The 288,358-nt window shown below is 37.4% G+C and overlaps 13 protein-coding genes, 2 long non-coding RNA genes and 1 other non-coding gene across 23 annotated transcripts in view; 5 read left to right on the top strand and 11 right to left on the bottom strand.

Moving 5' to 3' along the window:
• thbs1b (thrombospondin 1b) overlaps window positions 1-2,871 on the bottom strand; it is a 9,466-nt gene extending 6,595 nt beyond the window's left edge. The window contains exons 1-7 of the mRNA XM_060866432.1: window positions 2,634-2,871; window positions 2,441-2,524; window positions 1,338-1,897; window positions 1,134-1,209; window positions 812-898; window positions 570-679; window positions 295-420 (exon numbers count right to left, since the gene is read on the bottom strand). Of these exons, the coding sequence (XP_060722415.1) occupies window positions 295-420; window positions 570-679; window positions 812-898; window positions 1,134-1,209; window positions 1,338-1,897; window positions 2,441-2,504 (1,023 nt within the window). The 5' untranslated portion in view covers window positions 2,505-2,524; window positions 2,634-2,871. The remainder of the gene's footprint in view (window positions 1-294; window positions 421-569; window positions 680-811; window positions 899-1,133; window positions 1,210-1,337; window positions 1,898-2,440; window positions 2,525-2,633) is intronic.
• Window positions 2,872-22,275: 19,404 nt separating this feature from the next.
• Window positions 22,276-24,782, bottom strand: LOC132842458 (uncharacterized). The gene is made up of 3 exons (XR_009648029.1): window positions 24,747-24,782; window positions 23,347-23,430; window positions 22,276-22,305 (listed from the first exon to the last, which is right to left on the bottom strand). It is a non-coding gene; the product is annotated as an uncharacterized LOC132842458 (long non-coding RNA).
• Window positions 24,783-90,484: 65,702 nt separating this feature from the next.
• On the top strand, window positions 90,485-96,026 carry katnbl1 (katanin p80 subunit B-like 1). 2 transcript variants are annotated; one of them, XM_060866429.1, is made up of 10 exons: window positions 90,485-90,697; window positions 91,609-91,736; window positions 93,824-93,861; window positions 94,055-94,325; window positions 94,536-94,651; window positions 94,734-94,784; window positions 94,886-94,975; window positions 95,060-95,164; window positions 95,252-95,345; window positions 95,431-96,026. In XM_060866429.1, exons 2-10 carry the CDS (start codon window positions 91,620-91,622, stop codon window positions 95,461-95,463), a joined length of 915 nt encoding a protein of 304 aa, XP_060722412.1. In that variant the 5' UTR covers window positions 90,485-90,697; window positions 91,609-91,619; the 3' UTR covers window positions 95,464-96,026. The 2 variants fall into 2 exon arrangements, with proteins under 2 accessions (XP_060722412.1, XP_060722413.1); XM_060866430.1 differs by lacking the exons at window positions 90,485-90,697; window positions 93,824-93,861 and having other exon boundaries at window positions 91,604-91,736.
• Window positions 96,027-96,319: 293 nt separating this feature from the next.
• emc7b (ER membrane protein complex subunit 7b) lies at window positions 96,320-99,325 on the top strand. Its single transcript, XM_060866431.1, has 5 exons — window positions 96,320-96,665; window positions 97,379-97,498; window positions 97,604-97,742; window positions 98,055-98,135; window positions 98,614-99,325. The coding sequence occupies exons 1-5, from the start codon at window positions 96,448-96,450 to the stop codon at window positions 98,758-98,760; spliced, it is 705 nt and encodes a 234-aa protein (XP_060722414.1). The 5' UTR covers window positions 96,320-96,447; the 3' UTR covers window positions 98,761-99,325.
• Window positions 99,326-102,487: 3,162 nt separating this feature from the next.
• On the bottom strand, window positions 102,488-104,014 carry chrm5b (cholinergic receptor, muscarinic 5b). The gene has a single exon (XM_060864997.1). The coding sequence runs from the start codon at window positions 104,012-104,014 to the stop codon at window positions 102,488-102,490; it is 1,527 nt and encodes a 508-aa protein (XP_060720980.1).
• Window positions 104,015-104,998: 984 nt separating this feature from the next.
• On the top strand, window positions 104,999-123,360 carry aven (apoptosis, caspase activation inhibitor). The gene is made up of 6 exons (XM_060866426.1): window positions 104,999-105,229; window positions 107,347-107,521; window positions 120,572-120,642; window positions 121,138-121,233; window positions 121,326-121,635; window positions 122,024-123,360. Exons 1-6 carry the CDS (start codon window positions 105,032-105,034, stop codon window positions 122,206-122,208), a joined length of 1,035 nt encoding a protein of 344 aa, XP_060722409.1. The 5' UTR covers window positions 104,999-105,031; the 3' UTR covers window positions 122,209-123,360.
• Window positions 123,352-198,110, bottom strand: ryr3 (ryanodine receptor 3). Of its 2 annotated transcripts, none has more exons than XM_060866428.1 (103): window positions 197,992-198,110; window positions 188,551-188,670; window positions 187,496-187,600; window positions 184,332-184,352; window positions 182,449-182,523; window positions 182,055-182,133; window positions 181,529-181,641; window positions 181,001-181,100; window positions 180,731-180,824; window positions 180,543-180,617; window positions 178,502-178,658; window positions 177,762-177,926; window positions 176,021-176,142; window positions 174,560-174,740; window positions 173,508-173,643; window positions 171,920-172,015; window positions 171,527-171,645; window positions 170,663-170,796; window positions 170,018-170,259; window positions 169,080-169,272; window positions 168,344-168,560; window positions 168,099-168,203; window positions 167,177-167,280; window positions 166,954-167,037; window positions 166,418-166,577; window positions 166,165-166,309; window positions 165,855-166,060; window positions 165,601-165,775; window positions 165,249-165,457; window positions 164,933-165,160; window positions 164,694-164,854; window positions 164,140-164,299; window positions 163,217-163,303; window positions 162,885-163,111; window positions 161,596-162,412; window positions 160,767-160,967; window positions 160,137-160,239; window positions 159,789-159,923; window positions 157,670-157,943; window positions 157,430-157,544; window positions 155,908-156,040; window positions 154,731-154,834; window positions 154,408-154,543; window positions 154,101-154,284; window positions 153,736-153,844; window positions 153,469-153,589; window positions 152,862-153,031; window positions 152,384-152,604; window positions 152,191-152,281; window positions 149,904-150,044; window positions 149,465-149,628; window positions 148,882-148,960; window positions 148,675-148,764; window positions 148,435-148,581; window positions 148,286-148,348; window positions 147,771-147,846; window positions 147,529-147,652; window positions 147,278-147,393; window positions 146,937-147,004; window positions 146,684-146,805; window positions 146,512-146,561; window positions 146,346-146,406; window positions 145,005-145,243; window positions 144,536-144,617; window positions 144,319-144,449; window positions 143,676-143,993; window positions 142,706-142,946; window positions 142,372-142,459; window positions 142,198-142,290; window positions 141,079-141,249; window positions 140,223-140,282; window positions 140,001-140,135; window positions 139,747-139,859; window positions 139,303-139,402; window positions 135,430-135,542; window positions 135,289-135,340; window positions 135,103-135,159; window positions 134,494-134,593; window positions 134,328-134,407; window positions 134,147-134,223; window positions 133,991-134,064; window positions 131,736-131,753; window positions 130,879-130,959; window positions 130,574-130,662; window positions 130,357-130,485; window positions 130,086-130,190; window positions 129,898-129,979; window positions 128,521-129,815; window positions 128,134-128,171; window positions 127,822-127,990; window positions 127,596-127,682; window positions 127,274-127,468; window positions 127,006-127,136; window positions 126,871-126,913; window positions 126,651-126,778; window positions 126,501-126,561; window positions 125,461-125,607; window positions 125,224-125,358; window positions 124,917-125,073; window positions 124,343-124,407; window positions 123,998-124,098; window positions 123,764-123,815; window positions 123,352-123,668 (listed from the first exon to the last, which is right to left on the bottom strand). In XM_060866428.1, the coding sequence occupies exons 1-103, from the start codon at window positions 198,037-198,039 to the stop codon at window positions 123,573-123,575; spliced, it is 14,586 nt and encodes a 4,861-aa protein (XP_060722411.1). In that variant the 5' UTR covers window positions 198,040-198,110; the 3' UTR covers window positions 123,352-123,572. The 2 variants fall into 2 exon arrangements, with proteins under 2 accessions (XP_060722411.1, XP_060722410.1); XM_060866427.1 differs by lacking the exon at window positions 139,303-139,402 and adding an exon at window positions 138,745-138,841.
• A 6,045-nt stretch (window positions 198,111-204,155) lies between these two features.
• On the top strand, window positions 204,156-226,327 carry fmn1 (formin 1). Of its 3 annotated transcripts, XM_060866422.1 has the most exons (17): window positions 204,158-206,671; window positions 207,100-207,205; window positions 210,099-210,164; window positions 210,315-210,993; window positions 211,879-212,020; window positions 213,022-213,109; window positions 217,852-217,913; window positions 218,590-218,678; window positions 218,988-219,117; window positions 219,299-219,445; window positions 220,623-220,682; window positions 220,777-220,897; window positions 223,153-223,245; window positions 224,893-224,944; window positions 225,210-225,359; window positions 225,538-225,619; window positions 226,023-226,327. In XM_060866422.1, exons 1-17 carry the CDS (start codon window positions 204,692-204,694, stop codon window positions 226,065-226,067), a joined length of 4,092 nt encoding a protein of 1,363 aa, XP_060722405.1. In that variant the 5' UTR covers window positions 204,158-204,691; the 3' UTR covers window positions 226,068-226,327. The 3 variants fall into 3 exon arrangements, with proteins under 3 accessions (XP_060722406.1, XP_060722407.1, XP_060722405.1); XM_060866423.1 differs by lacking the exons at window positions 223,153-223,245; window positions 224,893-224,944; window positions 225,210-225,359; window positions 225,538-225,619; window positions 226,023-226,327 and adding an exon at window positions 222,293-222,513 and having other exon boundaries at window positions 204,156-206,671; XM_060866424.1 differs by lacking the exons at window positions 223,153-223,245; window positions 224,893-224,944; window positions 225,210-225,359; window positions 225,538-225,619; window positions 226,023-226,327 and adding an exon at window positions 221,487-222,513 and having other exon boundaries at window positions 204,156-206,671.
• Window positions 226,328-226,546: 219 nt separating this feature from the next.
• grem1a (gremlin 1a, DAN family BMP antagonist) lies at window positions 226,547-228,569 on the bottom strand. Its single transcript, XM_060866425.1, has 2 exons — window positions 228,470-228,569; window positions 226,547-228,082 (listed from the first exon to the last, which is right to left on the bottom strand). The coding sequence occupies exon 2, from the start codon at window positions 228,080-228,082 to the stop codon at window positions 227,543-227,545; it is 540 nt and encodes a 179-aa protein (XP_060722408.1). The 5' UTR covers window positions 228,470-228,569; the 3' UTR covers window positions 226,547-227,542.
• An 841-nt stretch (window positions 228,570-229,410) lies between these two features.
• Window positions 229,411-232,466, bottom strand: LOC132842315 (neuroendocrine protein 7B2). The gene is made up of 6 exons (XM_060864996.1): window positions 232,371-232,466; window positions 231,811-231,999; window positions 231,021-231,170; window positions 230,669-230,781; window positions 230,283-230,336; window positions 229,411-229,720 (listed from the first exon to the last, which is right to left on the bottom strand). Exons 2-6 carry the CDS (start codon window positions 231,995-231,997, stop codon window positions 229,610-229,612), a joined length of 615 nt encoding a protein of 204 aa, XP_060720979.1. The 5' UTR covers window positions 231,998-231,999; window positions 232,371-232,466; the 3' UTR covers window positions 229,411-229,609.
• A 494-nt stretch (window positions 232,467-232,960) lies between these two features.
• actc1a (actin alpha cardiac muscle 1a) lies at window positions 232,961-236,002 on the bottom strand. The gene is made up of 9 exons (XM_060866421.1): window positions 235,866-236,002; window positions 234,968-235,118; window positions 234,721-234,849; window positions 234,430-234,540; window positions 234,232-234,316; window positions 233,957-234,118; window positions 233,602-233,793; window positions 233,296-233,477; window positions 232,961-233,208 (listed from the first exon to the last, which is right to left on the bottom strand). Exons 2-9 carry the CDS (start codon window positions 235,094-235,096, stop codon window positions 233,065-233,067), a joined length of 1,134 nt encoding a protein of 377 aa, XP_060722404.1. The 5' UTR covers window positions 235,097-235,118; window positions 235,866-236,002; the 3' UTR covers window positions 232,961-233,064.
• A 5,696-nt stretch (window positions 236,003-241,698) lies between these two features.
• Window positions 241,699-246,674, bottom strand: LOC132843236 (ribonucleoside-diphosphate reductase subunit M2). The gene is made up of 10 exons (XM_060866420.1): window positions 246,469-246,674; window positions 246,223-246,291; window positions 244,051-244,188; window positions 243,830-243,946; window positions 243,612-243,745; window positions 243,272-243,366; window positions 242,909-243,042; window positions 242,719-242,823; window positions 242,512-242,625; window positions 241,699-242,160 (listed from the first exon to the last, which is right to left on the bottom strand). Exons 1-10 carry the CDS (start codon window positions 246,559-246,561, stop codon window positions 242,008-242,010), a joined length of 1,152 nt encoding a protein of 383 aa, XP_060722403.1. The 5' UTR covers window positions 246,562-246,674; the 3' UTR covers window positions 241,699-242,007.
• Window positions 243,444-243,583, bottom strand: LOC132843752 (small nucleolar RNA SNORD94). Its single transcript, XR_009648279.1, has one exon. It is a non-coding gene; the product is annotated as a small nucleolar RNA SNORD94 (small nucleolar RNA).
• Window positions 246,675-250,641: 3,967 nt separating the features above from the next.
• klf11a (Kruppel like factor 11a) lies at window positions 250,642-254,915 on the bottom strand. 3 transcript variants are annotated; one of them, XM_060866417.1, is made up of 4 exons: window positions 254,734-254,915; window positions 253,203-253,448; window positions 251,761-252,688; window positions 250,642-251,374 (listed from the first exon to the last, which is right to left on the bottom strand). In XM_060866417.1, exons 1-4 carry the CDS (start codon window positions 254,755-254,757, stop codon window positions 251,082-251,084), a joined length of 1,491 nt encoding a protein of 496 aa, XP_060722400.1. In that variant the 5' UTR covers window positions 254,758-254,915; the 3' UTR covers window positions 250,642-251,081. The 3 variants fall into 3 exon arrangements, with proteins under 3 accessions (XP_060722400.1, XP_060722399.1, XP_060722402.1); XM_060866416.1 differs by having other exon boundaries at window positions 250,642-251,377; window positions 251,764-252,688; XM_060866419.1 differs by having other exon boundaries at window positions 253,203-253,443; window positions 254,734-254,903.
• Window positions 254,916-265,277: 10,362 nt separating this feature from the next.
• Window positions 265,278-272,876, bottom strand: taf1b (TATA box binding protein (Tbp)-associated factor, RNA polymerase I, B). Of its 2 annotated transcripts, XM_060866414.1 has the most exons (15): window positions 272,745-272,876; window positions 272,489-272,587; window positions 271,509-271,599; window positions 271,258-271,355; window positions 271,085-271,177; window positions 270,359-270,449; window positions 270,108-270,276; window positions 269,710-269,809; window positions 269,453-269,600; window positions 269,170-269,347; window positions 268,830-268,897; window positions 268,662-268,752; window positions 268,495-268,565; window positions 267,051-267,276; window positions 265,278-266,804 (listed from the first exon to the last, which is right to left on the bottom strand). In XM_060866414.1, the coding sequence occupies exons 1-15, from the start codon at window positions 272,760-272,762 to the stop codon at window positions 266,624-266,626; spliced, it is 1,722 nt and encodes a 573-aa protein (XP_060722397.1). In that variant the 5' UTR covers window positions 272,763-272,876; the 3' UTR covers window positions 265,278-266,623. The 2 variants fall into 2 exon arrangements, with proteins under 2 accessions (XP_060722397.1, XP_060722398.1); XM_060866415.1 differs by lacking the exons at window positions 272,489-272,587; window positions 272,745-272,876 and having other exon boundaries at window positions 271,085-271,173; window positions 271,509-271,524.
• A 1,245-nt stretch (window positions 272,877-274,121) lies between these two features.
• LOC132843234 (uncharacterized) lies at window positions 274,122-278,084 on the top strand. Its single transcript, XR_009648107.1, has 3 exons — window positions 274,122-274,303; window positions 274,911-275,054; window positions 277,862-278,084. It is a non-coding gene; the product is annotated as an uncharacterized LOC132843234 (long non-coding RNA).
• Window positions 278,085-288,358: the final 10,274 nt, after the last annotated feature.

Genomic DNA, 288,358 nt, shown 5'->3' with positions numbered 1-288,358 from the left:
AACATCTAAAGGCATTTGAGGCATTGAGTCAGACTAAATTAGACTATTTGGACTGAACATATGCAAGGAAAATTTTGACAAAGTTGAGAACTACAAAATGTAAATGTAATGCAAAGAAAAAAAAAAGAAAATCTTAAGACATGGCTTGGCAATGTGGCATTGGTAAAGTCTCTAATCAACCATATATCTCTGTGTGGGGTTCCTTGTTGTAGGATTGTATAAACAATGGTCATTTTTCATAGGGGTGGGCCTATTTTAATTCTGAATGGAATATCCTCTAAAAGATTTGCTTACTTGGCAAGTACATTCAGTGCAGTCATCCACTGTCCATTCTTCCTTGTTTTTATGCACTATGCCATTGTGGATACAGACACCAGCCTGGATATCCACATTTACAACAAGCTCATTGTTTTCATTTGTCTAGGACACAAAGCAGAATTTGTTATCTTACTGAGTACATCTCACTCTAATATGTGATAACGAGGTAAAAAGATTTATCCAAAATAATAATAACAATAATAATAATAATAATAATAATAATAATAATAAAAATAAACACAACTTCTTACCACTTTGCGGAGCTTGTTGGTCAGATCTTTGACCATTACACCAAGAGTCTTTAGTTCCTTAAACATGCTGGTCAGGTCATCACAGGAATAGCCACAAATTAACTGCAAATCTGTTATCAGTGAAACGTACAGTTAGAGCCACAGGCTTAAAAAGTACTGTAGAGCTCCAAGCTTAAAGACCTGCTGGAATATTATTTTTTACTGATTTGCACATATGTTCTTTCAAAAACGATTTTATTTACCTTTTGTTTTGTGGCCAGTAAAATCAGTCCTGATAGCTGGTCTGGATCCATTAACCGGATTATGTAGAGTTATAATGTCAGAAACAGCTGGAACAGAGTAATATTTCAGTTAATTTAATTGCACATATAACGTTATTGTATAAGAAGTTATGACTCAGCATCGATAAAGTCTCCAGAAATACTATTTACTTAAAGATAGACACGAGTATGTAGTTTCAATTTTGATCATCTATATGTCCTGCACTTGCCCTTGCGACAATTTAGCAATGAAACGCGCGCATTAAGGCAGTGCTGAGTTGTGTAGAGATCACTATAGACTTACAGTTTTGACATCCTTTATTTCTCAGTATTGCATCCAGCGTAGTCCCAAACACGAATCGGACGTTTTGGAGCACACCCTGAAAAAAGCAAGGAAGGACAGATGTAAGCAAAAGTTAGCAAACAGGTGAATAGACAGACCTTGAATAAATAAATAAATATATCTAGTGCATAACTTTCCATAAAACCTCTTGGGGTCATGCATTACCATGAATCTGTCATTAACGGCTCCCTTGCCTATCCTCAGGTCGGCGACGCTTGGTGTCTCAGGAGTGAGCACGTTGTGGATAGACGCGTCCAGCTCGGCGTTGTTGATCTCCTCACATCCAACATAGACGTGCACCCTGTCCTCCTGCACGAAGAGCGTAATGTTCTTCCAGTGACCCGTGGCCAGTTCCGCTTCCTCAATAGACACCACTTGCTGCTTGTTTTCCGTGGCGAAAACGATGTCCAGCGTGTTGGCTTTGCCATTAGAGACCACCTCGAGCAGGGTGCCGGAGCCGTCGCGCTTCTCCACGGTGAACAGGGAGCCCCTGGTGCGCCGCGCCTGCTTGAAGTTGGCCAAGAATAAGAAGCCGCGCTCCGCCTGCACCGAGTCCACCAGGTCGCGGAAATCGCGTTCGGGCACCGGCGGGATCAAGGCCGGGTTCAGGATCTTGTAGGCGGGACTGTAGGGGTCGTCGCCCTTCACGAGCATGACCCCGTGGTTCTTCTTAGGCACTTGAACGAGCTCAAACAGATCGTAAACGCTGTTGTCGTCTCTGCTTTCTAGATGGAACAGTCAAATAGCAGACGATGAGTGATTGCACTGTGCATCATTTACATTTACAGCATTTGGCAGACTCTCTTATCCAGAGCGACGTACAGAAGTGCTTACTGTAAGTCTCTATCATTAGATACATTACAGTAACTCTGGTTCACTAGGTTACAGCCTTAAGATACTTAAGATAAGTTTTTTTTTTATCATTTTTATCATCATCATCATCATCATCATCATCATCATCATCATCATTATCATTACTGCTACTATAATAATAATAATAATAATAATAATAATAATAATAATAATAATAATAATAACAAAAACAATAATAATAATAATAATAATAATAATAAATATTATTATTATTATTATTATTATTATTATTTTTGTTATTATTATTATTATTATTATTATTATTATTATTATTATTATTGCAAATTGTGCGTATGCGAAGTCTGCTATGTTTTTGTCATTAAATTCCCCCCAATAACGACTAAAATCATTAGTTATTTGGTTATTTATCCTCGGCGACGTTGTTAATCACTCACCTGCCTCCCTTGCGCTCTCGCAGCTCCAAAGCATCACTAATAAAAATATTCCTGTTAACTTCATGGCAGAGTCTCTTCTTGTTCCTGTAGGCAACATAAACTTAACGTAAATCATCGAAATGATATATTATCTTGTTTATTATCTGTTGTAAGCAATTATTCAAACATTTGTCTAAGCAAGGGCAAATCGTACCTGTTTTCTTGTCAAATAATAAGAAATAAGTATAGTCCAACAACTCTGGTAATTCCGATTATAGGACTTTTAAATACGCTGCTTTCCCGAACACTTTCCCTCTTGTTAAGCAGCTCAAACTCTATTGCCGGAGAGGACAAAGTGCTATTTAAATAGTTTCATGACATTCCTGCGAGCGCGTCTCTTCCAATCAGAGGCTCGGAGGTCCGCTTACCTCACAGAGCGCAGCGCCGTCTGGAACGCGCTCAGGGGAAAGGAGAGACGCGCCACATTCCTGCAAACCCACAACGGAAACAAACGGCTAAGTCCAATACCTCAAAATGTGGTGGGCTTCTGAATTGTACGACGCTGTCATTTACCACAGGTTATCATATAGGTGTTGTGATATTGACAACCAATTAACGGTGCGCAGTTTAGGAACAGAACCCACATCTCTCCGCTAGAGGCCCTTCTGAGATCATCATGATATATTCTAGGAAAATCTACAATTATATTCAAATCTAATATGTCTAAAAGGCTTATGGGATGCTATTATTTGCCTTCTAATTCTAGCGTCCAAACCCTTTTTTTAATTAGAAAACCTTTCTCTCATATGGTTCTACATTGGAAATAGAAGCACGAACCAAATCAGATCTTGATCTCAAATCAAATCTTATTATAAGACTGTAGAAATATACAATATCTCATCTGAGCATGACACAATCAAATGTTATGTTTCAAGAAGTATCTTTTACTTAAAGAACATTTAGGATATATGTGTTACCGGATATGTTATATACATGTATACATATATATTATATATGTATTTATGTATGTAAGGTATCATTATACATGTCATTATACATTATACATTATACATGGTGTAATTAACAGTCTGAGGAAATCAGTTTGTTTGTAAGTGAAAACTTTTGATCTCAAGATCAGTGGAAACATTTCAGTCAGTTAAAATTGAATCTCATAAATTCTAATTGAAAGGTGTAATCAATTCAGTCATCTCAAGCTATTGTGTAATAGTGATGAGTTTCCCAGAGCTTAGATCTGTTCTTATTGCTGCTTTCATATCTCAGAAGTATTATAAAATGGGACCAGGTTAATGTTGGTCAAAATAGATGTTGTTTAGTCTATAAGCTGATATTTTAGACATATGGTGGGAAATCAAATATTTGTTTGGGCCATTATGATGAACTGCATTAGTTGTGTTAAATGACATGATCATTGGCTGAATTTGATTTAATAGAAGAGGGATTTCTGTTGGATCTCCAGCCAAGGCTCTAGTCTGACTCTCCTGCCTGTGCATATTGTACAGTCTTTGACTGTCAGACATGTGATGTTAAACTGAATACCAGGCATGGAGACTGGTTGCTCAGTAGATATGTTGATATTTATCTTACTGTTGCATCAATGACTCAAGGCTATGGTACTTTGATGCAACTCAGATGTTCATCTAAAACATTTAGTTTTATTCCAATGCTTTAAATGACCCCATACATCATTATCAGAAAAGTCTGTAGAAGACTGAAAATGTGATATCATGGTGGTCAGTTCGAGTGGCTCACTTGTGCTAACAGCATTTCATTGGAATTGTATTGTGGAGAAGGTCAAGGGATTGACCCTTGCCTTAGAGACCTCAAGGGATAGATGTTTGCTGTAACTTAAGATTTGGCGGTTGCTGGGTCATTCACAAGCCATTCCTGACGTTTACATTTTCTTCTAAAGTGATGGCCTATTGTAGACACATGCATAGCTCGTTAAGCACCAACGTCAGAGTGTTCTTTATACAGAGCTATTGCTTACATTTTGTCAAAAGTGTAAATAATAATATCAATAGCTAATTCTTTAGTGACAGTGTGGCACAGCAGGTAATGCTTTTAGCCCCAGGGTCTAGGATTCAAACCTAAGCTCAGGTTACTGTTTTCTCTGCGTATTACCTCTGGCGACTCAGGTTTCTTCACACCTTAAAAAAATAGGTTGGCAACAAATCTGTGGTCACCACATCCAAATTCATCTCATTTAAAAGGCTATTCAATGGATGAAGATAAGGGGTTTGAGTGCAAAATGGCAATTTCCTGCTGACACACAAAAATGAGCTATTCTTGGAAGTGTGGGCAAAAACAAGAGCTACAATGTTTTCCTCACCATAGGCAAACTAATTCATGACACCCAATTCCATAAAACTCACAAAGAATAAATTAGCTCACTGGCTGAGGTTAACGTCTCACCGAGCCAGTTCTTTCCTTACAGTTATTACCAATACTTACCTGATTTTGATCCACCCTGGCAATGCAATCTGGAGGACAAAAACCTGGTTAATTAAAACTTGGTGCATTCACACTGCAGCAACACAAAGTATCTTTTGTCCTACCTTCCATTCGTTTCCTATGGTGATGGGCAAAATTCCTGTGCAGGATAATGTGGGTACAAGAGCAGCGCAAAGCAGGTGAAGAAGGTTTCACACTGACGGTCATAGTCAGGCTAGTCAAGTCAGTGTACTGTAAGATAGAACAGACAGCAGTGTAGTAAAATTTTATTACAGCATTCCAATAACTGAATGTCACTTTTTAAATTCAGTCAATTGACTCCAAAAGTATGACCCCATACCATGAAAAAGGTGGAAAATAACATAATTGATTAAAACATTTATTTCAGTGCTCAAACACACATAGTGTTAGATATAAAAAAAAAAAGTTTGGAATTTAAAAACATTAAAGAAACAAATGTGAATATTTATAATGAGCCTGTTTTAACCTTTGTTTCACTTTACCAAAGATAACTCAACATGCACTTTAATCCTGAAAACAAAACCTGCATAATGTGTAGAATAACACCTTCCTAAAGCAGCCAAAGGACCAAAAAGCAAGCATTAATTGAACTGTAATAGACTGCCTTCCCATCCAGGATGTATTTTCACCTTGTGTCCAGTGTTCCTGATATGGGCATTGGATCCACCACAACCTTGGCCATTAAAAAGTGATTAGTATAGATGAGTGAAAAATATTTAGGTGGGCTTTCTTGCTAAGCACAATCTTTACCTGAAATTTAAAACATGTATACCTTATGTTTAAATTATAATCCCTTTCTAGGATTTTATTAAAAACAGCCCATATTCATCCAATCTTATAGAAATTTGTTTTTTTTACCTGTACTTGTTAGATCTAGATCGTGGATACCTGACCACTATTACTGGCTCATTCTGTATTATGTCTACGAACAGAGGTTGAGAATCCTAACAAAATACACCCTGCTTTGATCTGATCTGTAAGCAGCTCTGTCATTTATATCAAAGTTGCATGATTCAAACACTAAAGCCATGCAATATAATCATTATACATTCATTGTAAGTGCTCCTTGTTGTACTACCTCACCAACATGCCCCATTATGCATTTTTACTAACAAACAAAGATGAAATTCTGGACATTTTGTTCTTCTCCTAGAGGTTTGGGGCATACTGGTGGAAATTCCCAGGTGTGTGAAAAAAAACACCTAGTAGTCATCCAATAAAGCATGCCTGTGGTCGTTCTAAGCAATGATAATATCCACCATGCCTTGATTGCCCCAGGTGCATCTGCTTTAGTAATGGGCTGGAACAGCTTTCGCCACTAGAACCCTGATTTTGCCAAGCAAAAAAGATGGGAGTGGTTGAATCTTGCAAGCTTCTGCATCTTGTTTACTTCATATGACTGTTTGTACTGAGGAATGCATTGAGAGGCAAGCACAAATTTCTCACGAAAAGCATGGAAGATGACTGCAGAGCAACTTCAGTCTTCACAGGCCACACAGGTTGAATTAGAGTCTTTCACAGGTAGTAAATTTCAAAGAGAACAAAAGAAGCACTCCCATCTCAGCCTTGAAGCTTGCAGATCACACATGTTCTGAAAGTGTTCTAAAAATTCAGTAGAATTCACGACTCTATTCATTCAGATCCATTAATGCAGGTTTTGAGCTTGAGTTCATTCACTAGTGGCTGATATACATGTAATTCTTTTTAGTCAAACAATTTTAATTTGACCACTAATTTGACCAGTTTTGCCCGTCAGCATGATGGGTGAATCAGTGTTAAGCCTTCCATTTTTTAAAAACCTCTTTTCCCTTCCTCATACAGCCTCAACATGACCGATCAAATAATTTGGTCTCATCTGTATTAATAGGATTTATTTACAGTATACAAGGCAGTGTTTTTTTTTATTTAGCATTGTTTAGGGTATGAAGTCTGATGAAAAATCCTTGTACATCCAAACTGTCTGAATGTGTTCCCAACAGGTTTAGAGCAGTGACCACCTGTTCAGGTGTTGCTGTTATACAGTACACTCCTTCAGCCTTTAATACCAGAGGAGCATAATGTACAGTACCAGACATTAACTGGCATGCCAGGACAACAAGCAAGGAAAAATATATGCCCAAACATTGTTAAAAGTATTTATATTATTATCTATGAGTTAGTTTTGTTTTTGTTCTACTATGTGACTAGAAGAAAACTCTGCAATTACTGGCTTTAAACTTAAGTGATATAGCGTGGAAAACACTGCTTTTGTCTTTAATATCAGTACAAGACCATACACAATCACAAACATGTTGATATTCAGTGCAACAGCATGATTGCACGTGATCTTGGTTTACACAACAATTTTTATTTTTATGTTTATTTCTGCTCCCTCTGTGAAAATAGTTTCCAGGGAAGCCACAGCTGGACAGAGCATTTTAAGGTAGTCTGTCATGTGCTGACTAACAGCTTGTAGTCAGTGTAGTAATCGGTTCATTGGAACTCACTATTGCCAGAAATGGAATTTTACGGCGCGAACACTGACATCCAGAGTGATACAGAAAGTAAAATATGCTAAACTCCAATCGAATAACTGTATAATAGGCCAATAATATGACAATATTCACATATGGCTGTAAGTTTTACATTTACTTATTTGGTGATGCTTTTATGCATTGTGAAAATTGTGACAGCTTACAACTTGAGCAGATGAGGGTCCCAACCTTGGCAGCTTGACTGTACTGGGGTTGAAACCTTGATACTTCTGATAGAGAATTCAAAGTTATTGAATGTTATAAATTAGACAGCAGTGCCAAAATAGTGTGGTGAGTGAAAAATCATTACTTGTGTGTGTGAATGACATGTTGCCTAGTAGTCATGCATGTTTTCTGCTCTGCTATGTTAGTGATGAATGTTAAACAGGTTTTTATACTGTAGCATTAATGGCCGTAATTGGGTTGCTAGTTGACAGTTTAAGAAATAGTAAGGATGTGGGAGTATGCATATGAAAGTTTGGAAAAACAATTTATGTAGTGATCAAATGTAATATTAACACAGCGACCCATTGTGATAAAGTTTCACCACTGGTGTGTCTAAGCATGTATGGAAAAGAAGTCTTTATTATATTTACTGTGCATGCACCCGTTTGTACCCAACTTCCTCAGTTAATCATCCTGACTGAATCAATCAATCATTATGTAATTAGTTCACAAGTAATTGTTCATCATATATACTCTTCAGACTAAGGGCAGCATTCCAGAGCCATGGCCCTTGGGGAAATAATTAAAAAATATATTTTATGTTGGTTAATCTCATGGAGGCTTAGTAATGGTTGTCCATTTGTCCATAATGGTTGTCCATTTGTCCATAATGGTTAGTATTACTTAAAAGTAGACTTGACATCATCATGCCCCTGGCAAACTGATTAGCTTTGTGCTTCTGGTCACTTATCGCGTTGCTGGCTCGCCCAGATAAGTGGAAACATGTGTAGGTTTTCTAGGAGCAGACAATGCCCCAAGTCGTCATTCCTGTGAGTTTTAAACTTCTTGCCCCTGTTGTCACTGATCTTATCGTCTTTGACTCAGTGGAAGGTTTGATACTTAGTATGTCAGCTGAAACAGCTCTCAGCTATGTCCATCTTTTTAACAATATAGTGTTCTCTCCTTTCAATCCTTTCAATAAAATGGAGTTATATTCTTTCAGCAGCTCTTGCATGTTTCAGTAGCTACTTTTATCTTGAGCTCTGCAGAAAGATAGTACTTCCTATGAGCCTATGAGCTCTGCAGTATTTAGTGGATATCGGGCCCTTTATGTTTTCCTGACATATTTCCTATGTGTGTAATATATTTTGTAAATTTGCATACATGAAAAAGAAATTCAAATGACAGTATTTAGTGTGACCTCCCTTGGCACTTTATTTCACTCTATTAGCAGTGTGATTGGGAGTGTTATCATGCTGAAAAATTTAAACAATTTCCAATCAGACACTTTCTAGAAGGAATGGCATGGTGAAATAAAACCTGTGTATACTTTTCAACATTCAGGATCCCATCGATTCAGACAATATTGCCAAAACCACTGGCAGAAATTCAGCCCCAAATCAAGACAGACCCTCCACCATGTTTCAGTGTAAGCCACAGGCACTCATTCTTCAGTCTCTCTCCAACTCTTCTTCTTACCTACTGTCGAAAAAACTAGGCCAATTTTTTCTAACTGGGATTCGACACCCCACAATACTCTTTTCTACTGATCTTCATTCAATTCTTGTAGGCTTTAGCATATCTTAGCCTTTTCTCCATGTAGTTTCTTGGCTGTAGAAAAATCAACTTGGCATCCAGATGAAGGTGCCAGATGCTGAGCCAGGTCCTTGTTGCTTCTTCCGCTCTCTCAAAGAAGAAACTCTGAGAAACTTCTTATCACATTTTGACATTTTTCTTGTCCTTCCAGTCCTTAACCTCTCCTGATTCTTCAAACTCATTTTAACAGCTTGAATACCAGATCATGATGTAAAATTATAATTTTTTGTCTCTCAAATTCTCTGATCTGTGGCATTTTGAATGGTTGGTCTTATTAGCAAGCTTCCAATGAATTAAACTCATTCAACATGTGTATGCAATGCTCAAGTCTATCTGTCTGTCTGTCTGTCTGTCTGTCTATCTATCTATCTATCTATCTATCTATCTATCTATCTATCTATCTATCTATCTATCTATCTATCTATCTATCTATCTATCTATCTATCTATCTTTCTTTCTTTGGGTTTTTTGTTACTCAGCAAGCCATGAATTGGAATTTTCAGTTTTGGCTTTCATGATGTAAGACATTCCTTCACAAAAATAAGCAATGTCTAAAAGCTGTGACCTTGGTAAACATGAACAGCCTGTCCATATTTGTTGAATACAAAGGTCACCTGTCATGGGCACATTCTCTGCATGTTTGGTTCTGAAGAAAAAACCTAGGAAATAGATGTAATAAAATGTTCTGTACCTGTTCACAAGCGTCGATGGAATGTGGACTAAATTTTTTGTCCTCCTTGTGATTGTGATGGGTTTTATTTTGAGTGTTTACGCTAACCGGTTGTTTATTAAAAGGGAAAGTGCATACGGAAATTCCAATTGTGCCCCGTGTCTTCAATAAAGATTTGGCCTATGTGGCCTGCTTTTCAGTGGTTTTCAGGCCTGAGACATCAATAAGTTTAAAGAAATGAAAAATAAGAGTTTGAATTCTAATCCATATTTCAAATTCCTCTGTAGTGTCATGTCTACATTTTGCTTTAATATCTGGATGATGCTATGGAGCATTTTGTTATTGTGCCTGAATGTCATTAATTGACCTTAGCATTATTAGAAAAAATGTATGATGTGTTCAATTTATTTTTTTTCCTTGTGCTCATAAAAGTTACAGATCCATTTAAAGCTTATAGGCGGGAAGTGGTGGAGTGTTGTAACATTCCATGGAAATACTCTGACACAGTCCTGGTTTGCACAGACCCGCATGTTAGTGAGTCAGATTTTGAGATTCTACAATTTTGAGACATTTTTCTTCTGAAGGCTCTAAAAGAAATCTGAGGCAGGCCATGAACTCAGCATACACAAGGACACTGACCAGATACCATCATACAACCATAACAATCTGTAAAGATATTAAAAAGAAGTTTGAATGAATTTGTCTGTAAAATGCTTTCATTTCCTGCATGACATAAATAACACAAAGACAAATTTATCCTGCTTTTCAAAACAGCTTGAGTAGGTAGAGTTGAGTATGTAGAGTTTTTGTTATTTGGACAGACCAATGTTTCCTGTGCTTTTGGATTCATTACAAATGAGAAGTTAGGTGTGTTCTAATGTGTACTAATTGGAAAATGGCTTTAGCAGTGTAAAGACGTTTTCAGTATCACTATTTTCACTGCTCAGTTTTAAATATCATTTGCCCTTGATTAGGGATGATTAGGATTCCTCACCAGCTGTTTTCTAGTTAATTTGTTTGGAGTGTTAGCATTCATAAACTATTAGTAATGGAACCTTGCTTGTCTGTCTCTGATATACAGAAGCTACTGTTGATGCCATTGCTAAGGGTTACCATTGCTTAGGACATAACATAGGGAGAGGCTTGAAATGATGGAGACATACTGGTGGCGACAGAAAGGTCACACAGCAACTGCAGATAAAAGACATCTTTATGATATATTTAAATGATATAATTATCTCCATTTTCAAACAATATTAAAGTTGTTATAGGCAACAAGAGCAAGTGTTGGGTTTATCTCTGGTTAAAATACTAAGTTTACTTGTCAGGGAGCATATACAATAAATCTTCTCATATGAGAAGCAGAGTAAATCTTCCAGCTAAATTACATCTGCAGTCCCTAGGCAGGTAAACAGAGAGAAATACACAATAATAAAACTACTACTTGCTTAAAAGTTACACAATCATTACAATCCAAATTCCAAATTCCCTGAAAACTCCTACCTCTGCCAAATCACCACCATTACAAAACACACACTTACACACACAGTAACAGCCATCTCTCCATATACACAGATTATGTAGAGAATAAATAAAAGGCATAGGTTATGAGAGGGTACAAATGGTTACTATATCCATCTTATGAATACCTGCTCAATTACGTAATGTTATTAAAAAAAATGCTTCTGTATTTGTCAAAGAATGATTTTAAGCATGACCAACAGAGAATATTCTCTCTGGATTTAATCATCTTATGAATGGGGATGTGATAGCCTAGTGGTTAAGGTGTTGGGCTACCAATCAGAAGGTTGTGAGTTCGATTCCTACGTCCACCAAGCTGCCACTGCTGGGCCCCTGAGCAAGGTCCTTAACCCTCAATTGCTCAGTTGTATAAAAATGAGACAAAATGTAAGCTGCTCTGGATAAGGGCGTCTGCTAAATGCTTTAAATGTGAATGGAGATACACTGTGGAAGAGCAACTATATACTATATATGAACTTAACTTCCACTTATCGTACATTTGCTAATCTTTAGAACCCACTACATAAATAGTGAACCTACCCGAACAGATTTTTTTTCTTTTAATCTCCATGTCACTGTCAACTCTTCCTGAGCAAATATTAGATCCACTTTGAAGTCTATTATTGCTCATAATCACTTCCTCAAGGCTCTCACTCCTGTCTTGGTGTTCTGAGAAGTTTTCAGCTTCTTTTTCTGATATATTGTTGATCATGTTTGTTTTTTGTGTGAAAAGAATCTTGCCACAGGATTGCAAGGTTTGATGAAATCTGAAGATTCTTGGCAGAGAATGCTGCCCCCTGAACATAGAGAATAATGAGCTGTGAATCTTATAGAAGGCTTCACGTTTGCTCTTTAGGTATACACCTTTCAGTATGTCCTTTGTGAGAGCCGGCACTCTTTCACCAGGTTTATTACAGAAATTTGGAAGAAAAGGCTGCCGTTCAGCCCACTGCAATCCAAAGCACAGCTGGAGCATTGTGTAAGTCCATGAGGGGTCTTCCTGAGGATTAAACTACACATAGGTGCACATTTAAGTGATTAATCCTGGCATACCATTGTCTGCTTTTTAGAATTTCTATGTGTTATCTGCATCTGCATAAAAGCTGTATGTTTGCTCAGTCCCATTTTAACATAAAGGGTAATAATATAGACCGCTGTATACTATGTAGAGCGAAAGTGAACTATATAGGTAAAGTTTGTATGGGGGAGAGAGAGAGTGAATTGCTAGTAGATTAATAGAAAGATGAATGGAGAGAGAGTGACAGAAGAAGAAGCTTTTATTTTGTTACATGTACATTATAGCACAGAGAAATTCTTTCTTTGCATATCCCAATCTTGGGGTCAGAGCACAGGGTCAGCCATGATACAGCATCCCTGGAGCAGAGAGGGTTAAGAGCCTTGCTTAAGCAGTGGCAGGGACTTGAACCCCGATCCTCTGACCAACAACCCAGAGAATTGAAGACTGGATCCACTGCTGCCCCTGCATAGATACAGAGATAGCAGAGTTAGTCTTAGTTACACTTACATTAACAGAAAGAGAGGACAAGAAGAGGGGTTTCAGGCATGCAGGTGTGTGTGAAATTTGACAGTTTGAATTATGAACATTCCGACCAGACTGGATTGAGCTCACAAGAAGGCTGCTGTAACTCAAATGCCTACTTTTTACAACCATGAAGAGCCAAAAAGCATTTGCAACAATGTACATTCAACCAAATTTGTCTGTTAGAACTATAATTTGTGGGTGTTAATAAAAAAGGGAGAATTAATAACAAAAAGAGGTTTTGCATCTTACTTCCTACAGTTAGCAGGACAAGTGCAGCTTCTGTATTGTTCTTAAGCCTGTTGTGGATTTTAACTGACCCTCTTGTCTTCCGTCTTAATGATTTGTATGAGCATTTCCATGTGGCAGAGTTGCAGAAGGTTAGAGTACAGCCATATTTTGTGTTCCAGCAGATTTCCAGGAAATTCATCTATTTCAGTAGAGGTCCAGAAACCAGTAGTCATGAGTTATGAGGTCAGAAGGTGATGTCACGAACTTAATACCAACAGGCCAACCTTATTGCAGTCACTCTACATTTTGACTCAGCAAGTGACCAAGTAACATGAAAGAACAATAAATTGTGTGTGAAACATGGGGCCGTGTCAAGCTGTTTTAACACAGCTTTTTGTAATCATGCTAACAAGCTTCAAAGTGACAGGTATGTATTCATTTTTTTATGTAAATATTCCACATGGGTCCACTATCCTTCATCAGCAACTTTAACCCTTTAGTCTGAATTTAGTGATTGCTCGGCATACTGTAAATCCTTTTTATTTTTCCATAAAGAAAAAACTGATTTGCCAATTTTAGAAATTCTGCAACATAATTTGTAAGCATATGCAGTAAGCATTAGGCAATCTGAAAGCAAACCAAATGCATAAAAACATATGAATGTATGTGTAAAAAAATATACAAAACAATTCCTAAACAATAAACCCTGAAGAAAGAACAAGCACAAATTTGATGCCACCCATTCTGGGATAAACAATGCACATAGAACAACAATGATTGGTGACTGGTGGATTTGTCCACAAGTTGGATAGGCATCATTTTTCAATGCTTATGCAAAGGATAAACACATTATTTATGCTCTGTAAATGTGCAATATCAACCATAAGCTAGAATTTGACTTGCTACCTTAATTAACTATTGAAATTTATGCTAGTCTAACCTCGAATTAGCAAAGAAACCTAGCTTACTTAGATAACATATTTGCTTACAGCAGCATATTATATCATCATTCTGATAAAACATCAGGCATAGACTCAGGTAGGTTCCTGGTAGGAACGCTAAAAAAAAATCATCCTTTTGTCCTTCTCACTGTGTTACCTCCTAACAGAGTTTTAGACCGAAGGTATTCTTAGTCTGTGACCTAATAAACATAAATCAGTGTAATCAATGATGGAGAATTCATTGATAAAATTAAATGTAAATGAATCTATGCTCATCTTCAAGTTCAACATTGCATTCTGGTGGCTTATCAATCTGTACACAGGTAGCTACTACAGTGTATTGCATTAAAGGTTATGGCCATTGATGGCCATATGGCCAATTTCCTACATTGCGGAACCTGTCTAGAAACCGTCTACTTAACTATCTATTAAATAGATGTTAATCTGAGCCCATTTGTTTGATGTATATTATACATCATTATCATTGGCTAGAAAACAGAACAGGAGATTTAGATTTAATAAAAATGTAAAAAAATTAAAATAACAATTTCTAAGTAAGGGTACTTATTTTAATAATACTTAAGCAAAGTATAAACACACAAATATTACTTAATTATAGTAATGAAGTACAGTTATTTAAGTAATTTCTAGCCCACCCAATAGACAAAGATATTGGAATTTATTGAATGATAACTTGAAAGAAGCTGGAGCTTTATGAGTAGTCTTTCTACTGAAATGCAGTTACTTCATAATTCCATTGATGGAGAAATTGCAAAGCCATGCAAATACACAAGGATTTGTCATTTCTAAAGTTTTAATCATATGCCCTCAAATATGCATAGTTTAACTTTCTACGTGGTTGTGAACAGCCTGTCTCATTAAACCAAAAGACAGCCCATTCCCAGTAGCTTTCATTAGCAGGCATTACTATGTGGAAAGACCTCTGTGGAATGGCATTGCACTCAGTCTTCTCATTCTGTGTAATTAATTCAGTGGGATGGACAAATGTGTTACTGCTGCTGCCAAAGAGTTTTAGATCAAGCATGTAAAAACTAGTCATTTTTAGAATTATGTTAATCTTATATTCAATCACTTCTAGCATTCACATCGTGTTCATTATATATCTAACCTGTACATTTGTAATTGTGATGCTTAGGCAAAATTTGACTGAGCTGTCTTTAAGCAGTTTTAGTTTTGATAAGACTCAGGTCCTAGTTTTATGTTCTTGAGTTCTTGGAAAAGTGCATCCTTAACATTTTTCTAGGATACCCTTTCGTGGAATGTGTCTTCTTTGGCACACAGTTCCCTAATTAATGAAAGGTTTTTTTTATGACTGTAGTTTGTTACCAAGAACATACCCTCCTTTTTGTGTTGCATTTGACCTTGTCAAAAAAGTACACCACATGGCTTTTTTCCATGTGCTCATGCTTAAATAACAATGGTTGCCCAAGGCTTCACTTTTAGACTCATTACAAACAGTATAGTCTATTTTGAAGCCCCTTTCAATAAATTAAATCCATGATCACTGTGGTTCATGTGGGGTGACTGACTTGGCCAGAGAAAAACATTCCACTTTTTGGTGCTGAGAAACTTCAGGGTCAAAGCTTGCATCAGTAATATATTTTGGAGTCCCTGCCTTACTACAAGATAATGTGATGGCAAATGAGTTTTAAAATGCTGAAACAAACATTTAAGGTGAATTCAAAGTTTATCCTGTTGCTACTGTCAGTAGCCTACTCATCAAAAAACAGGGATTTCTGATCAAATGGGTTTTTCCTCTCATTTTCCTCTCCACTATTCATAAAACTGCATCATAGGGTTCATGGCTTTCTCTCATGCACTTGTTTATACATGATGGACATCTTTGTGACTGAATGTGGCCTTTGTTAATATTTCATAAATTGATTGTTTGACATTATTATTGATATGGTGTATATTTGGTTTATTGTTATTTCTTAAGCAGATGTAAACATCATAAATCAACAAATGTAAACATCATAAATCAATCATCAATAATCAAAAACACCCCATTAAACTCTAGACTTTATTACTTCGTACTTATTCTAAAAGATAACTGAATAAAACCTGTGTTTTGTACTGTACATATTTGTATCTATTTCAGATTTCGAATAAAATATAATGAAATATAAAGAGTTTTTTCTTTGATATACAGTAAATTTAAAAATGGTCTTGTGTGAATTCATCAAATATATTTACTATTGTTTGATAATAATAATAATAATAATAATAATAATAATAATAATAATAATAATAATAATAATAATAATAATAATTCAAATTTGAGTCACTGTGATGTCATTTTTTGCAATTGACTTGCACTGTATAATAAGTTAAAAACCAGAACTTGCACAACTGCAACCTATAATAAGTTTCTATGTCACAATCAACACAAACACATGACTGTTAGCTCGCTTGTGCATGAGATGCTGACGCAAAATAACAGAGTATTATGGTTTGTAATTATCGCTCTAGGATGATACTGCACTCTATCTTTCAGCAGGCAATAAGCAGACAATGTCATACATATGACTTATCTTGAAGGTCAATGCCACTTGCAGACAATGATAGCTGGAAATAAATCTCCTGACTCACTTTCCAAGGAAAACAAGGAAGGATATAAGGGGGGGCCCCAAGGGACAGTGGAGATATGATGAGAACATGTAGTATGGTAGAAGAATACAGTAAATACCAGGTTGTGAAGGATGACTTTAAACACACTTATGTATTTTTTTAATCTTTCTTATTGCTACTATTATGTAGAATTAAGTAATGAGTATAACACTCATGCTGGCCATTTGTCTGCTTTCCTTGAGCTCCCTTGGTGCTTCTGGCTCCAGGTTCATTTTTTTATTGTTGAATGTTTTTTTTTTCAGGTTGATGAGAGGATGTAGACAGAGACATTCGGTTAAAACAAGCAATGCATGAAATATAGCCTTCCTCGATTTCGCAAAAATATTTTGTTTTTTCACATATTATTCAATTTCTCTTCTCAAAGGAAATGCGTCATACCTGTTTTGATCATATTCAGCATGTGCTTATTTTGCCAATGCTTCTGAATGGTGCCATTTTCCCCAAAAATCATAATTTCCATATTGAATTTAGTGGTACAGGAAGTCTTAATATTGTCATATAAATCCAATATTTTTTGTGTAAGGCTTCATAATTATTGAAATAGCTCAGGTAGTGTGAAAAAAACTTTGTTGTTTAGGTTTTTTGGTCGTTTATAGTCCTGGACTAGGGACTCACATGGCTCATGTTTGTATGGGTATCAGTAGGATTTATGGCACAAAAGCTGGCGAGGCCTCTTCTGCCTTTGATCCCAAACCATGACACATAGGTGCCAGCAAAATTGTTTAAACCACACCATTTTAGCTTCTGTCTATTAGATTACACTGATGTGGAATAATAATAATCATCATCATCTGTGTTTGTGTGTAGATAGATAGATAGATAGATAGATAGATAGATAGATAGATAGATAGATAGATAGATAGATAGATAGATAGATAGATAGATAGATACACTATTAATTTTGGCATGGTGAACCCTGGCCAGTGAAAATCTGTGTGTGAGTATGATGATACATTCAAGACATTCAAGTCTGAATACTGCAAAATGAAGAGAAGAGCAAAGTTTACAAACTTCAGTAATCGGTATAAATGATGACTCTCAGGGCTTTAAATCTGAGGCTAATGATTAAAGATGTGAGTCTTAGATTACCAACATCTGCTGTGTGTTTTACTAGAATAGATAGAAAATGAGGTTCTGACAATGCATTTAGAGGATATTAGCTGGAGAAGATTGAAGGTTGAATTTTATATATGTCAAACTGTGTCATACTTGGTAACAATGGAAATAACTACTACTGGCAGTTAACCTGTGCCTTTGAGAATTTATATAAATACCTAATAATGCCTTCTAAATATAAAACTTCTTTGAATTTATTCCTCCAGTTTAATAGTTTCCTTTGTGTCTATCCAACATATTGAATTACCATTCAGAGTTTGTCACTCATACTTTGCTTGGACACCTTATTGAGAGATACATAACCCATGCATGTGCTCACCATCTGGGATAATATTTATTGATGGAATGCCTGTCCTGTTCCTAGTATTTCTGGTTTTGTTCATTTGATATTTCTTTGTAGGTTTTTCACTGGATGTCTGGCCATGGAAATCAGAGATTAAATATGACTTGTCAAGGGATAAAAGAAAATAAATAAACTAGAACCAAATAAATAACTATGTGTATAGACAACATATTAGTAGCTTTTGTATGGCTAATATAACTGAATTCTTTACTGATTAGCACTGAGTTTATACATGCAAAAAACCTTTATTAGAAACATTATTATTGGCATTGCTTGGCTTGTTTAAAAAAATAGAAAAGCAGACTGTGCAGTCTACAAGCTCAGATCAGCCACTAAGTATGCTTGTGAAATTTAAACACAGTCGCTCACATGGCAGCCTGAAAACAAATCAGCTATTGTACTGTAGCATAGTGTAAATAAACTAAAATAGCCTGATATGATGAAATATGAATTAAAAAGCAGGCAAGTATTAAAATATAATACTTGTAATATAATATGAATCTATTATATTGGCAAAATATGATACAAATAATTGGCCTAGTAATAATTACATTAATTACTGCTATTTTGATTTCATTCAACTGTATTGTCTCTACTTTAATCATTCATAAGCAAAACAACTATCACTTGATTTGGCATTTTTTATATCTGAACGTTACTTGTGCACACAATATGTGCATTGGATATAAGCCATTTTATTATGCTAAATAGTTTATTTTGGGTTGTCAAAAAAAATGTTTTTCTTAATTCATTGTGCCTCTAAAGAATACTAACCCATAGTTTAAATGATAACCTGAACAAGAACTCATCTGTTATGCTACAGTGTCTTAAGGGGAAAAAATGTCATTTAATATTCTAATTTAATATTCTAATATTCATTCTACAGTTTTTAAACACATTATAGCTTAAACCATTATTTTCATCATGTGGTTGAAACATTTTGGTTGCATCAAACTGTCAGACAGTGGTGATGGGATTAATCATGCTCTTCTCTCTAACTAATATCATGACACACTTTAGTTTTACTGATTTATTTTTGTTTTACTCCATTTGCCAATCATGTAACACTGAGAATGAATGCTTAAATGCTCTAGTTACGTCTGAGGTCTGAATAACAATATGTACATTTTCGGTATTATTACATTATATTTACACGTGTTAATTGTGCCTAGTTAACCTAGGCACAATTAATCTTTTTTTAATATCATTTTATTGGAGACTATTTAGTGTCATGCTACTATCTAACAGTAGTTTGCAAATTATGTTTTATATCAAAGCTCCATCAGAATAATAATGAAGACAAAAGTTGAAGATAAGTCACACAGTGAAAAGCAAAAAAAAAAAAAATTAATTGCAAAAAAAAAAAAAAAAAAGGAGAGCCAAGCATGTGTTGTGCATGTGTCTCAGCAGCTCTGTGAATAGGCGCTCGGTGCTGTGTGGTTTTTGGGGTACTAAGCAGCAGATGAAAAGCAGCAGTGGATACAAATTTTAGATGGCCATCTCATGAGCTGAACATTCTTTCTGGAAAGGGCAAGGACAAAAAGGAAAAACAAACTGCTCCTAAATACTGGATGAGCATCTTCTGGTATGGGTGGATATTCCAGGAATGTCTGGCGTCTGTTTCCCCCTTTACTGAAGGTGAATTTTGTGTATGCACCAGAGACTTTGAAATAGGTGTTTGTTACCACTATATAGTTGCCGGGAACTTCCCCATTCATTCTCCAGGTATCTGTCACATGTGACTGCAGGTGAAGAGCTACTTCTAAAAGTGAACAGGGTTAGAGGATTATCTGTAGTAAGAGGAAAAGAGCAAAATCCTCTGTTAATAAAACAGAAATTTAAGGGTAGAATTTATGGCAAATTAAACATATGGATGTGACATGATTTAAAGTGCTGATATATTATGGTGTATAACACAATCACAGTTAACTCTGAACTAGCTGACTTTAACATTATGTAAGAGGTCCACCTCAAAAATCTGCCAGCCAATTTGGTAAATAAGTACATTGTGGTTCTGCTAAAGGAAATGGAGACCCAAATAAGTGATTAGTGTTGGAATTTTCTAGCTATACCAAACATGTTCCAGTAAGAAATGAAAAACTATGCACATCAAGCAAGCTATAATAAACAAGTAATAACTGAGTGGTTTGTTATTTCAATGTCCACCTGTATGTCTACTATAAAATAGGTATTAATCACCATTTTCCTTTCCAGTTTTTGTTACCCGAGAATTTATTTGGCCAATGTCAATCCTTCATTTTGTAATGGTGGGCAAGGTGTTATACAACTGGATTATGTAACTCATATGTTACATTGTCCTGCTTAAATATGATTTCATTTGCCAATGTTTTGAATAATACTTTTCCATATTTAAGCCTCAGGACATTTTTAGCATTTTGTGGTCTTGGTTGCAGGGTAGTTGGACAATTTTCTGACTGCTGTCATATTACAGAGCCCAAATGGTTTGGAACATGAAAGGTACAATTAAGGCTGAGACCAGAGCAAAGAAGCCAGGTGAGAAGCTTACTCACACACATTACTGTAAAGAAGACAGTGACTCAGGTATGAACACATCTGATGTGCTGTCAGGTATTTTCATGGCCATTTTGTCTGCCTTTACTACTGTGTACTAGACCCATGATGCCCTGCGGGTCCATACTGGGACTTGTGGTGACAACACTCCAAGCAGTCACTGATATACCAATCCGATCTCTAATTCTCAGGCTTGCTTGACAGGACATGCGTTAAAAGTCACTGAAGATTTATCTCTTAGTGAAGGAGTTTGGTGGGGAGGACAAGGGTAATTGCCAAAAGGCAGAAATTCCATGGAGTGATTGGCATGCTTTGCTACTGAACAGTGTTTTTGAAGTATGTAGGGCCTAGTACAGTATGCTTTAATTAGATATAGTAATTGTATTATGTTTTATGCATCTTTAGTGTTTTAACGAACGCATTGTCTTTAATCAACTGTCTGTCTATCTCTCACAGAACAACCTCCAAGACCCCAACCAGTCTGGCTTTAAAGCAGCTCATTCCACAGAGACAGCCCTTTTAGATGTCTCTGAGAAACTACATGCTGCTAGATCAGCCAATCTCTCATCTGTCCTTATCCTCCTTGACCTTTCAGCAGCGTTTGATACGGTCAACCATAAGACTCTCTTAGCCACCCTCAGGAGTCTTGGGATATGCGGATCAGCTTGGGAATGGTTCGCTTCCTACCTGGAAGGACGCTCATATCAGGTAACATGGAGGGGAGTGACATCTGCTCCACGCAGACTCTCCACTGGCGTCCCACAAGGCTCAGTACTTGGTCCTCTTCTTTTCTCCCTGTATACTCACTCTCTTGGGGAAGTTATTTCCTCACATGGGTTCTCTTACCACTGCTATGCTGATGATACACAACTTATCTTCTCTTTCCCACCCGCAGATGCCACAGCTTCTGACCGGATCTCTGCATGTCTGGCAGAAATTTCATCATGGATGACTGCTCATCAGTTAAAGCTTAATCCTAGCAAAACTGAGCTGCTCTTCATCCCAGGTGATTCATCCCCAGGTCATGATCTTGCTATATCCTTGCACAACGATCTGATCTCCCCTTCAGCCACAGCTCGCAACCTTGGGGTAACCATGGACAATCAACTGTCCTTTTCCTCTCATGTTGCTAATGTGACTCGCTCATGTCGGTTTCTTCTCTACAACATTAGAAGGATTCGACCATTTCTGTCCACACAGGCTGCTCAGGTACTTGTTCAGTCTCTTGTCATTTCTAGACTGGATTACTGCAATGCACTGCTGGCAGGTCTACCTATGAACGCAATCCGTCCTCTGCAAATGATCCAAAATGCAGCTGCCCGGCTTGTTTTCAACCTGCCAAAGTTCTCTCATACCACCCCGCTGCTGCGATCCCTCCACTGGCTTCCGGTAGCTGCACGCATCAGATTCAAAATGTATACATAAATTTGGTTCAATATTTCCATGATGCTATTCATTCGATCACTTACATTTTTTATTAAGAAAATGTCACCAAGGTCCACTTACCATACACAGGGTCACAGGAAACCTGGAGCGTATTCCAGTGGACTTAGGGAACAAGGTGAAGGACAACCTGGATGGGGTGTCAAAACATTAACAGGCACAATCATATACCCATTCACACTATGAACAATTTAGGGGCGTCAAGCATCCTACAACACATGTCTTTTGACAAGAAGAGGAAACCAGAGTACTCAGAGAAAACCCTCACCCAGCACCCCAAAACACATGAAGAACAAGAACATTAGCATGTTTACCAGGGGTTCGATTCCCACCTCCACCCTGTCTGAGTGGAGGTGAGAATCGAACCTTTGGTAAACATGCTAATCACTAAACCACTGTGCCCCATTGGCCACAAATCAGAAGGGTATATTTTGGCATGGTCAGCTGGGCGAAAGTTGTTTTAAATGGCAAGGTTCAGCTTTTGAGATTTCTGTTTAGATATTTTGAATTACTGCCCAAATTCTAATTACCACCAATAAGTATGCATCAATGTTGAGAATGTTGGATGGTTATACATACTTAAGCATAACATTTTGTTATAAATGTGTCATTTAATATTTTGATTGTTTCTCGGTGAAAGAGTCACTCACAATCCATCCTCAACCTCAATTTAAATCAAATGACTTTCCACATTATCATACATTTATATATTTTCCATGTATGAGTGATTTTACCATTAAAGGTCCTAGCAGGTGCAAACTAAGAGATAAACTGAAAAACATTGCCCCCCGTATCTGGATTAACCACATAGCCACAAGGAAGACAGAAGCCAAAACAGCTATAAAGGCATGTCGAAGGACAAAAATTTTCCCATTGGTCACATTACAGCTGTCTGCACCCAAGTGTTTTCTTAAGCTTCAATTGACATTAACATTTATTTCACTAGAATGGCATGTGCTCTTTCTCTCCATCGCTCTTTCTTTTGTTAACTCACTATTCTACTAAGTGTTGAAAGTGATCACAGAGACCACAATGAAAGGAGACTTGAGGTTGAGAGCAATACATTACTGGTCCAATACCAAAAAAAGCCCAGTGGCTGTCAAATAACTGTTCTTAAGAGCAATATTATGTTGACTACACAAAAATATGCTGCTGCTTTTCAGATGCTTACCACAGAGTGACACGGGTCTCCAGGATGAAGAGTCTGTTTATGTAAAGGTTATGACTGGCATATTTCCTGTGCATTGATGGAAGCCTAGTTTAGATGAAAGCATGTCATTATAGTTACCAGATATAAATATTATTCTAAAATCATTCTTTTTTATATAACTTATTTTGGTGTGAGTGAAGTACAGACCAAGTAGACCTAATTTGTAATAGCACCATAAAACTCACGTAGCTCTGATGTTTTGACCATACTGTACACTGTTTGCTAAGAATCAAATATTTTTTGAGCCCCGTGATGGGAGTGAGACGAGATACATGGTTCCTATTCCTTAACATAATACACATGAGAAAGAAAATGTGCTCATGTTTAATGGAGGTGCAATTCTAGATGTCAAAAAATAACCATCCATCATCAATGAACACATAGCTGGTTGATCGAAGTAACCATGTGAATATTATCTCACAGAGCCTTAAGCAGGCATCTTAACTATCCATAACAATCCATAAGTCAGACCTGCTTATGCACCAAAACATGGCAATTTGAGAGAAATATCATTAGTAGGAACGTTTACAGGATGCAAAGTACATAGTAAATAAGATCTCATGCAGGTAAGCAGCAAATCATCTCAGCAGGAGAATGGCTCCTGTATGCCCAATGCAACCCAAACAGGAAGTGACATGCTGCGCTGATGGGAAATCGTGTAGTTAGAAGGGCTATGCACTTTCTTGCTCGTTGGTAGTGAACTGTTTCTTTTTCCATACTGATGAATGGAATCATATTTCCCATAAACCTTGGATAAAACTTTTGTGAATTTTTGGTTTGTTTGTTTACTTGTTTTTATTCATATTTTGCCAGAGATTTCTTTATTGCTTATAAAGTAGCACAGCCTGCTCTATCAGTTAGTGTTTACTGTATTTGTAAACTTCAAATAGATGTGCAGAGGTGATATAGTCAAAGATTTTGTTTGTGGAATGTTCCAAATAACAGGAAGCCTGGAGAAAATGGAGTCTGATAATATTTTTCCCATGAAACACGTCAGAGAGAAGCATGCTGATTTCAAAGGCTGGACTGCTGTGTAAAAGTTGTTAATCACAGTGGGCAGGGAAGGTGAGAGATCGGGAATCATATTCAATGTTTCCTTGTAAAGGATTAATCACACGAAGAGAGTAACTGATAAGACTATGGACACTGCAGTGCTGCAGTTTAAAGTTGGGCTGAAAGATAAGCAATGAAATTTCACACAATTCTTTAGATAACAGGACGCATCCCCAGATGTGTTTCAGTACTGAATACCATAATTGCCAGGTCTTGTTTAAAGATGAGATTTCAACAGAAATTTTCAGTAACCCAGGAAGAATACGAGTACATGGAACATAATGCGTTATTTATTTATGATCTCTTACCTTTTACTCTAACAGGATGGAATGTTCTTCTCTCCCTCAGTTGTGGAGAAGGGAAAAAAGATTTGGAAGGGTTGGCTTGTTGGTGCCTGAGGCTGGGATTGGATGAGACAGTAGGACATAGACCTGACAGTTTCATAATGGCAATTGTGAAGCTTATAAATGTTAGTGAGCTTCCATCAGTTAAATACAAGACATGTTAATGGATTTTGAAAGAAGGAAAGTTATAACATAATTCAGAAAATAAATCTTAATTTGCTCAATCTTCATCTTTCATTTAACCAAGCACATACACTATCCAACCTAAAGCATAGTTAAAACCCACAACTATTACATTTTATCTCTTGGGAATCCTATTTTACTTAATCTTGCTGTTTATTATTTTTCTATTCAGTATGCAATGCAAGGACATAAACTCTGACATGTTTCAGTTGTCATGAGTTATCTAATACTTAGCTCAGGGGGCAGCATTTCTAAATCCTGTAAGCATAATTAGTTGTGAGTTTGTGAGCATTCAACATACATTAAAGTAGATTAGATAACTGACTACCATGATTACTGGTTTTAACCCCTATATCATCAGAAGCACTTAGCACAGCATCCTGTTTTTCTGTCCAGTTGAAATATTGTAAATTATGTTTCTTTCATTGCCTCAGATTTATATGAAATGTTCTAATTCATCTGAAAAAAAAAAAACACTTCTTTATCAAAAGTATATAATGTTTTTTTTTTAATTACATATACCAAATTTGCAGAACTTATACTCAGGACTTAGTACACTTGGATTTGGATATTTCCTTCTAGAAAGTTCTATCAGGCAACATGGGGAGCATCACTGTATCAACCTTTTCGGAGGTCTGCAGAGTCAAGAATCTCTCTATAGTCTGATTCATTTATCTTCCATTCTAATCCCTGCTGAAAAACATCCTAACATTATACTGCCACCACTGTGCTTCATGCAATGGAAGTATTTGAATTCATCCAGATGTATGGCATTTAGGCCAAACAATTAAATCTGCAGATATGTTTAATCAGACTATATCATTTTCTTTCTTGTGGCCATGGCAGAAACTGGTCACAATATTAAGGCCATGTTTTTTTGTTTGTTTGTTTGTTTGGTTTTTTGATTGTTTTCTCATCTTCACACAGGAAGTGTTCTTGAGTTCTTAATCTCCCTCTATTAAGGTTTGCCCAGTAAGGTTTTGTTGATACTTGCAACTGTTATAAAGACAACTTCTGAATGGCAATGAAATATTGTCCCTCCTAAAGTTTCCCTTTCAAAAGCCTCTCCAGAAGGAGCTCACATTGGTTGTGAGTTCAACACTCTGTGTTGAACTCTGACCTGGCTGACAGTCAGACAAGAGCCGCAAACCTCTTCCTTTGCATAGAGTTATGGCTGCTTGTTGTTGTCTAGAGATATAAATCCCTCCAGTGGGAGTCTCCTGGTAGATATGACTGAGGTGAAAGGCTCTGATGTAGCATGTGAGACAAAGATATGCAGTACAAGACCCTCAGGAGGAAATATGAACATGTTAGGTATAGAAACATTGAGAAACAGAAACACTCCCTTCACTGGGAGCATAGGCCTAGGTCACAGGCAATGCCATGGTTTGTCATGGACATAGCACCCACTTGGGAGGGATTATAAACACAGCATGAAAATTTTAAGAAATACTGCAGACTTTAATATATATACTACTCTGAAAAATGTCATAGGCATATTTTAATACCTCAGTTGAGCAATGAAACCTTTAGAATAATAAAATAATAGTTTCTTGTATTAAAAAAATACTGTGTTTTATTGACCAGTAAAACCACCAATAAAAATAAAATGTAATGATTCTTTGATTATTATTATTACTTAAACTATATAGGTATATATATATATTTTAATTGCTCTTTGGAAATATTTTAATAAATTCAGTTAAGCAATGAAACCTTCAGAAATAATGAAATAATAAAGAAATAAAGTGGAGGTCCACTCCTCCTCTGTGTTTGTGTGTACAGTATGTGTGTGTGTGCGCATGTGTGTGATGAAGGGTTTATATAGCCCAATGAATACTACCTTTTTAGCTAACCAAATTTTGACAGGGGCTCTCAGTTGTTTAGGTATGTCTAGATTTAAAACTGAGATAATTATGCTTATTTTATTTTTGTAGAGGACTAAAATACAAAAACAGCCCGAACAAATGGACTCAGGAAATATCACAGAAACAACAACACTCTACCAAGAAATTAAAGCTTTTCCTGCTCCACCCCAAAAGCTAGGATATGGGTAATTTGTATGTAATGTTACATTTAAGGTTCTTTAACTCCTAATTCCAAGGCAGTTTTAAATTTCACTGAATGATTTTGCCCCTATTAAGAGACTGTATTGAAATTTGCAATAACGTTGCCACACTTTCTTAGAAAACAATGGGTTAAAGGTTTAGGGAGTCTTCCTCTTCATTTTGAAGACTATCAATCTCATTAAGGGGAGACTATCAGTCTGAGTCTAACTACCCCAGAGCATTCAGACAATGACAGTGGAGACTATCAGACTGAATAAAGGCATGGACCTTTCTGTGTCTATGTGCCAAGATGTGTAACCCTGGCCAGTGTGAGTAAAATGATGAGCGGGTATTAAGACTCACTGACAGTCAGTCCTGGGAAAGTGAGGGTGCCACATGAACTGCTGCTGACAAGCAAACCTGTGTGGCTTTTGTTGCTCTCACTGGGCCTTATGGGGTTTTAGACGAAAGCGAGGCTGAGAGAAGGAGTAATATTCATTTCAGAATGGGGAAGTTTGATACTGTAAGAATCACTCAAGTGCTTCAAAAGCCTTTTTGCAACAGGTCCTGTGACACTCTCTCTCTCTCTCTCTCTCTCTCTCTCTCTCTCTCTCTCTCTCTCTCAGACAGAGTACCATGTTGGGTTTAGGCTTGTGTGGGGCTGCAGTTTGAACTGCCATAAAGAGATTAAGACAGTGTTTCCTGCTGTGCTAATTAAGCTGCTTTTGTTTTGACTGGTAAAGGAACAGAATGTGATTGAGATTAACCATGGATTTATGTGGTTTGAAAATGACAGGGTGTTGTGGACTATAAAATGTGTATATAGTGTTGTACACTGAGGGAATATACAGCTGTATTACTCTTAATCCTAAATTTACATAAATGAATTCCTTTCACATGGGATATAGCTGTTGTGTATATAGGGCACCAACTTGGTGATGAATGTTTATGAACAGAATTAATTGTGCTAAATTCTATAAATCTGTTGTGATGTATATTGTGGATACTCAGGAATATTCATAGACCAAGAGAATATAATTAGCAGCAAAACTATTGACCATTATAATCAGGTTGCTGAAAAAATGTTGCATTAAAGCATAGGATTTAGGCCCATACTGAAGTTGCCCTCTTGGCCACCCACCTGATTTATTAATTTGTGTTAGTATCCATTCACGGAGGAATATATTTAAGTAAACCTGGAGCAGCCTCACAGCTACAGCTACACTGGCATTATGTCCGAGATGAAAGAAAGAAGCCCATTTTAAGAAATCATTGCGGACTATAAGACACTGATGCCTTGAAAATAGTCCATAAACTGTACTTGGCCAAGTTAAATTTAGTTAGCCTTTTTAGAGAAATCTTACTCGGAGACGAAAAGCTTAATGGTTTTGTTATATTACATAGTAGATTAAAAGACAAGCAAAAAAGATGTGATTTATTTGTGGTAATTTAGAGATAATTGGAAATGAGGTATTGAAGTAAGTATATCTGATCACATTTTAAGAAATATTTAATATGTAAGATATTGATTTCTTCAGCAACTTTATTTAACATGTCTTTGTGTGAGAAGATTTATGGAAACTTTAGGCAGTCAGGAAGCTGCTGTAGTTAATGGCTTTGTGCATTTCTTGAATACTTAAGCCCAGGTGCTTACTTATATAAGAGTGCAGGCACGACTGGTTGCTGAAACCACCTCTATTGAAATTCATCTCATCCATAAAGGCCAGTTATGTGAGGAATGAGACTTTAATTAACATCCTCCTGTTCACCCTAGTTTACCATTCATTACATTTATTCAACACTCAGTTTAGCTGTGGGCTTATTAGGAAATGGGACCAAAACCCCATTATGGATTATAAAGATCCGTGAAGTATCTTTTGTAACTCCTATTCTACATAGAAAAACTGTTATTACGGCTTTTTAAAAGAAAAAATCTAATTATTCTATTGTAATATCTGCACAACAAGCATGTACTTGTAGCTTTATGGCTTTCTGTACATCTGTACATCAAAATCTGTACAACAGTGCTGTAAATGAGTGAACATCTTATATCTTTCTGTGTGACTCAAAATATAGTTTTTAAAAATTATTTAAAGATGGTTTTATCAGTGTCACTTTTACTAATTGTTTATTGCATTAGTGTAATGAGTATAACCAAGGTGATGGCAGCTACTGCTTTGGGAAAGAAGCTATTCTTTATTTAGTTTTTGTGTGACTTGATGGCACTGTACCTTTTCTCAGATACTGTTATCTGGTTCAGTGGATTCTTTGATGATGATGATGATGATGATGATGATGATGATGATGATGATGATGATAATGCTGGCTTTTGTTTGCAGTTGACTAATGTCCAGTTTTGGGAGCTCTGTTCCTATGATGCACTGTGCTCTTTTAACCACTGACAAAAGTCCTTCCGTTCCATTTGTTAGTTCTAAGAGGTGATAGTAGATTAAGCCAACATGGTCTCTCACAAATTAGTAATTTGTTCAACTCAATTCACATGAAACGTTGCCTTGTATATAAATCAAATAAAATTCAACAGAATTGCAGACCTTGCATGTTTGCTTTCTTGTCATACAGGTTAAATATGATTTTGTCTTGTAAACTGTAAATTATTGAAAAAAGACAAAGTTCTCATTTATAAAGGCACAATATATTAACTATATTAATACCCCTTTAAAAAATGTATTTTCTTTTAAAAAAAGAAAAAAGTGTAAGCCTAAATTTTGCCAAAACATACATAACGCTATAATTCTAAAAGATATGTTAAGCAGGTTAACAAATCAGCTTATCAACCAAAGAATACTGTACCCACAATGAAGCATGGTGGTGGCAGCATTGTTCTGTGGCATTGCTTTTCTTTACAGGGAATCATGGGTAGTTTTAAATACAAAAAACATTTTTGGCACCAAACCTGCAGGTGTCTGCTAGACGGCTAAAGATGGAAAAAATCTCACCTTTTAGCACAATAACAAGCAAGAGCCGAGGTCTAAATCTTATCAAAAACATGTGGAATGATTTGAAGAGGGCTGTACGCTGGAGATCCTCTTGCAATTTGATAGGTCTGGAGCACTTTTTGTAAAGAATAGGGGAATAAAATTTCCAAATTAAGATGTGTTAATTTGGTGGATTACTACCCCCAACATAAGACTGCAGTATTACAAGAAGCATGTGTTTTAACAAGGTATAAATTAAGGGTATTCACACTCACGCAGCCAGGTTAAGTTTTTTAAACTTTTTATTTGAATATTTTTGCCCTAAAATTCTGCTGGCTGCTGTGTCAAGGTGGAAAAAGATATGCCTGATGCTAAAGTTTGTCTGTGCAAAATTTACTACAGCCCGTTGTTTTGATCTAGTGGAATTTCCTGTGCGCCCGTTGTTCTGGCACAGCGTGTAAAAGAGGGCATTTAGATAACATCAAACACCCCAAGTTTCATTCTCACCACCACAATTATGGCATCCTGTTGTGGTAACCCGCATGTGCTCTCAGTTCTGGCCTTATGGAGAATTCATACAGAGCTACCAAGTTCTATACTTTGTTATTTGTGGCTATTTTTATTTGTATTTGATTTGATTTAATTCCACAATGATTAAACAATTAACAAAAATAGTAAAATCCACTAAATTACAAATTTGTTCACATGCATTTGGAGTTATAATTTGAAGGAAAGTATAGTGCATTCAATTTTCAATGAATTGTTCTGGGAAAAGTAGTGAAGAACTGTAGTCAACAGGGATAAAAATGGCAGAAGAAATTTGTGATCTTCCTAACAGCTAATGTTATCTTCCTCCCTCTACCATCCTGTATCTTTTTTCATGCTCATTCAGTGCCAGACAATTCTAACTGGCCTTTTAATCTACATTGTGGGAATTTGGGGATAAGAATTTGGCATCTGTCATGTTTCAGTCAGAACTGTTCCCTTCATTTTTCATAATGTACAACAGATCTAATTTGGATATTTTTAAAGGTGAAAATGATATTTTCTTTATAGCAGATGACTAGCATCAAGCATTTATATAATAACTACTAGAAATAATGTAATGGGAGAAGGCTTCTGTACATATTTTTATTATCTGTAATTCATAAGAGCGCAAACGATTTGTATTATCAGTTTCTCATGGTATGCAACACCAGTGAAAACTGAACATAAACCTGTGAAAAAAGTGGCTCAGCATTAGCTATTAGTGTAATATTCAATATTGTCCTCAGGGACTATTTTAAACACACCATCCATGAAAATGATATAATATAAACTAATTTTGGAAGACATGTAATGTTCATTTTCACTATGTATGCAGACTCAAAACAGTTTAGTGTAGAATAGGTCTTGCAATAACCAAGATTGCTGACTTATATATATACTGTATATATTAACATCTAAAATAGTAACTGCTTCTGTCTGCTTAGAGTACACAAAAAAATAAATAGAATGAAATTCTTTACCTTCTTTGTGGACACAAAAATAAATTATGCAGCATAGAACCATGACATTGTAGCTAGCTTGCAAAATGGAGCCGGCACGTTCTAAGTGAAATTAATATCATATATCTGTGAACTTGATAAGCCTTTTCTGTCACACGCTAATGCTGCTAGGCTAAATGTGGGGTTAAGTAAGTCCAGATGCTATGTTGGAATTGAACCTCTAGGGCATTGGTAGGCAAAATACTTTAGTGGCAGATAAACACAGCATAAATGGTCAGACTGGAACAGGGTGCAGCTCCTTAGCCTACTGATGAGGAAACGGGATGGTGTGAAGGAATGTGTGTTTTTCAACACTGTTAATGTTTTAGGATCAAAACTAAACCAGCATTGGGTGTGGAGAACAAAATATGCCACCTTCCTGCTCATTCACCTCCTCGTTAATTTATCTAGCTAATTAGTGAGAATTATTTCATGAATCACAAGCAGTTTGGATTGGAGCTAAGCAGACAGCTTAAAGAAGGATGAATGTGTATTTTAGTTCCCATGTAAATACGAATGTTCTTTAACCAAACATTCAGGCTGAGACAAAGAGTTTTTGGAGAACTGATATAAATAATTTCTTGTTGTTTTTTTTAAACCTATCAATGTTTACATGCAATTAGAAACCTCACTACAAAAAAAAGCCATCCTCTTACAAAGTTCATGTGAATTTACCAATTTAAATCTTAGTTACATAAATGTAATTTAATGTATTGTCTCTTGGATGTCTGAGTATGAATATCTCTTATTAAAGGATCAAGACAAGGATCAAGAAATAGTCAAGGCATGAATGATCTTGGTAAATCCTTTGCTATACATATATTTAGGCTTTTTAATATATAACATCTTAGTCTCCTTTTCATTTGTCAAATAAATTGTAGATTATTTACTTAAGAAAAAAATTCAATAATTACAAAAATCCTGTAGATAAATCACCAGGGAATAGATCTAGTTACACAAGTACTGTAAGGAATGCAGGTTTGGATTGATTGATGTGTCTTTGGGAGTTTAAGGGTTTAAGGTCCCACCCTTTTGAGTAGCAAACTATAATCTTATTATGAAAATCTGGCTACTGTGTTCTTGATTATCACATGGCAAAAAAACTGTTAAGCCTGCTGTGGAGAGTTCTGAGAGTTATAGAGCAACAGTAGGCCTAAGGTAATTTAGTGTTTACTGAGATATTTAGTTTCCTGAGATGTTTGGCAGAGTTTCAATTGGCATCCAGAGTTTATTATTGTCATTTCTGTATAGTCTATATAAACTAAGGCAAAGACGTGAGAGTCCAAAACCACTTTAATACTGTGGAAAAGCAGAAAAAGGAGACTTGGCTTATTACCAAGATTGCCCCTGTTTTTGCGGAACAAATGCAGCCTGTCAGTGTTAATAGCCTACTTTCACAATATCATTGTGAAATTATTCTGATTAGATTTCAGCAGCCGACCCCCTGCATTGGCAAATTATGAACTTGGACAAACAATTCTCACCTCAGGATAGGAAAATGATCATGTAACTTCAACTTTTTCCTGTACAAATAACTGTCTTTTTTCACAAACTGACTGCAGTTCTTCTCCTTAACCATTTACAAACTACTAAAAGACCCACTACGACATTATGAAAAAAATATCCACTAAAAATGACCCTGAAATTTGCATCTTAGCAGCTGTTCAGTATGTTTTTTAGTGTCTGTTTATCTACTCACTGCATATATTGAGGACTTCAGTATTCAGATCTCAGATTTGACTATAGACTTAATATTTTTCCATTTTATTTCATTTTATTTACATCTGCCTAAAATGGGGGCATGTCTCAGTTACAAATGATTCTGAATCATGGACTCATTTATCTTACAGAATGCCAGCTTGACTGAGGAGCTGTATTAGTCCAGGGAATCAATTAATATAATTGTCTCACTAAACTGAACTCACTGAATAGACTGTATTTCAAGGACTGAATTTTTTTAATGTTTAAAATTATAAATTAACGCAAAGTGAGCTGTAAGAAGCTGGTCATTTTATCCATTAAACTGTCTGCATGTTTTTCTGCTAAACTCAATTTTTATTTATTTATTTATTTGTTTGTTTGTTTGTTTGTTTGTTGGATGTGTGATATTTCCTACATTCATCACACATATTATGATTACATGATGTCAATTTTGCATCTAGTGACTTCAATAAATTGTGAACACAGTTAATTATTGGAGACTGATATATAAACAAATGTAAAATATATATAAAAAAAGAAAAACTTTTTAAAGTGTGTAATGTGATATATACAACTAGATTACTATACTATACTATACTTTTTCAGTCTTCTCATAGTGGTTAAGTCATTGAACTACTGATTGGAAGGTCATGAGTTCGAATTCCTTGTCCACCAATCTGCCACTGTTGGGCCCCTTAGCAAGGCCCTTAACACTCAATTGCTCTGTTGTATAAATTGAAAACAAACAAAAAAAAAAACGTAAGTCACTCTGGATAAGGGTGTGAATTGTAAATGTATATCATTGTTTTTTTGCATTTGTGTTACATTATATTAAAATTGTCAGCACAGAAAAAAATCTTCTACTAAAAATCTTCTTCCTGAATTTAAGACTTAAGTCAAGTTAATGCTTGAGGTTAAAAAAAAGAAAACATGTAGATGCTGTTGAAACCGGCATCCATTTTCTAAGTACATGTAACAGATTTGCATAATCTAAGAAGGACACGCTATACATTTGTGAATGAAACATATTTTAGAAATGCTTATTTTCAGTGAATAAGTGGTGGCAAGCCTCAAGTACTTACATCCTTCATCTGTATTATGAATAATTGAATTTTGGATATGTCTTTATGAGGGTGTTGTGTATAATTTGTGTTAATAGGTTTGTTTTACAAATACAGACTTTGTTCTGAAGAAAGTGTCTCTGTGGGTGTATAGTATTCAACCACTGATCATCTTAGTTATTTTGTGCAAGACAGTGATAAAGAAAAAAAAAACATTTAGTGATTTTGCCTATTAAGATTAGATGTGTAAGAGTCAAAAGCATATGTAGAATGGCTCAAAAAATAATGTTGCAAAAATGGTCCATATAAACTACATCCATGTTTGAGAATCACACACATGACAGGTTGAGGAAATCAGCACGAATAAACACTTGAGATTATGTGTGTCCATTTCAGACACCTGGCAATCTGGTCATTTTGTTATATCTTCTTTTTCTAGAAGGCAAACTGGTCATACGTTTCAACTTCTGACCCACTGAACACTGGTAGTGTGTATGAATTCCCAAAGGTACACTTGGTTGTATTTCCCTCCTCCAGTATTACAGTATCTTGGGAATGCTGATGTTCCAAAGGTCAGAAACCCATATGCTGTGCATTTACCATCAGTTCTTGGTATGCATGTGGAACATATTCTACATGGATCATAGAACATCAGTCTGTGTGCGAGCAAGAGCAGTAGTTTTTCCTTTAGCTGTGAGTCAAATGTCAGGGAGTTTAGGCTTTATAGTTCCCATTGACATGTTTTATTTTTTTACCTCCTTTTTTTAGTGCTTTGTAAAGTTGAAAGAACACCGGCATGATCCACCTCTCCATCTTCATCCTTCCAGATGGATAATCAAGTATGAATATCACATTTTTTGCAATTTGATCTGAGTATGAAATTATTTTGGTGCTTTATCACAGAATGTTCCCTTTTTTTAGTCATGCTTGCGGCATCCGAAATGCCTTTCCAAACCCATGCACCTCTTTTTGCCATGAAGTGTTCTCAATTACAATTTCACATGGCGATACTGGCAGTGGTCTCTTCAGTCCTCGATAGAGCCTGACTAGAGCACTTGATGTAATGGGAGCCATGTGTTTGCATGGTACATTATTAGCATACCTGTCTGTCTCTGTCCTGCCTGCCTTCTCAACCACTGACTTCCTCTCTGCAGGATCATTCAGTGTGATACAACATAGAAAACTATTCACCACAACATGAGACAAATGCTTCCCTGTGCTCAATGATGGATATGATTTCTGAAAAATTCTTGAAGATTTGGCTATATTTGGGCACAAACGTCACATGATGGTCTACTTGGGATTTATCAGAGCGCATTACGTTTTGAAAACCTTAAGTCTGGTTTGGACTAGTGCATTTACACTGCTGTCTACATTTACCTTCAAAATAATCATCAAATTTTTATCTAAGTTAATATTAAATGATAAATTACGGTTGAGGTTATGACCATTTTAAACTGGACGTATGCCTGATGCTGTGTTAACGTTACCTACAAACTTCATAGGAGGAGCATCTTTGTCTACAACAATGATCTAACAATGATATTTCTTCTTTAATCATTTTAATAACAAGCTTTATGTCTTGTTCAGACTATTTCAGAAATATTTTAGAAAAGTTTGCTTCTAGCTTCAAAACGGCCTATTTTTTTTTTTTCAATTTAAGAACATTTGCATAATTTCTACAGTGTCTATAAATAGATATACAGTGTCGAATGGTATACAGCAAAATAAGTCATTTCATAGTCAGTGGCTGCTGACACTGAAACTGAGAGAGTTTCTTTTTGTATGTATAGGTATACAAATGCCAAGACTATGACCATATAAAAGACAGTAACTTTTTTAGAAATTTACATATTTCTAAAATTATGCATATTCAGAGTATCAGTGTTTTTTCAAGGTAATTTTTTTTAAAAGAGGTATGTCTACAATATGTGTCTGTGAGTCTATTCAATTATACAGGTTTCTATTTAAATACCCATTGAAACTTTTTCAAGCTAAATATTAACAGTATTATATGTGTTTCTTCTGAAGTAATGACCCCATTATTCATTTGTTTACCTGAAAAAGACTTTGACCACCTGTGTTTGTCTTTCCTTCACTGTAGTCTAATGACTTCCTGAATTGTAGTTAACGATTTTTCTCTTGCTTTTATTTAAGCCACAGAGTTTATTCAAGGTAATGGCACTGCAGGGGATTTCTGAGGTTAATAGTTTGTGAGCTTTTCTCCATTCATGTAGGTAAAATATAATCTTGAACTGTCTTTCTGTAATGCTGAAGTGCTGAGGTCTGTGTGTATACCTTTCTAACTGGGTCATGTCTCTCACTGAAACCTCAACGACTTTGTCTGCCAGCTCAGTCTTGTGAAACTATCATTACCAGCCACAGATAAGCTATTATTTCATCTGCCAGTGGACCAGAAATACCCCCTGGGGAGGACAGACTGATTAACAGGGCTGCTTTACAAATCACTCTAAATAATGCACATGATATCACTGTACTTATAGCCTCAGAAATACCTTAAAAATACAAAAAAACAAATTATTATTATTATTATTATTATTATTATCATTATTATTATTATTATTATTATTATTATTATTATTGTTGTTGTTGTTGTTGTTGTTGTTATTATTATTATTATTATTATTATTATTATTATTATTATTATTATTATTATTATTATTTTTATTATTAAGGTAATGATGAACATAATAGAAAAACAAGAAGGTCAATTTCACTAGCTCAGATTTACAGGGAAAGTCCACCTGCATTCCCAGACTATTGGTATTTGTTTTCATTCAAGCAGGAGAACAAACAAATCTGAACATGTCCATCAGCAACTTCACTTCATCTCCGTATATGTCTGACATATTAGTTGTGTTCATTTTCCAGGTTTATCCTTTTTTTTCTTATGAGCACACCATAATAATGCCTAGGGAAGCTGTTCTATCAAAGAGCTGTTCACTGTTCCTGTTAAACAAAGATGCCCTTTGTCTGGATGTACAAAGAGACCTCTGCTTTGCTGGGGCCAGTACATACTTTTTGGGCCAGTATCACCTGTTGCCCATATCAGATTAAGAGCTCATAACTAAGTGTCAAAAGGCAGCTTAGCGATGTCTGACGATGTCATTCTTCATTCTGAGTACAGCTTTAGTTTGCTGGAGGAAAATATGTTAAATATGATAAATTAACTGATCTGATGATTCTTATTTCGAATAGAACTATTGATCTTTGAAAATATTCTGAAGAAAAGTATATGCAGTTTCTCTCTTAGAAACGATGGCAATTTTTACCTTGACAGTAGTTGGAAATCATTTCAGTCTTAAGATTTGAATTGGATTAATGATTTACTGAATAACAAGCCTTCTTCTTCTTCTTCTTCTTCTTCTTCTTCTTCTTCTTCTTCTTCTTATCATTATTATTATTATTATTTATTATCAAGGTAATGATGAAAGTGTCAAATGAACCTGTCAGTGGAAATGATTGCAGTTTGTTGTTGCTCTGAAGGGAAACTGTGGGACCCATGGCTTGAAACGACATTAAATAATAAGCTCTAAATTATTATGTTATAATGTAATGGGGTTTAAGGGCTTATTATGAACATTATTTTTACAATTAAAGATGGCTAGATCCAAAAAGTTTAAGAATCCTTGATTTTTTGCATATCCACATTTACTAGAATGTTTAACTTTTATATTTCTTCACTCATACATATATATTTCTATTTTAACTCTTCTATTTCTTTATATGTCCCTGACCTACAGTACACAGGGTCAGGATGTATTATATTATACTATATACAGGGCCAGCTTTACGTACGCACAGACAGTGAAAATCAGAGAAAGTCTCAGCTTAAGAGCTTCATACAGTGACATGCAGGTTAAGACAGATATTTATGTATCTGTACTATCTTAAGTGGTGCGCTGTCTTGGTCCTTAGAGAACTTTTTTCTTTAAACAAATCATTTGTGAATGCTCTATTAACATTATAATGTCCCTGCTAATCCTTACCCAATCCCTAAACATGAAAAATGGAAGATTGATTTGAAGCGGGCTAAAGAGGGCAACAATTCTACTTGATAGTCTTCAATTAACCAAGAAGACTTTTGCTTGTTTGATTAACTGACATCTTACCTGTGGGTGAGATGAGTGTGAGCCGGGCTTTTACTAGCCAATAAAAGTGAGTGTTGTGAATAAACCAATGGCAAATATGAAAAACACAGCTGTTCTTTCTGGCAAACTTTGTGATCTGCACATCTCTTTTTGTTATGAAAAGCATTTTACCCTAGTATTTACCTTATAAGAGCAGCACCAAAGTTTATAGAATTTCCGTGGATTCACAAGTGCAAAAATTAGTTTCCCAATTCTTTCTTAGTGAAAGAATTCTGCACTGTATTAGTGAAGTAAAGAATTGGGTTTGAGAGTGTGTTAAAGCCCTGGTTTGAAAAACATTACTGTATTTTAGTGCCAGCACTCTGTGACACGTCTGAGATTTGGTTTGAAAGAGTGTGTTTTCCTTATGGATGATACTGTGCATTGTGGGATGCATTTCATTAGCGGATTATGTATAAAAATCATATCAGATGATCATAGGAATTACAGGATACATTGTCAGGTCAGGACTGCATCAGGTTTAGCAGAGTGCTGTATTTGACCTGGTGACTCCTGGACTAGTGAGTAAAGACCTAAGGGGAACTTTTGATCATTAGTCTAGGCAGACTGAGGTTAGATTACCTGTCACCACCATGCCTCTGAATTAGAGACCCTGCTCCTTCTTTATGGCATTAACACATTCCTGCCATCCCTAATTTCAAAGTAATGGATGTAAATGGTTATTTAATTAAAGTGATTTTGAAAAAAAATAATCACAAAGAGGAAAAACAAAGAAGTCTCTGCATTGCTGGGGTTAGTACCACCTGTTGCACATATCAGATTAAGTGTTCATAACTAAGTGTCAAAAGACAGCTCAGCAATGTCTGACAATGTCATTCTTCATTCTGAGTGCGTTTAAGTTTCTTGAAAAAAAAAGAAGTAAAAAAATATATTATTTGGCTTGAAATTAATTGAATTGAATGATGATTCTGGTTGTGTAAGTTGTGTAAAACTTTGATTTAGATCAACTGCTATTGAACTATGTCAATACGGGGAAGAAAAGTACATTTTAAGAAGAAAAGTAATATTTTAACTGTAACCCCCTATGACTTCAGACCCTGAATTACAGACCCTGATTTTTGGTTATGGAATTAAAATAAAAAATAAAAAAATTGTCAAAATTTTGTACCTCCCTGAAAACCATGGAGGTAAATTTGTCGAAAAATACTCACTCACTCACTCACTCATTTTCTACCGCTTATCCGAACTACCTCGGGTCATGGGGAGCCTGTGCCTATCTCAGGCGTCATCGGGCATCAAGGCAGGATACACCCTGGACGGAGTGCCAACCCATCGCAGGGCAAACACACACACACTCTCATTCACTCACGCAATCACACACTACGGACAATTTTCCAGAGATGCCAATCAACCTACCATGCATGTCTTTGGACCGGGGGAGGAAACCGGAGTACCCGGAGGAAACCCCCGAGGCACGGGGAGAACATGCAAACTCCACACACACAAGGCGGCGGCGGAAATCGAACCCTCAACCCTGGAGGTGTGAGGCGAACGTGCTAACCACTAAGCCACCGTGACCCCCTCACCAAAATCAAATCATGATAATTTGATTTGATTTTGCATGGAGATTTTTTAAATAAATCTGGCATGTGAGACGGAGCTTCTGTTTATATTTAAGGTATCTTCAAGGAGCAGAGGCCAGAAACCAGGTACATCAGAGAAGCAGTCATTACACAAGGATTCTGCTCTGACATAGGGCCTGGGGCAAGGTGAAATCAGCAAATATATAAAAGACTTAAGTAGAATTCAAGCTTTCTACGTGATATTTGACAGGACACCTAGTGGCCTGAACACTATAAAATATATCAACATCATGCTCTGTTTTTAGTTAGAATTATGCAGAAATTGATAAAGGTTCATGAAAGCTCATCTCATGCACTTTTTCATTTAATTGTTTATATAACACACGAAAAGTACAAGAACAGAGACCTGTAATAACACGTGGAAAAGTATCTATCACTGTTCCTTTATGCAGATTGTCTCCAGTTGCCCCAAAATCCTCAGTTCTTCACTTGTGCTTTCTTCCACAGCTCATCTGGCTTTTCAGTTAACATTAGGTTAAAGAACTTAGATAATTATTTCAAAAGCTTGATCTTGTTTCACATGAACTATTTGTGTACATCTGGTGGACTGATTTAGATAATTATCCACCTGCTTGATCCAGCTATGACTCATGTTTAATCTTTCAGCAGGAATAGCGTGACTTTGCTCTAAAATGACCTGGCATGTGACATTTAAATCCATTATAGCAGTAGCCAAAAAACCCTGCAACATCGTATCTCATATCTCACATAGTTCACAGTAGGGAAGGTTTTTGTTACACAAGCATATTTCTTTAGAAGTCAATTCCATCTGTTGTACTTGTTCCCAAATGTTCTTTTCTGAAATTAAAAACTGTATATTAAGCTGCAGTGGACTTTTTTCTTCAGAGCTGTATCATGAATTTATTCAGTGTCTATATATATTATTATATATATCTTTCTTTTTCATTAAAGACATTGCTGTGCCAAATGTTGGCTAAATAAGCTAGAAAGAATCATCAGGTACTTTTTGCACTGTCCTAGAGTGATATTCTAGAAAATTTTCATGAAATGTAAATAAACCCACATTTGGCCATGCTTAACAATCACACAATCCCTCGCATGCTTATTTTCAATTCTAACTTCAAATTTAATGGACAAAATGTCATGCTATTATCCAGGAACACTGCACACAGATGCACACGCAAAAAAATGCAAAATATATAAAATGTCTTACAAAATTTGGTTGTATTTTCATTACAATTTGGTATACATTTTAAATTTGAATTGAAAAATTAAAATTGTATTGCTCCAAGGAAAATGATTTTTCTTTATCCAAATCTATCCATTTGTCCTTTTTCTGTAGCTTATCCTACACAGTGTCACAGGGACCCTAGCAATAATTCAATTGAATTAATGAATAAAATTTATATCACAAAGAAGGTTTCCATCTCTATAACATAGTCAATAATGTCTTATCAGCTAAGGCCAAAACTATGGTGAAACAGGTTTTTTACTGGGAACATCAATATAGTTAATAAATGTGAAATACTTTACGCTAAGTGACATCAGCAAGTAATATAATCTGTCCACAAATCATAATAACAGCATACAATACTTTAGTATGTGTGTAATCTGCAAATCATGTACAAAGGAGACGTCTCCTGTTGTTTTTTGTGCTGAAGATTCATGATCCAAGCAGTGAGCCAGACAGAGTGACTCTACTGCCCTGCTTAAACACAGTCTAAACTGTTGATATGTTCAGATATAAACTGCAACAACAGACATCATTCACATTACCACCTAGCACCTATATACAGTATATACATATTTATGAGAGCTTAATTTTTTTCACAGAGCCCTTCAACTACAAATAAAAAAGCAGCATATCATTGGCAAAATCTGTACAATACTATTTTTCCTAACTGGCAGCATAAATCTTTTATTCCTGAACTACCCACTAAAAGAACACATTAGATTCAATTTGAAATCATTTTAAGCCTATTTGGTTTTGCTTGATCAAGATTGATCAAGGTTTGGGTTAAACCAATTCAAGCTGAAGTGAACAAATAAGGTAAAAAAAAATACATGAGTTAATACAGTAAATATAATAACTTTACTAATGATCACTTGTTCCGTTTGCCCTTACTTTGAATGATTGTAGAGACTGATTGAGTGATTTTAACCACTGGGTTACACATACTACACTGGTCACTTTAATAGGTGCACAGCTCATTTCTGCAGTTATCCAGTCCGCCAAATACGTGGCAGCGCAATGCATAAAATCATGCAGATACAGGTCAAAAGCTTCAGTTATTCTTCCCATCAAACATCAGAATAGGGAAAAATGCGACCTTTGTGACCTCAACTGTGGCATAGATGGTGGTACCAGATGGGCTGGTTTGTGTTTCAAAAACTGCTGATCTTATGGGATTTTCGCGCACAAGCATCTCTATAATTTACACAAAAAAACAACACTGAGTGAGCTACAATTCTGTGCCTGGAAAAGCCTTGCTGATAAGAGAGGTCAGAGGAAAATGGCCAGATTGTTACAAGCTGCTAGGACAGATATACATGTGCGCATTTTTTTCATTCTGGATTTAATGTTATATTAACTGATGTTCTTGATTAGAATCTGCATGATTTTTGCATTGCAGTGCTGCCACATGATTTTCTGATTAGGTACCTACATACCTGTGGACTGTGAGTGTGTATTATCAAGAATGTCTTTAAAATTCACTGCATTGTATTTTAAACAAAGCTTATGTGCTAACGTTAAAGAATTATTCAATGGTTTTCAGCTGTATTAATATGTGTTTTAAATGAAAGTTGTATGACAGCAATTATTTTAATTACAAGTAAAGTTTACAGCTTAATAACAGTTAATTGTTTAGATATTATATTTCAAGATAATGACCGATAAGAGCCTCTTTAACTTTTACTGGACTGTATCACAGGACTGAATTGCAATCATACATTCAAATAATTTCACACCTTGAAAGGAAAATAGGCCAATAAAGAGGATTTAATATTCAATAACTGTTTATTATTCAAATATTAACGCAGGGTAAATTAATTCAACTAAAAAAGTCACATAAGATCATGTGCTCACTAAAGTCACCAAATACCCTAGCAACGTACAATAAAGTGTCTTCTACAGTGAATTATGTATAGTGCATTTAGCTGGCTCATTGACCTTTGATATCATTATGCACTCCTTCCTCGGAGCGCTGTTTTATGTTTTGGTTGAAGGAACGGCTTAGAGACCATGATTGTAGCATACTGTTCAGATATCAAAAGAAATGAGTGTGACCTTAAGAGAGAAACTCTGTGGATCTGCTCTTTGTCCACAGATGTCCCTGTGAGTGTTTAGCACACAGTCTAGTTTAGGAGAACTGTTTGAACTTTTTTGCCTTTATAGCATATGACCTCATTTGAAATGATTTAAAGGGCTTCAATAGTCTGCATTACCTTTTACAGTCAAATTGTATTATATATTATTTACAGTATTGTAAATAATATTTGGTCAAACATTTATTAATGTAGCAAAAGCATAAATATTGGAATTTAATACTCTTATAGTTTCCATTAAATAGTGATTATTCAGTGAAAAGATGCTGCTTTCTTACTAGGTGTGCAGGGTTCTCAGACTGCAGGGTTGTGGCCCTTGAGGAATCAAATTTAAAAGTAATTAGGAAATGTCATGCCGTTAACTTTTACCACATTCACAACAATTACTTAAATACACAGCAGTTACTCTATGTAGTCTACTATTTTGACATTTGTTCAACTTCTAACTTGTGGAAATATCAAACCGTCTGGAGCCTTTCATCTCCACAACTGTCATCAAAAAAGTTTAACGCATTTGGACTGAAACTAGACTTACCAGCCTCATTATTATTATTCAAAGATGTTTGGGAGATTATATAATTCCTAAGTGGTTCCAAGTGAACTTCAATCCAAACAAAAGCAGCAACCTCTATTACAGGTCTATAATCCATCTTGTCTGTGCTCCTGCCACATACATGGCTAATACATGTGGCTTAGGGAGCGCATACACTGGAAAAATGTGTGGGCTTGATACTTGACAGATTACATTTAAGCACAATTCTTTCTAAATATTTGTTTCTGATTGTGGAAGAATTTCTTCCTAGTTGTTTTGGGTATCTCTCATGCGACGTGCCCGACCATCTGTTTTTGGTGAGTGGGTTCACTCAGGAATAGTTCCGTAGTGCATTCTTTGTGGCTTTGTTGCAGCATAAGGTATGACAAAATATCCTGTGCTTTAAGCATTAAGTGACAGAGCATCTGTGAAGGAATTTGTCTATCAATGAGCTGTCCTGTTTGGAAGATTACTTTATTGTTTTACCACATGAATGTTGACTTTGGAGGAAATTAGATACTCAGCATCATCCTTTAATAGAACATAGGTATTTTATTGAGTTTTAAGATAAATATTTCCAAAGTCTAGCCAGCAGCACACCTGTTACTCTTGCACACTTTATTCAGACTTGAGTATTTTATTATGTGTACACATGTGTGGTGTGTGTCATGTCATGAATAGCAGCTGACGAGTCTGACAACCATACCAAAAACAGTGCTGTTCCATCTTTCCCTTATTCTGGTCTGTTTACAAATATTAGTCATTGTGAAGAGAGTATGATAATTATCTCCAAAGAGAATGGCTGAGGCTTTGTTTTGGATCCTAAAAGAGAACTCTACAAATGTCTAGGAATGAAAGCAATCTGAACCCATTCCTAGCACCCCAAATTGATTGGTTAGTTGAAAGCTTTAATGTTGTTGTTGTTCTTTTGGCTGCTCCCTGTGTGGGGTCACCACAGCTGATGACGTGGCCTGCATATTTGATTTGGCACAGGTTTTATGCCGGATGCCCTTCCTAACGCAACCCTCACATTATATTTGGGCTTGAGACCGGCTTTGACAGTTACAGTAGCTCTACAGTGGCTGAGATAGCTCCCTGCCCAGCAAGCAAACCCAGGCCACAGCAATGTGATCCTGTAGCTGGACCACCAGGAGGCAGTTGAAAGCTTTAATATGAAAGCTTATAATATTTACTAATTAAATAAAGAAATGATTATAGTAGGAATTGGCATAATGGGTTGTAGTCCAGAAAGTGCTCCAGGGCTTCACTGTGATCTCCTCTGTTAAGGTATTCTATGGTCAGAAGCCCAGGTGGGTGTTGAATGTAATTAAAATAAGCTGAGAGGATGGTCCAACAACCAGAAAAAAATAAGTTCAGCACATACTCAACCTGCAAGCAAACCCACACACACACTGTGCTATTTATCGCAGGAGAATTTGCTTCAGGCTCCGGAAGGGCAACACCACCTCTGTAAAGCCTGCTTTTAACTGAGAAAACTCCTAACTGCACGACACAATAAGTCTTTACATTACTCCCTACATTTAGCACAAAAAAAATCATACTAAGTGGCAAAGACCCCACAAGATTGAACATTGGGTTAGGAAAGTCTAACATGAACTGCTGCAAATGGACAGAGAGAACACATGGCAGATTTACTACCTCAAGCTCAATCTTGCAATAACAACGGTAGAAAAAGTCGACACCCAAGTGTTCAAAAGCATCAAATCCATTATCACTTGAAGACAATTTATCAGCATCTCACAGGATGGATCCTTAGGAAAAAAAAAAACGCCTAGTTTTAAGCTGTATTTTGAGTTTGTTTTATGTTCAGTTTGTTTTTTGTTAGTTATGTTTTCTCCACTTCCTTTTCATACAGACTTCATACACTATACTGAACAGAGAAATGAGTTGAGCAAAGTGAGCAAAGCTCAAATGCTACAGAGTTATTTGTAGTAAGATTGCATTGCCGGACTCATAGAATACTATGCCAAGTTCATGAGCCCAAATATATTTATGTTGTCATTTCCTACAAAGGTATTTGAATGACAGGACTACTAAAAATTTGCTATTTACACTTGGGTTTCAGATTCTAATTTACTGAGTTGGTTCCACATAAAATATTTTGATATGTAGATTTGAGAAATCTGAGAGATTTAAACATATCTAAAGTGTCCAAAGACACCTATCCTCATAAAACCATTCTGTTGTAGGTGATGGTGGGTGGCCAGTGGAGGTCACTGCCCTGCTGAAGCTATGTAGTCAGTGTTATCATCTAAGGTTACACACCTATGCATCACTGGTAGTTAATCTCTTTTGAAGACAAAAACAGAGGGTGTACAAAGCCCAAAGGCTTTAACTTGAACCTCTGCAGAAACACAAATGTACTTTTCTTTTGGCTTGTATCAAGAGATGATGTTGAGAAAATGTAATGTAATTAATGTAACTGTGTGAAAATCATTTTATTTTAATGATTCTTGAAGAAACTAAAAGTGGCCCCTGCTTTCTTTGAAAAAAAAAATAGATAAATTGTGTTTCTGGAGCAATCGCTTCTCTAGAACAGAGGATACTTGTCTCTGTACATGATTCTTGCTGGCACTTGTTTTAAAACAAATTTCCTTGCACTATGTCGCTAAATACTTAGGCAGCTCCTGTTACTGCTTCATTCCTTAAAAAAGCTCCTAGATAAATGCTTCTCAATGTGAAGTGGATCAAAAGAATCTGTTAGCCTTCAAGTTCATTAGATAAATACAGTCCTATCTGTGTGGTCCTGATTAGACCACTGGTGCCTTGGCATCTGAATAAGCTGCAACTCCTATCATGTAGCTGGATTGTGTCAACTTCTTCATCTGGCCTCTGTAGAAAGCATTGCCTGAGATAGATTAGGAAAATGATGTCACTGTAATAGTCTTTCATGGCCGTTTTATCGGAAGATAATAAAAACCCAGGCATTATGGGGATAGCACAAAAAAAAAATCCAGAAAAAAATCTCCCAGTTTATTTATATGTATAAAATCTCCAAATCTAGAAGAGAAATTCACTCCTGACTAAATCACAGTGTCTGTGCCATGCTTGTTACTGCCAGATGTGCTAGTTTGAATATTTTAGAAGCTACTCAGGTCAGAGGTCAAAGATGAATGGCCTTGCTGGTTCAGGCTGACAGACAGTAACTCAAATAACCACTCTTTACTACCATGGTGTGCAGAGCAATGTATCTCTTCAGGAAACCCCAGAACATGGTTATCTTTTAACAAATTTGTTTGATAAACAAGTTTGATAAAATTGTTTTATAGAAGTCCTGACTTGAGTGAACATTGTTTTAATGGTATATAAACTCTCCATGATTTTGTCTTTTATGCTCCATAGAGTTAAATGCTGAATTTATGTTAAAGGTTCCCTTGTAGCACACAAGTTTTCATCTAGAAATCCTTCATAATTATACAAGATTTGCCCAAAATCACAGTGAAAAATCAGTTAAACATGTAAAGAATATTAAACATTTCCTACATAAATTTTATGTTTTACTTGATTTTCATTTTATTTCATTCTTCATTACATTACGTTTTAGATATTTTAAATGAACCCACTGCCACTCATGTGTTTATAATATTCTTCAGTGGAAGATAAAAAGACAAAAGAGGCTTTAAATTTGCTTATACATGTTTTTCTGTTTAATGCCAATTTGCTTCAAAAGCACAGAATCCTTAAAAGAAACATCACAGCTGGATGATTGTTTAAATGGAAATGATAGATTGTGAGTTGATGTCTGCCAACAACTCTGGGAATAATTTTCCAATGTTGTGTCTCACTCAGATGAACTTTACTATGCTGTGGAAAATTCATACTTGAGACTGATTTTCCAAAAGGTACCTAATGTGGAATATTAGTTTTTTTTTTTAAGTTTAGATTGTTCTCAGTTGCACAGTGTTTACAATTAGAAGCAATTGGAATCCCATGTTAAAAAAAGGCCAGCTTAGCTAAATGCTCACTGTGATATAAGTACCAACTCGCTTTATATTGCTTCACAGTGCTGAGCAATTCCATTTCATTCAGAATGAGGAACAGATTATATAAAAATAAAGATGTTGATCAAATTAAAAAACGTTTAATTGTCCTTTCAGAAGGCTTATACTATTTACTAAATACAAAAAATAAATAAATAAATAAATAAATAAATAAATAAATAAATAATAGAAATACCATATAACACGAATGACAGCTCTGTTTCAACAGAATTTGATTGTACCCTGTGAAGACACATAATAAAGCAGCATGGATCCTTAAAAACAATTAACTATTATCCACATTAGACTTTATCTGCACACATATTAATATTGTTGTAGGGTTCTGTATAAAATCTTAAAGGTTTCCTCAATAGTAACGAGCCCTTTAGGATGCAAGAGATAACCATTTTTTCTAATAATGTAACATGAATACATGCACCAACAAGACTGTCAGATGATGTTCCTTCAGAAAAACTCCATGTGATAGAATTACCAAATAGAACATGTTTACAACAGATGATTTTAACTACAATTATATATAGGATTCACCGGCAAGGTGTGACTGCCTTAATGTGCAAAGTTTTTGAGGAGATAGAGTCAACAAATTAAAACAGTCTGTAAAAGGTGTGTGATAAAGTAAATTAAATGAAACATAACCAGGGGAAACAAATCATAGCAGTAGCAGAGCTCCTTAATCTAGGAAAAATTTTATATATTAAACAGAATTACATGTATATTGCATGTACAGTACATCCCATTTATTTGTATATTAAAAAAATATACACTGGTTAAACAAAACTCACATCATATTTTACATTACAAAAAGCTTATTTAACAGAAATGTGTAGACTATCTATCTATCTATCTATCTATCTATCTATCTATCTATCTATCTATCTATCTATCTATCTATCTATCTATCTATCTATCTATCTACATCTAGAAATCAAATAGACAGCTAAAATGCATTAAGAGAGAAAAAGATGGTAAAGGGGCTTGCAAGGCCTAGCACATTTCCTGGATTTATTTATGGACAATTTTGAAGTCTGTTGAGTCCAGTTGAGGGACACTCATAATCCTGTGGTATTGATGAAAATGACCAAATGGAATGGGCGAAAACTGAATGACAATTCAACAAAAACCTCATTTCTTCTCATCATAGATATCTCAAAGCTGCAACTGCAAATAACAGCTTTGCAACAATGTAATAAAGCTGTGAATTTCTTGTATAGATCATAATAATGTTAAAAAGATAAATGTTATATTTTAAACATATGTGTTTATTCTTATATATATATATATATATATAGGTAGTGTATATGCTGTATACTTCATATATATTAGTACAGAGTCAAACGGCTCTTTAAACTGAAAGAATTAGTAGAGGACACAAAGCTACAGAGAAATCTGGAACAAAACAAAATTTTTTTTTGTAAAAATAAATAATATCAAATATCAAATAATTAATATTGATTATTATATATCAAAAAGTTTAAGTCCAGCTTAGATAAGTAGTTAATAGTTAAGTATTCTGTAGCTTATACTGGAATTATAGTAGCCTTCCATTAAGCTATAATGGCAGGCTTAATAGAAGACCACCCACCACTGTTCTTCATTCCCAGGTATCATGTTGGAGAACAATTCTCTTCTGTATGTTGCATGTAACTGAAAAGGCCACCCATGTTGCACATACAGTGGCAACCAGAAGACCTGATAAAGATTACATTTACTTGAAAGCAGTCAATGATGTAACCAAAAGTAAAGGGCTAATGGAAAGGCACCGTCAGGCCTAAGGACATGAGTGATGCTCAATCCTGCATGCAAACTGCTATAGGTGACCTAACCACATTGATACTGATCCCCCTGTTAATCAGTGGGCATATAGAAGAACTCTTTACAAAGCGGTTTTCATGATGTGCCCATATTAGTCTATATTCTGCCATTTTACTCATGCTACATTCAGAGTCAGATAATAAGGTGTTCAGTTAGACATCATGTTTTCAAATTCAAATTCAAATTTATTTGTATAGCACTTTTAACAATTGACATTGTCTCAAAGCAGCTTTACAAAAAATAAACATAAAACAAAAAGTTAATATAAAGATTATATTAATATAATACAAAAATTCAAGATTAATATTAGATATATTCAATATATTTAAATGTTTGAAAGTATGTGTGCCTGGAAAATTTCTGAATTTTTGAATTGCATTCAGCATGTCAGCCTATAGGTGGTTCTTATTATCTCTCTGTGGGAAGAGACACACTATTAGAGTTTCTTGTGATACTTGAATTATGAATGTTTAAATGTTTCGACTATTTAATTGTATTACACTTACATTTGGAAATGGTTTTGCTGAACATTTTTTTATTCCCACTTTCAAAACTTAGACCCAATTTAACAGAAATTAAGATTATCTTAGCTAGTGAAGAGTGTTCCCCAAGATGCTTGCTTGGCCACTTTGTGCTGTGATGAGGTTTTTAGGAGAGTCAGGTCTGTTTAATTTGATTGTCCTCAATTTAGAAGTCATCCATCAGATAAAGAAGAACTGGTGTTGCGGTGTTGATGTGGTTACCAACTGAAGGTCAGAGTGAGGAACTGGTATTTACACAAGCCATTGCCTCAAAAGAAAACGGTTTGTCCCATACATTACTGGGTTTTTGATTTTTGGAATGGAGTTTAAGGGTTCGTTGGAAAAAAGTACAATGGGCTTCTTTGTCTTCCATCAGTCAAACAGACCTCACATTGTTCCTGTGGTGACCCCATGGAAATGGAGACTCTGGACATTCCAAGCATTCTGTTGCCGTACATGGGTGTAGTGCCCTAGAGGACATGAATTAAAAATCTGCCAAGTCTGTTATGCAATTATTTCAGTATTCTTTTAAGATGTGACGTGTTATGCTGTGGGACATTGTTGATGGTTGTGACTTCAGAACAGGAAATGAGTATTATGATAGATACAATTCATGAATTAAGATATGTTTTAGCATTGTTTCAAAAATACATTTTACTGTTTCCTTGCTTCACTTGTGTTTGTACCCACCAGGTGACGTTCACCTTCACTTTCTCTTGTCAGAATTGTGGTTACCCAGTGTACGTCTGCCCAGTGAATTTTTTGTCTGTCCCCATGACAAATGTGGCTTGGACTAAGTAGCAAGCATTCTAATAACGATAACTCATTTAGGGAATTTAATTTATTCTCTTGGAATAATTTTATGCCATTTGGCTTGTGTAACTTGGGATTTGGTTAACCATTGACACAAGCAGGGAGGCCTAGTCATTTGTAACGACTGCTTTGAGTGAAACTCAATATTCCATTACCAAGTAGTTTAAAATTGCTTTCCTTTCACATGGGTTTGATTGTTTTCTGTCCCCAAACAAAGTTCAGGCTGGACTTTTTAAATGCACAGAGCGTGAGAGCACTTACTTATTTATAGCTGTGTTATGTAATTATGTCAGTTACTCATTTGTTGAGGAGCCAATATTTGCCTTGCGTCTGCACTTAACAACAACTGCTCTTTGACCCCTCTGGCAGTTTCTGTCAGTAGCTACCTGGTAAATTGGTTATAGGACAGCGGAACATGCTCGCGTCTCTTTGAAAAGCACAATGTGCTGATTCGATCACACTCACCCGCTGCAAAATAAGCTGCGAACTGAAGAGAGTAATATTAATATGTTATTCTCTTCGCTCACATTTCCAACCCTCCGCTGTAATACTTCCAGTAACTGATAAACTGCAGTTGGAATACAAATATTAACCCCATTTTTACAAGTTTAATAGCAATAATCTTAATTTTGTGTCACCATTAAATATTTATGTCACCATTAAATATTTGCATATTTACAGTGAATGGAAAACATTCTACACTGGAAAAATAACTCTGAACTGTGTAATTGAACTAATACTATAAACATCTGAAAAATGTTAGTGTGTGGGAAATATGTCATGTTTATTTATGCATGAACAGAAACATTTGTGAGTCATGGTGTTCTGAGTTAATAAGTACAGGCTTGCGGGGGGTCTACATTTAAACAGGAAGTCTCTCCTTAGTCTCATAAAATCTTACTTATAATCAGTGGCCCTAAAATATGACAATGGGGAAACCGTGCAGAAAAGCAGATACAGTATTTATATATATATAAAAGTATATAAGTATTTTTATAGCTTAAGCATGACAAAAAACATGAATTAAAGCTAAGACTGGATTAAAACAATGAATATTGCTATATTATATTATGCATTCAGATGCAGAGCATTTGGCAGTCCTATTTTTTTCATTAGTCTGTATATATATATATATATATATATATATATATATATATATATATATATATATATATATATATATATATATATACACATACATACAGACTAATGAAAAAAATAGGACTGCCAAATGCCTGTATGGGTTTTTTTTAAAGTTAAAAATATGGGTATTTGATATTTTAAACAAATATAAATTATCTATAAAATGTCATTTATGAAAAATCCAATTTCTGGTGATGAAAAAGTAAGGACACCCCCACAATTATTTGTACTTAAATTGGATAAAATTGCTATTTTTACATAGCATTTTGAAGAAGGCTTGCCTTATTTAAACCTCAGACATTTAGTTTGGTTTGCTCTTGAAGTAAGAAGTATCACCATGGTGAGATCCAAAAAGCTCTCTGAGGCCTTGAGAAAGAAGATTGTTGATGCTTATGAGTCTGGTAAGGAATATATAAGATGTCAAAAGAGTTTGTAATCAGCCATCCCACTGTCTGGAAAATCATTTACAAGTGACTTATTGCATAGATTGCACAACTTATCATGGGAGGTGTGCAAAGAGGAAACCTTTGCTGTCTAAGAAAAACATGAGGGCAAGACAGATTTTCGAAAGATCACAGACAAAACTATTCAGACAGCATAACAGAGGGTTTGTTTGGCATGAACCAAATACAGCAATTCAGCAAAAGAACCTACCAACTGTGAAACATGGAGGTGGAAGGAATGGGGGGATGCTTTGCTACAGCAGTTACAGGCCAGCTCATCATCATCATAGAATCCACTATGAATTCTACATTGTATCTGAAGATGCTTAAGGAACATGAGAGACCATCTGTCAAAAAATGGAAGCTGAAGTGCAGCTAGACCTTGAAACATGACAATGACCTAAAACATACCAGTAAATCCACCAAGGACTGGCTGAAAAGTAAAAAAAAACAAAAACAAACAAAACAAAAAAAAACAGAGAATTCTGGAATGGCCAAGTCAGAGCCTAGATCTAAATTCTATTGAGATCCTGTGGTGTGATCACACAGCTGAAAGAATTCTGCATTTAGGTGTGGAGGAAACTTTTTTCCAGTTGATGTCAGAAACTGGTACATGGCTACAAGAAACATCTCATTGAGGTTATTTCAGTCAAAGGGGGAAAAACTAGCTATTGGGATTGAGGGTGTCCTAACTTTTTCCTTTGATCAAATACTCATTTTGTTTATTTCTTTTGTTTAATAAGTGGGGGGGAAATGTTGTTTACATGCAATTACATCACTTTCATCTACGGGTACAAATTAAAACAAGATAAAAAATTGACTTTTTAATAAAGAACTGAATATTTAATGGAGTGTCCTAATTTTTAAACAAAGGAAATCAACAAAAATGAGTATTTGATCTGAGGAAAAATTAGAACAGCCAAAAGTATAATAAGCAAAACTGCATAATAAAGTAATTGTTATTTTAATTATTCAAATTCACATTCAAATTACATGCATCACATTGTCAAGAAAGAGGAACAATCATATATAATATAATGTACCGTAAAATATTAACCAAGCTCAGTTTATAACCAGATTTCAGCCATGTTGATTGTCCATTGGAGAACTGTAACATGCTTCATTGGCGCATGTTAAAAGGAAAACAGATTTTATGTGCATAAAGAGCCACATTATGCTCCCGTGGCTGCTTTCATATATCCTTCCATTACCACTCCCTTCCTTTACTGGTGAGGGTCAGGCCATGTTCACTTTCAATTGAAGTACAGCTTATACTTTATGTCAAATAGGGCAAGGGAAATTTCCTCAAAACTAAAATATTTTAATTGGCATTAATGTTACTTTCTGTCTCTAATGTACATGGAAAATAGCACAAAAAAAGGTACAGTGTAGGTGAGCGTATGTGTGTTTATTTGAATGTGCCTGTTTCTTTTAGAAATACTCTCAATAAGTTGAAATGTAGTCCATGGAGTCCACATCCTTCCCCTCACTACCTCTTTTTTCCTGAACTGAAATCCAGAATGAACTCCAAGCTGTATGTGTTCATCATTATTTTTTGTATGCCGTCTAATTGTTGCCTTTTACACGTGAAGTCATGAAAACATGTGAACATCAATTCTGTTTACACATTAGTCATGTAGTAACTCACTGACTCATTATTTCCCAGTAGGAGAGCCATGTTGAAATTTGAAGGACTGTGTTGAATTATTTTGATTTATGAGCTTCTGTGTGTTGCTCAAGGCCAAATCAATGCAATAAGGGATTTCACATTTAACTATAATATAGAAAATATGAAAATTCAGTCAGTCTTGAGGAAAATACTAAATACGACACTTGTTATAGCAGCCTGCAGTTCTTGACATTGTCACATGAGGGTGCTAATGTGACTAATGATTGAATGTAATATTAGATTAAAGAGATTTCAATCTTTCAGCTCTAGCTTTCTAACCTTGCCATCAGAATTGGGGAACATTTGGTTGACAAGAGCCTTAGTCCATTGGTTTCTTTTCTGCTACAATGCATACTGTTTTGTTATGGTGATTCTCCTGCCTCTCGTATCTGATAACATTCTTGTCAGTGTAGAATTTCAGCACACTCACAAGCTTTCTCACAATTAGCAGTTTGACTTCTACAACCAGGACAGTAGCACATAGCTCAAGCCTATGCACTGTCATACTGTAAAGCTTTCTTAGTTGGAGTATTCCTAAAGTGATAGGAGTTACAAGGTCCAACATGTCAATCTATTTACGGTAGCAAGAATTCCTTTGTGGGAAAATGGTTTATCACACGTTGTCATTTTGAGGTCCCAATTTAATCTTAGGCTGCGCTTTATAGAGAGTGAGTTCGAATATAAGTCTTATTTTTACTAGTCTCTTGCAAAGTCATCAGCCTAAAGTCTCAAATGGAGCACATTATTCTCCTAACAAGCTACTATTCAAGTCTTAGCCATTGGAAAAATCCTACACACTTTAGATTTGAAAATAAATACTTCTGTCCAGTTAGTCCTATACAAATTTTCAGAAGGCATGGGAATATGCTAATCCCACTTAAAATAACTTTTGTGTATGGATTTGGAGAAAACCAATGATTGCCTGCTTCAAGATTTGCTGTGGGAGGTACTGCAGGAATATGGGGTAGGTAGGTTATGAGATATGTTCTCTGTATGAACACTGTGAGAGATGTGTCTGTTTTCTTGGCATTAAAACTTCGAATTTGCTTTTGTCAAAGGTGTGTTTTGTCTCAACTCCTGATTGTGGGTTTTCATTAACAGGATATTAAGAGGCAGCAAAGTTTGCATAGCTATCCAGTATGGGGAAACATTTTAAGTCCATTTGGAACTTATTCCTTTGATGGAAGAGAGAGTGTGAGTGATGGCTCAGGCTGACAATGCTACACCAATCTGTAGTGGAGAAACAGGACCTCAGTTTGCAGATGATGCTCCCTGTTTTCTACTGAAACTGCATCATTATCACCACTTACGGTGGCAAGATGTGAGTAGTGACACAGAGAATAAGAATGTGAGTATATTTAGTGGGAATGAGGTTTCTCCAGTAGGTGCTGGAATTTGTAAGGAATTCTACAATCTGTCCTACCAGGAAAAGTAGAATGGAAAATCTGTGAGTTTTAAGTGTTTTGACAAGTAATCTATTTAATTTCTCCGGAACATTTCTTAAAGGCCTAGGGAGGCTCTGTAAAATGATCCTTAAAGACTACTCATGCACACCTACTGCACTTGTAGTTGCAGTGTTTTTCTGCACTTTCCTGTCAGAGTTCCCCCATATTTCTACACATAATGTGGTACATTATGCTGTCTTTTTCATGGTGGGGAGAGCAGTAGAGGTGGGGTGGGGGAATGCAGGGGGTTTGGAGGGTTATAATTACATTTTATTTCAAAACCCAAGGAAGTGTCTGTTTCCCAGTGTCGCGGTGAGCCAAAGGCGAGTGAGGATCCAAGTGCAGTTCAAACTTTTAATAAACCAAAACAAGAAATAGGCAAACAGAGAAGCAGGCAAAACAGGGAAGAACACTGAGCAAAACAGGAAGCAGGAACGTAGACATGAACACACCATAACGACTAACACCAGGGAAGTGAACAAACAGAGTAGATATACCAAACAGGAACCAATCACAACGCAGAGACAATCAGAGACTAAGACGACACACCTGAGGGGAGATAGAGTTCAATTAGTGTCCCTGTTAAGAAATGAGTGGGCGGAGCAAACAATTAACAGCAAGGCAGACAGCAGACAGAAACAGGGCAAAACACAGACAGACTCATTACAGATCCCCCCCACGAGCGGCTTCCAGACGCTCCCAAGGCCGCAGAAAACTAGTCCAGGAGGGTGGAGCGTAGGCGCAACAGGGTGGGAGGGCGGGTCGAGTTCGTGTTGTGGTGAGGCCGGCGGAGCAGGTGGCCAGGGCGGAGCCGGCGGAGCAGGTGGCCAGGGCGGAGCCGGTGGAGCAGGTGGCCAGGTGGCCAGGGCGGAGCCGGCGGAGCTGAAGGCCAGGGCGGAGTCGGCGGAGCTGAATGCCAGGGCGGAGCCGAGGACGGGACCCAAGACCAGAGCTGAGTGCGCGGCCAGGGAGGTACAGCATGTGGCGCCAGAGACCATAGCAGGACTGGAGACTAGGGTGGTGCCGCAGGCAGAGCCAGAGACCATAGCAGGACTGAAGACCAGGGTGGTGCCGCAGGCAGAGCCAGAGACCAGAGCAGGACTGAAGACCAGGGTGGTGCCGCAGGCAGAGCCAGCGACCATAGCAGGACTGGAGACCAGGGTGGTGCCGCAGGCAGAGCCAGAGACCAGAGCAGGACTGAAGACCAGGGTGGTGCCGCAGGTGCAATCAGCGAACTGGTCGGGATCGCAACCCATGGTGGTGCTGGAGGTGCTCTGAGCCTGCAAATAGGGACAGGAGAGAGAGAGGCCGACCAAGCCGGGGAGTCAAAACCAAGGACAGACAGAGCAGATAGGCTGGGCAGTTCAGACACAATCATTTTAGACCAGGCAGAGAGTTCACAGTAATCCATCTTCGACAGGGAAAAGAGTTCAGGGTCAGCCATTCCAGACAGAGCAAAGAGTTCAGTGTCATCCATCCCGGACAGGGCAGAGAGTTCAGAACCATCCTCTTCAGGCAGGGCAGTAAGCCCATGAGAGTCATGTGAAGCTACCTCGGCAAGGGCAGAGAGTCTATGGAGCTTGGGTGCAACCATAGTATCTGAATTACATGACTCCGTCATTCCGGGTGACCCGGCCGACGCGATCGATCCGGTCGAGCCGGTAGGCTCCAAAGACTCGGTCGACCTGGTCGGCTCGGCTGGTTCCGTCGACCCGGTTGGCCCAGCTGATTCCGTCGACCCGGTCGGCCCAGCTGGTGAAACAGATGGCTTAGGAATGCCAGCCGCCCGAACCGACACCATCGGGGTATCTGCCAGGTTGGAGATCAACCAGTTCGCACGGGCCTCAACTGAGCTTACCGTTATAGCAGCCATGTGGACAGGCTCACTCACAGGCGTACACAGGACTGGGCTGGACAGAGTTACTGTAGAGCATTCGGGCGTCCGTGGCTGGTTTGGCTCCGTAGCCCACGGACCCCGATGCCTACTGCCCGGTTATTACAAAACTAGTAATAACCGCTAACTACTACTGAGTAGCAATCAAATTGGGCCAAGAAATTCATTGCCTACAGGCCTAAATTTACCAGTCCATGGGTAATAAGGGTACATCAATGTCTTGTATTTCCCTTCCATCCTTATCATTGTAGTAAACTTTGAAAAGCAATTTCTGGTTGCATCTTGTAGTATGGCATGATTTTCCAATTATTTTAATTATTGCCAGAAGAATGACACATTGCTGAAGACACTCTGCTCTATATTTGTCCTAACCCTTTAGCAACGTACTGTAATCCAAACACTTTGCTTAAGTGTACAACAGTATCATATGTTAATGCATTTTAATACTTTCTATCTCCACTCATTATGCAGCAGGTGCAGGAATCAACATGATCTTTACTTACGCCACAATTCATGGCCTATAAAAATATTTAAAATGTACAACTGGGGTAGGGGGTGTGGTTTCCTTAATACATTTTCAAACACATTGTCCTCATTTGCTTAAAATCATATGAATTTGCGATAAGATCAGGTTGGCACTAACAAGGAGAGCCTGCTTTTCTGAAGTTCTTCCAGTTTTAGGTGGCTCCCTACTTTTATTTACAGTGGAAGCAGATTCTTGGAAGCATATCTAATTATACTTAAAAGCCTTTAACTAAGATGTAGATCTGCCATAACTGCCATCTCTATGTGCTTAACATTCAGTAATGGAAGGAATTATGTCTCCTTAATTAAAATTACCAGGATATATCTAAGTATATCTAAGCTGTCTTTTAAAAACATTCTGAAATATTTTTAACAAAGGTGTAGAGATCCAATATGTATTTTTTCCCATTCATCCAGCTGTAGTCACATTTTCAGGATGACCTTACCAAAAACACACAACACACAATATATATATATATATATATATATATATATATATATATATATATATATATATATATATATATATATATATATATATATATATAAATAATTTCTAAATATAATTTAATTAAGCATTATCTCATTAACTACAATAAAACCTATAAGAGTGAGGGATATACCTGTCCTGTGAGTTAAAAGTGTTAAGATCAGGAGATGTGATGGTTCAGTGGTTAAGGCTTCGGGTTACTGACTAGAAGGTCGGGGTTCAAACCCACAAGCTGCTGAGACATCAACGTTGGGTCCTTGAGCAAGGCCCTTAACCTCACCTTCTCCAGGGGCGCCGTACTATGGCTGAACCTGCGCTCTGACCCCAGGCTCATAATTACCTGGGATATGCAAGAACTTAAAAACATTTCACTGCGTGTATGTGACAAATAAAATTTGAATTTATCACATCCCTGCTCAGTTTCGGTTATTAATATTCAATGATAAACTTACTAGTGGACCTACATATGGGCTGAATAATACCGACCTGCTTTTTCATTGCAGCATATCCCACAGCATATCTTCAATCAAAATGTTTATTCTCCAACTGTAAAACTTGCCAGTTTCTTATGAATATGCAGAAATTAATCTAAGCTGCCAGGGGATATCAGAGTTGGGTTTACAAATATCCTTGTTTCACTCCTTGGACTCTAATAAGAGTTTGTAAAAGGTGTGAGGTCCCACAGAAAAAGGAAGAAAGGCAGCTAAAGTATATTATCCACAGATGTGTGAATCTAAAGTATATCCCTTATCAGAACCAAATGTTTTTAACCAACAACCCATGGCCAAGTTGGTGCATGCTGGTTGGAACGAAGCCAGAAAGCAAAAGGAACATCAAGTGCTCTTCATTTTTTCCCTCTGTGGACAATGAGTGATACAAAGAGAAAGAATACTAGGATCAAACCCATCAGTTGGGTTTTCTTAATACCATAAATAGACATCATAAATGACAGCTTTTTCCAATGCTAAGGGTTTTTTCTCTTTCAACCTCTAACTCATTTTTCTAAAGGCACCAACTGTGCGTGTTGGCTTTGCACATTATTTATTTCCCAAAGCCCTTGCCGCCTGAGGTGAGATTTTCAGATTAGTCCTTTTCGTGTTCCCAGCTGTGGCATGCTGAAGTATTTTCTTACTCTATTTTTGGTTTCAGTAGATTGGAGATCTCCATTCATCTGTACACTTGGCTGTGAGAAAGGATGCCAGAGCTTTTTTAAGTGGTTTAAGATGAGTTTTGAGAGTCATGCAATCCACAATAGGCACCACATGCACAGTAATTCAAAATTTGTCATCTGAGATGGAAAAGTCTTTTCTGAGTAGAGAAATATTGTATTTTCTTTTGTATAATTACCTTCTGTGTCAGCCAGGTTTTCTGGAATAATGTTTTTAGGCAGAAACTAACAGAGATAAAATGGGAACAAAGATGAAAACATCTTTGCAACTTGCAGAATTATTTTCGTCTGTCACATTGACCTTGTAATTGGCTAGTGATATTATGCGGCTTAAATTGTGGATTTAAGTTTTTCTTTTCCATTTGTAATTTAGGATCCATGCTGGGATTAAATGATAAGCTATGTTCATTGATAAGATTTGCCAGGAAGATGTAATGTGTTTTCACATTACTGTGTTTCAAATTGTATCCTTACTTCTTTCCTGGAAATATACAATCATTATTTGCTTCATAACCCATCTATTTTGCATTCTGAAGTGATTAGCTGACTACAAAGATTCCTATTTAAATCAGTTGCCAAAATGAAGCACTATGTGGCTGGGAGCTGACCTGCAGTTTTTAGTGCACTCCCACTCATACACAGGTGCTCATCAGTGTAGGAGATATAAAGAAGTGTCTATGAGAATTCCCTCTCTACAGCCACCACCCCTTCGTCATTAAGTTGCCCTATGAAAAAATAAGCCATTGAGAAAATCTAGTGGGCTTCTACATTTACGGATTTTATGAAGTGCCTTTAATAAAGTTTGGGCCTCAGTATTTTACTGTAACACTCAGCTGCCTGTTCATGCTGTGAACTGGCCTTTTTGCAGACTGGCTCTTTGCCATGTGGCTAGCAGTCATTGGCTCATGCCCACAATTAAACTTTTGACCTTGTCTCTCTTTAAGATCCTTTTCTTAATTTCTGGAGAACTTTTGTTTATTTTGTTAAGATACTTCTTATACTTCATACAGTCCTATGTCATCCATTATTCGAAAATTACTTTACTGTACAGCAAAAAAAAAAAAAAAACACCCCTGGTGGCCGTCAGTGCATCATATATTACCTCAGTGATTTGGGTAGAGAAAAAAAAATGTTCTTGAAGTTAAAGTTCATTTGGAAATATTTTTATCCATGTCCACTGTCTCATACTTTCAGAGGGTGATTCCAGCTAACCTATTTACCCACAGAATGGTGCCATTGTATGAGAGAAACCAACACACCCTTGCACTACCGCACCACTAAAATGAACATCTAAAACTGGTCAGATGAGTTGTGAATGCCTGTGAATTAATTTTTTTGTCTCTGTATTTTTTTTTAAGAATGTACATATGAAGATTTGCATTTACTGTCTTTGATACACCACCATATATTGTAATGTATGCAGGGAGGAAATATTCACTTTGGCATTGCACATTTGGATAAAGGACGAGCAAAGACGATGGTTTGTCATTGAGCAATAAGGAGGTCTGTTTTGTGGAGGGAAAAAAACAGCTTCATCCCAAGAGCTCTGTTCACAGAAATCTGACTAAACTTACAAAATCAGGAATGGGAAGGACATGGTATAGAATCGGAAATCCTCATAATCACTTTAACAGCATGATCACCATCCACATCCTCGCCATCTAATCTAGTTAGTTAGATGGCGAGGATGTGGAGTCATCTAGTTGAGTAATTACATAACATGCTAGTGGCAGTTAAATATATATACATTACCTGATAGACAGCAGGGAATGTGGAAACAGCTAAGTTGCAGACACTGAAATAAAAAGCACATGGTATGGCAAGGAAGAGACAACTCAAACCAGCCTAGGCCAACTACTGTATCAGGCTTCAGTAAATAACAGATGTGGAATGGCAATAGAAACCACTCTAGCACTACACTAGCAGCACATGGCCACAGGTCTGCTTAGGGACAATCCTTAAAGGGGAAAAGACATTAGGGAGGATAAGAGTTAGGTTCTCTTTACTGACAGGTAGGCAGGGGACCTGGGAACACCACAGCTTAATTTAAAGTTTAATTGTGAGCTAGCCATAATAAAGTTAGCTGTTGTAATGAGGGAAAGCAAACTCTAAACTATAAATAAGCACAACAGAGTTCCATAGCATCGGTATGAAATAAAGTGCTAGCATACAAAATTACCTGCAAATTAGTTTATAAGAGAGGAAGGGAAGATAACACCCCCTTATATTCAACCATAGTCTCAGACTTCCAGGTTGATAGCTCCATATGGTGTACGTGTGTTTCAGAGTTGAGAAGAAGAATGTATGATGGCGGTGTGACAATGATATTTTTGTATGCTACTTTGGGATCTTGTGGAAAAGAAACAATTACATATCTAAGTAAGTATTTTCTTTAAAAGCACTATACATATCTGTGCTAAAGTTGATACATTCATTCTTTAATTAAAATTGTTTCCATATAAATGTTAGCTTAAAAAATACATAAAAATATAATAAACATAACAAATTATAGCCTCAGACTTATTTTCACATCAAGTGAAAGTCCAGTCCAGTTTTGCTATGAGACAGTAAAACCCAAGAAGGTACATTAAGCACAAACTCCAAGGTCACACCTGGGTGTTTATATGATTCACTGAATCCCCCCTTTCTCAGCTTAAAGGAACTGCCGAAGGCTGTTTGGTGATATTATCCAGAACATGTGAGCAGAATGAATGAATACAGTCCTAAGTCCAGTGACTCCCTTGTGTTATTTGCATGCACATCTTAGAAACATCCTAAGGCAGTGTGAATTTAAAATCATTCAGATGTTTCATTATTGTTAATGCTAAGATTAGGCCTACTAGTCATACTGAAAATGTATAGGAATATGCTTTAAGTATTACCTAACATTGACTTAGAAGCTTTATTATAGCAATATTGTGCCAGAGGAATGAGAACATTGGCATTAAGAAAAATTTGTAGTATAGAATTGAAATGTAGTATATATGTAGTGTACTGTAGTATATGGAAATTTTAAGCATATGATAAAAAAATGAATAAAAAATATCTTTGTTGAAGTTGAAGGTTTCTACCTAGTTGAACTGCCTCTACTGAAAGCAGAGGCAGTTCTGGTCTTATCTTTGTTTAACGTAACCTTACCACCACTGGTGGGCTTGTTTCAATAATAATAATTATATATAATATGTATGATCATTTTTCAGAAAGAAAAAAAAGGTAAAAAACGCAAAGCTCCAACATGTACATATATCTATATCACAATATCTTGGTGCACTGGGAATGTATTACCATTGTCAAGAAAATACACAATGAGATATGTGCTTAAAAGAAGAAGATCTTAGGAAACAACACAAAAAAAAAAAATCTTACATTAAGGCATTCGCTACTTAAAAATTTTCAAAAGTGGAAACTTTGGTGATATTAACTTTCCATTGCATTGTGTAGGGTAATGGTGTACTTTCATATGCAAGGGGAAAGGCAAAATGATCTTTTAAAAAAATCATGTAATGTTTTGTATGTAATGAGTGGCAAACCATTCAGAGTAAATGAAAATAAATTATTACTTCAAGTCTTCATTGCATAATCACGTAATCGTGGTCTTTTTGCTGTCTGTACATGTGGAAATTTTATATGATAAAATAGTTGTCAAAGCACACAGATCTTATTTGCATGACTGTTGTAATTTATATGCCATGAGTCAGGGAACTGACACAGCTGCGGCTCACTGATAAAAGGCTTCTGAAAAAAGCTCTAAGAATAAACTGTCTTTCTGACAATTTCCATGTCAACTCTTTTAACCTCTAGAGAAAGAGTTGGCATAATTTGAAAATATGGCATGATTTATTCAATCCTCAAAAAGCTCTTGAGCCTGTCCCTGATTTTGATTGAGGTTGTTATTGAAATATTTAGAAAATAGCATGCTGTTCCCTCTGTGCTGTGTATAGTACAATCTATCATTAGATGAAAATATTTTACTGGAAAAATCTGTTCTTTATTCATCTTTAGGTGCCTGTCTGGTTAAAATAGTTGACTTTTACCCATGTGCCAAGTTCTCTGGCAGAAAAATGTTGAGTTCTTTTCTGATGAATATTGGTTTCCCATGGTGCTAAACCAATTTGTAATGCCTGATTTTAGTGAACTTTTAGCATTGACATAATCAACAAATCAACAGACTCTGTCGCAATATATCTATCAAATAGTTATTTTATCTTTTTTAATTATTTTCTTCTAGTGCCTTCAAAGCAGTACATTTGTATGAATTTTCAGGTTTGTATATTAGTCATTCGTGCAATATTTGGAAAAGACTTCACCAAATGGGTGGACAGTTTGATCAAGAGGTTTTAATGCCACTCTTTCACACGTACACTCCAAGGCCTGTTTATTCACACTGAGGTTTCTTCCCGTTTCTTCCTTTTACTTCTTTTTCTTTCACATGGTGTGTTGGTGGCATGTCTACATTCCTCAATTCCCTAAAACTCACTGGCCCACTAGCGCTATAAAAGGTATCTTTGTGATACCAAGCAGCTGAAGGCATGCAAGGAGTTGATGCTTGCAGCCAGGTTCCTCCCTTCCACTGGCCAGTTTTTTTTCCCGACCTTCAGTATGCCTAGTGTTAACAGTGCAGTCAGCCAGTTGTGCAAACAAGTCTTTTAAAATGTGGCAAAGGTGGCAAAACGGTACTCTGAAAGCCCATATTATCTGTGAGAATATGCCTCACTGTGTGAATGAAATAATTTCCACCTGTAAAATTCACTGACGTTTTACTTTTGAATGGTTGGTATATTGCCTATATTTACCTATTTGTCATAAATTATCTATAATTACAATATTTTATAATAATCCATAATAGACCAACATCATTGCTAATATTAGTCAAGCATTCATTCATTCATTCATTTTCTACCACTTATGCGAACTACCTCGGGTCACAGATGATCTCAGGCTTCATCGGGCATCAAGGCAGGATACACCCTGGATCACCCCAACCCATTGCAGGGCACACACATTCTCATTCAGTCACACACTACGGACAATTTTCCAGAGATGCCAATCAACCTACCATGCATGTCTTTGGACCGGGGGAGGAAACCGGAGTACCCGGAGGAAACACGGGGCACGGGGAGAACATGGGGGAGGCACGGGGAGAACATGCAAACTCCACACACACAAGGCGGAGGCGGGAATCGAACCCCCAACCCTGGAGGTGTGAGGCGAACGTGCTAACCATTAAGCCACTGTGCCCCCATTAGTCAAGCACTGAATCGTTATAGATTTATAGGGTTAGTGTTGATTCTTTTGGTGTTTTTATGTGTCATTAACGTTCATCTATGTGAAGAAATATTCTACAATTATCCACTGTGTGTCATTGTGTGTTTGTCCATGTCATTGTGTGTTTCACCATTGTTCTGTCTAAGCTTAGGGTTTGAAAGTGTAAAGGAATTATAGTTATAATGTTTGAAAGTGTTAGGAATTCTAGTTATAATGTAGGAAATGGGTGCCTCTTATATGCGTGTTGGACTACATTTAAGTGTGTGCATGTAAAGTACATGCAAGTAAACACAGTTTGACACAGTGGTGATATCAGGCCTTTATCAAAGCATTATCAAATTGTAGCTTACAGATGAGGTTTTCAGCCACGTTTATTTCTTAGTAAAACACTGGGAATTATCCACTGTCCAGTTGTTCTTGAGTGCCAACGGTACTGCTGTCTTGACTGGCAAATGCCTTCTCTTGCTGTCCAAAGATCTACAGACATAGAAAAGAATTATGTAACTGAAATCAGCAAGGAGTGTTTAGTTTTTCAAGTGTTATCTTCAAAGTGCTTAAAAGCAAGGACACTAGAAAAGCATAGCACAGCAGTCTGGCATTTTCAGACATGCCAAGAATGTCCCCTAGTGACATAATAAAGACTAATCATGTTTGAGGCGGCTCATCTTGAGCACAGACAAACCTGTAGCAGACAGATTTATTCCTCTGGCCCTTTAGAATGTACTCCGTGCATGGGATTGCCTAACACCAGGCCTCTCCTCTCTCTACATGTTGTCACATTCCCAGAAGCTCTAATTATGTGCTCAGAAATTTGGTTATACCATTAAACTGTCAGAACTTAGAGAGAATTCTGGGGTCCTAAAAATTTATTTGCTCTTACTGAGTCGATATCCCAGCTAGAGTCCAGTGAAACCTAGAGCCTTGGACTTGACTTGTCAGAAATCTTTTAAAGGCACTTATAAATCTTAGTTACAGAAGTGAGGAGATATATTATAATCATCCACATACCCCAGCCTGCCCCCGACCCCCCCTGGCTACCACTCTACCATTATTGTATAGAATTGTTATAGAAATGTGTGGACAAATGATGCTTCTACGACATATAAAAGATTCACCAGCTTTGGATCAAGACTTTGAGTTCTATCTATTTGTTCTATTTGTAAAATAGCTAATTCACATCAGATGCTTAACAAATAATAATTTCACAGAGTCAACAAAATACATTCAAAGATCCATACATTTTAAATAACATTAAAATTCTAATTACCTCTTTCTCATTTTTTTTAATTAATGGGCTAGTTTCAGGTCTTTTGAGATACTAGTAGTTTAACCTTTTAATTGTTAATTTAATTTTCTCCAACTCTCTCTCTCTAAATTCTTGCATAAAATATTTTTTCTATCACATATTACAGTCACCTATTTTTCTGGACCCACACCATGTTATTGTTAGTGAGTGCATTGCATTGCAGTTGCTCTGAAAACATGAAGACCATATTTATGGTCACATTGATGTAGCAGTCAATGGATTCAGCCATGCTCACTGCCTTTGAATAAGCATTGTCTGCGGAGGTAACTGTGAGGGCAAGGAGGAACAGGGCACGGTTAAATGTGGTGAATCACATATCCAGGAAGAGTGATCAGTCATGAGGATTTGATGCCAAGATCTTGTCAAAACAGTGCTAACATGCTCAGTCAGAATATTGCTCATGCAGCTGGCTTTACAGAGCATGCTGTCTGTCATGCATGCTGTCATTCTTGAACATTTCATTTGGAATGCATATCATGTATGAATAGAATCAACTATGCATTAAGCATTTTTCTCAATTCCTTCTCATATATCTAAAGTATTTCAGGCATAAAGTGCGTTTGTTAAAGCTCTGGGATTTTCTGACTGCAGCTGAAAGAAGTGTTAATGGAGCACTTTATCCAGTTGAACTGGGCCTCCTGCTACTGTCACCCCTGTCTACGGTGTTCACATTTTCACATATGTGTGGAGTTTCATATGGCATGTAGTCTTTTACGCCCAGCAGTATACTGAACACTGCTTTCCACTATGTTCAGAGAATGTTCCACCTTTTGCTTCTCAAAGCTGCGTCCAGTAGTGGTAGCTGTATATTTAGTATGTTTGTTTTTAGCATTTTTGAAGTGTATTATCACATGAAGCAAACCCTTCTCTTCCTATTCCTGCTGTGCCAACTACTGGCTGAAGTTATGCCAAGTTGTAGCTTATGTGAGACACTTCTGTGTTAGCAGCTAGGTCAGTGGTGTCTCATATCGACCTTGTTGTTTATACTCTGGTTCTGTGCCAGGCCTTTTCATTGCAGGTGTGCCCTCCATGGTGTTCTGTTATGCTTTCTGGATGGCCTGCTAAAGGTGAAGTATGTTTTTTACAGGCCGTTTATGCCTTTAGGTCCCAGGTTCCAAGTTCTCTCAGTTAGATGCTGCCAAGAATCACCTATGTCTGTTTACAAATCTTGTTTTTAGAGCCGTTGCCGCTCGTTGGATTTAAATGTGGCTTCTTAGTCTAAATGGGATTGATTTCTACCTAAAGCCTTTTGAATGGCTGTTTGTGTCTGCTGGCCTATATGACTGAGGAACCTTATTCTTTTTCTTTAATTCATTACCACTTCAGATATACAGGAAGGACTAGATCCTCTTTAGAGACCTGTTAATTTGTATTTTATAAACAAGCATTCCACAAGAGGGTGCACTTCCTGAAAGATTCAGGGTGGCCAGAACTAAACAGGGACACGTGAGCGCTGTTGAATTTGTGTAATGTCTAAGAATAGGATCGATCATGAATATCTTTATCTTAAAAGTCTCTCACATTATAGTCTGACATCCATTGTGCACAACTTTGGAATCGATTCACACTTATCACAATTATTAAAATGAAAGTAATACAGGGATTTTAACATTGCAGGGATCATTAATATTGCCAGTAATTTAATATTTTTCTTTAGGGTTGTATTCATAAGTCTACATAAACATCAACCAACAAAAATATAGACCATATAGACACTGATATAAATTTGTAAAAGTGTACAAGATGCCCCCCAGCCCTAGGAGTATGCAAGTATAAATAACACAGACAGTTAACCCTGAAAATTAAAAAAAGTTTATTTCAGCATGTAAGACATAGTGTCAAAGGAAATTCTACATCTATGTGTGAGGTCCAAAATAGGAACTGAACAAATATTTTTGTCACACATTCTGCACATTCCGTTTACTTATCCAGTCAACTTTGACAAGGTGAGAGAAAAAGGACTGAAACTTTTGAATTAATTGGATTTTTGCATTGATGGCTCATAAAATTCATCCGGTAACAATAAATGCAGTTTTATTAAATAACTTTTATTAGTCTAATAACTTATATTCTTTAAACCAAATCCAATGATGAAAAGAGTTCCTCTTATAATTACTATTGAAAGCTCATTTATTGGAAATAGCATAGGCTAATATAATAATTCCCTCACTCACTCATTTTCTACCGCTTTATCCGAACTACCTCGGGTCACGGGGAGCCTGTGCCTATCTCAGGCGTCATCGGGCATCAAGGCAGGATACACCCTGGACGGAGTGCCAACCCATCGCAGGGCACACACACACTCTCATTCACTCACGCAATCACACACTAGGGACAATTTTCCAGAGATGCCAATCAACCTACCATGCATGTCTTTGGACCGGGGGAGGAAACCGGAGTACCCGGAGGAAACCCCCGAGGCACGGGGAGAACATGCAAACGCCACACACACAAGGTGGAGGCGGGAATCGAACCCCGACCCTGGAGGTGTGAGGTGAATGTGCTAACCACTAAGCCACCGTGCCCCCCATATAATAATTCCATTAACAATAAATTTATTTTACTTGTAACAATCTGTTAAATCACAGGATTAATCAGATATATTCACTGACACAATTCTTCAGTGATTACATTAACATTTATTGTCAATGACCATGTATTGGAGTCTTCTCTGTGCCTCTGTGACTTTGCGTCAGTTGCTGTCTGTGTGGCGTTTCTATGCATGTTCTGACAATGTTTGTCTGGGTTTCCTATGGGTTCAATATGTGAATTGGCTAAAGTGGGGGAAATTACCCCAGCTGTAGATTTGTGTATTATGCTCCTCTCTGGTGAATTCTCCCAGTGTTCCCTGGATCTGTCGTGACCCTGACTGGGAAAAAGCAGTTACTGAAGATAAGTTAAAGAATGTATGAGTGAAAAAATAGATGAATATTTGGATGCTTTATAGTATGCTTGCTTTAGCAGGACATATTTAAACCACACTCCAACTGTTACACTAGGTATAGTACCCAATCATTATATTTCTAAGGGGTTATGTTAAGTTTCATTGCTGCACTAAAATTTTCAATACAATAACAAACGTTTGGTAAAAATCAGAACACAAATGCTTTATATTATTTTCATTTTAGCTACTTTGATATTACAAAAGTCTCCAAAGATTTATTCCTTCTAGACATAAAGTGTTTTACAATTCTGTAAACATTTTTGGATGACGCTTTATTTTAGCTTGAAGAGATACTATCAGTCTGAGAAAAAAACAGTGAACAGCTTTATATCAGTGAAAAGGTTTTATTTGAAATATGCCTCTTTCTAGCAGCACCAATGCACACTGGTGCCATGTCGGATTTGCTGCTGACTCAGACCACTAGCTAATTACAGGTTATGTAACATACAACTGAATAGATGTACACTTTAAAAGCCCTTGTACCTCAGTGTCCAACCTTATATCCATCAAAAGACTGATTGGCCTGTCTGAATTTTCTCCATCAATCACATTTCCTTGCAGCCCAAATTAGTTTAGGGTTAAATGAAGGCTCTTATGTTTGAACATTTTTCCATCTTAGACTCAAGCCAGATGCTTCTCCTTGGGTCAATGTACTGCCTAAATTTGAAAATAATTAAATAATTTTAGCAGTACAGAATTGTGCCATGTGCTGTCTGTGGCCAACTTACATCAATATTGCAACTGGCTGCTTTTTCACTGCTGCAGAGGCTATACAGTAGCCAATCTAATTTGTGTTGTGTCAATGATTGGTCTTAGTTCTGTACTGCAAGGTTGTTGAAGCATTTTGTTGACAACCATGGAGGCATGTGCAACTTTTGTCATATTCTTCCATCATTCAACTTCCTCTTATACACTGTAATCTTTGTTACGTTTCCATATTATGTTAGCTATGAAATGAAAATGAAATATTTTTTTTTAAAACATTTAAGTAATAGTTCTACATTTTAAATCATTGTTATAAATTCAAGCACACAAACATCAAAATAATAATATTTTATTCAGCATTTAAACTTCTGTGGTGCATTAAATAAAAAGAGAATTATATTCCTTTGTCAAATATTTGGTTTTAGAATCAGTGATAACATAAATATTACCTCACATATATTCTTTAGGGCTTTCTCAATGGGGACACACTGAATGGTGGTAAATGGTACGTTCTGAGTGAACCGTGTAGACATGCAAAGGGCATAATTTTAACGTTACAGAAGCTATTTAGAAATGCTATGTACCTCAAATGTAGTGTTGTAATTTTCACCTTCATTTGAGCTCTTACCTCTATTATGTTAAAAAAGAACAGAACACTTGCAAATCCTCTAATTTACCTGGGATTATTTTACAGGCCCACACTCAACTGAATGTTCTAGGTTTGTTTTGGGTGTGTTGGCATGTCATTTTCGCCTGCAGCTGAACATGGAAACTAAAGATTAAGCTAGCATAGTAACGCACCATGCTTTTCTACTGTGCCAGATTCATATGACAAAAGGATGGTCTATTTCCCCTGTCTCATTTGCACTGAAATAGAGAGGGATTTTTATGTTATACAAAACATAATGTTATATGCAAAAAAAAAAATGTCATTGGTATTTGTTACAATGGCTATGTTACGAAAAGCTACACGTGAAAAAAAAAAGCTACTTTTGATTTATTACCCCTCTGTCAATGTGAATGTCAAAGCAACAATATTTGATGTCCTACACATCATCAGTTCCCTGTTCTCAGCTTAATCTAGACACCATGAATGTGCCTCTTTCTGTGCCAGTACTTCATTATTTTACTCTGGTACAAATAAATTAATTCATTTCATATAAAAGATTTCAATATGTACATTGTAATATAGTAGAAATACAGCTATCTGGAGCTACTAAGCACTAAACACTAGCTATCTAATGCATACTACATATAACATTGTATAGTTGTTGTTTTTTTAGCCAGTTAAATATGGCATAAGTAATGCTACAATACTCTAATGATGTTTATTCATCTATTCCTGGATGTAGTGCTTATATTGGGAACATACAACCAATGAAAATACAACCTTTATGGAATTCTAGTTCTAATGATCACTAAGCAGTTTTGATGTTTGTAGTGTTGGTTTCATTTTAGCAGCACTCTTCTATATGGCTTTTTACTGCATTTGGAATATAGCTCTTTGAGGTGAAAGACAATATCATGCATTATTTCAGACAATAACAAAAATATGCTTAAATCAAATAACACTAAAGAAACAAATTGAGGTGCAACATCAGTGTCTAATAGCTAAAATCACATGAAAAACAATACTAAATCTAAAAAAAATACTGCATATAATTCCAGCAGTAGACCTAGAGCATGGACGGGCCAGCTGGACTGAATCTGAATTGTCAGACCCGTGGAAAGAAATGTAAAAGAGAGATGTCTTGATTTTTCTAGGACATTTCAATGTCAAATTGTCTTTGTGCATTGCATAGGGAATTGAGCAGAATTGCCAAGAAAGAATATAATAAACAACATGTGGAATCCTCAATTTGGTCTTTAACATTTGCTTCCAAACTTTTTTCACTTGGCTACAAGCAGGATTTTTTTATGTCTCATTTGTCTTAGTCCATGAATGTATCCAAAGAAAAGCAAAAGTTTTTTTTATATAATATTAATGATCATATTATTAATATTACTTACTTATTACTTACTTATATATAATAAGAATACAAATAAATACACAAATATTCACATCTACTTTACACACTATCTTCCTCATTGTTCTCTTGTATGTTCTAAAGTTTATAGCCATCCGCAGCACAGACACTTAGACACTTATTGCTTATGACAATGGCACAAGGCCTTAGATGCTCCACAATAATACTTTGTATTGGAATGATGGAACCTTGCTCCAACATAGACAGCATTCAGAGAGAGAAGAGCTAAAGTGTGGGTGCATGGATTGATGCCATTTCCGTGCTGCAGATAAAAGAAGACAATGATTAAATGGTGAAAGCAGCCTTTATAAATGGTTATGAATGCATAACCTTTATCCCACTGCTAATTCATCCCAACTGTCTGTTCCTTCTGGAAGAAAAAGTTTGAGGGAGATTGTTTGCTTCAAGGTACTCTGTGTTCCTAATCACACATTTCAGTACAGAGCACATTATTTGTGGAGGTGGTAGCTTAATGTTTAAGGTGTTGGACTACTGAAGGTTGTAAACTTGAATCACAGGTCCACCAAGCTTTCCCTGCTGAAACCTTGAGCAAGGCTCTTAACCCTCATGTGTATAAAATGAGATAAAAATGTAAGTTGCTCTGGATAAGGGAGTCTGCAGAACTACTGAAAATGTACTTATTTGCCTCTTATGAATTTAATCTCTATGTCAGAGAAAATCATAAACATAAAGAATAAACATTGTAGATTGACCTGCTTTCTATTAAACAGAATCAAATCCCATGTTCATGTTGTTCTTTCTAAAGGACATTGTATAAGTGGCTGCTATTGTGTGTATTTTATTGTTCTTGGTGTCTCACAATATTTGAACTTTAACTTGAACTTGAACTTAAAGGAAGAATACTGCTGTGTCCCCTTATGAAATATTTTTAGCACATTTGTAATGTCTACCATACTAGTATATTATGTAAGAATTAACACACACAAAGATGCGTGCCGTTATAGGAAAATGATCAGCAATGGTTTGGTGTCACCGGTGTTGAAGTTGATAATATGTCATTTCAGTCTCAGGAGCACATGGTAGGAGTGTTATTTTATTTTGCCAGTCAAGGTCTATAGAGTGAAATAAACCTAACCTGCAAATGTAGTGTAAAAGGCTGTAACAAATTTTACATTTGTAAATTTTAAATTAAATTCTCAAAAATATTTTGAATTTGTAAAATGTAACACTTGTAACTTGTAAATGTAACTGATATTTGAAGTACTTGTAATTCTAAGTGGGTCATACAGCATAGAGCTGATGGTACAGAGGGAAACAAATGAATTTAAAAGTTACAGTCTAATTACTTAAGCTTATTGAATGAAAAATCTATTAATAAACTGGGTAAAACTATTAAACTACACAGCATCAAAAGAGCAACTATATTATTGTATATTATATATTATTGCCAAGATACTACTTGGCTAAAAGTTTCACAAGGCACCTGTTTGAGACTGTTCTTCAAAAGTAGAATTAAAAGGGTTAAATAAATAAACAAATAAATAAATAAATAAATAAATAAATAGATAGATAAATAAATAAATAAATAAATAAATAAACAAACTAAAGTTCAAATTATGTTATACTCTATAACGTTCATTACCATAAAACAGATAGGAAGAACAAAATGTTTTTATTCTACAAATGATGAAATCTATAGATGGCTGTGGGTTATGCATGAGGATGGGCGTAAGGAATGAAACTGAACAACATCAGGCTTATCACAGTTCAAATCATGGCTGAAATCTGGTGTGAGAAATATTTACTTTTGTTTATGCGCCACCCAAGAAGCCCAAGGCCATCTGTAAATATAATGTAAATATACTAAAATTATTTTCAAATGTTTCTCACTTCAAGAAATAATACAAAGAAGTACTGTAGATCTGAAAAATATTTGTAATGCAAAATTAACTCTCTCTTAAAATTAATTGAAAATGCAATGCAGGGTTGTTATTTTTTGAAAGAGTAGTTGCTTGCAAAGCATATATTTAATTGTTTATTTGTTTTGTTTTATCGCTTTATTTTTCAATGAATTATTCTATAATTTTTGTACGTTATATTCATAAGGAATTCAAAATTACAAAAAAATATCTGAGCGTGACTTACAAAAGCTTTGGATATACACATTATATTCCTCTACACTACCATCAGGATCTTCATGTGAATTTGATTAAAACTTCACCTGCAGAACAAAGTGGTGCAGATTTTTTGGTTCACAGTGTAAATATCCTGGCCCTCATAACCTCTGGGCTGGTATGTGTAAGTTTATTGCGTTGTGAGGAGGGGAGAAGGTCTGCTATGGGTGGAATGTAGAATTTGACCTTGACAAAGGTGAGAAGTTCTTACTATTTCAAGCTCATTGTGTAGCTTTCACTGGAAAGTCTACTCCACTGGTTCAGGCTGAATTTTAAAAGCTGGAACCATATGATCTTCATTTTCTCTGAATATTTCCAATATAATATAATACATATTATGTGTTTTTTATATTTTTACTACATTATTTTTCTTTGGATGAATTAGTTTATAAGAAAAAATATCATTCAACAAGATACAGTCTCAGAAAACAGCAAGGATCATGAACGGTTCTTTAGATGGTTATGGATTGTTTCCTAAAGGGGTCCTAATACGTCAGGAGGGGATTCTGCTCTGTGTGAATAGTCAGACAATCCTGAATAACAGGCATATGAATGTTGCTGTAGACATTATTCAGGCCTGCCAATTACCCTGCCAGCAGAATCCATTAACCCATAACTACAGTACCTGGGGGTGTATTTTAAATAAAGGTCTGATGGTTGTATGAGCCTTGGGAGCTTGTGAAAATAATCAGCAATCAGATTCAGCAAACATTTGCTATAAATCACAAAATGCAGGGCCCCTGACTTCCTCCCTTACCAGGAGAATCTCTCCATTCCTCACATGCTATGAATGGCTCCTTAATGTGCACGACTGATGAATAAAATTAAAGTGAAATATCTAAGAATAAGAATTGCACAAACAACTGAACATGTCTGCACTTTAATCCATAAATAGTTCATTCATTTTCTGCCATCTTATTATGTCTTCAAATTAGATTTTTATATTTTCCTAGTTCTACCTAAGTAAATTCTGTGTTTATGCACGTTTATTTTATGCCGTTTTATAGACAGTCGTGAAAATCATTTCACTGCATGTTGCACTGCGTATTTGGTTGTGGTGTGTATGTAACCAATAAAAAAATTATGCAAATGATTGAAGCATCATGAACCAAGTTAGCGTTACAGTAATAACAAAGCTAATGAGGCCCATGGGGACTCATGTCTTATTCTAATGAGTAGAGCATATTTATACACTAGAGACCCACGTTTGCTTTAATATATTTCTGATTATTTAGCTAAGGATGAAGCCACAGGACGAATCATGATGATTAACTGACGTACTAATACTTCACAGGCCAAAACTGGTTCCACACTAAATCAGTTATCTGATTCAGCCTACATAAAGGTTTGTACATGTCTGCTTGGCGCAAAGTAGAACATTTTTTCGTGATGTTATGACCCATTACACCTATTGTGATGCACAGGCTGACACGTGCCCATGGGCAGTTACAGGTCTGTGCAGTGATCTGCCAAAAAAATAACAGTAATAGTTTTCACCTAATTTTACATAGGTAATGCAGATGAGTTCATGTAAATGCAGATGAATATGTATTATTTCACACCACCGTGTATGGTATATTTGTATTTTTTCTTATTATGACTCATTTTTGATCTGTTCACAGAGGTATACAGTATCTCAGCGCTCAAGGCAGTACAGGTCAAAGTTAACTCACTCATCACTGCTTCTGCCTTCCTGTCTGGAAATACTTGAGAAATGCTGGGAAATTTATGACATGATGGATCCCCCTCTGCTATTTTATGTTGTGCAATAACGTACGTATCCTGTGTCTCTTAAGCCAAATAGGTGTCACTCCACAGGGGTTCAGGGCCACGCTGGACTTAGAAACAAAGATGCCATTGAAATATCTGGCCATGAAGACATAGCGTGCCACAGGCTTTCCCAGTCCTGGCTTAGCAGTGTTTGTTCTTCTCTGTGTTTGTTTTTAGCCACTTCCACATCATTTAGAGCCCTCTACTTTGAAGTGCAGTTATGAACTATAAAAGCACACTCTGATCTTATTTGAAATAACAAAAAACTCATAGAAATACACACAGCTCGATAAATGAAGTATGATTCTGACTCGAATGATTTAATGCACGAACCATTTGTGTTAGAAAATATACTATACAATGTAAAGAGCTTATATAGGTGCGGGTTTGTTCACAATATGCATTTCCAGTCCTATAGTGAAAAAAATACAAAAAAGTATTTACAAAAAAAATTAAAGACTGAATGTGTGTTAATGTGTCTGGATTATTTATAAGAAACTAAAAATTGTCTAATAAAGCTATTTGGTTTTGATATTTGTCTTGACTAATCCTAACGCATCCATTTTCTTTTGTTGCAATTACTAAATGATTCCTAAAAGTTCCACATGCCGCAGTTTATTGACAGCTCACCCAAAAAGAATGTGAATCTGTTGGTGATTTTTTTTTATTAGCATTTACAAATGCAGTGTTTTGTTGCTGAAGAAGATGAAGTTCTTTACCAAAACCAAATTTCAATTAAAGCCGTGCGTCACTAGGTACCGCATTTGCACTCATGACACCTCATTTGTACTATGAGTATGTCGCCCACTAGCTCCCAACAGCAGGCCAAAGTGTGACTCAATGACTGGAAGCTCATCAAAAGAGAATATGATGAATCTGATGAATCTGAAACACTACTGTTTTGACTGGGAAGATGCAGATGCTGAGTAAAACAAAAGCTATAATAGTGTTGTAACTGGTATTTTCTTAAATGCATCAATGTGTTGCAGATATTAAAAAAAACAAATTTGTTTACTAAATTTGATTTGTCAAGCAAAACCTCTGGATAGAAGTCATCCAGAAGGATCAAGTGAAAAAAGAAACCAGACAAACTCAGGATTCAGGTTTTATCTGGGACTTACTGTTCTTCTGACAAGACAATTCATTTCTGAGAAGCCATGTGGCATTCAACATTTTCTTATGTAAGTATTCTACTAGATAGCTCAGATATAGCAGTTGTCTGATGCCAAGACTGTGAATTAAGTAAGTAACTATCTGCTGTTACTTGTAGCTGTTGTGTAATTTGGGGTCCTTTAGTAAATCGCGAATGCTGAGCTCTGAAAAATTGCCAAAATACTGGTAAAGACACATGGACAAAAATCATCTTGTATCGCTCTACTGAAGCCTGAGCATGCTGTCAGCTCAAGCACGTAAAGGGCGCTGCCCTGACGAAAGCTGAATGGAAGCTATTTTCTCTAAATGCAATAGTAACTGCAATTTGTTGTGAAAAGACACACACACACAAACACACACACACAAACACACACACACACTCCTGTCCATATGGGAAACTCAAAACGTTGCATGTCACAAAGATTCCAAGAAATTTTGACTCCAGGGCATCTCATGTAATTATGGTGTTTTTGGTTTTAGATCCCATTGAAATCATGAATAATAGTTTAATCCTGTGGCTTTTCACAGCAGCAGCAGAGGAGTGCCATCTTATATGAACTCAAACTGCTGATAGAAATTGCAAATCAAGATTAGCAAATAAATCAACCAGGGTAGAAAAGTACTGAGAAATTATACTTAAGTGAAAGTGTAGATAATATGAGCTACTTTGAAATATACTCAAGCACAAATATTTAAATAAATAAATAAAAATAAAAATGTTGAAAAAAAAACCAGCAAATATAGTAATTAGGGCCCGAGCGACGAATGGTGCGAAGCCCTATTGTTTTTGCTCGGGAGTATTTTATTATAGTATTATTATTATTTTATTTTTATTTTTTTTCCCCACACATTGGCCAATTGGGGTCCCTTAACATGCTCGAAAACTCTTGAAATTTGGCACATACGTCAGAGACGTGCGACACTAGGATTGGGCAAAGGCTGGAATACGGGCGTGGCAGGGGGGCTCTGTAGCGCCCCCTGTAATGCAAAAACAAACATTGGTGCACAGATCGGGCAATTATGTACGCACATGTACGAGAGTTGGTACGCATATAGATCTCATCGACCCGAACAACTTTCGCGCTTTAAACTATGAGTTCCGCCCAACAGGAAGTCGGCCATTTTGGATTGTTTTATAAGTGCATGCGGTGAACTTTTAAATACTCCTCCTAGGGAATTCATGCGATTGACATCAAACGTGGTGAACATGATGCCGAGACATTGCACTTGCTAAATTCAGAGAAACAGGAAGTGTCTAATATCTAAAGCAAAAAATGTCTTATTGGGATGACACGCGGTGTGTATGTTCGGCCAAGGATTCCGATCGCATCAGTGTGCCTATTGTGAATCTCGGACATAGCACCACCAACAGGCGCCAGGAAGTGTGTCAGTCACAACAGTTGCATGTGGTGAACTTTTAAATACTCCTCCTAGGACATTCATGCGATTGACACCAAAAGTGGTCAACATGATGCCGAGACATTGCACTTGCTAAATTGCGAAGGGATTTTTGATATCTCGAACGGTGCTGCCATGACGAGGCGAATAATTTATGGCAAATTCAGAGAAACATGAAGTGTCTTCTATCTAAGGCAAAAAATGTCTTATTGTGATGACATGCGGTGTGTATGTTCGGCCAAGGATTCCGATCGCATCGACATGCTTATTGTGAGTCCCGGGTATAGCGCCACCAAAAGGCCCCAGGAAGTGTGTCAGTCACAAGGTGTATTTTTTGACAGCTGCATGCGGTAATCTTTTAAATACTCCACCTAGGGGATTCATGCAATTGAGACCAGACTTGGCCACCATGACGGAGAGATACTGGAGATGCGAAATTGCGAACGGATCTTTGATATCTCAAACACTGTTGCCATGGCATCGTGTTTTACTTTTATTTCAGGCATATTTAAGGCTTTTGGCTTGCTTAGATTAACTTGAAATTTGACACATACATCACATTTGTCGGCTGTTAAGTGTGGACAAAAAGGTCAGACAAAGGGGTGTCTCTTAAGTGGCTCACTAGCGCCCCAAAACCCCGTTTGTCTAAAATTTGGGGTTTCATTTACCTACAGTCCCCAAATGGGTCAGTAACAACATAAAATAGTCCACTGATATTTACCCGCTTGATGCACTTGCCCACCGTGCATTGTTTTCTGGGAGGCACCGTATAGCGATAAAAAAACGTGCGAGGGCCCGACATCGCTGCTTGCAGCTATATTCTTATGATTGTGGTTTCTTATGAAATAACTTTTATCTAAAATTGTTAACATAACATAACAGCTCCTGTTAGGATCTCATGTGAAATCAGCTATGCAGTTTTGCCTGAAAACATTATTTACTTTCTGTATGTTTGCTGGTCATATTCATGACTTACACTAATATATAGTTATATATAGTCTAATCAATAAATTAATCAGTACTTAATTATAATGTAAATACACAAATTACCTTTAGCCAGAATCTGATTGCATTGACGGTTTATGTTAGCTACTAGAAGGAATGCTAGTCTAAAGTGGCAGAAGAAAACAGGCAGGCTTAATTAAATAAAACAGTTCAACTGAATTTTATTGTCACAAAGCAGCATTATAAGAATTTAAAATTTCAGAATTAAATTTACAAAGTTAATGTTAGCAAATTAGCAAATGATTTAATTATCTCAACTTTTTTTTATATCTGGGTTTGTGGGGTGGGGCGCAAAGAAATGTCTTATTTTATAATTCTTGCTTATTCTAACATAGTGAAACATTTTATTGAGGTAGGACCAGGGGGCTCATTTTCTACATCGTCTACACTACTGTTCAGCCGCTTATCCTCATGCATACACACTGATAGCTTTAGCATTACCAACATTGTGTAGCATGGCAGGGTCACCACGGATAACTAATAGCTATGATCATTGCTGGCATTTTTCCACATTAATTAACTTGTCTAAATACTAAACTGGATACCATTATGTTGATATATAACATTCATTGGCTGAGTAAGAGAACAAGAGACTATAGATTTGTAATGAGCCCTTGGATGGTCTAAATAAAGAGCACAAGAATGTAAGGAGCAGGTCATTTTCCCTTGGAAATGTAATAATGTATGGGTACATGCACTTTCAGGTAAAATGGTTGCAGCATTACCTGCAGGGATGATGCTCACAAACATTTTTACGTGTATCTTTTAACAAGGAAGATGCATGCAGTGCGCCTTTGAAGATTTATTCTAAACCCCTAAATGTCTAGTTCTGTGCCTTAAATTATGCTACACTACATTCAGGTTTCCAGGTAAAAGGTACACGCTAAAGGTACAGAAGGTACTTGCATATGTCTATACATCAAGACTTACAGTAATACATTTAGCAACTTAAGCTCATCAATTGTACCATGTTATTCAGCCTAAAGAGCTGCATCAGTTCTTTATCACTGAACTATACAGTACTATAATATAATGACAAATATATTTGATCCCATATCATTGAGCCTTGAATAGGTAACAAACATTTTCAGGGTAATTTTCATAGCATTTTGGTATTTGAATCCTCACAGCACAAGTGGAACACATTCAGTCTTGAATACAATGATTAACTGTTGCCCTGACTTTACTGTACCCTGTACTGGCACATAAGAACCCATTGCTACAGTAAAGACTTATATGCTACCTTAAATATCACCTTACTAAGCTGCATGGGCAGTGTGTCGAAGTCTGGAGCCCTGGTGCTGTCACTGCTCTCAGCTTGTATTATGGATGGTAAGTCCTGGCTCAGAAACAGTCACAGCCTGTTTCCTTGCCTCCAGCAAGTTTCTGAATTCTTCCTCTTCTAATTTGATCACACAGGCCTGCATTGTCCAGTCTTAGTATGTATGTATTCAAAGCGGAAACGTATACAGAATTCATTTAGAAAATTGTAGCAAGCTGCAGTGTTGAGCTCATACTTTGGGAAAGCCTTTTTTTATATAAATGAAAGAACAGAATCACGCCTACCAAATATTCTGTCAGAATTCATTCTCAACAGTGCATCACAGAATAATTAACACTAACACAGAGCAATGCTGGGTTTCTACACACTTCTATAGACTATTTTAATGAAACACTGAAATTTCTGTAGTTAATCAGCATGGTTCAATAGATCTGTTTATTCTTAAATTCAACACAATGAACAACATAATGTTCATCTGTGATAAAAGGCATCAATGAGCTTTATATCTCTGGCCAAACAACTGTCATTTGCCCTTTGTATGTTGTTTTCCTTGTGATACATTTAAAAGATTGATTCTAATTTGTGTCAGCTGTCATAAACACTTCTAGTCAATGTAAGTCATGTTGTACAATGTAAGATAAGATAAGATAAGATAAGATAAGATAAGATAAGATAAGATAAGATAAGATAAGATAAGATGAGATATACCTTTATTCGTGCCACAATGGGGAAATTTCTCTGTTACAGCAACAAAAATATATAAAAAGAACAAAGAATAAAGACATAATATAATATACAGTATATACAAAAACAAAAATGTATAAAAAGAGTAGTGTTTACACTGAAGACATATTGCACATAGGTAATATTGCACATTTTTCAAAATTTCTGTTATTGCACATGATTAAAATACTTTGTTATTGTTTATTACTGCAGTTAAAAACAGTAATAACAGTGTGTATTTATGGTGACTGGTTCACTGGGAGCAGCTTTGATTGTAAAGTCTAATAGCAGCAGTGAGAAAAGACCGTCTGTATCGCTCCTTCAGACACTTACAGTAGGATGTAACAGTCTGTCACTGAAGGAACTGCTCAGAGCTGAAAACGTTTCATATGGGGTGAGTCGTTCTCCAGCAATGATGATAGTTTTGCTACCATCCTCCTTTCTCCCACCTCCTGTATGTCATTTTGTACAATGTATGTCATGTTGGCATAAGTCCCAAGTCAATTGAGGTGGATTTTATATCATGTAATAATCAAATCATTTTAATGATGTGACTTGTCAAACATCACAAGTAAATTAGTCTAATTAATGGTCATTATCGTGTCATGACATTGCTATTGGCATTCATAAGAATCTCTTAGAAGAACTTTCTAATCGGACAGGTCAGCGTTCACTCAGACACAAGCGTACACTTGTTCACAACATTACATTCTCCAATGGTCAGGTGTAACTAGAAAGCACTTTAATTCAATACGCTTGAACACAGGTCATCAGAACTGGGTATGTACATGCAGGGAAAAACTAAAGCTTTCATTTTGCACATCTGAAGCTCCACAAGAGTATAGGTTGTGTTTTCAGACCACAGGCTTCCTGAGTTGGAAACACATGGCTTGAGGCACTGATACAGATCAGCTAAAATACAGTCACTCTTCATAAATCTTATCCATGCCAATGTCCAAAAAAGCAACCTGAAAACATAACAGAACCACCTTAACCAGACAGGACATAAAATGACGTATATTGGTATTTCCTGCCAATTATTAACAATGTTAATTTTATGTAAATAATTCCAAATAAAATTAACCATAGATACTGAGAATATTTCCTAATGTGGGCTACTTATGAGTTATCTGTCTTTTATGGTTTCCTTTGCAAGCGAGAAATTTTGAAAATGTGAATCCTCTAGAGGATGTAACACAATTTAGAGTACAAAGCAGACAATAAATAGAAAAATGACATGACATATGGCTATGTATGTTGACCCATAATGTGTTCTCTGTGTTTAACCCATTCAAAGTGCACACACACAGCAGTGAACACACACCGTGAACACACACCCGGAGCAGTGGGCAGCCATTTATGCTGCGGCACCCGGGGAGCAGTTGGGGGGTTCGGTGCCTTGCTCAAGGGCACCTCAGTCGTGGCTGGCCCGAGACTCAAACACACAACCTTAGGGTTAGGAGTCAGACTCTCTAACCATTAGGTCATGACTTCCCCAAGGTAGTAGAAAAACAGGTATATCTCTGAATTTTTTTCTACCTGTATCTTTTTTATTATCTATTTTATGCATTGCACGTAAGGTTGACTTGGATAATTGCATAAATGCAAAGGTATACAGGTCTTCTTGTGGATAGTGATTACATGTTTGGAATCCTTATGCTGTCAAAAACTCCATATATGACCCACTCGTAACCTCCAGGCAGAGGCAGACCAATTTTGAGCTAAAATATCCTTGTGGTTTGAAACCTCTTGATGTCATCACCATTTACACCCCATTCCCATGGACCACTGGTTTATTTAATAGCCCCAAAGTATCAATGAGTAGATAGTCTAATTATGTGAGAAGGAATTCTGAATTGTGGGAAATTGGTAGAATTAATTTTTCCTTGTTCTTTTGAAGCCAACAATTCTATATCTGGACTTCTATATCAGGACTGTACCCAAAGTTGTATAAAAAAACATTTACTATTTTAGAAAAGATATATCACATCACTATCAAATCACATCACTAGCTTTTTCATCTTGACAATTTGTCCACATTTTCTTAACATTAATCTGACTTGAAAGCAGGACTTTCAAACTTTTTATCACAAATGTGATCTGTAATTTAATGGTGTAGCACAAAAGGAACATTTTAATAAGGTTTTAAAAAGCCTACTGCAGTAGGTGATCTTTTTACACAGACTTTTAAACAGTAGCTGTAGTTCCTCTGGGAGAGGGTGATTAGCATTAGAGGGAGAGTCTATCAGCGTCATGGCTCAGTAAAACCTCTGTAAATGCTTGCAGTAGGAGCTACTAAACTCCCATAGCTCATTCCCACTCACAACATTATGACTAGCTCTACACCACCATCATGTGGCTGAGAAACTCAATACCCATGGAAGCACAAGCACCTATAATAAGGATGCAGAATGAAAAAGTTTTGAATGTATATTGGAAGCACAAGAACTCAGTGTCTGTTTTTCCCAAATCTCACCACCGAGACTGACACTTTCTAGCACAAATTCTAGCAGAGCTGCCTTTAAACATGTTATCTTGAATTATCTGTTCACATTTGGTCCAAAGCACTACTTCAAGGAATGCTAATGGGGACAGGGAGAGGGGGTGAGCTCAGCAAATTACAATACAGAGATGGCCATTCATAAGGCACCACTACAAATGAAAGAGCTGGCATCTGTTTCTGTTTATGAAAATCTGCGTTCAATTATTACTTGTGTACAGAATATTCTAAACAGCAATAACTGTGCTGTTCCTCTGAGAAAATGTTCTTTCCCAAGGTAACTAGAAAAAGCAAAGTGCAAACAAACAGAAAGAAAGAATGTAAGATAAATGTTAAACATAAACCTTAATGAAAGGAATTTAAATATAAACCTTAATGGTGTTTCATTCATGGAGACTGTTTATCAAACCCTTCAACCCTTCTGTAAATTTAAAACATGGGTTTTAAATATCATGGCAAACCCTTTATATATTTTAGTTCATCCTGTTTGTTGTAGTAAATAATAGAGTTGAATTTCTCTGTTGAGAAGAAGTGGAGAAATAAAAATCAAGAAATTTTTGTATACATGAAACGCAAACAAATCACATCACTAGCTTTTTCACTTGTTTTTAAATGGCAATAGTGTTTTCCCTTTGAATCCACAGGCATGTTATGCTGAGACTAAGCTCCTTTATGGTTTGAACGGTAATCTAGGAGAGGTATGTAGCAGGAGCAAAGCCCTGCATCCCATCTTTCTCATTCCAACGGCTCTGCGGTCAAAGGCAATATCAGAGCCACAGCCTCTATGCCTCAGCCATGGCAGCCTGCCCCTAAAAGAACAGAGCAACATTTGTGAGAAGAATCACTTGAAGCACTCTTACGTAATACAAACACAATTACCGACATTAAGCTCTGATGTCTGGAATTGCAGCCAAGAGCAACATGCTACTGCCTTTTCACTTCGGTCGTGATCTTCAGCATGCAAGTGGCCTTTGTACGAGCCAGGGCAGAAAAACAGGAAAAGAGCGATTAAAAGGGATTACTCGCAAAAGCATCCAGGGCATTGGCATGTGCTTAAAGAATCTGTTCATCATTTGAAGATGACTTTTTGATGCCAAAAATGTACTATTTGATGGTTTATTAATATTTACAAATGCTGTGGTTGTACCAATAACAATAGAATGAGAGGTTCACTGGAAGGTTCACTGGAAAGACATTTAGTACAACAAACTAGAATGCCTGAACATCTTAAAATAAAAGCACAGTTACTTGTTTAGTCTCATATTAAAACAAGAGACAATGCTTATATGTAGGCTCTTCAGGACCATTACAGGGACACTGCTAATTCAGACCAATCAAGAATACAATCTTTTTTTTGGTATTATTGTAATCTCCAGGTATTTGGTTAGAGTAAATAGGTAATTGTTTTTGATTAGCCTCGTACTGCAGGATACTAAATTTGACATGAACCAAGAGCTTCGAGTTAAATATACAAAATGTCAGAAGAGATTTACATCTGCATTTAAACAGTAAAAAAAATGTAAGAAACTCCAAGTGTTGAAAACTATTTTCAATGCCAGTGTATATTCATGAAAGAAAAGATAATAGAATCGAATATTTAATTAAACCAGCCACACAAATTCTCTATTGTCATTGGTCAGAACGTATTTATTGCTTTTCTATAGCAGTTTGCCTCTGACAATAGTGTCACCTGGAAGGTTTTTATTAGACTGCTCCTTATAAAACATCAGCATGTCTATAATTATAAATAACAGACGGGGTGAATAATAGCAAAGACTTGTATGACAGATTCTGCACATAAATAGATAGAAAAATATGTGTAATCGCTTTGTACAGAAGTCAACCTGTTCATTTAAGATTTCTGACGTTCTGTCAAACGGAAAAACCTTCAGGACTCAGGGCTATTGTGGTTTCAAGGTAACATGATGAAATGCATTTTTTTGTATACTTTACTTTAAAAGAGAGAAACAAAAGAGGCTGGTGAAGGAACTGTTTATAGCAACTATAACACGGGTGACAACAGGAAGTAACTTGTTTCCCAGACATTCCAAAACATATTCCACAATACATCCCTAAATGGATAAAAACATGTGAAACTATGTATGAAGTATGATTTGCTTTTTAGGGACAAAGAGCAGAGTTTAGCTTCCGGCTAGAGGCGGAGGCCATGTCAGGGCCTGAAAATTGTCAAATGAACAAAAAGTATGACGCCTGATTGACATTTGAGCAATAATAAGCAGTTATATATAAGTGTAAAACACTTATAGATGAGCTCTTAAAGGAAATTAGTCAATGACAGGATGGTGATATAAAAGCATATTTATATTAGTATTTTTTTGGTTTATATTTATGTCATGTTCTTCCGAATGGATCAAACTTAATAAATAAATAAATAAATGTTATATATCCATCCATCCATCCATTTTCTACCGCTTATCCGGGGCCGGGTCACGGGGGCAACAGTCTAAGCAGGGACGCCCAGACTTCCCTCTCCCCAGACACTTCCTCCAGCTCTTCCGGGGGAATACCGAGTCGTTCCCAGGCCAGCCGAGAGACATAGTCCCTCCAGCGTGTCCTAGGTCTTCCCCGGGGCCTCCTCCCGGTTGGACATGCCCGGAACACCTCCCCAGGGAGGCGTCCAGGAGGCATCCGGAACAGATGCCCGAGCCACCTTAGCTGACTCCTCTCGATGTGGAGGAGCAGCGGCTCTACTCTGAGCTCCTCCCGGGTGACCGAGCTCCTCACCCTGTCTCTAAGGGAGCGCCCAGCCACCCTACGGAGGAAACTCATTTCGGCAATATTATATATAAATATATAATTTTTTTTTTTTTTTATAAAAAAAAAAAAAAAAAAAAATTATATAAAAAATTATAAATATATAATTTTTTTTACCCACTTAGATTTTTTACCTACTGTGTCTTTGATAATTTTATATGAAGATCTGGATATTGGGGTATGGAGTCGGGTATGGCTTGGGTATGCTGTGGAGCAAATGTGTTCACTTAATTCACATAACATTTAATAACCTACAGCTGGCTTGGAAATATGTGATGCCTTTTGTCAGTGATTCAGAGCAACTAACCACTAAACCACATCTCTATTAGTCTCATTCATTTCATATGGAAAATGATCCCAGAGCCAGTTCCGGTGCGTCCGTTGCTTGCTTTCACTACATCGACTTTACCAGCAGATGTCACCCACTTGCACTGTGAATAAAGGAAACCATGACTCTCATGTAAAATTGGCAAACAAAATATATGCATATATGGCTCCCTGTCATAGCTTGCATGTTCTGCCCATAGAACTGAGGTTTTCTCTGGATTGTTCTGGATTCCTGCCCTAGTACAAAGACGTGCACTGTAAGGGTTGGGATTTCTATATTGTCCATGGTGTGGTATTAGGTGTACGAGGGCACTTGGGTGATTGTGCCCTGTGATTGGTTTGCACCCCATCTAGTACAGTATATCCCCTATCCTTGCATTTTTTCATCTATTTATCTAGCTCTAATTAAAACCAATTACAACTTAACTGACTGCTGACAGGCTACAATTAAACAATAACATTTCTGAATTTATTTCAGATTCTGTGACTTTACTTTTATCAGTAAATTAATACTATTACTAATACGGCCCACAAGGTAATTTGTTCCGGCCCTTTAAGTAGCCTAGTGTGAAAAAGACATCTCTATAATAAATTTAGTTCATTCGGACAACAGACCATACAGGAAGTGATAACGCGTCTGTTCTATTCATCACGAGGTATTTGGATGACGTCACATAACGTCATATGCAGCTACGCCCCCAAAATAAAAGATGACCACAAAATGGACATGTGATATATCAAAACACTCAGCACAATGAGGGGAATTGCGTCACGGGTATTCGGGTGACGTCACATGCTCGTATCCACTCACCTCCAAAAGTATTGGCACCCTAGCATACCAAACTTTACAAATCTAGTTGTTAAATGAGTTTAACTGTCTGTGATCTCAGCCCCTGTCTGTGATCTCAGCCACCCTAAAACTATAAGTATAATTTTTTCTTTCAAAAATAAAAAATAAAAAATACGTTAAAATGCAGGACGTGTCGTCGATGGGAAATAAAATTATTTATCAGTTTGATCCAAGAGCGATTTTTTTTACTTTGCGTTTACGCTCGTGCGTTGTACTGTAGTCTTTCAAAAGTGCGTCATCGGCTGTCGGGGGGAACGTTCGCCTCACACCTCCAGGGTTGGGGGTTCGATTCCCGCCTCCGCCTTGTGTGTGTGGAGTTTGCATGTTCTCCCCGTGCCTTTGGGGTTTCCTCCGGGTACTCCGGTTTCCGGTTGATTGGCATCTCTGGAAAATTGTCCGTAATGTGTGATTGCGTGAGAGACTGTGTGTGCCCTGCGATGGGTTGGCACTCCGGCCAGGGTGTATCCTGCACGATTGAGGCTCCCCGTGACCCGAGGTAGTGCGGATGAGTGAGTGAGTCATCGGCTGTCTATTTTATTTGAACGGAGAAGAACAGGCACGCGCAGTCAGAGCTGGAGGCGTTTATCTATAACGTTAATCGGCGGAAAGCCGCAAAGACGGCAACCAAAAGCAGTGAATTTTCATTCATTCATTTTCTACCGCTTATCCGAACTACCTCGGGTCACGGGGAGCCTGTGCCTATCTCAGGCGTCATTGGGCATCAAGGCAGGATACACCCTGGACGGAGTGCCAACCCATCGCAGGGCACACACACACACTCTCATTCACTCACGCAATCACACACTAGGGACAATTTTCCAGAGACGACAATCCACCTACCATGCATGTCTTTGGACCGGGGGAGGAAACCGGAGTACCCGGAGGAGGAAACCGGAGTACCCGGAGGAAACCCCCGAGGCACGGGGAGAACATGCAAACTCCACACACACAAGGTGGAGGCGGGAATCGAACCCCGTGTGAGGCGAACGTGCTAACCACTAAACCACCGTGCCCCCACAGCAGTGAAATTTCACTATTATTATCACCAGTTGAGTTGATAGCACAAACAAAATATTAATGCAAACAATCCATTCAATACTAAATAAAAATAACATTTATTGATTTGGTCTTTGTCATGTGAATATTTTTTTTTATTAATGACTGCATTCATTGGACACACTGTTTGTAGAGAATGCACACATACATGAACTGATTTGATTCAAGACTGGCATCATTACATCATGCATAAAATTTAGGTGTCCACTTTTGCCATTTTAAATAATACCATAACTTTTGGCTTGCTATGTAGTCATATAATATATAATATAAAACTCTTCTTGTTTTATATTCTCACTGAGGGCTAAAACCCCCTAAAGATGAAATCCTAGAAACGCTCCTTCTTACAATACACTGATGTTGTTGTAATGCAGTTTCAAAATACAACATGTTTAAATTTAGGGGGAAAAAGCTTACTTGTGTGCAAAAATACAACGTATGGGCTTTTATATTGTTGTTGCGTCATCACTCATGTTGCAAGACATATCTCTCCCCTCATTTGGGATGCTTTTCATGAACTGGCCCCCATGACAAACTATTTGAACAGCCCTGTCCTAATCATTCACTTCAAATCTATACACCCTAACAAGGGTTCTCTAGTGACCATGGCCTCAGAGCATGTACCCAGTAAATAATATATCCCTGAACCTAATTTAAACCACCATGACAATAAGCAGGCAGCCACTAAGAATGAAAGAATGAATCCAATGAAAGCAACACAAAGAGCCTGGTCTTGTCCTGCCAGCTTTATATCTGATCGCTTGCTCAGGCCCACATCAAAACTCATGGATTTTTGTTGTGTTCTGTGGTATTTCAATCCGTATGAACACCTTTAGATGTTCTATGAAGCTTTTCTGGCTTTCACATATGCAGGATTAAGCATGTTTGATTTGAATCCCTGTCTATGTATGTCTTTGTTGTGGTTTGTTTAGCCTAATGAAAACACAAGCACAAACTTGGTTGACTTGCAGTAAGTTTTTGATCCTGAAGAGGACCAGCTGCAAGAAGTGTAACAAACATGGTGTGTGTTTTGAGGTGTGGGCAGGATATTGTGCTGCGTAACTGAGCCAACAGGTGCAAACTGAGCTGAAGGAGAGAACTAATATGCTAAAAAACAACAAAAAAAAAAAAAAACAACTTTATAGATATTTAGAAATAATGGTGGGTACATATAACAACCTATAAAATTCATTATTTATATAAATATCTATTAGGTAACTGAGTGTTATCTGGGATTAGTTAGTTTTTTAGTTTGTTTGTTTGTTTGTTTGTTTGTTTTGCATAATTATGTGTGTACATTGTGAAAACAGAACAAACCACTTTTGCAAAATGTTAAATACATAATATTACTTTATGACGAGTAGAAGTAGGTCTTTTTTTTAAATCTGTGTGGAACATTATGTTTATTTCTAACAGTATACGTGTTCAGTAGGATCCCTAAATAACTACATTACTGTGAAGTTTCACTTTTCCACCGCTAGGTGACACTAAACCTCCGTTTTGCTGCAGCGCCTCGGAGTCCTCCAAATCAATCCCACAATCCCAACTAGAACAGTTTGTATTTATTTGAATGGTGCCTGACTTCGGCGCGTTCAGGAACCAGAACTGAAATACCTGTCATCCTTTACACTCTTTAGGAATCGACATTTATCTAAAAATTGCTTTGGGACGTCGCTATTTAAAATTTGAAGAACCAACGCGACGGTTACAAAATGTAAAGGTAAGTGGAATATGAGTATACAACAAGCTTAAAGGTGACACGGTAGCCATATGTTATTGTGTAGCCTCGATGTGTTAACGCTAGCTGTCCTTAGTTACTCATTGTATAGCAACTCGTTCGCTTGCTTTGACCAGGAAGTTGTCGCGTTAGCTAATTTCATGGGCGGTGTAACGTTAATATTGATTACAGCTAGTGAAGCTAACATAAAGATAGTTGAAATCACTTAAAAAAAAAACTTTACTTAGCCTAGCTGCTAATTAGCCAGGCTAGCTTACGTTACTTAGCATAGCTTAGCCGTCTCAAGTGAATAGTGTTGTGGATTATGGCGATGTTTTTGGCCCATAGTGGCTAGAATATAAACCTGACTAATTAATCTATTATTGCTTGTAGTTATAAAAAAAGAGAGAAACGATTAAATGAAACGGATAATTTTCTTAAGCTAAGTAGCATAATCGAAGCGTCATTCGTGACGTGTTTGCAGTAAACACCAGTTAGTTTTATGTTTTTGGGCCATTATTGTAAACATACTCGCTTATTTGTCGCTGTGAAGGTTAATTTATTAGTCTTTTCAATTAATAAAATTTAAACTGTTGGATATTCTTCATAAAGTCTGCTGCTGTTTGAGTTTGTTAAGTAACTAGAGTTCCTGCTAGTACTGTAGCAGAAATAGTGAAGTGTGGAGATGTCAAATATTATATGGCGATCATTTCACAGACTATGATAGGAACACTAGTGTTTTTCTGACATTAAGTATGTGGAAAAAACCTGAATTTTCAATATTAGATTATTTCTTTATCCTAAAAAGGGCAGAATACCGTTCTATAAAAATCATATACATCCCCATAATAATGTGTTTCTATATAACCTCCTCTTTACTTCTTCTATTATTATTGCTTTCTATTATCGCTCAGACTTTCTGATTATGGCATCTGGAAATCATGTTGGGAACGATGCAGAAGTCCGCAAGCTCAAGCACACCAAGACCCTTGATCTTTTCAATAACAGAAGCACTCCTGCAGATGAACAGAACATGAGGGAGGTGAGTTCACAAAGCCCAAAGATAAAACTACAGATAAGGCTGCGTTCACAAGGACTTTTTTTTTGTATCTGCTAGAAACACACCTATTGCCTATGGTTTAATTGAACAGTTTAAAAGAATATTATTCACCACGACTACTGTACATCAGAAAAGAAAAAGGCCTAGGCAGTAGCCTCTTTTCCACTCCAGGGCTGAACAGTGATGGATAAGAGGAAACCATCCTCCACGAAAGTCCATATTAGCAGGTTGAATCCCAGAATGCTTAAAATTTATGTACCATATACTCAAACCAAAACCATGTGTGTAGAATGACTGATCATAGCTCTTGTTTCACTGCACAGTTACAATGAACATATTTGTGCCTATTAATATCTTTTCCAAAATTAAATTTTAAGAGCAATCAAATTAAGAAATACATGTTTGCTTGGCTAGACACAGCGTTTTATTTAAGGAAATAGTTTGGTTTGACCATAAATGGTTACCATTAGACTCAAGTCACTCAGCTGTTCAGATGAATGAACATGTGCTGCCTTTCCAGACGGAGTGTTACAAGGCATTGGCTAACCAAATGTTAATAAAAACCAAGTGCACAGTTCTTATATGCCCTTGAAGCTGTATACGGTGAGACACATGTATGTGCCTGTCCATCATTTAGGAGCAACAAAACAATAGCCGTTATTCATCAGAGTAGCATATGGGCACATGTGCTTGTAAAACAAGTGTACACAAATTCTGGTTTCATATCATTAGTATGCTATTAAAACTTTGTCTGGAGAGCATATAACTTTCTATGCAACCCTAACAAATAACCAAGTCTAGTAAATACATTGCATGAACAATAGCAGTAAAAATGCCTACATTATTAATCACAGTTACATACTAAGATGCAGGTGAAATATGGGTCTTTGCCCTCAATTCAACTTCTCTGAACACTGAGATAAATGGAACCGTGACTGTAGCCCGTGTTTCCTCACTAAAGAGCAAATCCTCAAAGCCACAACCCAAAAGCCAAAATCCAGTGGAAAGTCTTCCCTGAAGAGTGGAGGTTATTCTAACAGCAAAGGAGCATTACATTTTTAACTGAATGTTCAACAACCACACATGAATGGGATGCTTAGATGTCCACATAAGGAAAGCTAAACATTGTCAGGACTTGAAAACAAATATTTCACTCCAGAGTTTTAAATACACTGGGAAGACATCATATATTTGTCATAATACATGTTATTGTATGTATTGTACTGGAGCTGGCTTGTGTGCCTAAATCAGGTGTTACCAGTGAAACCAGGGGAATTCAAAATAATCTAAAGATCTGAACACACAGCCGTCTGACCAAGAAATCTTTGTTAGTGTGATCACAGGGTCGTTGTGCATGTGGCACTATTAGAGTTCTGAAACAATATTCAGTCTGTTTCACTTCCCTTCAAATGATTATGGCTCATTTTATTAAACCACAGACAGGATATCAGGTTTCATCCAGCCTATACCTACATCAGCTTCCTCCATACTGGTGTAAATATAGGAATAGCACTGTTCCTGTATTGTATTTAAATATATATTTTAGATAGAAAGCCACAAATGAGTTTTTAGTTCCATCTAAAGAAGTGCATTAGAGCTTTGCTATGGGCTATTCTATGTTCTCCTCGTATGGTCATTTAACAGTTTACTAACACTTCATCTAACAAAGTCACAACATGACTGTTTTCTGCTGTAGTATTCTCAACCCCAGGTTAATGCTTCTGCAAAATATTTGTGCAGACCCATGGTGGAAAAGAGGCTGGGCCTTTGTGCTGACATAGAGAGAGATGAGCAGCAAGTCGTGGCTCAGATTCAGAGCTGCATGATGCAGTGTGACAAATCTAAAGTTGGTTCATAATCACACTCCTTTGCACACTTTCTATATATAAACAAGGCTTTAAATCCAAAGAGAAAATATCTGTCATGCATCTGCTCTAGTGTAGGACCCACAAACCAGCAACACATGCGTTTTTAACAGGTGCTGAAAATTCTTTATGAACGTAGCCCAAAATACTCAGTTACTTTTTCAGATCAGAGGAATACTAGCCCTGCCTATCCTCTCTTTTTAGGTGGATTATTTATATAAGGAAGAAATAGATAAAGACAGGTGAGTTTTATATAATAAGGATGACCACACTTTGATGGCTTAAGCACTTCATCATTTCTGAGATGATTTAACCATAATGAAAAGCCATAATGCGCATTGTCATAATTTTTCTAAAAAGAAATTAAACAATAAATAGTTTTACCGAGCATATAAATTAGCACGGTGTCTGCTTTTGTTACTTTCTGTTCGACAGATTTCCAGTGGGGCGTTGCATGCACAACTACGGCAAAGCGAAGCGAGTAGCGAGCAAGAAGACACGTCATTCAGCGGTGGGTTCATCGGTTCGGCTGCGAGCGTCTTCTGCAGGCAGACCCTCTGACATGGCCAACAAGGAGAATGAGCTGACGTGTGCCGAGGACCCGCAGGGCGTTCACTGTAAGGACAAGTGTGCATTCCCTGTGAACTCGACAGACGCTGCTAAAATGGCAGGAGCTGGCTCCAAGTACAGTGACTACTTCACTGAGGTTGGTCTCTGTTTAAAATGATCATAAGGCAAAAAGAACATTTACACAATGTAGAGTAGATTGTATGATCTTAACCTGCTGGCTATGCATAATTTAACATGATTTAGACAAAAACAGCAACTTTAGTATTAGTAAGGATGTTTAGCCATAGCTGTGTCTCTTTTCTTTAAGGCTTAAATTAGGTTATTTGTTTTCTTCTGTTCATACAAGTTATCCAAGGACCATGACACAATGACTAATGTGCTCTTTGGGAGGAATCTCAGGTTAAATCTGGCTTTGACACTTTGGCGAAGAAATGCTAGTGAACTAGTGGCTTATTTGATCAGGTAAGGCTTTTGCAGGTAATTAAGCAATGAGCATAAATCTGACTGACTGAAATACAATACAAATGTATTTACTATTTCACAGAATACAAGACACAGCGGTGCTGGTTGACTGTCTTCCTGTTCTTACAAAAAGGTAAATATCTCACAAAAAGGGGAAAAAAGTTCTCTATCAGTGTGAAATGTTTGTTTTCTAGTGTGTCCTGGGATCACCATTCTACCTTTTTTACTTTATAGTCTTCAAGAAGAACAGTCGTGTGTTTCTCTTGGCTGCTGTGTCGACCTTTTACCACAAGTGAAGACGGTACTTCTTGGCAGATATGAAGTGTGAGTAATCTTTTATTATGAAACCAGTTGTAATTCTAATTTTGCATGTGAATAAATTGCTTTATTTTATTTATTTCAATACAGGCACCTCACTGTGGCTTTGCACTGGGTTCAATCAGTTGTTAAAAAATGGTGGCCTGAACTCTCATCAAATGGAAAAACACTGCAAGGCTGCTGTTCAGATGAGAAGTAATATTCTTTTCTTGTGAAATTTTACTTTGTAAAATATCTTTATTTTGCACTAAAAAAGACCTGAGAAATTTGTTTGTGTTCCAGAAATGTTCAGGCATTGAGAAAGCTGCTGATTGATCTTTGGGATGATACGTGCCCATTATCCTCAGTACCTGGAACTGTGGGAGAAATAAGCAAGGTGAATTATTTTTAACTAAATTGTTTTGAAAATAAGATTTTCAAACATTTAAAGTCTTATACTGGTTTCTTTTTTCCATTTTCAGGCCATTGAATCCTATCGGGCACAGTTGCGCTGATGACTAAAGTGTAGAACACTTGAGGAAATGACCACTACATGCACTTGCTGTGGTTTTCAAAGCTGCTCTTTGAACACTGCGATAATGTCTTTGTTTTACTCCAGAAGAAGACATGAGACAATGGTAAATGGGGAGACAGATGAACTGACCAATTCAGACCCTCCCTATATTCAAACTGAAGACGTGTCTTAAAGGCTAAATCCTTTCCCATAAACCAGACTGCTTCACATTGAAGTGGACAATATATATATTTTTTTCATTAGTGGCACTCTGTCAACTCTATGAGACTGTTAAGAATCAGGTAATTCACAAAAGTGCCATGGAGAAGTTTTAACTCGCACTTGCGGCGCCACAGCGTGCACTAGCTGAAGTGGATCTGATGCACCACGTCCCGAGTCGGCTCCTCGTACCGCGTCTTATCAATGAAGAGCTTGTAGTCCTGCAGTCTTAAGTTATTGAAGCTTTCAATGTCTTATGCTTGTCCATGGATGAAATGATTGTGCATAATCATGGTGATTTTTTTCTTTTAATCAAATTCTAAATAAATTTGCAAAATTTGCCAAGTGTTTTCAGTTGTGGTTTAACTGCTTATGTCATCTCTGCAATTCCACAAACTAATCCTGCTGCGAGATTAAAGGGACTGTGTGTCCTCACAGTACTCTGCTATCTTGTCAATTCTTGTATAAGTAAATAAATGGAAATAAGCATTACTGAGTGTGTTGGAAGGATTTTTAGTATGAGCATGTTGTGTTTGCAGGAGCACCGGATAGTAAACAAAGTCAAGGGGCGGAGTCGACAGTGCTGTAGTGCAGTAAACAATAAAACAATATACGCAGCGCAGTCACGTGGTCGCGGAGGACTTCCGCTTCCGGTATTAGTATTCGTTGCCCTGCGTGAACGTTTACTGCCCAGCAGTCCGGTTGATTCAAGGGTCGTTGCTCTCTGCGGTCGTTTAAACAACGCGGTCATCGTGTAGCAGCTGCGATGCGGCATCTTAAAAGGATATTGGACGCGTATGTTGTTTTACAGTCTGCGTTTGTGCTGTCGTGCTGTTCCGCCGAGTCCGAGCCCGGGCCTGGTGCGGGAAATGGAGACCGCTTTAAGATCGAGGGCCGTGCGATTGTCTCCGGGGTTAAAGCGCAGGATTGGGTCTCTTCAGCCCGGGTCTTGGTAGAGGGTGGCGAGTATATCGGATTTCTCAGGTAAGCTGCTTTAAACCTTGTAGCTTGTAGCAACCAGACAGAAATAAGTGTTATCAGTAAGCTAAGCTATGCTAAGCTAAGCGCTAGTTAGCTAGCTAGTTGTTAGCTAACCATAGCAACGACCGTTTGGAGACGTTCAGGGAGCAACCGAGCTAACACCTGTGCTAATAATAATGCTAATATGATAACACTAATATAAACACTTCTTGCTAACAGATAATTTAGTGAGAAAATTTAGCCAACTATAACCAGCATTATGTAGACATTGTTACATGTCAGCATAAGCTAACGCGTCTATATAGGAGCCAAAACCGATAGATAGCTTTGTATTAATCGTCTCGGTCACCAGCTGTTCTGTACCGGTAAATCTTAGGCTTATCATAATGTCGTTCTAATACATTATACTTTCTATAGTAAAGGCTTGCTGGCAGGGAGTAGATCATAATAATCCACTGGTTCATATGTGAGTTCACATGTGATATGTTTAGTTACTGTGAGTCTAAAACGAGCACCTAAAACATAAGTCTTCGTGATGACTATCTGATTTCTTTAATTTAGAGGAAATGATGCTTGTTTTTCCACTATGCTGTTCTTGTGAAATACACAACTATTAAAGTGGTCGTGTTGATTTTTTTTTCTATCACATGTAATGTTTCAGAGAGAAAGCAGAATAACAGTGTAATAGAAGTCAGCGGTAATCATTCTGTTTACAGGACCGATGGGAGTTTCGTGGTGCATGATGTTCCATCTGGATCCTACGTAGTTGAAGTCATGTCTCCATCTTACAAATTCGAGCCAGCCCGTGTGGACATTACCTCTAAAGGGAAAATGAGGTAACGCTGTCTGTTAGACTAAACTTCAGATAGACGTCATTTCTGTTTTTGTTTTGACTAGACGTGTTTTAGGATGTTTATTCAGACTGTTTTAATGAACCACAGAGCTCGCATGGTGAACTACATCAAGACCTCAGAGGTGGTCCGACTGCCATATCCCCTCCAGTTGAGAGCCATTGGACAACATTCATACTTCATGAAGCGAGAGACGTGGGGGTGGACTGATTTCCTCATGAATCCGATGGTAAGATTGCCTAAAATTTAAAAAGTAGATGTCAGGCATTCTGAATAATATAACTATTAATATGTCTAAATGAATGTATATAATATTCTTAACTGAAGTGTCTTGGTTCTAATAGCAGGTTATGTACGGTAGGTTTTCGGTATAATTGAGCTCAGTTCAGCATTATCACCTCTGTACGTTAAAATGACCTTTTTCCGATTCACTTGTGTATTCCTGTGTAATGTATTAACAGTATTTAGATTTAAAATGCCTAATTTCAGCATTTGGTATTCTCTGCCATATGTCATAATAAAAACTTTGTTTCTCTTACAGGTCATGATGATGGTTCTTCCTTTACTAATCATCGTTCTTCTTCCAAAAGTGTTCAATACCAATGACCCTGAAATGAGAAAGGTACACGAGAAAATGATTTTGTGGACATTGTGTTAATCCTATACACACACACACATACAAGGTCTGAATTACCTTAGCCTTTTTTATTGTGATTCTCACTATCCTAACTGTGTCGAATCCTGTTGTTGATATCCTTACTGTATGATTTACAAAAAACTACAGCTTTAATCTGGCTTCTTTCTGCATAATTACGTGTAGAAAAGCCTGTCTTTTAAACATCCTTAAATCAAATAAAAAATAGGTTTGGGTTTTATTTGTTCCAGGAAGAACAATTTTTAAAATAAAATGCAAGTCTATATAGAAAAGTTTGTGTACAAGATTTCGGGACATTGTACTTGGTCATTTTAACTTTTAGAGAGAGAATACAGGCTATTGAGTGATTGACTGTTTATAGCTGCTTATAGCTGTTGTCTTGACATTTATAACATTGCTGTGTTGTAAGTGGAATAAAACAGATTTTTTTTTTTTTTTTAAACAGGAGATGGAGCAGTCCATGAACATGCTGAACCCCAATCCAGAGTTGCCAGATGTGTCAGAGTTCATGACCAAGCTCTTCTCTAAGGGATCCAGCAAGCCAGGAGGAAGCAATAAAGGCAGTAGGAACGCAGCACTGAAAAGGAGGTAGTGCTGCTAATGAAGACTGCGGTGTTTTTTTTTTGTTTGTTTTTTAATTGTTTTTTTGTACTTGTTTTGTGGTTTGTTTTTCATTTTTATGTTTCATTTCTCACAATAAAACTAACTGTAACTAAGTTTGATCTTGACTTGGCAGGGCTGTATATTATGTTCACATTTTCTTTTTTTTCTTTTTTTTTTTTTTTTTTTTAAATCAAGCTACATCAACACCTGTGATATTTTAATATATCTGTGTAAACATTTAACACCGTTTAGAAAAGAACCAGTAGTTCTACTCATGGTTAGCTGGGCCAAGATCATCAGAAGGGTAACATTTGCTTTTATTGCTGCTGAGGCTGAGATTTCTAACAGATCGTCAGGGTTGAGGCTGGTTGAAATGTCACTTGAACCCCAACCCAGTTTTCACGTCTACTTGAAACAGAGCTTTTACGTTGAAATAGTCTGTAATATTGTGTCGAGTTTGTATATGACTGTGAATGATGATGAATGCCTAAAAATTTTAGCAAAGAAATATAAACATATTTAAACTGAATGCTAATAAAATGAAATGGACATTTTGTGCATGTCGTTTGAATATTTTGTTTCCTCTGTGTACATTTATGACTCTCACTTTTCCCAGAAGACAAGATATACTTTATTTGAATCAGATACAATTTCACAAGACATTTTAGTTGGAGCTCTGAAGTCTGGTGTAACACACTTTGCTGCACACACTAAACACGACAAGTCTTATAAATGACATGATAAGTAGGAAGTACATCTAAGGTTGATGAAGAGATTAGAGCTTTACTGTCATACTAAAGCTCTGTTCTATATGCAGTAATATGAAGACATTTGTAAAGATTTCTCAGTTTTTTTAAACAAATTCTCCATTATTGTATTACAACAACGTTTGTCACATTGCAAATTAAATCGTAACTTTACAGCTTCAAACAGAATGCAAAGTAAATTTTTAGAACATGACATCCAAAGTTACTAAATTTAAATAACCAAAATCAAACAGTTAAAAAATAACCTGGATGCATTCACAGCATATGTTTCAATATAACACTTGGCACAATACACATGTTAATATGTTGTTATTTTAAATGACCAGTATTTAAAAAAGTTTTATCCTTGAACAATACTTATGAACCAATACATTGAAATGTATGAATGAATGCAACAAGAAGTCAAAACAATGCAAAATTAAAGAGCCTGGAAGTCCAAAAGGAAGTAAAAATATCATATCTTGAACTCCAATCCTAATCTCTAAATCTAAAGAATGTGGAATTGTAGCGTTAAGATGGTCTAAAAGCTCTTTAGAGGAATACCGTATCGATTAAAGGTAAAGGGTTATTAGAGAATATTTGGATTATGTTGCAAAAGAGAACATTTAACTTTCATTATATAATATTTTAATATATATATTTTTTATCTCTATTCTTATCAGAAGGTGTGAATTACTATTTTGTTGCTTGTGATAGTAAAGAAATGTTTGTGAATGCCAACACTCTCCTTGTTGGGTAAAGTCAATTCTTTCTACTTTTTATTTACCGACTTTGGCTTGCAACTGTTTTAGGTACAGTACGTGTGTACTTGTTATGGTATATACACTCACCAGCCACTTTAATAGTAAAAGTTGCACACCTGCTCATTCATGCAGTTATCCAGTGAGATACACTCCTGCAGATACAGGTCAAGAGCTTCAATTAATCAAACATCAGAATGTATTCATGCGCTCTCGGCGACATGGTTGGTGTCAGTTTTTTCATTGCTGATATCCTGTGACACACAGCTGTGTGACAATGGATGCAGACTCACTGACACTGGATAGTTTGTTTGAAACGATTGGAAACTATTGGTCTTTTTTCCAGTATTCAAATATACGTTCTCTGTTTCTGTAAACCAGAGCTCACTGTAGCCACTGATTACTCCTCGAGGTCTTTTGCTGCTGCATATCAGCTTTAAGGTTCGAGAAGGTGAATGCTATATCAGGATTTTTTTGCTCATGCTATGAAGCACAGCTATTTGAGTTACGGTAACTTTCCTATCAGCTAAAAACATCTGCCATCTCTCATCATCAAGGCATTTCTGCCCACAGAACCAGCAAACACTGGATGTATTTTTTTTCTAAAGTCAACAGACTTTTGTGCATGAAAATCGCATTAGACCAGCAGTTCCTGATTTACTCAAATCAACCTACAGTATCAGTTGCTAACAGCCATGCCATGGCACGTTTTTTCCTTGTGGTGAACTTTAACTGAAGCTCTTGACCATACAACCCACTTAGTTTTTTATCTACCACAATGCTATGTGCTACACAAACTCCTTTTTTTAATGTTGTACTTCTATTCTTTCTTGAACTGCTCTGACTCATGTTAGATGTTTGATATAATGGAGTTAAATAATGATTACTTTACGGTGGTCTCTTTCTTTCTTCTCATTTTCTCTGTTTTCTTACAGATTACAGCAAAAGTGTACACTCACTGAGAGCTTTATTAAGAACACATATACTGAGGCAGTGGTGGCTCAATTAGTTAAGGCTGTGGGTTGTTGAATGGAGGATTAGAGGTCAAGCCCCAGCACTGCCATGCTGCCACTGTTGGGCCCTTGAGCAAGGCTCTTAACCCTCACTGCTCCAGTTGTGCAGTGTACTGACCACAACCTCTAAAGTTAGTATATGCAAATAAAGAATTTCATTGTGCTGTAATATATATACATTGTGCTGTAAAGTATATGTGACAAAAATAAAGGCTTCTATTCTATTGTACTCCTATTCAATGCTATTATCTTATCTCAATTATCAGCAGCAGTAAAATGTATACACTCATACAGATATGGGTATGTAACGGTATAATTAAACATCAGAACAGGGGAAAATGTGATCTCAGTGACTCTGGCCATGGCATGGTTTTCTTTGCAAGACAGAATGGTTGGAGTATTTCAGAAACTACTGATTTCCTGGGATTTTCGTATACAGTATTATGATTTTATGCACTGCTCTGCTGCTACATGATTATATCATAGTTAATACTGATCAGTGATCTTTAACACCTGAAAATCAGAATCTATAAGCATTGTTTTTTTTAGTTGTGCTAAGTTTAAACAAACTTTAAGCACATTTCTCACTCACTCACTCATTTTCTACCGCTTATCCGAACTACCTCGGGTCACGGGGAGCCTGTGCCTATCTCAGGCGTCATCGGGCATCAAGGCAGGATACACCCTGGACGGAGTCTTTAAGCACATTTGCTATGTTTTAATTTAAATACTCAAATATGATATTAAAATGAGAAATAAAATAAGCATGACATTCAAGCCCTTACAAAAGATTACAAAAAGAATGTTAATGGTTAGGCAGAACACAATACATTACAGCTAGACACATTAGTGTATAACAACACACTCACACACACACTCACAAGGAAGTCCACGTAGCTCGCACTTCATTGTACTGGAAATATTAGCAGTACAATTAGCAAGTGAATATTTGAATATATTGAAATATTTCCCATTTGTATATCTAGAATTTTCTTGACTAATTCCAAGTTGGAAATTGTTTTGTTCTGTTGGCACAAATCTTGCATATTTCAAGCTTATTTATCAAGAAGAAGCAAAATCTGTTCCGTTTGATCAGAATAACATCTACAAATGTGTGAGGAAAAAAAGACTATTTTTTTAGACTATTGTCAAGATATTTATTTGCTAAAATATTGTTTTTTTGTGAGACTGATTATTCAGTCTGCTTGCTGTGTGAGTTTGTTGGTTATTGGTGGGTTTTGGCCACACCAGTGCAGTTTCTCCTCTCCTCGGTTCATCTTCCACTTGCAGGAGAGCAACATTCGAAAGGTTTTCTGGAAAGTTTTGTTGCATAAGGCGTAGCACATGGGGTTTATGGTGCTGTTGACGTAGCACAGCCAGTAGCCCAGGTGCCAGAGGGACAGAGGGATGCAGTCGGAGCAGAAGGTGGAGATCAGCACCATGATGTTATACGGTGTCCAGGTAAGAATAAAGGCCAGGAGAATAGCGCTGAGGGTCTGAGCTGCCTTCTTCTCCTTGATGAGAACCATTCTTTTCCGTTTCGTGATTTGACTCTTGAGGCTGGAATCCATAGGGTGTGCCGAAGAGGACGCAGACGTAAGAGTTAACTGTTGTGATGACGGGCATGGATGCGTAACAGTTTCACTGTTGGCGTTCTGTGGGCTGATGTTCTTCAGGACTGGCTTGAACTTGTAGGAGATGCATTTCTTGTTCTTTTGTGAGAAATTCTTGGCAGAATTAGCAAGATAGTGACTTTCTTCATAACAGTTTATTGGCTCATCCTGGTTTTTGTACGAATCTTGAGATGCTGCCTCTGAAACAGGATGCTCCTCATCTTCAGAGGATGTGTAGCTATTGAGAGCAGCAGCCTGATCTGATTTTACCCACATGTCCTCAGTCTGTGCCGTAGTCTTAGTCATGTTACTCTGGTTTGATGAAGACCACGAGCCATGAGTTCTGTTCCGGTCAGTGCTGAAAGCAAAGCAAGATCGTTGTCTTTGTGTTTTTGGGTTGTCGCACCTATCTGCAGATGTGGTACCTTGCAGCTCAGCCAAATCTTTTGTACGCTTCTCAGTCTCTTTGTAGATTCTGCAGTATAAAATAGTCATAATGGAGACAGGAATGTAAAAGGCTGCTATGGCAGTTCCAAATGTAATCACAGGTTCTGAGAAGAACTGAATCTGGCACTGGTCTGGAGGAACTGTCCTCTCACCTACAAAATACTGCCAGCATAAAATAGGAGGGGCCCATAGGATTAAGGATATAAGCCATGCCAAGCCAATCATGATACCAGCACGCCTAGGTGTTCGTTTAGCTCTGTAGGTAAGCGGCCTTGTGATGGAGAAATATCTATCAAAGCTGATCACCAGCAAGTTCATTACTGAAGCATTGCTTGCTACATAGTCCAGAGCTAACCAAAGATCACATGCCACGTTTCCCAGAGACCAATATCCCATTAGAATGTATGTAGTGTAAAGGTTCATCGAAAACACTCCAATAATGAGGTCTGCAAAAGCCAAACTTAGTAAATAGTAGTTGTTCACTGTCTTCAGTTGACTGTTCACCTTAAAAGAAAGCATCACCAAAACATTTCCCACTATGGTGATTAGGCTTGCAACAGCAGACACAGTAGCAATCGTAATGACTTCCCAAAGATTATGTGGAACTGACAGGACAACTGATGTGTTTCCACTTGCTGTGGAGTTGTGAAGTTGTTCATCCATCTTTCTGGTGACGGTCTACAAGCAAACGGCAGATAATCAGTCCTCTTTGTAATTCATGTCGAATTAGCAGTGGTTAACCTGAAATTATAAAAGAGAAGGAGATTTAGACACTTTTCATTTTGTTTTGAGGTTTACATTTTTCCTTGATTTGCAAAGACATGATCAGAGATACTCAGAAACAGCGTTCTGTATAAAAGAGTCAAAATTCCCTATTCTGATCACAGAAGAAATGTATTATTTTTATATTATTTTATTCAAATATTAAACACATACAATAGATAACACGATTATAGCCATGAATATAATCAAGTAATGTCTTTGTTTAGTGGAATTAGTAGAACAAAAATGTATAAAACAGAGGTAGATTTCCCAGTACATGATGATGATGAGGATGAGACGGCAGTTCATGATGAGGACAGTTATGTGCAAACCTACATGCAGAAAGAACACCTAAGGATGTTGACATGAGTGAAAATGGAGGTAGGTACAGTTATGGTGTAAAATCTACAAGCAGAGGAAGATGATAATGATGATGATGATGATGATGATGATGATGATGATGATTACGGCGAGTAAAATAAAAATAAAGAGAGTAGAGTGACATAATCAAAATCAAATAATCAAATCATAATCAAGCATAATCAAGCATAATCAAAAGAGGATAATTAACCCATGCACTGAATCTTGTTCCACGTGCTTGTTAAAGTTGTCTATACAGACTACTGTTTTAATTGTAATGCATTTGTTTCCCTATAAAAAAAACATCCATTATTTCAGTGCTACCCATGATGTGGCAAAGGGTTAACGTATAGACGGTTAATGAACAACTTTGTGTTTATAAACGTTTATTTTACATGTATATTTTGCATATAACCAACGCTTTCGTTCTCGTTTAACGTTTGCAGAAACATTTCTATGTGCAGCTTCTGAGTGGAAACTTTAATCTTTGGAAATCGGGGGAAGTTTTTAGTGTAACACCCAGGAGTTACATTAGAGTGTGTGTCGGCATTCTCAGGGATGGAGGGTAGACCGATCAGGGGACGTGGTGGGCAGTGGAGAAGAGGCGGCAGTGCCGGAGGTGATGACTGCGGGGCTTCTGGAGACCGGAGAGGACGCGGCAGAGGCGGCCATCACCGCGGAAGAGGGAAAAGGGACCATTATCGCGGAAGAGGCCGCGGTTTTCCTGAGGCTGCTGCTGGCGACTTTTCTCGCCGAGTGAGTGATTGTTTCAAGCTTCAAACTCTAATTCATGACTGAATTTCTAACTGTGAATTGTACTGCAGAGTATAGGGTAATAAATAACAACCCCACAGCCGGTGTAGTCTCATATATTGTCAAGAGGGGCGTTTAGGATTTGGCGCTAACTGGCTATGTGTGAAAGGCTAAGCTAACTAAACGGATGTAAAAAAAAAAGTTTGTTTACATGGCCATCCATTGGTAAAGGACCATCCATTGACTATATCATCATGCTGTTTATCCGTTTATTTATTTATTTTTATTTATTTATTTGTTTGTTTGTTTGTTTGTTTGTTTGTTTACCCATTCATTCATTTATTTATTTACCTGTTTGTTTATTTATATATTCATTTATTTGTTTGTTTGTTTTTGTTTGTTTATTTATTTACCTATTGTTTGTTTATTAATTTATTAATGAAACAAAAGGTTCTTTTTTGGTCAGCTTAAGCTACATTTTATTAATAGCATAAACACAGGCTTTACTCCCTTTTACACTTTAGCTGGAATGTCACCTTTTCTGACAACTTTTATAACCTTTGTTTCCTATATTTATGCTTCTTCTTTATTATTACTATGCAAAAACACATGTCGATTCTACAATACCTGGAAATAAACCTGATTCTGAATCTAATTCTGGTTCCCGAACAGGCGAGTTTTTTTTCCCCCAAACAACTTGCTGCTTATAGGCTACAGAACACACCATGTATTTATAGCCGTACGACAAACTGTGTCGGGATTCAGGCGATTCTGTCGTGTCTATACAACACGACATTTACAGCATTTGGCAGATGCCCTTATATCAAGAGCAACTTACATTATCTCATTTTGTTTTACAACTGAGCAATTGAGGGTTAAGTTCCTTGCTCAGGGGCCCAACAGTGGCAGCTTGGTGGACCTGGCATCAAACTCACAACCTTCTGATTGGTAGCCCAACACCTTAACCATTAGTTTACCACACACCACAACACAACCTGCTGCACTAAATGAGTGTTCTCTCAAACCGCTTGTTGCAGGAATACACAAGATTCTCTTAGCAAGCTGCTACAGCTGTGGGAATCGATCTTGTTTCTCCCAGATCGAAAGCAGTTTTTCCTCTGATGTTTAGAGTATGTAGTTAATAGTTGCATCATAAATGAATGACTGCCACCAGTCTCATACACATCTCATCCACCCGCGACATAACCGAATTGAATCAAAATGTAATTAAGCGATCTAAATAACCGTATTATGCATTTGTTCCACCTATTAAGATTAAGTTCGATTTTATTTTATCACATTTCAGGTTTTGTCATTTGTTTATTTATCAAATAAACCAGTTAAACATTTCAGCAGGTTAGAAAAGGCAATTTTTTTTGGTGGGGATACACCTCACCTCATAGTCCATTTTATTAGGAACACCTTTATACCTGTACATTCTTGCAGCTAATCAGCCAAATATATAACAGCAGCACAATGCAGAAAGTAATAAAGAAACAGCACAAGAGCTTCAGGTAATGTTCACATCAAACGTGCCAACAGACTGCTGATCTTCTGTAACCTTTACACAGAACAGTCTTTGGAGTTTACACAGAATGTTCGAGTGAACATCGAGTGAACAACAGTTCTGCGGATTGAAAAGCCTTTTTGATAGGAGAGGTCAGAGGAAAAATGGCAAGATTGGTTCAAGTTGCCCTTAAGGATCACAGGTTAATTATTTGGACAGTTATAGATTAAAAACATTTAATAAATGACTAAACATTTTTTAAATGCAGCTTTACTGCATTGTTGTGAGTAAACCTATACATCATAATAGGCATTGTGTATTGTAGAATTACAATACTACTTACACACACAATACACACTATAATTGTACTGTATAGTGTATTGTTTGTGGTAAGAGGAGAGATTTAGAGAACCCACAGAAAACATAGAGTGCAGAAATTCCATGGCCAATCAATCTCAAAATCAGAGCTACTGGATCTGTGAGGTGGCATCGTTACTGTGTACACCACTGGACTACACCACAACTAATTAAACATCAGAAATAATATTATAAAACAGCTTGCTGTAATGCGACTAGTGCTTAATGTGGAATGTGTTTTTTTTTTTTTTTTAAGGGTCAAGATGAACAGGATGACAAAGAAAACGCTGAAGACCAAATGCCAGCAATCTATTCCAGGAGAAAGCTGGAGTCTAACTGGGTTCGTTATGAGGAATCGGAGAAAGAGGAGGTGAACGACGGTGTTCCAGAGCAGAGAGGGACAGACTATCACATTCTCCTGACTTCTGCAGGTAAGAGACACGCTTTGGACTTGCTCATCACTCTAAAACGTGTGTCCTGCTGTGGAGCCACATCTGAGATAATGCTCTCACATCAGGGTATAAAGACGACAGCGGGTTAGGATTATTTCAGTCATCAGAGCCTGCTGTGGGCTGTCGGTCTGTAAGACATTCCCCTGGGCAAAGCTTTCATTTTTGAGGCACAGCAGGATGTGATTTAGAAGAGAGTTCTGTGGAGTGAAAATTAATATAAAATAGGATTGCTGATATTCTGTAGAACTAACATACAAATTATGCACTATACTCTACAATAATATTTAGATATTTTAGGTTGAAGGATTAAAGAATAGAATGTGAATTGTAAGTGAGTACATATGATAATTATATCATGTAAAATCTTTTTTTTATTTTATTTTAATTTTTTACCTTTACCACAGGAATATTATTGAAATTAGTACTTCCTGCAATTTACTGTACTTAATTTAGTACAGTTTAGCTCTTTTTTTTCTTCAGAAATATAAACAAACTTGTAGCCAGTTTTAAAACCACTGCTACCACCAAGGTCTTTCTTGGTCTCACAAGCTTCATATCTGACCTCATGCTCGTGCCTACCTGAAAGTAAAAACCTTTCTGTTAACCTTTCTGACAAAAAAACAAAATGAAGAAACGATTAGTGTGTATTTGTGTCTGTTTTAGAAAGCATTAACTGTTCATTCTTTATAGACTGATTGCGTTCCTATCCTTTAACTAGGACTTTGCTATTGTACATTAGTTTCATTTGATTGATAGTTATGTTTGATGTTATGTTATAAATAACCTAAATAGGAAAAGTGTAAAAAATATAAGTGCCATCAATAAAGAGATTTTTCTGTCTGATAATGGACTATTTTATATATTCTCTGTATTAAATCTTTTATCTATTTCAAAACATGAAAACCAGCTGCACAAAGTTTTCATCTCTTAAAACAGGAAGCCGGCTTTTATTTATTTTTAAACCCTTTGCCTGACTTGTATTGTGTATTCAGTCAGTAGGTTGATCTACAGATCGGTTGATCTGATCTACACACCTGAAAAGCCCATCAGTGATCTGATGTCTCTGTAAATAGCCAATTATCTTTTATCGATTATCTATTTTAATCATGTGGTATCACATTTAACAGCAAAACAAGCTTCTTTTTTGTTGTGTTTTTTCCCCCTGTGCTTAATTTGCCGCTCATTTCCTCAACATCTTTCCACAACAACCACACGGCTACTCACCAGGACTATTAGTCTCTTTTATTGTAAAGATTTCCTGCAGTGGTGTTGAACTCCCTCTTGTGGTTTTCTGGTAGAGCTCATGCTGAAGTTTAACACCAGGACCAGTGCTGCATTTGCACTGCAGCCAAGCAGTTTGTTCAAGAACTAAATAGTCAAACAGTATGAGGATACTGATGGCGTGACCCAAAAAGACCCAAAAATCCCAGTTTTCAGCATGTAACTTAAAGTTGCATAAAGTAGGATTAGTTTTTAGATTGAGTCTGGACCAGTTTGGCACTTTCATGATTGGAATGATTCCTGCACGTGCTCACAAAGCTCTGCAGGATCTGTGGTGGCCTGAGAGTAGTGTCTAAAAGGAAGTGCATCCAAACACTTGGGGGGAAGTTGTAGCTCAGTGGTTAAGTGTTGGACTACTAACCAGAAGTTCGTAAGTTCAAATCCTAGGGCCACCGAGCTCCCACTACTGGGCTTCTGAGCAAGGCCCTTAAACCTCAGTTGCTCAGTTGTATAAATAAGATATAACTGTAAGTCGCTCTGGAATAGGGCGTCTGCCAAATGCATTAAATGTAAATGTAAACACAAACTGATTTCTGGACCAGAAGTCAGTTTTCTAAACAAGTTTTTATCTTCCAGATTTTGTACAAATAATGTATTCAGCTGTTGCATCTTTCTAGGTTTTATCATAGTTATAGTTCTAATAGCTAGAATAGTTTGTAGATGGTTTTCTTAAGATTATTGTTATTCCAAACATTCAGTTGTTTACCGAATTTGATCTGTTTCATTTTATATTTGTCTTTTACCAAACATTTATCTAGCTGGACTTCTTTTTAAATGTGTTTAACGTATTTCGTAAAACAAGTGAAAAGCTAGTTATGTTTTTGTAATTCCACCTATACCATTACAGTATAACTACTTTATATAGACTACTTTTATATCATAGTGTACCAGTGTACAGTGAACCAACACTCGATGCTTCTTGAGGGTTCTTTGGATGGTTAATGATTCTTGCTTTTTAAAGAGGTACTGCCTGAACTGTTTTTTTTGTTTTGTTTTCTCTAAAAATGATACCATATGTTGTAGAGTTGTTCATAGAAAGCACAATGAATATTTTTAAAATCTGTGGACAATCAAATGTCGTGGAACATCTGTAAAACAACACCACGGTTCTAGATCTACTTAATTTCCCCCCCACATAGTGCACAGGTATATTATCAAATCAAGTTAACACTATTCTGTTTAAATTGTGACAAATTAAAGGCAAGTTTCTCTTCATGTTCACATCTTGGTATCAAACCGTTTTGCTTCTAACAGCGTCTAGAGTTGCACTTTCCCATTTATACTCAATTGCATGCTGAGAGAAGCGCCTGTATTTAGTTGCAATTTTCTACCCACAGAAGCACAGTGTCTTATTCCTATTATTTCACTGTGTTTGTTTTGCCCACACGAACAATTAGTCACCTCCTGTGCCATGAAACCGCCACTCTATTTAGTGCGGTCTGATTAATTGAATGTGGGCGTAATTTGTTGGCATTATCTATGGTGACTGTAATCAGGAATTGGACACAAGCACTCTGGTCATTTCCAGCATAACAGTGTGTTTTTCACAGCGCTGTCCTGACTGTGATTGGGAGCTTTTCTTGTTAGTTGTTCAGTATCAGGGATTTGAAGTGGCTGTAGTGCTCGCTGCAAGAACACGGTAGAATTATGGGTCAGGAAAGTGGAGGCATCCTATCTACAAAATAATTATGTTGGGAAAATGTTATGGAAACTGGATAGACTACAGGTAATTTTTGTTCTTTTGCTGAAGACATTCGCATGTGAAATCAAAAGGTCAGAATGTCACCTCTCATATCCTGATATTGACATCTAAATGTGTCAATAATGCCACCTTTTATTTGAGCTCACCTATTTTTTTAATCGATCAGAAATATTGGAACATGTGACGTATGTTTGTGCTCAAGTGTGCCTTGTTAGACTGATTGTTTAAATAGTTATTCATTCTTATGATCTGCTCTTGAGCTCTGGGTTTCTTTGGTGAAGACTGCATTTGTTATTAAAAAACCAACATGAAGACCAGAAAGCTGTTCATGGGAGAAAAGCAAGCTATTCTGATTCTGAGAGAAGATTGAATATCAGTCGGAGCCGTTCAACAAGGATCGGCAATATAACAATTTTGATTGTCCTGAAAAACAGAGAAACCAGAGTTGTGCTAAACACCAGACATTGGACAGGGTGGTCAAGGAAAAGAACAGCAGCTGATGACAGAACACTGTGACAGCTGTGAAGAAAAACCAAAAACAACAATTAGTGACTTCACCAACATCCTCCACAGGGTTTCACAATACTCCATTTGAAGAAGACTTCTAGAGCAGAAATATAGACGCCATATCACAAGATGCAAAAAACCCATTAGCCGTAAGAGCCAGAAGGTCAGATTGAATTTCATAAAGAATAGACTAGAAGTCATCACGTGTAAATATTACAGCACAGTGAAATTCTTTTTTGTGTGTCCCAACTTTGGAAGTTGGGGTCAGAGCTCTAGGTCAGCCATGATGCAGCACCATTGGAGCAGAGAGGGTTAAGGGCCTTGCTCCAGCGCCCAACAGTGGCAGATTGGAGGTGCTGGGGCTTGAACTCTGATCCTTCAATCAACAACCCATAGCCTTAACCACTTGAGCCACTACTGCCCCAGTTGAGAAATACAGAAATAAGCTACAAAAGTTGTGGAACCAAGAGTAACCTCACCATAACTATGGAAAGGCCAAGGTGTAGAGAAAGTAAAGATCTGTTCATGATCCAAAAGATACAAGCTCATAAGTCAAGCATGATGGAGGTAGCATCATGGCTTGGTCTTGGGCTTCTTCTGGAATGGGCTGACTAATCTTTATTGATGATGTAACTCTTGATGGTAGCAGCAGAATGAAATCAAGTCTACTGAAACAGTCTGACTGTCAATTTACAGAGAAATGCATCCACTATAATAGGAAGGAACTTTATCAGCAAGACAATGAACCCAAAACACACTGCCAAAACCAAAAAAAATCGATCATTGGACTGGCAAAACATTTTAAAATGGGAAGTCCATAATCAGACCTTAACTCAACCGAGCAGCATTTCACCTCTTCAAAAGGAAACTGAAGGGAGACGCCTCGTGATTCAAACAAGAACTAAATGAGGTGCAGTTTACAAGTACAAATCCTGGAAAAGCATCACAGAAGTAGAATGCAGCAGCTTGTTGATGGCAGTGGGTTGCTGGCTTGATGCATCAGTTATTGTAAGCAAGGGATATAAACTCAAATATGCATACATTTGAGGTAAAGAGCTTCCTGATTTAAGATACAAATAGTTGAGATATTCCTCTTTGTTTTCACCTTAATATGGGATAGTTTTGAAACAAGATTGCATTTTGATGAGCTAAATTTTCTAAATGCAAAGACAGAGAAAAAGAAGCAATGTGTAGTTTTTTTTTTATTTTTTAAACAGGGCTCTATGGTTAATACACAGGTCATTGTTGTGTCCATGATGTCAATTGAAATGATTTGGATATTACTGTTAATTACAGGCGGTTCTGGATGAAGAAAGGCATGAGTGGACACATCAGCACCTTCTAAAAGGGGCATTCACTCTTCAAGGGGAATTTACTTTCATACTGTTTTTAAAGGATTCCCTCAGCAGCACGTTGAGTCTTAACTAACAACCTATGAGTTTTTTGATTTAAGCCCAAATTAAGACTTTGAAATAATTAAATTCTGATCCGAAGTCATCTGTTCGGTCAAAGGCATTCTCCTGTGGTATGGAGAATTTGTTGCATGGAGACACAGTGATCTTTTCACTGAGCACATTCAGACCGTTTACCAGGAAACGCTCCTCTGTGATTCTATCAGCAGCCCCTTAATTAAATGGTGTCACAGCATCAAGGGATTTATGATGCAAGTAACACCATTTAAGACGCGTCTCTCGAGGGTGAATTAAAAGTCGATTTTGACCCAGCCATCGCTTCCATGATCAAAGTTAAATTTAGCAAAATGAAATTCCATTGTTTCTGGAGGGTAGTTTGCATTTCAGCAGTGTTACCCAAGCCACTCGTGTAATTGTTGCCTTGTTGCTAAGGGTAGAGCGCTCAGGACAATGGTCTGCTTAATGGCTTTGGCTATTAAGTGCCTCTGACGTGACATCCACACACACCTTTCAATACTGAATGTGTCTTTCTGAGGCTGCATCTCCATGGAAAATGTGGAGAATAATCAGGCCAAAATGACTGGATTTCCATCTTTAATATATTTGGGATTCAGTGGGTAATCACTCATTTATTACCTAATTACTAATAATTTGTTTTGTAAATAATGTTTTGTTTGCCCGAGAACTTATATAAAAAGTTTGTTTTTTTGTGTCAAATCTTTTTTTTATTGAAAACGATTTTCTCTGGTTTTGGATCTCTCTCTCTCTCTCTCATAGATGATCAGTTTTATAAAGATTTTCCATTTAAAATGTATGAAAAACAAAGGTTTTTAAATATTTTCAAATATTTTTAAAGTAAGAAACAAAATGTAGAAATATCTCAATGTCTTTCCTTCATGTCTAATCTCCTCTATTAATTAAAGCATGTGCTCTGATGACATTTTCATGGACTTGGTCTAAAATCATATGATTTTTCAAATACTAAAATGGTGAAATTCATGTGAATATTTCAGTCATTCTACTTTTCACTCAGTAATGTAATCTGGAATGAAAACTTTTATTAAATTAGAAAAGAACAAACATTTTTACTAGTGGACGTGTGTGAGTGACTTGTATATAAATGATGTATTATAGATGATTTTTTTTTTTTTAACCTTTTTTTTTAACCTTTTTTTTTTTTTCTTTCCTAATAAACATTTCTTGGTTGCTGCGTCCACTATCAATGACACTTTCAAAAAGAATAACACTAAAAAAATGCTATGTTGAGTAAGACTCATTCTCGACTACAAACTAAAGAGAGAACTTTATTTAAAACCAAACAGATGAAAAAGAACACATACTCACTATTGTCCGTGTCCAGTTACAATCCCTGCCTGTCCATCTCTGTATTGATCACACAATCCATCTTCATCCTGAAACTCTTCAACCGGAAAAGTCCACCAAACCATTCACTTCATCCCACCGCATATCCTTTTTGTTACACATCACAGATTTCATCCTTCAGTGCATGAAAGCCAAAAATACTGAAGAGAGAAAATATGAAGACTGACTGTTTTTACACTGCAGAAGAATAGAGATGATGTGCTGAGGGGTTGGAGCAGATGTTCCCTGGCAGTAGAGGGAGGTGATCAGGTGCTCATCTGCTGCTGCTACTGCTGTAGCCTCTACGCACTTCAGCTGTGCATCAGTGCGTGTGTGTAGAGTACACATATGTAGCTGAGTGGCAGGGAGGGGATCTTTCCCACAGGGACTGGGCTGTTCGTCATCATTTAGGATAGTCAGAGTCATGTAGATACTGAAAAAGGAGGAGGAGAGACAAAACTCAAGGGCTGATATGAGTTGTAATTAGGACCAGAGCCAGACCAGCCCATTGTTCTGTTATTTGCAGATTTCAGCTGAATTAACCGAGATGAATGTTTGCTACTATTACACGAGAATAACAAAAGGACCTGAGATGGATGACTCCTTGAGGTTGATGGAAAAAGTGATTGTCACCTTTGGTGAATAGTCTGCTGTAAAGAGAGAAAGTAGACCAAGACTAGAAATGACAACCCGAGTACTGTAATGTGGCTTCTTCTTTCTAGTTGATCTGATATTTAGATCACACATTGACCAGTCCCCAAAGATCTTTTGGTGGTGGTGTTTACTTCTGTATGTGGGGCTTACTGAGGTCACACATTTGCAGTAAGACAGACCACATGATCAAATCTAATATGAATATTTGCTGAATCAGGATGGGTAGCAGCAGTACTAGCTAATTTTCCTTTTCCTAAATATCATTACAATAACAACCAGTGTTTAAGCAAGCAAAAACAAAATCCCAGAATCATAACCAAAGTGAAAGCAATCAGTTTAAATTATATATTTAAACCAAGCCTTAATTAAAAAAACACACAAACAAGTCCAGGGTTGTGTTTTTCTCTGCTATTGAATATTCCTAGCTCTTTTCCCTAAGGACATAAATTCTGCCAGATTATCGTTTAATCAATACGACATTCTTCAATTAAAAATGATCTGACTCAATATTATGGCTGTAAAATACTATTAAAAAGTCACCATGTGCAGCTAAATCCTTTGTTGCTTTTTCTTGACTGATCTATGTTTGGAACCAGACCTCTACAGAATCACCATTTACACTAAAGACCAACACAATGTGAGCCAGCATGTGAGTTTTAAATTGCTAGCTTCTAACAATCCAAGCAACGCCTGTGTATTGTGATCTAGTTTACTTCTGGCAGTATGTGTTTGTTGGCTTAAACAGTCCAGTGTAAAATAGATTTTTCCCTGCATTAAAAACATGATAAATGATATAAACATACAGAAACAATAGCTCAAAAAGAACAGTAAAGTGTCCATTTCCTCTATGTTTAATGAGAGCGTGAGGCACCATTATAATAATAACAGTAATAATAATATAAGCTGGGCAGTGTGTTTAAATGAAACAAAATAAAACAGAGTATTTAATCAAAGCAAAAACGAAACAAAACAGTATTTTTTGATTGAAACATAAACAAAACAATGTATTTAATGGAAATAAAACAGTGTATTTAATCAAATTTAACTGTTAGATCTGACAGTTTGTAGCACAACAGTATTAGCATTTTAGGTTAAAATTGTGTCAGATTTTCTCTTTTGAGTGAAGTTTGTTACAGTTTTTGTCCAATTTTCTGGACACATCATAATACTTTTCTACTTGTCAAAGCTTCGTAATTGAATGGTCAATAGAGCTGAACTGTCTTGAAATGTTTGTGCCTGTGCTGAATACTGAAATAATCAACAGCTGTTTAAGTAAAAGCTGTCACCATGTAAAGACTAAAGTATTCTGAATATATGTTTACTGCAGCATTTATCTCACTATAGATGTTGGTGTGTCTTGAAATAATACTGTTAATCATTTTTCTTTAAGACAATTAAAGATGAAAGTATAGAAAATATGAAAAGATGATAATTACTCCTTCCCCCCTTTCTTTGTGTGTGGATTTTTTTTATCCTCAAAAGGACAGTCCTTTTTTTGTCAGGCTCATCGTTGTAATTAGCTTCATCTTTTGCCCATCAAAGGAAAACCTTGAGTAGATCTATGAGGTGAAATTAAGACTACAAGCACACAGTTAATAGACGATGAAAATACAGGGGAAGGAAATGATCAGTGTTGTCAAAGGCCACACAAAGACTAGAACTGGATACTCTGTGGCTCTTGTGTACTTTTTTGTCTTTTGTCCGTGGAAACCCAGGTGTCTTGTCTGCATACAGTGAACTAGTACACGACTAACATTGTGTATCAGATCACAGTGAGTCTGAGTCTGGTTCTGTACATGAGCAGGATTGTAGTTTATTGATGGTCTTGAATTTGTAATAGAGGAAATGAGATACTGACTTATTCAGCTAGACCGTGTAATGCAAGCATAACATTTTATTCAGAAAGATTTGTGCCGGAATCAGTCCTGATACGATGGGCGTGGTAGTCTGGGTGTCACTAACACAGCCTTCCGTCTGTGCCGTGGCTAACCTCGTTTCACGGCTGGCTAAACTTCGAGACGCCTGAGCATCCATGTGTGCTGCAGTGAGGAGTAGGTACTGTGAATGATTGCTGGTGACAGTGTGCCTGTAGGGGAGTAGACCTCTTTCAGGTTTTTGACCCTCAGGAAGTGGGATGCGGCCCTGATTCTGTCTGCTTCACCAGCTGGACCTTCAATCACTTGCATCAGGTTGCTATAAAATGGCTGCTGCTCAGCAAGTTCAACTACAACACTCTCCCAGATTAGACAAGAAAGGACTTGCCTAGAGAATGTATTTATTTATTTTTTGGGGGGGTGCATAAACTGTTTTTAATATCTATTAAAGATTTCCTTAAATTTGACAGCCTTTTCTGTATCCACTGAATCTTGTATGTATGTTAAATTACAGTGGGCAACTATATTGAAATGATTCTTAGTACAGAGAAAACAGAAAACATGTAGTTACACCTCCAAAAAAAGGTGGACACTTAAGTCACAGTTACAAATGAGGGCGCTAACTTGCAGGAAACGTAACCACAAGTGTTACCGAAACTTGTTGATTAAATGCTTAAACGTTCCCAAGAAGTCTTTTCAAAACAAAAGAACTGCAATCTTTAATGAAGCCACAATGCGTTGTCCAAATATTTTTGTGTAAAATTGCTTTAAAAGTCTTATTCATTTGGATCTAACTGGATTAGTCGAGTATCAGTCAGATATACTGATTGGGTTTTGGAATACAAATTTCTTTCTTCAAAGTAGGCTGCATTTTGCCACTACGCTGTCCGAAACAAACAATCCAACAAACAAATAAGTAATCAACACTTCTGCTCTTTACTGGTGTTGTCCTCATAACTGGTTACAGCCTTGTACACAGATTATGTTAACCCAGGAGAATTGACCGGACCTTGAATTGACCTTGAGAAATGTCACAAAGCCATAGCCAAATTAAATAGATTTGTTTGTGTTGAAAAAATTATCCTGGATACTGTGATGTGATATAGTTTTGTAGTCTGAACAGGTAAAATGAAAAGATTTCTATTGCATAAGCAGATATATTCAGCAGTACTCACCAGTGCTTGAGGTAAAGTGTGTGTGTGTGTCAGTGTGTGAATGCTGGTGTTGTCTTTCCTCGGTAAAGAAAATAATTGGAAAGCATCTGTGTGCTCGACGGCCTACGCAATGGCACAGTGTCATTTGGTTGATGATCGGTATGAGTTGTAACCGCTGTGTTAATGGGCCATTATGCTTTCATCTGTACTTAAGCATAGTCCACTGGAACAGTCATTTTAAGGGTAGTTTATTTCCCCGAACGCATGCGGTCTGTTCCACTTGTTCGTTTCATCGTCTGGCCTTCAGACACCTCGCCCGTGAGAGCAGCAATTATTCTTCAAGTGCGGTATATGACGTGTTTTCTGGTTTTTATTTTCCATAAGCCATGCCATATCATTTGCCCTACAATCATGGAGTATCTAATCTTCATGCTATTTGTCCTTTGAAGATTACAGTAAAGATTGGTTTTCTGGGTCCCTGTTGGTTTAAGAGGTTTTCCTGCTCTAATTTCCGAGCCTTAAGTCTAGAAAATGATCCCACTGTCCATCTTTCCTTTAACCAGCTTAATATAGATTTTGCCTGTCTTTTTCCTTCAATAAAACAGAGCATGGCTAGATTTCAAAGGTGCATTTACAAAGCACATACGTAGAGAAGTAACAAACTGGGTTTCCGGGTTGAGGCTATATTTAAACATTACCGTATATTAAGCGGAATATCAAACAGATACAGTAGATCATTTTAGGTCTAATAACAAGACAAGCTGTTACAGCAACAAAAAAAACCTGCAGCTCCTAAACAATGCAAAGAGACATTAAAATCAAACCGAGAGTGAAACATTTCTTAAATCCAAGTTTAAAGAATGTTTAAAGTGTCAGTGCAGGAAGTGAATCGGGAAGGAAGTCTCATTTAGAAATGTGATGACTTGGAGGTTGAAACTGTCCATTAGGCAGCTGGTGCTGGACAAGATGCTCAGCTTGCTTTTGCCAGATGGCAGAGATGTGAATACGTCCTGGCCGAGTTGTGTGGCTCCTCAACTCCTGCACATGAGAGCATCCTCTCCCTTTTCAAGCAGATATCAGAGATGACTAGTGATCCACAGCTGCTGGAATGTCCAGGAAATGTTACTAAATAGTGTTCTCAGTGGTGAACAAATGTTAAATGTAAATAACTAGATAACCAGACATGTAAAATCTCCAGTGTGCTATCAAGCTCGCCTTTGGGATCCATCTACCTTGAGGAAGAAGTGTGTGTTAATCATTTGTTTCACTTTGCCTGGATTATTATCCTTTTTAACCAGGTTTCTATTGTAACCTGTTGTATTTGCCTCAAAGACAAAAGTTCTGTGTGAGTATGTTGTTGAATGTTTTGGCAGTGAGCTGCACTGTTCTCTTCTTCATCAAACAGAAAAAATATAGCTTATTCTATCTCATCATTTTCCTTAGTACATTTAGCCATGAAGTGACTGCCTGTTGTGCAAACAGGAGAGCTAAAGAACTAAACAAAAGGGTTTTTGTAAAACTCAGTATGAAGTATGCTATTTTTTTATTTGTCTGGTTGTTGAGCTTACTTATGTCAGCCAGCAGTGAGTAAAAGACTGACTGCCAGGACACACATCTTCTTGTTCCTGGGGCACAGGCTACTGATTTGTTCATCCTTGGTTCTATAAGTGTAATTAAAATGCATAACCAACGGTATGTGGACACCTGACTGTCTCTCTCTCTCTCACACACACACACACACACACACACACACACACACACACACACACACACATGCTTTTTGACTTATTGTTCAGCAAGCACTTTAATTACTTTTTAGCAGATCACATTTGTGAGCACTGCTTGTGGGAAAAGTGTTAAGCTGAACTAGATTCTGTATTTAAACACATTTGCTCATGTTATTCAGCATCAGAGAAAGCTATAATTAATATTGACCTAGTTTATGGGTTCTCCTGCAAGTAGCTGCAAGTTTCAGGATATTTAGAATGTCATTATGGTGTGATTTAACTGAAATGAACCTACATTATTTTGCATTGTGTTCACTATCTCAAATCTTTCAGTCAACAGAACACTTTTTTGTTTTTTTCATATTTTCTTATAATACTGACATATATGGTGTAATGATATCTATCCACCCACCTACGTGCGTACGTACGCTAGGATCGTGTTTATCGTCGGGAGTAAAATAGTTTTTATTGTACCAAGCAATAAATGGACACCACACAGAAAACATCTCGGTATATTTGGTTCATTATTAAACATTAAACAAAATCAGGCTCTAGAGAAAACGGACTTAATCTGACTGCAGCACAAACCCGAATATAATAATAACGTCCATGAGCAATCTGGCTGCCTAGCTTGGTAGAATGCCCACTCTTTTTCTATTTCACTGACACTAATTTGTTTTCTGCTTACCAACCACTTTAATAACATGCTCCTAAAATGTAGAAAACATTAAAAAGGCAAAGGCGTGTAAGCACTGTGTGCACTTGACCCCCTGCTCCCACTGCACGTCTCTATAAGCAACATCACCAACTGCAGTTGGCAAGCAAGGTGCAGCTGAAAGCCTGTTTTTGAGGCTCGTACACACGCAGAGTGAGATCTGCAGCACATCCTCTTCTTCACTCGCACAGCTGTGTGTGACACCGCAGCTGTGTCTTTCTCCTGCTGTCATCTCTTACTGCCTTTTTTCTAGAGTGGAGGTCGCTTTGTGTTGTAAATGAAGATGAGAAACGTGTGGCTGTCCAATTCTTACTGTGCGATACTACATTTATTTAATAACAAGTGTATATATTGTGCAGTTCCTATAAATCCCGGTGGGCGTGGTCTCTTACAGGTTGACTCCGCCCATATTCACATGGCACGACGGGTCACTGAATGCTTTGTAAATAATCTCAGTCCTCAGCTATGGGTCCAACGTCTCACAATAAACCTCCACCATTTCTCATGTACATGTTTCTAAGTGATATCTAATGTGGATTTAAAAAAATTATAAATAAATATAAATTTATTAAATAAATTAAATAATTATAAATAAATAAAAATACAGTTATTTTAATCATCATTTTCTTTCCCCATTTTAGGTGACTCCTACACTCAGTTCAGGTTTTCTGAGGAGAAAGACTGGGAGGTGGATTCACTAGGAACTAATCAGGTACTAATCCGATTAGCTTTACTTGATATATTTGCTGTTTAACAGTAAAATAAGTAATTAACCTTATAATATAGTAAGTTCTTTTCTTATCTTTACTACAAATGTATATTTCGGAAACTAGGATTTTTGTCAGTCTGAATTTATAGTTTTTAGGACTCAGATGTATAGTATATACAGTACCACACTTCATCCAGCTCTCTGATGTTCATTAATGTGGTATTTATTGTGTCCCACAGGATCATAGCCCTGATGTTCACCTTTAATGAGAACAGCAGTGTTTTCTTTAGCTCACATTGTCTACGTACTGTATTAATTAACAAATCATCAGAAACCATGCCTTTTGTTGTCCCATATTCTATATGTTCATTCTTGCTATCTTCTTGCTATCTTCTTATTTCTTAGTGACTCAGGCTGTCCCAGTGACTAATTGTGCAACCCTAAATGTCTCGGTTTTAATTATGTTGTTAGTCAAACTGACACTGATTCTGATTGCAGGTGCCCGCTCTCTTTGTAGACCTGGAAGTGTTAGCTCGGACTCTTCAGGAGCTGCCACTGCACCAGAGGCTCGACTTGGAGCCTAGTCTTGTTCAGGTTAAAAAAATAAATAAAGACAGGTTTTATTTTTTGGTAGAATAAAACCAGTTATTCAATGTCTTATTTCAAGTTTAATTTTGTTATACCAGGAGATGACTCCAGTAGATCTCCCATCAATAACGGTACTGAACAAAGTGGGTGCAGTAATCAGTGGCTTTAAGCCTCCTGCTCCAGGACTCTCGGGTCACGGTCCAGGCTCATGTGGATCGCGGCCTGTCCAGCCTGTTCGAGGCCCCAACGTGAGCCATCACACCTCCATTGCAGTGATCAGCCCTGAGGATGATTCTGAAAAGGAGCTGGAACAACTTCTGGGATTACAGAAACCTGACATATGCCTTTCTCTAGCTGAGTCAATAACCTCAAACTCTGTAGAGACAGAACCTGTTAGTTCAGGGGAAGGTGAGTGCTCACACCGATGCATTAAAATGTGCTCATAACACGGCATGCTTTAATTCTCAAATCTTACTGGTTAGGTGTTGATGCTTATAGTCGTTTTATTGTACTGAATATTAGCACACCTGAGTACTGCCATTTATACAACAGCTGCAATAAAATTATTATACAGTAAACTAGTGTATTAACTTCAAGTAGCTGCTACACATTAAATGTAACTGTGAATGATTAAAAATCATGACTTTTAATTAATAAATTAAAATTTGGGCCCAATTTACTGTAGTATAAGAGGAATGAAAATGTTGGGACATGTTACAGGCTCATCTCAGCCCAACTCAGTGTGTTATTCCTTACATAATTATTGATTTGTCTTGGTAATGTTTGATCATTTCAGCTGCACCACTGGCAGAGGAGATGGAACAACAGGTGATTGAAGAGGACCAGGCAAAAACTGAAAAGGAGACAAAGCTGAACCAGCAGAAGCCTGAAGAATTGCAGCAGAAATCTGAGCTCAGTGAAACAAAGCAAGAGATGACTGAGGAAGATCTCGAAGACTGGCTAGACAGCATGATTTCCTAAATAACTGAGCAAAACTCAGAGAAAAGCAATTCTAGGCATGAACATGAACCTCCATGTCGGAAAGGGCCTCCTTAAGGATCCCATTTCTGAGCTCCCATTGATTAAAAAAGAACTGTTAACAGATTAAAAACCTGCTGTTAATGTGTATTGATGCCTTATAGATGAAGGCATATGCCTTCGGTCAGAAGCCATTACTGTATATGTGCTGTGAATCAGTGCAGGCTTGATTATGAGTTGTGTATATGTGCAGCAAATGACAGGCAGGATTTATTGCATTGATCACTTTATTGTGTTTTTGTCCTCTTCTCCCAAATGAAACACAATGCACCAAAGCTTCTAAATACATAGAAATGGGGAAACAGTAATGGTTTACAATTTTGCCTTATTACTGTTAGTGTTACCCTAATGTTCTCAGCTTTGGGTTGTCGTATCGATTTCCTTTAATGCCAGCAGAGATTGTAAGCTTGTAAGCTTTGGCTATTAAGAAGAAATCAAAAAAAAGAAATATCAGCAGTTGTGCATTTTTACTTCAAATTTTAAATAAATCCTCAAAACTAATCTAGGTAAGTTAATCTAAAACACAGGCTTGCTACACATATGAGGAGGGACAAAAATGTTTTGCATAGTCGTTTTCATAAGGCACTTTGTCGATTAAATAATCTAATGGGCTCATGGATCCATGTTCTGTATTTTGACATTCTGCATGCCGCCTGTTGCGTTACTACGTTATGAGGCATTGCACATTCTACACCATAAATGTTCATTCTTTAGTTGAATAACAAGAAAAGAAGGTTGTGCATATTTGTTCATTCACTCAGCATGTCTAAGGAATAATTCACTCAAAAATATTTCAGCTATTAATGATCAGTGGCTGATGGGTTCCTGTTAGCATTATGTGAAATACAGTGGGCCAACTGGTCCTGACTAGCATCATTCACTGATAACTATTTGATATGTTGTATTTTTTCTTTTTTTTTTTCTTGTGTGTGTATATATAATTTTATGTTATGTTAAATAACATGTTCCTCAGGTGTGCTCTCACAGCTTACTGTGCAGTGTAAGCGGATAAAAGGCAATAAAATGTCAAAAGAACCTGGGAGTTCTTTAAAGATCATTAAATGTCATGTTTTGACAGGTAGGAATTTGGCACCATGTTTGTTTTTGTCTGTGTGTTGTTTTTTTTTACATTTCACATTTGTGGCTCAATGTCTTTGTCATAAATAAGTGATTGTAGATCGTTTCCCATAGTCATGCTTTTAAACAAAACGTATCATCAGCAGCATGTTTTATACTAGTTTTGAGTTCTTCGTCAGGTTGGAGTTCGAATCTCATTAGCATATGGGTAAAGGGCATTGACAGTCCCTCTAGCCCAACTGGTCCTCGTATTGTTTGCGGAAACAGTCTCCAGCAGGGAAGAAGTCCCAGCACCTCTCCTGATACATCTTCCATACATAGGACTCCTGTGGAGAAAGAGAACAACACAATGGCAAAACCTTTATTGTCATTTTTTTTTTTTTGCTTTTTTCGAGAGGAGAGGTTTATTACATCAACGCACCTGACCAGTATGTTCAGTTTCATCTTTATTAATGAGATACATCAAGAAGAATCTGTGAAAAGGAGAAACAATAAAATGACAGGGTCATTGGAAGTTAGGATTAGTCAAGTGGAAAATGCTCATTTTAGAATTGGTTCCTATTTCAACCAATAATCCATTTCAGGATCAGCACATTTACAGAGAGGGACTGTTTGTCCATGTACTGTATAGGCATGATGGAGGCTGTAAACTCACAGATAATTGGCCAGGTTGTGCTCTTGTAAAGTATGAGTCTCAAAGCCATGTGGTGTAGTGTCAAAGTAGTCATTTCCAATCCCACATATAAAACACTTTGTCTAATAGAGAAGCAAAAAAATAATAAACTATTAGTCTTCACATCAGTTGCGTAAGGAGTGGAACATGACTTTATAGGAAATTAGCTTCACCAAAGTTAACTATTACACTATGTATACAGTAAGTTCTTGTACTGTAGAAACAATAATGCACTAGAATGAGCATGTATATTAAGTCAATCAACAATCAGATAGAGCATTTGAACAGCATTGTGGTGTGTCCTAAAAAAATAAATAAAGCACTCACCTCCATGTCCTCCTTCACTTGTTCCTGCTGATCTCTCAACTCGCCAAATGCATCGATGATCAAACCTAGTTTAAAATGTAATGCAAATATCAGTTCTATACAAATGAAGGCTCAATTATCAGAGGATAAAGCAACAAATTCAAAAGACTCGATTCAGTAATTTCTTTGATATGTGTATAAACTCAGGAATAAAAAAAAAAATATATCAGGAATGATGTATTAATTCAGCCGATGTTCTGAATTAACACTGACATTCTGAGTAGCAAAGGTGAGTCTCTGCTAGGTTCTTTTGGCTGGTTATGTAAAGCATCATATGTACATGTGTTGAGGCGCATCCTATGTTCACGTGAAAGATCTGTGTTACATCAGTAAGGAAGAATAAAATGCATCAATGATTCAGAAAATATCCAGAGTATTTAGGCCAGTATCATCTCAATGCGTCCCTATCCTTATCTTCGGGATTCTCCAATGTTCTCTGATGTATAGAAATTATACAGTAGCATGCATGCAACTTGGTTGTTGTGATTTCTTAATCATGATTGTTTTCTTGTCATGGCTAATCATTTGTACATACCCTGAATGATGGCCAACAGGATGACAATGACAAAGAAGAAGAAGGTAATGTCAAAGAGGATGCGGTAAAGCTCATAAGGGTCACCAGCTGGGTCTTCAATCTCATCACCAATGCCTCCACCAGCTCTCACACCAACGTACATGTGGAATAGGTAGCACTGAGGAGAAACAGTGATCAGTTCATCATTCAACTTATTACCAACTGATTCTTAAATCAATAACCTATTACAAACCTTTCATCTTCTACTTTCTCTTTAAAATAGTCATTTATGGCCAAATGCAAAACAATCAACTAAATCTTAACTCACAGTCATCATATCATCACATTTCATGTCAGGTTCATCCTCATCCTCGCTCTTGTTGTAGAACTTGCGGAAGAAGTTGAACGCCACAACAGTGTACAGATAAACCACAACTGCAAGCAGGCCCACAGTCAACACCAACTGTTTACATAAAGAGCAGAAAGATGTCCGTTTTAGGATTGCACATACATACTTTGCTTTTAAAGACTGGAACGCATGCACCTCCTGGTGGTAGAGACTTGCCTGTTTGCCGTTGTGAGTTACAGAAGACAGGATTGTTCTCAAAGTCTTGAAGCCCATGGCAATATCCAGCAAATGAGCAGCAAAGAAGAAGTTGTTGTAATGGCCCAGAACAGACATGGTGGTGTACCAGATCAGGTAGAGGTAAGACTGCATCAAGAGAAAAATGTTTTCTGATGAATATCGTCTCACCAAACACTACTAGAAACATGTGCACACAAATTCGAGCAATTTTCTCATCAACAGTTCTTGCTGCAACAGAACAACGCGTAAACTCATCAAGCAAGAACAAGAAAAAAACGATCTCAGTGACTCTGCATGGCCAGACAGGCAGAAACTTTCAGATCTCAGGTCTTTTTCCAGTCTTCAACAGTCCGATTTTAGTTATACTTTTTTGCTCATGTTCTCAGCTGACAGGACAGGAAACAGATGCATTTTTTTGCTCATGTACTTTATCTACCTCCATGTTTACAGTTGTGGTGAGAAGAAAAGCATCACATACTTCAAAGAGAAGATTTCACCAATATGCTCAGCTTCATACAAATCTTTGTAAATATCGATGACATGGAAATGCAAGCTACAACATGAGCTATGGTGGAAGTACATACTCATCATTTGATCAGAGATATATTTACTTCATCTGGAGATTTTGTTTGACCTTCCTCTTGATGAGTTTGTACCAGTAACTAAGTCAATGAGGTCTTCTGCTGTTGTATATAGAGGCATATACATGCCTCTCTCATTTCTTTCTATCTCTCTCATGTGTCCAATAGCTGGATGTTTTTCATTGTGCACCATATTGTATAAACTCTAGAGCATCTTGTCTGTGAAAATGCCAGTGAATCAATGCTTCCGAAATATTCACCTCAGCCCATCTGGCACCAACAGCCAGTCACTGAGTTTACAGTCTACATTTTGATGTTTGATGTCAACATTAACTGAAGCTCTTGACGTGCATCTGCAAATGCCACATGATCCTGACCTGTATCTGCATGATATGTAAAGCATATTGTATCACAAGGCTGTGATGGTGTTTTACATACATTGTCAGTTAGGACAACTCCCATTTTCCAAATGTGGTACTTCGTGTCTATAGAGCTCAACCTGCAAATGAAATGGAGATCAGTGTCCCAAAAAAAGCTGTGTAAACCTTTTTAAATTTATTTTATTCCATGTATTTGATTCAAGCTCACCAGGATAACAGAGAAGCCTCTTTCACCACAGCTTCCTCTGTAGGATCAAAGTCGAGTGCACTCTTATCCAGTCCGAGGAGTTCAGCAATACGCTCAGCTCCATACAAATCTCCGTATTTGTTGATGACCTAGAAATGCGAGATTTTGCAGGAGTCAGAGGACATACAAACATCACGTAAGCAGAGATATTTACTTCAGCTGAAGATTATCTGTGCCATACCTTCCTCTTGACAAATTTGTCCCAGTAATTATTGGGGAAAGACCTGAAAGGAAACAGAATAATGGATAATAATAAAGAAAAAAAAAACAAAATTTTGACAGTGTTTATTTGAAAGTGATTTTAATTGGGCTTTACGGAGTGGCAATAACCAAACGATCCCATTGTCCCTTGATATCATCATCAGATGGCTGTTCGGTGATGTACAATCCATCAAACTCGAGCTTCCTTGCAATCTCCTTCTCTCGCTTAAACACCACCAAAGGGACCTACAACAAGAAAAGATCATGGCACATTGCTTTTTACAATATTTAAATTACTTACATTTGAAATTTTACTTCAAAATACTTTCAATTACTTATATTTTCTTCTCGGACACGATGTGGTATTGTAAGAAAAAAGGTACCTTGAGGCAGTAATATCCCACCACACAAAGGAGAGAAATAACTGTATGCAGTATAGCCAAGAAAGTCAGAGTGGGAGCCATATAGCCAGTGCCCTCCTGGAGTACATAGAATTCCATATCACTGTCTTCTTCATCATCATCATCACTGCCACCCCATGACTCCTCCTCATCCTCATCCTCTGTTTCAGCAGTCACCTATAATACACAATAACAAACCCCCAAAATAATGGTTTAATTAATGGTTGAATTAGCGATTTTTATATATTTGCATAACTACATAAATATTGATTCTTCAAATTAAAGCAATATAAAAAAAACAAACCTTGTAGAAGAGCAGGATGAAGTTAATTGCAAATGCCACAAAAAGCGCCAACATCCGAAGGTTGTAAAAATTACGAGCCAAGTAGTTCTGGAAAGTATTTAATCAAAATTGAATGGCTCAGTTCTAGCGACAAGCAACATGTTCTAAATATTTCCATACTGTAAGCTGTGAAGATTTCTAATCAGTTCATTCCAATTCATTTAAAAGCCTTATATTAATCACTTACTAGCATCTTGGTCTTATACACTTCAAGGCCAGCAAAGAAGGTGGCCATTAATTCAGGAGGTTCCTCCTTGGGTGGGCCATGGTGTTTTCTTGGCGCTAGCATCTCCTCCGCTACTGGCTCTTCAGGCTTTTCCTCTTTGGCTTTATCTTCTTTTTCATGAGTCTCTGTGCTGTTCATTCAGTGATCCATTCGTATTTAAAGTTAGTTTCACTTTCTTTACAGAACTTCACAAATAATCATATTTGTAATGTTTTACATTTATATTGTAAAAGTCAGTTAAATCACAGAACACAGGAGATTCTTAAGACTTACTCAGCTTTCTCAGGTTCAGGCTCCTCTGGTACAGCTTTCTATGTAATGCACAAAACAATATTTTTATTACCTAAAGTATTAAAGGTGTGAATGTAAGTTGTAAACCTGACCAGGATAATGCAGTTTACAAATGTTGAATGAATGAATGAATGAATGAATGAATGAATCTATTCATGAGCATACTTATGATCATGAATGGCTAAGGCCAAATTATGCTCTCTTGACTTCCAGCTACATTGTCAAGGTTCTAACTTATGATCTCTAGACCACATTTCAAACATAATATTTCACCAAGTGGGAGCCCCTATTATAATTGAAATTATTCTTAAACAGAATGTGAATATAACAATAACATACAGTTTATATATCTCTTGAGGAAATTCACACCTGGCACTTTTTCTTTTCAACGCGAGGACTGGCTTCTGTGGTAATCTCTGAGACATCCCCAAGTCCAGGCTCATGTCCATGCTTTCCCTCTCGTTTAGTTGGTGGACTAATGAGATCTATGATGGCATCAGGTTCCAGTTTGTCCACTGTGCCAGCCATCTGTACCATTTCTGTAGATACCACTATTTCACCATTCTCTGCTTTCTCTAACTCCATAATATCGCCATGGATTCCAAACTGAGTAGGATCTGGCATGTTGCCTAAGATGTCTGTTACCTTCATGTTTTTAGCTCCTTCAACAAGGCCTCCTCCAAACATTGAGGACCAGATTATATGAAAGAATCCAAAGATCAGGCTAAAAATGCCTTTAAAGAACCCTGTGAAAAGCATCCAAAAGAATGAAAAGAACCCTGTAATCATTTCCTTAATAGTCAGCTTTTTAAACTTCTTGAACTGTTTACGCATGTTCTTGATGGTCAGCATTTGACGGAAGTTGGATACTTTTTTCTTCACAGAAGCACAGGCAACAGTGAAGGCTGAAGCAGACTCAAGGGACTGATCTTCCTCTTCTGACAGATCCTCCAACATACTATGCTGTTCTTCCTCCTCTTCAGGGCGTTCTACAGCACCTGACTCGGATATCTGGGAAGCCAGCTGCATCTCAAAAATTGTGTCTTCACAGAAGTTTACAAACAGCTCCATCTTCTCACTTTCACTGCCCTCATTGACCATGTCAAAGATGAACTGCCTCTTGGACTCCTTCACCTGAGGCTTCTCCCACTGCTCTCTGCTAGATTCACTGATTTCAAAGTAGATACGCTCGATCCGCTTGGCACCGCCCATGATCTCGATACGGCCCAAATAGGGCTCGAAATAACTCAGTACACTCTCTGCCAGGTCCAGGAAGGTGCTGAGGCGTGAATCGTGGGGCATATGCTCGGACAGATTGGTGAGCAGCACAGCCACATTGAAGCCAATATCCTTTGCCGGCTCGTGGAAGCGTTCCACAAATTCCATGTAGTTAAACATGTCGTTTTCATCAGCCTCAGCACAAGAGAGAAGATAATCAATCTCAGATTGTGTGTACTGCTTTTGACTCTCCATTGACTTCTGGAACTCCTTTTTAGAAATAATTCCTTTCCCTTCAGGGTCGTACTCTTTAAAGTTATCAGAGGTAGTAAGATTGTTTAGCTTGAGAAACATATCAAAGAATTTGAGGATCATTTCAACGTTACTTGAGGACTCCACTAATGTGTCGACCATCTGCTTCCCAATTGTGCCATTCACCACGTTACCTGTCAACAAGGATTTTAATGCTCATTATATAAATATCTTTTATGTGACTTGTTTCATAAAGAGATGTCAATGAGTGCCTACCCTCCAAAAGAGATAACATCATGACCACCATATCCTTCTGCAAATCCATTAATTCCTTTAACAGCTCAATCTGGCTAGAGTCCTATACAAAGCCAAAATGAGAGTTTGTTCCCAGTATGAAAGATTACTGATAAGTGTAAAAATTCAGAATGCATATCAAATGTATTGGAGTGTATGTGTGAGATTACCTGTGATAGTTTCATTTGCATGTTGGCAAAAACATGCAGGAATCCAACCACGGCATCCCACAGCCTACTGTGTGCCAGACTCTGCTGGTTACCAATACATGGACCCTGAAACAGAAAGAACAATTGCCACCCACTTACACATACCTAGTTGAAGAGCTGTGTTTTCTCCACAGAAACTACACCACATTTAATCTGAAAGTATTCTAAGATAACAGTTTTTAACACCGTCTTGAGTCTCTGCCCAGCATCCTCGCAGTTGATTGGTGAATACCTGAATGTACTCAGTGAGTGAATTGAAGATCTGTTTCGCTACTTCCATGGCTTTGGAGAAGTTTAGCTGTCCATGCTCATCAATGACATCTTTTCCAGAGTAATACCAGTAGAAATCACTTATGGATTCCTGGAAAGCATGACATTTTGTGTTACATCAGTGTTGTGTTAAGATGCTATTATGTTTAGATCTCTATTCATATGTGTCATATCCATACCTGCAAACGTAGGAGGTAGTCCACTGTGCTAATAATGATGTTGACTGTGGTTGTATTTCCACTTTGAGTTCGCAGGAAGTTTTGGAAATCTGTGGAATTTTTACAGAACAATAATTTGCCATGCTGATGAAGAGCTTTCTTAGTATGTTGTAGCCAAACAATTTTTAAACAAAGTCTGTAGAACACATACACAATTACAAAAGATATATCATTGTGTTACACAAATTACAACTTAACCAAATATTTAATTGAACAAATAAATAAATAAAGCTCAATATGAAATAAATACAGTACATAAGTCCTACCATTATTGTGGCCCTCACATAACAGCTGCAAAAACCGAAATAAATCCTTTGTAAATTCATCATTTTGTAGTACTTTGGAACCTTGAACGGTGGAAAACAAAGATGGAAATAGTTAGTGAACCATGTGGAAATCTAATAGCTTTCACCATGAGTGTCAAGCAAGCATGATCAATTGCTTCACTAGAACCTCACAGCCCCACAATAAGGAACTTTAGATTGCAGGTTTGCAACTGCATCCAAAGAGCTGACGAGAGAAAGAATTGCTTGGAGATTAAGACGCACAACTGAAGGACTTTTCTAAAAGCTGGGGTTAGCAGGGTTTCTTTCACAAGTATTACACAGTTTATCTTTCAATGAAGGTGGATCAAATGTCTTAAGAAATATTACAGTGCATTATTTTCAAATTTGGAAGGAAAAATGTTAATACAGTGTTATATACAGTATGCTGTGTCATACAGGTGAAAGTACACACAAAACCAGCTGTGTGAAATAGGCCCCAGATTCACAACTTCACAAAAGCTCACTGTTCATTTCAAAACTCTGGACTGAATTTGACCTGGAATAGAGCATCGATCTAAGAGAATGCGTTGTGACAATAAATAGTAAAATAATGTTAAAACCAGGCTGAATTCAGCCAATGAACACTTTCTAGTTTAGTACCAAGATAAAGCTATATAGTTTAATTGCCTGGCCTTTTAGCATCATTCTGTATGCCATCAACCATGAATCTCTACATGACAGTTTATGAGGCAGCCCATCCAGGTCAATGGAGGAAAAGTTCAAGAGAAGATGAATTTTAAATGGTTCCATGCGAAGTGACAGCAAAGCGAAATGAGGAGTAGCTAAACTGTATTTACCCCGCTCACTCGCGTTGACTTGTATCCAAGAATATAAAATGATAGAAGACACACAAAGAAAGCAGACATAAGCAAACTTTTAGAAAGAAATGAGAGAATGTGACCATTTGTAATTAAAGAGCATGCAGTTAATGGCTGTTACGTTAGATTAGCAGGAGATTAGGGAGGTGTTTGATGGAAAGCGGGTCAGGTTAATTGGTTATAGCAGTACAGCGCCGTTCAGCACATAGCATATTATGTGTCATTAGGTTGTAATCCAGTTAGATTTATTGTTAGTTTAGTTGATTTAGTGATGATTTATGTTACGGATAGGCTTTTGTTTGTAATATAGAGCTATAGTCTGTAAAAATCCTGTTTATATTTCCAAATATATCATTGCATTTTGTTAAGATACAAAAGCCTCAGGCACTTTTGCTACTTCTACTTTGTGTTTATTCTAAATGTGTGTGTAGCATTTTTCCATTTGCTACAATGTGTTAGAAATTGTTAAATAAAAGAAATCATAAAAACAAAAAAAAAAAAATAATAATAATAATAAAAATAAAAAAAATGTGGAATCCTGTAGAAATCCTCTAGAATTGCTGTATCGAGACTGGGTCAGAGATGTTGCATCAGAATTTGTAGAAAACTTATTTGTAGTCATCAGACATTTATATACTTCAAAAATCACCATGCCTCAACCAGAAATCTGACTGCACATTGACCAGCAAAAGACACCAGGGATCAGTACCCAGTGAGTGTGTAGACAAACAGTGGTGAAGTGAAGAGAGTGAAAGAATCTGATGCTATAGTAATACATATATAACAATAAAATGTACTATAATATAATAAGAGTAAAGTTGTATTAAACTCAATCAACATTCAGAAATTATGTGGTTTTAGCTTTTCAGTTGTTTGTTTTTTAAATTAATTAATAGGTGAAAATATCATTGTATATGTGAATTTAAAACTCAGTTCTAACAAGCAGTAGTGAATGATTCAATCCCTTTGCTTTGTTTAATCTCCTGGTGTGGGATTTAGCTAACATGCTAACACATCTGGCTTATGGTCTTATCTTTTGTGGCAAGGTAAAGAAAAAAAAAGCAAACAACAAAATACACAGTGATATATAAATACAAATACAGTATTGGAACAGTGGAACGTACAACAATCATTGGAAACTACAAGACATTACAGCTTTATTTCATCTTCTATATTCTAGCTAGTCAGTAAGTAGTGTCTTAGGTAAACCCTGGACATTCACCCTGTTGTCTGGTGCATGCAGAGCGTTGTGGGTTTATAGAAGAGCAACAATTTCCCCTACATTTTAGCTAGCAAGCTAAGGTTATTTGACTACTACTTTATGTTGTTTATGTTATGTTTATAATACCACCAAATGAGCTCAGTAACACCACAGCACTAGTGATGCACAGCCACTGCTGCTTGATCTCACTGTCACAGAAATTCTACTTTATATCTTTATAACTATCAATATTATTTGACAGATATAAAGTGATTTGATCATCTTTCCAGATGTTACACAATCATGGGGCAGCATACTTACTGTGCTCAGGAGAGTCATCAGTGCAATTAATTTTCAAAAATGGGAGCAACTTCAAGTGCTATGAGAGTCCTACTGGGGCAGAAATCAGGGTGACCCCTGGTCGCTCTTTGAGCGTGGGGGCGGGACGACAGACATGGCAGTTAATGACTCTTTTTCCTGACTCAATCTGGCAACAGCAACAGGAACCATGCATGTTGAAATTATGCCAATTATATCTGCCTTTAATAAAACAGTTCAAATCAAATCTATTGCAAAGCTAAAAAAATCCACAAGCTAAATAAGCTGATTTAAACAATTATTTATCAAGGTTATGTCAGAGATGTTCAGTTCTTCCTCTGGGCTTGGGGATACTGGCTTTAATCCCCGATTAAACTAATTGTATATACTTAATTAGTTGGTTTAGGTTCTTGTAAACTCTCACCTGCCTATTGACAGCAGATGATAGTAGCCTATACCATAATACAGTAGTCTCAGGTGTGACAACGTCTCAAATAGCTTAATTTCAAACGTTGTCATTATTAATGTTGTCCTGTCCTACCGAAACCTATGGTGACGAGTTTCTCCTGCTTGTTATCTTTTTTGTTCGGAAAACTCTCTAAATAAAAAGACTCAAATATGTAATTTCCCTGACAACTAACTAAATAGGCATGAGCAGTGTGATTGGGCACCTCAAAGATTTTATAATCAAGTTGGCCAAATGACATTGACTTACTTGAACCTTCTTCAGTCACCATTCCAAGGCTCTCTGCCTTCTTCTGTCTCTCAAATGCGTTCAGATCCAGCACACTGAAGAATGTAATACAAAAAGCAACTTATAATAAATCACTGAAGTAAAATCAGGGAAAGCAGGATCATAAATCTTACACACCTGCAGGACAGCATCAGTCCAGACAGACTTTTAAAAAAGCCAGCATCTCTTTTTTCTTTCAGGTAGTCCAGCATTTTCTAAAGACACACATTTTACACTTTAGTAATATGAAAATAATGGCATAAATAAATAGTATCACTCTAGATACAAACAAATCAATTTGCAGTGAATTGCATTGTACCTGCTGAACAACTACATTGCCTCCATTGAGAATAGAGATACCCAGTTTCAGAGTATACCTCACCATAGGGCCAAGATGGCCTAAAAAAAAAACAGCGTCAGCACTAATGATAACATCTGATAAAGACAAGTTTGAGAGCGAAAGCGAGAGAGGCAGATTTATTTACCTTTGCTTGCACTAATCATCTGGAGTACCATCTCAGCCGCACCTCGAGCATGCAGCCTGGCCTGCTGATACAAAATTTTCTGCTTCTCCATCTCCTTCTCCTGCGATTGTGAACATGCATGCACAGATCAGATCTGTAAACAGTCAATATTTTGCCTCCATTTATGGAATACAAATGAATCAGTTGAACTGTTAGTTATTTATTTGTATTGTGTGAACCAAAAAAAAACTACCATCATAGCATGGACACTGTATGCATCTTTATATAAGCAGTTATCGTTCCTGCTAAACTAGATGTTTAACCATTAAGTTACTGTATATTCATAAAATTAAGAACAGCCTTAGTATTAATTCCATAACTCTTAAAAGTTGTGATAAAATTTTAGCTTTTTTGGGCAGCTGAATTTTACCTGCATTTGACAAGTGGCCAGGTGTTAGCTTCAAGCTCTGTGAAGTGTATTGCAAAGCCTAGGATTTTAATCACTATAGACAGCAGAGTAACAGGATTTCAACCATATACCACCCATGCCTAATTTCTTTGACATTAAAACATTACATTCCTGTCTTTTCGTGTTCGCATAAATAAAGGAATTTGACTTCACACACATACCTCAAATGTCTTTTCTTTTTCTTCTTCCTCCTCTGCTTCTTCATCCTCAGCACAGCTCTGTGAAGGAACCGTTTCACTTCATCACTGCCTTGTTTTGTCCGCACTCCTGTCTACTTTTCAGTACTGTTCAGTAAATCTTTCAGTGTAAAGATAATCATTGATTTTACAACAGAATGGCAGAAATACCTTTGCCATCATATCTGCATATGCAATATACAAGGGATCTACTTCTTGGACACTAGAGAACAGAGACAAAAAAAAAATTCTATCTTGTTTGAATAAGATATTTTGAGTTCTGGTGTATGCATGTGGAAGATGGTTTGGGACCTTCTCTCAGTCAGGGCATTATGACTGAAGTGGAGGATGAGCTGGTTAAGAGGATCTGGCTGGACCTCAGCCTCTGCTTCCTCCTCTTCTTTTTCGACAGCCATGGGGGTTTTCTGTAGGCAAAGCCACACAAGTCAAGCAAGCCTTCAGCCCACATTTCACACATGCACACTCATTCTTCACTAACGACAAATCTTAAGACACTTTCATTTCTCTCTTACAACAGTCTCTCACTCAGACACTGTGAGGAACCACTGACTCAATCGCTATACTGGTACGGAGCAAATCCAGAGGCTTAAACTTTGAATACAAACACACAAAGACAAGAGCACATTCTAGCATATATTGGTATACTGGATTTCCCGAACACAACTTGTACAGTTATTTTCTCAGGCTTTCTGAGCATTACATTAGATGCATTTCAACCATTTATTTAAAATGAGGCACCTGCCCTCTACTGTCACTACACTCACTATACACATGCTTTAGGTCACTCTTCAGCTGAGTCCAGCTTGTCCACACGTAACTCACATGCAGTTTTATTTCCACTTCCACATGATGGCACAATGAAATGTTATTAAAAAAATGCCTCTCATCCCTGGATCTATGGGATGCTCTGATGTACTTGTAGTACATCATAAGCACATCTGATTCAAATCCCAAATATAACAATTCTTTAATCAATAATATGTGCTGAAGATTAATTTTAGACCTGGTCATTTAATGTGTCTCAAATATCAAGACTATTATAAAACAGATCAGAAATCTACTAACTACTGCACATCAAGATGCATGTTTTCTATGGATGTACTCTTGCATGAAAACACAAATGTCTATGGGGTTAAATCCTACTCAGGAATAAATGACCAGGTTTACAGTAAATAGTGTCCAATTCTAAATGTATGTAGCTCTAAGGCCAGAGTTGAGAAGCACTTGTTTAGGTGACATGCTATAAAAGAGCATGGTCATTGCCTGAGGTGATGCTCCAGGACTGTGTCCAGGGGATGATACCATTAAAGTATCAATGACCAGCTCATGATAGACATGCATCATTATGTTCTTATATATTAATGAAAATGGCAGTGCAGTGCGTGTTCAGTGAAGCGTAGTGATAACGGAAAACAGATTCTTTTTTTTTTTTTTTTACAAAATGAAACCATTTTGCTGATATGTATGTTAAATATTTATCTGTACTCACTATTATATTTAACTGTTTGGGTAATGTTTGAGCTTCAGTAATACTTAATATATACTATTATCATGCCTGTTTTACTTAATGCCCTACAGTAGCTCTAGAGTATCTAGTTTATGAATCAGAACCATGTTTAAAGGAATACTCCAGCTTTTCCCCAACAAATATCTATCCATTATGTCTGTAATGTGTCTTTGATTACCACTGACATACATTTTTTTCCTCCTGTAATAAGGAAAGAACAAATAACAAGAGGGATTTTTGAAGGTAGATGTGAATAATTATGTAAAAGTTGAGTGAGAGACATTTTTAACTACATTTTTCTATATGTATATTTAAGCAAAATTCGAACAATAAAATAATACAATAAACTGCAGGTCTGGATATGAAAACTCACAGGAACAAACCAATCAAACTGCTCTGTTTATTTTATAAATTAGTTTATAAATGAATAAGCACATGTATACTTTTGAGAAACTAATTATACAGATGTAGCAAAATATTCAGACATCAAGTGTAGAAAGAAAAAGGTTAATTTGAGCTTTAGTCAATTTTTATACCGTTTATTAGAGATGAGCCGGATACTCGGCTGAAACGAGTATCCAGTACGGATAAAGCACTTCTGCCGAGTACGAGTATTATACAAGTAATACGAGACAATATCTGTGCTCGGATTGAATGAAAATCATCATTGGGTATCTGATTGTGTCAGCGTTCTGTGATAGGCTAGTCACAGCGCCCCTCCCCTACACACATACAGATGTATTGTGTTGCTGTGTCTCGCTCTGCTCACTCACAGTCACACACACAACAGCTCTCTGTCTCTCCCTCAGTCACTCGGGTTCGCGGGTCTTTTCTGTTAACGTTTAGGGTTTCTTCAGCTTTTTACTTCGGGTTGTAACGTTAATAATACGTACTCACTAACCAGTAGAGTTCTGGTAAACGTGGGTTCGTTCAGACGTGGTGCTTGCTTGGTAGAATGCGACTCGCATTGTGTCTCTGCCTGTCGGAGATTTTTTTTCTTTTTTAAACCTTCAGCTGTCTCTAACCAGTAACCAGACACTGAGTGTCTGACACGTTTTTGCTGTATTTCATAAAAACATAAAGGTAGTAAGCTAGTGTTATAAATATTACAAATTAATTATTACCTGTTAAAGACAAGCCCCGCCTACTTCCGGGTTAGGCCCCACCCACTCCGAGTACAGATAGGATACGGAAAATTCATATGCTTAACAGATACAGATACAGATAATGCTGTACTCGCTCATCCCTACCGTTTATGCATTAGCAGACTGAACAACAGGAAGGTAATTCTGCCTGATGTATTATAAAAGACTATTTAGAAATAAAAAACACTAATGGCAATGTTTTGGTTTTTTTTTGTTAAACTTGTGCTCTCTTGTTAAAAGAATAAAATTAAATAAATTGCTCCCAGGTTTTAAAAAAAAGGCTAAGAAAGCAATTGTCTGCTCCACTTACAACTAGAGTTAATTCTTGTGTAGATTTTATTAAAAAAAAAATCTATGTTAGGTTATGTTAAACTATAATACCTGTTTTATATAAATATTCATTGACTACCAGATAAACAGCATATAGACTTCCTTTATAAGTGGTCAAACAGGTCAAAGATTCTTGCAAGTGGTATTCACAGGTACAAGACAGATAGTAGACAGAGACTAAAAATTGCTGGAGTTTTCCTTTAACGCTTGTTTGACATGTATAGCAACTGTACTGCCTGCATCTTCACAGAGACATGATTTTCTAGATGAGGTGAACATGCCACCGACTGTCACAACTTACAGTACGAGACTTACGAAAGGAAAGACGACACCCAAACAGAGAGGCAGAGTGTCACAGGGCAGACCTGCCCCTCTTACCACTGCTGCGCTGAGATACACTGCTCTATGCGGCCTTAGGCTCAGCCCAAACTCATGCAGGGCCTGTCGGCTGCGCACACAACCAGCTGAGCCAAACACGGGCCAGGACGTAGACGTGATGCGAGCAGGGACGCGCTGCCGCAGTTCAGCGGGCAAGGTGCTGGCCACAGGGCAAACAGTGACAGAGAGGGCGCCAGCAGGCACACACGGCACACAGGGCAGCATCAAGGCTGGCCCGGTACTTACTGCCAGGTCCTGCACTAGCTTCTCCTCAAAGGAGTACTTCTCTGCTACTATCCAAAGTTTCTGATAGCCCGTGAGGAAGAGGTTAATAGAGCGATGCCTGAAGATTCAGGGGGGAGAGGGAGGTTAGGAAGGATATAGGATGGGGAGAAGGAAGGGGGAAAATGGGACGAGGAAAAGGGTGTGCATTCTGGAAGGGAGTGAAAGAGATGTACAGCCCATGGCCTCATCTGATTGGCCACCTCAATAACTGACTGAGGTACACCTAGGAAATCAGCACAGTTCAAATGTTAAGTGAAAACTAGTGAAGGATTTTTTTTTCTGGTTTCTGATCCAGTCCAATATTTATTGCAACAAGCTGCTTTGCCTAAATACTCACCATATCAATTATTTGGAAAGTAGATTATTCTCCCAGGTAACTGACTTTATTAATGTGACAGAAAAGGAAAAGGTGACCATTCAGAATGCAGTAAAAAATTGAATGCTTGTGCTTAGTCCTTAGGCTGGAAAATGGACTGAGGGAAGATGTTGGAATCATGAGGTCTTTTAGGCTCACTTTACCGTTAGCATGGAGAACAGACCGTCAAAGCTGGAGGTTTGGTACAACTTTTCCAGCCAAACGTACCCATAGCCATTCAGGAAGTAATTATTATTTTTGAATCTAAAGTGCATTATAGAGACAACAAAGAGGAGAAATGTTTTAGAGCTAATAGGAAAGGTGTATGGAATGGCCTATTCTGAAATATTGGACATTTCACTTTGTCAGACAGGATGTTGAAACATAACTTGGCTTGGAATAGGAAAGAGGACTAGAAATAACGAGAAAATATAACAAATTGGCATTTATTCTAAAATAAAGTAAACAGATGATGAAGGGTAAGCGACATAGGACAAAATCAAGTAATTTTATAGCATGTAATCAAACTCTATATGCTTATAACATGAAAAAACACACTATGTTGATGATGAACAATTCCTGATGAATAAAGTTCCTTCAGCACTCACCTAGGGAGGTTGTACAAAGGGGCCATGCGGAAACAGGCAACCACAGCACGCTTGCGCTGTTTGGACAGATGCTTCTGCCATACCAATTTTTTACACCTGAGAGGCTGCTCCACCTGAGGGGGTAAATGACCTTAGAATCCATTGTGAAGACTGATGCTGAGTGTTTGGAATTGGCATTTGAGGCTTTGTGTATTTAGGAAAAATGTAATGTTTGCTGTAGCAGAAGGTGGGTGTGCCGCTCAACCTCAGTGTACCTGCTCAAGATGGAAGACGGCGGCTGAGATGCCTTGGATCTTTGCGATAATGTGGTCAGTATTTATAGGCTCCTCGCCCTTCACCTCCACATCCTTATAGAGGTTTAGCTGCCACTGCACTGCCGGATCCTCTGTCTGCATCGTGGATAGACGGCTGCTCTAATCAACTGATGCCATTATCGTTTGTATCTAATGATTATAGCTTGATGAGATGTAACTTGCCTTCTGTTGAAGATGTAGGTTCTGTCTAAGATGATCCTTCACCTCGTCATCTGTGTCTTTCTGTAGAAGTCAGCACACTCATGATTTGCTTTCTAATATGTCTCTAATCGATTAATGATATGTATAAGGAATAAATCACTACAAAGTGGGCTGTAGATTCAACTCCAGGGTGATTTGATCTGTTTAGCTGATTAATTTCCAGTAACAGCACATGCTGCAGTGATTTACTTCTCTTATACTACAGACATTTGCCAACGATTACAAATTTAATTCCAAATGTTATGCTTTTTAGGGATTTATATTTACATATATTGTTATGAAACATTCAAGAGAAGTTCATGTTATGTTAAGTTCATGTTATCATTTACATCACAGCAGATACAAACCATCATCAGTCTCTCTCCAGCAACTTGTCATGTTACTAAGAAGCTCCTGAACTCCTTCCCATGGTGGAAAGATTACTGACTCTTACAAAGTACTGACACCTGAGACTCCTTTCATAAATGTTATGTAATTGTCTACTTACAGAAAACTTTCAAATATCAACAATTAAATATCTTCTTTGTTAAATATCCACACGTTTCATATATATATTATTAGCCTTGGATCATATACTGTAGACTGTCCTTTATATAACCCCCTGTATAATGAGCTACAGAGCAATTAAAATAACGAGAACATTAATATAAACCAATTGAATTACAGTCTGCGCCACTTCCAACACTGCTGTCATAGATCATTTATTATCTATCCTTAGGTACCTTCTGAACAATTGGATTTGAGAAGTCAAAATCGCTACGTTCAGTTAATGTATTAAGATAATGTGTGCTGAGAGTTCAATTAAAGTCACGCTCACCAGACTGTAGCGGATCTTGGCCAGAGAGATGAGCTCCTGGTCTCCAGCCGTGCACATGTTGAGGCCGATTGGCAGCAGTTTCTTGTGAGCTGCCACAATTAAGGATGTCTGAATAGAATACAATTCTCCTCTTCTCTTCTTCCCTTTCCTCTCCTGGTCCTGACCTCCTGACTGCAACAGGTCACACAAACACAGAAGGTGATTTTTGGGGACATTGCCACTGGTTACTTTCAGTTTCACTTGCATTTTTCCCCTGACATAAGAAGATCGGTTTTGTTAATGGTATCATTTCATATTACCTGGGTTTAATCTCTCTCTCACTCACTCATTTTCTACCGCTTATCCGAACTACCTCAGGTCACGGGGAACCTGTGCCTATCACAGACGTCATCAGGCATCAAGGCAGGATACACCCTGGACGGAGTGCCAAACCATGGCAGGGCACACACACACTCTCATTCACTCACGCAATCACACACTACGGACAATTTTCCAGAGATGCCAATCAACCTACCATGCATGTCTTTGGACCGGGGGAGGAAACCGGAGTACCCGGAGGAAACCCCCGAGGCACGGGGAGAAAATGCAAACTCCACACACACAAGGCGGAGGCGGGAATCGAACCCCCAACCCTGAAGGTGTGAGGCGAACGTGCTAACCACTAAGCCACCGTGCCCCCCTTGGGTTTAATCTACTAATTTAAATTTTAATATTTTGATTTAAATATAAAACTGTCTGAGAAGTTTTATACAAAATTTGGCAGTCTTTTGATTAATACCAGATATTACACATAATTACAAATAATCATGCAGCCCTAAATTCCACAAAGTACATCAAATTTAAAAACAAAAGAAGAAGAAGCAATTTCTTACTATTTCATTAGACTTTTTTTTATCACAGTAGAGATACACTAGTTCACATATACCAAAAGGGAACATGTTTCGAAATTCAATTTTTATTTTTTTTATAAATTCAAAAATCACGGATGACAGAATGAGTTTCTAGATTTCTAGATTCATGATTTTAAATCTTAAAGAAAGTAAAAAGCTGTATGAGCACAGTGGCAGGTTTCTGGCTCCTTCATGTTAGATGACTGGGTAAGTTCACTCTCACTCTCACCTTTGACATCTTGGTCTTGTTGTCTCCAGTGAGGAAGGCAAGGTTGTTGATTTCATTTTGCACCACAAAGTTTTGCTCTTCCCTTTTGAAATTCTGTTTGTAAAAAAAGCAAAAGATGTTGTGAAAATATGGAAATCAGAACATAAAAAGTGCAACCTCATATTTAGATCTTACATGAGATTTACACCAGAGTATGAAAATCTCTGCCACCATGTTGAAGAGTTCTGTTGAATCTGTACTTGGTTTCTTTAGCCATTTAGACCTGGGTAGAGAAAAATATTATGACTCTATGTTTCCAAATAGGGCTTATTCATCTTCTTCTTTTTACACATTAAATGTGTAAGTTGAAATATTCACCTCTTCTAAATATTGTTCTTATGCCTTATTTGTTCTTGACCATATTTCACTTATTCTTATAAGCACCCAGTTTGAAGAAGCTCGAGCTTGATTTTTTATCTTGCTGGATTTGGGTTTGATTCATTGCTCAGTCAGTGAACAGTGATGATACCTGTTGTTGTCCACGTAGCGGATGAGCATGGGGTAAAAAGCGTACAGGTCTCTGCAGAGGACAGCAAACTCATCCAGGATCTGCAGCTCGGCCTCCTGAGTGTCAGCTTTGCTTTCAGCCCTTATCATCTCCTCCTCAGCCACAATCTTCACTGTCTTCTTCTTCAGCTTCTCCAGGGTGGGCAGGAAGTGAGTACGTAATAGGTCTGCTCCTGCTTTGCTAATGATTGGCTGTGTGTACACTGTATGAAAAGAGAATTAAAGAATTCTAACTTTTTACAAAAAAAATGTTCCTGCACATTCCAGCATTATGAAACTTGAAATGTTTAAATGTCTTTCTTTAGTTGTGCCAATGTCTGAGTATATGTATATAATAGTGATAGAAAAAAATGTTCCTTTCACTACTTTGCTGTATCATTTGCTAGAAGAGAATCCAAAGCTATAATTTTGATGCCAGAACTGACAAACAAGAAATAATGAAAACTTAAAACCTAGCCACCTGAGAGAAGTGAGGTAAATGAAGCACTTTGGGGAGAAACAGATCTGCTAAAAACTTGATAATACTGGTAAAACCTCCATATATTGACACATACTATATCAATGCTACATTGTTGGTTCTCACAAACCTCAATAACCCCTGTGTGTAGCCTGAAGTCACTGATCCTGAAGTCCCTGATCCTGAAGTCCCTATTTTGTTCTCCCTTTCATTTCCCTGGCACTGCACCAGTACAATCATTAAACTAGCCATCAAGCTAATCAAAAAATAACAATTTTATGCCAAAAAATAGAAAGAAAAGAAGAAGAAAAAGATTTTCTGAATACACTGTGGTATGTTGATGCATGTCTTTACTCTTTTGCCTGCATTTTTATTTCCTGTGAAATCCTATGAAAGGTGATTTTAGTATAATATAAGCCACAAAATATAAGCAAAATAATCATTAATTATTGGGTTTTAATTGAAACACGCTCACCTGCAAGCCTCTTCATCCAGGACGCTTCATCTATACCCAGGTTGTTGTTGAGGATCTTGAGGATGTCACCCAGGATGAGGCTGAGGTGCTCAGAGGTGACAGTGGTACAGCAGCTCTCATGATTCGGAGAGTTCTCAGGACCCTTTTCCCACCAGTAAGAAAGATAGTTACACAGCATGGGCAAGATGACCTCGATGACATGTGGCATCTCTGTGTAGCGAGCCCCAGACTCCGAGATGTCGTGGATATCTTTCAACAGGCCGTCCACACGTGGCATCTCAGGACACATCTCCTCCACAGTGTCAGGCATGCTCAGAACTAGAAGCAGACAGGTTCAATTATTTTTATTAAAAAAAATCTATCTAAAATATATACACTGATCAGTTCTAACATTAAAACGAATGAGAGGTGAAGTGAATAGCATTGATTCTCTAGTTACAGTGGCACTTGTCAAGGGGTGTTATATATTTGATAGCAGGTGAACAATCATGTCTCAAAGTTGATGCGTTTGAAGCAGGAAAACTGGGCAAGGTTAAGGATCTGAGAAACGTAAATATGGTAGGTTTTGTGTGGTGTTCCCAAAATGCAGCGGTTACTACCAAAGAATTTGTACAGTATTTACTATAATACTACATGCACTTACTTGCTCTCTCCCGTGGTGTCTTTGTATTGAAGACAGAGCGTGGGTTGTGCATGTTCAGATGAGGCTCTAGGAAAGCTACAGGCATAGCTCCCACCAGAGTAGCCAAGCATTCTCCCAGCACTGGAAGCTGCCTGTTTAAATGCAGAACTCAGACATGAATAACTCAAAGAAATGAACAAACAGCCTGATCAATTAAGCAATCAGAAAAGTGCATTACTTTTCAACATAGATGTTTTTGCCAGTTCCCAGGGAGTATAGGCTGGTCAGAATTCGATAGCAGGAAAGTTGAACATCATCCACTGAAAAGCCATAAAACAATGTTACTACTTTCAGGGAAAAAGATCCCGTTTATAAAAATGCACAAAAATGGGGTTTATAGTACAAATGTTTTCTGCTTTGGTGCTAAATGTAAGGATTGTCCATTGTATTTTTAACTGAAATTAATAGAAATTAAATTAATTTGATCTATAATAAGAAAACATCATTTAAATGAGCTTAAGGGACTCTGTTGAAATTCTTTCCTGACAGGGTTTAATGAAGGTCATGGTTGTCCTGTCACTATTTTGCATAATTTGACCTAGAAATTTGGCATAAAATGTCAGACAGATTTAACATAATGAAAAGAACACTTCATTTTTGTAGCTGCTCATTTGCATACGTGACTGACTGTCACACAGCATTCTTACACAGCAAGTCTGCCCCAAACTGGTGCTCAGTGATGTGCTGAAATAGAGCAGTAAGAATAGGCAGCAGTGCCACTGAAGTGTAGTTGATGATCTGAGCCACTCCCTTCATTTGGGTGCGAGACTGGCCCATCTTGCCCAGCTTTAGGTTCTCCATAGTCTTCTCCAAGTCTTCTGCAGCATTCTCAAAGAACGTCCTAACTCCAGCCTTCACCAATTCGGAACCAGACTTCATCACTGTCCTGGAAAAAGGAGACCATGCATGTCATCAGCCCAGCAAACTCTTACTGTATGTTCCATGTAGTGTTCTTAGAGAATGCTAAAAATGTTAAAAATGACAATTACAATTCAGAGACATGACCAAGACAGACATTATCCAGAGAATCTTTGAGAACTCCACACAGACAGTAACCTGAGCTCTGGATCAATCCAGCAACTCTAGACCTGATAGCTGCCAACTGTGTTGCCTTGTTTTAGCATTTAAAAGATCTAAACTAGTTACCATAACCAAGAACTGTCCCAATTATCTTTAATGATTTACAGGTCAAACACAAAATTTGTTTTTTTTCCCTTGCTTCCAAAAGTGGTAGGTCAGTGCTTAAGCCGTTAGACTGCTGCTTGGAAAGTTATTAGTTCAAATTCCAGGACCACCAATCTCCCACTGCTGGAACCTTGAGCAAGGCCCTTAACCTTCAGTTGTTCAGTCATATAAAAAGTGGGATAAAATATAAACTGCTCTGGATAAGTGTGCTAGCCAAATGATTAATATGTATAAATAGTATTGTCTTAAATAAAGCTGCTATTCTTTATTTGATTGAAATGTATTTATTTATATAAAAAATAAGTTTACTGTATAAGAGATACAATTATAAAGCATAGTTAACATATTTTGTTTCTAAATTAACATTCAGTACATTACATTTACAATATTTTTCAGACACCCTTATATAGCAACTTTTATTACCACTTTTATTTATTTATTTATTTATTTATTTATTTATTTATTTATTTTTATTCAACTGAGCAGAGGGTTAAGGGACTTGCTAAAGAACCCAGCTGTGGCATCTTGCTAGTGTTGGTATATAAAGACACAACATGACCTCAGTAGTCCAACATCTTAACAACTGAGCTTCCATTGTCCATCACCAATCAGGGCTTCAATGTTAAAACAACTATGACTCTATGGATAAAATAACTGTGACTATAATTTTATTCCCTGCTACAACAGCTTATTTACTTACATTTTCGAATCGTATTCATGGGCTTTAGCAAAAATGCTAAAATGTATATGTGTTTCATATATTTGGACCATAAATTAGTAAATCAGTATGTATGTGTTCTTACCTAAAGTCCAGTGAATGTGCAAGGATAAGCAGACAGCTCACCATCGTAGCAGAGTCACTTCCTGACAGAGTAGGATCGTTGAAGTTATGTTAGAGGTTAGAATGACAAAAAAAGATTTTGATGATCTAGCTGTGAATAATGCCTTCTTTGCATTGTAATGCCTTACCAAACAGAGAAATCCTATGTCTAACGAGAGATGCCAGCTTACAGAAGAGACTATAATAAATAGAAGATCAAAAAAAGCAATGAGAACATGAGAACATATACTGAGGTTCCATGCCTCATTATCTTAGTAACAGAGCCATGTAAGCTATGTGTGCCCTTAAAAAAATCTAAACCTGGTGATCATCTCCTTCTCTTTGTTTGAAGCATAACCGCTGCTGCTCAGATTGATGCTGGGAGAAGACAGGAAGTAAAGGCAATGATTCTTAAAGTACTGGTCAAGCAACGGCAGCAGGACCTGTAGTAAACAACCATATAAATGATTATATTCACTTATTATAGCAAGTGATGTGAATATTTATTATTGTATGAATGAACAACAGCTAGGAATAAATTAACATGTATTGAATTGATATTCAGGTGTGTTACCTTTGCAAAGAACTTTATCTCCTGCTCATGAGGTGATTTGTCAGTTTTTCCACTGGTGGCCATAGCCTCTGTAAAGGTTTTTTGAAAATAAGTACTCAAATAAGATGCTCTAAAGAAACTCTAATACAAATTGTCTAAAACAGCTGCATTTCTGTGGAATGTGTACAATTACCCCTAACTATAATTTCAATATTTTATGTTTCCCTGTACTGAGGAGTGTTAGTAAGGGCAAGTATGTTTGTCTTTTGTCAGTATAGGACAATGTTTCTAATTTCTTGTTCGTTGTAATCAGTCAAAAGCATAATTTATATATAATTTAAATATTCTTTATTTTAACTCACCTAGATGGGCTATAAATTCCTGTGCTGAGTCTACGTAACTCAGCAGCCTCTTCAGGAACTTGTAAGCAATCCTCTTTTCCATAGAGGAAGAATCATGCTCCAATTCCTTCAAACCTCTAGTAAGAAGAATCATCAGTGGACGATCAAAACAAGTGATACCCAGTATGCATCAATATTGTGAGAACTACTTTCCACAGCACATTCAAATGATGGACAAATGAAAAAAGTAAAGCTTGCAAAGACACATGTACCTGCTTATTGCATAGCCGTTAAGCTGCAGGAATTTGAAGAGCTCCTGAGACTTTTCTCTGTCTCTGAACTTCTCCTTTGCTGTCAGTGTGTCGTAAGGTACCAGCAGTGGGTGAGTCCCTCCTCCTGCAATTAGAAACATAACTTACATGGTGAATTTTGCAATATTCCTCATATAGTACACTAATTAAGATTTTAAACTAAGTACACTAAGTCCTTTTAGAGTAAGTCATCCCAATCTTACCTTTGCTGCTTAGTTCCATTTTCTTTTTATTTGCCCAGATATTGTGGTAATTCTCTGCTACAGTCTCTACCATACTCTGCAGACAGTATTGATGAGCATATATCCATTAGATCCACTGCATGCAATACATTTTAAGAATTTCTTGTATTTACAGTGAACTATTTATATGTACTCTTTAGGTCCAAAAGGTTGTCTACAACTGTCCATAACGCATATATTGCAACAGTGCTGCATGGAAGGACTTTACATCTTAAATGAGCAGAAATCTCTAAAGCCAAGTTCCAAAATCTAGTGTAAAAGTTCCCAAAAAGTGGAATTTATCATGTCAGAAAAGAGGAGCTCATATGAATGTGACCAGTCCACATATTTATGGAAATATATAATTATATAACTTTATTTAATAGAAAAATATTTATGAGCAAATGAAGCTTAAATTTACATAAAATCACACTCACTTTTATCTTTTTTATTCATATTAAGCAAATAATATGGATTAAAAACAAAAGAAAACATACCTGTAGTTCTCTAGATAAAGTTACATTTTCCAATTCTACAGGCGCTGGATGAAATCCGTCTCCCTTTAAAAGAACAAATGATGAACAAAGATCTGTTAAACTGTTAAACAGTTGTGTTTTTTGATTCGTTGAATCTTAAGTCTTCCTACCTGAGAAGGCTCTGAAGTCTTAATCTGTTTCTCTGCTTCACGCTGTTGGAACATGGCATCTCCTTCTTTGGTCCTTTCGATGGTCCAGCCCATTGCCAGCATGCACTTCAGAGATTCCTTCACTGGGTAGCGGTAGGTTTCCCTCTCCTGAGCCAAGTCCAAAAGATCAAGTGGAGTTACCACATTATCATCTCTGTGAGTAATTGCTCTGCACTGGATATTTTAGAAATCCACAAGTACCTTTTCACTCAGTGCTTTATATGGCTTCAGTAAAGGGTGGGTTTTGGCTTGGTCATCTACTTTTTCACCTGCAGTCCAGCCTAGAGCAAACTGTCAAATGACAGAACATCAGATCATATGAGTCATACAATGTGTGTTTATTTATGCAGTTCTCCCTAGGATCACCTGCAAAAGCTGGAATTTTACAGTAAACAGTCATAAACTTACCTTCTCAGAAGACCATTTCTCATGGCAATGTTCAGCATACTTGTTGGCAATGTAATCAAGTTTTTCAGGCAGTGAGATGCTGAAGATAGAAAGCAATAATTCAAATTTCTGAGAAAAATATAATGCATTCTTAAAAATATAATGCATTCTTTCCATTTATTGGCCTTACGCAATGCATTTCAGTTTGATAAAGTCAACTTGAAATGTGTTATTTATAGTAATCTGAGTTTTGTTTTAATGAATGAGTGATTCAAATGAATATGATTATTTTGACTATCTGTATATAATTTAAAATTAATACAATTTCAGGTTTCAAAATCACTAGAACATAAAGCTCCTCGTGCACCAATTTGCAGATGTATGCTATACAACATCTGATGCTGTCACACTGCTCCTGTTGTTGCACTATTGTTTAGACATGGGAAGGGTGCAGGTAAGTCTGAGCATTTCTAATGTCTGCATATATAAATTGTAGAATCTGTATTTGGATTCTGTTAACTTCATGTAACTTCATGCTAATGAGGGCCCTCAGATTAGTAACCTGGAATTCCAGGTAGATTTACTACAACTGTTTAGTGCTTACTTGGCAGTGTTGATAGGCTTGGGATCAAAGTTTCCTTGAGAATCCACAGAGACCTGCTTTACAAGAGTGGTGGCTGGGCTGATGTATACATAATCAGGTGGGATGGCTCCACCTATGGCACTCAGACACATCATAGCCATTTTGAAAAGCTCTGCATCATATTTCTGCAGGAGACATTATAGAAGAAGAGGCAATGTAAGGAGTGCAGCACAGCTGTGCTGTCCCATGCTATGAATAGTAATCAGGGGTAAAGGCTGAGTGAGCACATAGACTACTAGGAGGCAAAGATGATGTGAGTGCTTGTATGTGAAATGATTCATTATGCACTTGACTTTTTACATAATAAATGCGGTACAGATAAAAAACCAGCATGCCAGAACACATCAGTGATTCTCAGTGTACAGCTCAGGCCTTCCTTCAAAACCTAAATGTTCAGTACCTTTTGAGAGAGAGCATCAAAAAGACCCCAGAAGAGTTTGGTGGTAAGGTGGAGCTCCTCTTCTGATGCCATCCCATAACTGCCCAGGCCCGAAGGCAGGCAGTAGTATTTCCAGTTCTGTTCATAGTGATTGGACAAAAGCTGCAACAACAAAAATGCATGTTACCAAACAAATATACCAGCATAGCAACATGTGTAGTCAGTGTAATTCGATTTTCTTAGCAATTAACTAGGAAATCTTTTTTTGCTTTTTTCTCTCCACTGTGATTCTGATTCGACAATATTTGTATAAATAATTTAACGATTACATGCTTCACCTGAAAACAACTAGATATATTGTGAACCTCAATCACAGGGTATGTATGTTTTGCTAATGCAATGGTAAAGTGTTTTTATTACTTCACCCAAATGAGCAGCAAGAATATAGCATGCTGAAAGCCTTCAAAAAATCCATTCAAATAGCCCACATTTAAAGCATTCAGATTTTTATAATTCAAAGGTTGTCATTTTATGAACTCTCGATAGACACTGGGGTTAGCGAGAATCGCCTGGATACCTTCTTGTGCATGTGTGTTCATATGCTGAGGTCCTCCAACAAAGTGATTAAGTGACATATGGTGCAACCTTTGACATAAATACACCATTATACCAGTCTTCTATCCTTGTAACTTTCTCACCCTGTTCTTTCCAAATCTGCACTCGTTCCAAATGACAAGGAACCTGGGGGTTATCTGGAGTTTATAGAACCACAGTTACATACTTATATATTTAACACACACGCTATTTCCCTCCTAACCACACTGGTGGTGATCAATATCTTCTCAATAATTTCATGAGGAACCACCACATCTTTAGGACTAAATTGAAAGGTGTTCATAACCATGCTCACCACACTGTGAGGTGCTATGTTAACCTTGTAGAACCTGAAAATGTGACTCTTATGTAACAGCACTGCAGACATCATGGAGAGGCAAGACTCTAAGTATTGTGAGTAATAAAGCGTCATGTCACATGAGAATGTCTATATACCATGGTGTTGATAGAGTCTACTGAATAAGCCAGTCTCTGTTTAAACAAGGAAGCCTCATTCGGATTTTTCCACTGGAAGAAATGGACAGTTGGTCTTCAGATCAAATGTCCACCATCTGGTATAAGTAGGACTGCATGAGGTCAATAGATCACCTTTGGTAATATGACCAAGTCCTGGGTTGGACCAGAAGGTCACCTCAGAGTCTGTCAATCAATGTATGCAGTTTCTTTATGCTAGGGTATCTGCTAGCAATTTTCAAAGACATTCAATTCAGTTGGAACAGCATGTAAGGAGGAGCTATTGTATAATGGAAAAATGGAGAAATACCAAACTGAGCTCCTGGTGAATTGTACTAGACGGTGTGGGATTAAGTTTATCATTCCTAAAGGGACGCTATACAAGGAGCTGTGACAAAGGTTATTACTTAGGGATCATAAAATGTACCAGGATTGAGTCAGTAGAATACACAACATTTGGAAAACTTCCACCTAAAGGCATTTAAAGCCCATAGGTTAGGGGATCTTAGGTTTAGCTTCCTGAACAACTAAGTCACAGTTCTTAGAAGGTGATACCATAGCTATCATTATGCAAAAATATTATTTCTATATACATTTTTCCTACACATATTTTGCACGTGATGTGTTTCACCATATTATTTATAAATCAGGCAATCTTTATAAATCACTACACAACATGCCCACGGTTTGCACATCATACTGTAACTTATGATCGTTAGCTTTTTGATGGATAACTAGCATAGTAGTAACTGGCTGTCTCGGTATGAGACAGATGGCATGTGGTAGGTTGCTGTTATATATTTGTAGTTGAGAGTATGTTTATATGTTTGCACCTACTATTCAAAAGACCATGCTGGATCCACGATGACAGTTGGATCAGGTGGCTTGGAAGCCTATGGGAGTGTGCATGTGTGTGTGGATGTGTAGTGACAGGTGTGAACTGCTAACACCTTTTTTAATCTGGCACTGAGCCTTCCAATACACATTACTGATACAGAAGCCAATAGGGATAACAGCAGATTTGCACCCACAGTCAGTTAGAAATGCCAGTGCTTAATATGGATTTTATGTAGAACTCAATAACAGAAATATAATCACGAAGCCTACAGGCTTAAATCATAAATGTTTCATTTCGGCATCTAACAATGTAGTAATGTGACATAACAAAAAGCAGTGATGCATAATTGTATTACTAATAAATTCATTTAATATAAAAAAAAAAAAAAGCTGAAATGCTCACCTTTATGGGCATCTTGCAGTATTCTGTAAGCTGTGGCACATCGAACACCAGACGGCGCAGGAGCTGTTGCAGCATAGAAGGCCGCAGGTGTCTAAGTAGATAAGCAATTAAAGCATATTTATACAGACTCAGGAACCAGGTGCAGAACTGTTAAATTTCCAGATCAAAACCTAGACTAGAACATGGCTCTTACTTGCAGATGGCAAGAAGGCACTCCTCGATAGAGTCTCTCTGAGCCTTGGTGAGAGAGCGGCCCTTGGACAGTCTGTAAATGGTTTGTAGTGTGGAGTCCATGAGCGTAGTGTAGTGCTCAGTATGAGCAAAGAGAGACGCACATCGTGTCAGCAAAGGCAGCACAGCTGAACCAATATACCTGTTCAAGGCCAGTGCTGTCTCTGTAGTGCTCAGCACCTCCTAGTTTCAGTGGAAGAAAACACAGTATTAATCACCGATAATCACTTTGACAAAAATGATTAGGCTGAACATGTTTTGAATATCTGAATAGTTAATAACTGAATGTTATTGCTTCTTAAAACTATAAGAACCCAAAATGCAAATGGAGGCCAGACTATGTTTGGATTCCATGTTTGGCATTATGCTGCATTTGACTCATAACTCAATTTCCATGTGTCAACTTCAAAAACAGCAAACAAAACCCTTGAGACACTCACTGTGTCCAAAGATGCAGAGACCCTGAAGTCAGGCAGGAAGCCCACCTCCAACAGGTTTAGCAAGAAGCTTTGGTCCTCAATACCATACACACGGTCCAGGAAGAGCACCATTGGTGATTTGTGCTCCGGACAGAAACTAGAGTTCATGTCTGGCTCTGTGACACTGCCATCTGGAGATGCAAAGAAAAAACTTTTAAGGAAAGGACAAAAATGGACAACATCTAAAGCAACAGATGCAGCATGAATAATGTGTTCTAATGGGGTTTTAAGGATGATGCAACACACAGACCAGGGAAGAATATATGACATTTAACTTGACTGCTAAAAGAGAAAATTCCAAAACGAGCACTGGGTCAGATGCAGTGTAAATATAGTCAGTAGCACATTTGGTTTGATAATAGCTGGACTAGAGGAAGTAAAATAGTTTATAAATCAGAGTAGGAAAGCAAAAAACATTTAATGTCAGGAACAAGTCATTGTGTCCTGTGTAGAGATTACCAAAAATAAAAGAGTTTATGTACCAGGAAATTACTTATAAAATAAGTTTGGATAAAAGACTGGTTTTCAGGTCACCCTAAAGAGGTTACCTCCAGTGAATGTGACTAACCTTTGTTGATTATTGGCACTTTCAGTGGTATGCTGATGATGCCCACTAAGTCTTTAGTAGGCACTAGAGAACGCAGGATGGCACGGATACGCAGAGCTTCACCCTTGCCTGTATTGATTAACTGTGAAAAATCAGTGATAAAATGTTTGTATGTGTCAGACATCTGACAAAGCCTCACTGAATGTGACATGTTAAACCAAAGAAATAATACTGCTACAGAAAACAATGGTTTAAAGATTATAAGTAAAATCTGGCATGTGGGCTCACATGCATCTCAGGTGCACAGCGTCCCAGCAGGTCAATAAGAGCTGAGTAGAAGGACATGATAGAGTTGCCCATGTGTGCCAACTCTTCCTCCTCCCCATCCTCCCCAGGCCTGTCTCACACACACACACACACACACACACAAAGTACAGAGTACACACTCGATCAGTCACTTTCAAGGCTTTCTCTTGGAGGTCAGAGGCAGGACAACAGGAACTGCACTACATCAAAACTCTCAATGCCTGGACTGACCTACTGGTTTGGAGATGCCTGTGTAATAAGAAGGGATTTAGAGTACCTGTCCGATATGCTACAATATATTAATATTAAAAGTAACTATAACTGGGATAGTTCATGTGAAAACTTACACAGGTGCTCCTCCTCCAGGAAGGTTAGGAAGGTCGAGAGCAGGGTCCTCGGAGATCTTGATGGCCTCCAGCATGGCAGCCAACAGACCTTGTCCCCCCTCTCCTCTCAGTGCAGGGCCAAAACACTCAGGACGCCTGATCAACAACTTTACCACTACATTAGCATTCTCCTCTACACTCTCACCTGAAGAAAACAACAGCAAACATTCTAGCAGCCTGATGCCTGTTTGAGGTGTTTAATACAGTTACCAATTATTCATCAAATTAGACAATAGCAGGAGATGTTGTACAAAGAAATGAAGCACACCATTAACAAACACAGCAAATCGGAGGAAAGACAGATAACGTTCCCCTTCTATAGGATTCCAGCCGATGTCAGGGTATCCCTTAGCTACCAGCATAGGGCAGCTCTGTAGACCACAACCAGCCAAGTACATCACCACCTGAACAGATTAAAAGCAGGAATTAATTTCATGATATTGAACCATCTATGTAAAACCTAAAAATGTAAAATTTAAATGGATACTTACAGTAACAATACAACTAGCATCGGTATCAGTTCATGCATGTTATATTACTTTTAAATACTTTTAAAAATGTAAGTAAATACTATTTAATCATGCACATTACCTTTTCCAGGTCTGGTTCCTCTAAAGCCAGTGCCAGGCTGTTGTTGTCCATCACTGAGGATGCGGCCACATCCAAAGGAGTGGAGCCTCTCATGGCAGTGCAAGCTGTACAATGGAAAACTGTTATAGTTTGTCTCATTCAAATAAGCACTTCAGTTTATTCACCAGCAGGGTGCAGTCTTTTCTTAGCTTTGTAAAACTGGCATACAAATACTATGTTGCTATCTTTGGTGTCATAGGATTTGGTTGTATCTAAAGATAAGACATCTTCATTAGTCTGTTTGTGTGAATATGACTGCGTTTAAAGAGGCAGTATATGTTTCTAAAAATATTATCTAGACCTTAATTACCACAAATATTCAAAAAGACTTTTAAGAAACTGGAATACTTATGTTTAAAGCTTCTCCTTTTATTTTGCTAGCAAAGAAATTAGCAATACCACTCGTTAAGTTCTTCCTATTGGTTCTATTAAAATGGGACTCCCAAGCTAGAAAAGGAAACCCCAAATTTAGTTACTCTGAATGTTGCAAGATGTCGTCTTTAAAATGTGTATGAATATGTAAGTACAGTATTTTTATAATACAGTATATTATATAGATGTAAAAATTTAAAATGCCCTAGAGCTAAAAGTGTATGTTTTAACCCCTGAAGCAAATATAAGCAATTAGACGTAGTACATACACAGTAACATTTTCCCATCCAATGTCTAGTATTCCTGAAATTTCCCTAGCTACTTAGTTATGAATTAACAGTTTATTGTTCTAAACAATTCACAGTCAGACCTGATGTGGCTTTAAAGTTCATGATCATTATTTGACTGCTTGCTAGTCTGACAAAAGGGAAAATGAGAATTTGCCCTAGGCTGAGCAATAGTGCCGAGATGTGGAGATGGGGAAAGATTCCTGCAGAGTCAGACAGTCTTAGCCGCCTGACTCATTCCTCACAGTAACAAGTCAAGCCCAGGAAACACAGTAGCATGGATTCCAGTATACTCCCATGTTAATCACACTGATTCCCCTTATATTTAACTGATTCTCGTTATATTTTAACAGAAATATTTGCACGTCGTGTTTTCAAAATCACTGCAAGAAAACACAATAATGATAAATCCACTTCCTGTTTTTACCTGTGTTTCCTCTAATTTGTTGTCTTGTGTGTGTGTGTGTGTGTGTGTTTACCCAGCCCCACACTGCTATTCTCCAGTAGGTAGCTCAAGTGTTCAAACATGGCTTTCTGATTCTCACGGCTGATGCGACAGAAGTAGCAAAGGAAACGGCAGCAACTGGCCACCATTTTGGGGAAAGCAATCTCCTGCAGAGAAATAAAACTTTCATTGTAACTCTACCTACATCAGGTTGAGACCTGTTCATTGTTCTTCCCTACGTCCCAACAGTGATAACTCTTCAATCTAGTTCTATGTCACCAGAGTAAGTCTTACTATACCTAGGATAACCCTTTGTTTTCTGTACCGGCGTTTTGTGAATATAATTAGTTCTTTTTATAAACAGACTAACTTTACTACCTCTAACACTGGCATATTTAGCATATGTCTTTAGTCCTTTGGGTTAATTTTTACAGGTTATACTAGTACCTCTTACTGTTGCATCTTCATCTCTTTGTCTTTTTCTTAAGTTGCTCTAAATCACAGTGTCTACCATGTTATTTATCTTTCAAAAACCATTTAAAAAGGTGGATTTTTCTGTTCAAATTTAAAGAATCAGCTTCAACCATGCATGCAAGTAACCCATTTTGGGTTTACACAGAGAGGAAAGTGCAGTGAGTGCTATGTCTCCGCTCATATATCTGGTGTCCATATTACCCATCTAGAGGCCCTCGATAAAGCTGCCAAGGTGACATGAGAAGTAGCAGGGTGATGTGTCACCCCAGGATCTCTGTCCCCAAAAATCATCTACATTACAGGCCTGTCACCTGGTGCTGCCCAAAAAGGAGCAGCATCAGAGTTCACCTTCTCACCTAGTGCACCTTCACTCATCATGGGCATTAAGTGGTTAGACTTTAAGAGACTTTTTATCTGCTCAGTTTTGTGACTCTAAAGGCTGCAGTTTTACACATAGATTTTAGACACTGCTATTGCCGAAGCAGACACAAACCTCCCATCAAGAAGCTGTGATCAACTGTGGTTTCTTGTTTTCTTGTATTATACAAAATCTTAGGCTTTTAGAGTAATGGGATCTCAGAGTTAATATGAATCCCAGTCAGAATCAGGGGTAGCTCACTGGATAATGCATTGGACTACTAATCGGAAGGTTGTGATTTCGAAGCCCTGCACCACCATGTTACAGCTGCCCTGAGGACTGCCCCAATTGCTTAGTTGTATAAACAAGGTAAATGTAAATTGCTCTGGATAGTGGTGTCTGCCAAATGCTGTAAATGTTAACTAGATCATTAAAAAGTTAATAAGAACAATATATCTAACAATATAAAATCATCTTAACATAACTATACAGTATAATATTCATAACTAATAAAATATTTCAGTCCCCATTAGTTAGAGTTCAAGTGATTAGGTTTGGTAAGTACAAAGTGCCAATTTAAATAAACAGTCATAGTAAATATAATTACCACAAGATATAATTGAAACTTTTGTTCAATTAAGCCTATTTGGTCTCTAGAAGAAAAAAATGTCTGGCGATCTTCTGACTGTCTAGAACCGGAGAACAAAATGCAGGAGAAATGTACCTTAGATTTGTCTCCTCCTAGCACGTTGACCATGACCTCCATGACTGTCTCATGCATGCCCATTATCCGCATCAGATTTGGATGCTGATAAAACACTTTGTTGTTCATTATATCCCTATAAGACAAAAGGTGAATAGTATTCTAATGTCAGCTGGCAAGAGAACAATTTCACCTCACTTTTAAACCTTTCAACAAAGTTTCACCAGCTATACAAAATGTGTCTGTCCCAGATGTCCCTACCCCAGGCCATCGATCATGAGCTGACCCTCCTCTTCACCCATTCTGACGCTGAGCAGAGAGCGGATCTGGCCCAGTGAGGCCAGTAGGTTAATGGCATCCTGAACAGATTTCTCACTGATAGTATAGCTTTTTCTCATGGCACGCAGCAGCTCACCAATGCCATCATATTGCCTTCGGAGTAGGCTGAACATGCTTCGTACCAGCTTTGGGTTCTGAATTTTGCATTCCTGGGCCCAGCTCACCATTGTCTGAGAGATCAGCTCCTTCAGGTTTGCTAATGGAAAAAGAAAATGGGTTAAATAAATTGGCTGTGGGACAGAAGGTGCACAGAGATGCCTTGGTCTCCATGAAGTTAAAGTCCATTAAATCTCCTTTGAGAATTAAATATATTTTAGATTATTCAGATCACATTATTTAAAGTGTACAATAATAATATATGTATGTAAACTATAATGGCAATATATTGGCATATGAGCAGTTTAATTTAACATTATGGACTCTCTCTTTATTCTACAGCACTTGATTCAGAACATACTATTGCTTTGCATTTCATTTTTGTTCCACCAGTTAACTGTAAGTTCAACTACATGAACACACAAGATACCACGTCATTCATCATACTGTATGTGCTTGGGATAACATGGGATGACTGTCATGTTTTAATGAACTATTTTGAGTTGTCAAATAAATAAAATAATGCCAATAAATCTTCTTAAATTCAAGTTCAAAATGATGCAGATTTATGATATGACCTTTGAAGCACGCAATTTGTGTTTAAGCACCATTTGTGGATATGTTATGTCGAAAGCACTCATGGTAATCCCTTGAGATAAACAGAGAGGTTTCATTCCTTAACACAAGCATGACAAGCATGTAACCATGTGGTTCAGCTGCATGTTAAGGGTTTGTACTTATATATCTTAATGGTGTGTGCAATTTTGGTATTAGATCCTCATAACACAACCCTAAATATGGCCCTATAAGAACTTAAATAAATAATAAATAGAATAATGTTGATTATGCTTCACAGATCCCTGGACCCTGCTTTCTTCACTACATTAGAGCACCAACTTAACAGCAGCTGTAACACCTGCTGGAATAGCACCCGTACCATAAAAAGAATTAATTAGATACTGATTTTATAACATGTATTTGTTGATTATATAACAATATGTATTTGTTGTTGGGATGTGTAAAAGATGACAAAGCACCTGCTAAAGAAAAAAAAAATATATATATATAGCAAAGGTCAGTCTGAAGCTACAGTAAGTGTGTGCCTTTAGAACATGAGCAGTGATAGAAATTTAGCAGTGAGTCTACAAACTGCTTAGACTCCAAAATATATATAATCATCTGCTACAATGATAAATAGCAAACCGTCAGAGTGTGGGAGGAATAAGCTGAAGGCTGAGTTGTACATCAAAGTCATAAATCAGCTACTATAATGTCTTGTCTCAGTTTGTTTACCTGGTAATATTTTTTTAAAATAGACGATGAGGAAGTGAACATGACACATTTTACCTGCATTGGTTTAGGGATCAGCTGCACTTCATTTTCGTTTGGAGGGAATAGATGCTCTCTCAGCTGAACATATTTTATGCTCTCTTGCATTTGAGAACAGGTTTAATTTAGGAGCCCATTAGAGCAAATGCAGCAGAAATGTAACCTTTTATTCATTACATTTGAACTCACTTAAAATATAACTATTAAGTCAGCATTTAGCCTTTTTTTGTTAGGTCATACTTTGTGTGACTATATTCATTAACTTGTCCTATTTTTAAAGTGTGTTTAACCTTAAATACCCTACCAAATTATAATAATACTTTAATGCTATGCAATACAACTAAGGGAGGCATTTGTTTTGTTTTGTTATTAAATGAATGTATTATAATGATAAAGAGTTTCATTTCATTTCATTTGAACACGTCAGAGGATAAAATGGTTTTGTATATATTCCCCCTGAGTTGTGACTGCCTTGGCTATTTTGTCTGCATTTTAGATAGAAGTTTTATTCAAATGTTGTAATAAAAACTATGAAAATATCCTGGTGAAGAAAGAAGAAAATAGAAAGCAATGTAATTCTAAGACACTCTGGTTTTATATAGAGATATTGGCTTACTTGGAGCTGCTTGCTCTTCCTCTGATGGTTGTTCCTCAGTTTTCTGTGGGCGACCTTTGATTTTATATAACAAGGAGAGCAGGCGGCCTTTTATAGATGTATCCGGTTCCTCCTCTTCTTCTTCCATGGGAATACCTGCAGAAGTACACCAAAACAAAGAATTTCTCTATTTGTGTACTGGCTATGTTTATTTTAGGTTTTCACATATGATACATATTAGAAGAGAAGATACAGCACTTATGTTTGTTGCACATACTGTATGTTACAGTACATGTGCTTGTATGTGTGTATGTTGTACACCATCACTGTGTTTGTGTTTGTCTGTTTGTGCTATGACAGGAGTTGTACCACAGTGGAGTCTCAGATCATCATGGAAGGCATGAAGCTCTTCTTGAATGTCCTCAGGACAGGGACAATCCTCTCCAGCACTGAAGTCCAGAAGCATGTTAATCTGGTAGAAACACAAGAGTTTGCTCAAGAGCAGGTCTGGGCTTGTATCTGAACTTTCATGAAAAGGCTACTGTCACTGGTCAGTGGGTGGTTGATTTAAAAATGCAAACAAAGAATATACTGGATTCAGAAACTGCAAACATTAAATTGCTGCATCTGCTCAGTGATGGACCATTCGGTTGCCCTGGATACATACTGAGGTGAGAAATGTAATTTCTAGTCACAGTGTAATATGGCACAAATTGTGAGCTATATTATTGCGAGATATTAAAAAGACTAGTGCCCCATCATAATCTGTATGATAAATGAAGCCATAAGAGATAATAAATCTGCTATTCAGGGGAAGTGTAATTAAAAACAGAAATGTAAAGGCTTCTGGGATTTGTTCATTCTCACTCATTTCTGGACCACTGGAGCTCTGGAGCTCTAATGACAAATCAGAGTGAGAGAAATGACTGAGGAAATTCTCAGCAATCCTCTGCTTTGACTCAACTAGAATACTAAATAAGATTCCTGCACAGACTATACCTGCTCTTGGGGAGGTGAGCGGAATTCCTTCGTCTTCTTGGCAGTAACAGCAGCGGACATGTTGAGGGCCTGCATGAGTTCATTGTAGCGGAACTTCTGGTTGAACTGCAGTTTGGCCACGAAAATATCTGAGAATGCCACAATAGACTCGATGCGCTGCTTCAGCTCACAATCACAGAAATAGTGCAGGAGTTCACACATCTGCATAAAAGACAGATACTGTATGAAGTGGTGATATGACACAACTAATGAAAAATATTTCCTAAACCCTATGTTTCAAGGGCTTCTGTATTCAAGCTGTCTCGTAATTAATAAACCAGAAGGTCTATGTGAGATGATTATTTGGATGACAGTGTGGTGTTCAAATTCATTTTCAAGACATTAAGCTTCTCTAGATTAAGGTTCTCAAAGGTTTTTGCAACCAAGGGTTCGCAGCTTAGATATTTCTATATGAATAGAAGCATATGAACTTTCAAATTAAACCATGAGATTAACTGATTGATTGATTGACTGATTGATTGATTGATTGATTGTAAACATTCTGCCTTGGAACTGTGTTTAATGAAAAAAATGTCGATGGGTTGAATACTTATTTTATGTTACTGTATAACATGGGTAATTGATAATACATTCTTAAAATAGGGGGGTTTTATAGAGCTGTCCCCCTGTGAGAACCTTTTTTGTTCACCATCATTAAAACTACAGTAAAATCTTGGACACATTGGTTTTATGTCCAAGACCTCTGCAGTTTCCCCCTGCAGATCTCGTCATTGAGAACCAACACTCTAGAGAGCTTATTGCTTCCACAGAATTATAAATGGATTTTGACCTGGTGTTTAACTGACTCAGGCAGGCTCTTCTCCAAAAGGCCTTTAGGTGGCTGCTTATGTTCTTTGCTTTCTTCCTCCCCAGCCTCCACGGCTTTTTCCTCATTGCTGCTTGCCTCTTCTTTTTCTGCTGGCTCCTCTACAGCTAAAAGTTGTGTCTCCTCCTCCTTGATTTCTCCGAAAACATTGGGTTCGATAAGCAGGAGGATGATTCTCACCTCCTCACTACTCAGAGAGCCCATAATCAACAGAGTCGCAATCAGCTTGAGTATAGGCACAAATTGGTACTCTACGCTGCCCCCTACAGGGTCACGAATATGAGCACCTCCACCTTGCACTGCCTCCGTCAGCATGCTGATGGCCTTCTCCTTTAGAATACCTAGCGGAATCTGTGGACTGTAGATGTGCTCACGCTTAGTCGTTATGAAGCATGGAGGTGTGAAGTTAAACCGAGGGCTCAGTGACGTGCTCAGTCCCACGCCTGGCAAAGTGTGGCGTTTGGAGTCATCAGAGAAGAGGCGGATGCTACGTGTCTCCTCTGTGATAGGTATGATAAACTCATTCTTCATCATGAGTTTTGCTTCTTTTGCTGTCTCCAGGTGGATGCTGATAAGAACATCATAGAAGCCCTCGCGCAGCTGTCCTGTCAGGTATTGGTTGTCAATGGTGTAAAGGAGCTGTGATTGGTCTAGGTGGCTACAGAGAGCATGGGCCACACGAGTGTTTCCCAGAGCACAGAGAGCACAGTAGAGCTTCAGAGTGTGGTAGTGAAACTGTCGCAAGACCTCGTCCTCTGAGAGTTCCATGACGTCTATGCACCTGGACATCATTCAGGAAGAGAATCACAACTGCGTTTAATGTTTTTTAATGTTTAATTTTCTTTCCAACAGGGTTCTATTGTATTATTATATTTATTATTATTATTATTAATTTATTAATTTAATTAATCTGGACCTGAAAGTAAATTTTGAGTGTGTGTAATCCTACTAGATTGGAAAGTGTGTACCCATTTTTCATTCTTGGCATCTTTACTGTACCAATTACAAGTAATGAATCATCTACAAATCCAAGAATGAGTGAAATATGGCAGTCAAACTGTATTGATGTATTTTCTTTAAGGTAGAAATAAACACTAACAATCACTTTTTTGCTCATAGCCAAACGATCCAAAGATTCAGACATGTATGTACTCTATACAAGGCAATAGTTTGTGGACACCAAACCACTACACCCACACATGGACACCTCATTCCAGATTTAGTCCCATTTATTGAGAAAAAACATAATTTGCCTGTTTTCCTCAGGAATGTGCACTGCCATCATCTGCAAGGGCTCCAGACACTGAACCACCCAGCCATGCCTCTCGCTGACCCGTGCTGTCTCCACTGAGAGGAAAATGTTGGGCATCCTGCTCCACAGAACAGCTACAATGGTCTGTACATCCAGCCGTGGAGGACACTGTGGCTCTGGGTTATTGCGAAGACTTGTAAAAATGGCTGAAGACAGTGGCATGGCATCCTAAGTGGGATAAATACATAGATGACATTATTATTAATATTGATATTATTATTGACAGAATTAATCGTCTCAAATGACTGAAAGTTATGCTACAAGAAAACTTACTTTGATTTTTGGAAATTCAAACTGAAACAGGTTGGGGCTTGTGGGCTGAACAAACACAGCAGGGAACAGTTTTGTGTTGGGCTCAACCTGTCAGATAGTAAAACATGAGAGAAAAATAAAAAAATATGCACACATCAAACTTTTGTTTTTTTACTATCAAGAACAATGTATTATCATTTAAGAAGCCACAATAAATCTATACTGCACTTAGACAAGTGCTCCCTAGTGCCAATTTGGATCTGGCACTGGTTCAGCATCTTGATTTATAGCCTCAGGCAAACAAAGATCAGAGACACGTAAGAACTTTATTTTGTAAGGCAGACTTTCTGGATCTTCAAAACTAATATTAAACAAGCTTTGTTGTATTGTTGTAAAGAATTAACTATGCTTTTATGTTGCTAATGATTTGCAGAAGGTCCATAACAGAAGGGTGTTTAATTATTATGCTATTCAAAATTTAAGAGAAATTGTATTAGAAATTGAGAAATTATATTAAATGCACAGCTAATGTGTGACAGTGGACACAAACGTCTACGATTAACATGACAAGAACTAGCATCAGACTGTATGTGTTCTTAATATTTGATGTTTATTCAAATGGGCAAATGTTTGTAACATCAGAACAATATGCTTTACCCAGAACTTGTAACTGCTTTATTAGTATGATTAGCTGGATAGTTGTATAAACTACTCATCTTCTGTTTTTTTTTTTTTTTTGGTTTGTTTTTTCAGGGTTAAAACATCTTGCAAATGTCAATATCCTAAGTGCAGAAACAACCACCAATCTCAGTGTCACAAAGTGAATTAATTTCTATAAGCTTACATTTCTGAAACTGGAAATTCTCCATCAGACGTATATGCTGAATGTAAGTGGCTGACCACATTCCTTAATTATTACAATGTGATTTGGAAGGCAAAGGTACCTGATATGCAATAGGCAGCTCTTTGTTGTTGGCAGTGAATGAAACAAGGCCAGAGGCAAGATCAATATGACATCCAATTATGAGGTCAGCATTGCTTCGTCCAGAAGAGCTGCTTGTAATTTCACCAGCACACACCATGTAACAATTACTCCTCCTCACACTGGACAAATAGCACAGACAGAATACAAGAGAATCATTTAAGTGAAGCTTTATGCATAGGGACATTGTCATGTTGGAATGTTTAGGCTCCTTTTTTCCATTGAAGGTAATAGTTTGGGCAATAGTTTGGAAAAGGCCCACATATGGCACGATGGTCAGGTTTACACATACTTTTGGCCACAGAGTGTGTTTTATAATATACTGGTAATATAAATGGCAGTCCATGAAAAAGCATGGCATGTTGAAATACATTTTGAACAGGAATTGCACCAGGTTGCTTTAAACTTTCTACAGTTTGGTATTTACCAGTGCTATCTCAGTGCAAGCATATCTTGATTATAATTTATTATGTCTCACTGATTCTTAAATTCTGACTATGCAGATTGTGAACTGACCTCTCATGAACGCGGCCACGCTCGTCCCCTAGAGTCACAGTAACTGTACGGACTTTGCTCAGGTTAAATTTCTTGCTGTAGTAGTGGTAGTCTGGTGTTACCCAGCCTACCCATATCGAGGCAGGGTCCTGACCTGCAAACACTCTCACTGAGTAGAAATACTGAAACACAAACGAAAAAGACTTTAGACTATCAGCACTTCTACAATTCTGTCAGGCATTTTGAGATCTAATGTGTACCTTTGTAATGCTGCTATAGTCAGTCTTCCCGCTGTCATCCTTCTTAGATTTTTGTCCATCAATGCTCACCTCGTTCATATTAGTGATTTTCCGGGGACTAGAATAAAACTCGACAGGCATGCTCAAGCGGCAGTAGATCATGTCGTTGTTGCTAGCTTGAGTTCCAAAGGTCTTATGGCTCACCTTCAGACATGGTGGTGAGTCCACAGTCCCATCAATTCTGGTCACCTAACAAAAAATATGTAGTTTAAATGTGTAGATGTATGTTTAAAAAAAAACACTTTCAAAACAAATATTCTGTTGTGTTTAGCAGTACCTCAATGTGCTCATGTTCCACAGGCACATTGACAAACGTAGGAAGGCGTTTGCTGAACCACATAGTGATCTCTCGATTCATGTTGACAGCGAAAGGCTCAAAACCCTCCTGAAGGCCACACATGGTGTAGTATTTAAAGGTGCTGGCGTCTTTGCCCAGGTTCATACGGCCAATCTGCGAGAGCCCAAGACTGCAAACTGGGATGAAGCCTGAAGAAAGGACAGATAATTGATCTTAAATACATTCAAAAATGCTTCATAAGATCTGCAGTTTGACATCAGACCATTCTCTGATTGGACCATTAAACCATAAGACATGAAATGAAAGCACACTTTGACTATCATATGCTCACCATCTTCAGTCTCAAAGTCAGTGAAGCAGAGCTCAGAACCCTTGTTGGTGATGATAATCTCTCCATTGAGAGTAAAGATCATGGACTTATCTTCCATGTTAATCATGCATCCCACCACGTCACCCTTGTTCCATGTTCTCCCAAAGAAGTGGCTGCCCATGTGTACCCGTCGACCCTACAAGACAGGATTCATTTTAAAGAAACACCCAAATGTCACAGATATTCTGATGGAGTGACATTATAGTAACACTTACACGGTAGCCATCAAAAACATAGGCTTTGTCATCTATGCCCAATTCAACATCAGGTCTACAGCTGGGCCGAGCCCAGCCTACGCACATTTCTCCTCCAGTAACAGCCTCAAACTCAAAATACCATTTCCCTGATTGCACTGCATAGCATTTCTCCACACGGAAGAAACGAACATTTTCAACACCATGCTTCTCCATCACATGGGCCACTGTGGACAAAGTGGTGACATCATAAGCTCATCATCATAAACCATAATTATGCTTTGACATTAAATAGTGGTTTGTATAATGACAGCCTGAGAGTCACCCTTACCCTCTTGATCTGGAGGCTCAATGTTGTATCCGTAACCAATTAGTGTTCTGATGGCCTCTCGAAGGCTGTCTCTGTTAGACTTCTTTGTGCGTTCATCTAACAATGAATATGGCACCAGACGAGGATTGCGTCTACTCTTTAAATCCTTTAGAAAAGAATGGAATGTTAGACTGTGTAAATCTCAGTAGTGATGTGCTTTTCATCACAGCTTTACTGTTATCTTGTATTGAAGCTTAAATCATTATAAAAGTACCTGCTGAATACCATAGGTCCATCCTTGCTTAATGCGATCTTTGGCCCAAACATTATGAGCGTTTTCAGCTAGTTTATCAACCAGAAATTCCTGACCAGGTGTCAGTTTCACATCAGAAAGTTCTAGTGGTGCAGGCTTATAACCATTTGACATCACATAGCTATATGACAAAGAAGGACAAATTAAAGCTATTTCTCATACATATTGCTATTTGTTGAAATTTTACAATCATTACTAAATATTTCATTGGTAATATCATCCTCTTGTTTAAATAAATTTTTATTTCATTCTATTCATTTGATATTTGTTGTCATTTAAAAATGAATGTCCAGCTGCTATAATTTTCCAGCCACTGTGAATGTGCCCATTGCGGTAACCCACATAATATATTGAAGTACACATTTCATACTGTCATTAATGCATTATCTAAATAAAATAACCTTCAATATATTTTCAGTATATTATATTTATTATATGCATTGTTACTATTAGTAACAGGCCAGTGAGGGACTGTATGGATGCATGTAGGGATTTACTCTTTGGGAAGTTTGATCTTCTTCAGGTCATCTTCAGCATTGACATTGATTTGTACAACATGACATCCCAAAGCCAGTAAGGTCCTGTGTTACCGGAGAAAGGTGTTCAAAGAATCAATAAGCATTAATTAAAAATCTTAAAAATTTTAGGGTTACGGCAACTATTTCATTAATCCTAAATGCCTAAAATTCACCCAAAAGTCCAATTTTTATTACAACTTACTTTAAAGTTTCTGTTGACATTTGCAGGTTATAATTTTTTTCAGTTTCAGGCAGCTTGGAGAAGTCAACCAGGCAAGGATGCTGCCTCTTGTTGTCATCGCGTACCTTAAAAAAATAAAAAATAAATAAAATATTTTTTTATTTTTTGGTGGAACATGTCTGACTTCTTTACATGGAAATTTTCCTTCAGTCTGAAACTCTGGAATCCATTCAGTGTCTTTGGGAATTAAAATTTAGAAGTCCATTCCAATCCTAATTATTTTGTCACTAGTAGTAAGTTCCTCAATTCCGCAGAACAATGTCACTGAGCTAATAAGCTCTCATTAACACTAGATTGATGTGTGAACATCTGGAATGTTGATATCTTTCTCCACCAGAAAATTATTAGATTGCACCTGTGGAGCAATGAAAAACCTGTGGAGTAATGATTAAAGCTCAGCAATAATGATTTTCTCCTACTGGGCACTTGGACAGTGTGCTGCTCAATGACTTTGGTTTAAGAGCTATTGAAGGCAGAAGCTCATCTGCAGTGTGCCCGCATTATATGTGTGTCTGTGTCTGTGTATGTGTGTATCAAAGTTGCTGCTGCACTAAGCAGCAGATATACATTACATCAGTGTACTCTTTTTTATTAGCCTTAATATCTAAAAATGAGATCTACATGCCCATCTGCTAGGTAGCTATTTTGAATGTTTAACATTAGCCAGACACTCTAAATTCAGGGTGACTTTTTCAGCTATACTCATCTATTTTTTTCTAGCCAGTCAGTGCTTGAGGGAGAAGTGAAATGGTATAAAACAGAGATAGACATCTCTGGTCAGGATGAGATGGGGACACCTCCTACTTAGTATTTTTGAGATCTGAATTTCCACAGCTGAAGTGATATTCAGACATGTCCTTGGAACATCATATGGGTTTCCTACCTTGCCATAGGTCCAGCCAAGCTCGATTTTGTTCATACCCCAGAGTTCATGGATGTTCTCAGCTAGCTTATTGCGTACATTTTCAAGGTGTGGAGGCAGAACAGTCTGACAAAGGTAAAGATGATTTTAGTAACAGTGTATGAATTGAAACCATATGAATAGTTACATTTATAAAAGTATTCAAACAGCAAAAAGAATAAAAGAATAGAAAAGAAAAGAGAGAAGATGTGTTGTTATGGTCCCACCTGGCTGGTATTGACAGGAACAGGAATGAAGGATGCTTGAGAAAGGAATTGAGTGGTTCCCAGCAAGTACCTCACTCCCTCCATATCCCTCTTATACTCCTTCACAGGCTCCACCCGCATCTTTTCTTTGGGGAGAAGGGCTTCATAACAAGGTGCATAGCCAGCAGGGGGTAGAAACTTGAATTCACCATGGCGACCACCCAACAAGAAACGAACCCTGGTGAAAGATAAGTGGGATTCAATTATTCATATTGTCTTTTACGCATCCCAGCGATTAGAAATACACATTTTCCAGATAGACCTCAGTTGTGGAGAAGTGTGAAAAAAGCTGGGAGGCTCAGTCAGTAATAAATCAGTAAAAACCCCTTTGGAGCCTCAAGGTGAAAGGTAATGGATAGGAAAAATACCCAGTGGAAAAATCTCTACCAGTTCAATGTCAAACTCCAAGTTCAATGTTGACCTAAATAGAGCTAGAAATTTACCTTTGAGCATTTCTACAGGACCTGTGTCCCCATCAATAATTGTAACCAAGTACACATTTCTCGTGTCCTAGTTCAAACTCATCAAACAGACACAGTTCTAAGCAATGTCAGAAACAAACCCTTCACCACTTAATTTCCATAATTTCCCACTGTTGCATATAAAGTGTCCTCATAGTCCCGATGGTTATTTATGTATAAATATAATAATGCAGTATAGGTGAGAAGTCAGTGGTAATGCTGACTGCTTGACTCACTTGACCCCTGCTGAGAAGCTGACAACAGGGAAGAAGAAACCGTCCGTGTTGAAGTCCTCGAACATTCCCTGCACAGGCTGGCCGTTAATGCGGAAGGACATGCTGGGCGCACCGAGGTCCAGGCAGCAGCTCACCACATCATCCGAGGTCAGCAAGTGCTGGTTAATGGAGGCCACGGCCCGTTGGATTCGCCCTGCAACACATTATCATGGTGTTATTATGAGCTGCATCATTATCTGAGTTACTGAGAATTTTAACCCATATCTTCTGTTTAAGCCATTTATAATAAAAGTTGAACAATGCTAAAGATAAATTATCTCACAATTATACATAAGTTAAAACTAAACATGAAGTCATTTTAACCTAGGAATAATAAGCTGGAATAAAGGGTCAGTCACACTTGATTTAAAGGCTACATAAATGACTTAATAATGTATATAATGTATATACAAACATACTTTATGTCAGTAGCCCATATCACTGTTCACAGGATGATATGCAATGTTATTTGCTTGCTTGAAAAATGATCTCAGCATGTTAAGTATGTTGAACAACATATTCTTATTACATGCGTGTACCTCAGGAAAGCTCTCCAAATATTCATCAATTTTCTTTTTTAAATGTACTTTTATACTGAATGTATATGTTTGTTTTATTTATCCATTTGTGTATTATTACTATGAAAGATATGGAGCCAAATAGTGGACTGAATATAAACGGCATATAACACTGAAATAAAAGAAATTTACCTTTGAAAAGTTACCTTTGATGCCATTCTGGTATAATTTTTGTTGTAATGGTTTGTACCTGTTGTCCTTTCCTGTACTTTATTTAATTTTTGTTTTCAACTGATAAGTCAAACTCAAATACCAACTGGACAGTTTCTTGAAAATAAAAAGAAGAACATATAAACACGCTCCTCAGAGCTGTGCATGCACCTGACCACAGATGAAGTCCATCAAAGGCATAGGAGTAGAGATCATCACCAACACCGTTGCCCCCCCAGCCCTCTCCACCACCAGGGTAGGGGGCATAGCCTTTAGTGCTGGCCCAGCCTACACGAAGATGAGTGGATTCACTTGTGACAAAATGATCCACCTGATCAATCATCAGCTCATAGTACCACTTCTTATACTGAGCTGATCCTTCACTTATGCCTAGGAAGATGTTGGGTCTCATGCTGAAGAACAGAAGAAAAATGTAAGAAATGTTTAATTAACAAAAGCATGGCAGTTTGGCTTGTTTATATAATAAAAGTATGGTAATAGGGAATATTTACATAAGAAATGTATTGCAGTATAGAATGTTTAATTAATGAAAATATGAGTTTAGAAAGTCTAATTAATAAAAGAAATGTAGTAAGGAATGTTTAACTAATAAATATATGACAGCAGGGAAAGTCTAAGTAATAAAATGTAGTTAAATGTAACGAAAATTGAAGCACTATGTGTGAAAAGAGTAATGTAGTGTAAATTCACTAAATGGTTGTGGACGCCTGATCATCAAAACGTACATATAGATGTAATGTAATGGTCAGATGTCCATAAACCTTTTGCCATATAATGTGTGTGAGCTGTTGTTACCTTTGCACATCATTGACCAATCGTGTTTGCAGCAGCAGGTCTCGTCTGGGAAGTAGGTAGTCACAGATGATGTTCTGATTGGCTCGGACTGCCACTCCATTGCAGACACAAAGAGAGCAGAGAATGTCCAGGATCTGCAGGAGAAGTAGTTAGGGAAGAACAGTAGAATTACGAGCAATGATTGAGCCCACAGTCAGAATGGATTGTCTTGGATAAGATGGAAATGGTAATAATGAAGTAATAATCCATTTTTTTTAATAAAGGATTTGTGTTATATAAAAAATTAAATCCTATTCATTTTGTATATTGCGATACATAATGTTTAGTTCATTTAAAACAGCATTGTGTTACTGTGTCTTATCGCTGTGAAACCTTTAGCTCAAGATTTCCTGTCTCCACTTTTTCCTCATCGATATTACATTTAACATTGCTGTAAAATGTTGAGTGTGAAAAGAAGCACTTGTTTTTTGTTGTTAGGTGACTAACAGTAAAATCTAAGGAAAAAACCTTATGTTTGAGATTTTTAAAAACTTTTTCCCTTGAGGTCCTTCAGTCACGTCACCATCACGACAGCCACATACAGTACTCAAAAGAATTATTCATTTGGCTTTAGGGATTCCTCTAGCAACACAAATAAGATATTTGATCTGTATTTCCTAACCTGACATTGATTGGCTTTAACTATATGTGTGGCAGACTTTATAACAACAGAAGACTGAAGCTCTAAATAATTTACATTATACACTGTGAAAATTTTGAAGCACCTGTGAATTTTTACTTATTTATGATTTATCAGTGGCCTCTTAAGCAGCAGCATGTTTTGGTGCACAGCTCAGTGTGTGTGAAGTGAGGCCAAATGCTGACCTTGTGGTTGCGTCCATGTTTATAGAGAAGGGAAATGATGGATCTAATGTGGTCTCTCTGGATTATGTTAAGAGCCTCTGGACTCTCTGTTAGGATGCAGTGCAGAGCCTCCAGAATACCTAAACAGACAAGCATTTGTTTATAACAGATTGTATTATAAGTCTGAACACACTTACTTTGAAATAATAATGTAGAGGATGCCGAAGGCACAAGCAAGAAGCAGAGGGTTGAGTAAGCATACTGCAGCTTTCTATTAATGTGCTCTGGGCCAAGAAGCAACAAAAACCAATTATGTGTGCAGCTGCAGCTAGTGGACCACATGACGGTGCACTAAACTAAGCTACTGCATACAGAATGAGCACTTCGATACCCATAACTCTGCCTGTAAAGTACCTGAGGAGGACTCCAGCCGCTCCAGCTTGCTTATCAGCCAGTCCAGTTTGCGTGAGAACTGCGTACAGTTGGGTCTGTTTCCTCGGATCAGGGCAGCTGGTGTACATCAGTGAAAGAAAATAAAGTGTTGCATTTTCTCATTTCACATTAAACCTATAATCAGTCCTTTGTCATGTCCTTTATACCAAGAGTGGCTTGAAAACAATTAACCACAGTGCTTAATACAGAGTGTGATGAAAATTGAGGTCTCAATTAAGTTGGGTCTTTCCACTAGAAAGAACTCATCGGCAACTAAAGACAGAAGACTGGAGAAATGTTCATGACAGGGTCCGAGGTCCTGGGACTAAGTTGCAATGATAGTTGTTTAATCAGTTCCACCTTTTCCACTAATATAATCTAAAAATGTAAGAATTTTTTATTTATTCATGATAATGCATGCATACTGGTTTTAGAATATATTGCTGTGTTTGCCAACTGTACATCTGAACTTTCCTCTGATTCTGTTCCTTCTTCTAGTTTCTTTGTATTTCTTTTTTTCAGTTCTAAACCAAGTCACATTTTGCTGTCCTCTGTGTATAACCTTTGGCTGCTTTGTGAATACTGATTACCTATGATGACTGGCTGCTTAGTCAGTGCTTACCTTTCACACCTTTTTATGCCTGTGGCCATTAACGCTGATCATGATCAGTCTAAATAGAGACACTGCGTGTACATCATACTGCCTCTGGCTTCAACATGTTCCACCAGGACTGTGTTATTCGAGTCATTACCAGAGCTAATAGTTGCCCAAAAGTAAACGTTGTAAAAAGAAAAAAGTATTCAAAATCTTTTCTTTTACCTGTATATTGACTGCATTTCAAACATTTTCAAAACAGAGAAAATTATTTCAAAACAGAAATAATTATTAAAATAAATTATTTCTTCTAGTTTTTAAAATGCATTGTCGAGTATTAAGTATCAACACTGTAAAGGTTTATTTCTTTCATTACTGCTTAAATAAAAACAGTTGTAGTGAGTCCAGACTTTTATGTCTCATGTCACTCTAAATTGAACACACTCAAGCAGCAAAGCAGTAAATGAACCTGTCAGAGACACTAAAATGGGCTGATGTCAGCGGGTTGACGTATTATGCTCCCAGTCCCTTTCCACTGCCAGAAAAATTTGTGCTAGATTCAAGTCTTTTGTGTGGCTTTTTAAGATAAAATCTAAAACCTTGCAACCATGGTTAATGATATTACCTCAAACGCAGTTGAACAGTTGGTCATCTCATTTCAACTGCCTACAGGTTTATGCGTTTACAGTTTATAGTAGTCAAGTGTGATAACATCATTGTTATTAATCTAATCCTGCCTCACCAAAAGCTATGATCATGGGCTGCTGCTACAACCAATATAAATGTAAATTCATATTTATAAATGTACCTTTATATTAAATGTGATAACCTGCATTTAACGATAAACTGTTCCATTTCATGCACTGAAATACATGTAATGTCATCAACCTCCTGTCATCAGTCTTTACCACTGAAGAGTGTGTGTGTGTGTGTGTGTGTGTGTGTGTGTGTGTGTGTGTGTAATGGCATGCCTACCAAGCAGCTCATAGAGGAGATTGAGGACGTCCTTCCAGGCCTCTCCTGCTTCCTCTCCTGCAAACTCCTCAAACTCAGCAGCACTGTTGTACATGTTGAGTCGGTCGATGCAGATAGAGACCAGTGTAAGCATTCCCTAGAATAGGCAGGAAAATAAGGAAACATCATCCATCACTACATTCTCAATCTTTGAGTACTATCATTTCTTCCCCCTCAACTCAGGTCTGTATAAGAACTGGGCAATTTCAGTTTAAGTATAACTTTATTTTCAGTGGTGCAGTGTGCAGTGTTGCTCCAGGGACCCCAGTTCAATCCTGAACTCAAGTGTGTGTGTGTGTGTGTGTGTGTGTGTGTGTGTGTGTGTGTGTGTGTGTGTGTGTGTGTGAGTATGTTTGTTTTGCAACAGAAAGATGTCCCATTTAGGTTCTATTCCAGCCTGACCAAGATAAAGCAGTTATTGAGGATGAATAAATGAACGAAAAAGGGGTCATGCATGTCCTTTATGCTGATATTTAATAGAATACTACTGTCAATTTCTATTACTTCTTATTAAATACATTGAGATTGAACAAATAATATGCAGATACAAATACAGATATGAGAAGACGACAAGCATCGTGACCACACAGGACACAAGACAGCAAAAAGAAAGAGGTTTTTACTTTCATGCTGACACAAGCGAGTTATGAAACTTAAATGAGGACTAGCAGACCAGGTCAAAGTGGTTCAAACTAGACTTCAAGCAAAATGGGTAAAACTTTTTTGTGCAATATAAGACTGAGGAACTGGGTTTGTTTCTTCAGTTTTTTAAGGGAAAGGTGGTACTGTAGTTAACATGTAATAAAAAAAACCCTTCCAGTTTAATCCATAACCTAACACAGACACAGATACAGATACAGTACAATACGGAGATCTAAAAGGTGCAGATACAGATGACATATAGCTACAGTAGCATTTCATTACACCCATTCAATACAGAAAAATATGTTACAGTGCTTGTCTATGGTAAGTACATTTAATATACAAATGAGACAATGTGCAAACATACTTACCTCCTCTTTGAAAAGGTCCTGGCGTTTGATAAGCGAACGCAACTGCCTCTGCTTCTCCTCGTGCTCCAACTCTGAGTCAGGTTGTTGGAAGTAGGTGATGAGGTCGTTCAGAGTTTGTAGTACTTCTCCCACTGGCAGATTCACCCCTGATGCTTTCTCACCTTTCAGTTCATCCAGCCCTCTGGCACCAAACAACAAAAGAACGAGAGTTTCTTTTCCCATCCAGACCATCTTTTTTGGTTTTATATCATTATAGATGTAAAATATTACAAAATACCAATTTTAATTACCAATTAATTACCAAAATAGCAATTAATTATTGATAGAGCTAGTAATTTGAACTCCTTGTTACTGCCAAGTCAAAATGGCCTTAGCATAATTACTATAATGTACAATTTATGGAAAAATATGTAGACACCTGACCATCACAATTAAATGTGTTTGGTGAACAAATCTATTCAAAACCATGGCCATTTTTATAGAGCTGGCCCACATTTGTATCTACAGCAGCCTCCACTCTTCTGCAAAAGGCCTTTCACTAGATTTTGGAGTGTGTCTAGGGGGATTTGTGCCCATTCAGTCAAAAGAACATTTGTTGGCACTGATGTAGGGTGAGAAGACCTGCCTTGCTGTTGATGTGCAATGTTCTTTAGACACAGGGGTCAAGAAAGGACCTTCCCTAAATTGTTGTCACAAAGAAAGACACATTTAATTGTCTAAAATGTCTTTGTATGCTGTAGCATTAACATTACCCATCACTGGAACAAAGAGTAACCCTGAAAAACCCAAACCATTTTCCAGCCCCAGACCTTTATCTCTCCTCCAGCAAACTTTACTGTTCACATTCTGCATTCTAACAGATAGCCTTCCATCTATTAAATCCAGACACTGTACACCAGACCTTATGATCTTAGACTTGTGTGCTGCTATTCAGCACAGACACCAATTTCATTAGGCTCTTGTGCACTGATGTTACTTCCAGAGAATGTTTGCAACTGCATAGTCTGTGATGCAGCAAAGCACAGACATGCTACACAATTTTTATGTGCTACACACTTTATCACTCAGCAGTCCAGCTCTGGGGGTTTACATTATCTACCACTTTATGGCTGAACTCTTGTTGATCCTAGATTTTCTATTTCATAATATTAGCAATTTCACGAACTGATGTGTGGTAAATGTGGCTTCCTGTGACAGTGTCACATTTAAGGTCACTGAGTTTTCATTTCATGACTATGTGTGCCTGTAAGTTAGTGGGTGTGGCTAAAATGCCTGAACTTAGGTATTACTAGGGGTGTCCACATACTTTTGGCTAAATAGTGCATAATTTTATTATTTTTTTAAATTATTACAATAAAGCCAATCATAAAAGAAAAATATTATTCAACCACTTCCTGTAAACATTTAAAATAGGTCATTTGGGCCCAAATATTCAGTTATAGCAAGGAAATAAAGAGGTACCCGATGAACTGGGTGAAGAGAAGAGTGGTGTTGCGGATGATGCGAGCCGCTCTGGACTCTTCATGCTGGCAGAGCTGCAGAATCAGCCCATCATCCATGTGGCCCTCTGGATACAGGAAAGCCTGCATACAACACACATTTACTCATCTAAAATATGCAGAGAAATAGTTTTTCAAGTTGCATTCTCCTTTATTAGATTACTACCAAGTCATGCAAAATACATAAAGAAAAATGCTCAGCATCTTTTGTAGCCCTGAAGCCACGGGTGTCTTAGCCATCAGTAATAATTCAAAACTTCTTGTTTCAAATGTGTAAGTGTTACCTGCTACTGAACATAGGCTTGATATCTAGTTGGGATTAACATCATAACAAGTGTTTATAATAATTATAACGTTTAACATATACCACAGAGCTGTTGAATTTTTGAATCTGATTAGTTTTTTTCTTCTTAATCTGAGGCTACTAATAAATAGATTAAATATGTATTATTTTGAGGGGTGCATGGTGGCTTAGTGGTTAGCACGTTCGCCTCACACCTCCAGGGTTGGGGGTTCGATTCCTGCCTCCGCCTTGTGTGTGTGTGGAGTTTGCATGTTCTCCCCGTGCCTCGGGGGTTTCCTCCGGGTACTCCGGTTTCCTCCCCCGGTCCAAAGACATGCATGGTAGGTTGATTGGCATCTCTGGAAAATTGTCCGTAGTGTGTGATTGCGTGAGTGAATGAGAGTGTGTGTGTGCCCTGCGATGGGTTGGGGTGATCCAGGGTGTATCCTGCCTTGATGCCCGATGACGCCTGAGATAGGCACAGGCTCCCCGTGACCCGAGGTAGTTCAGATAAGCGGTAGAAAATTAATGAATGAATGTATTATTTTGCGATAAAAAAACGTTTCAGCTTTCTCTTTAGCATGACATTGTCTGATTAACTCCATGAAAAGAGAGAGTATTGCTGGTTATAGCTATATGCAAATACAGGTAAATAATAAGTATAACTTGTTTCATGGCATTCCACAACATTAAATGCAACTATAGTCAAATAGAAACGTCAGGTCATTCATTTATATGTTAAGGAGTGCTAATGTGTGCTGTAACCACACTGCCATTGATTCATTTATGCTCCATCATGATTTGTTTATTACTTAATAACCAATGACAAGAAAACCGTGAAGTTATGACTGATTGTTGGTCGTAAAAAGAGACAAGTAGTGGTTGCATATTTTTAAGGATCTGCCAAAAAGATATTTAAATAAAGTTTCTTTAGTACAGGGGTGTCCTACTCCACTCAGGAGAAGTCGCTAAACTAAACTACGCCAGACTCTGGTCCTGACGTTCAGCACCCCTGCTATAACAGGCTTTGGTGTCTATTAGTTAGGATATTTTTGAGTATGTTCTAGGAAGTGGTATTGTTGTTTCTGGACTTTGTCCCAGAATCAAGCAGCATGACACAGCTCTTAGTTAGAATGCTTTATCCTAAACTCTCTCACAAAACAGTGTCACTATGCTCTCCACATTATCACATTTAAAGCATGGTGTGGATCCAGAGTCTGCAGTTACACATACACATGCTGACGTGGGCCTGTCTCACAAGCTCTCTAATCTGAGCCCAGGTCACAGCTTGGGCATACACAGAAGTGGTCATTTAAACCCACGTGATGTCAATGTAGGATCAAATTCTGTCCCTTACTTCATGAACTTATAGGGTGAGCTGCATGGCGTTTTAATTATCACACAACATTTATTTCCTCACTCTTCTCTTGAGTGGTCCAAGGCGGGAGGATTTTGCATCTGGTGCCATATAGGACAGCCACAGTCCTGACGCCACATGCATGATGAAGCAGACCGAATCACCGTACTTGATCTCTGCCACCCCCATGCCTTCAACGTCTCGCTTTGAGCCAGAGTCCACTTTCTCCTGCAAAGGATAGACAAAGGAAATGAACCAGTGAGAGAATCAGCTGATTGTTACTGCTCTATACTGTATCTCTCCATCTTGAGCACTTGGCACAATTGACTCCAAAAATACATCAAGCCTTAAATTAAACGGATAGCAATTTGTAAGTGCAAGAGCAAATGCTATTGAGACTGAATAAATCAAAGGCAGAGAAAGGCAGGCCACTGACCTTCCTGCATAACAACTTGTTACAGCAAAGGCACGACTAATTGATGTCTATAATAATGATAAATTCACTGTTTAGCATTAAATAACCAAGAAAGTACTGTAGCAATTACATCCCTAAAACTGCTATAGGCAGGTGTGTGTATATATGCATGTGTGTTTGTGTGTGTGTGTGTGTGAGAGAGAGAGAGAGAGAGAGAGAGAGAGAGAGAGAGAGAGAGAGAGAAAGAGAATGCAGTAAACCACAGACACACAGCACCATGTAAGTTATTCATATCAACCGTTTTAAAAATGATTTATCACAGCAGGTGACATGAGTTTTGAAATCTACCATGAACTGATCTGCAGGTTTTAGAGGAAATGAATAGAACCTTGCTTGGCCTGAAGCAGAATGATGTGGCAGTAGTGTCAGACTTCTCTCTTTCCAGCAGTACCAGGCCACGGTCCTCTGTCTGACCCAGGTAGTGACCAGTGGAGAGATGGCGCAGGCGGAAAGGTTGACCCCACCGAATATGGCTCCCACTCCAGCTGTTTGATATAAAAGAGCACAGAAAAAAATGTGTAAATCTTCCTGTAATGACAATATATCCTATATATTCTATACACTTTATTAGGACCACAAGACTAATACTGAGTTGCTCACAGAACAGCCATAATTTGTAACTGCATGAGTTCCACACAATGTTGGAAACATTCCTTTGAGATTCTGGTCAATGTTGGCACGACTGCACACATAATTACTGCAGCTTTCTCAGCTGTACGTTCATGCTGCAAATCTCTTGTTCTAACACATCCCCAAAGTACTCTGCTGTATTTGGCTCTGAAGTCTGGGGAAGATACTGATATTACTGTTATATTCAGAGAACCAGTTTGAGATGATTATGCTTTGTGACAGGGATCATTTTCAGGCTTGAAGTAGCCATTAGAAGATGGGTAAATTGTAGTAATAAAGAGATGTACATGTTCAGCAACAGTACTTAAATAGTCGGTGACATTAAATGACTGATTAATATTAAAGAGCCCAGTGTTTGTGCCAAGAAACCATTCCCCCGTATTATTATACAGCACCACCTCCATCAGCCTGAACTGCTGACATAAGGCAGTGTGACTTCATGGATCGATGCTATTGATGAAATCTGGCCCTACAAACTCTCTTCAACCCTACAATGTTGCCCAAGTTATGATTCATCAGAACAAATGACATTTTTCCAATCTTTATATATCCAGATTAGGTGAGCATGTGCTTACTGTTGCCTCAGATCCCTTCTCTTAGCTGACATAAACATTGTACATTTTAAAATGTATTTTGTCAGTGACATAACATGGCCACAAGATGGTCGCTGACATTTTATTGTGTTCAAGTCGAATGTGCTCATATATAATATTAATAAATACATGAAATGCCTATCACATTAGTCTACAATATGCCCTGTATGTGAATTCTATTTCAGTTAATCAGAAAATGTTTGGAGATTAAATAAGTGTTATAAAGGCAAGATTTTCTGTTTGAATCTTTACCTTCATAAAATGTTTCAAAATAGGATGGCTTTAGCTCTTTAAATTCAGAATTATTCAATTATCAAATGTAACAGGCCTTAATGGTGCAATGACAAGGTCAGTATGTGTCCTGATCGCCTGATGTTGTAGCCATACAATTAACTTCCCATTAAATCTTCATCTGAATTGTAAATGTGAAGGGATGCTTGCTCACATGGCAGGGAGCACACATACGCCTAGATATTTTCATGAAAACTTGCAAGTGGGGTGTTCAAATTACATTTTTATGAGGATAAAAAACTATTTTTTGGTAGCTCGAGCAGACAATGAGAGATTGTAAGAAACTCCACTCAAACATTAACCCAATTTCAGCACAGAATCAAGGACCCTAAAGCCGGTTGCACCTTTCATTAACATACTGTATAGTTCTTAATAATGTTCAAGTTTCTGAAACTTTTTAAGTAGATAATTTAGCCCACTCAGGATATAATTGTTAATATCCAGTGCCTAACCCAGTCCTGAGTTACAGAATCAATGTTTTATTGATAGAAGACATTCTCCTAGACATTCTCTCTCCTTCACTAACTGAACTACTCATTCATGCATAATTGGAAGAGACAGCTAAGAGATGGATTCAATTTTAAATGTGCAAGTCATTTAAAATTTAACCGTCACTGGTGAAGTTGATAGTTTTGACAAGTTTGACCTTGTAAAGACATTTGGCTGGTTCCCACACTCACAACGTCAGCTTTATATTAAATAAACATGCAAAAGTTTTCCGGTTTGTCACTGAGATTAATGGAAGGGTTAGAGGAAGGTCCTCACAATGATGGTAAGAAAAACGTGTGTGTGTGTGTGTGTGTGTGTGTGCGTGTGTGTGTTTGCTGTGTGTGTTCACTGTGTGTGTTCACTCACCTAATCCGAAGTGGCTCTAATCTCCACAGGGACCTGGCCCTGGAACCTGTTTTCCCAGTCTCATAGTTCACCAGCCTGTGAAAAGTCATTGCATTCAGAGACTGATATAATTACAAATACACATGACTCTTACATAATGTGCAACATAAAATGGTATTTTAAATCCGGTTAATGTTAGAGAGTCGCACCACTGCTGCTCGGCAGACTGGTCCGCTCCTGGTATAGTAAGGAGCTCATCATGTCCATGGAACAGGCGCATCACATGTCCCCCCAGTACATATCCTGACGAACACAAGATAAGTGTGACAACCGATGTATACAAATATGTGCCCTACAAATGAATTATGCTTTTGAAGATCAACATCAGAACTGCTTTAAGAAATGTACATCTTTATGAAAAAAAACTTAATTAGGGAGAAAAAAAATTGTCATTTTTTTAATATAAGAAATAAACTGACCCACTGCCACATTGCTGCCAGAGCAGGTAGGCTGCACATTCCACAGTGTTTGCATGAAAGACGCATCCACTTGTATGTTTCCATTGGAGATTGATAGATGCTAAAAAAAAAAAACATGTCATGCGTAACAATTTTGACTTTTTCATTAATTTCAGACTACTATGATGAAATTTTGTAATTTTCTTACTGACTAGTAGGATTCATGTGCAAGTACTTTTAAAAGGACAATAAATTCATAAATAGTGCAAATAACAAAGTAATTGCACACATTTTTTGGGAATGTCTAATATTTTTGTAGTAAATACATATATACAGAATGCACAGTATTATACACTGAGCAAGTACAGCGAACGAGATTTAGAAAATTGACATATTTTAGAAAAAACATAGATACATAGAAAGCTCAGCTTTTAAAAAATCTAAAAGTAATTACACTATTTCCAAAATAACTAGGAAGTGCACTATAAAACACATAATAATGCGTAAAAAACACTGTTTGTACAGATGTAATGTAATTTTTTTTCTCACCAGGAATCTCTCTGAGGACACACTGACCAAAATGAGATCATCACCAATGCGAACCTTTTCACCCTCAGACCTTTGTTTGGAGGCTGGATGAATGGTCCACCAACAGGCTTCGCCTTTGAGTAGGAAAACAAACAAGAAAAGCCTAATAAATAGAGGAATAGAATAACAGTTCCTTTCACCAACATTTCCCAACTGCACATAAATCATAAAATGTGACAGTATACCATGATTAAATCAAACTGGCCAAGTGAAAGACATTTCCGAAGATACATATCACGATATCTCATATGGGCGTCTTCCAGTGGTGGCCTTCTCAAATAAACACTTCTGACGTTCACAGTACATAAAAATAGCAAACGCTCAGTGTTCAAGTGCGGAGAGCAAGTGTCTGAGGGCAGGCTATTGAATTGATGAATGAAGTTGCATCTTTTTTTTTGTTGGATTGTCAAAAAGAAGCCTGTTGAGCTGTGATCACAAAGCAAGCCTTAAATTGTTAAACACTAGTTTGTATTTGAATCCGAAATACCTGTCGAATCCTCCTGTAATCCTACATCAAATGACAGCTTGTCTGTCAGAGACCTTGATGTCTTTAGACAGGCTAGATACTGTTAGGGAATAGGTAAGACACAAAGTCATGTAAAGCATCTGAAACTAAAATAACTACAAGACACACATGTCAAATAAATTGAAATGATGACAGAATGTAAATCTGCTCAAATCCACCATGTAAATTGATTTCCAACAAAGTGGTATTCATTAATTGTAGTGTAAATGACTAATCAAATCGTACGTTCAAGCATTTACATTTAGCCTATTTGTATAATTTATACAGCGCACACTGATAATTAGATTTGATTTGTGGTTGCAACAGGGGGCTAATCCTCCCTTCAGTGTCTTTAATAGGTATAGCACATTCTCACCATTCCACTGAATGAATGCCTTAGTAGGATGGCGTGACCATACAGCAGTGTCCGATGTCCACCCCCCTGTCCCGCCTGCAGAGAGACAGAGTGAAATATAAAGAGAGAGGGTTAAGAAGAAGAACCAGTGTGAATACTGATGGAAGAAATGTTACTATTTTCACAGCAAGTGATCTCTCAAAAAAGTCTGACAAGAGAAGAGAAAATCTTTTCTCTCTTTAAAAGTATGAACCATTTTCATGAAAACACTGAACCGAGCACATGCTGGGCCACTCAGTTGCATGTGTTAGGGAAATACTTCCTGTTCATTTAATTGAACAGGAAAAAATTTCGTTGTACCATAGATGAGGAAATGTGTTGAGAAAGTAATATATAAATTATAATTTCACAAAAATTAATATCAATAACAGTTATCATACATATCGTTCTACTTTCTCAAAAATACACATTAGAAAAGCTATAAAACCACTTACCCTTCTTATAAACTTCTGAAAGCAATTGGCAAAAAAAAATCATTTTTTATTAAAACATTTTAACAATAACATTACAAACAATACCAAACTAACACCGTAAACTGATTTAGACATGTAAAATGTTGCTAAAAACAACCCAAGCTGTATTAATCAGTGGGCAGAAATGAGTCTTTTACTAAAGATTAAGAATGAAACAGAGAAAAAGAAACTGAGTTAAATCTCCCAGCTGTTATTTCTAGGCTGTACTACATATTTCTTGGCTGACACATTACATGGGGCTCAGTGACCTTTGGCTGCTGGTCACTTTGATATCTTACTATTAAAAGCTCACACGAAGCAAATTTTATTTCATTCGCAAACGCCTTACAGGAAAATCACATACACTTCACAAATGACCATATGCTATGTAAAAAATAGATGGAGAAATGGAGATGGAGAAGTCATATGTCTCATATGCTAAATTTAAAAATAAAATATATATCAAAAAAGTAGAAAATGTTTTGGGGGATTTGTGTTAAGACATTTTCATTCTGGAATCAACATTCCAGAACATTTCCTCTTCATTGGTACCTGTGAAATTTGTCTGATTCATATTTCAGCTGTGAAAAGGAAGATTTTATAAGTCAACAAAGTCAAAACAACTAGTTTATTAAAAGGAAGTCTTGCAGCTTATTAAAAGGAATATTAATCAGTAATCCTTAGCAACATGACAACGTATGTCAAGTGTAACCTATGCTATAGTACCTATGTTGTATTATTTGTTATCTAAGGATTTTTTAAGGATTGTGATTATTGTGATAATCAAATATGGTTTGTGGTGTTTTTAAATAGTAATGTTAGCAAATGAGCTGCACAGAACTGAGACAAAATAGCTGAAAATGAAACTCAACACTCTCGTTTCGGAATAACGTTATCATGTAGAGCACGTAAACTCCTAAGGGTCATGTTAATGGGTAGTCTAAGTATTTTCCTTACTACTTCATGTGTACTTAAGGAAACTGATTTCTCACTGCTAGACTTCTATGATACAAAGTTACAAAGTTACAGTAATTTGTTTTAGCCAATTTTTCTCTTTTATCTATCCAGTCCAGTATTATTTTATAGATACCATTTCCAAACAGAACAGAAGTGCCCTGTTTTTTTTGAGAAAAGAGAGTGTTGGTGCTCTGACACTACTTATATTTGTCCCTTATTAGTTTGGTTAGTGTCTCAATAAACAAATACTGTAGTATCTAACAAATACCACAGACAAAAACTAATGTATTTGAGTATTAAATACTGCTGATTTATAGGGTGCTATTTGGTGAGACAGTTCTGGACCACATGAAGGTTAGTTGTTTTGTTGTTGCTTTTTAAATTAGCCTTCGTGCATGTTGTCGAAATGTGGAATGAACTGTAGACATAACATACCCATCGCTCATGATCAGGAGTCTAGCCATGTTGAACAAAAAATACAGATGTACAGTTAATATATGTAATAATGCATTTGTTCATCAAACTAAGATTGGATTTGTGATGCTGTGGAGCATTTCAGCATTTGCAAAATAAAAGTCAGGTATGTCACCAAGTATACCAATATTAACTCATGTTAAAGCAGAGACAAAATCTCTGTTTAATTTCAAACACACCAGACAAGTGAAACGTAAAAGGAAAAACCAGCAGTTGCATTAGGCTAAAGGGGATTTTTGGTTGCCATGGTTTGGTTCATTAAAGAGAAGAGTCGCTACAAATCAATACGAAGTTACTCTGACTGATGAGAGTTTATTCTATGAGGAAACATTTCTATCCTGATGAGAGTGGTCTCCTCCAGGATGACTCCACCCCATCCATAGTGCTTGATGGCTCATTGGAAAGATTGATGCAATACATAATTTTTTCGAGACGATGTTAAAATAGGATCTGGCGCCCTCTCATATTTGTACAGTTTTGGGACAAATATTTCCATGAACCAGGCACCTATGCAAGATTGTTTCTTTTATACAAATAAAATTAAATTATGTAATAATAAACAATCATACTATATGTGTCAACCCCCTTCCAAATAATTAAAAAAATTGAAAAATGGCTCCCTTCCATGATGATAGAATGGTAAGTATTAACCATAGTATACTTACATATACAATTACATGTACATCATGGATATAGTGAGAAAAGGCAGCAAACTTTCTTGTCATAACTTAAAGAAGTAAGTTTATTTCTGGATATTTAAAACACCCCAAATTGCCACAGACAATCAGAGCAAATTGTGCCATTACTAGGACTATACATGACTGTGTTGTGGAGTAATCTGTATAATGAGACAAGCTAAGAACGGCTTTTTTCACTTGTATCAGAATTTCGTTGTTAGATGTGTGTTATTTTGTAAGAATATTATGTAAGACCTAGTGTTCTAATCAAAATTCTTGTGAGTTTCAACACATTTTGTGAATCTCATGAAACACACAGTCCAGTTAACTCATCGTACCATGATCATTATACCTATGAACTCATAGTCTATGGTAGCATTGAACAATACTGTATTACAGAATGCTTTGGACTACTACTGTATGTTCCAGGACATTTGCCCTCCCTGTGCAGTCTAAGTTATGATATCATCTTACAAGACATGACACAATAAAATATGTTGGATTTTCCTTTAATTTGTCACTCATAAACAGATTATCTGTCTAAATTCTTCAGACTGTTGTCAGTCAGTATTGCTAAAGTACTTATAGATATCTGTTCTTATAGCATTATAGCATACAGACTTATAGCATCTGCTGATTGAAATTTCAGTATAACAAGCTACTGAGTGATATTGCTGACCAAAGAAATCACTAAAAGCTCAATATATGGATAATAGTATATCTTGGTGCATATAGACTGTATGTTGGAACATGCTGAATATTTATATTTGAAGTATTTAATAAAAAATGAAACATTTACAAAATTTTTGTTTCAATATTTAATAAAAACAGATTTAATGAATTTGCTCCAAAAGCACAATTACAGTCAGCCTAACTGCATATCAAGCCATTATGGTAGTTCATTGAATTTAATTTAGATAAAGAGCTAATGTGTTAGGTACAATGCCATCATAACCAGCAATGGGTTCCTTATGATAGTATGTACCTTACTTGCAGTGTTAGTGGGAGGAGCTGCAGATGATTATGTGGGGATGTATGGTGTATGAAGAACTATACAAGACCTTGTATAAAACGTTGTAATTTGGTAATTCCTATCATTTCTATCAGTAACTTATACATCCTTATAGGTTTTCTCAGAATTATTCATTCCCAAAAATCTTCTTTTTTTTTTTTTTTCAAAAATAAAAATAAAAATGGTCATTAGTAATGAAGCGTGTTTGCGGAGACCTACAGGTATTATGTGCTAAATACATACCATGAAGAGTAATTACTTACCTGTAGCCATAAACAAGCGAGTAGCACTATAGCTGAAAGGATATTGGTGTGATCTTTTTAATGCAACTACAGCATGTAATTCACATGAGCAGACTGCTGCCAGATGACAGCACATAAAGCTGCTTTAATCTTTTTAATTCCTGTTCCTGCTATGAGCCTGTCAGTAAACAGTTAAAGGCTTTCAGTAGAATACAATCTTCTACAAAAGTACATAATTGGATTTTGTTTTTGCTGTACACTTAAGACATTTGTGATGAATATGAGAAAGCAGTTCAGAATTTCACAATGCAACAGTTTGGTGATGGCAATTATTTACTTTTATTTACAATAAGACTATATGTTTCTAGAATTTTGCTAACTTGAAAATTTGGTTGATTTGCCACTAAGTTGTTTAACACATGTATGTGTGAATATCAATTACTAAAATCTGAAATTCAGATCTATCATTTCTTATTCATCTTTTGAACTCAAACACATACTGTATGTATTTAGTGTACTGGAAAGACAAAAGAACTAGCCTTGCTGTTCTAATACATTTGGAGAGGGTGGTACATACTACTGTTATACGCAATATATAACAGCAATAGATACTGTTTGAGGGAGATGGGATAAAGGGTATTATATCAGATATATAAAACTTTGATTTTACTGCATAATCAAGAATCATGTTAAGGACAAATTGAGCAGAAATATTCTCTAAAAGCTAACACTCAACACTGAGTATAGGGAAACTGGAGCAATGGCTGATGTTCTGGAGCTTTTCTTAGAAGAAGAAAATAGTAGCTTTTTTTCATGTATTTTCCCCCTTTACTAGCATTTTATTGGAGTATTTTTCAGTGGGACGAGCGATATAAGGTATTTTGAAGGTATGTTATTAATATTTAATGTTATTAATGTAAATGGAGCCTTAAATAATTCATTTAAAATGTGTGCCATCACAGCTTCTACTGAAGGCCTGATATACATAAACATGTATTATTTCTCATTTTAACTGTACAGATCACAGTGATTTTATTAATCATAATTCTTCATCCTCGCCTAAAACAAATTCCTTGTTACGTCACTGGTTATAGCATTCTGGCAGCATTATATTAAGTGTGTTACTTAATAAAGACGTCTGGATTTTTACACATATGGCTATAACAGTGACTGAGGTGACATATGGCTACTTACACCTTCCCCATTTTGGTCTGTGTTGGCCAGCATCTCCTGCAGAGCTCGCACAGAGAGAGACTGCTCCAGTACAAAGTTACAGATGCACAGGTCAGGAGGAACATACTGCACAGAGAGTGAAAAACAGAGACTCGGAGATACAAGGTCACAGAATTTAACTTATATACTGTATTACAGACAAAATATGAAATTCAAATTAGATTTAGCAGCACAAAAGACTCTATTAGGAAGCTCTATTTTAGAATAATTGCTAAAATGATTATAATGTACTCTAGAAATCCTTTAACAATCCCTTTCCAATTTTTCCCTTTTTTTTTAGATTTTTTCTTACAGCCATAATTTCTTCTGTTCCAAAAATAATTATACATATTAACCTCAGCAGTGTCCAGAGTTACACACCATGCTCTTCTAACTGCACATATAGGGTTTGAATAATCTCTACTAATTTGTGAATAACATTTTTTTTAAATGTTTAAAAATTAACTTTTATGAGATTTAGGGACATATTTAGAGAAGAGGAAGAGCAGCTCTTTTAAACCATTGAGCATGTATACCTGTAGCCAGCATTCTAAACATGATTACATGACTAGATCTTTTCTGAAAGCCAAGTACAGTAAAATTACCTCTATTTATTTATATATAGCTATGCAAATGAACGCCTTTCTTCTTTTTTCGCATTTCTAAATAAAAAAGTGAACAGGGTTAAGATGTGTTGGTGTTGCCATGGTTCTCAACCACACACATTTCTTCCCATTAGCCTGATATATTCCAGGAACACTGGTATTTTTGAACATGTTAACAAAACCCTACTGCTCTTAACGCAGTCACAGTACAAGGAAAATGCTGCTGTTCCATAACAAGAATTTTTATATTTAAAAATAAAAGTAAAAGTGGAATCTGCATACTGAAGAAGAGATTTATTCATCTAATTATTCACAAGCATTCGCCGGATTATTTTTCTGGAGTATAGAGTGACGAGTCTTACATCTGGTGATATTATGCTTTCTCATTATTTAGATTATATTAACAAGTCATCCAAATCTTGCCAGTTGTACCTTGGCTTCTGAAGTGGGCTCGAGGTAACACAGTCGATTTCCAAGTCCCTCTGCAGACAAGCAGAATTTACGATTCTCCTTCTGAATAGTAGCAACACACTGGAGCACCACTTCATCATCCTGTCAAGGATGAACACATGTGGAAGATCTGGTTAGTTTAAAATATCTAAAAGGCAAAACTTTGTAAACGTGATTAGTTAGGGGTGACAGACTCCAGTGCCAGATGGGTCACAGACTCATGAAACACACAGGAGTTTAGCATTCTATCTCAATTTAAAACACAAAATAAAAGCAAAGGCAAATCTCTGTAGCAAAGCTGTGCAGAGGCACTTAAAGGGGAAAAAATAAATTGCGGTGTGCTGATCAGAATATTAAAACACAAGTGAAGGTATAACATACTTAGCTACTGTACAGCAACCGATATCCAAATAGAACAAAACAAAACAATAATTATGTGCTAAAACTTGCATCTATCATACTATATAGTACATATTTACATTTTTTTACATCAGATGGAAAGAAGATGCTGAAAAGTAACCTAAACACAATCTACTGTTGAGTCAAAATTCTAGATAATATGGGACTCATGCTACTGTAGAGCAATACTCACTATGCATACAAATTTACAAACTATTAAGGAAGCATTTATTTTGCCAGCTGGCCAAGTTTGACACTGGCTACACAAATTATGGCTTCACAATTCCCTAAAACACTGCAACACTGTAAACACAACACAAGGCATCATGCATACTATAAAGAGTCTATAATTCTCCACATTACAATCTCCACATAACTAATATATTACTTTTACCACTTTACTTTTATTAATTAAATATGTAATAAAATGAAATAAGTGTCATTTTTTATTATTATTTATTAAAACAACTCTTAATATAGACACTACAGAAAGAAAAGGAACACAGACTCTATGAATTGTGCCATTTATGTCCTACTGATATTACATTTAGAAATATGTTTAAAGTTAAAAGACAACTATATATAACTATACTTACATTTTAGTTTTGTTTAACATTCACTCAATGCTTTTTGTAGAATATTCGATGTTCAACTGTAAACTGCATCATCTGAAGTTCCTGAAGATATTTAAAATTAAAATTCTAAAAAATAAATAATACCATTTATGTCAATGAGTAGTCTCCATACTGTTCTCATGCCATTAACACATTCTGTGTATTTTGTAGGTCTGGGGATTTAACTGTTACTTTCAACCCTGAACAAGAGTATAATGAGACACTGTAAAAATGAGATATTTTTGGTCAAGATCATTTAACATTTTTTAAAATAATATTTAGCATAATTTTTAAAAGTTATGAGTTATTAAATGACGCCTTATCCTCCGATTCATCAATGTATCATCTTGTTGCTGATACAACATTCACAATAAAAAGTAAATATCACAGCTACAATGCTACAGTGTCTAGTAAAGATTCCCTCGAGTGTTTCACCGAGAAAGAGGAATCATCTGTGGGATCTAGGCAGACAGTGAGTGCATCATTAAAGCCTATGGCACAATTTCACTCAAGACAGGATTATTGATTTTGGTCTCTGTGGCTTTTCCTGCTTCTTTCCTCTTTAAGGCCTTTACATTGAGCACATTAATCCAAGCTGATGGTTGCCATGGCTCTGTTCTATCAAAGTAATAACCATACATTAAACACAGAATTGCCTTAGAAAGCTTATCATTTAAATTTCATGACATAAGGACAAGCAAGAAAGTTCAAGAGGTGACATGAATATTTAAAGCCAAAGCAGTGCAGTGGCATCAGTGCAATGCAACAGCTTAAATCTCACCACATTTGTGCAGTTGACTGCAGTCATTCTTTGGTTAATTTTATGCCTGGTTAAGCCACTGATTATTACTACAGCATAGCAGTCCACAGTATAAAAGTTCTAATGCTCTTCTGATCTTTGGATGATTGATCAAAAACGTCTGGAACTCAAGAGAAGCACAGCATGAGTAATGTGTAATCGTAATCAACAATTCTGAAAATCTCAATTAGCTTATTCCTACTGTAGAGCACCGAGAATTAATTCAGTTTTTACAAAGCTGTCTAGATTTCTTCTGCAAATGCATATCAAAACCATCATTAATGCATGTATAATTTTCCATACTCAGAATATAAAATCAATCCCACAGAACAAATGCATCTTCAAATAATTCGCAGAATTTAAATAAAGGTTTGTTAAGTGTGTGGGAAAATTGTATACTTATAACGCATTTCTAAAACCTTGTTAACTTTCATAGTGTTATTTCTTTGCATTGATTTTTGCCTTCTGGGATTCCCCCTGCCAAATCACTCACTGTCTCCAGTTCCGACTATTCTGTCTAAGTTCTGTCTCTTTGTAAAGAGATTCCAATTTGTACACAAAAGAGTTATTCAGTTTTTCCCTCAGTAAGTGTGGGTAAGGTTCTGTTTTGACCCCAACATCAGTTTCTTTTCATTTTAGAAAATAACTTGTTAATCTAGAACCATAAACCATACAAAAAAACTGAATGACCTTTATTTAGTTCAGCTCTTAGCTCTTTAAAAAATAAAAAAAACTTATGTGATTAAAAATAGATTAGCACACTAATATACCTCAAGATTCCTCGCTTAGTAATATAAAATACACTATGTACTGACTATGTAACACTATGTAATGTACTGTTTATAAAACAAACACAGAGCATTGCATGTCCGTGTAAAACCAAAACTGTAATTATAAAACCATTGCTACAGTGATCCTCATCTAGAAGGGTCCTCCAGCCCCCTATCTTCTTGCTTAAAAGGATCTTGTGCCAAGGAATCTCGTGAATCTGTGGCAAAGTGATCCAGGGGACAGCAGCAGAGCCATCTGCTAGAGAGCTGAGAGTCAGCATCACAGTCTATGTATAGGGCCAGGGGTGTGTGTAAGGTGCCAGAGGAGGGGGAGGTCCATCGTAAGGGTGACCCCAGCCTTCTCTCTTTAATTCCCTTAGATCCACAGCCAGTGAGACTCTTTCTGTGCTATCATGGTATCTGGTAGTCAGACCTTGCTCTTGTTGCATTAACTGCATCATGCCTGTGGGTTTAAAAAGAGGGTGGGACTGAGAGCCCATGGTTTCCTCAAACCCCCACTCCCTTCCTTCCTCCCATCTCAGAGCATGTCTTTAAGGACATGAGCAGGTGCATGCATGCCTCGGGAGGCCGTAACCCGAGAACTCCTGATGTGCTGCTGTACCAAGCAAACTCACAAGTCACCAACCAGAACCTGTCACTGACATGAACTTGAGAAAAGGTGAATATACTAAATCTGCCTTAAGCTTGCTATTTTCAGAATCATGCTATGCACATGCTCAAAACAGCAGAAGCTTAAACAGAAAAACTGAATCCGATTATTGGGGGTGGAAATTTGTCTAGGATTAAGTTACCCCCGTCCCCCTATGAGACCCCTCCCCATGAGATATAAAGAAGGACTGTGCTCATAAATGTCAGGCAAGGTGATAAGAGGTTGTATCACATTAGAGGATTTTAGCTTGCTTTGCCACATTACAGTATGATATACAACTGTGAAGGGGTACTTGCCCAAGACGTGAATATACTACCATTACCTGATCAAAAGTGGATGACAATATTCTTTCTGCTTAATATGGTTTAACAAGAATCTATGACAAGTTTTATTTCTTAACTGACTTTTTTGATTTCCTGTTTATCTGGATTGACTGTGTCTTGTTAGGACTGTCGTTATATTTACAGGACAAGAGATAATACCAGGAAAACAAAGAATTTCTCTCATTTTCTACTCTGTAAATAACTCATATTTCCAACATCCAGTGCACGACTCTGGTCAGGCTGCTCCCACTCCTGTGTCTGACAGATTAATGAGATAGCTGACTACATGCAGCTTAAATCTCTGCCACCTCTGTTTACTGCAGTCTTCCCACATGTTTTGAATAAAAACACTGCCCTGGGTGTGGAAAAGAAATCAGCAGAAAAACAAAGTGATGCTACATACAATAATCATATATGTTCTAATACACCTAGATGGGTATCTATTAGAGGTTCAGTCATGAAACATTCATCAATGAACTGTGTTGTTTCACGGATTATAAGTAATTTTAAAGAGGCCTTGCATTAATTAAGGTTATAATTTATATTATTTTCTTATGATTATATATTTGAGGTTAAAACAATTAAACACAATTAAAGTATGCTGATGTAAAATCTCACAGCATATAAAACCAATAACACAGTGCATTTCTATTATTGTAACTAACACCCCACACCATCACCTACCACTCGTACTTAATGGCTGTAAGATCCATGAAGGTCTTAAACTAATACCATCTTTTCAGAAGAGATGACATAAAGAGGAAAATTATACAATGCATCAAAAGCCATTACTCTTATATGATCAGTCATGCCAGTGGGGAGATTTTAATCTCCACTCTGTGAATGACACTGCAAAAGCCATATTGTAAAATTTGAATATAGACACAGCCTTGTTGAAGCAGTGCAGAGAAAATAAGAACGCAGAGTTTCACCAGCCCAAAAGGATTACAAATTGGATTTTCCCAAGCTTACTTTCCATGCATATTGCTTTAAAACAGCATCATGAAATAAGAAAAATGGCTCGCAAACACGGCTGAGCGACCCCCATCAACACTGATAAATGGAAGTGCCAGACACAGGCAGGGTAAGAATGAAAAAGGACAGGATTTTTTTTTTTCTACTAGGAACACATTGTTCTGAACAGAGCGATTCAAATCTGCATGTACGGAACAAGGTTTAATACAGGAATATGATGGCACGTAGACTTTTATCTAAAGGTATTGAGCAAATAGGTTCATACCCTACAGTACAATGGTAAGCAGTGTGCACAAAACTAAGTTCAATATAAAATACACTATATACTAACTGTCCTGAAGTGTTTCACTGAATCAGGTGTGTACATATATATAAGGATGAGCAATGCTGTAGCACCGAACCAGGGTTTCTGATCCAATTCCAAGTTTGTGTTACTGTCTGCGTGGAGCTTCACATATTTCTCTGTAAATTTGCATGGGTTTTCAACCGGGTCCTCTGGTTTTCTTCCCACATCCCAAAAATATGTTAGTAGGTTGATAAGCATAGCATAACATAGGCTAAATTGCTTCTAGGTGTGTGAATATGTGTGTACGTGGAGCCTGGGATATTACAGAGCCACGGTATGGATATAGAGCTAAGGCATGTCCATGAAATCATTTCTCATTTATTTATTAATCTTCAGTAATAACTTCATCCTGATCATTATTATAGTGGATTCAGCTCAGAGTAACCTGAGCTGAGAATTGAACCAGGAACCCTGGAGCTGTGAGGCAGCAAAGCTACAGTACACACTACACCACTATGCATCCTAATCAAAATTTTATGAACTGTAAATCCATGTGCAGTTTAGTACATGCGCAGTTGGTTTTGTATGTACAATCAACATACTGTGTTAATCAATTTCATTGCAATTACAAATTATATTTACATATAACTTTTTAACTGAAATGTTTTAATATTTATAATGGTTTGTTGATACGTTCCCTGAATTGTAAGGGAAAAAGATGACAATGATATAGAAGTCAGTACATGGCAAAATGGCAGTTGCAAAGCCTATAACGTGAGATTGAATTTAAGAACTGGGTGTGTGAATAATGATTCTCCTGTCACATGTGTTTGGTAGGCAACAGCTTTACAAAAAAATTTATTACTGATTTCAGTCAAAGAATTCTCTTGTGTTGTGTTTGGATTTGATTGCTTAAAAAAGGAAATTGCAATGTAGTATATCTGCAAAAATTATATCTGTCATCCCCTGCAATACCGCGTACCCAGTTAATCTGTCAACACAGGCTCAGATCTGACCACAGACAGTATCTGATATCTGGCACATTATTCCTTTGCATCATAGGGAAATAAACAGAAAGAGGTTTATTGCCAAATAAAGAAGCACTCAATCAAAAGCAACATTTTTAAAGACAGAATGTAGCCTATTTTTACAAGAAAGAGCTAAAACAATTGAATTATCTTTATGTATCATCCCATAACAAGTTAGTAGCAGAATATACAGTAGAGATCATTTTTTCAGTAGACCCAACAAACAGCTGAAAAAGGTTACATGATGCATCCAAACCTCTTAATCTTAATACAATGGAACACCGTTTTTTCTCTGCGGATCGACTCAAATCAGTTATACACATATTAAACCATAATTGCACAATTATGAAGGTGATAGATGGAAGAAGTCTGTCCTTCAGCCCAGATGGCTCCAAAACATTCAGGAACAAACCCATGGCAGGGATCACACCAAGTGACGGCAGACTCTGTTTTTAATCAATGTGAAGGAAACTAAATTCAACACATGCAGCTGGAAAAGGTCATAAGCCCCAGGGAACATTGAATCACATGGTCCAAAAACACAGTCTGCTCACGTATTGTAGGGTCTCATCACTGGCCGATAGCCTTTACCTGGGCATCTTTTCTAAGTCACAGTCACATTTCTCCATATCTCCAACTCAGCATACTTGTCTTTTTGTAAGTGGACAGCTGCAAAGTGTCTACTACACACTGACAAGCAGGAATAGCTCTAAAATTAATCTGTCATTTTGCTTGTCTCCTCTTCAGATACCGATCTAAGATATTCTAGCAAGAATCATCGAGACAGTGTCATGTCACATCAAAAAAAAACTCAGCTCCCAAATTATAAAAGTCATCTGAGAGAGAGCATGTGTAAAGTGGATTTAGAATAAGCCTTCCTGTGGCGTGAAAAATGATCACCTTGGGCTACAAGGAGACTAGAGCAAAACAAAAAATAGAAACAGTGTGTCTGGTTTATCATTTACCTCCATTAAGAGCAACCGGGAAGACAAGGAAAACTCTGTAAAGAATTACATACTGTAGGCAAACTTTTCACTGGGTACACAGTATGCTTTTACACAGTACTAAAAAAAGCTGAAAATCTTGCTTTGTATGAGGATAATGATTAAAGCTTAATGCAGTCTAAGTGTGTTTGTTTACAGGACATGACACACTAATACAGAGACGCATTTATAGGTGTATAATTATATACTATAACTATATATTAATATAGATGCATAATTTTGTTGTGCTTTTCATTGCTATATTACTGTGCATATATAATTTAGAATTTATGTATATAGTTTTTGAATATATATGTATATAGTATATGAATGTAAGTGGATTAGAATTCTACATACGATCAATAGGTGATTTATAATTTTTGGAGATGTGTCTTTGGAGCCTTTCTAAAACAAAACTGTCCAGTATATTGAATGCAAACTATGATGGATGTGTATTCATATCTTTCCCAAAGGAAATACTTTTCAAGGAAAAGGAAATTTTAATATTTCTTTGGTTTAATTTAAAAGTTTAGTGGCAGCCAATATAAGCGAGTTAGCTGATGCAATGACCCATGTGTGGGCTGATGCCAAAAAATTGTGGGTGTGTGTGGTGGAAAGGAGGCTAAATTTAAACCCCAGAGTGTTCTCAAAACCAAAACAACGTAAACTCCAAATAAGCCCAGTTCTTCTGTACTGGCAATGCAGAAAACTGTTGTATTCAAAAAAATTATTAAAGTATTTTTTTTTTATCATGCCAGTGCCACAATATATAAATGCATAGAGAAAAACCTAAAAGCCTATCCCAAACCTTGGAGATAGACTGCTCACAGGAGCCAGTGGTCAGTGCTACAGTGATGTCATATACCGTGTAAATTAGTGGCCAATAACAACTCAAAAGGATGTTTTCTTTCTTTGCACTGAAAAAGGAAGAAGTCACCAAAATGAAGAGATATATGTGATGTATTATATACTACTCTGAATGTTCATACTGCTCATACCCTTTAAGTATTTGCAAGTATAAACCCTTCACTGCCAACTTTCCCACCTTAACACCACGGTGAAACTGTGCACACCTGCCTTATGCAGGATCTTCCGACAATCTGTTAGATTCTTTTAACACAACATTGTGGATTATTGTGCGGGCGATTAAGCTTAAAATCAACTCCAGACCATGTGTTTTATGTCCTAAATGTACACCCTAAATGACTGTAAGCAATAAATAGTACATTTAAAAAGCCTAAAATTGGTTTACTTGCACAAGGGAAATGTGCAACATCTGTAGGATGTTCTGGGTGTACATTCTGAGTGTAAAATATCCTCCCAGATATCCTTAGTTCAAGCAAACAGAATAGAAATATATTTGTTTCAAGAAACCCTCTGAGAAAAAATGTGACCAATGATTGGATTAGCCCAATTATTTCACTCTCAGATGCATAAATGTAAAAAATTCCACACTCAGCCAAACAAATATAGACTATTTCTGACCATGACCTTGTTCAGTGTCTCCTATAGTCATTGTTCACTGATCAATTATTTCACAATTTTCAGTGTCATCAGATTGTTAGCATGCCACTGACACATGGAATCTGTGTGTTGTGGGTTACAGTATAGCAAGCATGCCAAACACTTAGAGGTGACAATTATTAACCCCTGGAGGATAGCTAATACTGTGGGGGTAAATCAAATCACAGCTGAATACTACATTTCGTTACAACACAATGGTCTTACAGTGGCAGATATTACAAGGGAGATCCAGGACGTTCCAAGACAGAAACCCGACTTAACTGTACAGTAGCTGCCTTTTATAACTACACTACCATATACAGGCTGAGATTGGTGAGACTGGAATGCCCCATCACCACGAACAGCTGAACGAATATTAACAATACCTGAATATAAATGTCAGCATTTTCATGGCTAAATCATTATAACAGGTCGAGCTCTCTGTCTCATATCGATTACAGAGAAAACTGCAGCCAATGTCATCAATCTCAGTCGGACAACCGAAATAGAAAATGCCTTACTGTAGGTGTACTAGAACTTAACAAACACACATGCTTGTAAAAACACACAGCATGAACTCAAATCAGTAGTCAATAGATTCAATGCGCTTTACGGAACAGATGCAGTGTGAATTGGAGATCAATTGCGGTTTATTGTGCATGAACACTTTCAGAACGGTAACGTTTCGTCTTAAATAAAACAAAAAAAGCTGAATGAATTGAAAAACTTTTAAACTAGCCTTAGAAACAAGTCTTTTTAAGTTTCTTGTGTGCAAACAAACCCATCACTCTGCGTTCGCATGCACAACCTTTGGACAGCAGGTGCGTCACTAGCGCGTGTAACTCGCACCCGAGTCCGCTTTAAGTACCCAATTAACCTTAATACATTAGTAGCACATTACTGGCAGATCACACGAGTACAAAGACAGAGAATCAAGCCGGTGGTGAAAATCCTCCTCGATCTCTCAAATCTGATATCTTTTGCGCTGAAAGGCTTCCAGATTTCCAGATGACACGTTTCAAAAGACGTTAAAACAGACATTGGTTTAAGCACAACCCTGTTTCTGTACTTACAGTTCGCAAGAACTGGATTTCATCTTCCCCTTCTCCCCCTTCAGCCATAGCTGTAGTGGCAGAGCCTGGAGCTGTAGACTGAGAGAAGCACCGCTGACAGAGCGATATGTGCGCACAGCTCCATTCAGAGCCATATAGGGCAGAGCAGGCAGTGCCACCTCAGACTGGCATTCACACTGACCACTGATGGCACACCAGACCTCCTGTCTGTCTGTCACTCGAATAATCCAGCTCATTTACTAACAGGTTGGATACAGATTCAAAAAGGTGTTTTTTTGTTGGTTTGTTTGTATTTACATTTAAGATACATGAAGCACATAATCATCAAAGCATTCGAATAGATTCATTTTCATTCATCTTAATGGCACCGTATCAAATGAAATGAAATTTTATACATTTAATCAAATGTGCACCAACGCTTTGCTGTGATTACATGCTTGCCTCTGACAATGCAGCTATGCTATTTTATATATTAGCTATGTTACCATCCTCACGTCTTCCTACAGCCTGGATAGAGAGCTGTTGTGTCTCTATTCTATGAGCAACAACGCCATCTGGTGGGACATTGGGGTAATTGATTTCAATACAAGATTTGTGGTCGACACCTATGTAAGGTGGCTCTTTACATGGTCCAAACCAAGCAGTCAAGAAAATCCTACAGAAATACTTGTTCTTTATTGGGAGTTAATCAGAATAACTTCACTATCATACTTCTGTATGGTAAATGTTTTTGAAAATGAGTCACACACTTATTATTAAAAAAATAAATAAATAAAATAAAATAAAATAAATAAATAAATATGCAGCCTGGTTATTGTACATTTTTTCCCTTCTCTTTCCCTAAAATAATTCTATTTGTTTATCACTTTTAATTTTAACATTTTCTCTTTTTTATGTGAAACAGGAGAAACAATGCATTTAAGGATGCTATTCCACTTGCACTGAAAGATTCCTTGGACAGCTTTACATGTATACCCTAATCTGCTTGAAGACAAATGAGAAATGTGTTATCACTTTGATAATCAGCATCATCCACATCAGTCTTCCCCAACACCTGAGATGAACGTCATTAGGGGCACTTAAAGAAGTCTAATCTTTGTCTCTTTCGATCAACTGATTTCATTGTTCTAAAACTAGAGGTGAAATCATTGATTAATTAGCCACATTTGTTCTGTTCTTGATATTAATGTCTAATCATTTAAAGATTTTAAAACTTTGTCCATTCTCATCTGTACAGAGTGTATAAGTTCTCCTCTCTGATATTTGATCACAAACTACACTTAGATATCAAACAACGTGATAAAATCATTTGAAAACCATTTGGTCAGTAAGGGTTTAGACTGTTTTTAACACTTCACTGGCAATCTGGATGCTTATATACAATGAGATTTTTTCTGGTACAAACCATAGTAATGTTAGACATTAGACAGTGTTTTACAGCCACAGCAACTGGTGGAAAGTCAGACAACCACATCCACGTACTTCTTAGTTCATGATCTCTGTAATAGTGTGTATTTCAAACCTTATAAGCAGGCTTAATGATTGTGAAGGAAAAATAGTTTATAAATAAATTTTCAATTTGTGCTCAGTTTAATTAAAAATGTGGTGCATACCAAACCCATTTTCACATGTACAAACAATCAAAAAAAGAGTTTGACCTGAAAGCTGCAATGTTCAAGACTACTTCCAGGAAGACATTATTTCTTGTGAGAATAAAATCATAATTGGTCATTAGCAATAAGAAGGAGAGAAAACTAACAGCAAAGAGAAGCAGTTTGACTGATGAAGTCAGAAAAGGTGCTTGCAGAACCACAATGAATGAAGGACCTGCTGAACATATGCAGGTTACAAAGCCAAGGTTGTTATGGGGAATCAACAGGGCAGAAAGAATTCTGGTCTCCTTAACAACTGGGAATTTCAGAGCGTTCAACAAAGAAGGCAGCAGCTGAGCCGATTTAGCACCCTACAGTATACTCTCCAAATCTCTTCAAAGCCCATAAGAACATCCCACAGAAGACGAAAAAAGGTTGTGCATGATGGATACTTTGTTAGTATAAAAGCTGTGTTAGAGTATGTTTAACTTTACATCTGATACAGCTACTGAACTACTATTCCAACCTTCCTCAAAGACCATCAATGAAGGAAATGAGCTGGACTTCTCTCACATCATCGTATATGTATAATAATTTATAATGTGGATTTCTTATGTAATTTCCAACAGTTTACATGGCACAGGAGATCATACATCCTGCACTCTAGAAGAGAACAAAAATTCTAAAATGGATGGAGACTTAAATAACAAGAAGTCAGAATATAACAATGACGTCTACATCGTGGCTTGGACTACAGGAGAGTCTGGTGATTTACAATATGATATCCAGCTCAGGAGCTTAACAATCAGTTCTACAAAGCTGGGCAGTTTGGTAAGCAATGAAATCGTGAAAAACAGCTATTTGTCTTTTGGGTTTGGATTCTTCAAGAAGCTGGAGGATGTAATGCATCAAGCAAACATCCTTATTTTGAAAAACATAGGCACAGAATTATCTATACCTCATACCCACTACTCAGAGCACCTAGATACAGTCCTAATGAAAAGCCTACATATTCTGGAAGGAGATCTATACCAAAATAATCAGAGAGTTCTTAAACAAGCCAGGTCCTTTGCCAAAAGAACCAAGTGGATTTAACAAACATCAGATTTAACATCCAACCAAAAGGAAGAAATATATTTGCCAGGTCTGTCCTTACACACTTATTCAGATCCTACAGCACGGCCAACGTGCTGCTACTTGTTTCTCCTTGTTCTTCAGGAATAACACTGTTACAGCCCAGCATCCCATTCATGCTGAGAGATTACAGAAAAAGTAGAAGAATGTTCCAGTTGCAGTGTGACAATCCAGCAGTGGATTCTAGTAACCTTATGACACTTGTGACTCTAACGCTGAGTGTTAATGAGCAGAATTCTCTGGTACCATGTTCATCACACTTGTGGAAGGTGGGCACAGTCTTCTCTTACTTTGTAAAAATAAATAAATAAATAAACATCTAGATGTAGCATACACTTTACTTTGGGATATTGATATAAGTCTCAAACTGTTGTACTTACAACATCCATACAGCTTGGGAAAGAGACTTTGTATCTTTTTATTTTTACATAGTCCATGATCACTGAGCTGCTTTGTGATAGCTGTTGTGACAAAGATTAGCACCAAAATCTAAAACATTCCAGAATTCAAATCAAAAGTCCTGGAGCATGCTGTGTTAATGATAGGTTAATGAAATAATGCAAGTCTATATAATTGGCACAACAGTCGACCAGATAATGCAGATGCATTTTATGTACAGTACATACTTAATTGATTTTAGGAATTGACATTATAGATGCCATCATGTAAAGATAGAAAACAAATACATCTTCTAAATGGTTTATTTTGGCCCTTGCATTCGATATATAGGAACTATAAGAACGATGAAATTAATGCACTTGAGCAGCTGCCAGTTGTTTTGTAGTCTAGATGTTGCCTGGAAGTGAAAGGACACTGACATTTCATTTAGAGCAAAGGTTTCCCATGCTATCTCAGCAGCAGCTATGCGACAGGCAGCCAATAATGTTCCTTTCTCATCAGTCTTTCAGGAAATGAAATCTCTCAAGACACCCCTGATCCCTAATGCGATTAGTATCAGACTGTGAGATTAGTGTGTGGATTGTGACACAGCAGGTACAAGCCTATATTTCTGTGCTTGGCATTAAAATCTATTTGAAGTGTGCGTAAGATACGCATAGTGCATGTTTACACAATCTTCATTGAAAACAGAAGTTTCTACAGAAACATTATATAAAAAGTTATTCATCCTTGGCATTTCCGAAAGCTGTCACAAGTGGCAAAAATTAGCTGAACTTAGCATTGATGGAAATCACACTATATTGTGTATCTCCTCTACAATCAATGAAACTTTGCATTTATGGACAAAACATAGCCAGCAATTTTATTTTTTTGGACAGGTGTGTCATTTATTTATCTTTACATTTGTAGCAGTTTAACAATTAGTGATGATGACAATGACGATGACAATGATGATGATGAAGATGGTTGTTGTTATTTACTACTGTTACTAGTAGTAGTAGTATTCATTCATTCATTCATTCATTCATTAAACTTTAGAAACTGGTTTATTCTGGTCAGGATCCAGAGTCCTTCCAAAAAACATGACATTCTTTATAGAACTACTTGTTTTTGAGTTTTGTATTAAGACAATATAATTTAAGCAATCAGTCACAATGCTCATTTAATAAAACTGTGGCAGATACCATAGCTATATAATATATAATAAGTTAGGGTTATAGTATATAAAGCTGACAGATATAGCACATGCAATACCTCTTCATATCCAATGAGTGGCATCCTAGTGATTCCACTCAGAACCAAACAATGATAATGATAGAACCAAACAATCATTCTCTACCACTGGTAGTGACTTATCTCTCAGAATTTATCCACCTCCTATGAACATTCTGATGCTAATCAGATAATCTTTTTATTTCTCTCAAAAAACTTATTAATATTCTGCAATTTATCTACACAGGTGAGGACATTCGCTTGTTGTATGAGGCTCTGTGTGTGTTCTGCCTCCAAGCTGTGGATTACACCAATACACACATACACACTGACTTCCTAAGAATAACCTCTGCTGAGAAAGGCACCACCAGTGACCCAATTACCTCCCCTAACCTGGTAATAACTGTAAGAGAATATCAATGTTTATAACAAAATTGCATGAAATAAATCAGAAAACACCACGGCAACACAAGTGCAAGGGATTATATAAGATCTAATGTTTAGTTTTTGAAACACATACTAATTAATTTGGTCATTTAAAGCCCAGCTGACTCTTTTATGACATACAGATACGCTTTGTATGTTTTTAGCTACAGTAGTCATCATTTTAAAGATACCATAGAATCTGTTGTTTACAATAATGTAATGGATCTTGATGAATTGATAACTAAAAATATTATTGTTAGCTTATATAAGCTTTTTTTTTTACCTTTCTGAGTTTCTGCATCAGACAGAAAAAAACGTGTCAGTCGCACTTTTGTACGTTATACATCTTATAATGTCACCATTATGCAACTGCTATTCTTATGCACAATGACATCATTTTTAAAGGTTATTTGTGATTAGACATTTTTTATTTTAGCCTGCTTCTATAGTAAGTACTGAGGTATACAGTATTTACAATAGACTTCCTACTAGATCAAACAAAGAACTGTAATCCTTTATCTTGTCAATATGCTGTAGTCATACAGCTCAATATTTAATGTCTTACCATGATAAAAAGCAATGATAAAATGTCAGTTCACTTTTTAATTCCCTCATGGCAAGGGGATATTGATGGTAAAAGTGTATATTCGGCACCCTGCATTTATTAGGAACATTTTTGTACATATCTAATTTACTACATATTAAACCTGACAAATAAAACACAAAAATAACACAATGATTGCTATGTAAAATCATTTGAGTAGCAAATAAAAACATATATTTATCTGGTGCAAGTAAATGTTTGTTTATTTGTGTGGTGATGCAAAAAAAACAACCGTTTGTTTAATCCATATAAAACGTCATAATGTTATAGCTAACATATCAATGTGATTGAAATGACAATGTAATGAAAACAAATTTTCAACTTGATATTCTCATTAGACTGTTTGAGCAAACTATTAAAGGGTTAAAAGAGTTCTGGACTTCCAATGACATTTAAAAACTAATTTCCATTCTTTTTAGCATGCAGGATTTGCACTGAAGCAGTCCCCATTCCAACCCATTATTTGCTTTGGCAAAAGAAAAATGCAGCTAACCTTTGAGGGCACAGTGGAGTGTGGAGTGTGTGGGTAGAGGTGAAAAAGACTAAATCTTGTGATTCACATTGCACCCATGTGCTGAGGTGTGGAAATGTTCAGCTGACCAATGCAGGTGGTCTAGTGAATGGATGACACTGAAGCAACGCATGCTTTACTGCCAAGCCATGAACTGTGTGCTTTTGAGTGTGTTGAAAGGTGTAGGCAAACAGTGTGTCACCAGGAAAAAGAGAGAAGGTGGAGCATTTGCACTAAGTAAAGAAATGTTCATGTGTAAATATGATCATATTTTGTTGTGTGGTGGTTCCTGTGTGACATATGGATTAAAAGCAAGAGGATTCTACTGGTATAACTCAATTTAAACTGGAACAAAGAGACAACCGAGTGAAGATAAAGGAAGATCAGGTGCAGCATCTGTATCAGTTGGATAATTGATTACCACCCAGCTCCTGTTAAACATTTGTGGATTGTCATTTATATATTTCCTTGGACTTACAAGGCAAACAAGATTTTTCATTGTGCTCATATCTTGATTTTATGTGACTTTGTCTTTCTGAATGTTCTGGAATTAGAATATAAAGGTGACAACAAGAAAAGAAAGATTTGGAGAACAGTTTTGGTGAAAAAACACATGTATTGTAACAAAGCTTGATAAAAGACGTTGTACACATTTTTAGAAGTCCAGTAAGGATTTATTTTGCATTCAAAAAATTAAGTTCTGGATTCCAGTTCTAGCCTGAATGGACATGAATCAATGCAAGTACAAAAATGAAAAGGAACTATTCTTCCTAGTGGAATGTTGATATTTGCATCCAAACTGTAAAATACTTGCCTGAAAAAATGGATAATCATCCTGCTAATTCATTCTTTACCAACTTCACTAACTTTTTCAACCATGTAGAGAAAACTGAAGACACACCGGTTCTTTCATCTTTTCGTCATCTGTCTGAGAAAAATACTGAACTTCAGAACATCAGCGTCCAAAAACCTCACACTATTAGATTTGATGATGATTCACCTGTTGAACAAGATCTCAAAGCAATGATGGTTTCTAATCAAATTAATAGCAGGACGACATCAGAAATAAAAGTCTTGATAGAGACAGATGTTTTACCTAGAGATGAAGGCAACAACCATAAAAATCTGGATGAGACATTATCTCTTGAGCAAATAATGGATAATAATGTTGAAACTCACATTAATACAAGCATGGACAGAGATGAAATAAAAATTCAAGAAACACCAAGTCATACTGGAAAGGAATTCATGGTCATGGACCTGCCAGTCAGTATGGATCAAGGAAAGTCATGGAATAATTCATCCTTGACATGCCAAGGTAACAAAAAATTGACAGATGGTCAACCTGACCTGCTGTCTGAAGCGTTTGTCCAGGAATATAATGATGCTTGTCTGAGTAACACAGCATCAGCAGAAAGCCAGATAAGTGGAGATCCCTCAGAAAGTATCACGGAACAGATTATAGAGGGATTACCAGACAAAGTTATGAGAGATGGCAACACATCCAAAATCACCAAAGAAGAGGTGTTATCTACTGCGGAGTATGAGGGGAAATATCAAGAATGGACAAATGAAGTTGAACATATGCAGACCTCAGGAACTCAGAAACCATCATGTAAGACTGAAAATGAGGAACTTTGTCCAGACAGTACATTTAAGACAAGTTCCACATACATCAACAATCCAATCTCGGCTGTAGCATTCTCAGATCAGGCAGATGGCACCGTGTCTACTTTTAAATGTAACTTGGTTAAACCTGATGGAGACTTTGGTACAAAGGGCAAACAGACTGACACAGGCAATAATAAGATTCTGCCAAAAGAGGAATTCAGGAGCTTCTTAATTCTGGACACATATAATGGATGTCATGTGGCATCAGATCCTGTTCAGAAACTAAAGACACATTCACAATCCTGTTCAGAAACTGGAGACACATTCCTGAATATCGAGTCTGATCAAGTGTTATTAAAATTGGAACCAACATCTCCAGACAGTCTCAGTGAAATACAAAAGGGGAGAGAAATAGAATATGTACAAGAATCAAGCAAAGTAGAAATAAAACAGAGTGGTGGACAAGATAGATGGACAATAATGACAGATGAGAGTGATAACCTGGTACAAATAGAGGGAGAAGACAAAGAGAGAAATTCAGAGTCCTCGGGTAATCCCACTCCTACTTGGAACCAAGAAGAGCCACTAAACAATAAAAATGCTTCTAGGCAAGCCAAAATAGTTACCTTCTCTCCAGGCCTAAAGTTGGAGAAACCTCCTCAACTACCCTCCATATTTAGTGGACTGAAAGGGTTAAAAAAAGATGTGCAGGACCAGCAGAAAAAAACATTAACCCTCGAACAACCTATGATGAAACGAGTCTCTGTTAAACGGGCACTTTTCTCTGAGAGACCCTCCAAAAGTGAGACTAAAGGGAGCATCCTTGAGCAGCTCTCACAACTCCTGAGTTTTGATGCTGGCAAAGTGGGAGCAAAAAAAACACAGGAACCCACAGCAAGTCCTCCACTCTCACCTAGTAGTGAGGTCCTAGAAGAAGAAATGTCTCCAGTAGAGGAAAGTGTAGAGGGTCCTGATGTTGTTTCATCAGAGGAAAATAGCAAATTAACAAATACAGAGACAACCCTCAATGCTTTTAAAGCTTTCTTTAGCCCTAAACCAGCTAAGAGAAACACCTCAGACCATATTGACCTGGATGCTGTAAAGAGGGCATTTAATCCAGAAACAATCCGAGCTATCTTTGACAGAAACTCCAGCAAGCCTCCAGACAACAAAAACATTTCTGAGAACAAAGTAGGCACTTAGAAATGACTTTATTATAAGCAAAAGCATATTCCAAATTATAGAACGATGATTTTGTTTCTTACTGAAAATATTCTGATAACCATTTTATTATATAGACAACTTACTCTTATTCTGTTTGTTTGTGTTTGGCTTTCAACTGTTCATGAGAATAAAAAGCATTGTTTCAATAAATGAATACAAGTTAAATGAAATTAATTGGATTTATTTTAATTTATTTTTTAATTAATGGAGCCTACATGAAACACGCAGTGTCAAGGTTTATCGTGTTGTAAACACCATAAAACGTGTGAATGCCATTTAAACTCATTTACATTTTTACAAACTCTTATCTTTACATTATATTTGTACAATATTGTAGGAAGTGATTACTTGAAAAGTTGTACTAAAAAATTCAACTGATTTGTCTTCTCCTCCAGTCTCCTGAGAATGAGGAGAGGACACCAGGGCGCCTGCAGGCTGTCTGGCCTCCTCCAAAGTCCAAAGATGAGGAGGAAAAAATTGGGTTAAAATACACAGAGGCTGGTAAGTGGTTGCCATGTACGCATGCATATGGACATGTAAGAAAGGTAAAGCAAATGTTTGTCCAGAGTGAAATATTTGCTTTTTATGGAAGGGTACAACACTCTACAAACAAATGCTAATACATCTCCACCCTCACTGATTCTTCAGTGGGTTAGATCATTTTTTTGCTCAATTATTTCATTTGTGGTTCCATATTCAAACTCTGGTTTGCTCCCAAGTAAACAAACTATGTTAAAATACACTCTTGTACAGCGAAAACAGGTAAACTTTGTGTATTTTATTATTCCATCATCACGTGCTACTATTGTTGACATTCTCTGTGTAGTCTACCTGACAAATATCCTGTAATCCAGCAAGGTGCAGAGTCTACAGACACACCCTAGTACACACTGTAAGAATAGTCATATATCAGACATGACTAAGCCATTTATTTAAGGTGGGGTTTATGCCTGAACACCTTTAGTGATAAAGGCAATAAAATATCTGCTCAGTGGAGCAAGATCTCTGCGATTTCCTCAATCTCTACAAACAGAAGAACTACCAATATCAAACCAATATAAATAAGAGAACATCTATACATGACTAGTTCCTCTCTGACACTAGCATTCAGATGTTCTAGCCTCAGTAATGCATGTACATGTCCTTATGGTTCTTTCCTACATGACAAAGCATGCCAGTTGTTGTGTTCCCTCTGCCCATGGGAACCTAGAAGAGCAACTAAACACTTAAATGTTTCCAGTTTTCTAGGATGTTCTAGCCTCGGTAGTGCATGTACATGTGTTTAATGGGTGTGGCTTTGGAAAGAGCATTGAAAAGAAGGGATGTACTTGTTTACTTTGGTTTTATAACAGCCTATGTCATCCAAATATAGCCTTTGCTATATCTTTATATTTTTTACTATTTCACATTTCACCCTTATAGCTGTACTGCCATCTTGTGAAATGGTCACTGTCTTAGTTGCACCTATTTTAAGCTATACTGATTGGATTTGCCTATTCAGCCACAAGAGCAGTAGTGAGGTCAGGCACTGATGTTGGGCAAAAGGGTGGAATTGGTATTCCAGTTTATCCAAAAGTTGTCCAGTAGGGTTGAGGTCAGGGTTGAGGACAGTTCTTCCAGTCCGACCTTGGCCAACCATACAGAGACACTTTCAGAGCTTTACCCCAGAGACAATACAATTGACGTTGACAGAGATTCTGGAAAGCTTTCAGATAACTGTACATTTTGTCCATTGATAAGATAGTATGCACTTAGAAATAAGTGCATACTATATAGACAATAACAATTACAATAAGAAATAGCACGTTCGCCTCACACCTCCAGGGTCGGGGTTCGATTCCCGCCTCCACCTTGTGTGTGTGGAGTTTGCATGTTCTCCCCGTGCCTCGGGGGTTTCCTCCGGGTACTCCGGTTTCCTCCCACGGTCCAAAGACATGCATGGTAGGTTGATTGGCATCTCTGGAAAATTGTCCCTAGTGTGTGAGTGTGTGATTGCGTGAGTGAATGAGTGTGTGTGTGTGTGCCCTGCGATGGGTTGGCACTCCGTCCAGGGTGTATCCTGCCTTGATGCCCGATGACGCCTGAGATAGGCACAGGCTCCCCGTGACCCGAGGTAGTTCGGATAAGCGGTAGAAGATGAATGAATGAATGAATGAATGAATGGTTACTTATAGAAAATACCTAGCTGCTGAATTTTACATTTACTCTTAATGGAATCCTTGCCCCCAGAGAAAAAGAATCAAAAGTGTTTACAGGTTTTCAATGTAACATTTTAATCCATTTTATTGTAAGGACAATTATTCTTATTCAAAGTTTTCTAGCAAGGCTGAGTGCCAGCCACTCAACTTCTTCCAGTTCAACCTCGATGAACCATATCTTTCCAGTCCTAGTGAAGAGAAATTGTAATATCACAGCACTCAAAAAACATTTTGTACACAGACAGATCATATATCGATATTATAATACAAACAGGCAGGTGACAAAATAAAAGAAAAATGCAAGTAAGGTCTTGGGACAGCAACAGAACTTCCCTGTGCACTTGCATAGAGGTGGCAGTGGTCCAGTAGTTAAACATATTGTCTGTTGATTGTACGGTTGTTAGTTCAAAACCAGGGACTGCAAAATCTCCGCTTTTAGGCCATTAAGCAAGACCTGTATCCATTGCCTGGTAAGACCAACTGTAAGTTGCTTTGTATAAAAATGCCTTCAAGTGTATAGCTGAAAGTTTGGAACTTTACTGATGAGATGAACACAATTCTTCAATATCAGAGAGGGTCGAGGAGTGTTGTCTAACATGTTAAACCAAATTCTCCCACTGGTGTTCAATAGAGAGCTGGTGACTGAGAAGGACAAAGTATATGATTTGCATGCTCGTCAGTCCATCCAATGCACCATCAAGCCCTGTAGATTGTCATCTTGGAAGAGGCCACTCCCATCAGGATAGAAATGTTCATCATTGGATATTAATTTACATTTACATTTACATCATTTAGCAGACACTCTTACCAGAGTGACTTACAACTGAGCAACTGAGGGTTAAGGGCCTTGCTCAGGGGCCCAGCAGTGGCAGCTTGGTGGACCTGGGGTTTGAACCCATGACCTTCCGATCAGTAGCCCAACACCTTAACCACTGAGCTACCACATCCCCAATTTATTTGTCTTCTTAATTTTGATCTTTTTTTTGATTCAAACTTTTGTTGTGAACTACAGTGGTGTGAAAAAGTATTTGCACCTTTCCTATTTTTTTTTTTTTTTGCACGTATATATGTGTATATACATAAACAGTATATACACTATGTATATAACTTACAGCTCTGCACAGAGCAGGCATATGTCTGACTGCATGATATGTTTTGGATAATTTGTATGTCAGTATATTGTATTTTGCTTGCAGAGCATCAGGCAGCTCTTCTACATCTAAAAAGAGAGTGCAAAGAAGAGCAGGAGGCATTAGAGGCAAGTTACAAACAAGGCATGCTCTTAAACCAGTCATTTAATGTTCCTAAAAGGTATTTGAGTGTGAGAGAGGAGCATAGCTGTGTTTCTCTGTCATTATCAAAGGATTTATGAAACTTATCCCTGGCTCCCTAATATGATCCTACACAGGCAGACTTTAAGCTCCAGCTCTACCACCTCAGAGATGAGAATGAAGAAACTGTGTCCAGACTGCAAGCAGTAATTGCGGATCTGAAAAGCGCTGCCAACTGCTCACACAGGGAGCTCAGAGATGCAGCTGTGTCAACCGAAGACTACTTCACACCTCGAATTTTTCGAACTGTGTGTATTCAGACAGACCGAGAGACTTTTATTAAGCCTGTCAAGGCACCAGAGATAAGCAAAGACCTTTGCCCTCAAACAAATGTGCCTAAAAAACTAGATCTTGCATCAATTGCTAGTAATCTTTCAAGTAAACCGGAGCATGCAGCGCCTCAATTACTGCCATTGCCAACACCACTACCACTGTCTGTTCAGTCAGGACTTGATAGTGTAACAACTTCAAATCCCCTTTCACTGCCTGGTCCTTCTGAGAGTTATTCAAAACCTGCTCAGACAGACAAGTGCCCACCACTCAGACAAGTTAGTTGTCTACCCCCTCCACCACCACCTCCACCTATAATCTTAGCTGGTCTTGCTCCTCCACCACCCCTACTAGGCCCTGTGCCTACTCCTCCCTCTGGAAGTGGATTGTTCTCTCGAGCTGAGGAGAGACTGCAACGAAAGCCAAGAGTGGAACCTGTCTGTCCAATGAAACCACTCTACTGGACACGGATACAGATTCAAGACAGCAGGTATTACTTGAGCAGTCCTATCACAAACAGACACATGAGAACATTTTTTCACTTACTAAAGGAGTTTTACTTGGAATTCATGATGGAATGCAAATACTCTGATATAGGGAACACTACACAAAGGTTTTTTTCCTTTACTCAGTGAACAACATCTATATTGCATTATTGAAATGCTGATTTCTTTTTGTTAGAATGTGTTTACAATTTCATAATTTTCCATTGCAGAAATACTGAGATATTGCAGTCATCTTTCATCACTTTTTTCAAAGAAAGATATATTAATGTGTAAAAAACAGGAAAAAAGATCGTTTCAGGACTTCCTGATCAGACATCGGGACAGTATAATTTTAACCACAGCAGCCTGAGGTCTGTCTATGGGGCCAGCAAACCTTAGAGGACCTCTAGCGGTGGTGTGGATTTCTGTGGGATCCTGTTTCCAGGGTCTCACACTGCTGCAGCACTGTTATTTGACTCTTCTTAAAAGCCTTCCTCCCTTACTGAGCAACCAGCAAGCCAAAGCTAAACCCAGTCAAGCTTAGCCTTGCAGCGCCTTGCTGGCTCTCTAATTGTTTTTATGGGAGCAAAAGTTTAGCAAAGCAGAGCACTCGTATTTGACCTCCTACTGATTTTATGTGCTTTAAACATGGTTACCCAGAAACAGTAATAGTGTGTTTCCATTAGTTTTAAATTTGCTTTGTATTTGGTAGCCTGCCTGCCTGCTGTCTTTGAAGTGTGAAAAGTGAGTCTTGCTAGCCTTTTGCAATGAGAAGAAAAACCCTAAATTACTCAGGATTATTATAAAACAGTGGGAGGAAATACTGGCGTATAGAGACCAAAGCTTGGTGGTGTCTGGATGTCTGTCTTCATCTCTGTCTCTTCTCTTAGAAATGATACTTTGTGGAGCATGCTGAAGGAGCCGGGCATAATAAATACTAATGAGTTTGCTGAGTTGTTTGCAAAAATGGCTTCACCCGCCAAAAGGAAACCTCTATCTGAAGCCTACGACAACACAGCCAAAGCCAAGAAGGTATAAAATCCTCACTAGTCATCAGGATAACGGTGATTGATTGGCACTTTATATGGCTGAATAACATGTACATCATAATCAATAAGCAGTTTTTATACAGACCTCTGTAATTTAGACAAGTCTCATAAACATCATTTTATGTTTTTCACAACCTTATTTAGCAACATGAGCTACAAAAATAAAGCATTGTGCTGAAAAAAAGCCTTTATCAAGCTAGTTAAGGGCTACAAAAAGGAAATAAAATTCACCTATCTAGTTCATATAAGGATTTTTATAGTGGACTATAAGGACTTTTATATTGTAGCTAAGTTCATCAACAACCTCACTAACATTAAGATAACTATTATATTGTATAAACTGTGTTTGTTAACAAGAGACCTCCCTCTAAAAGTCCTGTCGAAGGGGTTTTAGCTATTAAAGCTTCCAGTGAGTAAGCTGAGTGTAAATAATGTGCATTTCTTATTTGAACCAAGTGCAGACATCTTGTGTCTTATTTTTAAGTTTATGTATAGTAGTTTTTGTATATATAAGATTTTTACATTATCCTTACATCATTTTCAGAACTGCATGTTTTACCTACTGTCTCTACTTTGGTTTAGATGGTCTTTACAGAAAACACTCAACAGTCTTTGCTTTTATTTTAGGTACATAGTAATAGAATGGTCTCACTGTTTTGATGTTAATCAGATTATAATAGTTAAATTACGAGATGTTTCCTACTTCAGGCAGAATAAAACTGACTAAGAGACATTTTCTCTTAATAACTGGTGGAAATTGCAAACTGGCACATGTAATTATGTTGGGATAAATACTAGCAGATTCTTGCCACATCCTTTAAGAGTTTATTAAAGATAATTACAGTACTGTTACTCTTGGCCACACTGGTAACATTTTCTGTTATTAGTAACCCCCAGTCTTTCCTAAGAACCAAAAAGGTTATTTTCATTCAACTTTAAGACAAATGATAAATGAAGTGTCTTTTGACCTTTCTGTCCATTCAGATCATTAAGGTGTTGGACAGCAAGCGTTCTCAAGCTGTAGGAATCTTAATCTCAAGTCTCCACCTGGAGATGAAGGACATACAGCAGGGTGAGATGTATTTCACACACAGCTGAACACAACAGGCAAAAGCAACACATCTCTCAACACATTGTTCAGACTTCTATTGTAATCAAGTACACAGCCAGATACATCAATTCTACATTTTGCAATAATAAGTAAATGGCATGGGATTCATTTTGGGTCTGAATAGAGAGTGAAAGCCAAGTCAACCAATTGATTTTAGACAGCATCCAGTAGAAAACAAGAGTTTGGTTTTAAAGGCCTTTCTGCTTAGTTGAACTGCCTTGTCTGAGTAATAGCACTGAAATGAATTATTTGGAAAGTGTTACATATCCACATGGCCTTACGTGTTAGATTCATCAACAAAAAAATGAATACTGCCTGAATCGAGACCTCTCACTGGTATAGATCGATTAGCCAAGATTCCACATTTTTTTCATAAGATCGGTAACACATGGTTACTTATGCAATTTCTCCCAATACTCAACTATAATTCTTCTGAAATATGAGGTCTGTTCATGCATCATTTTCAATAACATTGTATTGTTATAAGCAACAATAAAAGGAAATTAGTAGAATCAGTTTGCTTGCTTTACAATAACGACAAGTACCAGCAAAGTAAGTTACACCAACAGAAACTGTCACAAGATTGTTGTTAATTAGTGCTCATTCGATCAATCAATGAACTGATTCATTTGACAGAAAGCTGTGACTCAGCTATTATTTTACCCAGAGGAAGTCCATTCCACCACCTGGATGCCACTACAGAGTTTTGCATATAAAAAAACAAGCAGAGTCATCCTATTTGCCTAGGCTTTATTGCCCATTATTAATTGTCCAAATAGGTAAAATTAAACAGAACTAAATGAAAGGAGTCTAATAATACAACAGACCTAATTAAACATATCTTTGTAGACTTATTTAATCTTTCTTACAGTCGAGCTGTGGGAGAACATGAAAAAAAAACTTAGGCAGCTGCTTTCTGGCTCAGCTGCAGGGGTCTAAAGACCTGCCAAAAGCAAATTGCAATCTCAAGATGAGAAGATACTTAATATGTACTTGAGTGGTCTTTGTGTGCAGAATGGTTAGATGTTCCCGATACTATTAGGGAGAAACATTTATGACCATGTCAGTTTAGCTATGTGAGGAGAGAACTGTAGTTAGTTGCCCAACATTTCTAGGTTATGCAATCCTAGGTTATGCAATCCAACACTTTGGATTGGTATAAAAGGAGAATTAAAAAAGAGAAAGTGGACTTAGCCCTGAGCCTTGTGGGACACCGGGTGAGTGTTTGCATGGGCAGATGTGGATCCCATCCATGCCAACTTATATGGCCATCCCTTTAGGCATGAAGCAAACCACCACCATCACTATTTACAGGAAGCATATAATCTTGAGGATGTACAGGAGAGTCTTGCGATTGACCATGTACATGTGAAGTACAGATGATACTGTAGTTTGTTTGGTACAGCTACATGAAGCTTTTCTGTAGCAGATTAAATATGTGCTGCTGTGAAGACAGATGGGTTAGGATATTGTAGGTTTGGAATAAGGATTAAGACAACTAGAAAAACTAAAGACACATTTATTTACTGAGGTAGAGGTGTGCATTAATTTTTTTTTTTTAGATTTCAATAAGTTGCTTAGAAAGTACTGTAGACACACAAACAATATTAATTAATATTGGTCAAACTTTCTGCAGGAGCAGGCAGAATTGGTCATGAGTGTCTTGATAGCAGTCTGTACATGAGCAGATGTTATGGTGTCATTTATGAAATGTTGGAGGTGGTGTCTTGCAGGATGGTCTAGACTCTAGAGCATTCTGGAAGGATGGCATCCTGCAGGCAGGTGTTACATTTGCTAGACAAGAGAAGATGCAGGATTGAAAATGGATAAAAAGGCATTAAGATAACAAGGTATAGGAAATTGTGCAGTGGCAGTGTAGGAACATGGGAAAGGAAAGATGGGCAGATTAAGTTGGCAGATCATCACAATAACAACGATGGCAAGAGGCTATTGCATAAAAGGTCACAAGCTCTATAATGAAAGGGTGGCTCATGAACAAAACTCTGCCTTATTGTACAGTTTCTCCTATGCTGGAGTCTACAAAGATTATCTCTATTATTCGCAAGTGTTTTAAGTATTGCCTTGTCTTTATGTATACAGCAGTAGCCTCAAAATCAATATTTAGTTAATTTCTGCATACTAATAGTCATTTCTTTGCTATAGCATTGACTTGATTGACTGCTAAGGGATTTTTCCAATGCCTTTCATCATCTTTATTTAGTTAGCTAGGTTGTGCAATTGAGTACCCAAATTTTCAACTCTGCTCTTAATCATGATCGTTAGCAGCTGACTTGGAATCAAAAAGTCAGTTTATTTTTTTAGCAATATGCTAAATTGGCCAGCACTTCTTTTTTTTTTTTTCATTTTTCATGCTTCCTCTACACTCATTTTCCACTTTTTCACTTTCTCCACAATATACATGCTTTCACATACACAGGAAACTGATAATTGAGATTTATTCAAAAACTTGATGGAATAAAACCAATCACAAGTATGGTCTCTATGGTCACAAGTATATGCCACTCCACAAATCCCTAAGATTTCCTCATACATCATCAAACAGCATCAACTGTTAAAACATTATCCTACATTTCTAAATAGGACCTAAACTAAATACATTCACTACATCTCACACTCCTATTTCTTAAGGTGCACGGGAGGTCATGCATGGCTCATCTGCAGTACAAAAATTATAGAAAGAATTTCACACTGCAAAATACCAGACACATTTCCATGAGCCTCAGACCTCACACAATGACACACATCTTTTAAACATGTTGACATTCCAGTGAAAAACCCCAGACATACCTGAATTCAAAACAAACAAGATTCACCAAACTATACTAACCATACAACTCTCTCCTTTACAAATCATCTTCCCCATCCAGCTTGTTGTTTTCTTTCTCCATGTTTCTTTCCTTTTTCCCTGCATTACAGTAGTTTGCATTATATTTCAAACAATTTCAGTTTAGACCGCCCCCTAGCTGCCAAAGCATGTTCTAACAGTCAAGCTGTTATAAGTCAAGTCAAGAGTCAAGAAGCTTTTATTGTCATTTCAACCATATATAGCTGTTGCAGTACATAGTGAAATGAGACAACGTTTCTCCAGGATCAAGGTGCTACATAGAAACAAAGACAGGGCTAAAGACTTGTAAGTAGTCTTAGCCACATAAAGTGTAACTGTGCAACCTGGTGCAAACAGTGCAGGACAAGACAAACAAGACAGACAAGACAGTGCAGGACAAAAGACAGTGCAGGACAAAAGACAGTGCAGGACCAGACAGTGCAGGACAAGACAGTGCAGGACAATGACAGTGCAGACACAAGTTACAAGACAATACAAAAAGTACAAAAAATGCAGTACACAAAAGACAATAAATAGTAAACAGTCACAGAAACAGCGCCGACCGACCAGTGTTAATACTGTATGTGTTAATATAGTATGTGCGAAATGGCTGAGATATTGTACAGTATGTGCAAAAACGGCTGAAATGTTGGGACAGTTTGTGCAAAAAACAGCAGACAAGGTGTGCAAAACAGCATGTAAACAGTTTGCTGGATTGTAAGCAGCATGTAAACAGTATGTTGTGTCAGTGTGTGTGTTTTGTGAGGGTCTATGCAGTCCATACAGATGATGTGTGTGTATGTTGTGCTCAGTACAGTACATTTCAGTTGTTGAGAAGTCTGATGGCTTGTGGGAAGAAACTGTTACACAGTCTGGTCGTGAGGGCCCGAATGCTTCGGTACCTTTTTCCAGATGGCAGGAGGGTGAAGAGTGTGTGTGAGGGGTGTGTGTGGTCATCCACAATGCTGTTGGCTTTGCGGATGCAGCGTGTGGTGTAAGTGACTGTGATAGAGGGAAGAGAGACCCCAATGATCTTCTCCGCTGTCCTCACAATCCGCTGCAGGGTCTTGCGTTCTGGGATGGTGCAGTTCCCGAACCAGACAGTGATGCAGCTGCTCAGGATGCTCTCAATGGTCCCTCTGTAGAACATGGTCAGGATGGGGGGAGGGAGATGTGCCTTCCTCAGCCTTCGTAGGAAGTAGAGACGCTGCTGGGCTTTCCTGGTGATGGCGCTGGTGTGGAGTGACCAGGTGAGGTTCTCCGCTAGATGAACACCAAGAAATTTGGTGCTCTTGACGATCTCCACAGATGATCCGTCGATGTTCAGCGGAGAGTAGTCACTCCGTGCTCTCCTGAAGTCCACAACCATCTCTTTAGTTTTATCCACATTCAGAGAAAGGTTGTTGGCTCTACACCAGGCAGTTAGTTGTTGCACCTCCTCCCTGTATGCTGACTCGTCGTTCTTGTTGATGAGACCCACCACGATGTACGAAGTGCATTCGTACATAAGTGTATAAGTAGAGAGGTTATAAGCAGGAATGTTATTTAATGCAACTGTAGTTCTTGTACCAGCAGCAAGATTTAAAAGAGAAGAATTATTAAAAAATGCTAAATTTAAGACACGTTTAAAGCCTAGTGCAAACATTTGTCTAAAATATACAGTATATAGACTCACTTCTAGAAGGTCCAGCCTGTGTCTGTGCTCCAAAACATGGGTTTATAGTTGGGGGTATACACCACAAACCAATCTTAATAGTCTTCACTCTGTCATAGAACTGACATTTAAACATTTTGCTTGGAGGATATTAGCAAAATGAGCTAATCTAGAAAATAATATGAATATTTTTCCCTCTCATAGCTATTTTGATGATGGACAACTCTGTGGTTGACCTGGATGCTATTGAAGCCCTGTATGAAACTGTAAGTGTTATTTCCACAGTTCATGTTTGTATATTAATTACGTGTAAGGAGACCTCAATAAACTGTGCTATGCTGTTGAAGTGTTTACACTGGCACCTTATGTATTAAACGCAAATTGAAAATTGATAACTAGGCCTAGGACTTCGAAAATTAAATTTAAACCCCAGATTTAGCTGCTCAGCCAAGACAATTTATTTGGGGTCTGAAGTTTGCTTCTTTGAATTTGACTGGAGCTCCAAGAGTAATGTCACTAACAAGTAATGTGAGCAGCAAGTAATATAAATGTTAAATATACAATATAAACTCAAGCTGAATTGTTCAGTCATCCAATATAGACTTGCTTATGTGGTTTCTGACACTTTATGACACAATGTTATCTATAAGACATGCAAAAAAGGTCAATTACTTTTAAACTAAGGGGATACTGTGTCCCAGAGCACATGTTATACCAAACCATCAAGGTCTGTAGTATGCTTTATCGTAAAAGTAGGATCTAGCATATCATGTAATCCATGTTGTTTTATTTTTAAAATTTTAATTTTTCACATGGTTAACATATATAAGAGGTCTGATGAAAAGACACACACACACTTGAGTTTTGAATGTTCTGTTTTGAGGTGATTTTATAATGTTTATTTTTCTTAACTGTATTTCTGTGTATTTTTCTGGTCATCAGAGAGCTCAGCCTGAAGAGTTGGAGAAAATAAGAAAACACTACGAAACCTCAGATGAAGAGCATGTCAGACTGCTGGACAAGCCTGAACAGTGAGTTACTAGCGAGATTAGTAACATATCCACTCTTGACATAAAACAGAAACATCATGTCATTGATTATGAAACTACACGAACAGTTGCTACATGATCATTGTTCCATTCCACAGCCATTCATATTGGTACCAGAGGGACAGTTATCATGCCAAGTCCTTTTGTTTGAAATGATCCATTCTGTTTTCAATACTGTTTTCAATCAATATTAAATGTTCAGCTACACAGCCAAATATTTAGTGCTTATTCTGTGGGATGAAGCTGTGAAATTCAATACAACATTATTATATTGTGTTTTAATTCTTCCAGGTTCCTCTATGAGCTTTCTCTGGTTCCCCAGTTCTCTCTAAGAGCACCGTGTATTATTCTCCAGTCAACATTCACTGATGCTGTTGCATCTATCCAGCGCAAAGCAAACACAGTTCTCCATGTGTGCAAGGTACAATGCAGCTTTCAGTGATATTATTGATAACAATTACAAGATATATCTTTGCATATCTCTATATTTAAGTGACAACTTTATGATCTATACTTTAAGTTAGTTTTAGAGAGTATCCAGATGTTGGGGGCACAGAGGGAGTGGATATGAATATTAATAGTCATGTATTAACCCGTAACAGGGACTACTGGAGAGAGACAGTGTGAGAGATGTGCTGGGGCTCGTACTTGCCTGTGGGAACTACATGAATGGTGGGAGCAGACACCGAGGCCAGGCAGACGGCTTTGGTCTCGACATTCTCCCCAAGCTCAAAGACGTTAAGAGCAGGGTAGGCTTTTCCAATAATATGATCTAAATATAACGATCAATGCATTCCCACTTCAAATTCCCAAATATTTTGGGATGTACATGTGCCCTAAAATTTAGAAAAAACACACACAAGGTCAATTACTAAACCGTTTCTTATCAAGAACATTTGATCCACCAACATGTGATCCATACCTTGAGCCCAACTTTCATTTACACCTCAAACTACGCATTAGAGAGATGTACAAAACTCTAAAAGGCTTAAAAAACGAATGTCTACAGACCTGGCTATTTATCAGTGCATAATAAAACACAATGTCTACAAATTCAGGACTGCTACTCTCTCAAAGAGTGGGCATGTGTCATCTATTAGAAAAACACTGAACAAGAACAGTGTTATTAAAAGGACACCACAAAGAAACCACACCTGTCCAAAACAACAGTGTGGCATGTTTCATGTTTGCCCAAAACCACCTGGATGTTCCACAGCTCTTCTGGGAAAATATTCTGTGGGCAAATGAGACAAACGTTGACCTTTCTAGTAAAAATGCACAACGCTGTGTTGAGGTTCATCATGTTTTTAAGCTGCTTTGCTATTTTAGAGCTTGGATGCCTTGTAGTCATGAAGGGAACAATGAATTCAAAACAATATCAAGATCTTTTTCAGGAAAATGTCAGTGTAGTAGTCCATAACCTCAAGCTTAAGAGAGAATGTGTGATGCATCCAATCAGACAATGGCTCAAAACACACACTGGAATCACCTAGAAAATGACTGAAAAAGCCAAGTCACAGGCCTGCATTTAAGCCAACTGAGATCCTGTGGCATGATCTGAAGAGTTGTTCATTCAAGATATCCCAAAAATAGTGATGAGTTAAAAAAATTTTGCTGGGAGAAATGTTCCAAAGTTTATCCTTATTATTATGCCAGTTTAATATGCAGACAAAGGAAAGTGGCAGTGATTGACCTTGAAAAAGGTACATCTACAAGTTACTAAATTCATGTAAAGGGATCACTTAATTTGTCCAGCATGCACTGTGAATGATTACAGAATGTGCTCAATAAATACTTAAACTCACTACTGTTTGTGTTTTATTATATTTTAATATATAATAATATTTTTTGTATTATTATATATAATAATATATAATTATATATATAATATTTTTTTGTAATATTTTTTACAAAAAACCTCCACAGGATAACAACACAAGTCTGATGGATTACATAGTGTCTTACTATCTACACAATCTTGATGAGGTAAACATTTTTTTCTTTTTCTTAAAGTTTATAAAAAAAGTTTTTACATGAAATGCATCTACAATATTTTGCTGTAATCTTTCACGCTATGTAGAATGCTGGGACAGAAAACTGTGCGTTTCCATTGCCTGAGCCTCAGGATGTCTTCCTTGCTTCCCAAGTTAAGTTTGAGGATTTATCCAAAGAGCTCCGAAAGCTGGGCGAAGACCTTGAAGGTGAGAGCCAAGCCCTTACAAAATGTTTTTATGTTTTTTTTTTCTGTTGTATGCTTTGGTTGTTTTGGTAAACAATTCTAGCGATTGTCATGAGATCCACTAATCACTGTACTTAAAATATGCAATCAAGATTGTTAGTACAGTATGCCTGTAATCAATCAGCTTTCGTCCTGTTTTTGCATTGTCTCAGTTGTGTTTTGGGGTTTCAGTGCTCTGAAGGCTTTGTTTCATGGTCAGAATTTCACAGTGATCTACATTTCAAAAACTGGGAAAGTTACAGCCCTGTGCCTTTGCTTTAATCGGAATAGACTGAAAGCCATTTTACTTCATCAAGTTTGGCTCTCAGCCATTGCCCACAGTCACTACAGAGCCATGTTAGGATTAAAGCAAGTTATGAGCCATGTTAAGACTGAAGGCTTACTTAAATACGAATTGCCAAGTATATTATTTTTCTTTTATTCTTTAACTTCCACATTATTGTAGTTTACACAGTGCATTACACATGTGTGTGTTCGTGTGTTTGTTAGTGTGTGTGTGTGTGTGTGTGTGTGTGTGTGTGTGTGTGTTGATGATGATGTATGCATGTTAGACAAAGTGGAGTCTTTGTGATTTTACCATGGCGCCTTTTAGATATGTCTTTAATCCTGCCCATCTGATGCTTTCTGCTATTGTATGATTTCAAGGCTTTGTTGCGTATGTCGTTGTTGAGGGTCACATGCATGCAGTGCTGCTGTTCTTATGTAATCTGAGGGAAGAGCAGCTTATCTTCCCGCCGGCCGCTCTCTATCTCTGCACAGATGCACCGCAGTTCTCCTGTTACACTGTATCAGCTTCAGTTCAGTGTGGCCGTGCAGATTTGTGTCAGAGATTCTTTTCTTTAGCTCTCAACAAGCCCTCCTTATCGGGCGACTGAGAGACTGCCAAATCTGGCCCATCACGTTCTCCCTTTTGTCTCACTGTTTGAACCTCCCTCATGCCTGCAATGAACCATGTGTTTTTTTGCTTTATATCATTTTTTTGTTTTGTTTTTCAATGGCATGTTTAGTTAGTTTGCCCCGATCACATAGTTTACGCTTGCTCTCTTTTTGACCGCATTTATCTCCTGTGGTATTTGGTGGTATGGGGAACTTCTGAAATTGAAATGATTCACTCTGGGAATTTTATTGTTGTGTCCAGAGCATTTAGCAAATTTGCATTCAGTCTCATGCATTATGTACTTACTACACAAACTCAGGACACATTTGAAAAAGAAATATTTGTCACACAGTGATACGACACTGTTTACATTCTGGAAGTTTGCTTAAGTAATCTTCCTTTGTGTCCTGGGGGTTTTATTGCATAACCAGTCACCCCACAGTTTACACAAATGCTGAATGAAAACAGTGGCATGTGTAGTCTTATCAGAGACAGATGCAGATGGACTGAATCCAGCAGGCCTGGGCTCCCATCGCTCTCTATTATGACTGGGATAGCAGTCTGGCCCCTCTGATCCTTGGATTGGACTGAACTGACGATGAACAAACGGCGCAGCCTGGTGCCATAGGGGGGAGTGGCAGGTATCTGCTGCCGCCATCAACAGTGCCAGAGAACAGGCTCTGAACTGCTGACTCCACCACAGGTGCAGCTTCTTCCCCTGGCTTATTCGAAAAAGGTTAAATTGCCTTTCTCATGCTTAGAGAATACCATAAGCTATGAAGTGCAGTGATGTTGAAATGTTGACAGCTAGCTCTTAGAGCATTTAAAAGTAAATAATATTTGATTCGTCTTCAGTAACTGATTTATCTTGGTTAGAATAGCAGTGTTTCTGGATCTCTGGAAGACATATGTCAGTCCATCTCTGGGCACCATGAAAACGTCCACATGATCATTTTTTACCTAGAGGTAATTTAATGTTTTTTGGAGGTGAGAGAATACTGGAGAAGCCAGAGGAAATCAACACATACATGTGGAGAACATGCACAGAGACTCCACACAGACAGACAGAGCACAGGAGCTAACTGGGGACTCTTTCGTTTACTGTTTCTATGGCAGCAACGCTACCCACTGACCACTATGCCACCCATTAAATAATAATGATTAACAATAATAGCCAAAAAAACATATTGGTTGGTTTATATTAACAACCATTACAGTGTTGCAGATAGTCAAAAAAATGGTAAAACAGTAAGTATAAGGTAAGATTACATATTTATCATATTTGATTCACAGTCTAAGTATAAATAAGTTCTTTTTTTGAATGATGTTGTTTCATAAAGGTTGTGAGAAGGATGTCCAAAGTGTGTGGTTAACATCCCCTCAAGAATACATCTATCCCTTCAAGGAGAAAATGGAAACCTTTATCCTCAGTGGTAAGCCATGTATTAAAGTATCAAAAGTATCTCTCCTCTTAGGTCTGGTTGACAGAAGATTCTTTCTCATGACCCGAAAAGTGGTTTTTCGGTAGTCCTTTGAGACACTGTGAAGGTATTTTCAACTCTGAGGATATACACTGTACATATATGCTATCTCTCTTTCCTGTTGTTTGTTTATTTGTATGATTGTTTGTTTTTAGAATTTCAACTAATCAAAAATGGAAATGGTTCATTTGAGAAGTATTTTGGCTTGAGCTAGCTAAGCCACTCCTGATTGAGCTTAGGTGCATCCTGTTTGCCTTGATTCTTCGTGGCACATCTTGAGTCCACATTGGGGAAATCGTGGCACTTTACTGGAGTCCACATGGGGGAAATCCAGTTGATTCAACATAATTTAGAATTGCACACACTTATATGTACATACAATCTCACAATTTAGAGTGTATATCAGACCAAAACCATGAAATCCAACAAACTCTCCAAAGACCAAACTGTAATCAAATTGTGTTGAGACATAGGAGCCAGGAGTACAGAGGGCTCCGTCGTTGTGAAATGGATGAAGTTTTGAACTACAGGACTTTTCCAATAACCAGCCTCCCAGCTAAAATCCAGAACCGGGCCGAAAGACTGGTGGTCGGAGTGGTGACCAAGAATCCACTGGCCTTTAACAGAGTCTAAGAGATGTGACAGCCTGCCCTAAGGCTAACCATCTCAGAAATACTTCATCAATCAGGCCCAAGATAACCTGCTCCAGAGTGCACACAACCTCAATCTGGGGTGAAGTTTAATCATTCGTCACAACAACAACCTGAAACATACAGCCAAGACAATGCTGGAGTGGCTTTAGGAGAAAATGCTGAATGTCCATGAGTGTCTAAGCCAAAACCCTATAGAACATCTCTGGAGATGCCCAAAGATGACAGTTGGAATGGGAAAGATTGGCCAAATTCAGTGTAAAGCATGAAGCATTTAGACTCATACAAGAAGACGCAGAGAGTAATTGTTGCCAAACGTGCTTCCACAAAGATCTGAATAAAAGATCTATATATGTTTCTCTATGAGAGAGTTACATTTTTAATATAAATGTGCAGAAATGTCTAAAAACTTTTTTGTTTGTCCATTATAGGTTATTGGTTGTATAATAAAGTATACAACAAAAGACAGCATTTTAATTATTTCCAAGACTACGTTATATTACATACTGTAGTGAAGTTTAACAAGACTCAGCAGTACAGACTGAAATGCTCACAACAATTACTCCATTATCTGTGCTGCACAGTAAAATCTCATTCAGTTGCCCTGGAGAATATCTGTGATTGGCCTTTTTGGGGACCTGATAACTGTCTGTGGTCTTCACTACCTGAGTGAGATAGCTAGCTGTCGGGTTCAGAAGGCAGACAGACAGATAGGGATCAGGGAGGCTTTGGCAATGAACAAGACTTTCAAGTGCTTCTTATTTGTTCAGCCTCTTTTCTGAAAGCTGAGTAAAGCCTGAACAAGGAAGAACTTATATATCTGAGTAAATGGAACAAATACAGTGTTACTAAAGACAAGTGATTACTAATTTTAAATACATCAGTGAATGAAGTTAAAGTCTAAAACTCATGTGCTTCTCTAAATGGAAATATACTTTTGTGTTTGCAGCCCAAAACGAAAAAATAGCAACTGAACATCATCTTATATCTGCCCAAAAATGGTATGACATTATTTTCATTCTTGTTACTCTTGAATAGTTTTTGAAATATACTGGTCATTTAGTTGTTCTAGTAAAGCCACTAATTTTCTAATAACATATTAGAACGAGTGCATTATTTTAAAGCTGGGATTTACTTTGCAGCCAATATATTGAACTACTGATATTATATCATGAAGTATGTCATTATATATATGTCTCTGTGTAATCTGAGCATCAGCCTTGCTACTTACAGTCTAACTCATTTCTTTCTGACTTCTTCTTTTAGCTTCCGTGACCTGGTGCAGTACTTTGGGATGAAGCCTCGTTCTGGCGAGCAAGATGTTCTACCAGGACATGTTTTTATGCTTTGGTTTGAATTCTGCAATGACTTTAAGACCAGATGGAAGAAAGAGAACAAGGCTATTTCCAATGAAAGGTGAAAAGCAGTGTTGTCCTATAGCTGACTAGAGCTTCAATGTTGGTTTAAAATTGGATTAAAATTCCAATTTATTAACTGCACTGATTTTTGTCTTGTAGCTGATTGAGAAAATGTGTGGTTATTGGGAGACTGTGTAGGCTTCATTTTTTAGCCAAGCTTTTTCTCTTCACTCCAGACTTAAAGAAGCTCAGCAGTTGGTGCGCAATCTCACAGCAGACAAAAAAGTGGAGACCAGGCAGGTCCATGCAAATGGCCTGGTAAGAGTCCAACTTTGTTCTAAACATTCATACAGTCATAAAATCATATTTTTTTTAACAATGAAGACATGATAAACACTGTAGGGAACAGAATAACCATCTTATATATTAATGTAAGGCAATCGCTGAATGTCCCAGTTGTGAAATATACTGTTTGTGGAAGCAGATTTCCAAAACCACAACTGAGCATATTGTTATGTGGTACAATGGTCCATCTCTCCTGTTTCTATAAGCAATATTTTAAAGTTACTTTGGGGTCATTTTCCAGATCACAACTGATAGACTGTCAGATAGGATCATCATATGTTACATGTCAGGTGTAATTATAAATATTGTGTCCTGTTTAAAAATATTGACTTTTCAGAAGACAAAAACAAAATGCTAATTCTTTTTCTCTTGACAGAAGGAAAGGCTGCGTCTAAAAGAAGCAAGCCTATCCAGCACCTGAGACACAACAGACCCTCCACTATGATAGTTATAATTCATATGATTTATAAACTCAAGTGTGTGTTTTTTTACTTAATTTTAAATTTGTATCTGCATCTGCATGTAACTTTGGCCTGTTTCTTCATAAGAATGAGTTGCGTCTCCTTGAGAGAAACCTGACTCAAGAGGAGAAAAAGGAAATATATATATATGTTATTGAGAGAGAGAGAGAGAGAGAGAGAGAGAGAGAGAGAGAGAGAGAGAGAGAGAGAGAAAGAGATTGTTACAAGAAGACATTCAGTATGAACTTATGCATAAAACTGCAGTAACCAAGACTGGGAACCAAGCCAAGTGGACTTGGTTATATTAAATATGGATAGTCGTATACCCTAGCTTCAGTGAATTTAAGAAAAATTGCAGTTTATAAACCTCAGGACACTCTTGCCAGGAACTTTCTCCAGTCTCACTTGATCAGATTCCCTACAAACACATCCACAAATCTACAGAGAAACGATTTCTTTATTTTGCATGTTAAGTATATTGTATTTGTGAAATACTTGTACTGATGGATAAAACCCTACAATACACTGCAATCACAGCACAAGTAACAATCCCTTGATAGTATACATAAACATTTGAAAATGAAAATTTTGTTTATCAATCTAAAAGTTGTTTTCTTTAAGCATACTGTTTGCAAAGGATGAATCAGATTTTAGTAGAAATGAGTTTAGTTCAGAAATTCAAATACAAAAATTGAAGGCAATAAATATCCCTATTACTAAAAAAATTAAAAAATAAAAATCTTCATCCACATAGTGGAGACTGACAGGATTTTTCAGTGATTGTTGGAATACCATATATTTACAGCTGATGAAAATAAACTTTGTACACAAAACTTGGCCCATATCTCTGTTACTAAAAGCCACGTTTGTGCAACAGTAAGCGTAGCATGCATTGCAAAACCCACAACATGGTTTCATTCAGGAAAATAAAAATTCCTAAGGCTGAATTTGCACAGATCATAATACTGTAAGACCTGATAGGGGACCTCCAACAGAAGCCATTGATAAAAATATGGTAGTTAAAATACACAAATACTGCTTACTTAATGTACTGATTAAATGAATAGCCTGTGTTATGAACAGTCATTGGCTTTTTTTCACAATTAGTTCTTTAAAAGGGGTACTGTAATTTTCCTTTCTTTTCGCTGAGGTGGTACATCATGTGTATCTTGACTGGGTATCCTAGAAAGGTGCATGTAGTATTTAAAAAATGATGTGCATTAAGTCTATTAATCCTTAATCAACCATAAACCATGAAGGTAGTATGTTTGCATATGAGAGATACACATTAAATGTATGAAATGACACCATTCCATTCATCACCATCATCATCATCATCATCATCATCATGCCAGTCAGCGCTTAACTAAACATAACATTGAATTTAACTTACAAAATCGAATTGACTTTGTGACGTAACATTTTGAGATCAGTACTAATCCAAGTCTATGGAAGTACAGCGGCACTGTTTGACGCGTCGCACACGTTTCCGTCTGATTCTCGGGATCTGACTCGGGCATATCAGCGTGTAAGTGACGACAGTGAAGGTTTTTGGTTTGCAGAAAGAGCAGGACTGGAAGGCGCTTTCTTCTTGGTAGACGTGCCGGGGAATGTAAAAGGAGTTGCACTGGCCGTAACAGAAGCTGTTGATGATGGTACGACTGAGGCAGCCCTCTTCCTCTAGCGTCTGCTTCAACGGCTGCGTCTTGCACCAGTCCCGCTTCAGGTAGTGACGCTCGGTCACATGCAGAGCCTCCTGGCTGGAGTCAAGAACCTCCTGTGCCGGGACAAGCGCAGACGATCCCGTTGCGAACCAGCTCTGTGCAGGCTGCGCTGTCTGCTCCCAGGAATTAGGGTTAGGGACTTTAGTGTGATGAGGAACAGCGCCTTGAAATCCGCTGCTGCTCCAGCATTTCACAGGACAGCAGATTAACCACAAACCCAGGATCACAGCAAACGCCACCTCTTTCACCATCTTTTCGTGTAAATATAGAAAACAAAACTGCTTATACAAGGTGTAAGCGTACAGAAGCATAACAAGCAGTAGGCTACAAGTAATTATGATCAACATTGACAAACTCTTCATTTTAGCTAAAGGTTTCAGCAGGATAAACAACAACAACAACAACAAACAATACTGCTACTACAACTACTACTACTACTACTAATAATAATAATAATAATTATTATTATTATTATTATTATTATTATTATTATTATTATTATTATTATTATTATTATTATTATAGTTTTTTCTAAGTTATCAGCTTACAGTGAACTATACTTCCCCTTGTAAAATCCCATTCATTCCATGATGATGAAAACACTGTTTCCATCAAGACTCTAAAAAAAGTTTGCTTACCTTGTGAATTGCCAGTTGTTGGCAGTTGAGATAATTGTATGTGTAGCCTTGAAAAACCAAAGTAAATTGAAGATCCGATATCCACAGCTCGTGTCATGACCGACAGAGTTTGCGAGGCGTCCGCAGACGGTTTTAAGTGTAAGTGGGCAGGAGGCAGTCTGACAGCCCACGCCTCCGGCTCAGCTCGCGACATTCTGCTCAGTAATGCGCCACTGATTCATTTTACTGATTCGACTCTTTTTCAGTGCTTTATGTTTCTACTCACTTCATGTACTGCGTGTATTGTGTTTTCCCTGCCTGGCCACACCTGTATCGATTCATGGAGGATTTGATAAGTTAGTTCGTTTTTCTTAATTGTCTGAGAAATATAGTAAACCTGGGGAAACAGTTTAAAATATGTACACCACCTCTAATTTATAGGACAAAGAAAAATTTATTCCACTCAAATTTTTGGCATTTTCTTAGTCTTCACATCAGGATTTTCTGAGCATTATATCACTCACTCAGACTGTTAATTACTGATAACAGTCAGCTCATATAAACTCATCTTTAAAATGCTTTAAAATATTCACATCCATTATTTAATCACTTTTCCTCTTCATTTTTTTTTTTATAAAAGATTCTGTTTTGTCTAATGGGTTTATAAATGGTCCACAAATCGTTTTTACACTGACAGTGGCATAAAGACATTGTGTGTCATGCTATCTACAACTATTGACACTATTGGCATGACACAGAATACTAGAATGGCTAAACATAACTAAACTGTATTGTACTAATATACTTAAAAAAAGAACAGCTGTGCCTGAAAAATCCCACATCTGGAAGATCTGGTAACTAAAAGACAAATATTATGTGATCAGGCTCTTTGTAACTAGTACCGGATGTCCATTATTGAAAATGATCATTGCAACATTTTAAAAAAACACACATCAAAAAAATTTGCACATGAACATTTTTGTTTTATTTAAATTTCTGAAAACAAAAACCTATGTCAGACAAAAATACATTTTAATTTATCGCTATAATCAAATTCACCGGTTTCATCTCATGATTCAGGTTTAGTGGTTTTAATTTCAACATGCACAGAGAGACACAACAATTCTATTATGCTTTATAACTGTTATTATAATATTACATTCAGACTTGTCTTGTAGTGGTTTCCATTTCTTCCTCCTCTGAGAAATGTGGCACAGATTTCTTAGCCACCACATTGTCCAGTCTCTGTCCCATCAGATATGGGTTGGTGCTCTGAAACAGAAAACAGAGAGGTATCTGTCAGCTTTTTCCTTAACATGATACAAGCATAAACTGTCTTGTGGTTCAGGGTTTATGGTTTTAAATTTCCATGGTATGATCACCTAGTCTAAAAATATTATGGTTTCGTGTTATTGTGGTATTACTGGGCCATTTAAATAACACTAGTGTTAAAAGTAGTGAAAATGTTCTTTTCACGTTCTATTAAATACAACAAAATAATCAAACATCTACCTGATATATATAGATTTTTTTTTAGAAAACCACACCTTCCATTAAATTTTGTATATTGTTAGTATTTATTAAGCTGAAAGAGAGTGTCTGTGAGGACAGACAGCAGTCTGAGATAATTTTGAGGAAGTTGCAGTCAGGCATATAATGGATTGAAAACATTCGGAGAAAATCAACATGTAAACAGGTTATCCATCCAGTTATAAACTATGACAAGTATAACTGTGAAACTGTGCCATATGATAGGGTAGCAGCCCTATTAGTGGGGTATATACAGCTCAAATATTGTTAGATTAGGTAAAGAAACATTCCAGTCTTAACAAACCCGTTTTCTTCTTTTTGGTCCTCCTTTCAGTTTTTCATACAACAGCTTTTTATTCTGGAAGCACATTCAGGAAATAGAATGTCAGTGAATGCTTGAATAAATATTTTCCATTTTACTTGAAAAGAAAGGTAGTGATTAGTAGAAACAGTACGTTCTTGCTTTTTTTCTCAGCTAGAATAAAAATGGTTGGAACTAATAGAAAGTCAATTCAAAAGTTGTATTATAATCAAAAAAGCTTTACTGAGTTAAGTCACTGTTCAGAACACTGTTCACGCAGCATATAAACTCTGTTCCAGGTAGAGATTTGTTTTGCGCTGGTCTTAAACCAGATGTTAAACAGATGTTAATCCTTAGTCTCTGTTCATGTTATCCACACTGCAACTCACCCATTTGGCCAGTGAGGGGTAGTCATGCTCTGGGTCATAGAGGTGCTGGTGTTTCTGAAACTCTCGGCTGAACTCAGCTGTGTCTGGCGAATTCTCAAGGCACCCATCAGTAGCTAAAATCCAAAAGGAAAATCATTGTGTTTATTTTAAGAAGAAGAGTAGTCAGAAAATCTCATTCAAATAAATACAATCTATTCTCATTTATGCTAACTTACAATGTCAAAGCAGAGCAGTGGTTATACTCAATGAAATTATACTGATTATTATTGTGTTCTATCTTATATGGGTGGTATATAATAATAAACCATTTTCAAGCATAATATTTGGCAGGTGGTTCAGGACTCATCTGTACCCGTTTTTCCCAGAGGGCATGGGTTGGGTGGATCAGGATATCCATGGTCCTGGCTGAAGTCTTTTGGGACATTGTCTCCAGTCAGTTCTGCAACAATATTAGGGATGTTCCCGTAGGGGCCGAGATGCTGAAGTCCCTCATGAGCACCACCTAGTGGACACAAACAACTGTAATTAAACTTGCAGACAGAATTAACCACCAGAAAAGAAAAAGAGAAATTAGTCTCTCTGGAAGAGTCAGTTAATAATCAAACAACAGTTAGTTCTAATCTACTAATGTTTTAAAACGACACAAATCACAATAAATGTGCAAATGAATATATGATTTAAAAAAATTATATATTTTAAATAATAAAAAACGAGTCATTTGTACTCTTCTATTACCTTTTTAACGGTAACATTATTTCAACACGTTGATATTCTATTTTGCATCAATAATATGTAATATTTACTATTTTACTTTATAATATTAGAATGTTGATAAGTAATGTAGGTGTGTGAAATGTAGAAGACATGAGACGTGTAGAAGAAGTGTGTGTATGTGTGTGTATGTGTGTGCATATGTGTTTGTGTATGTGTGTGTGTTTGTGTGTATGTGTGTGTGTATGTTTGTGTGTATGTGTGTATGTGTGTGTGTTTGTGTGTATATGTGTGTGTGTGTGTGTGTCTGTGTGTGTATATTTATGTGTATGTGTGTGTGTGTGTGTATATTTATGTGTATGTGTGTGTGTGTGTGTGTGTGTGTGTGTGTGTGTGTGTGTGTGTGTGTGTGTGTGTGTGTGTGTGTTTACCCTGGATGCTGAGCGGGCCTGCTACATTAGCGGCTTGGTGCGCAGTAAACTCCTCTCTGGGTCGCGCGATGCCGAGCTGCTCCATAACCCCGTGCAGGAGCCGCTCAATGTCCGCGTCAGCGCGCGCGCTCCGTCCGCACACCAGCGCCGCCATGCTCAACACTAGCGCCAACACCACAGAGCCCATCACTGCGCCACCAAGCACACAACAAACACCGCGCGATGAAACTATACAGCCTAAATTACACCAGCTCATGTCTAGCTACATTTATATCTTAAAACGGGCCTGTTTTTTTTCTTTCACACCCACAGAAACCAAGACAAATGCATATTTCCCGTCTGTTAGACTGTATCTACTGCTTAATTCTTCAAAAGTATGATACATATTAATCTGAAGCAGACAAGCAACATGACCGCGTTGTTGATGACATTGCTTTCTTCCTAGATGATGAAATCTACCCATGCGCAATTGTTCACGTCTCTAATGCTCAAAACGACGATTTGGATTATCGCATATTAAAAGCAGCATACAGTATATGAGAGTAGAAATAAGACCTTACCTTCTAATGTGTATGATGGAAGAGGTTTTGACGATGAGGAGAGACGCTCTTCCTCCTCTCTTCCGGAATACTGCGCTGTTGCTAAGCGACCCAGCTGCCCAGTGCAAAAGGACACAGGCCTGCAACCCCCTGTGTTTTTACTCATCTTTACTCTTATAAAGTTCCTGACATTATAAAAAATAATATAATAATATTTTTACAGAAAAAATACAAATCATGCATTATAATTGCATAAATATGTACAAGCATTCTTTGGTTAAAAAATACTGCTTGTTCTGGGCATAATTGTTAAATAAATTTTCTTAGAACTTATCAATGTTGTCAGGATTGTGGTGCCCCCCAGGCCCAAGACAGAACACTAGCATCATACACACACAAAGCTAGCCCTCATCATACACACACAAAGCTAGCCCTGCTTGTTTTTAAGACCGGGGTGGAAACTAGAAAACCTAGAGTAAGCCCAATTGAACACAAACAGAAATTCACACAAACACCAAAGCTCACAATATAACCATGGCCCTTAGGTCCCAATGCTTTTTTTAAATGTCTTAAACACTTTTTCATTAACAAAAGACCATGAGACACTTGAATACTGTTACAGGTTATTAGCTTTATTACAATAGTACATGTATATACAGTAATCAAAACAGTACAAATGCAGACAGAAGGGCAAACAGATTGATACGATAACCGTTTAGAAGCATTTCCTGTGGACAATGGAGGGGCCAGCCTCATCATATTCCTGTTTGCTGATCCACATCTGCTGGAAGGTAGACAGGGAAGCCAGGATGGAGCCACCGATCCAGACAGAGTATTTACGCTCAGGGGGAGCAATGATCTGGAAATAAGAAGAAACATTATCAGAGTTTGCATAAACCAGATTCAGACTGCTTTTCTGGCTTCATTCAGTAACTTAAAGTCTTACCTTGATCTTCATGGTGCTGGGGGCCAGAGCAGTGATCTCCTTCTGCATGCGGTCAGCAATACCAGGGTACATGGTGGTACCACCAGATAGGACATTGTTGGCATACAGGTCCTTGCGGATGTCAATGTCGCACTTCATGATGCTGTTATAGGCAGTTTCATGGATACCAGCAGACTCCATACCTGTGATAATAGCACATCGATACAGCATGTAGTTACCATGAATGGAAGTTTGTACTGAGCATAGTAAGTATGTCAAAAGTAGCAGTGTGGCACAAACTAAGTGTAGTGTACTAGCAAGACACACCGATGAAGGAAGGCTGGAAGAGGGTCTCAGGGCAACGGAAACGCTCATTGCCAATGGTTATGACCTGGCCATCGGGCAACTCGTAAGATTTCTCCAGGGAGGAGGAGGATGCAGCAGTGGCCATCTCGTTCTCAAAGTCCAGAGCAACATAGCACAGCTTCTCCTTAATGTCACGCACAATCTCACGTTCAGCTATGGAGGACGTATTTTAGTGAGAAACTACACAATTTCAGCTCATGATGGCAATAATGATGTTTAGTAAATTAGTCTAGTCAAATAAATTCTTCAAAGGTATTTTAAGAATCATTCCTCATAAATATTCTTATGTTTTTTCTTAATTGTGATTTATACCCACCAGTGGTCACAAAGGAATAGCCACGCTCAGTCAGGATCTTCATCAGGTAGTCAGTCAGGTCACGACCAGCCAGATCCAAACGCATGATGGCATGGGGGAGAGCATAACCCTCATAAATGGGGACATTGTGGGTCACACCATCTCCAGAGTCTAGCACAATACCTGCGAAGCCATGAAAAAGAGTTATTATTATTATTATTATTATTATTATTATTATTATTATTATTATTATTATTATAGCTCAATTTGCACTGATTATTCCTGTAAAAACTGACCAGTAGTACGGCCAGAGGCATACAGGGACAGCACAGCCTGAATGGCCACATACATGGCTGGGACATTGAAGGTCTCAAACATGATCTATAACAAATGGAATGTTGGTCATTTTCAGTATAATTTATTGTGACGCATGAGTGTCAACAATACAATTCAAAGTAGGGTGGGGTTTAGTGTACTCTGTTCTCTCTACTGACCTGGGTCATCTTCTCCCTGTTGGCCTTGGGGTTGAGTGGGGCCTCGGTGAGCAGTGTGGGGTGCTCCTCAGGGGCCACACGCAGTTCATTGTAGAAGGTGTGGTGCCAGATCTGTGATAAAGTACAAAAAAAAAATAATAATAAAAAACTTGATATGCTTTTATATGAAACTGATATAATGCATAAATTACATTCATTTGCTTAAGCCACTGCCAATACCTAAACAAATATAAGTTCATATTTGTTATAAGTATTGGTACATGTGTTTGTCTTGAGGTCTTTGACACTCACCTTCTCCATATCGTCCCAGTTGGTGATGATACCGTGCTCAATGGGGTACTTCAGGGTCAGGATACCTCTCTTGCTCTGGGCCTCATCTCCAACATAGCTGTCCTTCTGACCCATACCCACCATCACACCCTGTTGGAAGAATCCATCCATCAGAAATCATTTTGCAAGTAATCATGAGTCAGTGCTTCCCTGTCTACTGTTGACTGTATGTTGTTTCTGCATTGTATTGTGCTTTTGACTTGGTGACCTGGTGACGGGGTCTTCCAACGATGGAAGGGAAGACAGCACGAGGAGCGTCATCACCGGCAAACCCAGCCTTGACCAAACCAGAGCCATTGTCGCACACGAGAGCGGTAGTCTCATCGTCGTCACACATGGTTAGTTTTTTCTGGGATGGTCTATAAAAAAATATATAATATTAAGAAAACTATATTCTCAATACTTAAAAGCTCTCATAGGTTTCCTTTTTACATATACAGTACAACCTATATGAATAAAGTTTAACATGTTCTACACATGTAACAAAAAAAGTTTAAAAAAAATTTGAGCTATATTGTCCAGTAAAGCATCAAAATTTAATTATTAAGCAGAATACTGTTTTAAGCATCAGTTTATGTAATCACAAAAAGGTGGATCTGCAAAGGTCCCTTACCTATGAAGCTACCCCCTGTAAAGCTATTACACAAATAAAGGAAATTGTGAGCTGAGGTGTAACAGCTTGGTCCCGACTCAGCTGTCAACACATAGTAACTCTTCTCTAGGACTATGTGCTCGTACCACAACTACTGTCAATTCCCTTAGCTTCATTAGCCAGCAGACTTAGTTTCGATAGCCATGAAGTGGATATTTGAATTTCATTTCTATATTCCACATTCATGGATTATAACTGGCTTTCAAACCTGCCAAAGGAAGTGCTTCAACAAACAGACTTATTTATCCTTTCATACGTATTACTGATTTCTGAATATTTCTAGAAAATGAAATCAAACTTTAGCTGGCTTCCTATAGAAAATGAGTTTCCTGTAGAATTTCACAAACAGAGACTGGATAAAAGGTTTAGTTATGTTAACAAATATAAAAAAATTCATTCTAAAACTGTTCTCTTTCTTGTTGTATTCCATGAAAATTATACACAAGCCACTTACCAAGCTGTACTGGAAGACTGGATTTTCCACTGGGACAGAGGGTGAGTGTGAGGGATGCTCCTTAAATATACCAAGGGGGGCCGGGGGCCGGGCAGACTCAAGTATTCACACAAGCCTAAATAAGCGCTGGTGAAAAATGGCCCACTAGGAAGGGAATGCAATACCTGATCTTCAGTGGCAGGAATCTACTAAAATGGAATGGTGATTTTTAGGAGACTGGAGTCCCACCCTGTGGCAGAACATTTGCCTTTATTTGCTCATAAAAGTTGAGAAGACTAGTTCCTAGCCTACACTATTCCCAGTTCATTCATTATAGTTATTGTTAGTTAAGAGACGTTAGTTAATATTTGCACGTAGTATTATTATTTATTTATTATTTGAGCAGGTTTCGTGTTCAAATTGTATGAGTATATTTTTCTGAAAATTATATATATATATAATATAATATAATATATATATATATATATATATATATATATATATATATATATATATATATATATATATATATAGTTATAGTGTTTAGCAATCGTGAATGGATTTTCAGCCATTTTTATCGCACTTTCAACCAGTTTCACAAAGCGGTTTTACAGAAATCCATATTTAATATTTTTGTTCAAATTGTGTATTGAAAATATGATGTGGGAGTGGGAGGAGATATGCTTTAATGGTAAATGTTATAGGTCTAGTTTAGGAACCAGCCAGTGGAGCAAATGCACATCACTACAGTATGCAATGCTGCCAATGGCATGTGTGATGGGGCCCAAAACATGCCAGACAGCTGAGGTGGGGTTTAGGTGGCTGAATGGAAGGGGGTGGATGAAGATCCCTGTCCCTCCTTCACAACTGTTTTCTGGACAGCATGGAGCTGCTGCATTCTGATTGGCTCTTACGTGTCCTTTTAGGGTCATTGCATATAACAGGTGTCCTCGGGTGCACATTAACGAAGCTCTTGGACTACTGTCAGCTCCTTATTTGTCAGCTCTCTCTCCTTGAAAAAAGCCTATGAGGGAAAGACATTTTTTGCTGTATTTAGAGTGTTAGACTTTCCTAGACTGCATACCACTAATCCCATATTACATGAAAAAAAAAACTTTTACATTTCTGCTAAATATTTCCATAAAAATGTTTGGTTTCACTGCTTAAGTTAATAAATACCTACTGTAGATGAATCGTCACATATCTTAGTAATCAGAAATAGTCAGTTTTGGAAAAATGTAGCAGGTGATAGTCCATGTTTTTGTGGCACTATTTCATAATCAAGGATTTTTGCATACTGTATATGAGGTTTGGAAACATAGTTGTCTTTAATGATGCCGGTTATTGATGTCAGATAAAAGAATATGGATTCAGTATCATACCGTGTTTTTAAACATGCTTAGTTCTAATCAGCTTTTTTGTGTGCTGTGCCTTTACACAATGTTATTTTATTTATGGAACAGAGTTATTCCGTAGATTTGTGTTCCATTGGGCTGTGCCATAGTCGGATTATGTGCAAGCATTTCTGTGTAGCACAAAGTCTCATCCTCTGGTTTAGAGGCACTATACTTAGAACATTTTCACACTAGATAGGCAGATAGATAGTGAGCACAATCCTCAAGGATTCCCTAGAACTCCAAGTGATAATGGCAGCTCAGAATAGCGCTGATCAGGTTCCGTGTTGCTGATGATATTCAGAACGATATCACAGGCAATGGGGTCATTTCTGTCATAGCTTCTGTGTAAATATGCTTGAAAGGAATTTCCTCTGTTTCCGAATGTGTGACGTAAGTTTCAAGACATGCAAAAGCACATATTGGCATTATATGTGCATATATGTTTATTCATATGTCTTTTTAAATATTTCGCACAGTGAATAGTGTGATCACAGACTCAGTAGTAAGATCTTGGGGGGTTTGTTTACCACACTGCTAGCTATAAATATCATGAATAGTCTGTTGTTCTGAAGTGGACTAAGTGACTACAGCAAGAGTGCATTTGGGGGAAGTGAGGTCCTTAAAAGGGAATGTATGGGGAGTTAGATTGTTTAAAACAGCTGCTCTTTCTGCCCCACCAGACCCTAATCTGAAACACAACAGTTGCTGGTGACAAATAGATTTTTAAAATTTATGGTGTTAGAGACAATGGTTTGTTGACCAACCTGTTTGTTGTAAGATGAGGCGAAAATTAGTCGTAGAGTATTTACAATGCCCTAAATAAGTATTCATCTACCCTGAATGTTTCCACATTTTGGGGGTTACAACTTGGATCTCCAATGGACAGAAAATAGCCCATAATATTGAATTGGAAGAAAAAATCAATATAGTTTGCAAACATTTTTATTTTCAAATATTTTTGTTTTCCAAAACTTATAACCCAACTTTGAACTTTGAACATTCTGCAGAGCATCATTAATTCCACGATAGATAGATAGATAGATAGATAGATAGATAGATAGATAGATAGATAGATAGATTTTTTATTGTTATCGCACAGCATAAGACAAAATTAAGTGGCTCTCCTAATGGTTTAATGAAAAAAAGGAAAACAAAATTGAACGACAAATAAATAAATAAATAGATAGATAAATAAATAAATAAATAAATAAAATAAAGAAATACAAAAATAGACTTCCTGATCATTTGTCCAACTGTGATATAAAGAAATAGCAGCTAGTTATTGCACTTACAAATATTGAATAAAACATATGAACAGTATGATCTTACAAGCTTAGACGCATTTAAATATATATGTATTTAACATTAAAATTGAAAGTAAAATATGCATATAGCAATAAAAATAAAATTAAAAGAAGCAACTAGAATATTGCAAAAAAAAAAACCAACAACAAAAGCAAACATTAATCTGCCTGATCAGATGGAACAATTTAGAATTTAGAAAAATGATATTTCACTTAACAATATTGTACTTATGAACTGCATGATCTGATAGGATTATAGCATGTATTAAAAGAAATGTACAAGTAAAATAAATAAATAAATAAAATAACACAACATTTAAAATGCCAATTTGGAATAAATATATAAATTAAAGTGCAGTTGATTCTGTGAAGTGTGAAGTGTGAGTGGTAGTGCAGATGGGTCACAATTCAGAGACAATGCTTATTAGTGTTCAGTTCTCATATGGCTCTGGGGCAAAAACTGTCCTTAAGTCTCTTTGTGTATGATATGATGCACCTGAAAAGTCTCCCAGACGGTAAGAGGTCAAGCAGGTGATGTACAGGGGGGGTTGTGTCTAGAAAAAATGATAGAAAAATTGAAAGAATGTGGCACAAGCTTAAAGAAGCTTTCTTTTAAAACTAAAAGTCAGTGACAGGGTAAAGAAGGGATTAGTAAAGAGAAACAACAGGTGGCAGACACAGTATATATTAAAGTTTGAGAGAATATTTAACAACAATGTCACGTTTAAATCTACTTTTTAATACGTGTCCATTAATGTTTTGAGGCTTCTGGTTAAGTTTCTTATAACAACCTTTGTATTTTTTAGTGAGTGAGACTCAGCAATCAGTTGAACTGGACTAATGTAACATCAGGAACCTAAGCAAGATAACGTGATATCAAAATCTCAGAATGAAGCATAAATATACACTGAATTGACAAGCATTGCAAAATAGATATACCATTTACTACTTTAGGCTTTCCTTATGTTAATACACTTTTTCAAATGTTCTTGTCCAATTTAATGAAGGCTTCATATTAAGCATAATGTTCCCACAGCATAGCAGCAGTGGTCACTGTAGTGCAACTAGTTTTCCAGTCCATCCAAAGGTGTTCAGTGGGATACTTGAGGTTTTTTATTCCAACTTTGGCAAAACATGTCTTCACTGAGCTTTCTTTGTGCACAGAGACATGGGTATGGACACAGAGACATGGGTATTTGGTTCCATAAAGGGGAACTAAATACAAATCCTATACAGTTGTGGGAAAGGCCTACAAATAGGTGTGTCGATCAAATGTTCTCAAACTTTTGGCTATATATGTGAATGTATTGTGATTCTTTGTACCAGTTATTTTGTAACAAAATTAATCAATCATTTCATTAACTAATGAATTATTAATTAATTATTTATATTTTACTGTCTGTCCAGAAAACCTATAGTTGTGAAGCTCAACTACTGTACCAGAAGTAGCATTTTGTTGTTTTTTTAAATCGTTTTTATAATAACTTTTTTAATCTGAATTACATAAAAGACATTGTGCTGCACAGTACCTCACATACAATTCTGTCCAATATAGTTTACTATGCTACTACAGCACAGACCCAAATCGTTTATACATTCCCTTTTTTGAGTCATCACCAGTGACAAATGGTCTCAACAAGGGCAATTGTGTGTTGTTGTCAGTTGAAGCAGCTGTCATCAGAAGCATAAACTTCTAAGATGACACAATACTGACAGGCATGCTAATCAGGAATATCCACATAAATATTCCTCATTATACTGCAGTCAGTTACTGCATACACAGAGACGGACACACTGGCTCCAGAACACCTTTCATTTATGATTTGTAGAAGTTGGCATTGTGTTCTCAAAGTTCTTTTAGGACATTCAGCCTTCCAGTGGAAAACAGACATCAGCAAGTGACATCAAAGCTGTTTATTATTTTTCAATACATCTTTAAATTGTTATAGACTCATACCTAAATGGATATTTATTAATACATATAGGTTTCACATTTATTCAGTGAGACTTGAGATTTAATGAGGTAAAATAGAATTTCTGGTCTGAAATTATGCAGGAAGGGAATGGTTGTTGTGTACCTTCTGTTTGTACAGGTGTATGTCCGCACATGTGAAGTACGTGTTTCTAACCCTTAGATGGGGGAGGACGTTTGGCTTCTTCAGCTCATGCCATGAATGCCCTAGATAACAACAGCTATAAATACGTTAAGGGCTTTGGAAATTTCCATGCAATGTTTCTGTATTACAGATTTATCTACTAATTGTTAAAGGAAAAATATCTACAACACATGCCCTTTTACCTACGAAAGCTAGTTAGTACTATATTTTTGTCAGTCACATTTTTTTAGAAGAACCCATTTAACCTACATTCTTTGCTATAAGTACCTCCTGAGAGGCTAAAGTTAAGTGAAACTTTTCACTTGTTGCTGGGGATGGGGTTGGCCTTGTTAGTGTGAGCGCGAATGTTCATGCAATGCTTTTGTTGCCTGCTCTGTGCATAGATGCTTGTGATTTACATTTACTGGAAACACATCACTTGATTTTACAAGACTTCAAGGAACTGAAGTGACCATTTATTCAAAAAAGTACCCAATGACATTTTATTTTTAACATGCCAAGAACCATCACAATGAAAGAATCCATGAGTAATGCCCTGTATACTAATTCTGTGGAACTATAAATTTAAGAATAGTTGCGTTTTGGAAGTTTTAGCTTTTCACTTTTAACCCAATTTCATATCATAGCAACACAAACCCCTTGTAATGCCAACAAAACACTCCGGCTACGGCAACCCTGGTTTAATGCATGCATGCATGCTCTCTCTGATCAACTCAGCAATTTAAACACTGCTGACCCAGCAATAAATAAGTGTGGGTTAACATTTGATAATAGAAAGCATCAAACTGGACAGTGCTGTGGCCCTGCCAGCCTAGTAACTCAATAGAAGCCTCCAGCCAAACCCGCTCAAAAAAAAAAAAAAAAAAGGTTAAATGATTAACATCTTAGCTGCGTTTGGAATTAAGGGTGTTATTTTACTCAGGTGTCAGTCAGTACAGACATCAGAAAACAAGCATTTTGTGGTTCAAGGTTTTAAATTGGTCACATTCATTCTATAAATGAAATCATTCTTTCCAAGAACAAGTACAAGACAATCTTACTTTTACATCATAATTTTATTTACATTAACTACAGAATTCAGAAGAAACAGTTGGATAAGACAAGAGGGCTGGGTTAAGGGAAAGGAGAAGCAGTAAAACATGGCATTTGTGCAAGCTATAAATAATAAAAAAAAAAAAAAAATCCCAACTGCAACACCAAAACAATACAACCAACGTTTTTAAAAAAAGAAAAGAAAAAAAAACTTATTTAAAATTCATATACAATGTGAATTCAAAATATGGAGGCTGTCAAGGGACCAGCACCTCTTCAAGTGTTAATGTTTAAGTGTCCATTTCCTCACAGGCTAGAAGTCCGCATCAAGCCGGAAGGTGTTGTCTGTGGGCCCAGACATAACACCCATACGCTGGTACTCTCCTACCCTCTTCTCAAAGAAGTTTGTCTTTCCCTCCAAAGAAATGTTCTCCATGAAGTCAAACGGGTTCTCTACTCTATAGATCTAAAAAGAAATAAAAATACAGAACTGTTAGCCAGCCTCAAACAAATCAGGTCCACAGCAAAAGGCCAGAACATTTTAGCTACACATTGTTAATTTAACAAATGTTTCAGTGCTGCTTGGTTAGGCAAGTATACAGAACTCTACATTTCAGTTCCCAGAGAACTTGGTCTGAATGTGACCAATTTCAGGACAACTCAAATTTGTTCAATTTCAATCCAGTCCCACAGCAAATTCTGGCTCTCTGTCTATTTTTGTGGCTTGAGATCCAGGAACTGACCAAGTATGAAGAGGCCTTGAATTTCAAGCAAGACTGAAAAGCCGTTTCATACAACAATCTTAAAATGTCATTACCTTGTTGAAGCCCAGCTCCAACATCAGTCTGTCTGCCACAAATTCAATGTACTGTTTCATCAAGTCACAGTTCATGCCAATCAGTTTAACTGGTAGTGCCTGGGTCAGGAATTCCTGTAGACCACAAAAGAGAAAAAAGTTAAAAATCAGCACCTTTGAAGAACAATTCAGAATACACCAAGCTTATGTGCACCTGCATGTAAATACCTGCTCAATCTGAACTGCATTCACAATGATTTTCTTGACCGTTGCTTCTGATGGCTTGTTCACCAAATGCTTGAACATTAAGCAGGCAAAGTCACAGTGAAGACCCTGAAATCCAAGACATTAATTAGTTCACTGTACACTAACAGCATTCAAAATGGCTACCGTTTGCAATGCATTGACTTCCAGCTACCTCATCTCGGCTGATGAGTTCATTGGAAAAGGTGAGCCCTGGCATAAGGCCCCTCTTCTTTAGCCAGAAAATTGCAGCAAAAGAACCAGAGAAGAAGATTCCCTCTACAGCAGCAAAAGCCACCACTCGCTCACCTGCAGAAAAGGAGTTCATATTACATTAACTCAAAAGGTTATAAAAAACCTCCCATGGCTTCAAGCAGGATTATAGATTTTAGTCATTTTACAAGCTTCCACATTATGCTTGTCCATCAGCAAACCTAATTAAGAGAAACAGCAAGTACAGATTTACTATAATAAAACCCACCATTAGAGGTATAACTTCCCCCATTTTAAAAAACAAGACCAAGTTATTGTGACATACCATACTGGGCATCTTTGTTGCCAATCCAATTTAAGGCCCAGTCAGCCTTCTTCTTCACACATGGAAGAGTCTCAATGGCATTGAAAAGATACTCCCTGTAGATGGAAGAGGGGGAGAAACTAAAATAGTCACAAAACTCCACAACAGACAGACATTTTAAATTTTGACAGCAAGGGCTCAGGAAAGGCGACAGTTTCATGCTGGTGTCCATCAGTCAGTTGACCACATGCCTACTAATCTGAAGTCAGACACCAGCACTCAGCTCCCATTATCAGCTGAGGTCCGTACCCCTGCGCGTCTCATCATTGCCCTCCTAGCACATGGATTTAAGAAAATGTACCTCTCTGCAGGAGCCTTAATATACGTGTTAATAAGCAGGCTATACATCTCAGAGTGAATGTTCTCCATGGCAATTTGGAACCCATAAAAACAACGTGCCTCAGTCACTTGGACCTCTTGGGTGAAGCGCTCCACCTAGTGTCAAACAAAATGCAGTCAGAATGTTTCAAAACCCCAATTTAACTGGAAATACATGCAAAGTGGACTCTAAAAACTCACCAGATTCTCATTGACAATGCCATCGCTTGCCGCAAAGAACGCCAACACATGAGAAATGAAATATCGCTCCTCATCCTTTAGGGAATCCCAGTGCTGAAGGTCTTTGGAGAGGTCAACCTACAGGGAGAGAGAGAGAAGGGGCATGTAAGAAACACCACATCAGCATTAAGAAAATCTTCAAGGCACAATGGACCTGGACCCATTTCAAACAAGATCTATACCTCTTCAGCTGTCCAGAAAGAGGCCTCAGCCTTCTTGTACATCTGCCATATGTCATGGTACTGAATAGGGAAGATGACAAAGCGACGTGGATTTTCCTTCAGGAGAGGCTCTTCCTCTGTTTTGGTTTTTAGCTTCTCCTGAAACAAGAGAGAAAAAGACTCAAGACCAATAAAGACATTGGAGGGTTCAGACTCGACAAAGAATGCTATAATGTTGATTTACAGGAGGGAGTCGTCAACCTTTCCCAAAATGTGAGAAATCTTCATTTTAACAGGAGCAACAATTGATTCTACATATCTAACTAGTATTATAGCAATATCTAGCTGATGCGTTCATTCCAGTACAGTGATACCTCGAGATACGAGTGCTTTGACATACAAGTTTTTTGAGATAAGAGCTGTGATTCGACCAAATTTTTGCCTTGAGATACGAGCACATTTGAGACACGAGCATCCGAGCCACCACCGCCGAAACAAAGATCCCCAACAACCACATGTTCTGTTTCCCCCGCCTCAGCTTCCTGTGTCTCACTCTGTTAAGCCGCCTTCAAACTGCACACGACGGCCGATAAACCAGAAGTCATTAATCTCCTGTGGAGAGTCGCAAAGAGGCTGCGTGCATCAGCGTTGTTTAATGACATGCCTTACACATTTCCAAAACATTTTAAAAGGAAGGAAGAAACAAACCTCCACTGACAGGTTTCTATTAAAACGACCAGATGTTAGTGAGGAAAGAGTGACAAAAAAGGCAAAAACAAGTGAAGAGAAAAGCGATGAAGAAAATTAAGCAAAAGTAATGTAAAGAAAACAGAAATTGTAACAATTAAGTTAAGTGAATTTCAGTTAAGTTCGTTAATTTTAGTGAAATTCAGTTAAGTTCCATTTAAGTGTAAAGTAGCATTAAGAGTGTAGAGTAGCGAGTAAGTGAACAAAAGTGAAAGTGTAATTCCTCCGCCTGTTTACTCCTCCCTCAACATCCATGCGCATCTTCCGTTAGCTCAAGTCGTCTGATCTCCAAGATAAATAACACTTTATAGCAAAACGAGTTTTTTTTAAACACTCTTATAACTGTTTTTATACAATATTTGTCATTTATAAATACATGTACTGTACATTTTTCATAATCAAAACTGGAGTGGAATTTTGCGAGCTGGAACGGATTAATGGGATTTCAATTAATTTAAATGGGGGTTACAAGCTTGAGAAACGAGCAAGGTTACGAAACAAATCAAACTCGTATCGAGGTATTACTGTATTTCCATACACATAATATTGTTAGAACATACAGTATTTACACTGGTCAGCCGGTTTTTGTGTATTGTCTTGTGTATTGTCCTGTTTGCACAGATGCACTTTATGTATTTAGGACCAACTTACTTAAGTCCTAAGCTGTCTGTTTTATGTAACACCATGGTCCTGGAGAAACATTTCACTGTGTTCTGCCACAGCTATATGGTTGAAATGACAAAAGCTTCTTGACTTGACCTGTACTAGGAGAGCATGATTAAACTGTAAATTTGCCTTCAATATTCAATTAGCCATTAGTGGGAAGAAAAGGGAAGATTCAAAAAAATAATCTTTAGCCGTTTTTGTGTATTGTCCCGTTTGCACAGTCTTTCTGTATTTTCTCCTGCAGTGTTTGCACCAGGTTGCACAGATGCACTTTATTTGACTAGGACTAACTTACTAAGTCCTTAGCTCTGTATTTGTTTTATGTAGCATCATGATCCTGGAGAAACGTTGTCTAATTTCACCGTGTACTGACTCACCTATATATGGTTGAAATGACAATAAAAAGCTTCTTGACTTGTACAGTTTAATCATGCTCTCCTAGTACAGGTCATTTTGCCTGCAATGAAACTAAAATAAAATAGCTTTTGTTTTTAACTCTATACAATATTCTATAGTTCATATCAGTTAGTTACTGATTGAGGTCACTGTTTGCTTTAAACACAATAGGCTAGCTAGTTAGCCTGTTAGCATTCCTACCGCCAAAATGTCAGCTGTTAGCTTTGTCAGCTCTGTAACCTTTTACCGTGTTTAGCTGTATCAACAGTTTAAAGGATAAAAACGTGACAGGAATATCATTGTTTAGAACGTGTTGAATAAACAAGCTATGAAAACTAGGTGAAGTTAACCAGGTTAACTCTAAAACAGGGTAAGTTTACCCACCTCAGGGTCCTCGAAGATTTTACGCGCGGTTTTGGAAGCTAAAATTCGTGTGGAGTTCAAACTCGGTGGCTGCATGAGAACAAAAACAGCATTATGATGAGTCAATATATCAGTAAACAAACAAGTTTACAAACTTCTAACTATTTCCCTCAGCTTCTGATTCGACAAAAGCTCAAACATTTCGTACAATAAAGATGAACAAACTTATATAATGCAGTAAATTGTTGTATTTGGATGTTCACTTACTGTGTTTTCTTTATCTCCCAGAGACATGCTCCCAAACTTAGCAGAAACGTTTTCATTCTTGTTTTTAAGAGGTGAGCGCGTAGACAGCATCATTGCGTTTAAAGCAAATAAAAAGGAGCACTTTTTTTTTAAAAAAAAAATGAAGATAAAATAAATTATAAAAGATGCGAAGCCTGTACAATGGAGGGAAAAGACTGGCTGAAGCTGCTCCAGCTGCTTCTTTTTATTTCGTTCTTGGCGGGTTATCCGTCAGCCAATCAGAACTAAGCTCGAGCTCTGGATCTTTAATTCCGTTGACGCTGCCAGCCAATCAGACGCCTCAACGTCATCAACAAATTGCGGGAAATTTAAAGTTTTTGTCAGTTTAGTGTTTTGAACAAATATTTGGCGCGCTTTTACCAAATATCACAGACTAAACTGTTTAAAGCGCATCTTTTTATTTTACTGTTAATGGTCAAATGATGTTAAAGGGCTGTAGTAAGAACAGTAAGTAGGAACACACTCGAATTCTGCATATGTATGAACACGAACAGGAATAAATAACACTTATACAAATAAAAATAAACTATCTATCTACAGCTCATGATAGCAGGTTATAAACGAGGCATTATAATAATTCTTAAAACATGAAGCGAAAATACCTTTTTCTGGAGTGTAACAAAACATTCCTACAGAGTTTTCCCGCCAGATTCAGTGCTGGATTTTAAAATATCCTTAACCACATTTCTCCTACACACACTCACTATTATCAAGAACTTGTTTGTAGATCTTAGGTGTTGTTTATTAAAAGTCTATCTGCAACAGGACTCAAGTGTTATTAACATCCAGCTGCCACAAACGTAAAAGTTTTCTATTTATACTGCTGTTGCTTATTGTAAGAACTGTTAATGTTAACAATAAATGACTGAAGTATAACATTCTGTACTGTTTAAAGCTGAATATTAAGAAATGAATGTAGTACATCTAAGATTTTATATTTTTTTTTTACATATCCATAGACAGAGGATTAAAACAACTTATTACACCATTACTGTTTAGGTACAATCTGTTAATAAGCGTTATTTAAGTTATAATCTTATTAGGCTTATTTTCCTGCACCTATAATCAAAAAGGCGGATCCAACGAGTTGCAGCCACGAAAGCAAGAGGTGATGTGAGAGCTACAGTGTGTCTTTACCCCAGGATCAGCTCCCCACAGTGTTTGGAGGACCAAAATACAGGTCGAAAAAATTATTGGGTTGAATCCAAAATGGCTCCCTTTTGAACATTTTATCGTTTCAATAACAAATGATAACAGATAACAAAATGCAATGCCATAATGTTCAAATATTAAAATAGTAACATGGTATAAAGGGATAGAAAATACAAAGAAGGTGTATTGAGCAATACCATTAATTTAGAAAACAGCCTTGTAAAAGTCCATAGTTTTGACAGCTTTTCAGCTTGTAAGTCCTTTTAAAGTTTCAAAATAAGTTTTCATTTCCAGCTTAAAGTGGATAATTGTTTTCTTTTCAGACACTTACATTTATGGATATGAAACTTTCCAGCTCCCTTTTGAACATACGATACATAGCCAGAAGTATATTGACATATGACCATCAAACTCATATCTGGCCATTCCAAAACCATATGTTCTGACATAGAGTTGGTCCCTCATTTCCTGTTATAATAACCGCAACTCTTTTGTGAAGATACTTCACTAGATTTTACATTTATGGTATTTAGCAGACACCCTTATCCAGAGCAACTCACATTTATCTAATTTATACAGCTGAGTAATCGAGGGTTGAGGGCCCTCCTCAGGGGCCCAGGAGTAGCAGTTTGTTGGCCCTGGAAGTAAAACTCATAACCTTCTGATCAGTAGTCCAACACCTTAACCACTGAGCTATCACTTCCCATTTTGTCTCATGGCTGTGTGGATTTGTGTTCAGTCAGCATTGTTTTTACAAGAGCATTAGTACGAACAGGCACTCAAGTCAAACCAAAAAGGTGAAGTTCAATCAGAGTTCAAGTTCATCCCAAAGATGTACAGTAGGGTTGAGGTCAAGGCTCTGCGCAGGTCACTCAAATTCTTCCACATGGCTTGGCAAAGCATGACTTCATAGAGCTAACTTTAAATACACATTTGTATTGGCATGATAAAACAGGTTTGTGCAGCTTGTTCCAGTGAAGGAAATGTTTACTGGAATTATTAGGCAACAGTTTGGGAAAGAATCACATATGGGTGTGATTGTCAGGTGTCCAAATCTATTATATTATACTGTATATTGTATAAAGCAATTGACAAGATTTTTAACTCTGTTGTTTTAGATTGTATGTACATGTATGTATCAAGGCATGAGGTTTGATCAATTTATAAAGTTTTATAAGGTAGCTTTATTACAGTTTTCCCACATAGTTGTAGACTCTTTTCTAACTCATACGTGACTCTTTCTCCACTGTGGGTTGTGGGTTATGAGTTTTTAAACAGTGCTTCTCTTTTATGCAGACTACATTAAATTATATCTTGAAACCGGCTTGGGCTGGTTTTGAATGATAGTTGTGCTGTCTGTAGACCTGAAATCCATAGTGAAAGAAATCACAGTTACTTCAAAATGATGTTCTTCCAGCCTAGTGGTTAAGGCGTAGGACTATGGACAGGAAGGTCAGAATTTGAATCCCAGGACCACCAAGCTGTTACTGCTAGTCACCTGAGCAAGGCCCATAACCCTCAATTGCTCAGTTGTATGAATTGAAATATATTGCAAGTCAATCTGGATAAGGGTGTCTGCTAAATTTGAAGTTGTTACATCACATCCCAAAGAATCAACTGAGCACAAGTCTAAATAATATTAGTAGGCTCTCAATGACATCTTTGTAAACCATAAATCCATGTGTTATGATGAATATATCGAGTGTACAGGCCTTAAATCGATTTATACCATAAGACATAAATGTTGGCACACGTAGTGGGTAGTGTAGTGGGGAAACAGCAGGGGTCGCACCTCACTAAAGTTTGACATACTGATCTTCATTATTACCAATAAAGCACCTCATGATTTAAATCTTAAGCCCCTCCTCTGATATCTGCATCAATCAAAATACCGCTATCAATTAAGTATACATTTAAATAGCATAACCAGCCACATATACACAGAATGAATATATATATAGATCACATTTGCTTTGTGAAGAGCTTAGATGTATTTTCTTTTAAGGCCAAACTATAGGCTAAAGCCAAATATGGATTTAAAAAAAATAAATTCTTATTATCTTATCACCTTTGTCCAACACAGACCTTATACTTTACGTTACTGTTGTAAATGCACAGTGCAGCACACACACATTAACACATGTAGGGTGAAACACACTATTTATGTGTAGCACAAAAACACCCACAAACATATAAACAGCTTCAAAGTTTCTTGTCATCGTTGAATTCAAAATATAAACTTCTAAATCTAAAAGCGTCGTTCAATCCATATACTTCTTGGTTTCATTTGCTTTTACATTTTTGTCAATTCTTTATTAACTTTATAACGTTTTTTGGGATCAAAATAAAAAAATATGTTGTGACCCTGCCCTAGGCCTTAATGGTGCCTCATTTATTATTATTATTATTATTATTATTATTATTATTATTATTATTATTATTATTATTATTAAATCTGTTTATTTATTTATTTAACTTTTTTTAATGTTTTTATCTGTGCTTGGTAAATACAAATAATACACTAGTGCACTAAACATGTTCACTATGCCTTCTATGTATTCAATGTTATTTGTCCATTTGAGAATATCGGTCAGTAAGGCAAATAGGCGGGCATGATATCAACAAATCAGTCAGTTCATTAGGGTTCACAGATCTCTGTGATTGGTCGCACCCACTAAGCGCCCTTGAACGCGATCTGTGATTGGGTAGAGTTTGTTACTGGGTGTTAAAGGGAGACCGGCGCTCGCACTGTTGTGTAAGTGCGTCCACTTGTATAACCGGACTTGCATAACCGAAAATTATTATTTTGGTTTTCTCTCCATGTCGGTGTTTTTTCACGATATTTCGCCATGTTTTTCCGATCAATTTATACTATTTTATTGTGTAAGACATTTACACTGGGTAGAACATTTTTATGTCTTGCTGCTATTAAACATATTTAAATATAATTTCACTTCATGAAAGGAAACTCAGAATACTACATAAACATGAACGTTTATTTGAATTGCCATTAAATAATATTCAAAGTAAGATAATAGGTAGTATCACAGATAAGAATACTGTTCATTTGACAGAAACTTAACATTTATTTATATATTGCCAATAAATGCACGTTGGAATACACATTACATTCATATAGATAGTTACATTTATGTACAAATATACAATGGCATAGAATAATGTAACATGAACCAACAAGACTTTGGCAAATGAAGTGCATACATTTTGGGAGACATAACTTATATGTAAAAAAAGAAAAAGGTCCTTATAAACAACAACAAATGGTAGGAAAAGAAATCCAGTGCAACCGTCTGTTTTATGTACATGGATATGTAGCAGCCTTGGTTTTCATGTTTCCCCTGTACAATGGTCAGTGGGAGGGAGATTGTCCTGAGGTGAAAGAGTGGCCATATTGGTTAGGCCTAGGTTGAGGCAGGTACGAGGACACTGAGGGCGACAGAAGACTGTGATGATGGACGCTGAGTAGAGGATGTCTTGTTCAGCTCACGCACATCGGTGGTCCATGCTGCAGAGCGCTTGGTGGTCATGTGACGGCGAGTGTGCTTGGTTAAGTGGTCACTTCGCATGAAACGTCGATCACACACAGGACATGCAAATTTCTTCTCACCTGTGTGAGTGCGGCGGTGCCGGGAAAGCTCATCAGATCGTGCAAATTTTTTGTCACAGCCATCCCAATGACAACTGAAAGGTTTTTCTCCTGAAGAACAAAAACATCATTAGTCATGATCAGAACAAAAGCATAAAGAATTTTTTTTTAAGTAGCTGAAGTATTAGCTTTATTTAAAGTATTTATTTATTTGTTTGTTTTAGCTAGAAAATTTAAATTAATGTAAGTGTGAGAGAGAGAACAAGAGAGACAGAGACACAGAGAGAGAGAGAGAGAGAGAGAGAGAGAGAGATCGTGAGTTCCCACAATAAATTGATGGTCATTATAAAAGGTTTTTTTTTTTTTTTTTTTTTTTTTTTTAATGTAATATTTAAATAAGTATTTATTTATGTTTTTTATACATTTTCTGCCATCTCTAGGCATCCCTGTATACTGAGTCACAGTAAAAGCTGGAAAAAAGTGTTTAATTTAACCACCTGTATGGGTTCTCAGATGAGCTTTGAGGTGAGAACTCTTGAAGTATGTCTTCTTACATCCTTGGAAACTGCAGACATAGTTGCGCCTGCGAGAGAAGTCGGTGTGTGTGGTGGCCCCATTCTGGTTTGAAGGTATATAGACTGGTGCAGGGGCCAAGGGGAGGAGCTTGGTGTTGCCAACGGTCACAACATTTTGTTGGCATGGCGGAGTTGGTGACACTGATGTCTGAGGGACTACAAGCATCACTGTACCCTGAGCCATTGAAGGACCCATTAGTAGAGGCTGTGAAAAAGAGGTGGACTGGGAAAGGATGGACTTTGGCCCAGGGCTCTGCATTTGAACGTGGGTCTGAACAAAGGCAGAGATGATTCCAGTCTGCCCGTTCACAGGAAATACCTGGCACAAAACTGGACTAGTTATGGGAGACTGAGGCATGGATGAAGCGACTTGTGATATGGAAGTGGAAAGGCTTGTGGAGTTGGCTGAGGGGGCAGTGCTCTCCACATCCACAGCAGAATTTGTAGCACTAATGTATGTCTGTGAGTCAGTCAGGATGTTGATCTGGGCTGTAGAATCAGAGATGAACTCAGTCTGTTGAGCAGGGCTCTCTGACGACACAGGACACTCCAGTCCTGTGCTAATGTGATAATCCAGAGACGTGTCTGCAGTGTGTCGTATCACACTAGTGGCCCTGCATTGTGAGCCAGGCTCAGATGGCTGAGGTGGAATTGGGTTTGGAAGGAATGTAGTGATTCCAGCCTGTAGACTGCCAGGCCCTTCTGTCTTGTTGGTCAAGACAGGGCACATTCTGGGCAGTGAGACACTTGTTTTACTGCCCGAGCAGGCCAGAGGAGGCATGGTGCCGATGATAGAAGTCGTGGTTGGGGTCTCAGCAAAGCTGGGGCTGTGTGGTGGGGTCATGCACTAGTAGGGTAGAAGAGGAGGTTAGCATGTGAACTATGCCAGTTTTATGTTAGCCACACTTTCATTTCATCTTTTTCACTCCACTTTTCAGTGACAGCATGCTGATATGGCATGACAAGGAAATTATAAACAATGTTACTACATGCTGTACTGGTATAAATAATGATGCCACAATTTTGGGGGAAGTACACAAAAACTAAACACACAATTCATTTGTCATCAATTTATTTAGAGTTGTTGCAGGGTGCATATACTGTATTATGCAAACCCATGATTGCTGATAGTTATCATCATTTTTTTGCCAGATCCAAAGTTCTCATAAAATACAACAGCTACAACAATAGTAGTGGTAGAAACAATAATAATAATAATAATAATAATAATAATAATAATAATAATAATAATAAACTTCTGTACTACACAGTAATTTAGGCTGTGAATATAACAAACAACAATCAAAATAAATCTGAATAACTCTGAATCTGAATGAATCTTTCATCTTATTTAAACTCACTAGTGAAGAGAGGGACACAAGATCTTTGGGGGACTCCAGGGTTTCAGGGTGTAGACTAAGCGAGTCACAGGAGTCTGAGGTTGGGGTAAGTGGGCGGGCTTTGTGTGACCTCTGAACCCAGGAGCTCATGCACACCAGAGCCTCAGCTGCCTCAAGGTCATGATACTCCAGAGTGGAGGTGCAGGGCTTCCCAGCATTGTACCTGTTCCTCTCCATCATCACGTCACCGATTCCCACGTAGCTGCTCTGGGAAAAAATAATTCAAGTAAAACATGCATATGATCAGAAAAAAGGCTTAAAAACAAATAAGTGTTGTTACTGCTGCGAGCTGGCTTCGTGTGATTGTTAAGAAAAGATTCAATTACCAGAGATAATTTTGTGTGTGTGTGTTTGTTTCATTTGCTCATCAGCCAAGGAATAAGAGCTCCTGTGACATCTGTACTGCTGCAGACTTTTAACAGCATCATCAGTCTCCATTTCTTTATCCCATACCAGTCAACTTGCACCCATTTTACTTATTGCTCTGGTCAATTCTACCGACAGTACTGAAAGTGGGCTTTGTAGCTGCTTATCAAGCATCTGCTGAATGCTGAGCTGCACAGAGATGCTGCCATTGAGTGAGTGAGTGTGTGTGTGTGTGTGTGTGTGTGTGTGTGTGTGTGTGTGTGTGTGTGTGTGTGAGAGAGAGAGAGAGAGAGAGAGAGAGAGAGAGAGATAGATAGATAGATAGATAGATAGATAGATAGATAGATAGATAGATAGATAGATAGGGGCCCAAGTGTTTTAGCCCCTCCAGCTATGAGGTCTTCTGGGAACCTCCCATCGCCCAAAAATAGCCTTAAGAGTGACGTGCGTCTAACTAAACTCTGGTTAGCGAGGGTGGACACCCACATGAGGAAGTACAATTCACAGTAGTCCTCCTTTTCTTTCTAACAAAGCCTCCACAAAAGAAGGGACACCTAAAGCCAGTTTATAAAGCATACCGTCCAACGGGGCGTGATGTTATGAAACTAAAGCCCCCGCCTCCACAGGCTACAGTTTGTGCACACAAATTGGTAATAATAAAGTGGTTTAATTAAACAATCACCTCCCTAATGGGTTCAAACAAAGATACAAACTGGGCTCAGAGAACGTGCTGTTATCTCCCAGAGCACTGCGTCTGTCTCATCATTAAAAGGTCATGATGCACAACACTGATTGCGGCAAATGCTTTTAGTCTGCATAGTTTTATACAATGCAACAACAAAAAATAGAAAAACATAAGACAAGTCCAATGACATGCACGATGAAGACAATCTTAAGTGCTATGCCAATGATGAGCAATTGCAAATAAATACATAAACATGAGTAAAACTGATTTAATAGTCCATCACTAAAAAAAAAGAAAGAAAGAAAGAAAGAAAGAAAAAACTTGAAACCAAACATTAAAGTTTTATGCTTCAACTCATCATTACGACAGGGTCATTGCGCAAAACTGATAAAAGTGAAAAGACGCAATTAAGAATTGTCAATTAAAAAGAAACCAAGTTACCTGGTCTGAAGCTAAGGTCGGCATGTGGAGCAAAACACCTTGTAAACAGCAGTGAGAGGAAACAAAAAGCGCGACACAAGCGTCCAACAGACCCAGGGCTCATAAGTGTAACCACTTTTTTTTACTGCAAGGTCCAACCTCAGCTGAGTGAATCAGGAACGGAGGAAGAAGAAAAAAAAAAGCAGAAACAAAATTCAGAACAGTCTGGCGGGTGGTAACATGTTACCAATCAAAAACAAAGGTGTAGCAAATGTGGACCAATGGACGCGAAGACAGCGCGTGATCAGGACGTGATCGAGAGCTGATTGGTGGAGAGAGGGTGCGTGGCTGTTGGGGGGCGTAACGCAGGAGTCAGCGGTGTCAGTGTAAACCCGGTGAACTCGGCGCTCATGAACTGGGGGAAAGGTCGGAGACTCGAGCGCGCGCGTGCGTGCACGCCGGCGGAACCGAGAGATATTCCGCCTACGTCTAGCTTCACTGTGACGCCAAAAACAACAAGTAAGGAAACAAAGCGATATGCGGAAAAAATATATTTTTCCGGCACATTTTATAACAGCTGAATGATAACAATTTAACCCACATAATTCACAATGTCGATTCACAAGCACTACTTTTATTCTATAATTAAGTATAAGGACAGTATGAACATAAAGGACAGTCTGTAGTTTATGACAACTGGAAAAACACATATTACATTAAATCATTATTATTATTATTAATAATATACGGTTGTCTTTCAATCTTTTCAAACATTTTATGGTTTTAGATTTCATTTCGTTCAACTGTTTAGACTACACGTTTCTGACGTTTGATTTCCAGCCTGTGGACTAAAACCGAACCCCTTCTTTGTGTAGCTTGGTTTTACTGAACTCAAATCCCCTCCTTGGTCTCAGCTGCTTGAATACAGCTTCTCCTTAAAAGACCCTTGAGTGGGCGTGGCTTGTATGAGTGGGCAGGGCCTCTTTGTTGTAGCTCTCTTAGGGCTTGAAACAGTCCTTTGTGTGTCTCTTGTTTCATAAAATAAAACTTACAGCGCCTTAAACCGGGTTTTTTTTTTAAATCATTTTTTTAGAAACACAGAGCTTGTTCCTTGCATGTGTGGATGTTTATGTTGTAAGGGAAAAGCACTAATTGCATGGTCCTTAGTGGGGCTGTGATTGTGTGAGATGGCAGAAAGCATTGACTGCAAACAAAGAGCTGCTGAAGTCCCTCCCTCCACTGAGATAGAGAGAGAGAGAGAAAGCACAGAATAGCCTGATTTGGTATTAACGATTCTAATAATGTTTTACATGTAAATATTTATAATTGTACAGCAGTCATTTGGAGTTCAAAATCTGAAAGTGATTAATAGATTTAAGCAAGTAAGATTAAGCATAATCATGACAAATATATCAAATACAACCAAGACCATAGAGCTCTGAATATGCTAGGATACACAAATGTATATATTTTGCATGCCGGTAAAATAAAATATATCTTCTACCAAATAAGACGTATGCATCCCAGCAAGAAATGACTTCTGTACAGTGACCTTTTATGCAAAAGAAGCGAATCACCACCAGTGACATCAGACAGACAGAAATGAGAATAAACTTTTCTTTGCAGAAGTTGACAAAAATGCTGTCATGGGAACAAGGGCAAATGAGCAAAATAAAACAAAACATGATGGATTATACCGTTAGGGAATCAGTCAACAACTGTGTGTTGTGATGTGGAGCAATTCAAAGGCCAGCTGCGAAGTCTAAAGGAGACTTTTGCTCTAACAGAAAACTGAAAGGAACAGATTTACCTCTAAGGTGTGAAACTGGAGACTTACATAAACATCTATTTACAACAATAGTATTACTATAAACCTTTTGAAATATAAAGATAAACATGATTTGACCTGAAGCTGGCACTGTTGTAGTATTAAACAGTTTAACGATGATGTGGATCATGATGTATTTCAAATGCTATATTATAATTATACAAAAATACTGATTATCTCTAATATGTAGTACATATTGAGGCAAAACCTCTTTAGATCCTAGAAGGGGAATCTCTGCTTAACAATCAGAACAAATTAAAACAAACAACATGCTTTAAAGCAAACGTTTAGATAAGATGCGAGTTCTGCATCAGCTCTCAAATAAACAGTTTAACCTTTCAAGCACAGAATATGAAATAATTGTCTATTTGTTTACATGCACATGTACATATACAATAATGTCAGTAAGTTACAATCTCACACAGGCTGCTAAGTCACTATAGAAAAAGTGAGTAGCCCAACAATATTGGGGTCTACAGTGAAACATAGGGACTGAATAGAATTAGAAATACACACATGAACATACACAGCCTTAAAAGAAAGAGTTCAGATATATTCCCCCTCAGATAACAACTACTCACTTTACTCTGTAACACTGATATTTACGTGCTTTGGTTATTTTTTCTTTTTCCTTTTCTCCCCAGATAATATTGCATGTCCAAGCCCCTGTTTTCCATTGGATTGCAAGGATCATTTTCAATTAATCAGGTATTGTATCATGGGTGTAACAGGATAAGTAAGTGGGCTGATTAAATTCAAAGTATATAAATAGATTTAAGAGCTAAATTTAAACATCTCAGTAGAACAAACCTATTAGACTGCTACATGTCTTTCTATTTCCACATGAGCATTAAAGCAAATTTAAATTACAATCCTATTTTTTCATGATTACATAAAGAAGGTGCAGACCATGCAATGGTACATAAACAAGGTGCTATTTGTTTTGAATATGCCCTGAACCTGAATGACCTACATTTTCAGCACGTGCAGTCATGTTTTCATGACATATGGACATGCCATGTTCATTTGGAGCTTAGTGATGGAAACAGGATCCCTAAAAGAAAATGTAATACCATACTAGAAACTCCATCTATTATGGCAAGATCTTACTGAATGGCAATCGGTCATGTGCTGCCAGGGAAATGGCAGGTCTACTCAAACTTCACTCTTGTTTCTGCTGAAGTGTAAGGGATGTAAACAAGCAGTTCAAAAATTTTATCCAAAACTAGTGAATAAAAAAGTGGTCTTCTTTTGGATATAAATATACCTGATGCAGTCTTGCATGGTTAGGTTTCCGATGACGTCACCACAACTACAACAAGTCTCCATACATAGAGGAAATTAACCTTGTCAAGTTATATTTATTTATATATATATATATATATATATATATATATATCCTCTACATGATTGCCATTTCTCTGTAAACACAAATGGAGATGTATTTCCCACTACAATTGTTGCAAAGTCCAATTGTTATCATAAACAGAATTTACAATGATGTTATCCCTTAGTAAATGATTCAAGGACAAAAAACACTTTTGTTGCTTAGTGTACTAGATGTTTTGGCATCAGAAACCTGTGTTTGTTTGTAACTGTGCCACTGACCAGCAGAACACAACCAATGATTTACCTTTTAGTATCTGCTCAAGAAAGGCACAAGCAGGAAGTAATGTCACTCTGGTGTGTGTGTGTGTGTGTGTGTGTGTTTGGGGGGTTGGTACATTGACAGAAGACTTTGTCTGAAAATGTAACAAAAGCACTACATTTATTTTGGTTTGGTTAACCTAATGGCCAATCAGAAAAGAGAACATAGGTCATCCAAATGTCTCTTTCATGTTGGTCTTATCAATAGTGTAAACACACCATTCCACTGGCATTTGGACCCATTCTTGTATTTAAACACTAAAGTGGAAAAATGAACCTTAACCCAGTGCCCAAAACAATTTTATACTGCCATTGCATCCTTATACACACATGAAGTAGCATAAAATAGCATTCTCACAGGACCATAGTGTAGTGTCACAGACAGAGGATCAGTGCGTGAAAAATGATGCTTTGTGTAAGAAAAGTGATGCATAGAATTACAGTTTCAGTCTACCATACATATCCAGAATGAGTCAGTATTAGAATGTATTAAGTTAATCTAGAGATTATTGATAGGAATTACTGTTAGATAAAACAGTCAGGGGGAAAAAAATCCCCTTTATTTTGCAGAGGGAGTATGTAAAGGCTGGGGATTTTTGGGTGGGTGTTGGTGGAGATGCAGGGGCGAGGCCCGGGGTCGGGGGAGGAAGTATGTGTTTATGTGTGAGGGACCGGGTGTGTGCGCATGTGTGAGAGAAAGAGAGAGGGCAGAGAGTGCAAGTTGGATGTGTGCCAACACATTGCCTATGTGCAGGGCTTGATAGCAAAAGTGTCATCTTTTTTTGGTTGTGGACGGAAAAATGCAGTGGCAGCATGGGCAGGGCATCTGCGAAAGAGAAATTGTAACTCTAAACCATGCGTTAAGATAGGTGGGGTATTTTTTAATGTAGGTCAAGCAAAAACAGGGGGTGGGCTTTCTTTAAAAAGCAGTGATGTCATGCTGTTTAGGATATGCAGCCTAAACTTCCTTTTCATACAAACAAAATAGCCACTTTTTCATGGCAAACATGTATAGTTTAAAATGCTGTCTGCACAAAATCAACCACCTGAAGTGAGATCATGCCTATTCAGCATTAATAACAAAGCTGAGTCGCAAAGAGTCTCTGAGGTCTGAGCAGAGGCCAATGAGTGCAGCTCAGAGCTAGCTGTCTGGTCCACACCCAACAACCCACAAAGTCAAGAGAGAGGAAATTTTACAGAGCTCCGTTTAACTCACATGCGGCTGAATGTGAACCGCAGCACCACCATTGAGATATGCACTAACTGACACTGACATGCAAATCACAATCTGCCCGGTGTGTTTATCAGCAGAAAAATGCAGGCAGTTATGAAAGTGTAAATAAACTACATGACATAACTTTCTACGACTATAAATACCACAAATATGTTTTTAATTGCTGTTAATTCAATACAGTTATAATGCATAATCATGGCATTTGAATCGACATTGGAATCAGATTTATTATCTAATCTGAAAAGTATATAAATCGTGTTTTAAATCAGTTAACCATAGTTTACAAAAAGGTGAATAGACGAAGAATCCTGTGGAATTTTGTGGTAAGTGCAGTTCTGGTTTCACCAACCAACCCCCACTTCCTGTAGAAGAGAAGAAAATCAGTGAAGAAAAAGGAAACATACTATAATGACTAATAACATTATAACACTATAAATGAATAAACTAAATGAATAAACATTCAATTAATTAAATTATTTTGGGTTACTTAATGACAAAATTACAGTTATTGAATATATATATATACTCAGTGGCCACTTTATTAGGTACACCTTACTAGTACTGGTGTGGTCTTCTGCTGCTGTAGCCCATCCGCATCATGGTTCGACTTGTTGTGTGTTCAGAGATGCTCTTCTGCATACCTCGGTTGTAACGAGTGGTTATTTGAGTTGAATCCCAAAATCCCAGTAGATCAGCAGTTTCTGAAATACTCAGACCAGCCCGTCTGGTACCAACAACCATGCCACGTTCAAAGTCACTTAAATCACCTTTCTTCCCCATTCTGACACTCAGTTTGAACTGCAGCAGATCGTCTTGACCATGTCTACATGCCTAAATGCATTGAGTTGCTGCCATGTGATTGGCTGATTAGAAATTTGCGTTAACGAGCAGTTGGACCTAATAAAGTGGCCGGTGAGTGTGTGTGTGTATATATATATATATATATCTTTTTACTACAGCACATGAAGTCTTGTAAATAAATGAATACGATTTCAACAAACTGTTCTGTAAAGTGAAATGTTTACTGAAGAATATCTTTAGAATGTCTCACATCCTCACAGAACCGCACTTATCAGTGGGGATTACGTTCTTTTCCGTATAACCGTTCTCATTTGTACTCCATACACACCTTAAATGTTTCTTTCCAAGCAGCTCTCTTGTTGTCTCATTTGAACTTAGAACTATGGTTTGGTCAAAGTTTGCTAGTAATTCACAAAACCCCCAGCACGTATGTCGCTCCTGACATGCCTTCAAAGTAATTTGGCATGAACATGATTTAACTGTAGATTTAGGGAACTCACAATGTTACCATATTAAACAAGTCTTAACTAAGGGAACGTGACCTCCGTTTCACCTCATATTTACACCCCAGTGAAACAGAAAGCTGTGGATACTCGCTTCAGTTTCCTAAAGACTCAGGCATAAAAGATACTTGTTTCTGAATTTCTAGGGGTGTCAATAACTGTGACATATAATCATTCAGATTTTCCTCTGTAGGCTATTGTATATGTATTTTTTTCTTTCACCCCTTTTCTCCCCTGTCATATCAAAGCTACTAACCAGAGAAGCTGAAAACTAACACATTCTTCCCCCAGTCAGCCTTTTGAATCTGCTGCTCATGTGGACACTTAGTTAAAAGTGCTACAGTATCTAAACTTTTCCACATAAATAAGATCAAAGTAGCCCACAATTGGCTAGTGTCACTGTGATTGACTGGGGAGAGATAGAGAGAGAATTTAATCCTTCCCAACTAAAGAGCAGGGCCAATTTTGCTTCATTAGCTCCTGGCCACAGATGGCTGTGTCATCATAATTTTGGCAGTGCAATTTGTGTTGCAGTTATATAAAGAGGAAGATCATATGGTACATTAAGTACCTTCTCATTTTTAATAGCTATACATGCTACATAGTTAGCTGTATTGTTACCTAAACTAACAGTTTATGTAACAGTAAAGACACTGTATTTTTGACTACGGTGTAGGAGGGGGTTGTGTGTGTACACCACCTGCTGTGACAAACAGGGTTCCAGTCAATTAAGGTTAAAGAGCGTGCTGAGATCACAGTGGGGGAAGATCTCCCTACACTCTAAACACTGAATTTTTGATTCTTTGCCATCCGCCTTTAAAGCAGCAGGATGAGGCCGCTGCTCTAAAATAGCGCTGCCTGTCTGGGTGCAACAGTGTCAACCACCAGCCAGCCTTCACAATATAAAGGAAGCAGAACATTCTGACATGTCAGAGAGAACACTGTGTATGGAAGTCATGCGACTTCCCCACTCCGGGGGTAATCAGGAGATGAGTTAGCGGGTTAGTTTGTGTTTGTGTGCTGTGTTGTGGGGGCAGGGCTGCTCGAGCAGGAAGCATGTGGATGGTGTTTACATGCACGAGCAGTCAGCTGGTGTGTGCAGGGAACAGTGCCAGAAAAAACACCCACAGCAGCACAGAGGCTGCCTGTCCTCACACACCCGCCCCCTTCCTCCCTCCTTTTCTCCTCATACACCTCTTGTGGGCTTGTCCTTTTAGCTCTTTTAGCTGCACCACAGTCGGATCACTGTTCAGCTCTTCAGGACAATCTCTTCTGTCCCACTGCATCAGGAAATCATGATCATGATTCACGCTAATCATGAAAGACACAAACAATAATTATATCTTGTTGAATAATTACATACGTATTGAGAATCTATAAACAAAATATGATTAGAAAAAAATCGAAAAAATAAACAATTAGATGACAACTTTATTAGTGAAAATTTAACATTGATAGCCTCTGCATTTAAAAATAATAAACAATGAAAAAGCAAATATAATGAAAAAAATACAGAAACTTGAAATATAAGGCATGATAATTATTATGATAGGTATTTAGTTCATCACATTAAGTAAAAAAAAAAAAGAACATGAACAATAAAATGTATTTTATTTATCAATTTTCTGACTGCCTGTTGATTTCCATGACTTAGAAGCATAATAAAAAAGAGGTCCTTTAATTCCACCTGTTTTTAACTGAGGGTATGTCTACAAGGCTAGTATTAGAAGACCTCAAATAATATCTCTATTATCTCTATATATCCCGTCAATGACAGACATTTTTTGAAGTAGAGATGCCTTTATTGTCATGCCTTTATTGTCATTTACACCACTGTTGCGTTGATTTTACCCAGTTCAAATACACATAATGTGTAAATACATCTTATAGATAGCAAGTAAAAGTGTTTTTTTTCTTCTGAATCTCCTGAGCATAATGTTACAAAAATAAAATGTGCTTTTAAATAAATGAATAGATGAAAATCTTAGACAAAAATATTCTTTCTTTAAAGACAGAAACCATCTTAGCAACTTTAGTAACTTTAAGCATTAAATAATGGTCATATTTTGTTATATTTATGTTGCAGATTTCAATAAGAATGGAAAAAAAATGCTTAAAATTTGTGAAGCTGTTGCTTAAATGACGTTTTTAATAATAAGCCTGATAGTCAACATAGTTAAATAGATCTGTTCCGAGGGCTCCAGCAGAATGAACGTTACAGTTAAAATGATTCCCATCTGCAAAAAGTTTGAGAACCCATGGACTAGAGGTTATAGAGCACATGCAGGAATAGAATAATGACAGGAGGCTATTTCATCTTACAAGGAGTGACTTTGTGGAACTGTCTGACTATGAAAGAGCTCAAAGTGATTCTAAAGAAAAGACTGCATATGCTATGAAGGATAGAGGCCATGAAGGTATAAGTGGAAGTTTAAAGAGTGCAGAAAGATTGGTAGATTGGTAAGAAATATGAATGTTGGAAAGATGGAAACAACCATGAAGACCCTTAAGAGCTCTATAAAAGAGAAGGATAAGTTTGAATAGAATATGTTCTTTCATGGGGAGCCAGTTAAGATTTTGTAGTGCAGGTGTAATATGGACTCAGAGCCAACTGTTAGTAAGGAGAGAGACGGGTCTGGACAATCAGAAATGCTGCCAAGTGCCATAAATGTAAATGAAAATCAGATGCTCTGGATCTGCGGGAATTTGGAGCAAATATCTATTAGACAGAAACTGGTAACCGTTGGATTTTATTCAACAGTGTGAATAGTGTACACATCCATGATCATGGAAAGCATACAAAGTATGAGGACAGATATTTGATGAGTACGTAATTAAGCCCAAGTACAGAAACACACTTGATACTGCACTGCAGCCTTGAATTTTGAGCTCATTATTCCTACATGTAACTGTCTGGACCTTCCAATGCTGCTCTCATTTATCCTTTAGGTCAGGGACCTCAGCTTTAGTACCAGGGACACTATGCCCTACCCAGGTTCAGGTTTTTCCTCCTCAACACACTTGATATACCGCACAAAGGTTTTGAGCATTAGCTAATGAGGGGGATCAGGTTATTCTGGAGGAGGGAAAAAGTGAAACTGAGTAAGGCAGGATTGGAGTTAAGCAGAGATCCTAACACTCCTGTAGGACAAGTGACACACATTGAACAAAGAGCACAAGAGCTGTTAACTCAAAATTTATAATGGGAGACTAAAGGTATCTTTCAGTATGATTATGATGATATGAAATGATATGCACTTAGAATGAAATCTACATTCAAATGTATTTTTTGTAAATTCCTCCAAATCCATATAATTTTCTTAGTTGTTTTGTTTACTGATGTACATAGAGGCACATAGACACAACAAAACCTATAGGAAGTGGTAGGTAACTGTTAATTCTTAAATGAGAGGCATAAAGCTACCTGAAAAACACATTTTAAAAGACATGTTTTCGTGTCTGCTTTGTTCTAAGAAGTTTGTTGTTACTTAGTTGTGTGTTCAAAAGTGTATTGATAGAATTCAATAACTGCTCTGAAACTTCCATAAACACAAACATCGGAATATTGCTTGAACTCTTTCAGCCAATTGAAATGATGAGTATATTATATGCAGAAATACTGAGTAACTGTACACAGTGAGGTACTCAGTGTTCACTCAGTCTGCTCCCCTTCCTCCATGTGGGTGGATGTGTGCAGACAGACAGAGATGAGACCCCTCACCCACCTCAGCCTTAAATAAAAAGACAAAGATTTCAGAGAACAAAGGAAAACAAATGTCCTTTAAAGGCAAGCAGAATTGCACTGTAGAAAATATATGAAAGCATAATTTTGCATGAAAGATTTTCTGCTTCATGGTCGAATTTCAGTAATATGTTACTCTTAGATATTTTAGTATGGATAATGTTTTAAGATTGAAAAGCAACAGGACAAAAGATTTTTACTGCTCTTAAATTTGGTCTCTGTCTCCCCCTAGTGGCTAATTATAGTAACTACCAGTTGCGTTAGGGTTTGTTAGGACTGATATCTGGTACAGTTCTACAATCCTATATGGAAAGGGCCGGTTTGGCTGCAGGATTATTAGGACAGGTTCAATTATCTGTGGAATGGATTCTGCAAAATGTTTTTAAAATTCCTTTGGCATTCAGGTTCATACTGACGTGATTGTATAATATAGATTGCTGCACATATTTACGCTCTAAATCTCCTGTGCTACCATATCCCAGAACTCTCTTCTGAACACTGCCGCATTCATATCTGGTGATTGGGGAGGCCATTAAAATACACTGAACTCATGTTCATGGAAGTAGCTTGAGATGACCTGTATGTTGTGATATACACTTTATTATGCAAGGGGGGTTAAACTGTTGCCACAGTGGGATACACATGTTCAGCAACATTCATTTTTTTTAGCCTGAGGGACTCAAAGGATGCTTGATTGGTATTTATTCTGTCCCACGAAAAAAATTCCTTTCACCATTACACCATTAGCAGCAAATGCCAGAACTGTTAACACACACACACCATAATGAATTTTGGAATAAACCATTACTAATGGATAATCAAAGTTTATTGGTGCGAATACATTTTTTCCCCAGTGGAGTTTTTTGACAGGGAACCATTTTACATTACTGTGCTTTTAATTTGTGTCAAGTGAGGAAGTAAAGCGGTTATCGTTGTGTAACCGTAACATGTGGGGTTTAGCTCACCATGACTGACCGGTTGGATGAAGACCAATAGGCCAAAGGCTATGAAACAGAGGTAATTTTTGTTTCACACATTATCATGCAGATCCAGCTGGCTGCTCAAATGAGAACCACAGTGTCCTCAAAGCCAACAAATAGTTTTTGTTTCCCATAAGAAAATAACCCTGCTCTACAGTAATGAGGTACCCAAGGGTCAATACTAAAGTGCTGGTTTACTTTGTTTTCCTCTACCTTGCCTCTTTTTTCCCAGCTTGCCTCTATTTTTATATCATGAATAAAATAAATATCTGCCTCATAATAAGAATGATCTATCCAGTTTGTCCATCATATCAAGTTTAAAATGGTTATCAAACTGCAAATATTTTCCAGCATATCACATTTACAGTTTAATTTACAGTCCACATACAGTAATTTAAGGCCCGCTTGAGGAACAGCACTATGAGGGACGGTGAAAATTGTTTATGGCAACACAGTAAGTGTGATATTTAAATATCTCTAATAAAATGAATAGATTAGAATCTGTTGGATGCATAAAATTTATTTTTCACATATATTATTTAAACATTGACATCTAAAGCTGCCACAGAAGCTAACTTTACAGGAGAGATCATAACCAACATTCTGTTCTTTACAAGCTAGGATAAAGATCCACAGATTTGAATTGGTGCACAGACACATATCCTTTTGAACCATATTTCAAGTTTCTTTAATTCATTTTTTTTTTTTATATATATATATGTTTATATTTTCTTGGCCCAGACATGAGTCTGAACAGTTTCAACAGCAATGGAAGGGTCAGCTGGAAAGAAAGGGAAAGACTTCAGTTTTTGTTGCTGCATTATTCCAGGAGCCTAACAGGTTAAGTTTGTACATGACCTTAAAAAAGGGTTCTTAATTATCATTCATATAAATTTGTAGAAAGAAGGATCCATGTATAATTGTCAGTGTATCTTCTACTATCCTATATACTTAAAGAAATAAATACATGTACAAAATTGCATGTTGCTTTAGATTATAGAAATCAGTGCATAGATGTTTCAACCACTTCTTTTTTCAACCACTTGTTTCAACTGTACAGTATAAAAACACAATTGACTCTAAACCTTAAAAAGGTAAAAGCAGGCAGTGACTGTTCCCACACAAGAAAAAAACTCTTCTCAACTCAGACATGCTTCAATAATACCATTCCTGTGTTCATTCAGTGAGGTTTTCTGGGGCTGATTTCCGGCCTGGCAGTAGGCGTCGTTCCACCTGGACGACTGCACTGTGCAGCTGTGCATCTTCAACACCAAGAATAAAAGAGAAGAGTCCAAGCAACCACACATACATCCTGGGCAAAGTAGGCTCCAGATCTCTGAAATGGTCTCCACAACTTCTGCAAACACAATATTTTTAAATGAGTCACGTTAGATTACAGTATTTATCCAACTGAACAATGCTTCAAATGCATTTATAATATGGTAGTTATGGCTGTCTTTTGCTATGAAACTCTTTCAGGTTCAGGTCAAGGCATGAGTAACCTCATCAATATGCAGTGTGGGAATCTCCTGTCATCAACATCAGGTGTCAAAGATTTAAAATCTGGCACTGATTTTTCTACAAACATTTTTTCTGGATTTACCTTGGACACTTCCTCAAGTCAGTGTGCCAATATTTACGGTTGACAATATGGAATTTTTTTTCCCTTTTAATCATCACACAGTCCAGGCACTTGTCATGGAGACTGGGTCCATCAGCTCCATCCTTGTCTTCCCAAAGAAACTGGAAGGTAGATGGGGAGGAAACCTGCTGCTCTGGAGCTGAACCAGAAATAGCTTGGAAAGTGCTCTGGAGCTGTTCAACCACACCTGAAAGAAGTAAGAAAAGGGCAGATTAGAATCAATAAGAAACCGATAGCAACAAAAGAACAGACAACTTGCGTGTAAAAATTGTTTGTGTAAACAATATACCACAGTGATTTGCCCATAAAGCCAAAAAAACAGTATGTATAATCAGTCACTGATTAATAGCAGGCCTACCCCAGATTCTGAACGGAATTGGTCACATACGCTCACTGAGTAACACTATACTAATGCGGGTATTGCCTCCCTTTGGTTTCACAACAGGTTCGATACTTCATGGCATGGATTCTACAAGATGTTGGAAAAATTCCTTTGACATGATTCCTTTGTGGTTCATGCTGACAAGGTTTGGCATATTGTGCATTCTGAGATGCATTTCTGCTAACCACAATTGTACAGAGTGGTTATCTGAGTTACTATAGCCTTTTTTAAGCTTGAACCAGTCTCTGTTGACCTCTCTCATTAACAAGGCTTTTCAGCAGTTCTGCAGACGACTCATACTCTTCATTATTGCACCAGTCTGACACCAAAGAGGCCATGGTCAAAACAACTAAGACACATTGTCCCCCTCATTCTTTTGGATGAAGTTACACAAACATTACACAAAGTTACCGGTCTGTATCTGTATGACTTTATGCACAGTACCACAGCCATATGATTAGCTAATTAGATAATTGCATGAATGAGTAGATTTTAAGGTGTTCATAATAAAAGTGCTCTGTGACTGTATTGGGCAAATGTTACTAATTCAAATCGTATGTGAATAAAGTCACAGGTTGCATTGTACAAGCGAGAATACAGCTCCTCTTCAAGCTTGACCTACTTATAAACCACTTTGCATTTACAAGCACATTTATGTATATGCTTGGAGCAGTACAAATCAGCAACAATTTATTATAATTGGGGAAAAATGCAGCAGAGCAGAAAAACTGAGCCACATAACATTACGCTGGATGCAAACATGAAAACATGATGGGGGACTGAAGTTGAATTTGGAGTTTTTATAATTGAACCTGTGGAGTCTCTTGACAGATTTTTCACTGATCAGTCATATCTTCAGTAGTAAACATGAAACTTATTAAAATCACTGAGGCTGTAGGTAAATGCAATCAATTCCTACTAACCAGTGACCAAAAGTCAGGCTGTGATTTCCCAAGGATTCTGCAATGACTAATAAACCCAGACCAAACAACCAAAAATTTGTGATAAATCTTATGCACTTACGTCTTCGTTTTAGTACGAGGGATTTTTGTTTTAAAGACGGAATTATGGGCTTCTTAGATTTCCACTGTCGCCTGAGGGGGTAAAGCGAAATAGGAATGAAATAAAACAAACAGCAACTCAGTATATATACTTTTTAAACAAGGTTTATATCAGAAGGAGCTTCTTACATGGCCTCAGCCTGCTTTTCCTTCTTCCTAGCTCGTTCCAGTGCAGACTGTACAATCATAAACCATCTTCTCAATTGAAACATCTTTCCCACTGCAACAAAGAAGTTGTCATCGTGTTGTATACTATTAAATAAAAAGAAGAAAAAGAAAAGATCAAAACTTTTCTACTTTTTTTGGTCTTTTTCTTGCCACGGTGCTTTACATCATCTTTTTCATCTGCTTTCCTGGCCAACATCCTTGAAGAATAGAAGAGAAACAGACACTCATTAACAAAGTCACTTGTATCATCAAAACCAAATGCACAACTTATACAATAGATAAACAGGAAAGTCTCCTAACCCAAACATGAGATCATCTCATCCTAAAATATAAACTATCAGACAAAATGAAAAGATAAGAATAACACCTTTTACTAAAGGTGTACTATAATGGCAAGAAAGATGTCTCTCAACAAATTTTATTTCATAACAATGCTGGTAGATTTGTTAGTACTGTGAAGGATACTCACCACTCCACCTTATCGTCCAGCCTGTACAGGAGCTTCATGGTCACAATAATGAGCGCTGCAGCCTGAAGATCGTAGCACAGAAGCTTAGGCTTTCTCCTAGTAGGGTCAAAGGTCAGAAAGGAGTCTTTCCCCATGGCTGCTTTCTGTATTACTTTGCAAACCAATGTATGAAGTTCATCTGCAATAAAATGTTGGGAGAAAAAAAGTTGGAAAAAGAGAAAAACACTAATGAAAAATTCACAGACCCTTATTAGCTTTCCTTCACTGCTTTATGCAAACCTACCAGGAAGATTAGCATCCGTCAAATAGCGTAGACTGAGCAGAGCTGGATGCAGGAGGCAATCCTGAGATACAGGAGGGAAAGCAGGCAGCTCTATCAATGCGGCCAGTTCCATTGCCTCCTTGTGTACCTTTCTGTAAGAGGGGATAGTCTGGAAGACAATGACGTGTGTTTATTAAATGTGTGTTTGTTAAATGCTGTAAGTAACAGTCTGAATACATGCACCACTGTTACACAATCAGTAAAATTTGCTAGCTCACCTCAACTCTGAAGATTATTGCATCCTTGCCAAAGAACCTCATCTCTTCAGGAAAAGATAAATGAACATTAACATAAGGGATGTGGCCCTTAGACACCAACCTGCAATAGAAATATTATACTAATTTAGGTATAGTAAAAAGCATAACAGAATTAATAAGTCAGTTAAGACTGAAAAGATGGGGGGAAAAATAGCTTTTTGCAGTGACTACATTTTTTGGGACACTCAGGACGTCTTCTATCCTTTTCTCCAATTTTTGGAGACAACCACTGATGTCACATTTTATTTTTGTGTACTGTTACACCTCAGCCAGACTGCTAGGCAAATTAAAATAACAGTGTCAAAAGCTCCAGCTCTTTTCACAGTGGATAAAAAGCCCCAAGAATTCCTCTTATTCACCTTAGCAAGTCTGCCAGTGTGATGGCCTCCCTGACCCAAAGCAGAGCCAAGTGGCAGAATGCTAGTGTTCGAGGCATGCTCATCAATTTCTTGCTTTCTTTCCGTCTGAAGTAGTATTCGGCATCCACAGAGCCCGAACACACTGAAGATCTCCCATCACTGGAGTATCCTGCAAACACAGAAAACCATTAGCTAAATAATCTAAAGAAATAAAGCTCATGATAAAAAGTGAAAAGAACCCACAAAATTACCAGAGACTGCACTGGCTCCCTTCATTGAGTCAGCGTAACATGATGCGCCATCATTGGCAGATGACTCAGCCTCACTGTCACTGGTCAAGTCCTGAAGCATGGACATGTGCATCCAAAAGAGAGTGATGAAAGAGAGGTTAATATTTTAATCTGAGCATCTGATTAAATTCTTTAAAAGAAATTAAAGGAAAACAACTTCACTGACACAATGCTCCAATTTTATTTTGGTTACTGTAGTCCTGTCTAGCTCTATGACCTCATTCATGCATTCTGCTCAAGCCGGTAAGGTTCCAAAGCGTCAACTTTCATGCTATTACCGCTGTCAGTGCAATTGTGCTCGTCATCAAGATTAGTTAAGCAGAATCTGTGCTGTAACTCAAACATTTCACATTTCCACTACTTCTGCACTGAGATTCTTATTAAACGACACCGAATACTTCACAGTGAACCTTGCTATTTTGTTTCTAAGCCTGACTGCCATCAGTTATGTTCAAGATGTTGAAAATCGTACTCCAAATTATCTGCACTAGAAATTCCCAACCACTGACTTCTCAAAGAAATAGAACCACACTAGAGGCCCTAAACGCTGAACATATTAAATATTGAATTTGTTTCAAGGGTTGAGTTTTCCTTTAAGGCATTAAAGGCATCTAAATTTAAAAATTCACTGGGGTCATTCTACCCAAGAAAACCTATACAAAATCAAAATTTGGTTGTCTAACTCACCACTGAACCTCTGATACTGTTCACTGGTTCTCTTGTGTATGCCTGTTTGGTCTTCTGCATGTACCGCTTCCAGAAATTCCATAACACATCTGTCTGAGAGATACACTATGTTTAAATGGCATTGGAAATTTCTTTTCTTATGTCATCTATATAATTTGCATTGCTTCACTGACCTTAAACTGAGGGCAGACACCGAGTTTAATGAAAGCTTCGGCCTGAAGTTTAAGGATCATCTGAAAGCCCTCGCATACCATCCATTCTCGTGCACCTTCTGAAACACAAATAAACATGCACATAGCAACAGACAAAGCACTGCATACATCACATGGTTACCAATTAATGGCTCACATTGTGACTTCAAGAATTACATCATATACAGTATTACATCACAGTCCAGGAAATCTGACCCAGAGCCTGGACTAACCTTTTACATTCCTCTTCCTTTTGCGTGCTGATAAAGAGGAGACCCTGCTGTTGAAGAACCCTGGATTCGCATCCTCAAAATCTTTAGTTCTCTGTGAATTGGCAAAGATTAGAATACTGTTGACCACAATGTGAAGACACAGAATTTCCTAAATGTTCTGTTTCTCTGAAACAACTTTCCAGTGTTTTCTACACACATTATAGTTGCTCTTGTTTTGCTGCCCTGTGTTTATTTTTTGTATTTTCGTTGTCACACAGAAGTAAGCCTATAATTTACCCAAGCCTGACTCTTTGACTTCAGGAATTAACTGCAGTAATACATGTAACAACTAAAGTTGCTGCTCTCAATGTGGAAAAAAAAAATCCTTATTTGATGTAAAGAAATTTAATGACTGCACTCTGTGTCTCAGCCATGAGACACAGTCATTCTCACCACTGTGTATGTATGAAATAAAGCGCACACAAATACTTGATGAATGACGTTCCTTATTTACTTACAAAGGGATGCAGCATTATAGATTATGGCTGTGTGTTATAATTATGAGCACCAATACTAGCATAGATTGAACAGCATGTTTTCAGTGAAACAGGAAATTACTAATAGACTAGACGAATAATACCTTTCCAAATAATGGTCCGACTGACTGAGATCCTCTAATCTAATGCTTTATGTAAACTCAAGCTCAGTCCGACATGATCTACATGACATGTATCTACATGATTTTATACACTGATCTGCCAACACAACACTGGATGACTGCATTACTTGTGTAGCTGTTCCTAATAACAAGAACATGATTGTGTTTGTGTCTTTAACCCAGGAGGTTTTGAGTGCCCCCTATAGGCACACTGTAGTATCTCCCAGTCGTTTAAGGTGAAACCATCTCTCTACAATTGAATTGTGTGACCTGATCAACGGCACAATCTACATGTAACTACCGAAGTGGTGTCTGTCTGCTGAAGAGCTGAAAATGTCCTCACCTCAATCACATTATGGCAGTTTTTACAGAAGAACTGCCCTTCATCTGAAACACCCCAAAAGACCGAGCCACACTGTCCACATGGTTCACTGTAACCGTCCTAAAACCACAAAATAAACAAACAAAACAAGCACATGTTCAGTTTTGGAAACATTTGTGACAGCATTTAGCATTAGAATTACATGCTAGCTAGCTAACTAGTTCATTTATAAGGTATTTTAATCCAGAAAAAGACTTTTGACATCACTAGCACTCACAGTTATCTCTTCGTCCATCTTTAATAACGTCACAAGGAAGCTACTATTTGGTTAAACAATTTCTTTCAAACTAACTAAAGTCTCAACACAAGCATGAGAAGAAACCAAAATGGCGTCCACACACTACAAAACCGCAGCATTTTAAAATAAGAGCACGAGGCTCATTCCCACGTGTAGAGTGCACTAGTGTGTGTACCACTGGGACATGTACTATTTTACATGTGTGTATTTGAGTACATGAGAACAAACATTTGTCCCAAATAAATTTTTGCAAATCAACCGATGAAAAAAAAAGAACAAACAAAGATGCAGATTTTCAGACATAGGGAATAATAAATAAATAAATAAATAAATAAATAAATAAATAGATTTCAGAATCAACACAATGTTGTATACAACACAATGTTTTTGATGAGAGTTTTCGTGGAATGTCTTTTACAACTAAAAGTTTCCCTAAAAACCCCTTTACTGTATAGAAATACAGTCTGTAATAAACAAGCATTTCGGTAGAGGGCGCACTTGGCCAGCCATGTTTTCTCAGCTTCAAAGCTTCCATCCTTTTTATTTCAATTTCACATTAATTGAAGCTGTAAACAAATAAAAAATAAAAACAAGTGAATATTGCCCCCCCACCCAATAACACACACACACATATATATATACACACAACAGTACAACAAAACAGCAAGTGAAATCATCACATGCCTCCTGTTCCTTTTCACACAGAATCTAAATTCTATATGAATCCAGCTGGACTGAAAACTGACTACTGTAAGACTGAATTAATTACCTGGAGTTCATTCGCTTTTGCAATAGATCTTTTCTATGAACACATATCAGCGTGATCTCCTTTGTATAATGTGTGTGTGTGGGCGGCTGCTCAAGTGGGTTTGTGTGGGAGTGTAAGAGAGCGTCATGACATGAGGACATGCAGCTCCATGGAAACAGAAACAAATGGAGAGACTTCAGAGTGGGAGCTGCTCACTATTTCACATACAACTGATCCATCTACGTTTAAATTTACCATGGAATCATGCTTGCTTGAAAATTTTGTAGGTTTGTGATTGGTCTGATACAAAATGCCTGAATTCAAGCCTAAAACAGGAATATAATGACATACAATGTTAATATACAATGTTATGAGGTTGCTTTGAGATGAATCTGAGCGAAAACTACATACACACCTTTTATAGATGTCCATGAAAAGATTGGTTTTATGATGTGTGTGTGTGCGTGTGTGTGTCTGTGTTCTCTCAGGGCCAAACAACCTTGCCTAACCTGTTTGATGAGACCTGCCTCTCTCTCTCTGTGTATGCCAATCTTTTGGTTTTCTGCCTCAGAGGCAAACTCCAATGTTCTTTATGCAAAGCACAGCAATAGAGTCTATGGAAATCAGGAACAGTTGGTAACTGCTGGCATGGACGTTACTATTGCATTCTGCCGACTGTAGCACAGTATTTCACTCCTGGCTCTTGTCTGGCATGTTTCGCCTCTCTGTTTGCCCTCCACAGATGGAGTAGACTAAGGAGGGAGGTGTAGGAGGCAGTGGGTGCATTTTGGTAAGCTTGTGCTGTATGAGTGTCACATTGTATGAGAAGAAAGATAGATAATAACACTGAATCAGGTTTGCAAGGTTTTCGGCTGTTATAAATATTGCATGCTCTCAATGCATCTTACCATCACATCACTGCTTCCTGAATCTCAATATATTCTGTGGTTGAGCAAAAAATGTTTTCCTTTAAACAAAGAGTTTCCTTAAACAAAGAGATTGAGATTATTAATGTACTCAAAGCTTTAAAAAGTGAGACCTATTAAAACTAGTCATTACTCTTACTCGTATTTATTTTTTTACCTTATTCTGACATTTTTGTGAATAGAGTGTGTCCCTGTTGGCTGGTGAGACAGGTCTCAGGTTTGAGGTAGGGTGGGAACATGAGTCATTCTTTAGTTCAGTAAGTTAAGGGGAATACCCAGGAGGAAATTATTCTCCAGAATCATTTTAGCTGTATACAATTATAGCAGATCCCTTGAACATTTTATCCAAATTAATCTCTTGGGCTAACCATAAATCATCATCATGTTTTACAGCATAGCTTGATATAAATATTGTGTGTATTTCTTTTCAATATTTTAATGCAAGGCTTTTTATGTGTTGTTTCAACATAGAGAGGCTGGGAATCTGTTCGCCTCTTTGCATTCTGCTCACACATGGTAAATCCTATTGTTGCCCACGATGCTTTGCGTCGTGCTGGTCACCATGGCAACCCCACAGCACCACGGCAGCCCTGATGAAGGCTACAGCAGGGACTGGTAGGTGGGGTGTGTGCGTGAGGGCGGTGGGGTGGGAGGATTTGGCGTTACATACATAATCAGAGATGAGAGCACAGAGAAGCATGTGCAATCCTCAAGTCATAGAAGCTCAGAGAACTGCCAGAATTACACTGTGAATTTACAAGCTGATGATTTAATGGAGTAGGGCAGATGGCCAGTTTTTCCTGGTAATCCTAGATTTCTGTGTTATGACTGTAGGAGTCCAGTTTTGTATATGTAAGCTGATGTTCAGATGTTACTTTCCCATTATTAACCATTCTATATTACCATTATTCAATTATACACCAATAGAGTAATTTCTTAGAAACCCTAGAAATAGTTCACATATGGATGAGTATATTCAGGGTTTCTACTTGCCCATAACACTCCAACGCAATGCTTGAAACGTTCCAGTTTGTTATGAGTCCCTGAGCCCAAGACAAATTAAATGTAAGGCTATTTTATTTCTCATATAAATAATTATTCACTAAAAACGTACAAGCGAAGCTTCTGTCACTTCATAATACGTTATTATACTGCTTTCACTTGGCATGACACCTACCATTGCTGGTTTTCATTTTTAAAGAATTCTAATCTGCAGGTGAGGCCACAATCCCACAATGCCACAATGCATCATATGTGTTTAGGCTGTCCTCGATTATTCTGGAACAATGACCTCATTGCTATCATTGATATGCATTATGTATTGAAATATGAATATTTTTTTTTTAAGAAGGTTAAAGAAGACAAAGGTAATACATTGGCATTGCAATATATTGGCATACAGTAAACATATTTGGAATTCCAGTGCCAAGATATTTCTTACAGCATATTTTGCTCACGTGATTCTTGATAAATCTTGTTTTTAATTAGATTTTTGTTACACTTCCTTAGAAAACCATGATTTATGTCTAGAGAGGCCTGTTCTTTCAAGGCTGGGAACAATGTAGAAATTGTAATTAAAAATTTCTATATTATGTTAAAATATGGAGTTCATTAGAATGATATGATAAGTGGAAATGTAATTTAAGCAAGTCTGCAATATAAATATATTATGATTTAGACTTCTATCAGAGCATCATATAGGAATTTTAGTAGCTCTTTAGTAGTTTGCATAAACTGATTGTGGGAAACTCATCATCTGTGCATCACCTGTGAATTACACCTTAAACAGAGCTGTAATACGTGACTGCCTGGTGAGCACATTGATCAATGCACTTGGGCCAACTTTAATCCATCTCTGAAATCTAAATAGCAAATTAAGGACATGAACAAATACAATACACTAACAAATTTAAGGGCATGAACACACATTACAATTCTAAGGTTGATTTATGATCTTGTAGCAATATTCATGAGCAAGTATTTCTTGTGTACCACCAAACAAACGGAGGGTCACAAAAATTGGGTCTGTGTGTGTGTGTGTGTGTGTGTGGGGGGGGGGGGGGGGGGGGGTTCACTAGCATAGAACTGGATTCACAATTCACTAAACACCCTCTCATGATGGTATTTTTATTTTATATGAGATCATTTCAGGAAATACCAGGGTACCCATACTTGCAATCAGCTGCAATGTGTCTGAGAGTGAGGCTGAGAGAGTGAGTGCTAACTGACTAACGTTAGCCTTGACCAACATTGAAACCATGTGCTCAGCGCAATGGAATGAAGTGGCCTCCTTGTGTCCTGGTATGACCTTTAAGGCTAGACAGCCTTATACAGTATATGGCCTTTTTAACACTATATTAGGGTACAGAGCTTTCCTAATCGCTTTATTGTGTTTGGATGATGGCCCTACAAATGAAAAAAGAGAAGAAAAGAAAATAGTGAGGAAATGTTCGTGTTTATGACATGTACATGCACATAAAGCAAACGTCACATAAAGAGACATGTTGAATCACTTTATGCAGTACAGGGTCATGTTCAACAACATTTTCGTGCTTTATTTAAGACAAACATTTATTTAAAAAATGTTAAAGTCAGTGTTGACATTTCATAATACAGCAGAATGCAAGGAAATTCAGTTTGTGTTTGAGGCTAAATGTCAGTGTCACGACGCAGGGGTAAAAACGGACCCAAACGCAGGACAGCTAAACAGAAACAGGATTTATTAATTAAAAAACATGAAACAGGACAAAGACGAACCAGACGGAGACAACAGCAAAAGACAACAGAGGATTCCTACTAAATAAATTCCTACTCAACTAAATAGTACAAATAATTATTTAGACATAAGGGACAGGTGTGCAGAGGCGGGTAGGAAAAGACAAGGGCCGGGGAAGACACGTGAACAAGAAACATAAACAAAAGGCACATCGCCAAATTCCGGGCAGAGTCCTGACAGTCAGTGCAATTAAGTATTTTAGTCTTTTAGTAATTTAACAACATATCTGAGGAAAAGGTTTATGTTTACAACAGTTTTGCCTTATTTACTCTGTCACTACGTTGACATTGTCCATATATATAAGACTTAGTATGTGCTAGCTAGACTAATATTATCCTCAGTCTTATGCATAGCTAAGCATCAATATTTCCTGGTTATCTAGCAACAGTGTTCTCCTGGATTTTATTGGGTTTGGACTCACAGTAACACCTTAAACAGCATATAGAATATTGTATGAGTCGTTCTTATGTACCTACATTAATTCATTCGCAGTCACTGCTTTATTGTGGCGAGGGTGAGGGTGGCAGCGAATCTGGAGCCAGTCCCAGTAACACTGTGTGCAAGGCAGAAAAATTCACCCCACACATTTATATACATAAATCTACTGATAATTCAGCGAGACCAATCTGTGTAACTGCGTTTTCAGACAGTGGGAGAAAACCAGTCAACCCAGAGGAAACCCACTCAAACACATAGGGAGGACATGTGAAATTCTCACAGAATGTAACATGATCTCAGGCCTGAGCCCAGGACACTGGAACTGTGAACTGGCATTACCACCTATCATCCAGCTATGAAGAGCTGTAGAAAAACAGCACAAACAAAACGAGGTAATCATGTCTATGCACAGTACTTTTTCTTCCTCTGCATTTTTGCACACAAACACAAAGCATTTTGCTACATTGCAACCCAATGCCTGCTGTCCCTGTACTATAAATACTTGCATAATAATTTGTATGAAAAGATGAACTGGATTGCACTACAACCTCTCTTTTTTATCATTAAAATTTAATTTCTAAATAATTTATATTATCTGTATGGTATTGATGTTTGAAGGAATGCAGAGTAAGAATTTAATTGTATAGTCTTACTGCCTCTTTTACTATGACAATAAATTCTTGAATATTGATTAAATACTGTATTCTACTGCCAAAAACTTTAACTGGTATGCCGGGCATGACAGCTTGCCTCATTTCATATAAGGTTTATTCCTGCACATATGATGTTATATATTTCATTTCAATATATACAGTAGATGAGAATTAACTGTGCAGTCTCCATGACAACCAGTGATAGACACAAGCACTCTTAAGCTACAGTAATCTGCAGAAGAAGACACAAAGGGAGGGATGGACAAAGAGAAGCTTACACAAGATAATACCGTTGTTCTGCCAAAAATAGACACATCTTATATGTACTTAATGCTACACATTCTATAATTGCTAATTCTGCCAGAGTGTGCACTATTAAAATTTGGCTAATTTATAATGAAGGCAGCACAGAACAATCGATTTGTGTGGGCAGAAAGGAGGAGGAAACATAGTGGTTTGAAAGCATGCAGTATCCACATATGAACAGTGAAAGTAAAAATCAGCTAACATACTGTAGAGCTGAGAAGAAGTGAGAAAGAATTTGTTTATAGATGTCTATATCCCACATTTGATTAAACCAAAGTCGCAGTTACTTTGTACTTACATGATAATTTAACACCGCGTATGTTGTCTCTCCAACATGTAACCGTCACAGAGGTAGTCAGAGATATACTGTATAAAATGATTCTGTCTACTATGATAAATATGTGCTTTTAATGCTAATGACATACTTTAAATGTTGTAAGGCACCATTAATCACACCACATGGCGTCATCTAATCACGCGACAAGATGATACATCTTTTTACCTCTTGTGAATGTGTAGCAGGAAGGATGAGGGTGTGAAAGTGTGCATGTGCAATGATAGAACTCCATGCAAGCATGGGGCCTTATGAATGACCAAACTTTTTATCTTGGTACATTTTTTTTACTGGGATTAAATAGTGACCTAAATTAATATACGATGGGCTTTCTCATGGGCAGATAGTCACTTACTTATTCAATTTTAATTTATTTGTATAGCGCTTTTAACAATTCACATTGTCTCAAAGTAGCTTTACAGAAGTATAGAAACAGAAGAAAGAAAAAAAGAAATAAATATATATAATAATAAGAAGAATAAAAAAATAAATACACGAATACATACAATTAAAGTTTCAAATTAATTTTAAAAAATATTAATTCAAAAGTTTTAATACTAAATATCTATCCCTATCCCTAATGAGCAAGCCGGCAGCAACGGTGACAAGGAAAAACTCCCTGAGATGATATGAGGAAGAAACCTTGAGAGGAACCAGGTGCAGAAGGGAACCCATCATCATTTGGATGACACTCTACAGTAAATAATGTAAATGTAGACAATGTCCTTTCTACAACAGTTGATAGATTGATGATAGATTTGGAAGTAATACCCAAGAGGATCGATTATAGGTAGGGATGAGCGAGTACAGCATTATCTGTATCTGTATCCGTATCTGTTAACCATATGAATTATCTGTATCTGTATCTGTACTCGGAGTGGGTGGGGCCTAACCAGGAGGTGGGCGGGATGTGTCTTGAAATGGGCGGGGCTTTAACTGGTTATAATTAATTTGCAATATTTATAACACTAGCTTACTACCTTTATGTTTTTATGAAATACAGCAAAAACGTGTCAGACACTCAGTGTCTGGTTACTGGTTAGAGACAGCTGAAGGTTTAAAAAAGAAAAAAAATCTCCGACAGGCAGAGACACAATGCGAGTCGCATTCTACCAAGCAAACATCACGTCTGAACGAACCCACGTTTACCAGAACTCTACTGGTTAGTAAGTACGTATTTTTAACGTTACAACCCGAAGTAAAAAGCTGAAGAAACCCTAAACGTTAACGGAAAAGACCCGCGAACCCGAGTGACTGAGGGAGAGACAGAGAGCTGTTGTGTGTGTGACTGTGAGTGAGTAGAGCGAGACACAGCAACACAATACATCTGTATGTGTGTAGGGGAGGGGCGCTGTGACTAGCCTATCACTGTAGGGGAGGGGCGCTGTGACTAGCCTATCACAGAACGCTGACACAATCAGATACCCAATGATGATTTTCATTCAATCCGAGCACAGATATTGACTCGTATTACTCGTATAATACTCGTACTCGGCAGAAGTGCTTTATCCGTACCGGATACTCGTTTCAGCCGAGTATCCGGCTCATCTCTAATTATAGGAATCATAGGAAGTCTAGAAATCAACCTGAAGAGACTGAGCAGCTAGGAATAGGATAATATTTACGACCCACTGTGCTTTGCTCCCAAAAGGATCAGACTCCTCAAATGCCCTTAAACAGAAACAGACACATAGGTGAGATTTAGTAGGCAAAATATTAAATAACTAAATAACATGGGAATAATAAATAGAACTTAATCTGGCATGACATCAGTTTCTTAATTACTAATAATTCTATGGTTTAAATCTCAAAAGCTTTTACAATTTATCCTGTGCTTCATTGTTAATATAACTCCTAGCATGAATTAAATGTTTAGTGCTAATTTTGCATCCGTATATGGAAAGTAGGTCTAGAACATGAATAATGGTGGTCTTGTCCAGTCTCAAACTAGGTTGTGTAGATTCTAAAGATTATAGAATCATATTTCAGTGATCCTAATTCCCATTTGCATGGTACAAAAAGAGCTCTAGGTACTCTGGGTACTCCAGTTTTCTTCTCCAGTCCAAATGACATGCATTGTCGGCTGACTGACATCTGTAAATTGCCTCAGTAGTGTGTGAATGGGTGTGTGAGTGTGTGTGTGCAATTGTGCTCTGCAAAATTTGGCACTACATCCAGGGTGTACCCCATCTTGTGCCCCAAGTCGCCCGTGAAAGTCTCCAGGCTATTTGCGATAGGATTGTATAGGATTAGCAGTACAGACAATGGATGGATGAATGTATAATAATTAAATTTGATCAAACAATATTATATCTAAATAACAGGCAGAAAGAAGCTCTGCTTTCATTGAACTCAATTCATTAATAAGGCATCAGAAAAAGGTATTTAGATAACATAGAGTCTGTTATTCAGAACAGAATTGTGAAGAAGACAGCATGCAGTGGTCTCTTATTGAGGAGAAAAATCGAGAGTGCTGTCCAATATATCTTTCTTTCCATAAATTACTAATGACTTATGTGATCTCATAGATGCATCACTTATGTGTCCAAAGTATATGTCCCTAGGTGTTTATGCAAAGAGGAAATGTGTGAATTCAAAGGAGAGAAAGACTGGTTGTCTAGCTCATCATTACAGAAAAGTGAAGGGGCAGAGAAGGGAAAGAGAGACTGAACCAGTGGGATGGCACCAGCCTCTGAGCTTCCGTTACTCTGTGTAGTTTTTCTGCCTGTGTGGGGGAGGTCGCCCACCTGTTACGTAACGGCTGTGCTTCCTGGCCCACTGCATGGAGTGGGTGTCTAGATCTGTTCTCTAACACATATCTACATTTCAAGAGTTTAGGCTTAGACTTTTTTAAAAATTGATGGGCTCCTAAAAGGTTCATGGTGCTGCAGCAGCAAAAATTCAAACATTGGCATTTTCTAGGGGTTCATGTTGGATTTATAAGCAGTCAGTAAGACCAAATATACTTAGGTGCTTAAAATAGACCTTCTCTGTTAGATTATTTAAATAACAAATCTCCACCATTGTTCTTTAGTAAGTGCCTTATCATGGTTAGAGACTATACAGATGTGAAGCATATCCCAGGAATACTAGGTGCAAGGTGGAAATACACCCTAGAGGGGACACAGTCCATTGCAGGGCACCAGGAAGGCATGCTTTATGAAAATCCTGTGGGACTGAACCCATTAAAGTTTTTGCAGTCTTAAACCACAAATTTGAATATGTGTTCCATGTTATTCAATAAACTGTACATATTTGTTGTTGAATAGAATTTTGGCATGTTAAAATAATTTGTCTTGCAGTGAAAGATGGTCATGATACTAGATGAAAGGGGTAATCACCTACAACAGCTTGACAGTTAATCTATTGGTGTGTGTGTGTGTGTGTGTGTGTATCAAGACTCATTGATTGCATGATAAGTGAGGAAAGCTATTACACACACACACACACACACAAATAGGCTGTTGTATTGCAATTTCAAGCTCTTCAAGTCCAGCTTGTATTTTCCCCAAATGCCAAACCCTGAATACCAAACCCCTGAATGTTATCTAAGAAACACTAAACAAAGCACTCTATGTTGCCTCTTGTCTATCTTTTTATTTCATTTGTAATATGATTAGACAATCTGTCTATTTGCTTTTAGTATCAAGTACCAAAGGCATTTGGGGGAAAATGATTAACTGAGTAAATAGTCCATGTAGTTTATGTTCATTACACCTGCAACTACATTTAAAATGTTTAGCATATTTTGGATATGTCAGCATACTGGTCTAAAATATTAACTTAAAAATAGAGAAAATCTACAGACATTTGACTGTGTAATCATCCGACCATCTGACCTTGGCCTGGTCAGATTAGCTTGGTCAGGAGATGCATGAGGTAATTTTGAGCCAATGATTGATGATGTTTTGCTTTTACATATCTTCGGTTTTCTTGAGTTCTGTCTATAAAACCTTGATGTAATCAATGATCTTGGCCCTTCATCTCTCATGCTACATGTGGAGTGTTGGGTCCTGCTGCGCAGCTGAGCACAATAAATTGTGTAACCTTTTTACTCTTGCTCGTGTCTACCAGGGTTATACTTTATTCTTTAAATCTCTCTAACCTCGGAACTTCCACAACACACATCACTAGATAGATAGACAGAATTCTAGTGGACTATATGAGACACCAAAAAAAAACCCACCTTTGATCAGAAAATAATCAGATTTGGATCCCGAAAACAAAAATGTATATTGATAGAACTGGTAGTTGTTTATGCTTTCAAAGACACCTGGCTTACTTCTGCTAGCCCATTTATTCCAGTTACCCATGCTCTCATGTTTTATGTCTCTGGACCTTTAGTCTTCTTGCAGTTTCCCAGTTTCCCCAGGGTTCCTCTTTAGTTGTTGTTAGAACAAACTGGATTAATCTGCTCTTTAAGGATCCTAAAATGCCAGGCCACTCAAAACTAACTACTGGAGCTGAATGGCAAAAAGTGTTTTTGACTGTTTTTTTTTTTATTACAGCATTATTTGGGTTTTATGAGTCTCATTTACACACAAATTCTACTCAGAGCTCCTGAAGGAACGGAATCTGCATGCAGATCTGTGATTAGTCTACAACAGAACCTAGCTTTATTTTATCTCTTAATGCTTATATAGACAAGCATTAGGTTACTGCTGCGCTTTACCCCACTTTCTGAGGACTCAGGAGACTCCAAACTTTGCCAAATCATTGACCCATTTACATCCAACTGCCTACTTTATTTTAACAAAGGCTATTCATTTGCCAACTACTTTAGGTTGCTTGCTGGTGAGATGAGACCAAGATCATTTTTATGCACATCAGTATTAACTGGTTTCAAGCAGCCATGCCTTTTTCTATCAGCATTATTATTTATTATTAACCAAACGGCATCTTTTTCATTTGTCAAGACTTTGGAACTGTAAGGTTTTATCTGCTTTCTGATGTAGTATTAGTTAATGGTATAAATATATTATGTAGGAGGTTTTACAGCTAATTATATCTTCCAGTTTATATAATTTTCTAATAACTTACATTTTAAAAACAAATTATTAAAACAAATATATAACTCGCTTTCTAATTTTGGGTCAAAACTTCATGGCTTAAAAAAAAAAAAACTCAAAAAAGTATCAAAGTTATTCATTTACTCATTTCAATTCTATTTGCCCTGTGTATTTAAGTTTATATTTTACATGTTGTCATGACCTATAACTTATTTATTGGTTTATTGGTTTATTGGTACTCAATGATTCAAACTGCATGTGTGTAGAGAAGAGAGAGAGAGAGAGAGAGAGAGAGAGTGAGAGAGAGAGAGAGAGAGAGAGAGAGAGAGAGAGTCAGAAGTCAGAACAATAATTTTGTGTGTGTGTGTGTTTGTGTGTGTTTTGTGAGAAATCTCAAGAAATTGCTTTCAGTGAGTGTGTGTGTGTGTGTGTGTGTGTGTGTGTGTGTGTGTTTTAAACATGAACTTTCCGCAATGCCTAATTTTGGCAGAACTTCATAGCCTCACTGTGTACCAGCTCACCTCACTATTGTTTCATTTAGCATGCAGTCTCTGACATTCCTGATCCAAATGTCTCAGGGTGCTAATCTACATATTAGCTGTTTAACATCGCCATAGCAACATAGATGAGGGCCAACGTGCGTCAGAGAAGGCCGTGACTGATCATCAGTCCCTTTTCTGGTTGCCATGGACACATTTAGGATTGATAATATCAGAGATGAGTGTCAGACCCGAGCAGAATTCAATGTTGGCTTCTCATCTGTGGTCATGAACAGTCTTCCAAACACATGCTTGAGAGAACATGACTGCTTGCTTTCTGAAAATGCCAAGTGGTCCTATGTACAGCCATAACACTGTATTTTAAAAATGTTAAATCTAATGTTAAATGTTAAATGTTAAACTTAAAAAAGTTTATCAGGTTCCATTTCTTATTTTTTACTGAAAGTAAAACAGTAAAAAACATTAATTTTCCATCATAAAACTCGATTAATTTGGTTTACTTTCCCTAAAAAACAGATTAAAACACCATTTAAATTCATGTGTACAATTACAGCAAATTACTTTAACCCGTAAGCAACAAAGTGAAAGAAATGATTGACGGCTGATTGTGAATATAAAGTCACATCCTGTCCATCTCTTATTTACCCTCCCTCTTGTGCACATGCATCTGCCATCATTCAGGCTGCTCAGTCAGGCTTCTGTGTCCATTAGTATTGTTTATATGAGGAGATACTTATATAGTTATTTACTTTACATACATTTAACCAAGCACAAAGCTTTAGTCATACCAACAATGATCTAAAAATAGCATCATGGACCCTTAAAATGTTTTGAAAGCTCTGGTTCCATGAAGTGCAGATGTGGAGACATGAAGGGGAGGGGAGGTGAGAAAGGGAGGAAAAACACTGGCTTTTTCAGACAGACTAGTTTGCTATTAGGAGTGACGCATCCGAGCCGCATGCTTTTCTGAGGAGAATCCTAACACTCATCACAGCTCAGTCAGCTCTAACACACACACACACACACACACACACACACACACACACAAAATCAAGTGAAAATGAAACAACAACAACAACACACATTGCAGGACAGTGGATGGGATGAATATTTAGTCGTATGATTAAAACACGGGGGGCACGGTGGCTTAGTGGTTAGCACGTTCGCCTCACACCTCCAGGGTTGGGGGTTCGATTGGGGGCTCCGCCTTGTGTGTGTGGAGTTTGCATGTTCTCCCCGTGCCTCGGGGGTTTCCTCCGGGTACTCCGGTTTCCTCCCCCGCTCCAAAGACATGCATGGTAGGTTGATTGGCATCTCTGGAAAATTGTCCCTAGTGTGTGATTGCATGAGTGAATGAGAGTGTGTGTGTGCCCTGCGATGGGTTGGCACTCCGTCCACGGTGTATCCTGCCTTGATGCCCGATGACGCCTGAGATAGGCACGCCTGAGATAGGCACGCCTGAGATAGGCACGCCTGAGATAGACACGCCTGAGATAGGCACGCCTGAGATAGGCCCCGTGACCCGAGGTAGTTCGGATAAGCGGTAGAAGATGAATGAATGAATGATTAAAACACTAAAATGTTTGATATGTATGCTGTTTTGTTGCCTTGTAATTTTAAAATGTATGATTCAAAGGCAAAAAGGATCCCAAAGAAGAAGAAATAACTTTTATTGCTGAGTCAGAAAATTTCAATTCAAATAGAAAAGTGTTATAAGCCATGTGTTCCTACACATAAGACTTTGCAGGATAGAGTAATTATAATATCAATGGTAATGGTTAATGGTACTTTGATACAAATGTAATTGTAGCAATTTTAGACATTAAATGATGAATTAGTTATCAGTAATAAATGTTTCTGAACAATCTTTTTTTATTTTATTTTTTTTTAAGTATATTAACATTCCTCTCACACCTCTTTTCTGAGTGCATTATTAATACACACTCCCCTTTCCCATCACACAGACTGACACACTCTCTTGAAGGGTACAATGTACGATAGAAAAAAGATAGAAAGAGAAAAAAAGGGAAGGATCAAAATATAAGGCTGTAACCCTCAGGATTGCACCAAGGAGCTGGGAAGTGGCAGGACTACCTGCTGAACAGTAATAGAAGCTGAAACCAGTTCATAGTGAAGTCTCACCATGTTTTACATATCAAGGAAAATGCAAACCACACTATTTTATCATTTAAAAAAATAAATATATCATAATAAAACATATCTTCCAATTTGCTTTTTGATCACCTATAAATAATTTCTACTGCAAATAGAATGAAGGTTATTCAAGTTCTTCAATTTGTTTCTTAATACTTCTATAAAGTGATTGTTCGGGAAAGTCAGAAAAAGATTAATGTGTGAATGATCTGTATGAGCTCAGAACACTATCGATATTAATTCTGCATTATAGCCCATGCATCCGGTTCATCCATTTAGCCTTAAGTTATCAACCAGGCTTTGTAAATACCCGTCACTTCTCTAGACCAAAGTCATGGCCTTCCAGGGTAAATGTTTTCTAAATGTAAAGATTCATTCAAAAAGTGGCCTCAGTATACAGTAAGCAGATCTAATCACGTACCTCATTGATATTTACTTCTCAACACAAAATTATACAAAAGAAGTTATGGGGTATACTGCAAAGATTGTGTTTTGATGTCATGTGTATTTAGTTAATCACTCATGCCCATTCTCTGTCATTTGCACAGAATTACAATCCCACATATTTACATAAACAATACACTTTTGGGACATTGTTGCTGTACAGGCAACCTGTTAATTGTGTCTCACCTTGAAAGACTGATCAGTTTTCTGTTAAATGATATATGTATAATATGGCCTTGTCTGACTCTAGCCAGATGCCTCCATTATCCAGAAAATTAATTAGCTATTGTTTCATTAGTGTAATCATTTATGTAATCACCCAAAGGAGCGCAGTGGTCGGATTCAGGTCCTTAAATTGTATTTTTTTCTAAAAGAAATAAATAAAAATAAATAAATTCAATTCAAGTTTATTTGTATAGCTTTTTTTTTTTTACAATTGGCATTGTCTCAAAGCAGCTTTACAGAACATAAACATAATTCATTCATTCATTCATTTTCTACCGCTTATCCGAACTACCTCGGGTCACGGGGAGCCTGTGCCTATCTCAGGCATCATCGGGCATCAAGGCAGGATACACCCTGGATCACCCCAACCCATCGCAGGGCACACACACTCTCATTCACTCACGCAATCACATACTACGGACAATTTTCCAGAGATGCCAATCAACCTACCATGCATGTCTTTGGACCGGGGGAGGAAACCGGAGTACCTGGAGGAAACCCCCGAGGCATGGGGTGAACATGCAAACTCCACACACACAAGGCAGAGGCGGGAATCGAACCCCCAACCCTGGAGGTGTGAGGCAAATGTGCTAACCACTAAGCCACCGTGTCCCCCTATAAACATAATAATAAAGAATAATATAAAGATTAATAGAACACAAAATTCAGGATTAATATTAGATATATTTAGTGTTTGTATTTATCCCTAATGAGCAAGTTTGAGGTTTCTCAGGTGACTTTGGGGAGGAAAAACTCCCTTGACTAGTAAAGGAAGAAACCTTGAGAGGAACCAAACTCAAAGTGGAACCTCATATGGGTGACACTGGAGGGTGTGATTATAAATATACAACTAATAAATATTGAGGTGATACTATTACACAAGTGACTTTTAGTCATATCCTGTTACTGCGAACTCAAACTAAATTCCACTAATCCAGCAAATGGCAAAAGAAAACAATGTCATCTCATGATATGACATACAATCATGTCTACTATGAAAAGTCTGAGTGAAGAAGTTTTGAGTGACTTCAGTGACATCATTCAGGTGCCATTATGGACATTCACTGAATGCTAGTAGGA

This window comes from Tachysurus vachellii, chromosome 3 (genome assembly GCF_030014155.1).
Source record: "Tachysurus vachellii isolate PV-2020 chromosome 3, HZAU_Pvac_v1, whole genome shotgun sequence".
NCBI lineage: Eukaryota > Metazoa > Chordata > Actinopteri > Siluriformes > Bagridae > Tachysurus > Tachysurus vachellii.
This window is presented reverse-complemented; position numbering and strand designations above follow the sequence as displayed.

Excerpts from the sequence above, each read along its gene's own strand:
- katnbl1 (XM_060866429.1), top strand. The coding sequence starts at position 91,620 with ATGGCATCTGGAAATCATGTTGGGAACGATGCAGAAGTCCGCAAGCTC. Across the intron at positions 94,785-94,885 it reads CTTCCTGTTCTTACAAAAAG|TCTTCAAGAAGAACAGTCGT; the intron begins GTAAATATCTCA and ends TTTACTTTATAG. Across the intron at positions 95,346-95,430 it reads CTGTGGGAGAAATAAGCAAG|GCCATTGAATCCTATCGGGC; the intron begins GTGAATTATTTT and ends TTCCATTTTCAG.
- emc7b (XM_060866431.1), top strand. The coding sequence starts at position 96,448 with ATGCGGCATCTTAAAAGGATATTGGACGCGTATGTTGTTTTACAGTCT. Across the intron at positions 96,666-97,378 it reads GAGTATATCGGATTTCTCAG|GACCGATGGGAGTTTCGTGG; the intron begins GTAAGCTGCTTT and ends TTCTGTTTACAG. Across the intron at positions 98,136-98,613 it reads ATGACCCTGAAATGAGAAAG|GAGATGGAGCAGTCCATGAA; the intron begins GTACACGAGAAA and ends TTTTTTAAACAG.
- chrm5b (XM_060864997.1), bottom strand. The coding sequence starts at position 104,014 with ATGGATGAACAACTTCACAACTCCACAGCAAGTGGAAACACATCAGTT.
- aven (XM_060866426.1), top strand. The coding sequence starts at position 105,032 with ATGGAGGGTAGACCGATCAGGGGACGTGGTGGGCAGTGGAGAAGAGGC. Across the intron at positions 105,230-107,346 it reads CTGGCGACTTTTCTCGCCGA|GGTCAAGATGAACAGGATGA; the intron begins GTGAGTGATTGT and ends TTTTTTTTTAAG. Across the intron at positions 121,234-121,325 it reads TGGAGCCTAGTCTTGTTCAG|GAGATGACTCCAGTAGATCT; the intron begins GTTAAAAAAATA and ends TTGTTATACCAG.
- ryr3 (XM_060866428.1), bottom strand. The coding sequence starts at position 198,039 with ATGGCTGAAGGGGGAGAAGGGGAAGATGAAATCCAGTTCTTGCGAACT. Across the intron at positions 188,671-197,991 it reads AAATCCAGTTCTTGCGAACT|GATGATGAAGTGGTGCTCCA; the intron begins GTAAGTACAGAA and ends CATCCTTGACAG. Across the intron at positions 127,137-127,273 it reads TGGGATATTACTGCCTCAAG|GTCCCTTTGGTGGTGTTTAA; the intron begins GTACCTTTTTTC and ends TTCTTGTTGTAG.
- fmn1 (XM_060866422.1), top strand. The coding sequence starts at position 204,692 with ATGGATAATCATCCTGCTAATTCATTCTTTACCAACTTCACTAACTTT. Across the intron at positions 213,110-217,851 it reads GATGAAGGACATACAGCAGG|CTATTTTGATGATGGACAAC; the intron begins GTGAGATGTATT and ends TCCCTCTCATAG. Across the intron at positions 224,945-225,209 it reads CTTATATCTGCCCAAAAATG|CTTCCGTGACCTGGTGCAGT; the intron begins GTATGACATTAT and ends TTCTTCTTTTAG.
- grem1a (XM_060866425.1), bottom strand. The coding sequence starts at position 228,082 with ATGGTGAAAGAGGTGGCGTTTGCTGTGATCCTGGGTTTGTGGTTAATC.
- LOC132842315 (XM_060864996.1), bottom strand. The coding sequence starts at position 231,997 with ATGGGCTCTGTGGTGTTGGCGCTAGTGTTGAGCATGGCGGCGCTGGTG. Across the intron at positions 231,171-231,810 it reads AGGCCCGCTCAGCATCCAGG|GTGGTGCTCATGAGGGACTT; the intron begins GTAAACACACAC and ends TGTGTCCACTAG. Across the intron at positions 230,337-230,668 it reads ACCCCTCACTGGCCAAATGG|AATAAAAAGCTGTTGTATGA; the intron begins GTGAGTTGCAGT and ends ATGTGCTTCCAG.
- actc1a (XM_060866421.1), bottom strand. The coding sequence starts at position 235,096 with ATGTGTGACGACGATGAGACTACCGCTCTCGTGTGCGACAATGGCTCT. Across the intron at positions 234,317-234,429 it reads ACAGGGAGAAGATGACCCAG|ATCATGTTTGAGACCTTCAA; the intron begins GTCAGTAGAGAG and ends CATTTGTTATAG. Across the intron at positions 233,478-233,601 it reads CTTCCAGCCTTCCTTCATCG|GTATGGAGTCTGCTGGTATC; the intron begins GTGTGTCTTGCT and ends CTATTATCACAG.
- LOC132843236 (XM_060866420.1), bottom strand. The coding sequence starts at position 246,561 with ATGATGCTGTCTACGCGCTCACCTCTTAAAAACAAGAATGAAAACGTT. Across the intron at positions 244,189-246,222 it reads AAATCTTCGAGGACCCTGAG|GAGAAGCTAAAAACCAAAAC; the intron begins GTGGGTAAACTT and ends CTCTTGTTTCAG. Across the intron at positions 243,947-244,050 it reads CTTTCTGGACAGCTGAAGAG|GTTGACCTCTCCAAAGACCT; the intron begins GTATAGATCTTG and ends CTCTCCCTGTAG.
- klf11a (XM_060866417.1), bottom strand. The coding sequence starts at position 254,757 with ATGCCGACCTTAGCTTCAGACCAG. Across the intron at positions 252,689-253,202 it reads TTGTGTCCCTCTCTTCACTA|TGCATGACCCCACCACACAG; the intron begins GTGAGTTTAAAT and ends CTACCCTACTAG. Across the intron at positions 251,375-251,760 it reads TCTGAGAACCCATACAGGTG|AAAAACCTTTCAGTTGTCAT; the intron begins GTTAAATTAAAC and ends GTTCTTCAGGAG.
- taf1b (XM_060866414.1), bottom strand. Across the intron at positions 269,348-269,452 it reads GACGGATGCTAATCTTCCTG|ATGAACTTCATACATTGGTT; the intron begins GTAGGTTTGCAT and ends ATTTTATTGCAG. Across the intron at positions 268,898-269,169 it reads CTGGACGATAAGGTGGAGTG|GATGTTGGCCAGGAAAGCAG; the intron begins GTGAGTATCCTT and ends CTATTCTTCAAG.